Here is a 262,259-nt window from a genome sequence, read left to right on the forward strand (position 1 = left end):
GCAGCCAGCAGGGTCATCTGTGTATGTGGCTGGCAATCATAGACCTTCCAACTCCATGCTGAATAGAACTCAACTGGGTTGGGAGAATTTGCATCAGCATCCTGTTATGGGTCAGAAACCATTGCCTGATAGTGTTTGAGTGCTGGAAACTCACATTATCCCAAAGTATCACATACTTTGGTAAATCATTTCTAAATGGACCCCTCTCATCATCAGGGATAAGAGCCCTATAGAGGGTCTCTAAGAAGGTGAGGAGATGCTGTGTGTTGTATGGGCCTTTAAGGGGAATATGAGATAGCACACCCTGCTAGACATTTCCTCCCAGCTGGCCTGGCAAATCAACAGTAGATCTGTGGCCGATGACATTTCGACCACGTCTTCTGCTTTTGCTCAGTTTGAAGCCAGCCTCATCCACATATATAAAGTTGTAAGGTGGTTTACTTGACAACCCAGAAGATTTAGTTATGCAATTAGTTATGCACATTCATTTCATTTCACAAGATACAGTTATATCAAATGTACACATATTGTATGTTTTTTTCCTACAGCTATAGCAAATGTACATAGGTCACACATGCTGTATTATATATAAGTGTAACGAAGAGTCGTAAGGCGGATGATCCATTTGCAGCTTTTAATAAAGACAAACTCGTAGTCGTACAGGCAAGGTCAGGGCAAGTAAACACAAAGTCAGAGAGCAGGCAGAAATCGGAAACGGTAAGACAGGCAGAAGGTCAGGGCAGGCAGCAAACAATCACAAAACGAAAACACAGAAGCAGAAACCGAAACCAGAACAGAGGAAACACAGGAATTGCTCAGAATGATTGCCGGAACAGATCAAGACTTTGCACTGGTGTCAAGTTCACGTTCAGTCTTTATAGGAAGCGGCTGATGAGGAACAGGTGGCGGAGCAATCAGTGTCAGTGGTGGATTCTGGGAGGTGTAGTCCGGGAGAGCTTAGTATTCTGGAGACGCTTCTCGGTGTTAGTGTTCGGTGGGCGTGGGCGGTGCGCTGACCGTGACAATAAGTCACTATAAGAAGTTTATGTAAATTAGATAAAGTATGCCCATAGATGTTTCACCTGTACATACTGGTACAAGCCCCTTCATTAGTGACATTCAAGGTTCATCTGCACAATTCATCAATTCAAGACACATTTACAAGAAAAGTTTATTAGAACTGTGAAGAAGAAGAGCTTGACAAATTTTGACAACTGGTTTAACCATTTTGCACTCAATGACTTGTGCAATGAACTGATGCCTAGATGTTTTGGGGGTTCAGACCATTTAGGTAAAAACAGTATAATACATTTTGATCAACATGACATAAACAACTGATAATGTAGGAAACAGCAGACACTTGTACACATTCAATTAAATGATGTACCAAAGCATTTGCAATTTGATCAAATCAAAGAAATGTTCTTATGATGAGCATAAATGACTAAATGATGTGGATGATATATTATGGCTTGCCATTTAGGAAATTATTCATGAGAGAATTGAATGAAAAGTTTGAATATTTTGAATGATTTCTGAATATATTGAATGAAAAGTCTGAATATATTGAATGAAAAGTCTGAATATATTAAATGAAAAGTCTGAATATATGAAATTGTTTAAAATTTTCCATTTTTTAAAATGGCATTTGCAGAAATTCTTCAATAATTTGTTGAACTGGAAGATTTTTTTGCAACAGCTGATTGGAATTCAAGGGAGGTAAACCATCTGGAGCATTTCTCACATCACCTTGAGGATCATATTTCTATTATTGCATTATGTTCATTATGGCTATGAGTAATCATGTTCAACCAAACAATGCAGAAAGAAGTTTGCACGTCATTCTTGAAGGAATGGATATGGAGTTAAGGCCAATAAATCCTTTGACTGATGATGGAAATCATGGAATAGAACTTTTTGTTGCAAAGACAAAAACATGATTACATGGTTGCATGTAGAGTTCTTACAGATGCATCTCTTCCCGAAGTTTGCTGCAAGTTATCCATTGATTTTCAAGGATCAGACATTCCACTCATTTAACGCTCACAGGATCGACTATAGTGGGCTCCGAGCCACCTTGGCCAGGTTTGTCATTTACGGACATGTTGTCAGAGGACAATGAATGAGCATGTTCAAAATAGAAACAACAAACTATTTTCAGGGCTTCAGCCATTACAGGAGGCTTAAGCAACATTTACACATCAAGGTGTCACAATACTAAACATTTCTGTTGCCCACATTTCTGTTAAAGTTTATCTGAGATTAATGAGCACCAAAACAGTTACATGTAAGTCCAAAAAAGGTTACTTCAGAACCTCAAACCTTGGCATGAATTAAACAGTGAACATTTGCTTATGATGTTGAACTTTTCATATATTATTTTATAGAAAAAATAATTATGGGTAACGGTCTGAACAGAAACTGCAGTCCATAATTTTTACTTCAGAATTGAAAAAAGCAAAAAATAAAAAGCACTATAAGCACTCCAAGATAAAAATCTCTCAAGCCCTTCCAAAACCTGGGGAGTTGTGTACTGTATAGCAAAATCCATGTCAGATTTGAAATGAGCATATTCTACATGGATTGTTATGCAAAGAATATTTTCACAAGTGTTGGCCAATGGAAATCGTGAATGGGTGATGAACTCAAGAGTTGTCTTTGGAGAGAAACCCAGTGCAGGAACACGGACACATCCAGTGAAGAAAACAAGAATTTCTTCCAGAGACATTTTTCACAGTTGAGAAAGATTCTCTGGAAGAAAGTCTTGTTTTCTTCAGAGGTTTATAATGCTGTAGTTGCAGTGTAAATATATATAGAATAGAAAATATAAGTAAATGAAAACAAATACACATATGTAGATACAAATAGACAAATAGTTAAATAAAAATACACATATGTTTATATATATTTACATATGTATTTATTTAGTTAGTTAGTTATTTTTTAGTTTATTTTTATAGTCTATGCGCAACACACTTGGCAATAAAGCTCCTTCTGATTCTGATTCTGATTCTGATTCTGGTGTGTCCTCCTAGACCAATAAATTAACTGCAATAGCCAATAGGACCTGCTCTTGAACGCTATAAAATAAACATTCTATTCTAAACCCTTTTCGGAGAGCAAGATAACTTTTTAGCTCGGTGCACACTTCGACAATTTTGTGTCAAACGTATCATCAAGTAGTCCTCAGGTGAGACTATGTATGTTTTTTCCAACAGAAACGAATATTAAAACATCAGAAACTAGACTGCATAAAAAGAAGGCAATTCAGAGATCAAACAAGATTAATCTTTTCGTTACAACACTTAGGACTTAGTTTTGATGAAGGAGGAAGTGTGTCTCAGCATTTAGCAACATGTTTGAATTCTTTCTGACTTTTGTGAAAGTTTACATGTGCCTCTGAGACCCATTCATATGTGTAGTCAGAAAGTCTTATTGGTTTGTTTTTTAGTTGCAGTTGGGGAGATACATAGTTTTACATGTATATAGTTTTCCTAGGACAAGCTGTACATTTAGATTGCTTTAACACTACTTGCACTTTAATACATGGACGTTTTTTCATAGAGGTATATGGCATTTGATAAGTAATAGTCACTCCACCATCAGTGTATTAGATACTTTCTTGGGTTTGTTTTTAAGCTATTTAGCCAAATTATTATTATTGGCATTATTTTTTATTGAACAAAACCAGGACCTTGTTTTATTTGAAGCCTCCACTATGGGAAACACACACAACCAGATGAAGATGAGGTACCCGGCTGAAGCAGAGTATCCTGATCTGTCCAAGCACAACAACCACATGGCTAAAGCGCTCACCCCTGCCATATATGAGCGCCTGCGCAGCAAACAGACATCGAGTGGCTTCACGCTGGATGATGTGATTCAGACTGGAGTCGATAATCCAGGTAAAGCTGTTTAAATGGCTTTTGCCTGAGCACAAACCCAAATCCATCTGCTTAAAGCATCACAGTTCAGTCAACAAAAGTCTTCACTGGGAAAATTAAACCTGACTGCCAAAAAAAACAGACCCAGAGCAACAGAGCAACATCTTTAGGGTCTATTGAAGTAGGGAAAGCTACTACACGTTAGGCACCACGGTCATGCAATACAAAATATCCAGGTATATCCAGACAAATTTCAGATGGTGAATGCAATTTGGTGTTCTACAGCAGAATAGTTTGCTGCTGAATTAAGTGATAAAAAACCTTGCTAAATTAAATAATAAAAAAGGTCCAAGAATAAAGACTTTAAAAGCTTTGGCTCTCTTAAAGCAGTAGAGTGTTGCTTTATATTATATGTTATATGTTATATTATATGAGTTATATATGAATACCCAGACCTCAGCCAGCACAGCAACCATATAGTCAAAGTTATGACACTGGAATTGTACAAGAAGCTCAGTGAGCATTCCACACCAAATGGATTCACCATAGATAAAGTCATTCAGATCTAGAAACTAGAAGTTTGCTTTTCTTACAAAAATAAGTGAATCAATGTCCAAGACTATAGTCTTTAGCAGTGAAAGCTTGACTGAGATTTTTAGTCACATTGTTTATTGCATAGTAGTGTAATCATGGCTTGTGTACTCTTTTTTTTTTTTTTTTTTTTTTTGTGAAAATTTCCATTTGCATGTAGAGCTGATTTTAACATGTCTACATCCTAGGCCACCCCTTCATTATGACTGTGGGCTGTGTGGCTGGAGATGAGGAGACCTATAAGGTGTTTAGGAAGCTGCTGGACCCTGTAATTGAGGACAGGCATGGGGGATACAAGCCCACTGATAAACACAAAACTGACCTGAACCCAAACAACCTGAAGGTACAGTCATGACTTGTAAATATTGACTGTATACATTGCTATAGCCTTATGTATTGCTAGTTGAATTGTGGTTTTATTCAGGTTTTTATTTTCTCTTTAAATATAAAGGGTGGGGATGATCTGGATCCTAACTATGTGCTGAGTTCTCGTGTGCGAACAGGCAGGAGCATCCGTGGTTTTTGCCTGCCCCCACACTGCAGCCGTGGAGAGAGGAGAGAGATTGAAAAACTCTCCATGGAAGGTATAGTTCTTCAGCAGACCATGGTTCCACCTAGTGGAGAAACTGCTATATGATGGTTTTGTGTATTTGGACCATAATATTTTCACTCACTCTCACTCACTCATTTTCTACCGCTTATCCGAACTACTTCGGGTCATGGGGAGCCTGTGCCTATCTCAGGCGGCATCAAGGCAGGATACACCCTGGACGGAGTGCCAACCCATTGCAGGGCACACACACACACACACACTCTCATTCACTCATGCAATCACACACTACGGACAATTTTACAGAGATGCCAATCAACCTACCATGCATGTCTTTGGTCCGGGGGAGGAAACCGGAGTACCCAGAGGAAACCCCCGAGGCACGGGGAGAACATGCAAACTCCACACACACAAGGCCGAGGCGGGAATCGAACCCCCAACCCTGGAGGTGTGAGGCGAACCCTGGAGGCTAAATGATGCTTGCAACTGTAACCACCTGATATGGAACAACACTGAAATGTCTAATTAGCCGTTATGCTAAACCACTAAAACTTTTGCCATTAAAATTTGCAATTTTAGAAATATTAGAATTTTTTTAAATTGATGTTTAAGTTAAAAAATGTATATAGAATCTCTAGTTATTTTTTGCTTCCATTCCCCTATCTCTCCTCTTCTTTTATTGATTTAAGAGTAATGCATATCCGTTGTAATGGTAACAAAGGGGAAATGTTTAAAATAGGCGATTTTTGATGTCTGTTTTGCAGCTTTAGGTGCCCTGAGAGGAGACCTGAAGGGAAAATACTATGCTCTGAAAAATATGACTGAAGGAGAACAGCAGCAGCTGATTGATGACCACTTCTTGTTTGACAAACCTGTATCTCCCCTGCTGTTGGCCTCTGGAATGGCCCGGGATTGGCCTGATGCCAGGGGAATATGGTAAGTGACTGAGTACCCACAGTACAGAATTTCTACTAGGGTGCTGCCGCCACTTGTGTGAAGGTGGTATTGCCAGCGATTATGCAATACGCAATGCACTATTATGCTTTATATCCTATAACAATGTTTGTATGTTTAGTATTTAGTTCTATATTCATTCATTCATTTTCTACCGCTTATCCGAACTACCTCGGGTCACGGGGACTCTGTGCCTATCTCAGGCGTCATTGGGCATCAAGGCAGGATACACCCTGGATGGAGTGTCAACCCATCGCAGGGCACACGCAGGGCACTCTCATTCACTCACGCAATCACACACTAGGGACAATTTTCCAGAGATGCCAATCAACCTACCATGCATGTCTTTGGACCGGGGGAGGAAACCGGAGTACCCGGAGGAAATCCCCGAGGCACGGGGAGAACATGCAAACTCCACACACACAAGGTGGAGGCGGGAATCGAACCCCGACCCTGGAGGTGTGAGGCGAACGTGCTAACCACTAAGCCACCGTGCCCCCCTAGTTCTATATTTATTTACTGAAATATATGGCCAAGTTTGATTTAAGTTCAAAATTGTATTTAAAAGAAAATACATTGTTTTGATGAAATTGGGCAACTATTTCTAATAAAACTGTGTGTGAATAGATTACTGGGAGAGAATTTAGTAAGCCAGAAAAACATATGTGTATTTGTACTCAGATGTATTTAAAATTGGTGTTTATTTAACTAATTGACCAACAGGATATATACTATTGGACATTTTTTAATGCTACTTAAATAAAAAAAATACCAAGTGTTGGATATTTAACGTCTGTTAGCTAGTTCTAGTGTGCTTTAGAGTTAATGATGCAAAATACAGAAAAAATGCAGGATTTACCTGGATACTAAACTAATCCCCTTTATAAAGTAAATAAAATGATGATTCTCCGACCATTGAACAGTAGTATTTGCCAGTACTGAGAGCAGTGGTCCTGGTTAATACCACTGGGCACTTATGGGTCTTATGAAAGACATGCCCTTGCATCATTAATTTCAGTAATTGCTACCCATGTGAGCTACATTTACAAATGAGACTTGTTTAAATTTCTTGGACTTGTTAGTGTGGTGGTAGACCCATATAGACTGTAGACTAAGTAGTAGCTTTTGTTGTCACAGTTTATTAGGCATGTTGAATCATTCTCAGTTCAGAGAACTTATGCTTTATGCTACATGACCTAGAGCTGATCATTTTGATAACCCTTGCTATTTTTAAGAAATTTGTTCCATTTGTTGGTCACAACGTTTTAATGTTTTTTTCCAGGCACAATGACAACAAAACATTCCTTGTGTGGGTGAATGAGGAGGATCACTTGCGTGTCATCTCCATGCAGAAAGGTGGCAACATGAAGGAAGTGTTTACTCGTTTCTGCACAGGCCTCACACAGGTAATCTGCCCATTAATGTTCAGGAGTGGGATTATTTCATAAAAAGTAGTTGAGGAATAACTTGTCTACTGTACATAACTGATGCTTACTGACTTGTACCCTTTCAGATTGAGGAGCTATTCAAGAGTAAGGGGCATGCGTTTATGTGGAATGAACACCTGGGCTACATCCTCACCTGCCCTTCTAACCTGGGCACAGGTCTGCGTGCAGGTGTGCATGTCAAACTCCCCAACCTGAGTAAGCACAAGAAGTTTGATCATGTGCTTAAGAAATTACGCCTTCAAAAGCGTGGAACAGGTAAATGTTATAAAGCCCAAATAAGAAAGTAACATGTTATAAAGCACACAGTGCTGTCCTCAGTATGGTGTGGGTAAGTCATTATGAGGCTGATGGTTCTGGCAGTAATACTAATGGCTGCATTTAATGTCAGGTGGTGTGGACACTGCTGCAGTAGGTGGTGTGTTCGATATCTCTAATGCTGACCGGCTGGGCTTCTCTGAGGTGGAGCTTGTTCAGATGGTGGTAGATGGAGTGAAGCTGCTGGTGGAGATGGAGAAGCGACTAGAGAAAGGCAAAGCCATTGATGACCTAATACCTGCTCAAAAGTAAATTCAGCAACCATCCTTCAACCTCACTCCTCCAGAATGCCCATTTTTATCCCCCATTCCAAATCAATTCCTATGAGAAAAATAAAAGAATGTATATTGTATTTAAGATGCCTTTAATATAGTGACAAAAGAATTAAACACTCAGTTTAATGTCTATTGTCTTGTTCAAACAATATTAATGATAGTAGAAGCCATAACAAATGTACCTGTTCATTTATATAAAAACAAACTTTATAATATACAGATCCTTCAATAAAACTTCTGTTTCTGATTCTGATTCTTAATGGTGTGTAATTAGCCTCACATTCTCAGCATTCACATGCTAACCGCTCTTAGAGGTAATTTATATTATATGTTATATTATTGGTTATTCCACCCATTTTGTGTGTTCCCTGACTGTTCCTTCTAGGCCCACTGTGCCTAATGGTAGGGCTTTGAGCAAACTATCCTTCCCTATTATTTTGGGTTGGTTATATATATATACTAAAACTAATTCCTTGTATGTGTAATAAAGCTCCTTCTGACTCTGGTGTGTCCTCAGCCTCACTTTCTCCTAGACAAATAAATGTAGCGCCCTCTACCCTTAAACTTTAATTGGATGGAGGACCGGGTTCTTACTTTGTCTCTCGATGGGATATCCCTTTCCTTCCTCTTGTACTTTTGTCTACTTATAAGCTTAATTAGACGGTTGTACGCACTAACTGCAGCAAGTTATCACAAAGCTTCAATCAACTCACAAGATAAGCAAACTTAATTACATTTAATTATGTACAAATTGAAATATTAAATAATTGTTTTAAGTATATATATAACAAACATACAAAATAAATAAAGACAAATTTAAAGGTAACCTGTTGTGTATTCCTTCCTTCTGAATAGCCCCTTTAAACTACCTTCTCAGAAATTCACAGGATAGATGTCAGGATAACTCACAGAAGATGTATTACACTAAATTAACTCAATAATAAGTAGTAACACCCCCCAGTAAGCAATGTGCAGAGATTCAGTGTTACACATATACTTCAGATCAATTTCAGGAACATAAACAAAACATCAATAACCCAAAACTCTGGGAAAATAGAATACACAATATTATAGTTCTCAGGCAACACATGCATGGGCCCACACACACACCAGTCACAAACCCTGTGAGGCCTGTAACTTTGCTGGGGAGCGTGGTGTCCTTTAAAACAACAAATGGTCTCTTCACTCTTATGAGCTGAAAGAACACAATAAACAGAGCACCTGAATGCCTTCCAAGGTGGTTGAAACGCGAACTTATCCTCACATGAAGCGGTAGATATTCCTGAAGTCTCACGGCCTCCTCTCCCGAAAAGCAACGCGATACTGTATCACCATGGCATTGAGATTCCAAACCACGTCCGATATAGAGTCACAACTGCTTCACGAAAATTAAATAAACTAAACGCACTGCTGGAAAACCGTCAGATAGAAGTCTCTTTGTAGCGTAGTCCCGATAATTAGCGTAGCGACGGGCTGCGCTATACGGCAGACTCAGAAAAAACAAAACGTAAACGTTTACTCTCGTACAGAGTATAAACACCAATCCACTAAATAAAAGGTATTAATAACAATTCTTTTGCCAAATACAGACAGTTTTACACACTTTGCCATTGGGTATTTTAGCTATATCCGACTTAAACTCTCTCGAAGCAAAAAAAAAAACACCTCCTACTCCCTCTGCAGTTCTCAACTCTCTCCCCTTCCAATCAGAATTCACCATCTACACGTGGGGTGGGAAATAGTGGAAAATGGCAAATCACAAATAACTGAACAAGCTTGCTAGTCAAAGACACGTTTTGAGCCAGTGTATTACTAACAAACCTTGTACCTGCCGTATCTCTTAAAGGGGAAGTGCACAATTATTTCAACCGTACACACTTACACAGTTACGATATTGTTTGAACCACAAATAATCATAAATGACCAATTACATTCATTCATTCATTCATTCATCTTCTACCGCTTATCCGAACTACCTCGGGTCACGGGGAGCCTGTGCCTATCTCAGGCGTCATCGGGCATCAAGGCAGGATACACCCTGGACAGAGTGCCAACCCATCGCAGGGCACACACACACACTCATTCACTCACGCAATCACACACTAGGGACAATTTTCCAGAGATGCCAATCAACCTACCATGCATGTCTTTGGACCGGGGAGGAAACCGGAGTACCCGGAGGAAACCCCCGAGGCACGGGGAGAACAAGCAAACTCCACACACACAAGGTGGAGGCGGGAATCGAACCCCGACCCTGGAGGTGTGAGGCGAACGTGCTAACCACTAAGCCACCGTGCCCCCGACCAATTACATTAAAAAAAAAACAAAAAAAAAAAACAGAACTTATACTTAATATAACCCTAGCTGGGCTACATAAATGGACTACAAATAGCCAATAAGAGCCGTTCTTGAAGACTATAAATTAAACGCTCCCTCCCAAACCCTCACCAGTGAGTAGGATAACTTTGGAGCTCAGCGCACACTTCAGGAATTTTGTGTCTAACGTGTCATCAGTCCACAGGTGACACTATGTATATTTTTTCCAACAGATACGAAAATAAAAATGTCAGAAGCTAGATTGCACTACAACGAGGCAATTCGGAGATCAAACAAGATTAATATATGTTACAACACTAAGGACTTGGTTTTGATGAAGAAGGACGTGTGTCTGTCTCAGCGTTGAACGACATGTTTGAATTCTTTGCGACTTTTGTGAAATTTCCACGTGCCTCTGAGACCCATTCATATGCGTAGTGAGAAAATTTTTTATTTTCTTATAATTATTGTTTACACCACATGCATTTCAAAACAGAGACATTCAACAAAAATCACTGAGTAATTTATCCCTAACAAAACCAGACTCAGACCAACATCTTCATGGTCTGTGTATATGAGGTGTGTTGAAGTAGGGAAAGCTACTGGAGTTGGGCACCACTGTCTTGCATTACAAAACCCAAACTGCTTACTCTAGTTTTAAAGTTGTATGTCCTTGTACCATCTGGAGCAAAAACTACAAATTGTTACAAACTACATCCAGGCATATCCAGACAAATTTCTGATGGTGAATGCAACTGGGTGTTATACAGCAGAATACTTTTAGACATGCTGTACAGTAAAGTTGTGGAATTAAATAATAAAAAAAGGTCCAAGAGTAAGGACTCTGAGAGTTTTGGCTCTCCAACAGCAGTAGGGTGTTGCAGGTAAAATGTGACAGTTATATTTATGACATTTATGAATATCAGATGAATTCTCTGCAGATTGTGTTCTTGTGCCTTGTATTTGTGTAGCAATAAAAAAATTAGCACTCTTGCCATCAAGAAGCTGTCTGCTGAGGATAAATACCCAGACCCCAGGCAGCACAGCAACCATATAGCCAAAGACAATGGATTTGTACAAGAAGCTCAGTGAGCGTTCCACTCCAAACGGATTCACCATAGATAGTCATTCAGACTGGAGTAGATAATCCTGGTAAACGTAGGTATTCCCAAAGGCCGGTATGCTAGGGTAACAAAACCTCTTAAAGCGAGTGGATACGAGCATGTGACATCACCCAAATACCCGTGACGCAATTCACGTCATTGTGCTGTGTTTTGTTTTATTTATATATATATATATATATATATATATATATATATATATATATATATATATATATATATATATGTGTGTATGTAAGTATAATGTCCATTTTGTAAAAAACAAAAAAAAACAAAAAAAAAACAAGATCTTTGTGGTAATCTATTATCTTGGGGCGGGGCTGGACATGATGTCACGTGACATCATCCAAATGCCCGTGAGGAAGTTCCCCTCATTGTTCTGAGTGTTTTGATATGTCACATTTCAATGTTTCAAAGTTTTTCGATTTTGCATATATTGGGGGCGGGGCTGCAAGAAAACCGAAAGGCCAGTCACCATTTTAAAACTTTGTCCAGAGTATCACCCTAAATAAGCTGACCGAGTTTGGTGTAGAAAGCTTGCCAAGTTATAAACCATTAAATTTTTAATGAGTGTCTATGACAAAAAAGGCCATTTTGAGTCCCGGCAGCGTGATTACCGGTACTCGGATCGCTTAGAAAAGTAACAGGAACAAACTTCAGACCAAACTTCATATCTGATTTTGTGGTATGTATGTGGCTCGAAAGTCCTAGGAGTAGCAATTTATACATTTTTGTCTAAGAAGAATAAGCAAAACAGAATGTTGGCGTCTGCAAGCCAATGTTCTATAAGCCAACATAACTAAAAACAACATAACAACATAACCTCATCCATTTGCATGTAGAGCTGATTCCATGTCTACATCCTAGGTCACCCCTTCATTATTACTGTGGGCTGTGTGGCTGAAGATGAGGAGACCTATGAGGTGTTTAAGGAGCTGCTTGACCCAGTCATTGAGGACAAGAGTCAAGAAAGAAGTCAAGAAGCTTTTTATTGTCATTTCAACCATATATAGCTGTTGCAATACACAGTGAATGAGGCAACGTTCCTCAAGGACCATGATGCTACATAGAACAAAGACAGAGCTAAGGACTTAGTAAGTCTTAAGTAAGTCTTAAGTAAGTCACAGCATGTGAACAGGTTGATGGATGTATATTGGAAGTGTGCGTATTTGGTGTAGGTCTGTGCAGTCCATACCGTTTATGTGCATGTGTGTGTTGTGCTCAGTACAGTTCAGTTTCAGTTATTAAGGAGTCTGGTGGCTTGTGGGAAGGGTCCGAATACTTTGGTACCTTTTTCCAGACGGCAGGAGGGTGAAGAGTGTGTGTGAGGGGTGTGTGGGGTCATCCACAATTCTGTTTGCTTTGCGGATGCAGCTTATGGTGTAAATGTCCATGATAGAGGGAAGAGAGACCCCAATGATCGGCAAACTTGATAATATGGTTTGACAGGCATGGAGGATACAAGCCCACTGACAAACACAAAACTGACCTGAACACAAACAACCTCAAGGTACAGTCACGACTCAAATATTTAAGATGACTGTATACATTGATGTAGCCTTATATATTGCTAGTTGAATTATGGTTTTATACAGGTTTTTATTTTCTCTTTAAATATAAAGGGTGGGGATGATCTGGATCCTAACTGTGTGCTGAGCTCTCGTGTGCGAACAGGCAGGAGTATCCGTGGTTTTTGCCTGCCACCACACTGCAGTTGTAGAGAGAGGAGAGCTATTGAAAAACTTTGGGTTACTTAACGTAATCCCCGGTTCTTTGATAACAGAGTGAGGTGTTTCACTATGGGAATCGATTTGGGCGTGACCAACTACGGAAGCTCTTATGACACCACGTCTGTCTTTGACGTACAGGTCGACTTTGACAGACAGGTCGACCCCTGTCTACGTCATTAACGAGATTTCTTCCCGTCCAAGTGCAAGGAGGGAAGTGCTGGTGAAACACCTCACTCTGTTATCAAAGAACCGGGGATTACGTTAAGTAACCCAAAGTTCTTTTTCTAACTTAGTGTGTCACTATGGGAGATATAGACAGCTCCTGGAATGCACCCATATTACTGTTTCCAAATAGGTACAGAAGATAGGTATCGCCAAATAGGTATCGCCTCCACAATCCAATGGGATAGCCGCTGCCGAGATAACGGCTTCCCTGTGTGAGGAGTAGCCCAAGACACAAACTGCTGGACACAAGTTCTGACACCAGCTGTTATGTCCACATACAGTACGCCTGAAGAGCCCGCACCGGGCATAATGTATTAAGTTTCTGCTTCTCCGGAGAAGAAAACGGAGGAGGATGAAAAGCCGCCAGTTCAGTAGATGGGCACCTATATGCCGATTCCAAAACCTTAGGCACAAAAGCGGGGTTAGGACAAAAAGAAACTTTAGTGAGCCCCGGAGCGAATTGTAAGCAAGACGGGCTAACTGACAAAGCATGTAAATCACTCACACGATTGGCTGTCACCAAAGCCAGGAGCAGTGCCGTCTTAAGAGAGAGATACTTAAGACTCACCGCCTCTATCGGCTCAAAAGGATGTCGAGACAAGGCTTCTAAGATGATGGGCAGATCCCATAAAGGAACCATTTGCCTAGACACCGGCTGTATGCCGCGCACCCCCTTCATAAAACGACTAATTAAAGGGTGCTGGCCTGCCGAATTTTCACCAAAACCTACATGGCAGGCTGAAATAGCTGCCAGGTACACCTTAATAGTGGAGAAAGCCTTCCTTTTATCAAGCAGATCTTGGAGGAAGCATAATATATCCCTAACAGAGCACTGAAAAGGGATAATCTCTCTCCGCCCATACCATTCTTCAAAAACACCCAATTTCTTGATATAAAGAGCGCAGGTAAAGGAGGCTCTTGCACTCTGTATAGTACGTATAACTGACGAGGGCAAGCCAGCCGCATTCAGATTCCACCTCTCACGGGCCAGGCCCAGAGGGCTAACATGTCCGGAGGAGGACATAGTCACTCTTGATGACACTGCCCCTAAGGGAATCCCCGACCTGAGCGTCACAGGGCTTTTCCAGTGTCTGAGCACTTCGACGCACGCATGATTGACTCTCACCGGTCGGCTGAGATGCCGGCGAGAGCACAGATGCAAACGCGTGATCCAGCGCTGAAAATCCCGCATTTTGAGTAGCCCCAAATGCACTACCGCGATCACCGAAGCCATAAGCCCCAGCATTCATAAGCACAGTCTGTACGGGACCACTCATCCCCTCTGAAAACGAGTGAGACATTGTGTGAAAGATGCTATTCTCTCTTCCGTCAATGTGTCTTGATACGAAAGGGAGTCCAAGTTGAGCCCTAAATACTCCGTAAGTTGAGAGGGCACCAACCGGCTCTTTATCATGTTTATCCTGAAACCCAGGTCTCTTAGGTGATTCAGGACAATCTCTGCGTCTTTTATGGCTTGCTCTCTTGACGAAAAGCATATCAGATAATCGTCTATGTAAGACAATATCCTTATGCCCTTGCCCCTCAATGGGAACAGAGCTGCCTCCACACATTTGATAAAAACCCTCGGAACTAACAACAGCCTGAATGGTATAGTTTGAAATTCATATGCTGTGTCCCGGTATGCAAACCTGAGGAATTTCCTGTGAGAGAGATAAATGTCTATGTGGAAGTATGCGTCCGCCAGATCTATCGTCACAAACCAATCGTTTGGGCGAATCGATCAACACAGCACCTTGTGTGTCAGCATTTTGAATGAATACTTTCTGAGGTGCTTGTTTAATATACGCCGATTAAAAAATAGGACGGAGGGCTGTGCCGCCTTTCTTTGGAACTACGAAATAACAGGAATAGAATCCCTGACGGCTTTCCTCCCCGTGTTCCACTCTGATTGCTCGCTTGTGCAGGAGGATTTCGATCTCGGCTGTCAAAACACGAGCCGATTCTCCCTTGACCACCCACATGACCAGCCCATTGAAACGAGGCGGTTTCATGGCAAACTGGAGTCTGTATCCCCGTGAAACTGTTGCTAAAACCCACGGATGAACCGTGCATGCGTACCAGCTGGCTATGCAGGCAGAGAGAAGGCCCCCGTATACTTCCGCACCGCCATCGTCGCACAGTGATCACGTGCCGTGCGGGCTCCCGCTGACGGGGAAGCGAGCACTGCCCCCAGTGGTGGGACTGGGGGAGCGCTTTTCGTGTCTTTGCATTTTCGGGGTTTTTTAAACATATCGCCCTTGGCTGTTTGCCTGGCTGTGATAGTGCAAAATTTATTGATATGTTTCTCGAACCTGGGGAGCATATCATCCTCAGCCTGTGGCTTGGCTGCGATAATGCATGTTTTATCAACAATTCCCCTGTGTGTGTGAGTGCTTGGTGACGCTGCACATGGCTCTGACCTCCCTCTTGTCTCTGAACTGGAGGAGAGCGAACATAATGAGCCCTTATCAAACTTAGAACAGAAGGGCTGAACTCCCGCCTTCTTCTCTTCGCCGGCGGAGAGAGAAGGACGGGGGAAAAAACCTGTGTGTCAGGTCGCACACTTTTTATTTCTTTCCTCGGGGTGGGGCGGACGGTTCCTAGCCGCTGTGGCCGCAAATGAATGCTTTCCTCAAGGTCCAGAGCCATCCGGATGCGGTCGCTGACCGACCTGTCCGCTGTGAGCAGGGCTCACAGCTCTCGCGGTCATCGGCCTCCCTCTTGATGCTGCGGCTGCTGCGAAGCCCTGCCGCGCCGGCTGAGAGGGTGGTCGCACTGCCTGCTTGCGTGGCAAACAGAGGTGAAAAGCCTCATCCTCCTGTTTTCTGAGGGTGCTGGTTTCTCTCATTTTCTCAAGAGCGGGCCCGAATAAACCCTCAGTCGGGTCGTAAGGGGCATCCATCACCTCCGCTTTCTGAGCATCGGTTAGCACAGGTTTAACCACAGCGCTCGCTCACCTGACACGGCCAGGCCCATTACGTGGCCGCAGCCCTGAACCGCACCGCGTGAGGAGCGCAAAATCAGCGTGAGGAGCGCAAAATCAGCGGAGGAGCGCGTATTTGTACATCCTCTGAAAGGTCGCGGCGGTCAAACGGTCTGTCTTACTCGGCAGTGAAAACTGCAATGAGGAGGAAACAGATTGTCGATTCGGATGGAGGTGATAAGCCACTGAAGGCTCCACTGCTGGGGGTCTGGCCAACCCCAGCTCCTCCATCCCTTGAATCTCCAACATCGAGTGTCCCTTGGTCGAGTGTCCCTTGCTCTTAAAGGGGCTAGACCAATAGCGAGGCACGCAGGCACGGCAAGCAGGAGCTGTCTCGCTGCCGAGTGGGTCGGCGGCAGCCTTTTCCCATCGTAAAGGTCTCTCACGGCTCCTTCGGCAGCTTTGGCGGCTGGCCAGGCTAGGCCCGGCTTCGCCGCGGCCCGTTTGCACACCTCGTGCAGGCTACTGTCAGCAGGGGAGGGCGAATCGGTCGTGCTAGGTGGTCTAGACTGTTGGACTGGGAAGGGGGAATTGTCTTCCTCCTCTTCGTCGTCCATGCCCAGATCGAGGTCAGAGTTAGCATCGCCATCTGCGTCCTCGTCCCTCAGTTCGTCATCCACCTGCATGAGCAGGCCATCGAACTGCGGAGGCATGTCCGGGGATTCGGCTTCCATCATGTCCGCCCAGATGGGCCGTAGCTGTCGAGGCAGCTTCAGACAGGCAAGGTTCCTGCTGGTTAGCTACCGACACTTTCAGCCTCCTTTCCAAGATTTTCACCGGCAATGACGCACAGTGAGCGCATGTCTGCAGGTCAGCTAGCGACGTCTGAGCGTGCTTCGGGCCCATACACACTATGCACATAGGATGAGGGTCCCTGCCCGAGATGGTAGCTCCACATGATGATGGTCAAGGGCGGGATACAGCCTCCTTAGTCTTCGTCTCATGCACTTTGGCGGGGGTAATCGCCGTCGACATAGCGCAGTCTAAAGACTCGTCACAACACGTTAGCCTGTTAGACATTGGATTAAACCTTCGGTAGGTCCGCCTTGACGCGTAAACCGAAGCAAATTAGATGTTTCCTATGCTGTAACTGGATACGCAGCAGGAGAACAGAATAGCTCGCCACGACGTGGACGCTATTCCAAATTTAGGGTTGTCACTCACCATTCCCTCTACTGATGTCGCGTTCTGCGACAGAATCCAATGACGGTCCGGTCTATTGAACAGGTAAGCGAGATCAGCAAGTCGGGATGCGCTGAGAGAGCTTGCTGCAGTCTCCCACAGGAAGAAAGCGCAACTGACGTAGACAGGGGGTCGACCTGTCTGATATACAGTAGGCAGGGCGGAGCCTGGTCGCAGGTTGACCTGTCTGTCAAAGACAGACTTGGTGTCTGTTGTGTACTTTAGGAGACTATCCGAAGTATTCAGTAGATTTATGAGACACACACGGACTTAACGTGACTGTTCTTTATTCACACGTGCAGAGAGAATTCACCGGAACATGTATAACCGGAAACACATGCATGAAGTGCATTCTGGGAAATGTAGTTAAATAACAGCGTTAACCACATACACAACATTTCCTCCCCTCTTACTCTTTGAGGTATAACACATAATAATTACAGATTAAACTGTACCACTTAAATTATAAAATTTAGTTCCTATTATCAACATATCTATGAACATAACATTTTTTTTTTTTTTTCTTACGTGAACATTGAGTCTTTATGTTGAGTCCTGTTATCCAATAATAACACTTTAACCTGGGAATGAGGGTAGACTACCTCAGACCCTAGCTTACCCTTAGGGGATTATTCGGCCCCGAAGCAATAAGGGTAGCCCCTAACTAAGTGTAATCCAATTAATGCTGAGGTGGATGTCGCTCCCTTACTGGATAATTTGGTTTCCATTTTCTGCCGATGAAGATAATGGTTTGTTAGCAAAAGAATCATTTGAGGTCATCGTAGGCTCCTTTGTGGAGACTAATGAAGTTGGAGAATTTTCATCAGTGGCATCCATGACCTCAGGAACATCTGTAACGGTGCTGGCTCCACCAAGCAACTGATCAGTATGTCTCCTCCAGGAAAGATTCTCAGCAGTCTTGACCTTGTATGACACTGGACCCGTGTCCCCGGGTTCAATTTCTCCCAGTTTCTCAATTGTACCAACAGCATTTTGTCCTCGACTGGGCCTGCAAAATCAATATGAATGCGATGCCATGGTTTTTCAGGATATTCCCACGGGTGCAGCGGTGCCAGTTGTGGTGTGTTACGTATGCGCTGGCATGAGGTACAGGTCCTAGCTTTTTCCTCAATTTGGCCATCTACTCCAGGCCACCAGAAGTAACTCCTTGCAATCTCCTTCATGCGGACCATCCCACAGTGTCCCAAATGCAGCTGTTTTAGCACTGGCTTGCGTAAAGCCGGGGGAATAAGCACTCTCCTCCCCCACAATAAGCATCCTGACTGCACTGAAAGTTCATGACGTTGAGAGATGTAAGGTTTTAGCTCCAGATCATTGCTCTCCTCTTTGCCCATCATGACAATATCCACGACACTTGACAGGACAGGGTTGTTTCGTGTGCCCCTGCGCACTCGCGTGGCTGTTATAGGGGCCCGTTCCACCTGGCTGAAATTTTAGCCACCTTTGCTTCCTTTACCTTGTCAGCGAGAGGCAACCTGGACAGACCGTCTGCATTTCCGTGCAATTCCGACTTTCGGTACTTGATGTCGTAGGTGTGAGCTGATAACAACAAAGCCCACCTTTGCATCCTACTTGCAGCAAGAGCAGGAATGCCATGGTGTGGACCAAATATTGCAGTGAGTGGGCAATGATCAGTCAGCAGCGTGAATTTCCTTCCAAAAATATACTGATAAAACTTACGCACTCCAAACACAATGCTCAATGCCTCTCGTTCAATCTGAGCATAGTTTGCTTCTGCTTTGCTCAGACTCCTGGAAGCAAACGCGATTGGCCTCTCTTGACCATTGGGCATGATGTGGGACAAGACAGCTCCCACACCATACGGGGAAGCATCGCAGGCCAGCTGAATAGGAAGAGCAGGGTCAAAATGAGTGAGTGCGTTTGACCTTAGAAGTGTCTCCTTCGCTTTCTTGAATGACTCCTGGCATTCAGTGTTCCACTTCCAATTATTTTCATGGCATAACAATTTGTGCAGAGGTTTCAACAGCGTAGCAATATGTGGAATGAAACGCCATAATAGTTCAGTAAGCCGAGGAAAGACCGTAACTGGCTGACATTTTTGGGTACTGGAGCATCCACAATGGCCTTAACCTTGGATGGGGACGTATGCAGACCAGCGGCATCAATGACATGGCCTAAGTATTCGACTGCAACCTGGAAAAATTCACATTTATCCTTGTGCACTCTTAATCCGTATTCTTTCAGCCTCGCAAGGGTAGCATCCAGGTGTCGTAAGTGCGACTCTTCATCCGTGCCAGTCACTAGAATGCCATCTAGATAACACATAACTCCTGGAAGCCCCACTAAAATCTGATCCATCGCTCGCTGAAAAATGGATGGAGCTGAAGTAATTTCCGAATGGCAAACGTTTATACCGAAATAGCCCTTTGTGGGTATTAATGGTGAGAAGTTCTCTGGACTGTTCCTCAACATGCATCTATAGGTATGCTTGGTTGAGGTCGATTTTGCTAAATCTTTGTCCTCCTGTCAACCCCGCAAAGAGGTCATTAATGTGAGGCAAGGGGTATTGTTCTGCTGACAACACTGGATTTACAGTAACTTTAAAATCCCCACAGATCATTATGCCTCCATCCTTCTTTATAACTGGAACAATAGGCGTTGCCCACTTACTTACATTGACTTTTTCCAGCACTCCACTCTTCACAAGTTCATTCAAGCTTGCCTCTATTTTAGGTTTGAGTGCATATGGCAGGGGCCGGGACTTTAAAAACTTTGGCTGGCTTCCCTATTCCACAGCCAATTTCACTGTGATCCCTTCCATGCTGCCTAACTCCTGTTTGAAAACTTCACTATGTTTTTTCCAGGACACCCTTGAGGTCCAGGGTTTTAGGTGTCATCATGTGTATGGCCTGCCAGTCCACCTTTAGTTGCTCCAGCCAGGAACGTCCCATCAACGAGGGGTAATCACCTGCAACCACATACAATGGCAGTTTTTTTGTTTGTCCCTTCAACTCCACTATTACTTGGGTGAATCCTTTCATGGTCACTGATTCTCCAGTATAAGTTTTAAGGACAACATCAGGTGGTTTGAGTGGCAGGTGTCTGAGTATTTCACTGTATACTGCATCTGACACCAGCGATACAGCAGAACCAGTGTCGATTTCCATTTTCACTGGCTGTCCTTCCAGCAGTGCAGTGACTTTATAAGCCTTAGTTCCACCTGCTACAGTGAGCACATGCAAAGCCAATTCCTCATCAGAGGTGTCTGTACACTCTTTATTTTCCTGTCCGACTGTAAATATGCGCTTCTTATCTTTCTTTCTGAAAACTCATTTCTGATGCATTTCTTTCTTTTCCGTTTTATTTTTACATGCCCTCTCAATGTGTCCCTTTTACTTACAGCTGCGGCACTCCATATCCTTAAACCAGCATGAAACATGTGTGTGTCCAATCTTACCACAACGGAAACATTGGCCTTTAATTTCAGTTTGTTTTTCTTTCTCCATCTTGTACACTTTACTGTTTGAGCTCAATTGCTGGGCTTCCATAGCAGCCAATTCCATAGACACACTTTGTAGTGTTAGGTTGCTCTCAGTTAACAGTCTTTTCTGTATGCCCTCGCAGCGCAGTCCGCATACTAATCTGTCCCGAAGTGTATCATTGAGCATATCACCAAATTCACAGTGTTCAGCTCATTTTTTTAGCACTACCACAAACACTGCCACAGATTCCCCTTCTAGCTGATTTCCTCTGTGAAACCGAAATCACTCTGCAATTACTAAGGGCTTTGGGGAGAAATGTGCTTTAAGAGTGTTCACTATATGATTATATGTTTTCTCTCCAGGTTTCTCTGGCTGCAGGAGGTTACGCAGTAGTGTATATGTCTTTGGACCATTACACTAAAAATGTGGGTACAACTTTCTCTTCAGTAATAGCATTAGCTGCTACAAAGTACTCAACTCTTTCTGTGTAAGAGCACCACTGCTCACTGCTTTCCTGAAAAAGTTTTTCCAAAAACTGATGCCATTTTATCCGTTCTCTGTCATTTAACAATCAATTCAGTCACTTATCTGAATCGTTGTCTTTCCTCCCCGCTTATCAGCCAAGACGTGAACTTGTAGTAGACTGTTATTCGCGTTTTTCCGCGTTCATTTCCGCCTATGCAAAACACACACGGGATAACAAGATCCTCGTCGCCACTTTTGTTGTGTACTTTAGGAGACTATCCGAAGTATTCAGTAGATTTATGAGACACACACGGACTTAACGTAACTGTTCTTTATTCACACGAGCAGAGAGAATTCACCGGAACATGTATAACCGGAGACACATGCATGAAGTGCATTCTGGGAAATGTAGTTAAATAACAGCGTTAACCACATACACAACAGTGTCATTAGAGCTTCTGTAATTGGTCATGCCCAAAGCGATTCCCATACTGAAACACCGAGCAAAGTTAGAAAAAGAACTCTCCATGGAAGGTATAGTTCTTCAGTAGACCATGGCTCCACCTAGTGGGGAAACTGCTATATGATGGTTTTGTGTATTTGGAGCATAATATTTTTAATTTGATTATAAATGATGCTTGCAACTGTAACCACCTGATATGGAACAACACTGAAATGTCTAATTATCTGTTATGCGAAACCACTAAATCTTTTGCAATTAAAATGTGCATTTTTAGCATTTTTTTAAATTGATGTTTAAGCTACAGAATGTATATAAAACCTCTTGTATTTTTGCTTGCTTTCCCCATCTCTCCCCTTCTTCTGTTGCTTTAAGAGTAATGCATATCCATTGCTGTAAAGGTAACAAAGAAATGTTTCAAATTGGCCTGATGCCAGGGGAATATGGTAAGTGACTGAGTACCCACAGTACAGAATTTCTACTAGGGTGCTGCCACTTGTGAAGGTGGTATTGCCAGCGATTATGCAATACGCAATGCACTATTATGCTTTATATCCTATAACCATATTTGTATGCCTGGTATTTAATTCAATTTTTACTTTCTGAAGTATATGGCCAGGTTTGATCTAAGTTTAAAATTGTATTTAATATAAAATACATTGTTTGGAAAAATGCAAAGCCATTGATGACCTAATACCTGCTCAAAAGTAAATTCAGCAACCATCCTTCTACCTCACTCCTCCAGAATGCCCCTTTTCATTCCCACTCCAAATCAACTGTGAAATGTGAAAAAGTCTTCTTCAAATAAATATTGATGATAATAGAAGCTATAAATAAAACTATTCATTTGTATAAAGAGAAACTTTCCCCTGAAATTGAATTTGAAGTTAATTACAATTCAGTTCATTTTATTCTCGTCACAAAATCCATATTGAAGCTCTCAATTGGTTACCACATGTGTTCTTTGCGTAAATAAGCCATTTGTAGGTGTTGAAGTGGTTATCTAAAATGTTCAGTACAGTGCTATTCTAGGAATAAGAGCTGTACTCTACTTGTCTGCTTAGTGCCCTTGTCTACCTTCCAATAACCAAGGCAAGCGAAAGCATGTATTTTCACAATGCTGGAGTACACACATGCACTTTCCAGAAGAATGGACACTTTGAGTAATGAAGGGTATGAAAGAACAATTAAGCCTACAAGTGGCAATCTTGTACAGCTGTTTTAATATAATCCATAACTGCAAGCAATAACAAGTAGCCCTTTAAAACATTAGAGCTCTTGAGTATGAGAATTTCAACAATGTAATTAAATGAATAGGTGCATTATTTACAAGTGGGAAATGGGCATAAAATAAATAAAACTTCAGTCTTGCAGCATTCACACAATGAAGGTGAACTAAAACTGGGTAGCTGGATCACATTCAAGTACAAGCACAGAACTCTAATAAACTTGACTGAGGTGCAGAATAACAAGCAATTTAAAAGCATTTTGGCTCTTCAAAGATTTTTACATAGCCTTTATACACAGGCTGCTCAAAACACCAAATATCTATAGCATTGCAACACTGCCTGAAGAGGAATAAAGTATCTCTGGTTTTACACTTTTGGGCCACATCTTGAGTGTCATTCTAGAGGCTATAGTGTGTGTCTACACGTGCACATTCTTTACCAAAAGATTCAAATGAATTCTCTTTTTTACAGGGTTTAGCAACTTGTGGCACATAATTTATTGCTTTTAGCAACATTAAAGTCTATACATTTGAAATACATAGGTTAAGTGGTTTGTTAAAAAACCCATACATTTGCAAACTGCTACGTTTGTGATTGTACAGCTTTGTTTCTCTATATAGCATTTAACACTTTCATTTTTCTCCTACATGAATAGATGATAGACATTCATAGCTTGAGCTCACTGGCAACTTTGGAAGCAATGTTTTTAAAAGCAATGGATGTCCCAGATATCCTCTTAAAACGGACACCGTTGAGTGAGAGGCGGGGTAGTTTGCAGACCTCCATCTCCCACTGGACAAGGCTGTCAGCATGTCCATCGCCATGGACACAGAGAAGCAGGAAGTGTTCACGCTGTTCATAGTCGCAGTTGTTGGCGTCAAGAACTTTGCGGATCTCATTCATGATGGCGGCTGGTTCCATGCTGCTGGTAGTGTTCATACTCCAGGTGAAACGGAGAGAGCGGGGTTTCCCGTCTTTTCCATCTTTCCCTTCATCTTTTTGCTGATCCCCAGGTACATGGCGACTGAAAGAAGAAGAAAAAAAAATGTGAGTTGATATGTTAATTGTAAAATACTTTTACCAAGCCTGTAATGAAGGCAAAGTAAATCCAAAACCCAGCAAGTTAAATCTGTACATTAGACAGCAACCCACAATTGCATGCAAACCCCACAAAACAGCCCACATACCAAAATAAACATTAATCACAACAGAAAAAGCCACATGCAATAGAAACAACCATAATGAGAATACTCTACTTCCATTTCAATAAGATCAAATATCTCACAGGCCACAATAAAGACCATTCAAGCATGATGACCATGTATGAACCAGTGTAGAGAATCTCAAACACCTCACCTTGTGCCCTCAAATCTCCTGCTTCTCTCAAACTTGGTTGAGACTCTGTTATTTGATTAGAAAACAAAAAGGAAGAAAAGAAGGACAGCATATTTGAGCTCAGTGTGTCAGCATTGGTTAGAGAAGAGGAAAAATGAAAAAGAGAACAGAGCGATTACAATGAATGAGTGAAAAAAAATGCAGATTAGAGATCCAAATGTAGAGAAGCTATATATCAGACGCCAGTGGAAATCTCCGACAATAGTCATAATTTCCCTGAACTTCTCTGATGATGGAGTGGGAGGTCCCTGATTTAAAGACAAGGTGGGAAGGACTATACATTATGTGGCCAAAATATACGACACCCCACTTAGTTATTGATTTAATAACTGGTACATAAAAACACTAACAACAACATTGGCAATAGAATGGTTATAGTGAAGAGCTTAGTGACGCTATTTTAAACATGGTGCTGTATAGGCTATATACCATGTTTATGCCCTACATAACACTGAAGCCATATAGTTCTCACTCACACACCCCAACAACAACATCTACACTTACTTTAAACACTCATCTGTGCATTCCTACAACTCCCTATAGCCACTTCTCCTGACTGTGTTTAAAAAAATATATATATAATAATAATAATAATAATAATAATAATAATAATAATAATAATAATATTTATGTCATTTTAAAATCTTGGTATGCAAATAGAATATACGTTTATAATATGTTTCCAAAAGGATGATGAGAAGGAAGATGGGTCAGGAGGAAGGATAGAATAAGAAAGAAAGAGTACAGACTTACTAAGAGTCTTTGGCGCAGGGTTGGAGGGGGCTGACAGGGTGGGGGGCACAGAGGGGGCCCCTGTCCCTGATTTAGCAGCACACTGCCGCTTGCTCGGGTCAAAAGTGACCCTGAGGTTGGCAAAATAGAAATGAAAGAGAGAAAAAGACAACCACAGCAGGGGGAGAAGAAAGAAGAAGAAGAGGAAGAAGAAGAGGGGAAGGTTGGAATTGACAGAAGAAACAACAGAGCCCATTTTGTCAGTGATGAAGTATATTCACAACAATCTGTGGATCTAGTATCAGTTCGAAAAATACCCACAAAGTTGAATCCAAAGAAAATGATGGAGAAATGGTAATGAAAATTCCTAAGTTGTTTATTATATTCCTATTAAATTGCCTGTAAATATAATGAAAAACGATCAAAAACAAGCTACATGTGCCAGGGAGAGAGGATGAATGCATGAGTGATGGAGGCAAAAAGCAAACAAAGACAAAGAGATGAGAAAGTGAACCTCACAGTACGGCCCTCTTTAAGAAAATAAGTTACTTGATCTATCGGATGACCAAAGATGGGCCATTTCGAATGTCAATTGTTGGTTCTGTTAACTAAATTTACTGCTTTCTTTTGACGAAGATTGCAAAGATGATAACTCCCGATTATATATATACACACAGTAGTAAAAGACACTTACACAGAAATGAGTGACAATTATGGAGTTTGACGAAATTAAGCTAAAACAATTACAATCATATAGTAGATATGTTTACACGGCTGGTAATAAGTAATCTAATTTTCCCCAGGCCAAATGACTGTTTAATACTAATTACTCAAGGAGATACATTGTAAAGTGACATGATCCCTATTAAAATATAGACTCAATTATCACTTTATTAGGAATACCTGCTCATTGATATAATTAACTAATTGCTGTCAGGTTCTAACTCCAGTTAAATTACCACGCTTGCAGAATCACTAAATGTTTCAGCCCTTAAGGTGTCCCCATCATGACTATCAGAGGGAGTGCTGTAAAGCAGAAAAGTTCTTTATCATTTACTGGTTTAAAAAAAATGGATAGCTCACATGATTGCAACTTTACTGATCCATGACCATTTCATGGATGGATCATGCTACAACTCATTATCAGGAGTATGAGTTTGCAGGGGGAAAAAAAATAAAAGGAGAGTTACACTTTATGTTGCCATGAAGACATGAGTCAAGTCCACCAGTTATACCCAGTTAAGCAGATAGACTTGATTAGTTGCAATCCATAGCAAGATATTGATTTTACTTTGTCATATTAGCATGCAGATAAAGCTTTAAGGCATGCTTAATCAATACAAAGATAAATGAATGCAATCACAGCAACCGAAGAAAATCACTAAGCACTATATGTTAGTATTCCAGCTCATTTTAGTTCATTACCCCAACAGACTTGAAGTCCTACCTTTTGGAAAATCTGAATGACATGTTTCTACAATACAAAAAGATGACAAAACAAAGGAGGCAACATTACAAAGATGGACAAAATGAGAAAATTAACTAAAAGAACCTGCAATCTAACATTCTGAACAACTAATTTAAAATTAGAAAATATTTTTCTTCAATTTGTGTAGTCTTATATTTAATTAGCCGTATTTTATACGTGTTAGTAGTGAGTGACTACTGTTGGTATAAACATATATGCAGTTTTGTCTGAGAGTCTGAGTGTGTTCAGAGTTTGGGGTGTTGTGTGTTTACCTTCGTGTGAGTTTAGAGGTGAGCTTAGTGAGAAGGTTGTTGGTGTTGGCACGGCTGCGGGGCTGTGTGGGTGAGGTCGGAGGCCCGTTGTACATTGCAGTGCGACGATCCCTCACCTGCCCATGAAAGGTGCTGCGACTTGTGGTACCTCGTGGGAATCGCAGTTTATCAGATGTAGCAGCATTGCTGATGCTGTGAGTGGAGGCCCCTGGGTTGCGCTGATCAGGAGACAAAGACGCACTGTAGAAATACAGGAAGGAAAATGGTAAGAGGTTAGAGACATTTTCCTGTCTCTCTTCTTTTGTCTGCAACATCCTGTAGAACCAGCAAAGTATTTTTCTGCATTCTGCTGCCTGCAAAGCAAATGACCTACAACTGCAATAAAAGACTACAAAACAGCTATAAGATGATGCACTAAACCCAGGTTAGACATATTCCAGTACAAGCCTCAAAAGACAATACTGAAACACTGACATTTTTAATATTAGTACATTTTGTAATGACAACAAATGAAATCAATTCAGCAATACAGCAGGAGCTGAACTTAATCCCAGGCCACATTAGTTTTTTGTGAGATCCTAAAGTGCTGTAATCATAGTCTAAATTGTTTTTGGGGGGGAAAAAAACATTCAAAATATCCTATTGATTATAGCCAATAATATATAAAGCCTGAAATTCCAATTCAATGTTTCAATAGAACAAATAAGGGCAAGTATTTGCCCTTTAGGATCATGATAAATGATAAAGATATAATTTTCCTCAATTAATAACATGCTTTCATGGAACTGTCAAATTTATTTAATGGAAAAAATGTGGATCAACTGTGGATTGTGCTTCTAATGTTTCTAATACAATGTTCAATATTATAATATAAATGTTAAGTTCAAATCAGCTAGTCTGCAATGACAGTGTCCATTCAGACTGTACCTGTTCTCTTTTCCATTGGGAACAACAGAGAGGCGATCTGTATTGTTCCTGTCACTGCACACATACGTGTTTCTCCGACCCATTCCTCCAGATCCTCCAGTGTTATTCTGAATAAAACCAAAACACACATTTTCACATCACAATGCAAAAATCACAAAAATAGTAAATATTATTCTTGCTGAAAAAAGAAGTTAAAAAAAATATATACTTAAAGCAAGCCCTCACATTAGGAACGAGAGAGTTGCCCGTCTTGCGGTCAGGTATATCTGCTTTGTTAGGGTTATTTGCATTTCCCAGTAATGGGCTGGGGGGGCTTTGTGATGGAGCCTTACGGACTACAACTCCTCCATCCTGCTTAGTGTTAACGTCTGCTGTACTGGGAATGGGCCTCTTAATGTTACTCAATCCGGTGTTTACACCGCCAACTGAGAGAAACAGAGAGATCAATAAGAAAAGAGACCAACACATTCAACTCTGTGTTTATAATCTTCCATTTACAATATACAAGTAAAATATTGACTTTAGAATAACCTTTTTTTAAACTGTATTATTTTGTAATCTACGTCATTTGAATATTTAAACAGTAATGTGGAATATTTCTATTTGAATTAGGGTGAATTTAAACGGTCAAGTTGAGTGCCACCTTGGTCACTGTAGCGTCTAGTTTTTTGATTGGACGAGACACTTCTCTGGACCTTCTGGTGACCTGGTGACTGGCCATTCATCTCACTAGCAGGCCTGTTTTTCACCACGGAGAGATTGCTGTTGGTGCTGTTGGAGTCATTCCCCTCCTGCAAAAAAATGGCCACAGAATGTAACAAAAATCCCTGCTCGTCATGTATTATTTGACCCATTGTGGTTATACATAATTTTCTGTGGATATATCCACAGAATGTACTGAAAATGTCCAATGAGGACATGGCTTTAGTGGAACAAGTCCTTACCTCATTAACCTTCCTGCCTAGCAGCAAGTAAGTGGCTGTAATATCATCATATTTCATCTTGGACAAAGACTCTTGAATCTCCTCCCTGGTGTAGCCCATACCAACCATCACATCTGGACAAGTCAACAGAGAAATGTGACAAATCAGTGACAGAATAAAGAGTACATATTAAAATACCTCTTCATGATTAAGCTGGTCTATTCTGAAATATGATCAGATCAAGATGATGACATAAGTAAATAATGTTTACAGAGCTTGAGACATATAGAATATGTATGCTCGGGATTTTTTTACAGGTAATTTATAGGTGTTCACCAATATCCATTGGTAAAGATGACTATTGGTCTGCAGAGAAAAATCATTATAATGTCTAGATCATGCAAGCATTGTAGAATTTTATTTAATAGCTACTCGCTTTCTGTTCAAAATTAACTTGAACTTGTCTTCCACAGTGGACTGTGTGCCCATTCAATCCATGAGTATCTATGCGCATGATGCACATGAAATAAAGAGGAAAGTTTTAGTTGAGGAAAAGGAGAAAAATCATGTCTGTTTGCATGTGGTTCCTTAGGCAGATCTGACATTCTATAAAGGCTGTGACCTTCACAGACAATAGCAAACTGGAAGCAGAGACCAATTTTGCTGCATACCTATTCTCTTCACGTCACAGATGTCAGCCTCTGGTTCAATGTATGGTTTGAGCTCATCCTCCTCTGAGCCGGAGTTGATCCAACGATCCTTCATGATTTGCTGTAAAAGAGAATTATATGTCGGGTAAAGTAAAGCCACAACAGACACACAACAACTTTAAGGTTAAGTCACTTTGTTACATTGATAATATAGGAAAAAATTTTTCGTGTGTTTTTGTCTAAAAAAACAAGTGAATTCTTGTCAAGAGTAAATCCAAGGCTTGTTTTCATTGTCATTGCAATTTGTCTGAAGAGCAGCAGAGGGCTCACAATAAAACAAACAGTGCTTTCAAACTGTTGCTTCTGTTCTTAAATATGAAAGAGCACCAATGTATAAATAAAAGTTGGCAAATATTGACATAGTCATTGTTGGAATACACTGTAGGACTGTGATTACGCCAGAAGAGTATGAAAGAGAATAATGAAATGTTTTATGTCTTGCAACTAGGAAACGGTAAGCTGCAGACCAAGCTTTTTATGCACTGCCTCACTATTCTTCACACTTACAGAGCCTACAGGCTATGTACATACCGCAACCTGCTGCAGCATTATCCATTGTTCTATGGGAACAGTACTAGTTTGAAGTTTAAAAAGGATGCCAGAGATACCAACCTCTAGTGTTCCTCTCTTTGCAGGGTTCAGCACGAGGAAGCGTTTGAGGAGATTCTCGCAGTCTGTAGACATGTAGAAGGGAATTCGATATTTACCTCTTAACACACGTTCACGTAGCTCCTACATACACGACAAACACACACAAAGAAATAAATAAATTACAAAATGATCTCTATTTAACTACAAACGATAAACAGAACTGTACATAGAACAGGAATTCAGACCTTGAGGTTCTGGCCATCAAAAGGAAGTGATCCGCTAACCAGCGTGTACAGTATGACCCCCAGACTCCAGACGTCCACCTCAGGCCCGTCATATTTCTTGCCCTGAAAGAGCTCAGGAGCAGCATATGGAGGACTGCCACAGAACGTGTCTAACTTATTATTCACTGTAAACTGGTTGCTGAAGCCAAAATCTGCTATCTTTATGTTCATATCAGCATCCAACAGCAAGTTCTCAGCCTGTGAGGGCAAAACAGATATAAAGCAGATAACATAAAAAGTCTCCTCAATCACAAATGACACAGAGATGAACATTTAGTAGCTTTATGCTTGCAACTGCAGTATCTAAAATGAAATCCAATGCAGTGATTAACAGGCATAATTCAGTTAATGATAAAAGCATATTGTTAGTGTATACCTAAAGCCGGGCATACACTACACAATGTATAAAAACAGAACAGGATCTAAAACAGAAAATCTTGTACACATCACTCTCTATGTTTTAAAGAAAAACAAAAAAAGAAGGACCTGGACATACAACATCTGCCTGAACTTCATTGTGCCTCTCAAAATGTCATCACCTTTACATGTTAAATCCATTATTCTTCAAGCATTTCACTGAAAAGTCCAAATTTTTTCACAAAATTTTCACTATCACACAGTGCAATACTTCGGTTTTCATTCACAAAAAGCAAAGAAATTTAAGATGGAAAATAATTTCAGATACTATTGTGCATGACAAATCATTCATATTACTAATTACCGCCGGGCCAATAATTTACCCCAGAGCCAACCATTCTTATCTCCTTCTTTCACTTATATAGATGCATACTGTACGTGTAGTCAAAAGCCCTCTTATTGTTCTCATGGATTATTCATGGCAGTCTGAAGTAAGGGAAGGATGACAGCATAGCTAAACTAGATAATGAGTGAGCTCGCCACAGGACATGTTGTGCTTTCTCACATGTAGTACAGACACAGAGCAAAAATACCCACGCCATAAATATGAGCATATCCACCCTCAAGCCACAAAAGCGTGCACATCAATCCACACTTACCTTCAAGTCTCTGTGAACAATGTGTTTCTGGTGACAGTACTGCACAGCTGATACAATCTGAGAAAGAACAAAATGTTTTCATTAAGCAGACTTAAATTCTAGACATATCAATGTCTAAATAGACTTCCTTTTGTTGTCTATTACACCGTACACTCACTTTTCAGGAAGGCTTGTAACTTAACTGAAAAAGGTACACTGTGCTCTGAGCAGCACAGGAGGGAGGAATAATCTGCGTTCACCGACTGGCTAATGTTTCATTCCAGTGAAGAGATATGCTAGACCTGTATTTCCCAGTATGAATGTGGCTACTATTAGAGCTTGTTTACCATTCTTTATCTTAAATCTGCAGATGTTTTTTAATATTAATATTACACCAGACAATGCATAGTGTGTGTGTGTGTGTGTGTGTGTGTGTGTGTGTGTGTAAAATGAAAGTTTAAAGAGCCATCTCCAGTCTGATCAGACTGTACAGTATGTGAGATTGTGAATGTAAAACAGATGTTAAGAACACTACACCTGTCTAAATTTAGCTCTGGCCTCTTTCTCCTTCATCCTGCCATGAGTAACAAGGTAGTCAAACACTTCACCTGCAGACAAAACAAATGAAACCAATGAGATCAAGACAAAAAAAAAAAAAATGTCTGATAAACCAAACGGATGTCCATTTGCTCACCTCCACTGGCATACTCCATCACAAGATACAGATTCCTCTCTGTCTCGATCACCTCAAACAGCTTAACTGCAAGGGAGAAGGAGACACAAGACCAATTAGAATGTAAATGTTACTCGTTCCAAGTGAATAATCTTCCAAAGTTTAATCTGAATGTGACCCTGAAAATGATGAAGCAGTTTCTAAATAATCAGGAAGATTCGTTCTCTTAATTTCAATGGGAACAATGAACAATACAGTGATGCCTCGCACTTTTAATGCTACTTTACACTTAACTAAACTTTAGAGCGGGGAGATCAGCAACTAGAAAATAGAACAGACCCCCGTATAACAGAACCATTAATCATGCATAGAGTTAAAAATAGGAAAGGAAAATAATAAATGAATAAATGGATAAATAAATAATTAAATAATTAGAGAGAGAGAGAGAGAGAGAGAGAGAGAGAAAAATATGTGGAGATTTATGACGTAAACTGGTACAATGAACACAGGTTCCGGCATGGTGGAGTCGGGGTTGGAGGAGGGAGTTTAGATCGCAGCAGCAGCGAAGCGCTAGAAAGTGGCTCTATGAATGCGAATTTAAATTGTTGGGTAATATGGAGGTCGTAACCGGATTAGTGCGTCGTGGACAGCTGATTAACAGCTGATGCACGCTTGACGACGTGGCCTACCAGAACTAACGTGATGCTTGATTTCTCTAAACTTAACTGCTACAATTTCTGTTTTCTTTATATTAATTTTGCTTAATTTTCTTCATCGTTTTTGCCTTTTTTGTCACTCTTTACTCACTAACATCTGCCGGTCGTTTTAATAAAAACCTGTCTGCATATCAGATACGGTGTAGTCGCACAAGTTAAAATTTAACGGATCCAACGCTTAATACGGATCCGAAAATTAAGGATCCAAAGATGGTCGGCACCTCATGCAGCGCCTTTGCGACTCTCCATAGGAAATGAATGACTTCCTGTTTATCGGCCGTCGTTCGTCATGTGCAGTGGAAAGGCGGCTTTAACCGAGTGAGATGCGGGAAGGTGAGGCGGGGGAAACAGAGCACATGTGACTGTTGGGGATCTTTGTTTCGGCAGCGGCGGCTCGGATGCTCGCATCTCAAAGATCAGCTCGTATCTCAAAAAAGTTGTATGTCAAAGCACTCGTATCTCGAGGTATCACTGTAGTTGTTTTTCAAAAAACCATCTGCAAGTGAAGATTTAATTAGGGATAGGCAGTATGACAAACATGCAATTTCATTAAAATTAAAGACATTCATTTAAATAAAAATGTTAAAAAATGATTTTAACATTCTTCTGTTTCTTCCTGTTTGAAACTTTAAGAAAAATGTCAGGTAGATTAAAAAAAACATAATTGTGCTGCTATAATTTACCGTGTTGAATTGCCTACCCTTAGTTTTAACATGTAAAAATGGTTATTTCTTCATTTAATTTTATAGCGCATGTCTTTTCATATAGAACTGATGTACACTTGGACCTAAAAATGAGCAAAAATGTTTAACAATTCAAATGTCTACTTAAGCAGGTTTTGCTCTTATTGTTCTTAACAGAACTCTTTTTTTTAAAAAAAAAATCATAGTAATTTATCTCTAAAATTTTACAGTGATATTGACATTAGATCTGACATCTGTATAAGGAATATTTTCAATATACACAAGCAAATATTCATTATTGCTTTTGTTTGCTTCCAGTCCCAAGCGTACTGTATGCTGTGGTTGGACTGTCCTGGAGAATTTCATTTGGCGATGCTTTGTTTCCTTTATTTTATGGAGCACAAAACTATGCAGTCTACATCTGTTTTTAGGCGACGTGAACCAAAATAGCAAAATGGTTACAACCTTATGTCAGTTTCACATTGTCCCTAATTAGCATTACATTTTTGCATTGTGCGGTCACTGATATGAAAATGATTCCTTGTTGACCCTTATTTTAATCTTTTTTTTTTTTTTTTTTTTAAATCTGCAAATAACACTTGTATCAAAATATGTATTGTATTTGAAACAATGTGCCAGTTCGCCATGTCTGGACAATTTGTGCATTCATTTGTTTAAGACCATTAGGTATGTGGCAGAGTTTGCAATTTTATAAATGGTTAGACAAGTACGCCATTGTACTTCCATCGTTCTGCCGTTACACTCTGCAATAGAGATGGCAGCACTAAGGAAATGTCTCCCAGGCAACGTGTTGCACTCTCTCACACAGATTCAGGAGAAATAAGCATTTAAATCAGTCAGTCTACACTGACAGAGCTTCTTTCTGTGTACACTTGAGGATACGTCTGCTTTCCCGACTCATTGTCTTTTGTGCAAATCAGAAGAAATGCAGAGGATTAACCAGTGTATCCTAATCCTGAAAGGCATGGTTTTATAAGGGAGACAAAAGTAGGGAAAAAATGCACACACCATTTACTGTCAAAATATATTTTCTTTAAAACTTACCAATATTCGGGTGGTTTAAAATCTTCATTATTCTAACTTCCCTGAAGAGCTGATGGACAAAAAAATAGGACATGGTATTGAGCAACAAATTCAGTAAGGGACACAACCCACAGACATCATTTCACCAGCTTCACAGACAGAGTGCTAAAGACACTGAGCAAGTGTTAAGAGACATTTCTGAGACTGTTTACACATGCTGACTTTCTAGTACAAGCAGTAGTGCACTGTTCCCAAACCTCAGAACAAACAAAGCTCATCTCACCACTGACATGCAAAAAAAAAGCATTTTTTACAAGTCAATCAGGAAAGTATGACAGAGAAATGTTTGTTTTGGGCAAGCGTGTATAGCAATAATAGCTTAAATACTGTATATCTTAATACAGTAAAATAGATTTTTATGCAGTAAAAAAATATTAATAAATAAATAAATAAATAAAATAATTTGCAAAAGTTAAAGCACCAAAAAAAAAGAAGAAGGATGGTAACGTTCATGACTATTTACTATATGTACATGCAAAAAAAATGTACATGCAAAAAATACCTTTGCTAAGGTACAGTATAAAGCCTGATTATTATTATTATTAGTAGTAGTAGTAGTAGTACTATTACACAAATCATAGCACACATATTTATTAAGTCTATGTTTAATATGGAAAAAATACAACCCTAAAAGGAAATCTGCCTGGTTAATATATATCTCTAACTAGCATTTAATCTAATGAACACCACTGATTCAGCCAGATGTATACCAAATGAATAGATATAAATGTGTCTCTGTGAATCCATCTGATTATAGAAGTGGCTGTTAAAAACAGCAAGGCAGAGCAGGGAGGGGAAGAATGGTGTGGAAATGGCAACAAGGACAGTGTTCATCAAGGGGAGGGGGGCAATGCTAGTTTTACAATGTAAGTGTTCTAAACATTTAGATATTATCCGAACGGTACGTCCGTCAATCCATCTTTCTCTATTTGCCCTCTATTTCTCTGCCTGATCGAAAATCTTAACACCTACGTGATTGCTAAAGAACACTGCGGCACGACAACTCACTTCAGTCAGGGGACAAGTGCAACATGTACACCCACGCACAATTACACAACCGTTTAGTGACAACGAAATTCTCACACATTCATCCAGACAAATGTGAGCTTTGGATAAATAACTCTCGAAAGCAAGGTCACTGCTACAGTAATACCCATAGGGGAATAGGACGATGCAGGGAAAAACAGAAATATAAAAGAGCCAGGGGGATTACAGAAGAGGTGCACTGGTAATACATCAAAGCAAATTTAAGATATTTAAAAAAAATAAAAAAAATAGTTATGCAGGGTTATTTTGATGATTTCTCTGTGCGTTGATTAGCACTATATGAGTCAGAGCTTTTATTTTTTGGCTCAGTACCAGAAGGCAAGAGACGCAGAATATACGCAGAATCCAAAACAGTGGTGTTGTGGAAACTCTAATGGTAACTGCAGTGCGTTTTTGTGCCCAGCTAATAATAGAGACAGGGTCTCTGAAAGCATGTCTCAGAATGAAGGAAAACATGAGAGTGGTTTCTACTCTATTTCTCTCCGGCTTGATTTTTTTTTAATTTCATCTATGCTCATGGGCCTCTTCTGAATCTCTCACCGCCCACAACACTGGCCCTTCTGTGGCTCTCCTTATCTCCTGTTGAAAAATCTTCCTGCTGGTCTCAGTCTCACATCACTCCTATCTGCCACCTATTTGTCCATCTGCCATTGCTCCAGAACCCCCACTGCACCAGTGCAGACCAACAGAGAACAAGCATAATGCAGATTTTCTTCAGATTGTTTAGATAAACAATGCCAACACACAGAGACACAGAGATGGGGATTATGTCAGTAGCACTAAAAAAAAATTGCAGATCCCAGACAAGTGTCAAGATTATAATTTTGTCTTTCCGGGCCTTATCTTAAATTACCATAACCAGGCCTCCATTTTATTAATTATTCCAAAATCATAAAAAGGCATAAAAGACATAAAATAGCCCTTTATATGCACCATCTTTACTGCTTAGCTCAGTGAACACTAATACAATAAACTAGTGCTTTTCTGACATGATGTTCTAATTAAAGGATCAAACCTGATTTGATCTGAACCAAATCAAAGCCCTATGGACATAATTTCCCACAGACTTAAACAACGTTTCCGAGACCACAGTGACCTCCCTTCCTGACATGGATGGCATTATTTCATTGAGAACAAGGATACAATCCTTGTGATTCAATGCCATAGGTAATTTCTCCAAATGTCCATTTAAATAGATTTTAACCCAATTTTAGATTTTAACACCTTTAACCCAAAATGTAGCTCACCTTTTGAAGGCTTGTCGGATTCAGTTGGGTCCTGTCAATAATTTTTACTGCCACCTGTAAAAAACAATGATCTATTTACATTTTCTATGTAATACCAGTAATAAAAATCCTTAAAATTTTCTTATGACAATATTTGCATTAGTAGTATGGAGTTTAGTGTTTTTTTATTATAATTTCTCTCTCTTTTCCTCTTTGATGTTACACCCAAAGTATACTTTGTTAAATCAGACAATCTGCATGTACAGTCTAATCTCTTTAATAACCTCTAGCTGTAACATTCCAGTAGAAGTAAAAAGCTATGCAACAGGAAGGACACTGCTGACCACTCACCTCTCTGCCAGTGAGGATGTGACGACCCAGTTTAACCTTTGCAAAGTTGCCTTTTCCAATAGTTTTCAGGAGCCGGTAATTCCCAATGTGAGGATTCTGGTCTTCAGAACCTGAATTGCCTGAACTACGGTTTCGGCCACCCGACCTTACAGACCGAGAGGCCCCCTCCATACGGCCGTGGCCATTAGATGTGTGCTGTGAAAGTGAAATAGCAAATTATGATCATGATCAAGTTTGTTTTTTAAGATACCCAACAAGGTTCAGATCATCTTACATATATAAATACACACAAATATCTGAAATTGTGTACTAGGGCAACTGATATGTACAGAATAAATTAAATGCGTGCTTACAGTCAGCTCCAGAATTACTGGCACCCATGGTAAACTTTTTCCCAAGTGTGTGCTGAGTGTTTGGTACCAAAAAGCTTTATTTTTGTCTCATACTGTATGACACCATTTCACAGTAATGTCTAGTGAACTCCAGGCTTAATGTTTGTGGTCAGATAAAAACATAAGCCTTTATTCCGACATGCTGCTCAAAACGTTTGTTGGTATTGAGGTAGCACCTAATTGTAGTCCTGCAGACTTGGTGGGGAAAAACAACCCCTTATTATGTGTGCGCTTTCTTGTGATGCTGCACTAACTCCCAACAGCATTTTTAGGTAGATAGTTGATATTCTTAGTCCCTGACCTGGTGAACTACCATGATGTGTTTTTGTAAGTCATGCACGATAAGGGCATCTGCTAAAATGCAGTAATTGTCAAATGCTACCATCTTCAATCTCAAACTCTCTAACAATATTTCTTACTGTACATGGGGCAATTTTATTTTTTTTTGCCACAGTGTGGCCTCTTCTAAAAAGTCTCATTACCTGGTTTATGAAGTTAAAGATAATTTTATTTGAGTATTCCCTAAACTTACCTGCATTGATAAATTACTAAAAAGGTACCTAGCTCCAGAGCTGCTGTATAATATGTACAATACTTTATATTATATACAGTAAATTGTATAACATCTTTCTATTAGAATAATACATATTGCATAATAACTTTAGTATTAGTGTTAGGTTTATGGCAAACATTCTGTAAGACAGGAATGAAGACCGGTGTTATTTGTTTGTGATACTGATGGTACAGAAGACTGCAATATGCAAATGAACACAGAGGACATTTCAAGAACAACCACAAAAAAAAAAAAAAAAAAAAAATGTATAGATAACTCAGTTCAATTCAGCATATGATGTCACAAATCTTTGGTGTTAAGTTTTTGTTATATCATTTAAGAGTTTATCCATTTTTTATCCGACAAAAGAAAAATGAGCACAAAGCCCATAAATAACCAATCATATTGCCACTAAGCAGTAAGAAAGCATTTCGGATCTTAAACAGCTGTGAAATTTACAACATCTGATGACATAACTGCAAATATGAAATGGTGAAGTACCAAGTTCTGTTCTTGTATGACCTGAACAAATAAAGGTACAAATCCACCAACAGTCTGCAAAGCCAATGGAGTGCAGCATGCCATGTACGAAATATAAAGATGTGAAAGCAAAATACACTGATTTGTTTCCTAGATTAACAACCTAGCGCATATGCATTTTTAACATGGTATTTTCCTAAAGCACTGCATATGATGTGTTACAGACAAAACACATATGAGTGAGAAAACTGTTTAATTTGTAAAGAAAATAACATAGCACGTTGGTGTGACACAAAAAAACAACACTACTGTCTCCACAGAAAGCTGACCCTGCACAATGGGTAGTTTTAACTAAACCAGACTGAATGTCTCGTGACAGATTTAGTATTATCGGGACAGTCTAATCTAAACTGATGGCATAGCGCCGCTTTTTGAGTGGCCTTGAAAATGGATTTTTTTTATGCTGCACAGCATAAAGGCAAGCAATGATTAGCAATAAGAAATATTTGAAAGTTCAATGATCAAACAAAACTAACACACTAATATTAAAAGAGGTAAGATTAATTAGGACGGGGCGATTAAAATGTGGGTACTTAAAATACCATGATATGGTTATCATAATACTATGATGCGTCACTGGGATCAAACCAAGCACTTTGGAAGCAAACCGCTGTCCCTCTTTTGAGCGGGGGTTCACTGATACTCTCTTCTGGTGATACTCAACAGACAGGTTACTTTTGGGCTGAAATCTGTGTAACAGGCGTGAGTCAGTGCATCAATACCAATGCTGATAAAACACCTGCCATTATTATGTTTATCATGCTCCACAGAGATTTGGGATTCCCCTGTTTTAACAGATTAATCAATGACATTTGTTTTGATGTATTAAGTGTGTAAATTTGTTCAGATACGTTACATCAGGTTCAGTGTTATGTGCAGTGCTGTTGTCCTTCAGGACTGGATTCTAGAGGGTATTTAAATAATGCTCGTCTGAGGTTTATTTCATATACGGGGCATGTACATCGATGTTCTTTAGATCGCTTGCATCGATTTATATGAGAATTTAGTGACGATCAGAAACTGGTTTGATCTTAGAGCATGTATCTATAGGTGCAAGGCATTCCATTTACTGCAAAGGTCATATATGAACGATAATAAATATTATATATATATATATATATATATATATATATATATATATATATATATATATATATATACACACATACATACACACACACATACATACATATACATATATATATACATATACATATATATATATATATATATATATATACACACACATGCAGTGGTTCTTAATGACTAAATGGTTCGATGCAAAGCAAACTTGATCCCAATGACAAGCTGCAGTCGATGATGATCACATCACATCACATCCAACCACCTAAATACAATGCGAACAAGCCTGTGACGCAGACAAGACATAAGACACACTGTTTGCGACATTTTAGAGACGTATGAGGCTGGAGATGAATGTCTGGAGAAACTGCAGCAATAAGCATTCACCTGCAGTTCCTAGTCGTGACTCACCAGGCAGACAGCTGACTAACCCCCTACCTTACTTACCTCGCGCCAATGCGCATTAGTTCTTATCAGTCAAAGTGACAATGAACGTCTCTATACACCTAAAATACGGAGACATATCATAAAAAACAGTGCTGTACACACACTGCTCGGAGACAGAGTTTGATTAAACATATGCTGCACACATTAGGTAGATTAAAAGTCCTCTCCCTAATGCTGCAGACCCCACGGATGCATCATCATCATGCTGAGTGTCCATCTGTCTGAAAACAACTAAATCAAAGCAGGAACAAATCACGGAATTGTCCATGTACAAAACGTTAATGTAATGCACCATTTGAGTGAGTCGGACTATTTTTTTAAGTCATATCCGAGAGTGATGAGGAACAATGAAAGGACTCGTTAAAACCGTGCTGTAGGTGAGTGAACGAAAAGTTCCAGCTTGTCTGCTAGAGAATAGGATCATAAACACAACATTTCAGATACAGTGAACGTCCAAAAGCTAGCTGTTTCACAAGAAACATCCATGAACGTTATTAGAATGACCGAGAAATAAAACGGCTACTTACATTTTCAGTTTTCCGTTCGTTAACGGAAGGTAGTGGTGTTTTTGTTGACATCGTATCGTATCGCTGAATCGACTCGGAGTTACGAATTGAATCAAACGGGTTTTTTCTCGCACCGATTTTTAACGTGAAATTAACACCGTACTGTCTAACACCGTCTAAACCATTACGTTACTGAGATAATAAAGACACCGCCTGAGAAAACTTGTGGAAAAAACTTCACACTAGAATAACATCCAGGCTACAGATTGTGTCCCTGAGGTGAAAATGATGTTATAATCCAACGTAGGTGTCGAGCCATTCGCTAGTTAGCTAGTTTAACTGAATTCCCAAGTATCAGCAGCACGACGGATAGTTTGTCTGTGTCTCTGATTCACATTTCGGATGTCCGGCTGTACTGAAGAACAAATAATCACCCACAAGGCCCTGAAAGATCCAAACCACGGTCCTTTTGTGAAACAAATGACTACAGTTAAGCACTAAAACTTTGCTTTTCGATCATTCGATGTGTTTAAACCCGAACGAGGTGCCTTCACTGACAGCTTCATTCCTCCGACCTCTGCCTGTAGCTTTTGGTTAAAGCTCCTTCCTTCCAAGATGGCCACCCAATGGCAAACAAGCCAGGACCTCAAAGCGTTATTTCCCCCCTTACTCGTATTCTGACAAATCCCTCCCCGCTCATCTCTATCAGCTTGGAGAGAAGTGAGCAGTCCAATCGGAAGGCTGGATGCGAGCACCGTGGACATCTACAGCGAATAGCATCTCCTCTTCTATTGTGATTGTGGAAATGTACAGGCGTGGAAATAAGGCGGTGTTTGGAAGCCACAGGAAATGAGGAAACTCTGGTTTCTGTGCTCGCTGGACATCCTTCGGACACCTTTTTTCTTTGGAAAGTTTTCAGACTTTCAGGGTTGTTCTGGGAAATGGAGACGTGAGAAATTTTGCACCACTTTGTGTCATACAGAAATAGCAGTAAAGCCTTCAAAAGCACAGTAAAAATTCAGCTCTACCAAACAATAATTACATCCTTTTTCATCCGCATTCTACAGAGGCTTTAGAGTAGAAAAGGAAACCAGAATACCCTGAAGAAACCCCTGAAACAGAGTTAAGCAAGCTAACCAGAAATGATTGATTAATAGAAGTAAATTATAAAAGTTGTAGGGAAGCAAAATAAACCATCATTTAAATAATTAACAGTCATCTCCACAAGTTAAATGTAAAATTTCACACATTTAACACAATGTTCTCCTGATTTCTGCAGGTCTGTGGCTGCCTTTTAGTGCCCTTATAATAATGTGTCTTTATTATATGGAACACTAAAAGCATATATGGGGAATGTTGACACAAAATACTAACTAATATCGTAAATGACACTATTGGTTAGTATTTTGTGTCAGCATGGCATCAGCAGTCGGATGACCCCCGAGATGATGTCAAGAATATCCTACAGAAACAGCAGACCTTCATTTGTGGTTAATCGATAGTATGCCATTGATGCCAGCTGTACTGCTGTACAAGCTCAACTACATATATAAATGATCCCTCAAAGAATAACACACAACTTAAAGTATTGTTGTGTCAGAATTATGTGTTGGGGCTGCTTTACTTTAACTGGGAATTGGACTAAAGTCAGAAGAATCATGGATAGCTCCAAGGACCAATCTATTTTGGTAGAAAACTTGCAGGCATCTGTGAAACAGCTGAAGATAAGGAAACATTTGACCTTCCAGCATGATAATAACCCAAAGCACAAACCTAAGTCAACAAAGGAATGGCGTCAGAAAAAGATCAATGTTTTGGAATGGTGCAGACAGAGCCCAGACCTAAATCCTATTAAACCAGACTTAAGACTAAAAAAGGGCTGTGCACTGTAGATCCTCACAGACTTTAATAGATTTGTATTATTTTTGCAAGGAAGTGTGGCATCAAATTTGAAATTCAAAATGTTCTGTAACCAAAAAAGGCAGAATTCTGTATTTCAAGCTTTTCCCACTAATTTTTTTTTTATTTGCTTTGCACATTCATTTTTTTTGGTTGCTATATCACATGCTATATCACAAACCTGCAATTTCTTTTAAAAAGTTTCTAGTTTTCTTTTATATCTATCATATGAAGGAAATATTTCTCATGAATAAATACCGACACCTGATGGCCACAGCATTTACTGAAAGACTTATTGTCACTTCCCAGCACTGAATTCTTCAGTCTGACTGGTCAAATGATCAATTTTTCATAAACACCTGGCTATAAGCATTGTGTTGGCCATACAATGCTCTTCAGTAATGAGCTGGTGAAGGGGCAGGTTCTTCTCAACAAGCCTCAGGCCTAGCAGGCCTGTAATGTTTGCTAGCATAAGTAATTCATTGTGTGGGCTTCTTATGGCTAACCAGCAAGTTAGCCAATTTACACTATACACAGTTTCAGCATGACTAAGAAGTCATGATGCAGGATTCATAATGTCTAACCAACTTGGCTGTGTCAGCACTAACCATCTTAGAAAAGCATTCTCTATGCATTTCTGCTACCATTCATTCTGCACAGAATTGGGCAGTCAGACCACAGAGTGGCTCCAAATTGGCCATCTTGCCTGTATCAATTGAATCATCAGATTAATTGTTCATCTCTCACTGGGGAAAACTGAGAGGTCGTGGAGTGTACAATACTAGGAAGGAAGTAACTTGGCATGGAAAATGAACTGGGAACAGAGCAAAACTCCTGCACAAGAATATCGCTTAGCATATCCAACCAACTTAACAGACTGTCCAGTAAACAGTGGGGAATAACCATTGTCAAAAGCTGTTAAGATGATAGATTCATATGGTAGATATATTTGGGGGTGGGGGAATGAATCAAAAAGTTTGGTTTGACTGTACTTGGTGCAGATACTGCATATCACTGTGACATTATGGGAAATCCTTGGCAGGTATGCCCTCTAAGACTTTGGGGCCCTTGCAGTTTAGTACACCAACTGCTAGTTCTTTTTTATGCTAGTAATCACAGGTTGTCACAAGTGGGTGTGTCCCAGTCTCAATTTCAAGCTGTAACTTAGTGGCCTGCTTTTTTCTTTTGTTAATTTAAAAATTACTATCAAATTTAGGAAAAAAATTGTGCGATATTTTGCATATTAGATTGTGACATTTGTAAGATCTTGAACTCTGTTAACAATCTTTGTGGAATTAAATAAACCACGAGAGTGGTTTATTTAATTCCACATTTTATTTTACATGTACATGTTTACATTTTATTTTACATGTATGTTTACATTTTATTTTACATGTATTTTTAGTTTGAGTAAAGGGTGTCTGAACTAAAAAGAAGCAAATTAAAAAACTTGACCAAAGATCTGACCATGCTATTGGTTAAAAATTACAAATGAATGTAGGAAATTCGGTTGGCAGACAGAACACACTACATACCTATAATGTGGTTATTTTTTTTTTGTGCTTGCACACTTACTCTTGGTACTTTATAAGTCTGTAACTAGAAACAAAATCTCTATTCCACAGTATATAAATTCAAGATAACATGAAAACATTCTTTATTTAATGATTAAAGAAATTAAAACAAATCGCCACAAACTACGCAGCTTAGCTACATCCATTAATCAAAGTTACATTAGATGTTTTTTCAGTACAGAGAAAGAACATAATAGCTTAGCAGCAAGACATAAAAAGCGCCATTTCATAATCATGCCTCACTCAGCAACAGAGGTTGAATAAACTAGTGATAAAGCAATGCATTAATGTATTATTACATAGAAGAGAGGGGCTGAAAAGAAGGCTATTGATATTAATTTGATCATTTTATCATTAAAGAAAGCTGAATAATTTGCATCGGCTGCCCATGTGTTATTTCTCTAAATGGCATCAATGTCAAGGTCATCCTCCTCCTCAGTTTTCTCTGGCTGAACGGACTCCACTTTAAGCTCACGGGCAGAAGGAGAGTACACAACCTAGAGGGCAGGAAGGAGAGTATCATCAAAACGTAAGACAGTCTGACCAAGGTAACTGAAAGTCTAAATTTTAAGCTAAAAGTAAACAAAAAAACAAAACAAAACAACTAATGATTAAGGTGCACCAAACAGTCAGTGTGGATGGAAACAATTAGCTAAAATAGAAGTTTATATTGTACTCAGAGTGGTTTTGGCTTAATTAAAGTATTTTCAGCCTGCACGGGTGACTTTAAAGACAGAATTACATTTGTGTTTACATTTGTGTTTTATTCAAATCTGCATTTGAATAATCAAGAAAGAAAGACAAACAACAAGTCAAGTTATAAAGTTATAAAGTGCTGGTAGGCAATCATTAACTAAAATTTTATTTTACTCAAAATGACTGAAATGTAAACTAACTGCTGTCATCACCCAAAGTTTTAGGACACAGGTCACTAGGATTAGCACAATGTTAAAATGTTGCACAAAGAACAACATGGAACTATGGACTTTGTATATGCTGAAGTTTGGCAGAGATGTTCACATTTATCAGGCTGCTTCTTCTATAGATCGATGCATCAAATAAAAAGAAGAAAACGTGTGGTTGAACTGGTTTACCTCTACGTTCTCATCTTCCACTTCTTCCCCATCACTTCCCTCACTCTCTTCTTCTGCCTCCTTTAGCCATTTGACAAAAGGAGCAGCCTTAGCATGAATTTCCTTTGCCAGCTCTTTAGATACATATTTCTTGGACACCTTAAAGATTAAACCATGTGTCACAATCCTCACCAAACAAAACATAGAACAGTAATTTTTCATCAGCAATTTTAAGTGCACACCTTTTCAGCCCATTGTAGAATGACATCCTCCTCCAACAAGTCTGCATCATACAAGTCCTTTAGTATGATTGGAACTCTTGGCAGCAGCTGAGTTTGGTGTAGCTTCACCAGACACTCAAAGCCACCCAGCAGATATTTTTGAGCCTTCTTATCATTATGGCAAAACTGTAGAGACGGAACAAGTGAGAATGATTAATGTACATACAGAGGAATCGGACTTTCTGATTTAAGTTTATTGCACACTGGTTCCTCATGTTAATAAACTGAACCAAAATTGAAATAATTGGCATTACAAATTTTTCCCTAAACTGAGCAAGTAATGCTTACTTGCAGAGTAGTGTCATTTATAAGCATCAAAATGTGTTCCAGTTAAAATAAAGCAAATCCTCAAACATACCAAACTGGTGCAAACACACTGAAGGCTAGATACATGATAATTCAAATGGGCTGCTAGATCCTGTATCAATTTTCTGTTAGTTAAATAAATCTTAAAATCTCAATTTGATGCATTTTACATCATAAAAAAAAAAAAAAAACTCATTGTCTAAAAGCCTTTGGAAAATTCACAAGGAATAACAGCAAATTCATAAAGTAAATTACTCGCTAAAAATACTTTTTTTGTTGCTTGTCTTGCAATCATTTTAACCACATTATCAGAAGTTTCAGACTTACACGTAAAAAGTGGCGTTTATATTTTTTGATCTGATCTCTGATGTTTTCATTAAAGAGCAGTTCGCTCAGGATAAGTGGCCCCATGGCCCTCACATCCAGACGCTCTGCCTCAGCCAAAATCTCCTTGTCTGCAGAGTGTATTGCACCATTTTCTATCTTTTGCTATAAGTGAAACATGAGAGAAGAATAAGTCATAATTAGCCTATTAAATTCATTAATTTCCTGTCACAAACCTCAAAAGCAATGCATGAAGAACTATTTGGCCAGAGAACAAAATGTTACACAAAGAAAAAACATTTGCTCAGTTCTGTAGCACTGCTCAGGCAGTTTGTTCCAGAACTTGTTTTATATGCTCAGTACCCATCCACAAACACCCTCAAATACTTACTTTGACAAAATTATAAAACATGTTGACTCTATCCTCTAGGGATTTCTCCAGGTCATCTGAGAGTGTCAGGTTCTTAGCATGATTACTAATCTCCTCCATTCGCCGACGCTGGGCCTCCTCAGTGGTTTCCTCTGCCCAGTCCTCATCGTCTTCATTACCATCCTAAACATAGAGCACATTTTGGCTGAAGAGTTCATTTCATGTCAAATGTTCATGTCGCTATAATCAATCTATGTCTCCTTGAGGTAATATCTATTCTAATAACCATTAATGATAAAAGGGTAAAAAGGGACCCACCACAGCATCCGGCGCATCAATGTCTTTATGGTTCCCAGAATCACCACTGCCTGAGCCATTTTCCTTGTCTTTCTTTCGGTTCTTCTTCTCCTTCTCCTTCTTCACAGACCCACTATCACTCTCTACATTTATGGTGATTATACAACAAAGGAGGTAAGAAAAATGTATTAAGCAAATAATTTTGGAACGTGCATTGATGAAAATCTAATTTTCATGGCAGCAGTTGTAGAGGTAAAAATAAAATGAATAAATAAATCACCTGGTGGATTTTTAAGGATGAATGTGCAAAGTTTGTGGCGAGTATCTAGCATACCCCGGTACCCACAAGCTTTACAAGAATTTCCAATAGTTTGTTTCTTTGGATTAATATGCTGAAAGACACAAATTCAAATTAAAAACTGAGGAAGAAAAAAAACCCCAGTGCATTGTAAAAACCATGCACCTTATCAAATGCAATACAATACAATCATTTACACGTTCATTCATATATAAGAAATTAACATATCCTATCCTTCTTACTAAGTCAGTCTCAGGATTATCACATTCAGGGCACAGCACAAACTTGCGTATGAATCCATCCAGCATGTCCTGTAGTTTGTTGGCCTCATGGGAGCCGTTCACTATGTAGCGGTCATTCTTTGAGTCAAACTGGGTCTGTGCCCCAAGCTCACAGCCAAAAAACTTGGTTGGATCTTAAAGTATAAAAAAGAGATTTTGTCAGACTTAACAAATCACCATGGAGCACCTTATTGTTATGAATTAAATCCAAACACTGTCTTGTTCATAAACTGACTATATTAAATGAAAAATACATCATTAAAAAACGTACATGTTGGAGGTCGATTCAATGCCTTTGCAACATCAACCATGTTGACAATGACTGTCTTGATTCCATTCCCTTTGCCCTCCACCTGGTCAAAAAAAATTAATGACTACTTATTAACAAAAATATGCAAAGACATTGTCCATTAAAAGTCACAGAGATACAGTTCTAGCATTTATAAAATACAAACCTAACAAGGAATATATACCTTGGCAATCAGACGGGGCATCTTGTAGCGGTAGAACTGGTCCGACACATTGCGATTGACGTTAACAGACATTTTGAGTGACCTGTGGCACTATCAGCAAAATAAAAAGATCTTGGATGGGGATTTTTGGGTATCTTCTGTCTGGAGAAGACGGGATGACATAAACGATTGCAAGCGTGCTCGGTCTCTGACATGAAAAAGATTTTGCCACAGAGGCTGCAGGTTCCTTGGTCGTGGTCTAGGTTAACACCGCTTGCGTCCCAACAGCTGCGCAACAGCTCTGAAGGAAAAAAAATTATAGATTTTATTAGTCAAACAGGAGTGCACAAATATTTAAAGTACCACCAATGATTAGCTTACAAATATCATTGATTCATTTCCCCTTAGCATTAGCAGAACTGAATGAATCTAAACAGACTGAAAACAGTACCTCCCTGTGGAGTTAATGAGAATGAAAAAAATAAATAAATAAAAATAACAACCCTTGTGCTCTGTTTACAACTTAGCAGTGGGCTACTGTTCAAAGGTTATTCTCATATATCGATTTTGGGCAGCTAAAACACACACAAACAAATGTAGATTATAAAAATTATAGATAAATAAATAGAACCCGCATGCAAATATAGCCCAATAGTTAAAATGTATATATTATATTGTTACAACAGAAAAACCACAGAACTCATGGGTTAAGCCTAACTAGTTACCTTACCAAAGCTCATAGCTGGTTTACAGCAAATTTACTGGTTTACAATAAATTCAAGTTTAGCGATTTTCACTACTCAAATACACATCTTTAAACGTAAAAAAGCGTGTAAGATTATACTGAGTCGTTTAAAGAGGTTTATAGATGTATGTGTGTCGACGCAGGAGAACAATCTGCCTACTGTACTAGGACTCGCCCCAGTGACTGCTTGTGCTTCCAGTTTACTCCAGTCACTGATCGACCTACCCATCGCTCTCGCTTAGCTGAAAAAACAACAAGTCAACGTCTTATTTTCTTTTTCCAATCCAGAAAGTAAACTCGAAATGCCAGGTTTCTTAAAGAAGGAATAATCCAAATATAAACTGTTGGAATCGGTCGCCAAACTTGACTCGTTTTCCACCATGGTGCAGAGTGCGTCATGGCTAAGCTAAGCTAATTGCGCTGTACGTGCGCCACCACGGTACACAGGGCGCCATTTTGATCCAGTCATTCACACCCTGTACGATAGTAGCTGGTTAATATCGGTTAAACGGTAGACACTTTGTGTGTACAGGCACGTTTCGACATATACAAGGGTAACCAGTATGAACAATTTTGATCAGAGACATTGTTGAATCGCTTACCGTTTCCGTAAAATAAAGACATAAACACAACGCTAGTCGTCCAACGACGCAGTGAAGGGTTGATAGTCGAGCTGGAGTCGAGATGTTAGGTCGTGATCCAAGAATAGAACCCGACACGGCTGTAGAGAAACGGGTCAGAATTATGCAGCAGGTCCAAACGATACAGGAATCTGAGAATGATACGAAAACACGCGTATGAGCCCCTGAAAAAGACCTAAATACGGCTAGCTGAGATTTATAGCAGCAGTCATGACCTAGTATCCAGCTAGTTTATATAACGAGCAGGTTAGCTAGCTGAGGAAAAAGGACTAATAAGAAGTCTAAAATATTATAACGTGCTTTGTTATGATTTACAAACGAAAGATTATTTTTCTTTTAAATCAGCCAAATACAAATTTGAGTGAGTTTATTATTATTATTATCGACTGCTATTCTTACCCACCTTGTTCCTTCTTGCGCCACTACGCAATGGCGGAGCACCTTGGCAACACAACTGAAACAAGACGACGAGCATGACGAGTGCACTAGTAACCCCGCCCCTGCAAGGGACTTATTGGATGAGCGACCCTACTGTGGCGCATTCGACATTGTGATTGGCTCGTCTAAAATGTCAATCACAATCTCATCGCCTCGTCTTCTTTCATACAGCACGTTGTCAGGCATGTTCTCAGTTAGGTGGCACATTGACGGCACAACTGAACTTAAACGTTCCCCGTTTACAATAATAAAACACTGCAAACCTCTTCCATGACATTTCCTCGTAATCTGTTTAGTAGCAAGTACAGTGTGAATGTGTGAAATCTTGATTCATTTTTATTTTATGCCTATTAAAGCATTTATTTTGTCATTGCATAAGTCATTCATTGCCTTTACCTGATAAATCATGAACATGAAATATTTTAAGGTACCCAGTATGTTATAAAATATGTTAAAACCAAAGGGAAATGCTGGGGATTTTTCTTCGGAATCATGAAAGAGCGTTGAGGTAATGGGGAAGTACTGTTGCTGTGGCTGTTACTTTCACACTCGGGATGAAACTGGTTAATTAATGGCTGGGGAATACCAGCCATAGGTATTTATATATCTGGCTGCTCAAATCTTGAGGACAATAATGGATGTTTGCTGAGCTTCACAAAAGCAGTGAGTACATTTGCAACGTTTGCATCCGAGAAGACAAGAAAAATGCTACGGGAAACCTGGAAGAGGTTGTTTAAAAAAAAACGTCAAGATAGAAAAAACAAAAGTTTGGTGAACCGGATCTGCTCAGATCCTTCTGAGCCTGGAGTTGGTAAGTAATATTCCAATTCAGTAGTCATGCTGTAAACTTTATGATAGAAGCATTTCGTAATCAGTTGTATTTCCTAGTATTTCCTAGATTTTCCTAGATTTCCTAGATTTTCAGGCATCTCAAGCTTTAATGCAGACAAGAGAGGATTTATCAGTCTAATTTTCCCAAAAGTATGTTGATTTGGTTTGTTGATTTGATTTGATAGCCACTTATTTCCTCTGAGTTGAGAATGGTGTAGAATTTAGTTTTTATTTATATGTTATCTATTTATCTGTATTTATCTGATGAAACCATATGTATAACAACCTTCATGGAGCAGCTTTATTTTTTAGATGGCATTTATATACCAGTGTTTAATTTACAGAAAATCCAAGACAAAACAGTTGGCTCATGAAGACAAAAGACAAGTTTGATGAAGATCCGTGCCTGCACGGGCGAGAGAAAAACATTCCAATTCTTACAGATGCACTTAAAGGAGCCAAACATATCCAGGAGCTAATAGATGCAGCTGAGCAGGTGAAAAAGTGGAAAAATCAGAATGGCGCCACACCTCATGGAAATACAAGCTCTGGCACCTATTCTCAGTGTATGGTAAAAGACTTCTTCATGACAGCAGAAAAATTTGTAGAAAACAACTTTCCTTCAATGCCAACAAACTCACAGACACCCACCGAGGAATACCTGAATGATGCTATGGGTCTGATATGTGGCATGGTGACTGGCTTAGTGCCAGTCTTGGATGATTCTATACTAGTGAATTACCTGCTTGACAGTTATAATAAGAGACTGTTTGGCATGTTGTCCTTGTTAATGGACAGAAGTTCATCAGTAAAAGACTCCTTCTTCCTTCTACAATGGGTGAAAAAGACATATTTTAGGTAGATATTTTACCAATATAATTATCACAATCCAACATGCTGATATAGTGCATAAACATATTAAATGATGTCTTGTGGTTTGTTTAAATATTTATCATTTCAGGAAGGACCATAAGGGATGTATGATCACAGAGAACAGTGTACTTAATGTATCGGACCCCCTCTTGCTTGCTGACTGGTTGCAGTATTCAAAGCAGAAACTCCTCACACTCCTTCAGGGCAATATCTCGACTACCCTGCACAATATCCTACAACATGATCAGCCTAATAGCGTTGGTGATGACAGCAATGAGGAGGCGTTCCTTCAAGTCCAACTAGATGTTATACAGGTACTAGGCCAATTGGAATTTCCATTTATGAATACAAATATTCTTGTCCAGAATCTCTCCAACATTAACACTCACCAAACCTGCCTCTCTATAGTGTCTAAATGCTTCCATTCAGACAAGCAAAACAATCAGTGACACCATTAAAAATGCTGTGCAAAGAATTTGTTGCGATGAACTTCACACTTTCATACAGAAGTGAGTTTTTCAGATTTTCTTCCCTACTTAAACAGCAATGTTTTTATTTTTTTATTGTATGCATTAATATAAAATTAACTGCCTTTCTAACAACAAATGTGTGTTGGCAGGTATATGAATGCACAGGGGGCTGATGAGGCAAATTTACTGTGTCACTTTAAAAGACTTTATACCTGTAGGCAACTCAGGTGAGTTTGAAAGGTGATCCTAACTATGGTTTGCATGTAACAATATAATGAGCTAGGAAAACAGCCTACATTCTTTTAGACAAGAATTTTGATTTACATGGTCTGTATGTATCTTGTGAGATTAAGCATGCAATAAACAATTTAGCCTATTAAGGTTAAAATGATTTTCCTTTGCTGCAGGTTCTATGCTTTGAGCATTGTTGATCAAAACAATAACACAGACACCTCCACTATCAAGATGTTAGAAAACATGGAAACTCAATCTTTATCCAGTGTCCAGCAGTTTTTTGGAAAATTAGCAAAGGTGAGTCCTTCATGTATTACCAAAAAGTACAGTACTGGAATGAAATCAACAAGTAACATGTAGGACAAACTTAATGCACATGTAATGCAAAATGAACATATACAGTACATTGTATTGTGTCTGGACTTTTTCACATTTTACAATTTTAGGACAATTTAAAGAAGTATTTCAACAATGAGGATGGGCATTTACAAAATACAATAGACATAATTCTAAACATGCTTGCAACTTTACCCAAAGTGCAAGAAGGAGTGGAGTCAAAACAGGTATGTATACTGTTATAATTTCACCTTTCAGTTATATATCAGTGATAATCTACTTACATAACATATGCTATAAACCATAAACATATGTTATAAACCATATTGTATATTATAGAAAACGTTTTACTTTTTTCAACTATTGAATGTATCCCAGTTTATTTTCTGCATAATCTGACATTCAGTAATTCTTCTTTTGTCTGTTTTCTAGCTTATTGTAAAAGCAGCATACCACAGTGTTACAAAAGCATACCTGCAGTGTTTAATGCAGAGAAAGTACAAAAAATTGGAAAAGAGATGGCATGATGTAGAAATGAGGATAAAGATGGATGCTGAATATTTAAATGACAACTTTGCAAAACTGGTGAGAAACGCAAATATTAATATATTTTACATTCTGTAATGAAACACTTATCACTACTTAACTATCACAAAACCACCAGAAACACTTTTGAATGTTGTAAATAGAATAGAATTCGGTGTGTGTGTGTGTGTGTGTGGTTTCAGTGCGCTGTGTCTTTTTCATATATATTTCTCTCTCTCTCTCTCTATCTATATATATATATATATATATATATATATATATATATATATATATATATATATATATATATATATATATACGTATATATACGTATATATATATATAAATGAAAAGAAATGTTTTTTACAGTGCTTAATTTTGTTTATAAAAGGCCATGGTAATAAATGTAGTTCTTACCACACAGTAACTGCCAAAACAGAATATTATATATAGCATGGCAAACTTGTATGCTGTCATTCATTTTATACACTGTTCATGCATTTCATCTGTAACATGCTGTTCACAGCAACTGTACTTTTTTTTAACAGAACGAAAGTGATCATGAGCAGAAAATACTTCTGTTGAAAATGGGTGAGATTGTACAGTGCCGTACGCTAGATACTCTTAAGCTTCTTTGCTCAGAACTGTACATGGAATTCCCTAAAGAGAGGTAAACTCATGCAGTCTTAAGTGTAAACAATGAAATCATTTCAAAATTTTCATTTCTAAATTTTGTTACATTTCTGTGTAAGGATAAAGTCCTAATTGAACAACATGTCATTTGCAATTTCTTGTAGTGAGGAGTATATACCTGCCCTACTGCACTGGAGAGGGATATTTTCACGAAGCAAGATTAAGAAAGTAATTGATGTGAGTAGGGACTTTGAAGGCCATTTCAGAAATGGAGACCATGTCAGATTCCATTCTTGTATATACTGGTGGGGCTGTTTTTGTTGAATGTAAGGAAAAAGCAAATGACCAGATTTTTTTTATTATAAAGACAAAGCAGACATCCTGGGCATTTTCCTACCCAGGGTATAGTCTAAAAACACTATTGTAGAAACTGACACTGATTTATGGGAAATTGATTTCAATTACTTTGACTTTGCCATTCCAGTTATTAACTGTTTTGTTGAAAATAAAAAGTATTTTATTATACACTTATTATTATTATTATTATTATTATTATTATTATTATTATTATTATTATTATTATTATTATTATTATTTAGACCTTGTTGTGTCTGATTTTATGTAGAATTTATAAAGAAAAAAAATATTTTTAGGAAGCAGTGTCCACTTGAGGGCAGCATTGTATATTTTGACTTAAAATAGTTTCATATGAAACCAAAAAAGACACCTTTAAAGATTATCTACAGTCATAAAAATCCTGTTTTCCTGAATCTACTCAGCATCTCCAGTCTAAAATAGCAAACTCCCTAAAACCTTGCTGTCTTCATACAATAACCGGAGCTCAATGTGACTGTAGCAAATTTCTCAGAACTGGTTCCAATAGTATGATATTGGGAACCAAATATTAGATACAAACATACAAAGCCACATGTCGGTACTAAAGCAATAGTACAAAACTTTATCCAAGATGCTCTATTTAATGAGCCCTCTCAATCAAACGGTAAAGGATATTGATATTCTTTCATTCATAAGCATAGTTTAGCTTTAAAGGAAATCTTCCAGTAATTAGGCACTTCTTTGAAGCTATTTCCGCTGAATATTGGTCACATTCCAGAACAAGTGTTAAGCCAAGAGTCAATGTCTAGTAACTTCATTGTTCAACACAATGCGAAGTGTCATTATGCAGTGCAGTAAAACAGGAAGATAATGTTTATAAAAATCAAGCATACTACTGTTCCTTCCTATGTTAAAGACTACAGGGAATTCTATTAATAATTACTGGGGCCTGTAACTAATGCCCTGCTCAAGAAAACACATTACACAAATGCATAAAAACATGCAGAAAAATGTGTAATTTATTTATTTACATTAAAAAAAAACATTAAAATAGTTAATTACAATACTTCTTCATTTCACATCGCATATAAAACTGCATTAAAGGCTATAAATACAACATACAGCATGAAAACATTTGGTATTTTACAATATTAGAAAGAATCACTTAATAAGTACTTTGGAGAAGAAATTCCTGCATGAATGATAGGGATCCTGGCCATCTACTGTACTTTCCGCTGTTTGAACATGATATATAGCGAAGGTCTTCTTAATTCTTTTAAGGTGTGAGGTAGAGAGGTTTGCCTTGAGGTGTAGCCAAGCAGAGACATGGGCTTCACTGTTAAAAACAAAAGTTACATTAGTTTCTGGTGTGTAAAGTTGTATTTTACACAAATGTGCACATAAATATCTGGAAAGAGCATTACCTGAGGTCTGGGTAAACATTAGCGAGCGTGACCAACTGAAGTTCAATGCACTGTGGATCATTCAGTGTAAGCAGTTCAGCTAATTTTGGCAGGATGTCTTCTAGGTCCTTCATGTTTGATCCCTGTACATGAACACAATTGAAAAAAGACAATTAAAGATTAATTAAGATGAATTAAGTCCAGAAAGAGGTAGAAACACAATAACAGGCCAAAGAATAATACATAAAATAACACTTACAGCCTCAGTAAACAGATTATGTATTTTCTGGCTGTTTCTGCATAACGCTTCAGCTGCCTGCTGTTGTTTATTCTCATCTTTAAATTTGATCTTCTTTTTCATCATTTTTCTTACGTACTCAGCCAAAACCTCTTCATGAAGCTTGCTTACCAACTCCTGTGGATAGATCAAATTTTTGTAATCCAGAAGGTCACTACCAGCTGATACAAAGATTCAGAAACTAGAGCATCCATCTGTTAATAAATCTATGAACTTTGTACCTTAAGGCCTGCTTCATGTAGATTTCTGAAATCCTGAATGTGTCTGTCCACCCCTTCAAGTAATTCACTACACACATGTTCATTGTGTTTGATCCATTCCTGGGTACCCAGTTTGGAGTAAGTCCCCTGTGGAAGCACAAAAAAGATAGTTATTTTGTTTTACTGCTCTCATTAATCTCATAGGTTTAACAGGAGAATGTGAACCAATATTATGCTTTTCTTATCAGCATAAATACTATGTGAAATGCAATGCATTAACATAATAATAGATTGGTAAAAGAATCGATAAAAGAAATAAACCTGTGTCTGAGTTACCTTGAGAGCTTTGTGGATAGGTTTGATGAAATAACTGTGGCATGTGTCTCTTGTCCTTGTCAGCAGATCTATACAGTCATTTCTGATGTGTTGAGGGAAGGGATCTGGATTCATCATTATATAATTCCTAGAGAAACAACAACTATTACATATGGGTCCTTAAAGAGCTACAATGCAATGCTGCAAAACTCCAAAATAAATTTTTACAGATTCTTACCTGATTTTTGTGATACACAGCAGGTTGGCCTTCAATACAGCATCAGCATTCACCTGATTATCATCAATCACATTCTCAAGGAAAAGCTGGTAGCTGAAAACAGGCCAATTCATGCAAAAATTGTCATAATTGTACCTTTGATTCAACTTCATAATATGAAATAAATTTAAATTTAAAACCAGCTTGTAATAAATGGAACTCACTTAATAAGAAACTGTTTAAACTGGTGTGTGATTCTCTGAATTTTTGACCAAGAGCCCAGCAAAGTCTTTGAAGTGTTTAGAAGAGCATGGACACACTGCAGAAAAAAGAAACACGTGCATTTGAATATCACACATTCACAAATTTCCAGTATTTTGCTTTGACTGAATTTTTAGATTTACCTGAATCACATCAGTGGACAGATGGCTTACGTAGCAGTTATCTACCAGTTCAGGATTAGTGCTCTTCTCACTATTCAAGGCCGTCTGACACCAAGTCTGCAGCTCATTCTGGGCACATGATTAAAGAAAAAACAGAATAAAAGACCTCTTAGTGGATAAGCACAAAAGCATGTACACAATCTGAATGTGTCATGCTGCAAGAGTCACATGTCAAAGTACTTTTAATTGAGTCTATCTATAACTTAACAATTGAGTTAACAATAACACAATAACATATACCTCTTTAGTGATCAAAAACTGATCTTCCAACTGCTCAAGGATATCATCAGGGAGCAATGGCTCAAGATTTTCATATTCAATCAGCTCAGAGATCTCTCCTTTCCTCAGAATCCTGAGAAGCAAAATGTCATTAAATAAGCAACTTTGAAAGCATTTAAAAGTTTAGAGAATGCCTTGGTATGGCTTTCCTCACTTACTCAGGGTAAAGATTGTTCACCCACTGAAGTACATGTGTGCAGTCATCATCAGCGAGTCCATAGTCAGCAATTTCCCTCAGCTTGTCACTAAATACCTTATGGTATATTTTGGCATATAGTTGGCATACATTATCTTTTGGGTAACAGCTTCTAACATTGTTTGAAATTTTTAGCAGGTCTTCTTTTAGTTGTTTAGCCTTGGCAGTGATCTCTAATTGAACTGAAGACTTAATGTTCACATTTGAATCTAGCTTTGCCCCCTCCATCCGCTGTGTAACCATTTTCTGAAGCAGGTTGTCATGCGCCAGTCTGCAACACCTGGGCCTCCATGGAGGGCGTTCATTTTTCGCAACCTCTTCCCATATCCTGTCCTGTTCCTCATCTTGGTATATGGCTAGGACTGCCTCTTTAAGAAATTCTATGTCCTCGTTAGTTTCCACATCAAAGGAGTTCTTAATTGTTGACATAACTTTCTTAAAAAGGTCTTCGAAGTCTTTATTCAGTTTTGTCTCATCATCTTCCAACATGCTCTCGCTTGTGCCCATCCCTTCTTGTTTCTTGTTTAGTGCAAACAAACTCTCCTCTCGACATATCAGCTGATTCGCTGCCACTGCAAAATTATGCTGTTCTAGGTTCTGCTGAAAAGTCGGCAGCCGCTCTAAAATAGAGAGAAGCACAGAAATTCAGAGACCCCAGGACAACATAAATTCACACTCAGCACAGCTACACTGTACAAGATAATGCACAATATACCAGTTAACTATATATAATGTGTTCTGAAAATAAATGTGAAAATGACAGTAACAATATATCTCATTAATAACAGGTAATTAGGTACTAAAATGATCTTACCTACAGCCATGTTGTCTTCCTGAGCATGATTATTTCTTTTAAAAATTAACAGTCTTTCTTTCAATTTGGAAAATCTACTCTTAGAAGGTGATACCCTTCTGACTATGGGGGATGATGATCCAACAGTCATCGTTTCTTTGAGACAGAAAGGAATCATAGTTCATAGGTACAGTAATTAGGGAACACAAGCAGTGTTAAAAAATAATACAGGCATTTCTAAATGCATAGATATAATATGTTTGCTGTCTTACTAGATTTTAGGAACAAAACAAATTAGGGTTTTCATTGTGTTATAAAGTTGATCTGATAAAAATACATAGCATAGACAGATAGATTATTATAAACAACAAGCCCTACAAAGAAATAACTTCACTTCTGAGGCTATAGTTTAAAGAGTTTGTGTGAAGTTTACCAAATTCCAGCTTACCAGTTTACCAGCTTTCATGCACTCCGGTTGTTCTGTTTATTACTTTGTTCTAGACTTATATATACACTGTTTCCTCCTCCACTACAACTCACTGGGGAGGAGCTGGCGCTTGGTCAAGCACTTTCCCGTGCACGTGAACTTTCCAGGCAGAGGTGTGTTTATGACACATCTGTGCTATTGTCTGGTAAAGTATTCAGTATAGTATACAGTATAGTATATTTATTATAGTATAGTAGCCTATTTATTTGCAGGAACCCAAACCCAAATGATATGAAAATCTAAATGTTTGTGAGTATTATGTGAAATTATTAAATTAATCTACAGCTATATTGCTCCATCTACAATTATACAAAAAGCCCAAGGCTTCCCATAACATCCAACATCCTGAGTTATAAAACGCTGCTGGTTAAAATAGGAAAAGTTTTTTCCTGTGTGATTAATGGAAAAAACACCCTTAATGAATAAATCGATCATTCAAGGATTTCTTTATAGGGTCGAAAGCCGAAAAACAACTATTTATTATTATTGTTATGAGAATATTTGCACCCTTACCGTCCTGATCAGCTCCATTTAGACAACAGTTCAGTAACCTCCGGCAGATTGCACTGGATGCCATAACAGCACAGAGCTTCAGTAATGTAATTTTTGTTACTGGAACAGGTGCATTTGTACGACATAGAAAATCATGTGAGGTAGCTTTAGAAAGGAAGGATGTGGATTGTGGTTCCTACGTATAATGCCTGCTTACCAGTTCTCACAGACTTAAAACATTCATGTTTAATTTCAGCATTGCTTAAAAGTATTTAAGGTGTATTATCTACACCATTTATAGAATTCAACTTATTACTCATCCAGAGCATTAACACAAACAATTCCAAACGTTATAGGAACTGTACTCAGGATTCTTACATAATGGCAACTGTAATGTGGTTTATACTGTTGGCTGACATGAAGACTGTACTAAAAAAGGGAAATTCATGAGTGAATAAGCTCACTACTTTCCATGTATGTTTTCTTTGATTTATATGAGATATAGACATGTCAAGTCTTACAAAATCTTATACAAAAAAATCAGGCACGTCACTGTATTACCACTAAAGCATCGTGATTTATTGCTAATGTTGTAGCTTTAATGTGAGTATCATGTGCTTGTGATTGGTAGCAGTGGGTTCAGAGGCTAGTGTAGGGGAGGCAAAGCATTCTCATTAACTTGACACACTCTCTTTAACATGACACACTCTCAGTAACTGAAACATACTTATGGTAGCATAAAAAACACTCACGAGAAACAGTTTTCAGTAGAGACACATTATTTTATTAGACTTTATACATGCCAAATGCCTTAATTCTCCAGCTTTCTGCTCTTTTAAATCTATATGGAGATGAATATACAAGGATATTGCATTTTTCATTTTAGATTTATTTGATTGTATACTATGTAAAACCCAAAGATGTTCTGCTTCATCAAATGCCCAGGTTCATTTTTACCAATGAGAGGGTTGTTCTCACAGAAAAATGATAAACAATCAAGTATGTTAATAATTAACATAGACAAAGTATATTGTTAAACAACTATTTAACAATATACTTATAAATACAGACACAAAGTCACATTTCCTCATAAATAAAGACTGTTTCTATAATAATAATAATAATAATAATAATAATAATAATAATAATATTTACATTAAATATTTTAGGCTTTAAAAAATTACTGGCTATTTTCACACATTTTCCTGTAGTCAGGCCACACATGGGTGTACACTGTCATCAGATTCAAGCTGCTGCAATGGCGCAAAAAATGCCTTATGATTCCTATATACAGCCTCTTGTAAATACTTTACACAGTGAGTAAAGTCTTTCACTGCCAATTTTTATTTTCGTTCTATCCCAAGACCTATCCCAATTGATGTCTCTCATTTAGAGCATCCTGTTAGCCCTTCTCATTTCCTTTCTGTGTTTTCCTTGTGTTCCAATATAGTCTGAAATTGCTGTTTTATCTTTTCCTGTTATTGACATTACTCTGGATTTTCAAAAAAAACGTAGATGTAGAATGTAGAACACAACACAGCATTATTTTTCCAACAGACACAGTATAACCACAGGATCTTTATCAATTATCGTCATATGATTGGAAAATAAATTAGAAATACATTATAAAATTGAACAATTATTAGACGTGACACTAACTACATGAATCCTAAAATTCACATTTAAAAATAGATATTATTTTAGCAGAACACCTATATTTATACCTGCACCAAATATTTATTTTATACACAATTATCCCATGCCATTAGACAGTCGATAAGTCTTAATAAACGCGAAAATGCTCTAAATTCGTAATTTCAGCTTTAATGCAAATCAGCTCCTATGGCTGCCACTGTTTTACAGTATGTGTTTGATCTAAAACCCTAGCAGAGGAGTTTTAAAAGCCCTGATATTACTTTCTATTAACTTAAAAATTATACAGCAAAAAGTTTTTTTGGCAGCACCAAGCATTAACTGGACTAGTATGCGAGCAGTTAATTAGAAGAAAGAACAGAAAGGCATATTGACTAGGCAGTCTGGGCTTGCTGCTACCTCCATCTCATTGAATAGTGCATGTTTTGTACTTCCAGCATTCCTGACACGTTGCTGCAGGTCAGAAAACTTCCGCAGGATAACCTGTCTTTGCCTGCCCCGTTTTATGCCACGAAAATACAGTACTGCCAAGAGATGCTTTTGGCTAGAAATGGGGAAAAAAACACAGAGTTAAATCACATTTGGTTCAGGGGGTTTTTCCTTGCTACTTTCACATCTGGCTTACGTATTAGGGATCTAAATATAATCTATATGTGGGTTTTATAAACCTGTTTTGTTTGAGGTCTATTGTTAATGTATATAAAACTGAATTAAACTGAATTGATTCCGATAGAAATACAGTATCTTCAGTGTCAGCAGGTTTCTGGGAACATAACTGGAAATTCCATCTCCCTCCCTTTTAAATCCTTTCCTCCTCAATATCCTGTCTGTGTTTAAAACAACAGATTTGATAACATTTACGCTAATGTGCATGACTCATTAAAGCCTGGCACACATTTACTGAATAAGGAGTATGGATAACAAGATTAAAAAATTATTTGGAAATTAAAATAATTTTTAATTATTTTAATTCTTCCAAAGAACTCTGTGTAATATGGGTTCACTATTAGCACAGAAAATCATATTAACTGCTATATTCATTCTGTTCCCTTAATGAAAAACAAGAATTGTTGATCATTTGGAAATTATAGAGCAAAAATCCTTTATTTTTCTTGAATAAAATACTTTTAGTATGCAATTTGATTTAAATAATTTAAAACTCGACAATAATGAAAGCTGGGGTGCTAGATTTAAAAAGGGACCTCACCTGAAATCCGGATACTCATCAACCAAAGGCAGTAGGTAATTCTTTATTTCACTCTTTTTCTCTCCAATGATCTTTTGCAGATGGTCTCCTACTGGATAGAGCCAGTTTTGAACAGAATTCTGTGGAGAAATAACAGCAAGACAATGTAGTAATCTAGTCCTGTACACAATCATCTTGCTGTTTGAAAAAAAGAATCTGAATCAGTAACTGAATAATAATTAGCCATGACCCCCCAAACACAAAATAACAGAGTTATTCAGACGGGAAGGAAGCAAGGTGTTAAACAAACTAGACAAACCTCCGGGAAATTGCGCACATGGCATAGGATCTTTAAGTATTACTTGGAAAAGCTGTCTATTTATAGTAAGTTAGATATAACCGTCAAACCTAGCTGATTTTCTGATGACTGTATAGTTTCTTTTTATCACAAATATAAATTATACTGTTTTCTTCTAAATAATCCCACTTTTATATTGAAGTTCTAATATACAAAGTTAGGGCAAGCCAAACAAAAAAAATGCTAATTTATTAAAAAACAATCATTGTCAAATCATCAAATCATTGGAATATGGACAAAAATGAGTTTAAATGTTAAAATCCCATTCTGCTTTTCGTTTTGAAGAAAATACTGGGGATTGTTTATTTATTTATTTATTTATTTCTACAGTTGATGCAAAAACCATCAAATGATGCAAACCAATGCAAGAGCTCAGCTGGAAATGACTTTTAAATGTACACAGTCATGCAAAATTGCTAAAGTTTATGAAGTTTATGTTTCACTGATATTTATTCTGCTGCTAATTCAGAACAAGCCATTAAAAGGTGTGAACATGTTTATTCATTTTGTATACAAAAGACAATGAAGCTTTATCAGAACTATATTATAAGCTTGGGCCATATAAAATACATTTTGCCCAAACATTGAGTACATATACTGTAGGATGCTTATTTTCTGCTTGACAATTACCGACTGTACCAACTGTACAAAGCTACTCACGAACACCAATAATAGTAAAAATATTCAGAAAGTTAAGTGACACTAACTAGTATTAAATTTCAAAATAATCATGGTACAAAGGGCACATTATCTGGAAAACATTATCACTGCCAAAATAAACATGGGCTTTATCAATGGAAGTTGAAATACTTAATTAACTTAAAGTACTTTGCTCCTATACAAGTACACATTAGCAAAAAGACTCTTAAACTAGAACCAGAGATAATTTACTGTTACTGGTTATTATGTGTAATATTCTGATTCTTTTCTGATGTTTCTATGTTTTAATGCCCTGAGAGAGAGAGAGAGAGAGAGAGAGAGAGAGAGAGAGAGAGAGAGAGAGAGAGAGAGAAAGAAAGAAAGAAAGAAAGAAAGAAAGAAAGAAAGAAAGAAAGAAAGAAAGAAAGAAAGAAAGAGTGTGGTTATTGTACCATTTCCTGGAACAGCTCACAGAGTTCACCCCATTGCACTCCTATATTGGCAGCAGCTTTTTCATTCTTCCTGTTTTTGCATGAGTAGTTATACTTCATAAACTGAGATATATACTCCTTTACCACAAAGTAATGCACATCACTCACAAATTCCTGTAGTAAAACATACAAAAGACACACAGACACACATATAACAAAGAACAAGAAAATATTTTTGTTTTATTGACAAATACCACTTCTTTCTTAAGATGCAAAAATGTCATGCTGTATCACTGTTACACAAGGGGAATAACATTTTAGCAACAAAATAGGGAACTACAAATATTCCCATTGTGAATAGCTGAAATGTTTGTGTAGCTTCTGTAACTATGTGGGTTTAGCTGTTATTCTATGACTACTTGGTCATCTGCAGGATTTCCCAAGAGCTCCTTTTGTAACATTGTTTTCTGCTATTGAAATCACATTGAACATGTATTTTAGAATATTTTCTATACAGTATATAATTATGGGTTAAAGCAAGGATAAATCTGAGTTAAGAAATCTAAGTTAGAGTTCCAGATTTCAGATTTATTGAAAAAAGTGATTAAAATATTAGATATGTTTTATATACACACACATGTATGTAACTGGTGTTCCCTTTTTGTAAGTTGTGAAACAAAATAATATCAAAATAAGTTCTAAGTATCATCGTTAAGATTTAAACCTAAGGTGGATGGGCTACAACAGCAGAGGTTCAAATTCGGTCAGCCAAGAACAGAAATCTGAGGCCATCATTGGCACACTTTCACTAAAACAGGACTGTCTAGCATCTGTGACCACACAGATTCTTATTCTTGGCTGACAGAAGTGGGTCCTGATCTGGTCTTCTTCTGTTGTAGTCCATTTAACAAAATCTATTCAAGGCTTTATATGCTGTGCATTCTGAGATGCTTTTCTGCTCACCTTTTCTCAGTTGTGAAGAAAGATTTAAGGTACTATAAACTTCCTGTCAGTTCAGACCAGTCTGATCTCTCTCATGAACAAGGTTGTGTCTTTTGTTTTATACACCATTGTATAGAAACTCTAGAGACTGTTGTTTATAAAAATCTGAGGGTATCTGTTCTAAAATATTAAATAATGATCAGTTTCTAAAATTCTCAAACCAGCCATTCTGGCATCAACACCAAATATTTTTCAGATCTAATCATTGTTGAAAACATCAGCTAAAGCTTTTAATTTATATCTGCATGAGTGTATACAGTATTGTGCTGCTGTTATATGATTGGCTGATTAGATATCTTTATAACAGTGTGTGTGTTTGTGTGCCTGAAAGAAAGAGAGAGAGAGAGCACGAGAGGGAAATACATGTATTATATATATTGTAAGTAGCCTTACCTCTACATATTGGGGACACATGTGTTTGCATTGTTGGGACAGCGTTTCAATTCTCTTGTACAATTTTTTAAAGTCTTCTTCAGTGGACATCCACTTCCTTGTCATCATCATCTTCAGAAGAGGCTATAAAGAGTATTAAGAGTTCACAAATTAAATGATCAGAATACATATATTATTATATGTCAAAAGAGTCAAAAAAGTCAGTTCATGACTCAGAGAAGGCCAATCATGATTTTCCTTACCTTAGTGTCAGTTTTGAAATGCTCTAGAAGAGCCTGCATCAGTCTGATAACCAGCCCATTTATCTCCTTGCTTAGTTGTTCTACCTGACTTGGGCACTTCTGTCTGTAGCTCTCAATGTTCTCTCTGGACAATCGACACACACACACCAATGAATGATGTTAAGAACATTTCTAGGGTTTGGCTAAGAAATCACAGCAGTAGTGGCATTTTGGAGACATTGTGGCCACTGTCAACACTTCTATAACACTGACTGCATGGTTACCCATTGTGAAAAGCAGCTGTTTGGGTAGTAAACTATTTTTGGCAGTTTCCATAGAGAGTTCATCTATGCTTGATATCAAACACAAATACCATCATGCACTGAAAATGGGGTCTTTGAATATTATTGGATTTTCACCTATGCTGCTTACTTTATATTGCGCTCACTGAGCATTTTAAAATATTGATTCTTTTCTGACCATAATTCTAGTCTGCTCATTTTTGCCAGTATATTAATGGAACCTAACAAAGATTATGATTGGCTAGCAGAACAGAATGTTAGGATTAACTGTGAGCTTAGAGATAGAGATTTTTTGTTTTAAAATATTAATCCATTAGCTTGGACATTAACATTAACACAGACACACTACTGAAGTGAAGCTTGTCTGCTTAGCTCATGTTTACCAAAATGACACATACTGTAGAACCTTATATTACTGAGGTCAAGATTTCATGCCTCTAATGAAGAGAAGCTAATATTCCATTCTGTTTAGTGCACCTATTTTGAAAATATAGTGTTAATTTTACATATGTAAATGCTTGTGCATTTCTGAAAACCTCAGGGCTATTTAATGTTCAGGGGAGTTTAATGTTCCCACTAGGGACTGTATATACTGTAATCTGACCTCTTCCCTTAGACAAAGATTTCATGAAAGGTAAAGAGTGAGCTATGCCATCCAAGATTAGAGCCAGGCCTCCGTGTGTGCCTTTGGGAGTGTTAAATATTAAAATCAACACAGAAAATATTCTCTTCCAGAAATGAGTGGGACGCTAACTTCAACTAAGGGGATGGATTGATAAACAGATCAGAACAGTGGTAGCAGTTACAGTTACTGCATTAGTGCTGAAACAGGAGCTTGGTTACTGGATTTAGCAGTATGATTACTGATCAAGCTACATCACAACTGTCACCTATGGTGATGAGATGTCGGTAGTGACCAAAAGACTATGGTTGCAACAATGAGGTTCTTCAATTGAAGGCTAAATCTCTGTGAAAGGTTGAGAAGTTTGGCAATCTGAGAGAGCACTGGAGTACAGTCACTGCTCCTGAAAATCAAGAGATCTTACTGTAGTTAAGGTGGTTCAGGCAACATACAAGTGCCTGGTTGGATACCCACTAAAGTTGTATGTCACAGAGCAAAAAAATTCCACAGGGTGGACAAACTCTGGAATATCCAGGACCTGTTGTAGAGATAATATCTCACAGTTGACTGGAACATTTGGGAATCTCCCATAAGGATCTGCATCTGTGACCTTGTATTGCAATGCCTGGGATAAGGCTGGGGATTCTCTCAGCTTGTTGCCAGTGTGCCTTTCATCAGGAAAACCAGAAGGAAAATTAATGTATGAATGAACATATGTCGGTTTTGCATTGTGTGCGATTTCTTTATTATTGATCATCATGTTACTTAGCTGTGCATTGTGAGAAACCTTTACTGCATATCCTTCATTTAAACTATGTCAAGCATTATAGCAGCAATACAAACTGGTTTGCAGACTGTAGCCTGTTTGCCCTGTAATGTGTTCTAAAGATAAATGACTGGTTCTGGTTGTTTTTGTTTCAGAGTTTATAGGGACCTTCCCATAAGAAAGTAAATGTGAGCTGTATGAAAACTTTCTCTGTGCAACCTCTGCTGCTTCCATAAAATCACATGACTTACTGTATCATACCCACATATGCACACCCACATATGCACACCCACATGCGCTCACATGTGCACACACACACACACACACACACACACACACACACACCCACACACACTTTTTTATATTTTAATCTGTGTACCTGAATCGTCATTTTTTTATAATTCATAATTTTTTATAAAGCCAAATACATTTAGCACATATAATTCAACTAAGTACTAGTTAACATTAACATAAAAAAAAAGATTACTGTATGGTGCTGTCTCAGATGTGGTTAAAATAACAACTTATAGTATATTGTATAGAACATGTGTATTCATGCCATTTAATAGTGGTAACTATTTATTTATGAATAAAATAAAATAAAATAAAATAGAGGGGCCACGTAATTCAGAAATGGGTTGTAAGATATGGGACAGGACAAATAAAATACACTTTTGCTACAGGATCTTAAGTTAAAAGATGTCATAAAACATAGTAACATAGTAAGATTGTTGGATCTGATTAAACTGCTTTAATGCTTGCAGATTTAATTGTCACAGTTATTGCCACATGCTCAGATCAGCGGTTCAGCGGAGAAACCTCCATAATATGACCTTCAAAATAGCAACATGGAGTTAATCCCTAAACATAAGAAACTCAGTGTGTGGGAGTTTGGGAAAAAAACTGCACTTTAATTACAGTGCTTCACTTGAGATATTTGCCAGACATAAAGAGACTAAACGGAATTCAAGTTCCATTCTTTGATGCTTTGACGTCATTTTGGGTTAGGGATTCACAGTGTGTCAAAAAAACTACTTACTTGAAGTCTCTGAAGCTGTTGATGTATGTAATGTGATATGCAGTCCATAGCGAGAGATCCAGAAGAGTTTTGTTCCATTGTACAAAGGCTGACTCAAACCTTCGGAAAGGAAGCAATAGAGAGCGAAATGAACCAATATTTGGAATGTTGAAATCTAAAGATTTTAAAACCTCAGCTTATCATTTCAACAAAGACAGAGATTTTTTGTTTCAGAAGAACCCTGACATAAAAAAGCCCCTCAGATCTTACAACACCACAGAAAATTTGACAGATAATGAAAGTGATAAGACAAAAAGAGTCAGTGTATTCCACAATTTCACAGAGTGAGACAGTAAATACAATGGGTCTATGTTTGGGTGGCAAAGTCAAACAGTTCATATAAAGTGAACTTGTCAAACAGTTCATACATGGTATGGAAAGCTGAGTTGGTGGGATGTAGGGGTCTCCATAATAAATAGCTTGTATTTGAATTTCCATAATAAATATACTCTTAGTGAATTGCAAACCTTTTTGGAAATTCCTTGAGCTCATGAAGGTAGCAGCAAATAACTCTGTGCTCCAAGTTCATATCAAGCAAACTTGATGCCTGGATTGGTCCTTTAATATTCTGAGGAAATAAGAAAAATATATAATGTATATAATGTATATAAAATATACAATATACACACTTAAAAATATATAATATATAATGTATACTATATATATATATATATATATATATATATATATATATATATATATATATATATATAATAAAGACGCGATTGCCCCCTATTGGTAATAAAGATACATTGCATGTACTGCTAGTATCTGCATGCTCATTTAACCATGTTAATGAAATCTTTATTGCGTACCATCAAGATGTCCATGTGAATGTGAGAGAGGTAAAGTTCATCATTAATCTGTGGTTTATTTTTTTCCTCCCACATCTCATCATGCTCCAGCTTAATTATGTTGTCCAGAGATGATCTCACATCTACCTGTTAAAAACAAGGAATCTTTCATTTCAGAGTGTGTTAAATGTTTGTAGCAGTTCTGTTTCAGTGGTACAAAACTTCAAGCAGTATCTGTAAACATCTGTATCTTACCCGTAAGTGATCACAATATGCATTCTTGATCTTATCTAGAAAATCATCCTCTAGTTTGAGAGTTTTCAGGTCCTCCTTTAATTCTGGCTGCAAGGAAGTGTTTCCCATAATCTTTTCACTGTAACATGGTCAGAATAATCATCTCTACAGCCATTAAAATGTTAAAATAAGTTTCAGCTTGTTTATTAAGGCAATAGTATAATATTATAACAGCATAATATGTTAGTAGTCTTTATAAGAGGAGGTAAGTTTTTTTTAGATACTGGATTGTGTATAAGTTAATTTGCTGTAATTGCCTCTGTCATTTGAGTTGTTTATGTATTTGAAAGTATTAAGGTGTGTTAGGGAACTGTGTATAGATGCATTACAGTGTTTAACAATGATCAAACCTTCAAATAGGGTCATTTTTTACCAGCATAAAGTGATATGTGGGGAAAAAAGCATGATAACAGTATTCAAAACTGTTGAATATAGACCTACTACAAAAGTAAGCTAATTCAGCAAATTTAAAATGCTAATGATTTCTTCTTGTGTCTAAAAACAGGAAGGCTGTTCTTTAGTAACATCATTATAATACTAACACTTTACCAACTGCTTGAAAAAAAAATTAAGTTAGTATGTAAACTATGTAAAAAGCTTTGAATTCATTAAAAATGAATAATAAATGATGTACAAATTGTACTAATGTGATCATGGATAATGACACTCCCCATGCATTACATCATATAATGTGACTGAAATTACTCAAGAAGGAAATATAAACCAGCTCCTCACCTATGGTACTGTTTCAAAATAAAATTCAGAAGAGCGTAGCAGTCCTTCGCTTCTGTCACTTTTTCCTGAAGCCCTTTCAGGTGTTCTCTAACAATTTTATTAATGGTTGAAACGTATGTTTCAAACACATTAAAGCTTGGTGGGTAAGTGTTTATAATCTCTGCTTTTACTTTCTTCAACTGCTCAACAATCACTTTTCCCACTAGTCCTAAATGTATTGCCAACCAGGAAACATTTTGCTCATGGCTGTCCAGGTGAATCTTCTTGAATGTCTCTTTCAGTCCTTTCTCTACTGCAGTCCTCCAGACCTCTCTCCAATCCTCATTCTGCCCTGCAACTTTTCTGTTTTCCTCCCCTTCGATAATGACAGCCACCTGCACTAGCAGCTCTTTATGGCAAGTCGGCTCAGCAGAGGATTGCTGGACAATTTCACAAAGTTTATCTTTCAAGTTGTTGTTGAGTAGACTCAAGTCTTTCTTTTTATTTAACAGTTCAGTCGGAAAAGATTTTTCACCCAATGCTTCCAGCTCACGTTGGAACTCCTCACGCATAGAGAGTATATTGATATAGGCCTCTTCCAGGATATTGTTTTTAATGAGATTGCTAATCTGCATTACTAAACAAACAAATATACAAGACAGACAAAAATCAGTCACAATAATGTATATACAGAAATATTTGACATAAACTTCAAAACGTTTGTTAAGATACTTTTTTTTAAATAAATTGACTATCGATATAGGAAATGTTAGCCTCACTAATAAACACGTCTCACAATCCAAAAAAGTAGCTGATTCATCTCTGATCACAGAAACCTTAGACTTAAAGCTCACCCCTTCCCCTTGCCTATAAACAAGGAAGATAAAAACTATTTTAAAAAATGAACACAATTACCTGATAAAGGTACTAGGGGGATCTCAGGTAGCTTGTATACCTTCCAGGCTTCAGCTGTTTCTTCTGTAACCTCTGATATCTTTGTCTCTGATGGCATCATAACCCCTTGGCACACCTCCAGCTGCTGTTTGCATGTGTTTTCTTTTTTACTTCCAAAGCGAAGTCTCCATCTACCAGATTCCTGTTTAGTAAACTCTTCTTCTATTGTGTCAAACAAAAGGACAAGTTTAAACATGACTACAACATCACAGATCCTCTAAAGAATGCAAACCAATATACAAAGTGGAAGCAAAAAAAGACAGGTATATAGAGTTTACAAAGAACCAGGATTTGGCAGCTGACATTCAATGCATATCTGTTTGTTACATTTCAGGCTGCACAGTGATATATTTATTTGTTCAGATATACAGGGGTGTGAAAAAGTGTTGGCCCCCTATCTGATTTTTAATTTTTTTGCACATTTGTCACACTTCAATGTTTCAGATCATCAAACAAATTTAAATATTAGTCAAAAACAACACAAGTAAACACAACATGCAGTTTTTAAATGAAGGTTTTTATTATTAAGGGTAAACAAAATCCAAAACCACATGGCCCTGTGTGAAAAAGTGTGAAAAATACAGTGCATTGCAGAGTTCCAAGACGAAAACTGCTGCTGAGCAAAGAGAACATAAAGGCTCATCTCAGATTTGCCAGGAAACATCTTGATGATCCCCAAGAATTTTGGAAAAATACTCTGTGGCCTGACGAGACAAAAGTTAAACTTTTTGTAAGGTGTGTGTCCCATTACATCTGGCATAAAAGTAACACCGCATTTCAGAAAATGAACATCATACCAACAATAAAATATGGTGGTGGTAGTGTGATGGTCTGGGGTAACAGACCCATTGCATTCATCTTTAACAGACCCATTGCAAGTTATCTCAAACGCTTGAATGCAGTTCTTGCGGCTAAGGGTGGCCCAACCAGTTATTAGGTTTAGGGGCAAGCACTTTTTCACACAGGGCCATGTAGGTTTGGATTTTGTTTCCCTTAATAATAAAAACTTTAATTTAATAGACTGCATGTTGTGTTTACCTGTTATCTTTGACTAATATTTAAATTTGTTTGATGATCTGAAACATATGTGATAATGTGACAAACAAAATCAGGAATAAAAAAGTGATAAAAAAATCTGGAAGGGGCCAACACTTTTTCACACCACTGTATGATTAAAAATATAGTTATTGAAAGACCAGGACAAGAAATGATTTGGAATTGTAATATTTACTTGGTGAAGTTGGAGATTGTACTGGATCTTCAGAAGAATTACCCAGCTCATTTCCACTGTTTGTATTCTCTAATTTGGTATTTGATTCTTTGTTTTTCAGAGGACTGTTCTCTCCAGCTCGTTGTAAAGTTTTCATCAGTGACTTCATGCTGTTCTTCTTCTTTCTGTAATTTTTCTGTTTGTTATTTTCTGTTATTTGAGTTGCGTCCTCACCACATACTGAAATGTCACTAGGTCCATCAGCTTCACCTCTTACATTATCTGCCATCCTTTCAGGCAAAGCTCTGTGAACTATATGGGTGCGAAAGCAAAAATTAAAGGAGATATATTGAAAAAATAATCATTTAATGTAAGCTGATTTTTTCTTTTCAACAGCATGATCTTTTTTTTTTTTTTAACCAAAAAATTTGCACTAAGAGGGGGAAGATGAGTCCACAACAACACTACATTACAATGCTGTTTTCAAAAAATTACTTTCGAGTAATGACTTTCAAAGTAATGGGAAATGCTAAATAACATTCCACAATTGATTAATATAATACCTTTATTATGCTTAATAATTTGAATATTTAAAAAAAATAATTTATTAGACATCTCTACAGTATGCACTTAAAAGAAAGATTGAATAATTAAGTTATTTTCCTCCTAAAATTGTTCTATTTTAATACTACACATTTCTGATTAGGAACCACAATTTATTATAGGGTACATAGAAACTTTAAGGGCTCCTTAGGGGGGGGAAATCAGTTAAGGGTTCTACAAGAATGTCAGGGAAATGGACAGTTTTAATAAGACCATATTTGTCCATACAATTGCATATAATTAAAGCTTATGCTTTGTGCTCTCTCCAATCTTATAATGCAAAAAAAAACCTGAAAACCTGCTGCCCATTTTAACGATAAACCGGTTGTGTAGAGAACTAAAAAAAAAGAGTGGAAAGAGTGTTAAACACACACTTTTGCCATGCCACAATCTCTGCTGAGATTTTACCTTTTTTATTTCTATTTCTTTACCCAGTTTAACAGCACTGAAATACCCTCAATAAAACACAAAGATTTGCCAGTAATGAATCCCTCAGGTCCTTATGGATTTCCAGTAGCAGAACATTTACAAAGGAACTGTATTCAAGTATAAATCATACCTGGCATCAATTCAAAAAGCATCCACATGTAAAAATGCATTAAAAATGTTAAGGTATCTAACAGTTACATACAGTAGGTTAGAGTTGAATCAGATTTGAACACTATTTTTTAATTCCTTAAAGTGGTTTAACTAGACATTTTTGCAAGAACTGTGATGGCAATACTTTCAAACACACTCTTACATTCAGCTACTTTACTTCAGCTCTTGATTTATATAAATGAAAATTTACCTAAAAGATATGCTGCTGGAAAGACAAGTTGTAACTTTATAAACATGCTAAATATTTGGCTCATAATGCTTTATAAGATTAGTCATGAATGCAGTCACTTTAATGAGAATCAAATTTTATCTAGATGATTTGCTAGACAAATCAAGCTACTTAAAACTACATGTAGTGCCTAGGAATGCACTGTCAGTGTTTCCTCTGTTTTTTGCCAAGTTAAAAGTTTTTTCTGCTAACAGGAGAATTATCTGGAATAATTCACTCAGCACTTTCTGATTTGAGACTCGGTTAAATTCGGGTAAAGTGAATAATCATTTCCTCAGCCACTGCATGTGTCTCAAGGCAAATGTTAAGGCAAAGAAATTACAGTATACCACAGCCTCTGTGGAAGGGAGGGGAAGCCTACACTCTCTCCCCTATCTGCTGCAGCTACACTAGCCAATCATTGGCAGCTGCGAACTCATGCATGCAGAGGGGCAGACAGGAGTTTCAGGTTTTGTGGGACTGTCAATGACAAAAATAGGTAGCAATAAGTGTACAAGTATTTATTCAATAACACCTGAGTAAAGTACAAATAATCCTAATATTTTCCACTCCTGCTGCTTTGTGTAATTTATATGGTCACAGCATGTTGACCGGTAATTTTGCTGTCTCACAGTGTCAGGATCCCCATTTAAACTGTAGTTACCCTATGTGTGGTGTTTTGCATGCGCTCTCCATGTCCATATGTGTTCCCCTGTTTTTTGTTTATTTTCAAAACCATGCCAGTTGTAGGAAAAGCTACTCTAAATTGGCCAAGTGAATAGGACAGACTCCGGATTCACCACGACCCTGACCAGGATAAAGCCGATACTGAAGATAAAAAAAAGACAATTCCATGCACAATACCAAATATGAGAACACAGTGCACAAGCCAGCAAGATAAGACATCCTCACAAAAAAAACCTCACCTGAATGGAATCTGGATGCAAGTGATCTTAAATGATATAACAGAAGCACAAAGGAGATAATAAGTCAGGGAAAACCTACCCAGACAGTTTCATTTCAGTACACTGTATTTCAAAGTGCACATTTGATCTAAAGAATGCATTTATTAGCACCTTGAATAAATTTTTAACATGTACGTTTGTTCACTCAATATGAACATTAAATCAGCTTTTAAATCTGGACACCTGTGGAACTTTGTTTACACTTAGAAAACTTGCTGCCCATTTTAATCATAAACCAGTTATATGTAGAAAACTAAAAAAAATTAGCTTAGACTATATTACCTTTTAGTGATAAACAAACTATTTCTAATAGCCTTTTAAAACTTTAAACTAGTTTTTAAACGTCTCCCACACTGTAGAGACTCTGTTTAACCTTCAGGTCTGACTCTGACAAAGCAAGACTGCACAGATCAACAGAGATAACAGAGTATTAACCCTGTGTTGCCAATCTAAAAAGTTAGCACAACACTATTATTGTGGTTAAATAGCATATCGTATGATGTAGTAAATAAAATAAAAAAACACTTACCATATGCTCTGTTGATGAGTTAAGCTGTGACGAGACAACAAAGCCTCAAATGCGCAATTCCTTTCACTTTCCGCATAAGAAAATCAACCTACCTGATCTAACATTTACCTTTCGTTTTCACCTTCGGAAACCACCTGCCCTTCAATAGGACCACACCACAGTCATTAAAGCTACACACCACTTCAGGCAGGTGTTTAACCAAAAAAAAACAAAACAACAAAAAGCCTATTTTTACCGTAAGTGCACATGGGTGTAGCTTAGAAGCCGAACACAACCGTCAGTTATATTTATACATAAATACAGACTGTGGTTGAAACGACTTCCTATTTTCGCGCACATTCAGATCTAAACCCTAAATATACATATATACTAATTATAAAGATTTATACATATACACTATGCACAGATTTATGCATATATACTATGCACAGAAAACACACTATATGCTCATGACCTCGATTAAAGGAAAATGTGTTTAAAATGCCTTTTTCACGTGTTACTGAATAACAACAGCTGCTGTTAATGATTTTTAATGGGAGGAGACACCGTTTTGCCTACGTTTTTTTTTTTTTTTTTTTTTGGCAAAGAAAAGAGAAGGCGCTTACATTAAAAGAAAATCAGAAAAGAAAGAAAACTAGAGTAAATGGGTAAATAGCAGAGTGAAACGCTGTATCGGTAAAATTCATGCATGTCTATACTGTATATGAAAAGCTATAGATAGGTAGACAGACATACAGACAGACAGACAGATAGTTGTGCTGCTAATGTTTAATTATACCTTCTAACTTACTAAATAACTAACTAACTTAATTATTAACTTACTGACTAACTAGTAAGTAGCTAAATAACGTATATTTACTTTCAGGACAGTGATTTTTTTTACAGGTGACGTTTACCCGGTAGGTGTGACAGGAGAAATTGAAAGTAACAGCGCCTGCAGTTTTCACGTAAGCTCAGGTGAGTAGTTTTCCGTATTAAGTACTTTTTCTATTCCCTATTGTTAGTAAACGTTAGTAACAAAACGGTTGTATTAACGTCGGATTCATAGAAATATGTGTAGTAACACATGATTTGGGATTTTTTTTTTTATTCAATGTACTGTCCTTCGGTGTGTGTGTGTGTGTGTGTGTGTGTGTGTGTGTGTGTGTGTGGTTTCAGGGCGTTGTGTCTTTTTCATATATATTTCTCTCTCTCTCTCTCTCTCTCTCTCTCTCTCTCTCTCTCTATATATATATATATATATATATATATATATATATATATATATATATATATATATATATATAGATAGATAGATAGATAGATAGATAGATATGGATGTTCTGCAAATCTCATCTATGATATCTGTGCTCACAGAATGGCAGAAAGCGAAAATGCTGCTAAAAAGAGCCCAAGTGCCTCAGTGACTATGAAGACCTTAATAAGGAAATTCTCAATAAATAAAAAGAGAGAAAATGAAGTAGAAGCAGCAGATGGCACTGCCTCGAATACCAGGCCTATGTCCCCTGACACACAAAGTAAACTGAATTCACTTTACTATCACTTTCCTTTTACATGGCTCAATAATAGTATACAATGAAAAAAGAAAGTATGTAGCATGAAAAAGAGTGCTGTAACAGAGCTGTTTTACATGTAACATTTAAAAGTTAAAAATACATTTGTAGATATATAAACACTTACAATTAATGTCTTAAGAACTCTCGAAGGAGTGTAGAAGTGCAGTTGGTAAGAATTTATTTGTTGTTTAGAGTCACCTACAACAGAAGATGGCTTTAGGTGGACAAATTGGAGAAGTTTTAGGCGAAAGTCTAAAGAATGTAAGGAAACATTGAAGGAATCTGTACTAGAACAGGGTGCCACAACTGGTACAGTAATGGAGAAAGAAATCACTAACGACTGTGATTTCACCTTTAATATTTTGTCATCATCTTTGTCTGGTAAGTACTTTATTAAGTAATAGAGTTTACTAAAGTCTCATCATTCGGATCAATCAGTTATGATGTATATCTCTAAATGTGTCAAACAATCATGCTATATTTTTCTAATTTGAAACATTTTCTTTCATATCTCTTTGTGCAGTAATGGAGATAGATGGTCTCATTGAAAAAGCAGCCTTAAAAGAGGCCTATCTTAATATACTCACTCTGCAGAAGGAGATTGAATGTGAGCAGGACGCACTGGGGCAGGAAGATTCTCCAGTGAAATTAGTCCATAAAGAGAAAGACCTGAATTTACTCTACAACAATCTGATGAAAAAAGTTATTAATATTGCTTATCAATCCTGTGTCCAGCCTTCTTTCAACAATGATCTACTGGTGCAGGTGGCTGGCATCATTCAAGATAAGGAAAATAGAGAAAGAGATGTGGAGGGAGTGGGGGATTGGAGAGGTGCCTGGAGGGCTGCAATACAGCAAGGAGTTAAAGAGACACTTGGGAAGATTTATCTAAAGCAAAGTGTTCCCTGTGTTGGAGAACACTTGGAGCTTTTGGGTAAAATGATTGTGGAGTTGCTGGTGAAGGTAAAGGCAGAAATTTTGAATTTGTATCCACAGAGTTTCCTAGTGTTCGAAACCTATGCTTCATCTTGTCATGAGTATGTAGCTGAACACCTAAAAGTACTTCTGGGAAAGGTCACAGAACTGAAAGATTATAATGACATGCTGGATTTTGTTATCAACCGCTATCATAGGTGAGAAGTTGCAGTCAGTATTAAATACTTTCCTACTGAATAGGTGGACAATTAATTAAAATTTACCATTAGCATTGTATCTTACAGTGAGATGATTCTTAGCAGTCCTTCATTGCAGCCTGAGATGAAAGATCAGAAATCTCTCACACTATCTGATGATTTGCTTGGCCAGATGAAGAAAGCATATTGTGACCGTCTACAAGTAAGTAACAGCTATACTGACCTCAGCAATAAAATGCTTTGTTTTGTTGCTAACGGTGTGTATAACTTTTTTTTTTTAAATCAGAAGACTCTATATGACTCACTGGACAGTGTCATTAATGCTGAACAGGAGGAAGTATGGAAGAAGAAAGTAACACAGAAGAGTACAAAAGACGGAATATTTCTCAGCTCTGAAGTTCACACAAATGTCTGTGAAGTATGTGAAAATCTTAGTACCTATTTGACACAGATAGCAGGTGAAATTTTATAAAATTTGAAGGTAAACTCAACACACTCTTTTACATGTAGATGATCAAGACATATTCTGATAATTGTGCAAAGATCGACGAGAATCTGGAAAAGATGGCAATATGCAAATGTATGGAAGTCCTGAAACACTTTCCCAAAAGGTAAACAAAGCTCTTACATACTGACATGATAGCTGTAGCTTTCATCTATTGCATTTATTGTAATCTCTAAATATAAACCCAGACTCAAATTTAGTTTACCACGAAGGTACACATTTCTAGTGTCACTTTTTCTCTGGTCAAGATTTGAAGATGAGTTTTCAAAGCAGAGCCGTTCCTTGTTGGGTTCAGACTTACTGGACTGCTGTCTGTGGGCTGAATATCACATTGCCTATATCAACAGCTTTAGCTTGCTCAAGTAAGTCTTCAGTAAAATTAATTCATTTGTTAAATATGCTTGTGCAGGTAATTCACTAAATGATTTACATTTGAGTCAAGACTTGATAAATGTTCTATAATGATTGTTTCTGATCCAGAGAGCACATGGACGGCTATAGAAAGAAGTGCCCAGGACAAGTGGAAGAGCTTGCGATAGAGGTGGATGTACTCATTGACCATCTAAGACAAGCTTTACTGGAGCAATTTAAAGCAGAAATCGAGGTGGGTGAAATCGAAGTGAAATTCTGAATGTCAGAGTTAAATGATCCAGTTAATGTGGACAACTATGTCTTTCTTTTTCCTTTCTCTTTTTCAGCAATATTTGGGTGAGCTAATGACCAAGAAATGGCTTACCACAGACACTGATTTCAATGAACTAGTTAACAGAATAGAGACTTACTCTGGATACAATAAATCCATGAGACATCCATCTGCACAAGTGAGCATGATCATTTAGACTTCTGGTTAATTAATTTGGAAAAGAATATGTTACGTTATTGAAAATACTGTCTTGCCTTGCAGACGTTTGCCAATGATGCACATTACCATGTAGTGAAAGTGTACATATCAGAAATGCTGAGTAATAAATATTCCTGCAAAGGCAAGAAGAATGAGGAGGCTGCCGAGAAAATTAATAAGCAGTGGACTGAGCTTAATAAATTGTTCAGTGAAATGGTAAGACAGAGGTTCTGTTCATATGTTCAAATGAAAAAATACATATACTCATCATTATGTATTAAAATGTTAACATTTATGCATGTTGTAATTTCAGGGATCAACCTTAGATTGGCTTCACTCACTAGGAGGTCATATCAGTAAAATCATTGAACAGGAACATGAGAAAGATATAAAGAATTTCTTAACACCATTGGTTGAAAATTACCCTGACATAAGGCAAGCATAGTTTCTCATTCTTTATGACATGTTTATCCTATAGTACTGCACATACAGATAACATGTTCTTCTTATTTGTTTTTACTCGCTAGTAAAAAGCAGCTCTCAGCTATTCTATACTTCAGAGACAGTGGTTTTTTGAAGTTTGAGAGGTCATCAGCCATGCAGTGCTTCAGTGAGCTTAAGTGTCACATTGATAATGGGAAAACAGAAAATATTGGAAAGCACACCTTCTTCAGTGACATCAAGGTACTTATTAACTAAAAATCACATGCTATATTAAATTGATTTCTTTTAAATAATTTTAAATATAAGGGGAAATAAATCATATACTGTAGTTATGAATAGTCTATTAGGACAATTACCACTGTACATAATAATTATGTTTATAAATATAAAATAGTATATTTGTCTGTATCAACACGTGTGGAGTTTTCAATAAGTGTTATGATGTATTTTAATTATTTTTATTTTTATTTTTAGTGAAACAGACATCAGCCTGGTGCCCTTCTAAAAGTAACTAAGCCTTGATGACCTTTATCATTACATCAATTGTGTCATGAAGGTGGTCTGGGTTGGATGCAAGTGCAGATTTTATTAAACAAACAAACAAACAAACCAATCCAAAAAAGCATTCAAAAAAATGTAGTCAAGCCACTGATAAGGTCATAAATAATCAACACCTAACAGGGGCAAACACAAGAATTAATGAAGCAAATATATTACAATTAAAACTGAGAGCAAAAAAAAAACCAAGCCTCAACATTACTATTGATAGCCAACAGGAACAGTGAATATGAGTTTTGTGTTGTTTCTTATGTACAGTATACATAAAGCATAACATACAATTATCTTATTAAGCAATCGTGTGGCTGCAGTTCATCGCAAAATTCAGATAAATTCAGGTAAAGAGCTTTAGTTAACCTATGTGTGAGAGATTGCAAACAAGTGGTGCTGTGAAATTGTTAAAAGTAGATATTATGTATTCAGATGAAAAATCTCATCATTACATACCAAATTATAAACATTTATAATACATACATTGATAAACACATTAATGCTAATTCAGAGACCTCAGTGAGCTTCACTGACTAGTGTATCAAATTAATAAAATTACTGAACAGTTTGTTAAAAGCAGTTAATATGGTCACTATCACAAATTTGCTTACATTTAATAAAGACCTAGAAATAAGGCAGAATCTTGAATATTAAATATTCAAGATATTGTAAAATGTACTTTCTTTGTTTTAAATATTTATCTATGTTTTTAATATCAATCCCTAAATTAAAAACGTGTGGTCCTTATCAACGTTTCTAAAAACAAATAATCTCATGTGATAATAACAAAAAATTCAACAGATCTAACTGTTCCCCAAAAAGTAAATCAAAACTCAGAAACCAGATAGGAAAAATAAATAAACCCTAAAATTCAGTAACATGTCGAACCACCTTTTAGACGAATTCAGGATGAGTGCATCAGTTCATCGGGATCTGAAAGGGTTGACTTGGCAATTCTGCACCTGAATTTTTGTCTTCTTTAGACATTCGGGTGTTGACTTGCTGGTTTGCTTAGCCTAATAACATTTTGATTGCTTCGTACACAAACAATATTACAAAAAGTACTGTCTAAATGCTTATCTGGCTATAGTGCTTGGGTTTTTCATTACATACCTGAGCATTAATCTGTCTGATCTTGGAGTGTTTTTTTCCTCTGACCCCTAATCCTAGAAATATTGGCAACTGTCTTGAAGGTAATACATTTGTAAACAATCCCTCTCACTGTAAAACTGAGAATTTTAAATGGCATTATAACCCTTACCAGAATGATAAGTAGCAACATCTGCTCAGAAGACCAATTAATCTTGTGTTTCACCAGTAACATCTAGCTGCTAATTATTTACTTAATTAATTACTACATATTACTACATACTATAAGTCCATTTTTATTCTTACCTGAAATTAATTGTTGAATTTTTTTTTACAGAAGTTGATAAGGACAACCTAACTCTTATTTATATCATGATAAATAACAATCTGAAACTAAACAATACTGTACTTACTTTTTCCTATGACTTTATATAGTGAGTGTAATTTTGCGAAGTTGAGTGTGGAAATGTTATACTATGAAACACAGTTCAATGGAGTTTGTAGTGGAAACAGATAAAGACATGACAACATGTGAATACATAGAAAATTCTAGATATGTTAATAAATAACAAAGATGATAAATAGGAGAATATGGAATAATTCTGTTTGTGAAATAAGTCTTTACACCATAGTATATGAGGTGTTGGGTGTTTTAAAAAGTAATTCTACTTGGGCTAAAGGTGTGTTTGAAATTTGATTCACAAGTGAATTCATATTTAAACAGAATACATTTCTGTTTTTGTATTTCTATTGTTTTATATGTTAAGGTCCATTTAAAACCTAATATATCCTCAGGTACTGTTGTTTTGTATACGTTTATGAAACTTGTATTCCTAATTGATACATTTTTCTTTGTGCATCACTATTAGTTGCCACTAGATGGAACGCTACTGCAGTTGTTGCATGTTATAATCCAGAATGGTTTATAGCTTATAGTTTCAAAGTAATCTGGTGCTCTTTTGATCTATTATAACTGAACTAATATCATTCTGAAGGAGATTTCTTTATTGTTGCAATTCTTTCATGTTTCTGAAACATTGTGCCATGGGAATCATCTTAATAAAGGTACTTTTTAATTTAATTAAATGAATTTGACTAGATATTCTACTAACAATGCTGTACTACTATTGAATTTAACATGTCAATGGTTAATTTTGCATTTTTACGGAAAAAAGGTTGTGCCAGAAAAATATCTATGACAACACTGCCAGCTGGTATAAATGGACTAGCAGTTGACCTGCTTCAACCTTTAACAGACACACTGGGTCCCATTTATGAATCTTTTAATTTGTGTGTAAACCTTTGTGTTAGCTGACCTGATCTTAATTTCCATTGGAATTTACAAAAGTTTCAGAATATTTCTGATTTTCTTTGTAATTACATGAGTTTGTTGATTAAAGCAATTACCCATATATTACCAGGCACAGCCATGCCAGAGCTTATTTGCTTTTGTTCAGCTGATTAGCTGATTTGCATCCATAATAGGCAAAGCTCACATAGATCAGCAAATTAATGCCAAAATCTGCAGCCAAATAACAGAAAAGATTTATCACCTATGAATTACCTGAGATGAAAATAACATAGTTAGACCTGAAAACAGAGAAAAAAAAATTATATCCAGGTGTGAACATATTATGGGGAAATGTGTTTTCTTTTTAGTAGTTACTAGAACAGTCACATTTGCAAGTTAGTGCTGCACAACACTGAAGGAAAATGCTGTGGCAAATAGAACCAAATTGCACACTAACGGAGCTGTAGCAACATATTCTTTTTAAGTGAAAGACTGGTCTTGCTTGTCTTAATTTATGTTATTTATTTTTTATTTATGTCATTAATATATTAATTGTTATTGCACAAGTAATAAAAATGGATTCTGAAGTATAATACCAACCCAATCTTACAGAAAATGTGTAGGATTTGTGAGACCACACTGATTTAACTTTTTTACACAGCCATAATTCTGTATATTCTAATCATTGTAAACATGACAGCTCAAATCATTTTCAATCATTTTCATCTGTAGAGGAATTTGCATGCCTTAGTAATGTTTCAAAAAAATCTAATTTACAATCTAATGTACACTGTCTCTTAACTTTTAAATTGAGGATGCAGTGTCATCAGAGATAGGCGCAGTAGAGTCTCCTTCAAAAACTTGTATTCTCTGTGTCAAAAACATTTTCCCTTTACAAAATGCTTGTCCAATATTGTATATTATCTTAGCAACATTTCTGAGATGAAAGATGGCTATCCTAGTAATATTATCGACATGGACTGGAGTCAATAATCACACCAAGGACTATTATTTGATGATCCAGAGTTCCTATGTAACTTAAAAAGCTTTCTTCTAGCTGAATGTGGTCCATCCCTATGTAAGTATAAGCATAAGCATAACTGTTTTGTTCCAACTCAGGTTTGATTAGTTCAGGACAGCTGACAGAGGTCAGGGTCAGATTTTGTAATCAATTCTTAGGTACATAACCAGTGGTAGGGAAAGAATAGTTTTTTTTTTTTTTTTTTTTTTAAGAAGAGTTTCAATTACTTCTGGTATTGTCGATTTGAAGAAACGTAGGCAATCGAGTGACCACGTTAAAATAAAACTAAATATTTAACACAATATTTTTGTTAAACCTTTAGATTTAAAGTTGAATGTTTACACTCCAACCAATAAACTCCAATAAAACTAAATATTTAACACAATATTTTTGTTAAACCTTTAGATTTAAAGTTGAATGTTTACACTCCAACCATATAATCTCAAATGTTTTATGGTGGTACTGTAAAAAGAGGCAAAACTTTGGAAATTGTATCAGGTGTGACAGTCAGGTGTCCACATACCTTTGGCCATTGCGTGCATACTTGGGTTTTAGATGAATCACCAAACATATTTGGTGCACATTCAGAGAACGAAGAGAATGAGAGCATAAACAAAGTCTCTGGTTTTCATAAAAAAAAAAAATAAAAAAAACATCAAATATATTCAAGATAACAATTAGATACCTATTTTTATTTTACCAGATTTATTATGTCATATGCTAATATTTTAATACAGTAATCATTTAGATGTAAATATATTGTGTTTTACAATACTGTATGACATGGAAGAGACATTATGTGAACATATTTTAAAAGTGTACTTTCCACAAAGCTGCGAAATCTTAGATGCTTAATCATGATTATAGCACACTGAAACACAATAATTAAATGAAACCGATATTTTTGCAAAATATATGTACTATTATTACTTTTCAATAGTCGCATATATTATATTTTTTTCCATAAATATCTCTAAATGTGACACAGTTATATTTTACTTGCATATGACCAAGAGAGTGCTGTAAACAATTTCAGCAGAGAATAGTTTTACTGTAATGGGTACTGAATGCCCATGTTCCTCTATACTGAGTATTCTAAGATTAACTAACCAAATTTATTTAATTATGCCATTATGCTATCCCTAAATTGGGTATGTTTTCACAACTGATTTAGTTACACAAGTAATAAAAATGAATTCTAAAGTATAATACCAACCCAATCTTACAGAAAATGTTTAGGATTTGTGAGACCACATTGATTTAACTGGTTTACACAGCCATAATTCTGTATATTCTAATCATTGTAAGAATGACAGCTCAAATCATTTCCCCTCATTCTCATCTGTGGAGGAATCTGCATGCCTTAGTAATGTTTCAGTGGTCATTAAAATTGTTTGACTTGACTCTGCCTCCTCAAAAAATCTAATTTTTTCAGTGTGTACACTGTCCCTTAACTTTTGAATTGAGGATGCGGTATCATCAGAGATAGGCTCAGTAGAGTCTCCTTCATAAACCTGTATTCTCTGTGTCACAAATATTTTCTCTTTGTCATCACCAAAGATTTCCTTTACAACATGCTTCTCCACTATTGTATGTCCTGTTCGCATGATTGTTTCCTCAACTGAAAACATTGAGTCAGTGGCTTTTTCTGGAGGCAAAGTTTGTGTATCTACTTTGGTGAGAATTGTAGCATGTTCGGTTTTAGACACACTTTGTACATTTGAGACAACTATGTGTCCTGACATTTGTTTCAGAGTATCCACTGAAGAAGATGATGTTTCAGAAGAAAATGGAATGTTTACTTTCTCTGGCTGATGAGGCGCCATAGATATTATTTCAGTCCTGGCTGTTGAAGTAATGATATCACCATGTATATCAGTTACTTCAGCATTAGCAGTGGGCTCTGAATATTTTACTTTGACCTTTGTAGGGCTGGTCAGCGACAGGCCCATCCGTTCAGATGTAAGTGCAGAACTTACATCAGCAAAAGCATCAGATGAACTCAGTGACAATGTAGGACTGACATTGTCCTCATCAATATCTCTTGTATCTCTTGTAAAACTTTTCCTGGACTCATTGTCGGTTTGTGGACTATGTTCAGTTTTATTTTGAAGTTGGAAAGTTATTTTTTCATTGTCTTTGGTTGGAGATGGCAACTTAGGAAATCTAAACCAGTCACTGTTTTCGGGTTGTGTTTGTTTTTGCCCACTGTCTTTGTTTTGGTCTGTTGCCGATTTTTCCTGAGTTCCTCCATTTTCATGTTTTGATACACACTCTGTTGCTAACCGACCTCCGACTGCAATGTTATGTTCGTGTTTCAGAGGATCTGAAAATTTTTTCTTTGTTTCTTCAATTTCATCAAATGTAGGTACATTAAATTCAACTTCAAAGCCACTGAACACATCACCAAGTGTTGGCAATATAAATTTGGAGGACATCTTGACTCCTTCTGTATACTTTTGTGTTGGTTCTAAGATGACATCAAGAGCATTATTGTCAACAGCTGTATCCTCATTGCCACATTTTCCCTCTTGGGAATCCAACTCTGCTTTGGCTACTTCATTGTTTGTCTTACTGTCTGATTTAATACATTTCACGCCATCTACTTCTGGCAGGTGAGCTTTCACTTCTGCTGTTACACCTTCCACTTCAACGTTAGGTGGATAAACTTCTACTTGTGCCTTTGGTACAGAAATGTCAATATCTGCCTTGTCTGAAGTTACATCAAACTTTGGTTCTTTTACTTCAGAAAGACTGATTCCAAATTTTGGCAATTTGAATTTACTCCCTTGTTCCTTTGTTTTGATATCCTGATCTTTCATTTCCAAACTGACTGATTTAATTTCTTTGTCTAGCTCAGGCCCTTTTATGTTTACTGAGAGTGGCTCAGCTGAAAGTTTTATCTCTGCATGTGGTAGACTTCTGGCAGGTTTTATAACATCTACATCCACATCAGAGACCTCTACAGATGCTTTTGGTCCTTTAGTACCAAACTTTGGGAAGCTGATTGATGGTAGTTTAAACTTTGTTGGAGAACCAAACTTTGACCGGCCTTTCTGCTCTACATCTGATATTGTCACATCAAGACTTGGTTGATCAATTTCCATACTTCCTTCAGGCAAAGACACATCGACATTTGGGAGACTCGCATTACCTTCAGGAAGCTTAACTTCTGGTTTACCAAATCCGATTCCAGGAAAAGAAAGGACTGGTGTCTTCATTTTCACTTCAGTATATTTAGAATCTACTTCTGGCAGGTCTGCTATCATTTCAGCAGTTACACCTTGAACTTCAATATTAGGTGGATGAACTTCTACTTGTGCCTTTGGTACAGAAATGTCAATCTCTGCCTTGTCTGAAGTTCCATAAAGTTTTGGTCCCTTTATTTCTGGAAGGCTAAATTCAAATTTTGGTAATTTGAATTTAATCCCTTGTTCCTTCATTTGGATATCCTGATCTTTTACTTCCACACTGACTGGTTTCAATTCTTTGTCTGCATCAGGCCCTTTTATACCCACAGACAATGACTCAGCTGGCAATTTTATCTGTGTTTCTGGTAGATTTATTTCAGGTCCTTTAACATCTACATCTAAATCAGAAACCTCCACTGATGCTTTTGGACCCTTTGTTCCAAACTTTGGTAAGTTGATTGAAGGCAATTTAAACTTTGTTGGAGAACCAAACTTTGACCGACCTTTTTTCTCTACATCTGGTATTGTCACATCAGTAGTTGGTTGGTCAATTTCCATACTTCCTTCAGGCAAAGACACATCAACCTTTGGGAGACTCACATTACCTTCAGGAGCCTTCACTTCTGATCTACTTAATTCAATTTTAGGAAATGAAAATCCTGGCGTCTTCATTTTCAGTTCCAGAACTTTAGAATCTACTTCTGGCAGATCAGCTTTTATTTCAGCTGTTACACCTTGCACTTCAACATCGGGTGGATGCATTTCTATTTTTGACTTTGGTATAGAAATGTCAATCTCTGCCTTGTCTGAACTTGTATCTATTTTTGGCCCTTTTATTTCAGGAAGGCTGATTCCAAATTTTGGTAATTTGAATTTACTCCCCTGTTCCTTCATTTGGATATCCTGATCTTTCACTTCCACACTGAAAGGTTTCAATTCTTTGTCTGCATCAGGCCCTTTTATATCCACAGACAATGGCTCAACATTCAATTTCATCTCTCCTTCTGGTAGATTTATTTCAGGTCCTTTAACTTCTACATCCACATCAGGGAGATCCACTGATGCTTTTGGACCTTTAGTTCCAAACTTTGGGAAGTTGATTGAAGGCAATTTAAACTTTGTTGGAGATCCAAACTTTGACCGGCCTTTTTTCTCTACATCTGGTATTGTCACATCAGTAGTTGGTTGGTCAATTTCCATACTTCCTTCAAGCAAAGACACATCAACATTTGGGAGACTCACATCACCTTCAGGAGCCTTCACTTCTGATCTACTTAATTCAATTTTAGGAAATGAAAATCCTGGCATCTTCATTTTCAGATCCAGATCTTTAGAATCTGTTTCTGGCAGATTGGCTTTTATTTCAGCTGTTACGCCTTGCACCTCAACATCTGGTGGATGCATTTCTACTTTTGCCTTTGGTATAGAAATGTCCATCTCTGCCTTGTCGGCACTTATATCTATTTTTGGCCCTTTTACTTCAGGAAGGCTGATTCCAAATTTTGGTAATTTGAATTTAAACCCTTGTTCCTTTATTTGGATATCCTGATCTTTCACTTCCACACTGACCGGTTTGAATTCTTTGTCTGCATCAGGCCCTTTTATATCCACAGACAATGGCTCAGCTGACAATTTCATCTCTGCTTCTGATAGATTTATTTCAGGTCCTTTAACTTCTACATCCACATCAGGGAGATCGACTGATGCTTTTGGACCTTTAGTTCCAAACTTTGGGAGGTTGATTGATGGTAGTTTAAACTTTGTTGGAGATCCAAACTTTGACCGGCCTTTTTTCTCTACATCTGGTATTGTCACATCAGTAGTTGGTTGGTCAATTTCCATACTTCCTTCAGGCAAAGACACATCAACCTTTGGGAGACTCACATCACCTTCAGGAGCCTTCACTTCTGATCTACCTAATTCAATTTTAGGAAATGAAAATCCTGGCGTCTTCATTTTCAGTTCCAGACCTTTAGAATCTGCTTCGTGCAGATCAGCTTTTATTTCAGCTGTTACGCCTTGCACCTCAACATCTGGTGGATGCATTTCTACTTTTGCCTTTGGTACAGAAATGTCCATCTCTGCCTTGTCTGCACTTATATCTATTTTTGGCCCTTTTACTTCAGGAAGGCTGATTCCAAATTTTGGTAATTTGAATGTAATCCCTTGTTCCTTCATTTGGATATCCTGATCTTTCATTTCCAAACTGACCGATTTCAATTCTTTGTCTGCATCAGGCCCTTTTATATCCACAGACAATGGTTCAACTGTCAATTTCATCTCTGCTTCTGGTAGATTTATTTCAGGTCCTTTAACTTCTACATCCACATCAGGGAGATCCACTGATGCTTTTGGACCTTTAGTTCCAAACTTTGGGAAGTTGATTGAAGGCAATTTAAACTTTGTTGGAGAACCAAACTTTGACCGACCTTTTTTCTCTACATCTGGTATTGTCACATCAGTAGTTGGTTGGTCAATTTCCATACTTCCTTCAGGCAAAGACACATCAACATTTCGAAGACTCGCATCACCTTCAGGAGCCTTCACTTCTGATCTACTTAATTCAATTTTAGGAAATGAAAATCCTGGCGTCTTCATTTTCAGATCCAGACCTTTAGAATCTACTTCGGGCAGATCAGCTTTTATTTCAGCTGTTACACCTTGCACCTCAACATCTGGTGGATGCATTTCTACTTTTGCCTTTGGTACAGAAATGTCAATCTCTGCCTTGTTTGAACTTATATCTATTTTTGGCCCTTTAATTTCAGGAAGGTTGATTCCAAAATTTGGCAATTTGAATTTACTTCCTTGTTCCTTCATTTGGATATCCTGATTTTTTATTTCCACACTGAAAGGTTCCAATTCTTTGTCTGCATCAGGCCCTTTTATATCCACAGACAATGGCTCAGCTGACAATTTCATCTCTGCTTCTGGTAGATTTATTTCAGGTCCTTTAACTTCTACATCCACATCAGGGAGATCCACAGATGCTTTTGGACCTTTAGTTCCAAACTTTGGGAAGTTGATTGAAGGCAATTTAAACTTTGTTGGAGATCCAAACTTTGACCGGCCTTTTTTCTCTACATCTGGTATTATCACATCAGTAGTTGGTTGGTCAATTTCCATACTTCCTTCAGGCAAAGTCACATCAACATTTCGAAGACTCGCATCACCTTCAGGAGCCTTCACTTCTGATCTACTTAATTCAATTTTAGGAAATGAAAATCCTGGCGTCTTCATTTTCAGATCCAGACCTTTAGAATCTACTTCGGGCAGATCAGCTTTTATTTCAGCTGTTACACCTTGCACCTCAACATCTGGTGGATGCATTTCTACTTTTGCCTTTGGTACAGAAATATCAATCTCTGCCTTGTCTGCACTTATATCTATTTTTGGCCCTTTTATTTCAGGAAGGCTGATTCCAAATTTTGGTAATTTGAATTTACTCCCCTGTTCCTTCATTTGGATATCTTGATCTTTCATTTCCACACTGAGCGGTTTCAATTCTTTGTCTGCATCAGGCCCTTTTATATCTATAGACAATGGCTCAGCTGACAATTTTATCTCTGCTTCTGGATGATTTATTTCAGGTCCTTTAACTTCTACATCCACATCAGGGAGATCCACTGATGCTTTTGGACCTTTAGTTCCAAACTTTGGGAAGTTGATTGAAGGCAATTTAAACTTTGTTGGAGATCCAAACTTTGACCGGCCTTTTTTCTCTACATCTGGTATTGTCACATCAGTAGTTGGTTGGTCAATTTCCATACTTCCTTCAGGCAAAGACACATCAACATTTGGGAGACTCACATCAGCTTCGGGAGCCTTCACTTCTGATCTACTTAATTCAATTGTAGGAAATGAAAATCCTGGCATCTTCATTTTCAGATCCAGACCTTTAGAATCTACTTCGGGCAGATCAGCTTTTATTTCAGCTGTCACGCCTTGCACCTCAACATCTGGTGGATGTATTTCTTCTTTTGCCTTTGGTACAGAAATGTCAATCTCTGCCTTGTTTGAACTTATATCTATTTTTGGCCCTTTTATTTCAGGAAGGCTGATTCCAAAATTTGGTAATTTGAATTTACTCCCCTGTTCCTTCATTTGGATATCCTGATCTTTCATTTCCACACTGAAAGGTTCCAATTCTTTGTCTGCATCAAGCCCTTTTATATCAACAGACAATGGCTCAGCTGACAATTTCATCTCTGCTTCTGGTAGATTTATTTCAGGTCCTTTAACTTCAACATCCACATCAGAGAGCTCTACTGATGTTTTTGGACCTTTAATTCCAAAATTTGGGAGGTTGATTGAAGGCAGTTTAAACTTTGTTGGAGATCCAAACATTGACTGGTCTTTTTGCTCTACATCTGGTATTGTCACATCAGTAGTTGGTTGGTCAATTTCCATACTTCCTTCAGGCAAAGACACATCAACATTTGGGAGACTCACATCACCTTCAGAAGCCTTCACTTCTGATCTACTTAATTCAATTTTAGGGAACGATAATCCTGGAGTCTTCATTTTCAGTTCCAGACCTTTAGAATCTACTTCTGGCAGGTCGGCTTTCATTTCAGCTGTCACAACTTGCACTTCAACATCTGGTGGATGCATTTCTACTTTTGCCTTTGGTACAGAAATGTCAATCTTTGCCTTGTCTGAACATATATCTATTTTTGGCCCTTTTATTTCAGGAAGGCTGATTCCAAAATTTGGTAATTTGAATTTACTCCCCTGTTCCTTCATTTGGATATCCTGATCTTTCATTTCCACACTGAAAGGTTCCAATTCTTTGACTGCATCAGGCCCTTTTATATCCACAGACAATGGTTCAACTTTCAATTTCATCTCTGCACCTGGGAAACATATTTCAGGTCCTTTAACATGTGCATCCACATCAGAGACCTCTACAGATGCTTTTGGACCTTTAGTTCTAAGCTTTGGGAAGTTGACTGATGGCAATTTAAACTTTGTTGGGTCTTTTTGTTCTGCATATTCCATTGATAGGTCCAAATCTGTAGAAGGTCTTTCAATTTCTGTACTTCCTTCAGGCAAAGACACCTCAATATTTGGGAGACTCACGTCACCTTTGGGAGCCTTCACTTCTGATTTACTCAGTTCAATTTTAGGAAATGAAAATCCTGGCATCTTCATTTTTAGTTCTAGATCTTTAGAATCTACTTCTGGCAGGTCGGTAAAGTTACTTCCTTTTGCCTCACTTTGGATGTCCGTATTAATAAATTGCGTACTGACAGATTCCTTTTGTTTGTCTACATCAGGCTCTTTTATATCAACCAAAATTGGCTCAGTATGTGGTAGACTTATGTCAGGTCCTTTAATATCAACAGCCACATCAGAAGTCTCCATTGTTGCCTTTGCTTTCACTCCGAAATTTGGAAACTTGATTGAAGGAATTTTGAACTTTGTTGGAGAAGCAAACTTTGTTGTATCCTTTTGGTTACCATCTTTCACTGATATTGTAATATTTGTGTTTAGATTGTCCATTTGTGTATGTCCCTCTGATAAAGACATATCAACACTTGTGACATTCGCTGCTGAGGGTGCATGTTCTGATTTCGATATACCAAACCTGGGAAATGAAAATCCTGGCCTTTTAATTTTCACTTCAGTTATTTCAGTGCCTGTGTCTGGTAGGTCTCCACTCACTTCATGTTTTACAGTTGATGGTTCTGCTTTTGGTGAATGCACAACTGGCACTTTACCATATTCCTCTGATACAGAACTCTCATCATCTTTCTTTGAAGTACAAATAATTCTTGGTGCTTTTACTTCAGGAAAACTGAGCTCAAATTTTGGCAGTTTGAACTTCCTTCCTTGCCCTTCAGTTTCAGTGTCCTGAGCTCTGCCATATCCACAGTCAGACAGTCCATCTTTATTTGCATCAGTGCCATCTAAGTATGTTAATGATGCCTCATCTGATAATTTAATTTTATTCTCTGGTAATTTTTTTCCAGCAACTTTCACTTTAACATCCACTGCAGAGATATCTACTTCTTCCACTGGAACTTTAGTTCCAGATTCTGGCAGGGTGGTTGAGGGAATTTTAAATTTTGTGTTAAACTTTGTTTCTGTTTTTTGTGGCAAGTCCATATTATCTTCTAAAATCTTGCTTTCCTGTATTTGAACATCTATATTCTCAAATTCCCCTATGTTGGGAGTTTTGAATTTTTGTTTCTCATGGATCTTTGGTTCTCCAGTATCTATTTTAGAGGAATACTTCTTTGGCAATTCAGTACTAAAATCTGGAGACTGAGTATCAGGTTTAGCGCTTTCAGATCCTTCAACTGTTATTTTTGATTTCTTTGATTTCTTTTCATGACATTTCTTGTCACCATGCTTTTTAGTTTTTGGCTTTTCAGCTTGGTCAAGATCTGCTGTGCACAGCAAATTTGATTCCTTTATTGCTTCCATCCCTGGTATTTCAATATCTTCCCGCTTTGGGAGTTTAAAGTTTAAATCTCCAAATCTTCCATAATCTGTTTTCTGTGGAGGTGTGTAAGCTATTTTTATCACTGGTGTTGATGTCTGCTCATCAATGTAAGTTAGATCAACTTCAGGAATCTTGATTCCTCTGTTCTTATCTGCAGCATGAGAAGCTTGAGACATTTCTTCACCTACTTTAGTTTTAGGCATAATAGTGCCACTGTCTGTACTTGTGATGGATATTTTATGTGGTGATCCCCTAGGGGTCAATGTAGACTTATCAGACTTCATTTCAATTTCTCTTTGAACAAGAACTCCTGTTATGTCCCCCTCAGGCAGTTTAAAAGCAGGGAATTTGGAAACAGCCACTTTAACATCCTCAACATTGAACTCTTCATCTGTTTGTGGATCCTGGATTACTCTTTCCTTTGTAATATTTATCATTTTCTCAATTTTTGGAACCTTAATTTCTGGTGTCTTAAGACTGGGTTTTGTTTCTTTATTTTCCATCCCTGGAATTTCAATATCTTCTCGTTTTGGTAAGTGCGTTCTAATTTGTTCCACCTCTGTCTTTTTAATTAGTTCATGGGTTGCAAATTTAAAATGATCTACCTTTGGCAATTTAAACTCTGATTCTGTTCTTTGAGCTAGATCAGCTAGAATGAAATCATTAGTTTGTGTTGGTAATTTTGAAGATTTCACTAAAGGTATATCTTTATCGACAGCATGTTCATCAGACATTTTTGGTGACATGAACTGAAGCCCATTTACTGTACTCACAAAGTGGGTTTTTGATGTGGCTATGTCTGCCAATGGACCTCTGGTTCGAATCCCATAACTCTCATTTTCAAACACAGATTTCTCCTTCCTTTGCTTTTCATTGCCAACCCTTACTGATGTTCTTGTTACTCCTACACCAATATCTATATTTGGCATGAGAAGTTCTGCATTTCCAGATTCCATTTGTTTCTCTGAACTACCTTTTCCTATTTCCTCTTTGCTGATGTCATTGTCAAGTTGAGATATTTCTACCCCTGTCTGTGATAATAGAACATTGTCCGCATGGCTCTCTGTTCCAACATCAGGTTTCTTAATTTGAGGAAATCTAACTTTCATTTCTGAACTCTCTATTTTTCCTTCCTCTGCAAGAGCAACTGAAATATCTGTAGTCTTTAATGTGTTGCCTAAACTAATTAAATGAGCCTCATGGAGTTCCATAACTGACACACTCTGAAATGCATTATCATTCACAGTCTTGGGAGAAACCTTATTTTCACTTCTATCCAGTACCTGTGAGATCTCTATCATTTTTTCCTCATGTCCTTCTGGAATCTTTTCTTCTAATATATCATCCACCTGTTGATTGTCACAAACCAACTCCTTCTCATTACTCTGGGCCTCTTCAACTGACTTGCTCCTGTGGCCCTTCATCTTCACCTTTAGATGAACTTTGTGCTTTTTTTTCTTGTCTTTTCCATCTGCACATTTTAGTGGAGATTTTAGTGGGGATTCAGTGTCACTTGTTGGTGGGCTCATTTCTAATTTCCTGTGTTCCTCTGCTTCTGATGTACTGTGAGATCTCTTGAATTGCACTCTGGGTCCCTTGCCAAAGGAAGGGAACTTTGGCCATGAGATGCGTTCTTGCTGTTTTTTAATTTTTCTCTGACTTCTCATTGTTGGTGAGCCTTGGTCTTTTTCCTATGGAAATAAAACAATGGGTATTGTACGGAAGTCCTAAGAGGGCATGCATTATTATATATTAGATTTTTTCTAATATTCTAATAATATTTTTTCAGCAGTGTCTCTTTTTCTTACAAAGTCTGAGAAAAGCCCATCTCCCTCTCCCATTCTGAATACGTTTTACAGAAGGACCATTGAGAGCATTCTGAGCAGTTGCATCATTGTCTGGTTTGGGAACTGAACCGCAAAACCCTGCAGCGGATTGTGAGGACAGCTGAGAAGATCATTGGAGTCTCTCTTCCCTCTATCATGGACATATACACCACACACTGCATCCGCAAAGCCAAGAGCATTGTGGATGTCCCCACACACCCCTCACACACACTCTTCACCCTCCTGCCGTCTGGAAAAAGGTACCGAAGCATTCGGGCCCTCACAACCAGACTGTGTAACTGTTTCTTTCCACAAGCCATCAGACTCCTTAATAACTGAACAGAACTATACTGAGCACAATGTACACATGCACATCAACTTTAAAGACTGCACAGACCTACACCACTTACACACTCTTCCATTATACATCCATCAAACTGTTTACATACTGTTATGCATATTGTTTTTTGCTCATTGCACATGCTGTCTCACATTTCAGTTGATTGCTGTTTTGCACAATACTTTACATTACCTCATGCATCTGCTGTTATAATACTGTGTTTATTCCAGTATTTCAGCACATGCAATATTGATTGAACATACAGTATTTGCACTGGTCTTTGCACCAGTGTCTTTTGTCCTGCACTGTCTTTCTGTATTTTTGTCTTATCTTGCACTGTTTGCATTTATGTGGCTAGGAATACTTACTAAGTCCTTAGCTCTGTCTTTTTTCTATGTAGCACCATGTTCCTGGAAAAACGTTGTCTCATTTCACTGTGTACTGCAACAGCTATATATGGTTGAAATGAGAATAAAAGCTTCTTGAATTGACTTGACTTGAAAATTTTTATTATTTATTGTTCTGTGATGTAAGAGCTTTCATCTTTCAGTGCTATTAGCTTTAAGCATCTAAAAGTAAAAGTGTCCTACAATATACAGTGGTGTGAAAAAGTGTTGCCCTCTTCCTGATTTGTAATTTTGCAGGTTTGTCACACTTTAATGTTTCAGATCATGAAACAAATATAAATATTAGTCAAAGATAACAGAAGTAAACACATCATGCAGTTTTTAAATGAAGGTTTTTATTATTAAGGGAAACAAAATCCAAAACCACATGGCCCTGTGTGAAAAAGTGTTTGCCCTCCCCGTTAAAACATAACTTAACTGTGGTTTATCATACCTGAGTTCAATTTCTCTAGCCACACCAAGGCCTTCTTACTGCCACACATGGTCGCAATCAAGAAATCACTTAAATAAGACCTGACTGACAAAGTGAAGTAGACCAAAAGATCCTCAAAAGCTATACATCATGCTGAGATCCAAAGAAGTTCAGGAACAAACGAGTAAGAAAGTAGTTGAGATCTATCAGTCTGGAAAAGGTTATAAAGCCATTTCTAAAGCTTTGGGACTCCAGCGAACCACAGTGAGCCAAAATTACCCCAAGAGTGCAGTGACGACTTCCAAGATGTCACAAAAGACCCCACAACAACATCCAAAGAACTGCAGACCTCACTTGCCTCAGTTAAGGTCTAATCATTTCAGATTTGCCAGAAAACATCTTTATGATCAGCAAGACTTTTGGAAAAATACTCTGTGGTCTGACGAGACAAAAGTTAAACTTTTTGGAAGGTGTTTGTCCCATTACATCTGGCAAAAAAGTAACACTTTATTTCAGAAAAAGAACATCATACAAAGTAAAGTATGGTGATGGTAGTGTGATGGTCTGGGGCAGATTTGCTGCATCAGGACCTGGAAGACTTGCTGTGATAAATGGAACTATGAATTCTGCTGTCTACCAAAAAATCCTGAAGAAAAATGTGCGGCCAACTGTTCGTGACCTCAAGCTGAAGCGAACTTGGGTTCTGCAATAGGACAATGATCCAAAACACAAAAGCAAGTCCACCTCTGAATGGCTGAAGAAAAACAAAATGAAGACTTTGGAGTGGCCTAGTCAAAGTCCTGACCTGAATCCTATTGAGATGCTGTGGCATGACTCGAAAACCCTCCAATGTGACTGAATTACAACAATTCTGCAAAGACGAGGGGACCAAAATTCCTCCACAGCACTGTAACAGACCCATTGCAAGTTATTGCAAACGTTTGAATGCAGTTCTTGCTGCTAAGGGTGGCCCAACCAGTTATTAGGTTTAGGGGGCAAGCACCTTTTCACACAGGGCCATGTAGGTTTGGATTTTGTTTCCCTTAATAATAAAAACCTTCATTTAAAAACTGTATGTTGTGCTTACTTGTGTTATCTTTGACTAATATTTACATTTGTTTGATGATCTGAAACATTAAAGTGTGAAAAACACTTGCGAAACATGCAAAAAAAATTAAAAATCAAGAAGGGGCAAACACTACTGTACCTGGGGTTAGTTTAACCATGTTTTCCAAAACAGCGGCTGGATTAACCACAGTGTGGTCACTATATTGTCTTCGACAGTAAAGATTCTTCTTAAGTGTCGAACACTTATGTGAAAGTTGGCAATCACATGAGTCCCTGATCAAAGTAAATACGTATGCAATCATCCATGATGCTTTTGCTGCCTCTTGAGCATGTTTTTATGCAGAGAACATGAGAAAATTGAGGTCGTTACCACAACAAAACAAGGAAGAAATTATAATAATGCATGGCCTCTTAAGACTTCCGTAGTATTGAATTCTTTACACATCAAAATTAAAAAAAGTTTAGTTGCATTTACCTTTGGATGTATAATTTCAGCATTTTCTGGTATGGTTGGTTCCACTTGGCGTCTTAGACAGAATTCCATTTTATATGGTTGAGCATGCTCAAGAATTTTAAGTGCATCTTCGTATGACACATTATCGAAGTATACTGTAGCACTTAGTATTTGATCACCTGGTGGAATGCAAATAAAAGTGAAAAAATTTAAGACACAAATCAAAAGGGGATCATTAACTATGATTGCAATTTTTTACATACCCTCTTTCACACCTAGATGTTTGGAAGCTGGTGAATCTACTTTCACTTCTTTGATGAAGATCCCTTCTTTCCCTCCACCTGTCACGACTAAGCCCTCAACACATGCTTCTTTCACTGTTTTTACAATCATTTCAGATTCACCACTCTGCATGTCCTGAAACCACAGATGAGAATGTTAAAAAAAAATCTTTTATAAACTATATAACAGTAATCTTTAATTACGTAGATTTTATATTTATGTGGGTGAAAAACAAATATTAATTAATTTCGTTGTCTTGAAAGGAAAAATCTGTGGCACTGTTATGCTCCAAGTGCATTTTGGTTGCATGATTTGGGTCCATTTTTTCCCTTAGAGGGAAGTGTAACTCCAAATCTTTATCTGATGATGAGGAATGGCCAGTATTCCATTAATGACTGGTTTGCAAAAAATATTTAAACCATATGCCTTGGCAGACAACACATTCCAATTTAACACTTGTAGGAGATTTTGGGAAGGCATGCTGTTAGCAAGATACCAGTTGTTTTTTTCTTTAATTTGTCTATAAATTTAAGTAGGCATGAGACTTTTCAAATTGCGCACGTACGTACTGTACATGTATCCTTTCATAACATTCAGAATTTTTAACTACTAGAATAATTATATGTGAAAAGTGTATGTATAAAGAAAAACAAATCATTCAATTAAGTTTGACCTCTGCTTCATTCATTTTGTCAGATGTGCGTTTATCAAACAGAGCTCCAAAACCGGCTTTTCTGCTTTTTTTGTTGCTTCCACTCTTGTGTGCTAAATCCGAGATGTCGTCCTCAGCCTGACAAAAGAACAGATGTGTAGACATTCAATAATATATTAACCATATATTAACTATAGCTTTATATTATAGTTACCTGTTTTTCAATGGGAAATTCTTCTATTGGGGATGAACCTTGAGGACGAGGTCTTTCACTCTCTAAAATCTCAGGTTCCGCACATACCTACGAATTTCAGCAATGATGTAAAATCATAGAAACCACATACAGTATATGTCATTGGTCTGCATAAGAATATCTTTTTGTGAAAGTAAATATGCAGCCAAATCTCACACAAACTCACAGAAGTTCGTAAATCTCTAGATGTCTTCCCTTAGGTTCTATTAGCCCAGAATTAAGATTTTAGTATTTCACTCATATGATTCTTTATGTAGTTCGACAATGTCACGGCCAACGAACCACACACCGCCCGAGCGTCAGCATAGAGAGGCATCCCTGGAGTATTAGCTCGCTTCCGGACTACACTCCCCATCAGCCATCACCCACATTGATTACACCACCACTTGTTCCTCATCTCCGCTCACTATTTAAACTGAACATACCAGTGCATACCAGAGGTCTCGACTTGTCTAGTGCAGTCATTCTGAGCGTTTACCTGTTTCTGATTTTCCCGTTTCGACTCTGTTTCTTGATTTTGACCTTTCTGATTGTTTGCTGCCTGCCCTGACCCTTTGCCTGTTTATCGTTGCTGATTTTCGTCTGTACTCTGACATCCGTGTTTTTGCCAGCTCTGATTATTGCCTGTCTGACTTCGTCTGTGTATTTTGTCAATAAATCGCTGCAAATGGATCCTCAGCCGTATGCCGCCTCCTTACAGGAGACCTCGCCGCCCGAAGATCCAGCAGCTGTCGCTCAGCTCGCGACCCAGCTCACTGGGCAAGCGCAGCAGCTCACAGGCCATCACCAACAGCTCACGTTCCTCACCACGCTCACTCAAGAGCTCGCCACGGCTTTGCAGGGCTTGCAAGGAGCCACCGGAGCACCGAATCCTCCGGTGCCAGCACCGGTTCCTCAGGCCGCCACGTACCCCACTCCTGCAACCACCAGCACCCACCTAGCCTTCCCAGAGAAGTTTAAGTTCTCTACTCACTGGCAAGGTGCTGGACTGGGCCACCGCGGTGTGGAGAGAGAACGCCTTCCCCACTTTCGAAAAGTTCCTCGCGCAGTTCCGTACAGTTTTTGACCACTCCGCTACAGGAGAGAGCGCGGAGGAGCGCTTACTGGCCATCTCGCAGGGCGAACGCACCACGGCGGAGTACACACTGGCCTTTCACACTCTCGCCACGGAGGCAGGCTGGGAGGAACGCCCCCTGAGGCTACTCTACCGCAAGGGCTTACATCCGGACCTCCAAGCTGAACTCGCCTGCCGGGACGAAGGAAGGAGCCTGGCCGAGTTTGTGGATCTCTCCATCCAGCTGGATAACCTGATGCGTTCCCGTCGCATCCCTGCACACGCTGCCACTAGTCCTGCACGTCCTGAATACCCCGAGCCGATGCAGATCGACTACACGCACCTCGCGCCCGAAGAGCGAGAACGCGCTTCCGCCAACGGCTCTGCCTCTACTGCGGGGAACCTGGACACCGACTGCCAACCTGCCCGACCAGACCACCGCGAGGGCGAAATAACCCGTTGAGTCAAAATTCTGTCAAGCGTACAGCTCGAGATTCGAGGAGAGAGCATGGAACTATACGTGCTTATCGACTTGGGCGCAGCCGGAAATTTTATGTCTTGGAAATTCGTTCGAACCCATAACGTTCCGGTAATTCCTTGTGTGTCCCCTTCAGCAGTGGAGGCGATAGACGGATGGCCACTTAGAGAGGGACACATCACACGTCTCACCAGGGACCTCAACCTACAGGTGGGGGACCAACATCACGAGCGTCTCTCCTTTCACGTCATCCATTCTCCGCGACGCGCTCTCATCCTCGGCTTACCATGGCTCAGACTCCATAATCCGGTCATCTCCTGGCCCGAGCTGCGCACCACCAGCTAGGGCAATGCATGTGCTGCACACCGCCGGGACTCGGGGGAATCTTTCCAGCTCAACACCATGAACACCATGCCGATTACCTCCAAGACCCCCGAACTCCCAAACGAATACCAGGACCTTGCAGAGGCGTTCAGTAAAACCAAGGCCACGGAACTACCTCCACATCGCCCCTGTGACTGTGCCATCGACCTCCTGCCAGCGGCTACACCACCTAGAGGGAGAATCTTCCCCCTCTCACAGCTGGAATCCGCGGCTATGAATGAATACATCCAGGAGGAGCTAAAGAAAGGGTTCATTCGCCCCTCCATGTCTCCGACGTCGTCAGGGAATTTCTTTGTCAAAAAAAAGGACGGGGATCTTCGGCTCTGCATCGACTATCGAGCCCTCAACGACATGACAGCAAAGTTTCGGTACCCCCTTCCACTCGTGCCGTCAGCCCTGGAACAGCTCCGCCGCACGCGGTACTTCACGAAACTAGACCTCCACTGTGCCTAAAACCTCATCCGCATCAGAGAGGGGGACGAGTGGAAGACCGCCTTCTTGACCCAGTCAGGCCATTACCAGTATTTGGTCATGCCTCTCGGCCTTTCGAACAGTCCAGCGGTCTTCCAGTCGTTCATTAATGACGTGTTCCGAGACATGCTAGACCGCTGGGTAATCGTCTATATCGACGACATTCTCGTCTACTCCGAGAGCAAGGAGGAACACATCCAACACGTGAGGGCGGTATTACAATGTCTCATTCAGCATTGGTTATACGCCAAGGCAGAAAATGCGAGTTTCACCAAGCCGCGACAGTCTTCATGGGCTACGTCATCTCGGCCGAGAGGGTCGCCATGGCTGACACTAAAGTGCAGGCAGTGCTACAGTGGCCCCGACCGCGAACCATCAAAGAGCTACAACGCTTTCTGGGATTCGCCAACTACCGCCGTTTTATCCGTGGGTTCAGCACAAAAAAAGCACCGGCTCGCCTCACTTGGTCACCAGAGGCGTACTCCGCATTTAAACGGCTAAAAGAAAGCTTCACCTCTGCACCGATTCTCCATCACCCTGACCCGAACCGTCCGTTCGTAGTGGAAGTAGACGCCTCCAACACGGGAATTGGAGCTATACTGTCCCAGCGCCAGGGATCTACCAATAAAATGTTTCCATGTGCCTATTTCTCCCGCGAACTATCCCCAACGGAACGGAATTATGACGTGGGAGACCATGAGCTATTGGCCATGAAAGCGGCGTTCGAGGAATGGCGGCACTGGCTGGAGGGCGGGCAGCACTCATTCATCGTCCTCACCAACCACCGAAACCTGGAGTACATGCGTGCTGCTAAACGCATGAATCCACGCCAGGCCTACAGACCAGGGAGCAAGAACACTAAGGCCGACGCTCTGTCACGCATGCACCGGGAGATGGACCAGCACACGCCCATCGAGCCCATCATCCCCGAGACTCGTATCCTCGCACCCATTCTGTGGGACATCTTGACGAGATCGCCCAAGTCAACACGCAAACGCCGCCGCCGATCGAACGCCCGACCACCAGGACGTACGTGCCTGAGCACCTGCGCACTCCACTCCTGGAACTGCTGCACACTAGCCCTGCCTCCGGTCACCCCGGCATCACGGGAACAACTCACCTGGTCCGGAGTCAGTTTTGGTGGCCGTCCCTGGCTGCGGACACATGTGAATACGTCCGAAGCTGCGCGGTGTGCCACACCTCCAAAGCCTCACATCAATGCCCCGTGGGCCTGTTACTGCCTCTACCAGTGCCACAACGACCCTGGTCACATATCGTGCTGGATTTCATCACAGACTTGCCCCGATCTAACAACCATACAGTTATTCTGACCGTCATCGACTGATCCCTCTAATCAAGCTCCCCACAGCCTGCGTCCTGGGCTACCAGCCCCCTCTATTCCTGTGGTCCGACACACCCACCGATCTGCCAGCCATCGACGATTGGTTTCACCGGAGTGAGGAGACATGGGCTGCGGCGCATCGACAATTACGGAGAGCCATCAGGAGACAGAAAACCCAGGCTGACAAACACCGCAGGGAACATCCCGAATATCAACCCGGCCAGTGGGTTTGGCTTTTGACCCACAACATCTGCCTCCACCTACCCAGCCGTAAACTCAGCCCAAGGTATGTGGGGCCGTTCCGGATCCTCAGGCAGATCAATCCAGTCTCGTACCGCCTCGCACTACCTGCCAATTACCGTATCTCACCTACCTTCCATGTTTCTCTGCTGAAACCCACTGATGAGCCGAGAGAGGACCCTGACACCACCACCGCTTTGCCCGAACCGCTGCCACTGCTAGTCGACGGCGAGGAAGTGTATCAAGTCCATGAACTGCTCGACTCCAGATGCCGGGGGGCCTCCTGAATACCTGGTCGATTTCCATCAACGGCATCCTGACAAGCCAGCCCCCTGCTCACGGAGACGACCCGGCGCCGCAAGCGTCCTCGCGTCGGGAGCCGCTCGCAGGGGGGGCTCTGTCACGGCCAACGAACCACACACTGCCTGAGCGTCAGCATAGAGAGGCGTCCCTGGAGTATTAGCTCGCTTCCGGACTACACTCCCCATCAGCCATCACCCACATTGATTACACCACCACCTGTTCCTCATCTCCGCTCACTATTTAAACTGAACTTGAACTTCATACCAGTGCGAGGTCTCGACTTGTCTAGTGCAGTCATTCTGAGCATTTACCTGTTTCTGATTTTCCCGTTTCGACTCTGTTTCTTGATTCTGACCTTTCTGATTGTTTGTTGCCTACCCTGACCCTTTGCCTGTTTATCGTTGCCGATTTTCGTCTGTACTCTGACATCTGTGTTTTTGCCCGCTCTGATTATTGCCTGTCTGACTCTGTCTGTGTATTTTGTCAACAAATCACTGCAAATGGATCCTCAGCCGTATGCTGCTTCCTTACAGACAAATGGTCAAATGTCACAAAATTAAAAGTTTTTCCAAAAATACTCTGAAACTGAATGATAAATATTTGAGTGACACTCACTGAATCCTCCTCCACGTCTTGTTCTGGTCCCGTCAGCCTTCGCCCAGCACCTGTTTCAAATTAAAATGTGCTTAATTGTACATAAGAACCACTAATGCACAAAACCCAAACTGTGCTAACTAACATCTATCAGCATTACTCATGATTAAATGCAATATTTTTTGCAATGTGTGCAGAGCTCATTCTCAGAAATATAATGGTTACTGTCTTTTGAGCTAATTTAAAATGCAGACACACTGTAGTAGTAATTGACAATGCAGCACATTAAGACAACCAAAAAGTGTTTTTATATTGTTCTGAAGTCCAAACAAAACACATTCAAAAAAGCAGATAAACACAGAAAAGACAATAGAATATTTGGCTCCAGAAGAATCCAGATGAATTTCTATTACAGCAAAAAAAAAAACCACAAACTTTCATGATTGCTGTAACATCAACAATACAATATCAATACACTGCATTGTCAACTGTATCACTACTCGTTAAACAATGAGAAAAGTCTGTAATCAAATTCTCTTCACATCAAAATGTTGCACTTACCTGAGTTATTGTCTATGAAGATCTTCCTCTGTGTAAGTATTATATATCTGTACGTATATCTGTACCGTACCTTACCCAATCCACTATGCATTCCTGCTCTCATCTGTATTTCAGTACAGGAGGAGTTACAGTGCCCTGCCCTTACTGGTTTGGCAATATCAGTAACATGCACACAATAAGAATTTCTATTTTTTGCATTTAGTTACTGTCCACATAACTGATAATGATCATATATGATATATACATGTATGTGCACATGACTATAAATGTACCCCTAGAAATTAAAGAAAAATTTGGGTTGGTGTTCCTTTAATTTGTGAGAGTAGTAGACATTGTTGTTCAAGGTGTTTACTTCTCGTTTGTAATCTGAGAACAATTTTTAATTTATCACAAATCAGCTTTGTAATCATAAACATTTCACTGTACCGGTGGTACTGGCTACTAATATATAATGTTGCTGAGATTTGTAAACACGTTATTTATTTACCCTATTTATCACAAGTACATTACCATTTTACTGGGTCAGTACTTAGAAAAAATCAGAAACAAATCACACAAACACATGAGCTAGATAATAGTAATGCATGTTGCTGAATTTTATTTGTTATTTGATGCTTTTCATTTACATATTCTATACATATATTGTCCAATCAGTTCTGTGTATTTGTTCTGGTCTGAGAATCCTAACACTGCTAAATTCATAATGCAGTTCCACCCTACTCAAATATTTGCTTTTTGGGTGCCACTAAAATGATAAAGCAGTGGTCGATTAAGTTTATTAAGTATGGTTGTGTACATGTCCAAGTTAAGAAATGCCACAACTGTTCTTCATGAAAAGGCATGCACTCAAGTGATTATGCAATGGACATGATTCAGTATACTCTAATTACCACAATCCTGGTCTTCTTTTAGATGTCATTAACATATTGGTTAAAAAAGTAGTGACAATTTTTGTGAGTCTCATGACAGAAGGCTTTTTACCTATAATCTTATTCAATTTAACTTTGGCAAGTATTATGGGTAGGGTTTATCTGGAAAGGAAAAAGTTAAGATTCTATAAAAAACAAAAGGAAAATAATCATTTCAGCTTTTTTCCTCAGTTGTCTGGGTAAAGCCAAGCAAGCACATTTACTGCTTAGGACAGAAGCTGAAAGATAACAGCTTATGAGTGCAAATTACCAAGAATGTCATAAAAATTACAATAGAAACTAGTTCAACTAGTTAGGTTTCTGGATTCCAGTGTTTATCAAAAAATGTCATTCAAGGTTAAGTGGACAGCCAAGACACCATACTCACTACAAGGTTGATGGTCAATAGCTGACTATGATTTAATAAAAAGCACTTGCAGCAACTGTGTTGAGAGCATTAGATTCAGAGAGTAAGTTAACAAATGTAGCTAGCCACATAAGAGTGTCAATAAAACAGATTTTAAACGTACTGAAATGCTGCAATTGCATAGAAATAACAGTTGCGTGGTCATAAATTTCCTGTAGATGGACCAAAAACAGCAACAACCAGGGGTCGAACAGTTGCTACTCTTAACATTGACTCACAAGTGTCTTACTACACTTGTGTTGTTTTCACTATAGTTGAACATTACTGTATGAACAGTGAGTAAGATTGCAAGGTGTTGCTAGAGTGGTGCAGTTACCACATCTTGTCTATAATAGGCTTAACACTTTATACGCCTTTATATGCACTACAATTTATAAATACTCATGTTGAATTTTTTTATTTTTCAAACTTCAGTGAATGCTTCAACCAAACCACATATTTTGATCTATGCATTTGAAAAAATGTAAATTGTACTAAATGTTGTACTATATATTTTTTGTAAAATCTGTGAAGAAATTATCTGTTGGAGTGACAAGTGTTCTTTTATAATCACTACATTTGAATATGACATTCCACATTAAAATGGCTTTTTCTAAATGTTTAAATGTAACAAGCAGCCACATTCATCCCGTATGTCAGTGATATAACTACAGGTATTTTTCTGTTTTCATGACCATCTGAGAGAATCCTCAGATGCATGGTAATTGAACTAACACAGTTAGAACTGAAGCTGAAATGTAGAGTTTGACGTGTATTGAGAAGGCTCAAAAGGCTGTTTCACAGGGAGAAGGTTGCATACAAAATATAATTGCATTTTAGTGGGAAAACAGAACTGGCTTTTTCTCCTCAGGTTATAAGAACCTGAGACCCTATTCCCTCATGATTCCAATTAATCACAAACATTTAATGATGCAAACCATAGTCTTCCACAGGAACCATAAAATATTTGGGCTTATGTATAAAGGGTAAGAGTTAAAGTTTAATGGAAAAGGGATATAATAATTCTACTGTCAGTTACTGTTAGAAAACCAGAACTTAAACCCAAGATCTAGGATCACTTAGCTGTATTTAACAAGATAACTATCAGATGCCTCATCATGTTCACAGTACTCTAAGTCTCAGTGTTCTCAGTACATTTCAACACAAACATAGTTAACAGCATTCATTCTTCATAGTTAAAAAAAGTCATGTGGTTCTGTCAGTCAGTTGTAATCTACCTTCTAAATGGATTTTAAGTAGTCATAAACAGAGGCTAGCATGTGAGCAGTTTATTGGGATACAGTGTTTCATACCTCCTACTTCTGCTTTTGAATTCCTTGAAAATACAAAGGGATTTAAAAGTGTTATTAGGCCTGACTTTAAATTCCAGCCAGCTAATTAGGATCAGTTCCTTCTCACCAAGAATTCTCTTTTTATTTCTGGTATATATGAGACTATTTCAGAATTATAGAATTATTACAAACATATAATTTGATTAATGCCTCTAATCTCTCTACATTATAATAGATATGTCTGTTATGGTTCATGCTGTGTCTTGATATGATGCAAATATCTAACAGTATGTCAGTCATTCTGGTGTAAATAATAAAAAAGAAAATGACTAAAACACAAGCTTTTTGATGAAGTAGTTTTGTATGTGCTATAATAATAATACTCCCACAATGAATCAATTTACTCTAATATTTATGAATATCCATACATATACCCTAACATACATTTAGCTGTTTAAAAAAATCTTGCAATATGTTTCTATAGAGAGTGAGTAAAAACTGATATGATTATAGAAATACTAATCAAGTTTTCTTCTTATTTTGAGCTGAGAGTCATGCATCGAGTTCCGCAGTGGTGTCAGGTATCAGTCCTGCAATGATGGAGCACAATTTAAATTTTCTATCATACTGGTACCAGATCTATCTGTAACATGAACACACACGCCCTCTTTACTCATACACATGCAAGTCATTATTTACCTTAGTATTATGAACAACTTGTGGCCTATTCACATATTTATATTACCAATTAAATGTAACCTGTTTGTGTTAGCAACAATAGACACTTCCCAGAAATCAGGAATATGCTAAACAACTTAAAATTTAGGATTAATATACGATATAAACTCAACATTTAAACATACACAATCACTGCCACTGCTCAGAAATTATGGCACTATGAGTTTTACAAAAAAAAAAAAATCCCTCTACAATACTGCAGACACACCTACTTTAGACTACCTCACATCAAATACATGATGGTGTGCACGCCTACAACTAAGCCACACCCACTTTACTGCAGACACACCCAGATCACTCTCAAGCACTGCAGTCAGTCCTCAACAGCTCTTTGCTATGATGTTGTTTACAAGGTCAAACCAAAACTTTCTTTTAACACACATACAAACACACATACAAACACACACACAAAAGCACACAATCAACGAGTCATTGCAGTGCAAAAAAACAGGAGGTAGGCAGAAGGGCTGAGTGCTGGATCAGGGATAAAAATAGCAGGAATGAAGCAAGTTAGCGGGTAAGGCTGAGCAAAAGAAAGAGACAGGGAGAGGCAGAGTGATGATGCCCACCCGCAGCTGGTGCGTGCCAGTTGGGGAACGCCAGATGAAAACAGTCACACATGGTGGCTGTCCGCTAGAGAGCTCAAGCCTGGTGTCCAGTGATGTCTGACCCAAATATATGCTGCGTCTTTGCAGGCTGCTTCCCTCCACTCCTTCTGGAGCTGCAGAACTCGCAGCCTCTTCTTCACTCTTGCTCACTGGTGATGTGCAGAGAGAGAGAGAGAATGAGCAGGAAACAGTTAGACTGTGAGGCTAGTGAGTGAAAGAGAGTGTGTGCTGAATCCACGCTAAGTATCAGTGCACTCTGTAATGATGCTCTAGTCTTCTGTGCTGCAAAGTAAATACAGACTCCCATGCAGCATGAGTTGGGGGTGGGCTGTTTTGGCTGTCTAGTTCCTCTTTAACTCCTCCCACGTCATCGGTTGGACCAACAGGGGAAAAAACACCCAGGACAGTCTGGGACAATGGATTTGCCAAGACAGGAAAAAAAAAATTCATCCACACCCCTCCCACTCCCAAATTCCCTAAAGCACAAAGCATGCAAATGGGCTATATAACTGAATTTGACACAGCACAGAGCATGATTTCATGTCTCTAAGAAAGAAGAGGCGAGCATAGGATGCAGTACATCAGGTGATTTGGATCAGATAAAGAGATAAGTGCAGGAATAACAAATCTAACTGATTTTACAGTTATATCTAACAGGATTAACAGATTTTCTGACCAGAGAAATGGTATAAGAAACTGAGGTGCACATTTTAAAAGTTCTAAGGCATTCAATGATTATTATATTATTACACATCTATATGAAAGTTGTGTGTGATTCAACTCTGTTTCTGGCTTAATCCAATTTCTGATGAACTACGCTGACCCCAAGAAGCTAAATGATTTAGGACTCTTGCCCAAAACTGAGCGTGATTTTAAAAAAGAGTATGATGTCAATGTCAGCTCAGGCCACTGCAGAGGACACACAGCAGGAGTCAATATGGCAACCATTTTGTTCTCCTTCAGAATAAAGAGCATACTGCATTTTTTATTTCATGCACTGAACCATTAAAGGTACATAACATAAAATATTTAACCTTACTTGCATTTTTTTTATTGAACTGACTCATGCCATCTTCTGACTCTGCATTTCCAACAGGGAGTGGCAAGATGATACTGCATTAGCTCTTGGCCCGAACCCAAAAAACAACTCCACATTAAAATCCATGACGGTAGTCCAGAAAAACAACCATCTACCTTCTCCATCTTATCTTTCACTGCTATAACTTTCTTAGATTTAACTGCCAAACTTATTTTGTAGGAATGTTAATATTGGCATGTTGGGGTACTTTGTATAGTTTGATTAGATGAAGGAAAAGAGAACATACACAAGCACATACGCTCACATACACCTCAATGATGCACAAATCTATGGTATAGTTAAACGTAATCAGTCTGCCACACTAGAGGCACAGATTCACAGGTCTGTGGGTTGCCAGACTGAAATGCAGTTAAAGCACAGATCTTGGAAAAAAAAACATCCAATCTAAATTGAAATCATTCCAAAATGAAACCACCACATCACTGTTAATGTTAAATATATACTTTGTGCTGTGCCCCATGTAGTTTTGTATAACACATTTCTGTAGATTCTGCATAAAAACAGCAGTTTTCCAAAAACTGCAGACATACAAAAACAGGTAAATTTGCAGTATAAGGCTCATTTGCAGTATAAGGCAGTAACACTCAAATCATGAACATATTGAAATACAGTCAATACTTGACCCACCTAAAACCTAATGTGTAGCTATATGTCAAAACATGTTCTGCCCGGTGAGTGACACATTGTAACCTCCATGTCCTGTGACTACATCAAATCTGAATAAACCTAGTAACACAGCTTGATGAATCAATCCAGTGTTCTATGTTTCTAATTCGATGATCCTTCACCACAAGGTTAGCATGCCTGGAATTCTTTTTTGGGGAGATAAACAGTTGTTTTTTTGTAAAAACAGGGTATTACAAACAACATAATTGTATCAAGTTAAGGGTTTTTTTTTAAGTTAATTTCCTATGTACACAAGAATTTATTTAGTTAAATTGAATATTTACAGGGCAACAATATATCTATTGTCATCTAAATCTATTTAACATGAAGTTCAATAAATATGCCAATGAAAATGTTATTTTCCAAATCTTTTAATATTTGATTTGTCTCTATCCTCAGAATTAAAATACCAGTACATGAAAAATAATGACTGTGAAGATGACACTGTAAACAAACACTAATATATAGTAATAGCATCTAAAAATAAGATGATTCAATACATTTGTATTTCTTATACTATGTGCATATATTATTGAATATTTATGGTAAATTGACTAGAATGTCATTCACTAAACAACAACAATTATATACAGTATAGGTGCAGATCTTTAGCTTGCAATAACAAAAACTCAAAAGTTTGCATCAAAATAAAACTGGTATTTGTAGCCATTTATAATTCCTTCCACCTTGATAAAAGTCCCAAATCTGGTTGAAGAAAACTGTGCCAAAACATTATGCTGCCACCGCCATGCAGCACAGTAGGTATTTCTGTCATGTGTGTTGAGAGATTCTTGTCAACTAAAGGTTAATCAGTACTTGTTATTCAGCTCTTGTAATTTTGCTGTAGGGGCAGCCGCCCTGGTAAGTTTTTATCTGGAGAAACATGCTGTCCTTAATGATGTCACTGTGGTGCTCCAGCTGCTGCTGTACGTTGTTCTATGATACAACTAATGTTTTTAAATGCTTTTATACCGCCACTTAACCATTCAACATGTGATCTACCATGCATGCTTTATAAGCTCTTTGTGGACTACGGATTAAGCAGTCAGAGGTAACCAAGAAGATGTGAAGAGAATCCAGAAGCTGATTTTAATGTGGTTTAAGACAGAATAATTTCATTTATATGCTGTATTATAGATAATACTGATCATAAGACTGAATGTGATTGGTTGATTCTCAATACAACCGCACCCCTAAATTACTAAAATGTGATCCCTATTTTTCCCTAAAAAGTTTCTGATTGTTTTTCTACTTAGTTCTGACATAATTCATGCTCTTTTTTTTTTTGGAATCACAAAAATAATGTTTTTAGAGATATTCTATCCATTGTATATATTTTCCTTATATTACATAGGCTCTTAACATTCTTAAGTGATCTCTGAAATGTTTAGTGGTTAGGGTAGCTTGAGGATATTGAAATTTTTGGGAAATAAAACATAAAATATATACATAAAAAATATTTAGATTTATTGTTACATATATTTGCCCTTTGACTCTGAAATTTGTCTTTGAAACAAGATAGGAGTCATTTACATTTTATGTATAATCGTCATCAACCACTCTCATCTGATCCCTGGGTTCTAAGGCGCTTTACAGAGTCTATTTCTCAGGGGATACCACACTGCCTCTCCATTACCCATAGTCTCTGATGTAAGCATCACTTTTTTGCATTATGCCATTTGCACAATGCAGTTACAGACAGACTTAAGTGATAAGTGCACCTGATCTCTAAAGTAAGTCTGATTCTATTTTATCTTTGAAAATTCTTTCGACCTGTGTGATTCTGATTAAACAAAATTAAATGACTTGCATCCTGTAAATTACATATCTTCAGTGCGGCTGAAGGTTTTCTGTAAGAGTATCTTGCAATGTATCTTGCTTTTGTTTTATTTTGGGGTTAGTGAGCCATTTTCGTGCCAACTTGGGGAAATATTATCAGGTTGCAAAGATCAAATGACAAATGCTGCTTTATTCTCCAACCAGAGGAAGTCAAATTTGGCTCCAAAGTTCCTGGAACATGAAACTGGATGCCTAATTCTATTAATTATAATATGGCCTTTAGTCTTTGAAAGCCAAAAAAGCAAAAAGGCAATTAAACACAAGCCCTTTTAGTGTCAGGTTCAGTTAACCTAGTGCTTGCATCGTTATATTTAAGGTAGCACTTAATCTGATTACATTTAATCATTCTTACAATAATAACATGTTTGCTGCATAAAAATGTATGTATGTATGAATGAATGTATGCATAGTATATAGTACACAAGCATGTGGTAGCATTGAAGAATTTTTTCATTTTTATTGTTCTCATAAATAATCTCTTAAGACATTATATTAAGACATTATGTCATATCATTATATTACATTATATCAATACCATATGTAAAGTGGCTGCTATTCATAAAGGCACTCCTTTTCCCCATTTGTAGAATCCATGACATTAACAGTAATGCAAATAATGACACATATATATATCTATATATATATATGTATATGTGTATATATATATATATATATATATATATACACATATACACACACACACACATACATACGCACATATACACACACACACACACACACACAACTCCATACATGAATGAACATTATTCTAGAGGTCAGCAAGGTTAGCTAAATGTCATCTGATTTTGTGTAAATTCCATGAAATTCCATGGCTGTTTAAATGAAAATGTTATACCAAATTTTCCTTAAAGCTTCTTTTTGGCAATGTCCATTATTAAAACTGACTTGAACTGCACTGAATTTGGCTAACTTAGGCATGAATACAAAGGCAAACTTCAGGAACCTTTTTTAATGAGTGTAGAATAATTCTACAAAAAATCTTTGAAATTAATCTCAAGAGATATTGTATGTTCTCTAACTTCAGTACCAATGTACTATCAAAAGTACCTCCCTGACAAGGGAAACCTAAATTATTTTCCTCTACAGCAGAGGTCACTAAAAGGCGGACTGCGGTCCGGGTCCGGACCCAGAAGCTGTCCAATACGGACCCGGACCTACGGCTAAAACAAAAGGTTATGCTTTAAAACTTGACGGGGCGCTTCTTTTTTTTTTTAGGCGCCACTCAGCCAATCAAGTCTGTGCATTCCTGAAGTAAACTGCGACTCAACAGCGCAAGACAGATGAGAGAGAATTAGAGTAAAAGTAATTAAAGTTACACATGGAAGAAAGATAGCGATACATGTAGAAAACAAAGGGAGAGAAACAGACGAGTGAGACCGAGAAAGGGAGAATAAAGATGCCGCTCTCCAAAAGAAGAAAAGTGGACAGCATAAATAGAGCATTTACTCCAGAATGGACACACTCATTTCTGTTCATACTTCCCACTGGAGCACTAAACCAGTGTGTCTCATATGTAAACCAGTGTGTCTCATATGTACAGAAACCGTGGCACTTATTAGAAGTGACAATGTGAAACGCCATTATGAGACAAAACATAAAGGTTTTGAACAAACATATCCACTCAAATCTGAAGACAGCATCCCTGAGACAGCTTTCCCATGTCTGAGGAAAGTAGCCCTATACATCCTGACCATGTGTATGAGGACGGCCCTGACTCCATTCAAGCCCAGGTTTAACCCTAACCCAATCACAGGTTTAACCCTAACCCTAACCCTAACCCAAGCCTTAACCCTAACCCAAGCCCAGGTTTAACCCTAACCCAATCACAGGTTTAACCCTAACCCTAACCCAAGCCTTAACCCTAACCCAAGCCCAGGTTTAACCCTAACCCAAGCCAAGCTAGAGCTCAGTTCTCTCACTGAGATATAAAAGGGAAAGTTAAGCACTTTATTAATTTATTTATTTATTTGCTTACTTATTTATTATTTATTTTCTCTTATTTTGAAATGTAGCCCTACTTTTATTTATTTAATGAGAGAACGTTATACATATCTACAATCATATATATGTTCAGTACTGAATTTATTTGATTTGACAGTCAGGTATTGATTGCTTGCAGTTGTTGATACAACTACTAGGCTACCTAAATATATATCACACTAACTAGTTAGACATTATGATCTTCCGGACCTTCGCTTCAAGAAATTTTCTCTTACTGGACCTCTTTCAATTTTAGTTGAATACCTCTGCTCTACAGTTTTGCTGTGTACTTTTATCACCATCTAGAGGTGATCTTAGGGTAGTATTTTTACTAAAACATTATTGAGAGCATATGTAATGGATAGGGAAACAGCACTTTAGTCAGTCATTTATGTCTATATTGAACTTATATTGACTCATATTGATCTTTCATTCAAATTGATCTTGTGTATTTTATACTTATAAAATTGTCAGTGTAAATTATGTGGGTCAAACTAAACACATATAGTTGCTTGTGGTTGTGCTTAGAATTTGATAATACAAATGGAGATCCTGGGCTATACATCTTTAACAATAAATGCATACTATATTTTATTAGAAATATAATTATTTAAGGGACAATTTATCTTCCAGCATCCAGCATCAAAGAATACATGAAACAGGAATTTATGGGATTTTTGGTTAATCATTAGTTACATTCTCCTAAAAACATACTGGAACACCAATCACCAATCATCAAGGACAATTTTTTTTGTTTTACACTGAAGACATTAGGTTTGAGATCAAAAGTTTAAGAGAAGGTGATAGAGAAGAAGAATCTCCGCTTTTATTTTCTTAAATTTGCATACATGTGTGTTAAACAGCTAAGAACATGGCACCTTTTTCGTAGACCACCCGATGTTAGGTAATTATTAGAACAGTGTTGGAAAATAGTCAATTAAAGTAAATTAAAGTTACCAACACATATCCCCTGTTTGCAATAACTGCATAAATTCAGCAACCCACTGACATCAACAAAACATGGCAGTATTCTTTTGTGGTTTTCCAGGTTTGTCATGTTAAAATATTTTTATCACCTGGTAATCGAAAAACAAAAAAGTTCCATGTTCTACGTTGTTTAACACATCTAGATGTTAATATCAGAAAATGAAAGCTGAAATGCTGATCCATCATGCAATTTTTATCTTTTAACCTCAAATCCAAATGTATTCGGTATATAACAAAACAAAAGTTCCAATGTTATCTGGATTTATTTTAACAGTTATTCAGTTATATTTGTACAGTTGGCTTGATTAACATACATCCCCCTTATCCCCAATACATTATAATGCAAGATCATAGAAGTAGATGCATCTTTCTTTGTGTATGGCACAATAACAGGGCATGTGGATACCTACTAGCTGGGAGCTTTCTGTCCCATTTCCCTCCAGCTCTTCCAGAGTAGTAGACTCTCACTCTTTCCCTTGGTGACTAAGAAGCGAGGCAGTTTATAACCATTAAATTGGCCCACACCATCATCTCTACCCATGGCCAATATCATTGTCACATTTCCTACAAACAAGATGAGACACAAAACCTAAATAACAGGTTACATAACCCTAACCCATTTTATATATGCACTTATATATTTTTTTAATTCTCAGACTTTTTCTATAAAAAACTCCTATAAATGTTTTCATACACCTTCCTTATTACTAAACCACACTGATTCTGTAATTAGACTAAGTTACCTACATGTTCATCTTCTCCCTGAAGTATTTCAATGGCATTATCAATCTATCTTATAATATATACACTCACTGATCACTTTATTAGGAACACCTGTACACAAACATTCATGAAACTATCTAATCAGCCAATCATGTGTCAGCAGTGTAATGCATATAAAATAAGCCACAACCTATTTTAATATTGCTGCTGACTATGTGCATGGCCACAATTTACCATATAATACACAGGGTCACAAAGCAAAAGCCTTTTTCACAAAAGAACTAAAGCTTTTGAGAGTAAAGGGAAGCCTTACACAGTATTACAGTGATTAGCTTTATAAATGTTCCTTGATGAGTGTAGATAATTTCACTGATGTGTAAAAGACCTATTTTCAAGCAGAGACCATGTATAACAACTGTTAAAACTAATGTGCAATGTGAAATGTAGTTACCCGTGTTGTATGAGGTCAATGCTTTTCCAGTCAAGCTGTTAATAATATTTCTCACAGCCACCCCAGCATGGAGACCAGCATGATAAGCCATCTTGGGTTCATTTATATTAGCACAGTCTCCAACCGCATATATGTTGTCAAAGCCCTCCACCTGCAAGTGCTTATTCACATTCAGGGCTCCATTCTCTGCTAGACACCCATCTAAATCAGGGGCCACAGCAAACAGAGTGAAGATGAGGAATATGAGTTTTAGTACTGGGATTGAAAGACCAAATACAGGTATTTATACAGTCAATAATTAATGTTTCAAATATTACTTTACAGTGATGCCTCGAGATATGAGTTTAATTCGTTCCGTGACTTTGCTCGTATCTCAAATTGCTCGTATCTCAAAACAATTTTCCCCATTTAAATTAATTGAAATCCCATTAATCCGTTCCAGCTCGCAAAATTCCACTCCAGTTGTTTTGTTTATGTGTTTTGAATATGAAAAATGTACAGTACCTGTATTTATAAATGACAAATATTGTATAAAAACATACAGTAATAAAAGAGAATGTTAAAAAAATAAACTGGCTTTACTTTACTTACTTTACCCGACCATTTAAATTCCCATTCATGGAGCCGCTCTAGCGCTTCGCTGCTGCTGCGATCTAAACTCCCTTCTCCAACCCCGACTCCACCATGCCGGAACCTGTGTTCATTGTACCAGTTTACGTCATAAATCTCCACATATTTTTCTCTCTCTCTCCCTCTCTCTCTCTAATTATTTAAATATTTATTTATCAATTCATTCATTTATTACTTTCCAAAAACGCGTAAGCGAGCATATCTAATACTATGCATGATTAGTGGTTCTGTTATACGGGGGTCTATTCTATTTTCACTGCTTTCTCCGCTCTGTCTATGCATGCGGACGGGCAGGTGGATTTTTGTCCAGAACAGAACCATACCGCCAACACTAACTGTATGCTTATTTATGTATGATTTTTGTTTCGGCGGCTTGGATGCTCGTATCTCAAAAATTTGCTCGTATCTCAAGCCAAAGATTTGGTCGAATCACAGCTTGTATCTCAAAAAATTCGTATGTCAGAGCACTCGTATCTCGAGGTATCACTGTATATACAATACAGGTCACAAACATTACACAAATTTTTCACTAAGGTCAAATTAAGAATTTTTTAGAATTCTTTTTTGATAGCCAGATTTGAGAAATTAAATAAATTTAAATAGAAGTTAATGACATTCAGTAACACCTACATTTAACAAGTAAGTACTAAATAGTATAAATGCCACATTTATGCAAAATTTAATGTCATTCATATACATGCATACATTCATGCACACAGAAAAATCAACTGACCAAGACTGGACTTGTACGCATCTGAATTGATCTTGATCCCTGTACAGCATATAATAAGGTCAACAGTAAACTGCTTGTTCTTATCCGTCTTCACCACTCTGCCGTTCAGTGTCACATTCAGTTCCAGCTCATCAAGGTTTGAAACTTTCTGTTCTGGATCATAAAAAACATCAAAATTGGCAAAAAATCTAATATTCCTCATGATGTACTTAGCATTTACACTAAATCATTGCCATCATAAAGATTTACCTAGAAATAATTCCACCCCTTTATCCAGCAGTACCTTTCTGGCCTCTTCTCTTACACTGGGGAGCAGCTCTGAATCAGCTAGAGCATCACGTGAGTGAATAAGAATTACCTGCATTTGGGTTTTTAATAGCTTACTGTTGATGGATTTTAACATTGAAAGCTTTTTTTCTCTCTTCCATTAACCATACATAAAAATTATTAGATTTTGTATATATTATATATAAATTATTATTGAATTTTTTATTATAGAGTGGTTTGATTACAGGTCTTTTCTGTAACAATTATAATTACCTTCTTGTTTGGATATTCTGTCCGGATCTCAGCAGCCATTTCCACCCCAGTGGCTCCACCACCAATCACAAGCACTGATTCAGCTGCCTGGATCTGAGAAAGGACATAACACATAATTGTCTTCCTGTTTAGACAGATCATGTTTAGTAGATAACATCATAAAGCATGCCTGTAAACATCTGAATAATGATAAAGTTGGTATAAGAGCTGAAATGACTACCTCTTTCACAATATCTTCATACTTCTCAATCGCTTTCTGGTGGGAATCCACAATGTTGCACTTCCCGGGGAAAGGTCCATCTGACCCAGTGCAGAGGATGAGATGTGAATATCTTACTTCCTGTAAAATGTTAAAGACTGTTTATGTTCCAATAGCATTGTTGCACAACAACCCTTTTTCTAAGAAACTTCAATCAATACCTTTCCATTATCAAGCACAACAATTTTTTCTGTGGTGTCTATTCGTGTGACACGCCCCTGAAGGAAATTCAGTCCAAATGTTTTTTTGTACTGAATAAAGGTTTTCTGGGCAAAACCTATGCAAACATACATTGCTGAATGTTAGACATTTCATAAAACACTCGACAAAAATGGTCGATATATTTAAATCATTTTAGTAAGATTACGATATAAATTTAGTCATGTTGTTTGGCATACCACTTTGAACTGAAGCACGAAGTGATGCAATGTTGTGATGAAACGCGTCTAATGGGTTAATCAGAATAAAGGGAACCCCTTGACTTTTGAGGTGCTGGGCAGCTGCAATTCCACCAAACCCCCCACCAACAATCACCACATGAACCTTCTCATCAAAGGACACCTGGCCCCCCATAGTATAAATCTGCAATGCAAAAACATCAAACAATAACTCAAATAACATAGACCAGTCAAAACATCTATCATTTTTTTTAAGTCCTATAACGTAGACGATTGTAGGTTTACAGTGAACATCCACTTGACAGATGTAGCTATTTATATTCACACACTCCAAGGTTTCAGATTATCAGAACCAATTTTATCTGCAAGTGACATATAACTTTTAATTTAAAATATTAAAAAAAAAAATAAAACAAAACAAAAAAACACAACAAAAAATATTGAAACTAGATTTAAGACAGTTCGTATCTGGACTATGATGCAAACACAAAATACTTTTACAGTACAGGTGATAACATCAACCCACAAACCATAGATTAACATCACTGCTTACATGACTGCGCATGCGCTAGTTTTGGGCTCGTTGTTTCCAGTTAATCTGGAATAGCTGTAAATACAAAATATAGACTACTGACTTTTTGCTCCCTTTAATAACCACGGATACCTAATGCGGGGTCTTCCATTCGAGCAAAGAACTGCAGCAATCAAATCTCTCATACTAATTCTGATACTAATTAGTGTGAGATAGGAAGTTCTTTAATGATTTTCCTCCACCATGTCATTATATTATACATGTGCTGTAAAATATATCATGGCGATTGTGTCGACTAGAAAAAGTGATTTAGTTAAGAACAAACGTATAAATAAAGTGCAAAACTATTAAACTCCTTAACTATCCGATCAATAAGAAGGTATCTTACCAATTTACCAGCGTACGTTGTTTAGGTAACGATTACACCGCTCGATACTTACAGCGCATGCGTGAACGGGCACGTCTCAATCTACTGCGCATGCACAAAAACGTCACGTAGCAAATTGCTATGTAATAACACCATACATATATATAGCTGCCAGATTTCCATAAACAAATATTTTGTATTCATTTGGATTTTTTAACCCAAACATATTTATGTTAGCATGATTTGCTGTGGTTACGGATGCTGTTCCTATTACTCTCCTAGCTGTTGTAAATCTATAAAATAGTGGTTGTGAGAATTTATTTCTCTTTCTCATCCAAATCCTGTTAGAAATAGATGAATATTAGTATGTTAATATATGTCTTATAATGTATATAATATAATGTCAACTACATATGATGCAATTGTCCCAGCTTTCTAAATTAAAAGACGTGGAAGACTGTAATTCCAAAAGGTTTTGCTACAAGTCCATATCTTACATGAAGGATGGAGTTGAGTTCACAATTACCTGGGCAATTCCAGAGTTTGTATTTTACAATGTTTAACTGTGGTCAGTGCATGCTTATTTAAATGTGACTTCTTACCAGAAAGTACAACTTTACAGTATTTGCAAAAAAGCATTTGTCACATTTTCTATAACAGGCTGAAGTCAGTCTTTAAAGACAGGTTCTTTCGACCAGTTGTCTCTGAAATGCTTGTCATACATTTTCTCTGCCATCTTGATGATAACGAAGATAACGAAGAAGCTGCTTTATGATTGATGGTGAATTGTCAGGCCTCTCTGCTGCATGTTTCTGAATTGAAGAAACTACAGTAGGTAAACTTACTGCATGGTAATATTACAGATCACACAAAATCTTTAAAACTGTTTCAAAAGTGATTTATGAACTACTTTTTTTAGACAAGGTCAAGATTTCAAGCTACAGGTTTCATCTGAACTTATGTATATAAGAAATTAGACATTTACAATAAGGTGCAATCAAAACTTATTGTCTTGTCGATGATGTTTTTTCATTCCTCCTAAACGCCAGATACACCTTTGTAGAGAATCTGTAGAAGAAAATCAAGAGAGATATCATGAATATTAACTTATATTGCATTAAAGTTGAAAATATTTCTCTTATTTTCTTATGTTTATATTTGTTTAATTCTTGCATTTAATATTGTTAGCATAGCAATTTGTTATTGCAGAACTCAGTTCTAATGTAGTACAATAAACGCACATTTTTATTTTACACTCATTTAGCTCCCTTTATTTAGGTCTTTTCTGTTGTTGTTCACTGACCTGGCCTCAGAACCAGTCATGCACAAGCATCTGCTTGAGGGTTGGTCGGCTTTTAGGGTCATTCTGAAGGCACCATCTTATCAGACTGCAGGAAGCTGTGTGCAGTAATGTAATTTAATGTAAAATAATGTTATTATTTTCTGTAAGTTATTTATTTTTATTAATATTATTCTAACTACTTTGCAGTAGACTTTTTTCCAGCTTTCTGTACAGCTTTGAATGTAAAGCATTTATACGTATAAGCGTATGTATTTTCTCGCCTCTATACAAATAATTAGGGAAGTACAGGTTGAAATAATCCACCTCACTCTGTCCATAAAATGGCTCTCATCCACATAGCATGCTGCATGTATGCTGACCCCCAGACCCTAAACGGCAGTAGATTCTGCCTTGTACGATCTTCCAACGACCCATTCAGCTGGGGTATAAACTGAAGTGACTGAGAAAGTACAGTATATCCCGGGGGTTGATAAAAATATTTTCTTCCTTGATGTCACGAGGGAACACACCAAGGAATTGGCAGAGAAATTCAGCCTGAATTTCTTGCTTCATGATAATTTGAGATATAGCTTCAGACATGTTCATATGTCTACAGAATTTGTAGAGATTGACGCAGTGGTCAGGCCTCTCTAGGATTGATGAAGGCATTGGGTGTCTCAAACCATTCCAGCAGCTAGATCACGAATGGACAGTGAGGCGACTTGCACACAAGCTCCATTAACGCCACCTCGACAGGGAGCCTGCGTGTGTCACCAAGCTAAAAACAGAGTGAACATGGTTAGTATTGGATTGGACAGAAATGCATGTAAAGTCAAAATCATGATTAAAACGCAGGTATAAATAAGTCATAATGACCATACTATGATGATTTGAAGAACAAAACTGTGAATAAAAATCTATTGTCACTTTTTTCCTAATACTGATATCAGGAAAATCACACAAGTAATGTATATTCACTTACAAGGGTCATGTACTTGTCATGTTCATAGATAATAGATGACGTATGACTCACTAATGTGCTGACAAACTCTGTTGATATATAATTAAATATAAATTCTCAGAAATTTATTTATACCTTGATTTAACTTTAACTTGCCTATGGTATCATTTGATACATGAGTATTATGTAATTCCTATGTAATAAAGTCTTGTATTTTGTTCAGCAGTTCCAGTTAACTGTATATGTGCTGAAATTCATCTTTTCCCATCTGACCTCCGAACACCTGCATAGACTACACCGTAGCCTCCCTTTTTTTAAGCAAATTTCCCAAAACGTAGTGACTAGAAAAGATGTCTGTTAAACAAAAGAAACAAACAAACAGAGATCCAGCTTTGTGATACTTTCACAGATCACAGCTAATATGGGTGTAGAATATTATATGAAATGTCTAATCTCAAACAGGTTGTGTTCCTGTTTTCTGTCTCACACCTCTAGTGTCTGTCTTCTCATCCTTCCTTCGGTCTCTGTTCTCTTCCTCTTTTCCACACTAAAAATGTCGCAAATATTTATCTTTGGAGCTACCGAGACAATTTCTGACCAGGCTATTGGGGGTGCTGGCAGGCCTTTTGTTGCAGCTGTCTTTTTTGTGTATTACCAATGTGTCTCTTGCTTTGCCTTTTCGTATTGTTCCTTCCTGTCATGTCACCTGTTCCTCATTTTATCCTAATGTTCTGCCCTATATATATTAGCCCTTTTCATGTTTTGTTATGTTCGGTTAACCACGCCGTATGTGTCTCGTGTTTTGGTTTAGGTCTTGTTGTAGTCTTTTTTTTTTTTTTTTTTTTTTTTTTTTTTTTTTTTTTTTGCAAAGAGTGTTTTAATTACTGAATTCTGGATACTTGCAAACAATTACTTCCAGTTTAGTAGAAGTCAACATCCTGAAACAAGTTGGTAATTTAAGCATTTTCACAATGCATGTTTTTCTGCCTGGAGCTAATGAGAATTTTGTGAGTCAGCACTTTTTGCAACATACCTTGTCTTTGTTATGTCATATGGTGCAAAATGTACATAAACTTAGATTACATTGGAAAACCATGTAAATAGAATAACTATAGATTATATAAGAATGAGGGGGCACGGTGGCTTAGTGGTTTGCCTCACACCTCCAAGGTTGGGGGTTCGATTCCCGCCTCTGCCTTGTGTGTGTGGAGTTTGCATGTTCTCCCCGTGCCTCGGGGGTAAAAACTTTCCCACTATGGGACGAATAAAGGTATATCTTATCTTAACTTACATGGCCACAGTCACAATCAGCAATGCTTGTACATTTCAGAAAGTATATGAAATGTTTAAGATAGTTCATCCTATCCACTTAGGTTATCTAATTACCATACATACGTGTCTGAGAATCAGTAAAGGTGTATAAAACTGTTTCTTCTGTCCCATTTTAACATGTCTGAGAGCTCCATGCAGTGTAATGCCAGTGATCACAGACTGTCCACGCTATTCTCCGCCTGGCCGATAGGGGCTGCTGAGCAGCTTGTGTGTTTTCTGTGTTCTTTTGCACACCAGCATCACTGAATGGGCAATAACTTACTAACTAACTAACTTTAGGGAAGAGAGTCTCAGTACAGTGTCTGTGTCCGTAAACGCTGTCCTGCTCACTTTTCTGTGGATTATATGTGGAATTTATCACTATAGTTATAGGAGATGCGCTGGGATAAAACAGAGGATTTTTATTGAAAGTAACGGGTCGGTCCAGTAAACACGGTAAGATGGACTCATGTTTCACTATATTCCAGTTACGTGTGCATATTTTCGAGTACAGATCGCCCACGCATTTGCTCCGAGAGGTTTGAGGAATTCAGTGTTGCTCCTGAAACTGTTTCAAACAAAAGAAGTTTTTCTTGCTGATCAAGGCTTTGTTTTTGGTACAGTCGAGTCTCGTTTCCATGGTGAAGCGTTCAGGCTTCGCGCAATACATCATGGGAAACGCACGTATATACACATATAGTTGTGTGTAACACGATTTAAACTTTTCTGTCGAAGGTACTTCATACACGTGTTAAAGCAAATATGTGCACTCTTGATCCCTTTTTCATGGTGTGTGTGTGTGTGTGTGTGTGTGTGTGTGTGTGTGTGTGTGTGTGTGTGTGTGCGTGTGTGTGTTTTTGTATGATGTTATCTTGGATAGGTCCAAATTTAGGTGCATACACTGAATTAACTAGCTGCCCTAATAAGTATCACTTCAGGTAAAGTGTAGTAAGACAATTGTTTCTATAAGTGTTTGGGTTTATTTAAAGACATACTAGCTCTAACATATACTATATTAAGCAATTACAAAAGACTAGCGTCTTGAAAACCTCTGATACTCTGTGTTTTAATTTTACATTTTTAGTTAGAAGATATCTGCAATTTATCTACCTTGTGTAGTCAAGTAGTCAGTTAGGCTGCTATTGTCATTCTTCTCATCACATACAGACAGAATCATGGTCATACAATTAGTATGGGACGAAATGAGATGTCAGATAATATAATAACAGGTAACACAGTGAAAGACATCGCAAAAATCTAACTATCTCTGAAACTGATATTTTGCCTTGATCCATAGGATAAGCAGGGTGCACAGTATGTGGTGGAATGGATGAGGATGAACAGAACCGTTATGTGACTCAGCTGAAAGAGGAGTTTGACAGTTGTGACACTACAGGCACGGGTTACTTGGATAAAGAAGAGCTCACTGCACTGTGCCACAAGCTGGGCTTGGATGCTCATCTACCGCTTCTGCTGGACATACTGATTGGGCCACAACATTATGCAAGGGTGATAATGTATATCATCTTAAGAAACCTGTGCTAGCCAGTGTTAAAACAACTTTGAAAAACACTTTTGCTTTGTAAAATGTTTTAGAAGTATATTAATAATCTCTTGTTTATGGTTCCAGGTGAATTTTGAAGAGTTCAAGGAGGGATTTGTAGCTGTGCTCTCCAGATCGCTAGACTTTTCAACATCTGAAGAGGAAAGCAGCTACCTTGAGCCAGGTACATCTTTCTAGATTTATAGTGTAAAAGTGTGGGTTGGCAGACAAAAAAAAAATCATTCCAAAAAACACTTTTTATGCAGTTACATTTGTAACAGTTAATATATAGAAACTATATAATATATAAAAGGAAATATCTTCTTAATGAGGCTGGATCATGTCAGTATCTGTTATTGTGTGACATGGCAAGTGCGAACTTAATGTGATCAAAATAAGTTAATAGATGTTCAACCAGCCATCACTGATGAGTTTAAGTTGTTCACTTTTATTCTGATACAGATGATATCTTGTAAGCTATTTCTGGAGATATCCTTTAAAATAATCTATGTAACGTCTTGAGCTTATTTTATATCCAGAGTCTGCTTTTATAAAAACGTATTTCTTGTCCTCTTGTCTTGTATGTCTTTACTGCATGATGTTTATTAATAATATCATGGCTAGTCCTAGAGGAGGTGAGCCCAAAGTTTGTGAAAGGGACCAAACGCTATGGACGCAGGTCACGACCCGATAAAACCACCTCAGTGCTGACGGATGAGGCGGAGAAGGATGAGACCCCCTCTACAGGTGTGAGGAGGGCCAAGCTCAGACGCTCCACATCACTGGAGAGTGTAGAAGTAAGAAGATTCACTCACACTCTCAGTCTGGTTTCAAGGATATTATTCTTATCTTATCAGAGACTGTTTAAATATTTATAGGTCTGTGTGTCTCAAAATGGAACAGTGTGTTGTAGTCATACAGGTTTAAAATTTTAGGCACTGTATGGGATAATGCTCAAGGTTGCTTTTAGAAGTGTGGGTAAAAAAGCAAAGTTCTGACTGACTACAGCACAACGGGAGTGTGAGCACAGCTGCTCGCTACTCAGGAAGTGTGGTAACTTGGAATGTGCAAGTGGCTGCCTTTTCTTCAACCTCCACCTTTACCAAATCCTCAGTGTTGCTGTTGGCTTAGGATCAAAGAATGGTTTACATTTTTTTTCACTCTGCATCTACAGTGCAAGAGCACTGGTTAAATGGGTTCTTTGTGTTACTCACTTTTTCCTTGGATATATTTTATTTACTGACAGTCTGCATTAAGAAAAAATGTGTGGTAAAACCCGTCCTGCAATCGAGCTCTATTATCTTCTGTTGGATATTGCAGGCATTATATTACCAATTCCCTAAATACTAAAGGTGTTGTCTGTTAGAGCAAAAGCTAACTGTAACAGCCTCTTTGTTTGAGATGCAGCCATGTCAGTGTTCGTGAAGGGGGAGGGAGACTCACAACAGCATTGTTTAGGGTGTTAAGACATTCTTAACCCAACAGTGGTCGTTAGGAACACTTTTCTTATGGAAAAAATTGTCTTTCACGTTGAGAGGAGTTTCTCTCAGGACACATACAGTACTGTTCCACAAGTCAATCACATTGCAAAAAGGGAACACCATTTATCTGCTGTTTATACAACAGGCTTCATTTAAGCCAGTGTAATTTTAGCGCTGTTAGTTATAGTGATTTGGATTTAAATGTTTAGATTAAAAGTCTTGTTTGGTTGGTATGGGTGGAGACCAGGGTGAAGACACATTTTGAGTGCGTAACTAGCCTGTGATACACTGTAATCAGGTTTGCTGGTCTCTCATTTTAGAAACACATATTTGCATACCAAAGTTCCTCCATTTCTCTGTCTCTGCATTTTTGAAATATGTAGGGCTTTTATGTAACCCAGCTGGCACAGACTAGCAGTCTGAGGGACAACTTGGATTTTGAGCCACTTTCTTTGGAATAATATGTAGTGTGGTAAAGAGGAACATTCAAAGCCATATTTCGCCAAAACATGATCATTTAAACAGCTAACAAATCTGTTTAATCATAAGATTAAGAGCCTTACACCATTTTGAGTTTAACGTCAACAGAAACAGGTATAAAGGGTAAAAACTATGAGATACTGTGAGTTTCTGTGGAGGAACGGGATCAGTAATCAGAGATTTCATATCTTCTTGGAATGTTCAGTGGAGCTGCTCTTGTTATGTAAATAACTGTAGTGGGAAATAATTTTAAAGGCTTTCCAGTCTTTTATGTAATATGATTTACTATAAGATTTTATGTAACAGTTATACACAGACATTTTGTACCATTTTTTACTTATTTATTACCAGGTCCAAGATCAAATACTTATTGACAAATCTTATTGTCAGTTTTAAGTGGTTTAAACAGGTAAGTTAGAGTAAACTGATGCCTTTCTGCCTACTATGTTTATTGTAACTCACACTTTAGATTTAATACAGATTTAGCATGTTGGGCAGATAAATAGAATTGAAGCCAGTAGATGCTGGAAGTAATTTAGTATTGCTTGTTTCTAGGAGGGTTGAAACAGCATTAACAAATGCAAGTGCAGTTACATATTGTTTTTATGTTTCTCTGTGTTCAGTGGATATAATTGGTATTATTGCATACATTACGTAGATTAAAACGTTCTCAACACTAATTTACTGTAGAGGCTTTAGTTTCTATAGTGACAAGCATTGTGAATTGATTGTGGCTTGCACGTGTTTTATCATGCATGGCTGGAAGCTGAACAGTGACTGGACTGGTGTGTTCTATGCCTGTTTCCTCCATTCACTGCAGTGACACGGGGATTAAGCTACATGTATAAAACCCACAGTTTAAAAAAAGTCACTGTGTTCTGTCTTTATTCTGTCAACAACCATTTAATTTTTCAACATAAAAGATGCATACTAAATTACTTAAATGCATACTAATCACCTCCCACTATTACCAACAATAGTTCCTGAATATTGTGTGCTTGCCTTGATTGTGGATGTAATATTTCTGTTGGTATTACATTTCTCAGATAAGTGACTTATAATACACTACTGGAAGGTGACAGCAAATAATAGAGTACATGTCCAAGTGTTTGTGGACACCTTACACCTGTGACAATACACCTGTGCACAAAATGAACTCTGTGAAGACAAGGTCTGGAGCAAAAGGACTTGAGTGGGTTGCACAGAACCTTGACCCGACTGAACACCTTTGGGATTAATTAGAGTACTGTCTGTGCCTCAGGCCTTTTCAACCTAGTGCTTGACCTCACTAATGCTCTTGTGGCTGAATCGACAAATCCCCACATCCACACCCCAAAATCTAGTGAACAGGAAGTGCCGGTGTGGGTGATCATTCCATCCAAGCTAAAGCCACATCTGAGTTTACTGAAAGCCAAGATCAACCAATGAATCAGGTTGGATCAGATGTGGCTCCTGTTTGATTGGAATGAAAACCCACACTGGCCATTTCTAGATAAGATTTGACATCCCTGATGTAGCTGAAAACTTTCCCAGAGGATTTAATTTGGAATGTGACATTCAAAAAGAGCAAAAGAATGTTACTGTCACGTGTCTGCAAATGTGTAGTCATATAGTGTATGAAACATAAAGGGTACTACCCACTGAACATGTTCTACAAGACAAAGGCCTGCATTATTCCATCCTAAATCCATCAATTACCCTAAAGGGACAGTCAGGAACAAAACAATATTCAAGGTTGCAGGGACTGCATGACAAAAAAATGTATAATACAGAAATGACAATTATGAAACTTTGTTATGAAAGAATGATTGATAAACTGTTACATACATATTTTAGAGTTTGAAGTCTGATGAAGACACAGGGAGCAACAAGGAAACAAGCAGGGAAAAAAAACAAAGTGCCATTCATCAGTCACTTCATTTTGAGGCACAAGGTAAGCTTTATGGTTACTCTCTGTAGGTTTGTATAACTGTCTCAGCATATTGTCTTGTTTTATATGCCATTTGACAGTTAATTCACTATATATATATATATATATATATATATATATATATATATATATATATATATATATATATATATATATATGATTAACAACAGTTTGTGTGAAAAGTTGAATCTTTGAAATACTTACACAAATATTCAGAATTTCTAAGTATTTGGTATGTCCTTTGTGCTTTAATGGCAGTGTGCTCTCGAGCTGGCACAGACTACACAGGTTTGTGCAAAACCATATAATCCATTTTAGATCAAATCCATCAGAGTGTCATCTGAACTCATGCTTCAGTAGAAGAGATTAGGCATGAGGACAAACCTTTTGTACAAAGCATGGGCAATATCACAGATCTGCTTTCATTTATGGGACCTAGAAATAGTTCAGAATCTTGAATATTATTATTCAAGTTATTGAACATTTACTGTTACTCTTAAATACTGCAAAATTATAAAAATCTTCCAGGCCAGTTAAAGCGATGGAAGCCAGACAGCTCAGGAATTCGGAAGCACTCCACTGGTCCATGCCAGGAAATAACAGATGAGCAGGTGAAAGCGGTTTGGAAGGAGCTGGGGGTTGGCACTGGGGGCTCACTGAACAAGCAAGAGCTGTTGCTAGTATGTGACCACATCGGCCTTAAAGATCTACAATCTGAGGTACAGTCAAACAAATGTACACAACCAGAGCAACCTAAAATGTGGGGATGACAGTCACTGTAGATAGTAAAAGTAAAAAAAAATTGTGTTACATTCACCCTGCTGATTTCTATGATGCATAATGTGTCTGATTCAAAAAAGGATTTTGTTCAGAAGGTGTTTGTGTGTAATCCTTCCATCGTGTTTTGGGGAATTTCCCAGCAAGTCCATACCTTCTTGTGTAAATGTAAATGCCTTATATTGTGCCTTACTGTGTCCCGTAAACATTCCTGTGTCTTCTTTATAAAAGGCTTTGCTCCAGTTCCCCTATGCAGGCAATATTGTTTGCCTTATTGATATGAGTTTACAAGAACAATTCCATGCAGTGCCACGAGCATCTGTGGAACAAAGTCCAGCAACCATAGTCCCTCTCTGTGGATTAGTAGGATGGCATTCCATTTTCCCTTGTTGTTTAGAGTTGCATGAGCCAATGCCAAGTATATGGTAGCTTGTGCATACAGAATATGAAAGTTAGTTAATTCCCTCAAGTGTGTTTATTTAGCCTATGCTGATCATAGTGGTAATGAATAAAGGCAGAGGTAATGGAAACTGTCTAAAATATTTGATAAAATCAAGTTAAACATATGTTACTTGGCTTATAATGTGCAGCTGTTCACAATCTTACAGTAAGAATAAAAAATATATAAAGAATGAAACCTGTCTTAAGCAAATAATAGCATGCAGATCTTCAAGAATTAAGTGTTTTATTGAATTTTTTCTAACAAATTTGTTTTACCCATATTTCTGTACACAGGAGTTAGATAATCTCTTCAGGAAACTAGATAAAGACCAGGATGGGAGAGTGAGCCTTACTGAGTTCCAGAGTGGTTTGTTTATACATGGAGATTTGCCTGAACCCAAAGCTGCATCCACCCCTGCCCGTCTCAATGCACGATGCTCTTTCTCACAGGTCAGTACACTTACAGACAGCTTTCAAAAGCCTGAGTTGAGTAATGCAGTTTTACACAATGCCCCAGATTTATAACTTGGGAGAATGTATACGTAGATTTTTATGCATTAATTAGACATGTTTATTCCATTTAACTATTTTCTACATGAGTTTCAAAAAATGACAGACAGTGGAAAGGGCAATTTAATGACTTCTACATGATCCTTTAAAGTTATTAATCTGTGATTAAAGCATCATATGTGTAATATTAATGTGGTCTCAGTATGTTAGATTTTTATACAGGCAGAAAATATAACCAGCTAAATACTTACTTGAGCCAAATAGGACTGTTTAAACAGCTCCAATACCAGGCCAAATAACTGAGGCCTGCAGATGCTGGAAGTAATTAAGTTAACTGGGAAGGTGGAGTTTTCTCTGGATTGTAGCCCTCTGAACATTACAAAGAATGGATTTCTATAACCGCAATCATGTGGAGCACGAGCACAATGTATTGCACTTCAGGAATTTTATCTGGACTCCATTTAAATCCATGGAGACTTCAAGACAATATTGAATTTTACACTGACAGCACTCTGGACTTTCCTGAGGTGATTTTGTTAATAGATATTATATTGATTTATATTGATATTATATATTTTGATATTATCAAATGCCATCAGCAGAAAATGCTTTTTATTTTCAGATCCTTCTAAAATCAGAACTTAATATAAGAAGCCAAATAAATGATGAAATTAGAAATGAATGTAGTACAAATGATAGAAAAGATTAAATAAAAAAAAAATGCAGTTCACTCATGTTGTGGATGTAATATGGATGCTTTGATTTGTTCTAAAAGTAGGCCAAGCCATTTTAAGGAGCTTACAGCTTACAACACAAGCATTTTCTGTGCTATGTAAAACTGTGCTGCTGTTTGAAACTCCACAGCTCAAACCTGAAAATTGTTCAGTGTTCTTTTTAGGCATTAGAATTAAGAGACACTAAACTGTTTGGTGTTCATTTTTAGGTCTTTTTTTTTATTATTATTATTCTTGGGGAGAAACAGTGAAACTGTGCTGTCTGTAATGTCATTATCTGTGATATCTCAGGACCTGGAGGAGCGTGTTTTGCGCTCCACCTCACCCTCGTTGCTCTCTGCTACAGTGGGTCAGAGACTGCTGACTCGGCTGGATGATGGCTCAGGCTGCACCAGTCCCGAGAGTGTCATCACCTTTTGGAATGAAGAAGGAATTCGCAACAGCAGAGATATCCTTCAGGTCAGAACTGGATTTGTCTGGATATTTTTCTGTGTGTGTTTGAGTAAAATTACTAAAGCAACAGCTTGGTTTTCTAGACTACTAAATGTCTTTTGTACTAAATATGAGGATCTGTTTTCACTCTGGAAACGCTCATGTAGGCTAGTATGATGATATTGATGACCACTGTATTTCCTACAAATATCGGGCAAACATAAGTGAATGTGTGTTCCATGATGAAATTAGTGATATAGGATGTTTTATTTTCATACTAAATATTGGGTTTTAAAAGTCATGTATTTTACAACATAGCAACTGTAAGATATAGAATGTGGTCAATGTTCTCATAAAATTAAAACCAAATTTTTAAAACCAGATGTATTATAAGAATAATTCCAGTGTAATACTTTCTTAAACCAACATGCAGACATTGGATTTCTCTTTGGAAGAACGGCTTAGCCTGGCTGATCTCACTCTTGCCTTGGACAATGAGCTGCTGGTCAGTGGCAACGGCATCCACCAGGCTGCACTCCTCTCCTACAAGGATGAGATCCAGTTCCTTCAGTAGGTTTCTGAAACTCCCATCTATTTTTTAGAAACTGTCCACAAATTACTGATACATAAACTTTATGGCAAAAGTATGTTGACATCTAAATCTAAGCCTTCTGTAAATTGTTGCATTAAGATGGTAGCCTAGAATTGTCTAGAAGGTCTTTGTTTGCTGTAGCAGAAAACTTTCTTTAAATGTAACTAAAAGGCCCAAATCTTTGGAAAAAATTAGTTAGAATCAAATCCCCACAGCCACAATCCAAAAACTAGTGATAAGCCTTCCTAGAAGAGGTTACTCTATCAGGAAAGAGGCACCAAATCTAAAAAGGAATGTTGAGTAAACATACATACATTAGGAGTGGTTAGATGGTGTTACATTTTATGCTGGACTTTTAGCTATTAAAAGCTATTCTTTACCTATAGCTGATCTGCCACTTGTTTGGCAAATCTTACCCTGAATTTGGAAGAGTAATGTTTGCTACACCCTACCTATACTTTTATATGATGATGATGAAAGTTAATGGTTCCTAATTAATAAATCTTTTGATGTCCTTCAGATTGTGTCATCTCTTGATGGGGTGTTTCTTGTATCTGTTTATTATTTAGCATGCTGGCAAATCAGGCCTGTCAGGAGAGAGACAAGGCCAAGGCACAGTTAGAACAGACTGAGCGTCGTAACCTACAGCTGGTCGGAGAGATTGATGACCGCCATGCCACCATAGAGTCACTTAATGAGTCTAAAATCAAGTAAGCTGCTTTTATACATGAAAAATTTACAATAAGTTTAAAATCAATTTATTAGAAAAAAAATCTGTTTAATTTATAAATATGACACACATTTCTGGTTGGTTAAGGGATATGGAGCAGGAATTCAGGGAAAAACTAAGTGCCCTGAGAAACGAAACCGAGCAAGAGAATGAGGTGCTACTTCAACAGTTGGAGAAGGAGAGAGACAAGCTGAGGGAGGAAGTAGAACTGCTCAAAGGGCAAGAAGCCATTTTGCAGGAAGAAGCCACTACTACCATTAAGGTGATCTAGGATTATAGTTAAAGTAGTTCTATCTACCTGTCTATCTTGTCAGTATTTTACTATTCCTCAGGAGAAAACAAGAGCCTTATATCCCTTTGTCTGTTGTTCCAATATACACCCGCCCACCCTTCTCACTCTTTGCATACTGTTCTGGCTTCCTTCGTTTAGTAGCTGCCCGCTCATGGTGAGTGGTGTACATTTCTGTGTGGTGTGGTGTCAGGTTAAGTATTTGGCAATCTCACTTGATAGGAGAACAGTCGTCTAGAGGAGGAGAACTGTGCACTGAAAGGGAAGCTGTCCGAAGCCGAAAGCACCATCTCTAAACTTAAGAAGGATCTAGACCATGTACTGCAGGACAAGGTCAGCAGTTTTGTCTCTTGTTTCCCCTCAAGTGTTTGACCTAGCTCAGCCTTAATCTTTTTTTGTACGTAACGATCTGAACAGTTGTGACTAGTGATATAATTGTGCTTTCTATGATTGACAGTATGAGGGTTTAGATCCAAATGGTGCAGGACTGATAAGTCGAGAGGAGCATCTCTCAGGGATCATAAAGCGGTATGAACTGCAATGCAGGGTAAGTTTGTTTTTGTGTGCTAATTGGTACCTATTTAGATACATATTTAATAAGTGGTGCCTTGTTTGCAATTTGTAGGCTTAAATGCCTTGGATTCAAATGGAATTTTTGTTTTCATAGTAAATGGTTCTTCTACATATTATACACCATAGCTAATTCTTTAAACTGTTTTGAGTGTAATTTAGCTGTACCATTAAATCTAATTGTGAGCACTTGCTAAAGGAAGTGCACTGCATTCATGTATCCATTTAAACTTTTTTGATGCTGCTGTAAAGTTAAAATAATGTATTCTTATTCAGTTTTAGTTGGTTTCGCTCTATCTTCCGTTGTTTACATCCTTCTGAATGATACCATTTGTGTACAACAGGAGCTGCAAGACAGGAATGACGAGTTGAGCTCTGAGCTGGAAGTACTGAAAAATCAAGGTTCAGGAAGGAAAACAAGACAATCAAGGGACAGGTTTTCTGCTCCTACCTGGTCTAGCCGCAAACCACTAACCACCGACTCTGATTCTGGTAAAGATATTCAAAAAGTACTTTTAACAACAGTAAATTCCAGACCCTGAGACATGGTTCAGTTAAAAACCTGATTATCTATAACACTTCTAGATGACCTTGAATCAAAAAGAGGCTCTTCTCCTAAAATAAAAAAATGCACTAAAAAGAATGGTAAGTTATTAGGGAAATAACATTTATTTTCTCAAATTATGGTGGGGAAATAAAGTACACTGTAATTCATATGTTGACAGCTTTGGGTTCATTGGAAAGTCTAGCCCCTGCTGTGAGTATTGAGACCGAGCTAGCAATGGAGGTACTCAAGGAAAGATACGAGCAAGAGATCCAAGACCTGAAGATCCAGCTGGAGACCAAGGTAAAGATACAAAAATGAATGCGATGAATTCATGGTTGTATATGAAACAAAGAGAAGCATCTGTTAAATATTATCTTGGTCAGAATGAAGTTGTCTACATGGAGAAACAGTTTATTATGCTTTGTATTCTTTGCAGGTAAACTTCTATGAACGCACCATAGAACTGATGAAGCAGAACATGGAGGTTGAGCGTAAGGAGATTGCACATGGACTTAAGGTAGAAATTAGTGAACTAGAGGACCAGAAGGCTCTAGCAGAGGAGCGGATTGAACAGCTAAGTCAGAGTCTGGGGAGGTTGGAAGGGGAACTGAAGATTAAGAGTGAAGCCATGGCTTGGAGACCTGAACAGGAGCGTCGATTTCAGCAGGAGCAGGCAGAACTGGAGCAGAACTATGCCCGTGAGATTGGTAACATTGTGCATCGCCTTACCTCAGAGAAGGACCAGCTGGAGGCAGAGCTTAAGCTGAAAATGAACCAGGAAGTACTACTTGTTAGGTGGGTGTGCCCAGATGTTCTGTGGTTTCAGAATCTGCAGGTGAATCTAAAGATGCGTAGAAGGTGAATTACAACTTAAATACACTGGGACAAATTTGAGGTACAGCAGTAAAGATAATACCATAAAGCATCTTCTTACCTCTTATAGGAAAAAAAGTCAGAAAATAGTTATTTGACAAGGCCATCACTCAACCGTTTAAGTTCAAAATCTGTTTATTCATTTAAATCTACACATTTATCTAGCTGTCCCATCTAGTATGTATTCCAGTAGTCAGTGTTCTAGCCCACTGGATAACTAATTAGGCCTTTATAGTGTATTTAGCAACAGTCACCACAAAAATTTACTTAATAATGAAATAACAGTAACCATAATTGCATAATTATGCATAATATTATTATTGCATAATAATTAGTTCAATATTATTTTAATAATAATATTTTAATAGACGGCTTCAATTATTGAGACAGCAGTCACTATTATTTATAAAAAAAAACAAAAAACTCAAATAATCCTTTCCCTATTTATGTAATTCACTCACATTTATGCATGCTTTCCCCACTTTCGATTTTTTTATATTTCACTTTATATCTATTTCCTTACTGGTGTCCATGGCAGTTCCACCATGGCAGATATGCATATATAAAAAGTTAGCACCTTATTCTGTACCAGGGAGGAGATGGAGCAACAAATATCACAAATGAAGGCTCACTTCAGCGAGGCTCAAGACAGTCTGCTGCATCAGCTGCATGGTGAGCGAGTTCGGCTGCAGGAACAGGCAGAGCAACACTGCAGGGCAATGGGTGCATGGGAGGCTAGAGTGGAAGAGCTTGAGCAAGAGGTGCACAAGGAACGACAACACAGTGCTGAGCGTTTAGGTTTGGAGCAGGCGCAGATCTGCAGTAATGCTGCTTACGAAAAGACGTTGGAGGAAAAGCACCAGGAAGAGGCCCGGCAGCTGAGGGAGTGTATTTGCAAGATGCAAGATCAGGCTGAACTACAATGTAGAGCAGAGGAGGAATCACTCTTGTTGCAGAGGCAGTTGGAAGACAAGCTGGAAGAGATGTGTGTTCAATTGGAGGACAACACAATGTCAATGAAAGCCCAGGATGCCTTCATCCAGAGTCTGACCTCAGAACTGCATGCCAAAGAGCGGGAGATGGACGTGAAGAAAGAGAGAGAGCAAAAGCTTCTTGGTAAGGTGTCTCAGCTAGAGCGCAAACTTAATTTTGAACGTGAAAGGAGGCTTTCTCAAAAGTTTGAGAAAAACAAAGAGGAAGCCCTTCTTGGCAAGGTGTCTCAGCTTGAACAGAGTCTTATCGAGTACAAAAAGAGAGAAGAGGAGCTTCTTGCTAAACTTTGTCAGTTGTCAGAGGAATGGGATCGCATGAAAATTGATTTGGAGATGGTGCAAGATAAAAAGGAAAGAATGCAGGGAAACTGCAATAATCTGACATCTGCACTTAACCGCCAACAAACGCAGCTTGAAGAGCAAGAGAAGGAACTTGATGAACTTAGAGAAAACTTAGAGAAAACTCAGGAAGCATTGAAAAGCAGAGATGAAGATTTGTCAAGACAGGATTCTGAGCTAAGATCAGTGGAGATGGACAGAGACAGACTTATGGAGGAACTAAGGAGTCAAGGCAATGTCGTGAATGACCTTCAGGCAAAGTTTCGAAATCTCTCTGAGGACTGGGATCAGTTGAATGATCTTGTACAGAATCTAGAGAATGCTCTAAGCAGGGAGCAAGACTCTGCTACTCAACTCCGAACCCTACTAAACTTAGAACAAGAAGAGAAATGCCACCTTCTGAAAGAGAACTCCAGTTATAAAAAACTCTCAGACCAACTTTCATCTCAGATTGTGGAAATGGAAACAGAATCAACCAAGCTTACAGAAGATCTCAAGGAAATGAGATTAGAATTACAGAACAAGGACAAACAATTACTAGAACTCAGGATTCAGCTGGATGCCAAATCCAAAGAGCTAGACTTGCTCTGGAATGAGGTACAGCAGAAGATGGAGATGTTTCAGTACGTCAACAGTCTCTCTGGTGAGGTACAACTTTTGACCCAGCGACTGGAAGACAAGGAAAAGGAGCTGTGCTTCCTAAGAGAAGAGGCAGACAACACCTCTAATCAGCTGCAGCAGTCTTTGATTGACTCCCAGGCAGAAATTCGTCAAGCGGAGGAAGCATTTGAATTGGAGAAAGGGCAGATGAAGGGACAGTTACTAGAGATGGAAAGACTGGTCATTGCTCTGGAAACAGTGATGGACCCATCAAGTCCACACAGGTTTGTCACATTCGGCCCGGTAAATGACCGTGAGAGAAAACAGATTAATCCACGCTGTGTTGATTGTTGTTTTGCTTCTACAACATGGATGCAAAGGATCCACTGATGTGTCATGAATGAAATTTCATTTAACCCATCACATCTGCATTAACCATCCATAAATCTATAACAAGTCATCACTTCACTTGCATTTTACTAACTACTGCATTATTGCTGAATTGCCGCATGGTTTAATTTTACATGAATGTCTAACATTTTTAGTAGCAAAATGTGCAGTGCTGCATCTACTCACAGCTAATCTTTTTATCATTCCTTCTCAATGTTGTGTGTTTTATTCATATTCTTAAATTAGTGACTTCATTTATATGGTCTATTCATGGCCAAATTTAAAAACACAAAAGGAATCTAATATTAAATGTCAAATATTTTCTTTCTACCTCCAGGGCCAAACTTGATGAGGTTAATTCTGAAAACAGTGCACTGAAGGACAGGTTGGCTGTTTTACATCAGGATGTAATGAGGTTGGAAGAGGAGGTCAACAAGAAGAGGTATCCTTCTTTCGATCTTCCATTTTCTGTTTATTAGATGATGATGATATTACTTGAAAGTTTCACTTTCTTGTCATGACTTTAAATACATGAAGTAACAAACCCTTTATTTAAAATATTACATACATGTACATCACTTTTCCCGATCACAATTTTAACTTCTGTTAAATTGTTTTCTCTCTAATCTATTATTGTGTAACATATGCAAAAAAATACATTATGGAAACATTATAGATCATTTTGAGGAGAACTTGAGCATACATACACAAAGCAAAAGATTCAATTATATGCCTCTCCTTTCCATTTAGCAGCAGAATTGAAATAATAATGGAGCATAAATAGCCAAATCTCTTTCATTGCATTCCACGTTCAGCTCTTGTGTATGCCCTTGTGGATGTCTGCACTTTCATTTGAATGGAAATTGCCATTTGTATTGGTGCAAATTGCATGAAGATATAAATCTTATTGTGGTTTTAATACTGAACTGCCCTTCCAGAAAGAAACTCGAGGACTTCGAAAGAGAGTACATAAAAATCCAGGAAGAAGAGGAGCGGTTACACAATGAGGCAAGACAATTTCCTTAAATTAAGTTTCTTATATAAACACACATTATTGTGTATGATCCCTGGTCCTCATTCAGCTGTGTTCCCTTTTCAAAATCAGAACTCTAAGGTTCGGGAAGAGGTTTTGGAGTTAAGTGCACGAAACTTGCAGCTCAGTAACGAGAATGCCGAGTTAAATTCTCGCCTCCAGTCTGACCAAAGCACGATGCAGATGTTGACTGAAAGGCTTTCTCAGGTGTGTCAAGAACAAGAAGAGACAACAATCTTCATTAAACAGCTCCAAGATATAAATAGAAGTCTAGAGAAACAGAAAATACAACAAAAAGCTAGCAAGCAGGATGAAAAAAACTTACTAGAGAAAGAGCTAAAAGAAGCCAAAGACAAGGTATTTTATTAACTGGACTAAATATAATGGACTTATACTTTGTCATTTATTTATACAAATAAACAAGCACAAAAAATGTCAGCTGTAAATATAATATTTGCTTTATACATTTTGCTTGATAGCTTCAACACTTGACAGAGGTTGAGTCTGCCCTGACCAGCCTAACCCTGAAAAACCAAACGCTTCAGCAGGATAAAGAAAGCTTGATAAAAGAAGCAGAGGAACAAAATAAAAAGGTGAGAAGTCTTGTCATAGTTTATGCTTTCAAAATGGTCAGCAATTATTTTGTACCTAATAAAATATATTTTTGTACCAGCTTGAAAAACTTAACACTCTTGAAGGCCAGTCAGCACAACTTCATTCTCAGATTTATTCAATGTGCAAGGAAAAGGAAGCTCAGTTGCAGGAGATGTCTACACAACACATGCTCCTGAAGGAATCTCAAGCCAAGGTGGGGACTGGGGGAAATAACATTTAAAATGAAGCTTATTTGACTCTATTATCTGGAACAGGAAGCATTACTGTGGTTTTGTTTTTTTGTTTTTTTCATTTCACAGGTTCTGGAGCTTGAAACCAGAATGCACGAATTTGTTAAGGAGAAGGAGCACATGCAGTTTGTTCACAGGATGCAGGAAGAAACAGCAGTCAGTGCTATAAAAGAACAACTAAGGAGTGTGCAGGCACAATATCAAGAGCTTCTAGACAAGGTTAGTCGGGTTCATGTGAAAAATGGTGAATGTTGCTGAACTCATAAATTGACCCAAGATATATACTTACATTATCTATCGGTCTACCTATGAACATAGATATATTTTGATAGTCATATTCTGGGCTATTTCCAGAATATAAATGCACTATATTCTGAGGATGCTGCCACTTATTGAGGCTAGTTCTTAAACAAATACAACTGCAGTGGTGGTTTTTAACTGAATGTACATAGATAGTAAGCCATCTAATATGGGTTTGTTTAATTTTTTTTGTAGTTGAAAGAGTCAGAGTCTAAGCTGCATGCTCAGGAGTTAGAACTTCAGAGGTTAAAATATGAAAGCCTTAACTTAAAAAACAAACAGGCTGAACTGGAGACAACAAAGCAGCATGTGGAAGAGCAGGTAAGGACGTCTTCGATGAATTTCATAACCTGTTGACTGTGAAAGCAAAATATATTATTTAAACGGTACTCTTTCATTAATCGATTGTCATCTATTATCAACCCCAAAAGTGTCTGCAAATCTCTAGTGTTTAATTGACTCATGAAAAGTGAAGGTCCTTAACAGTAAAACCTGACACTGGTCATAACCTATGGATATACTCTTCATTTAATATATTTGATGCTACATATGATGCTTTATAATATATAAATTTTTTTAATATTCTGAACATGTCTGTAGCTGAATTAATAATAAAATGGGACAAGCCCTACACAAAACGCAAAATTAAAAAAATAACAAAGAATCCAAAAAAATTTTCTGCTCCTTCTATAGGCTTTGAGGGCAAATACTGCTCTATCACTGAGCCAGGCACAGCATGTTCGTGAGGTGCAGCAGTTACAGGAACAGATTGGTTTCAATACCCAGCAGCAGCTTTCTAACCTACACACTCAACTGACTGAAGAGCAGAGTGAAAAACAACAGCTGGAGGTACAGCTGCATGCTCAGGCCCAGCAGGCCAAGACTCGGCTTAACCTTCAACAGGTAAATCTAACACACTGTAAAAAAAAAAATTACAGATAAATGCACCCAGATTCCACTCCAAGATGCACATCAGAAAGAGCTCATTCCTAAAAAGGCTTACGTATCGTAAGGTAATATGTTTAGAACTCTAAATAAATAAACTCGATTTAGTATGGGAGCGGCAGCAGAACATCAAGGATCACCACTTACAAAGGGTCTATGTGACTGAGATTTCCATTTAAAGTGACCATTTGGTTGATAATTGTAACAATTATAACAATTGCTGCCAATTGTGACCATTTTTTCTTTAGGATGAAGTGGTCAGAAATAGGCAGAAGTAAAAAAAAAAAATTATTTACTTTAGTATAGCTCCAGTTATTTACTAAGTGTATAGCTCCAGTACTAGCACTTTTAGATGGCTGTAAATCTCGGTCCAGTTGCTTTCTAAACAGCATATTAAAGCAAAAAGTTTGTTTACCATTGATAAATATAAGGTTTATCATCAGTTATTCTGCCTGCACACTTCTAAATCAGGTCATATATTGCTATAATAAATATTAATGTACATTTCAGGATGACTTATGGTGGTGCAACAAAAACATTGCAAGTGTATGTACTACAGTGGTTAAAATTAAATGGTACACTGAAGTAAATTACTATAAATGTATTATTTCTTTCCCAAGTATTGGCAACATGTTCATGGTTCTGCATGGTAAAGATAATTCTTGAGCTCTGAAACATGATCAATTGGACAACGTAAGCATTAGCAAATGTGTCACCTCAGACATTTTTCTATATAAACAGGAGCAGTATGAGAAAGTGATGGAGAACATGCAGGAGCGGGTGGACGATGTGGAAACCAAGCTAAAGGCGGTACGTCTGATGCTGCAGGAGAAGGTCAACCAGCTGAAGGAGCAGGTGGGTCCATAATGTTAACACCAAATGTACCATGTTACATTCTTACATTGTGCCTATGGTGGTAAGATTGACACTCAATCCAATGTCCACTGTTTCTCCTTATTAGCTGTCTAAGAATGTTAAGTCAGATCTGCTGCTAAAGGACCTCTACATTGAGAATGCTGAGCTCATGAAGGCCTTGCAGGTAACTGAGCAGCGGCAGAAAAGTGCAGAGAAGAAATCGTTCCTTTTGGAGGAGAAGGTGACTGCTCTCAACAAACTCCTGCGAAAAATTGCTCCTGTCTCTCTTTCCACTTAGAATGTGTCTGGAACAAATTAACAGTCTTTAATGTACATTATATGTAATGTCTTATCTCGAAAGTGGTACATGTTTAAAGCAAGACAGAGAAAACTCCTAGTGTGGCAAGACACAGCACAATACTTGCTGATTCACTGTGATCATACTTAAAACCGACAACACGTGTATAATTCTCGCAGGATGTTTTGCTGGCGTTATACCAGTTTCTATGACTGTGATGTGACTATATTTTTTAAAAGGCCATAGAAATTTTTATGATGTCTCTTCTGAGACAATAATGTGAGTAAAACATTAAGGGGACTTTTGAATCGTAAAAGGCCAAACATAATGGCATCTTGTGAATGGGATTCCTTTTAGTTCATTTGTAACTTAAATGTTATGGACTGTATATTGACTGTAATATTCATTCCAAGCACAGAAAATGTTTGAAGGTTGTTTGATTATTTAGAAGTATCAACTCAATTCCCAGTATTCATGTGTACACTTTTGTTACACAGATTGTCCTTTACACTTGCACAATCATGATGCACTACTGTTCAATCCACTGTGATGTTCATAAATTGTGTTGACAGTTTTGCAAAAGTGTAGTTTTATTGATTCTTCTAAAATATTACTGTATTACATTTATTTAAAAATGGGGAAAAAGGGATCTGATTAAGACATGCTGGCAGTGTGATTGCGATGTTGCACACATCACTTGATAGTTTGATAGTAAATATTTCACATAGCAAAACACCTGGACACTGATTTGATGAATTCTTTGAATTATTCTAATACATACAATTAACAGACACAAATGTTACTTTACAGTGAGTAACTGTCATAACCAGCTATATAGGGGTCACATTAAGAAATGACGTGCTCCAGAACTCCCTGCCGAATCAGCTGCTCACACTTCCATCGAGGCAAAAAATGCTGTGAAGGCAAACGAGCTCTGTGTAAATGCAATACGCAACACGTAATCTGACTTTAAAGTATATGAAGGAACAGATTTAGGAACTGATGGTCTTACCTGGCTATTCTTCTTCAAGAGAATAACTGTTCCATCATCGATTTCGAACTCCCCATGATCTTTCAGGCAGCGCACCTGAAAAGTGACGGTGAAGAGGAGAAATGTGGAACAGTATGTGTGCACTAATGTATTAAGAAACGATCTACTTTAAAGGTCTATTTATAATAACCATGACTCACCTCAATATACAGGCTCTTAGGGGGTTTCATGTCTTGTGTTATGTCTAAACCCTCCTCTCCTCCAAGTGACCTCATATAAGTGGCCAGTGACTTCTTGTACTGATTAAACCACTCCAACTAAACAGATGATTGAAAAAGCAACTAGCTGAAGTTCAAAATAGGAAAATCAGGACTCAACCTGGGGTGACCTTATTGCTTTAACTGTGCCTCCTCATCTCTTCTTGTATTTCTAGCTTGTGTTTTCATTCCTGCCTCTTAGGATTTGAGGTAGAAATGCAACAATGAGGTGATGGCCGATGGGACATCCCTGCTCACAAGCGTCACTTTAAAGCAATGTCTATTATTGATGACTTGGATATGGCCACTGTGTTGTATGTAAGTATTTTTTAACGACAGTTTTCTGTGCAAGACATCAGAAAAACAAGGAGATTGTGATTCCATTTGAATTTTGGTCTCCACATACCACACAGAGGAAGTGACACAGCGAACAGGGTACTTATTGCTATTTCAATAAGACAGTCAAACATTATAAGACATGTAATTGCAAATGATTTACATTTTCAATTAAACTATATCACAGCTTGAGTCTACGAATATAAAATACAATTGTAAATACTGTGTGCAGTTAGTTAGGAAAATCTGGAAAATACTTCCATTGTATTGCCTGTCACTGGCCATAACTGGTCTGAACATATGCATTTGAGCTTACTAACATAACCACAATGAGAACATTACTGTACTTCAACATCCTATGTCTAAATCATGTTTAAGTTGAAGAACATTTTATTAATATACCTCCTCTGCACACATGTGGAACCGAATTGTTGTGGGCAACACACTTCCGTACTCCCACCTGAGAGCACGGATTCGAAGAAGACGGTCATATCTGTCAAAGAAAGGAGAGAAATCAAATGGTAAGTCATTCTGGATAAGGGTGTCTGCCAAAGTGCTAGATGGGTAAGATGAAATCCCGTCTTAATCAACGAGTTTGGAGATACAGGCTTTAAAGTAAATGACTTACAGGTAGGCTGCAATACAGCGCTGGTTCCGCAGCAGGCAGCAGTGACGAAACTTGATGGTTGGTATTAGCTCAGTTTTGCCCTCAGTCTTGGCTTCATTGCTTAAAAAAATAAAATAAAAAATTCTGTCATTTATGAAGCAATACTGGGGTGCTATTTCAGATAGTGAGAAACTTTTGTACTGAGATATGAGAGATATGTACTGTTTAAAATCTTACACATCACTTTGGTTTTGTTCATATAAAGCTTTCATTTCTTCAAGCACTTGTCGAATGCCATCTTCCTGTAGAGAAAAAATTTGCACTGAGACAAGCTTATGGCACATTTTTTTAACATGGCACCCATAATGGGACAGTTATATAGACAAACACATTCAGTGTTGTTAACTTTGTGACTTTTTTACTGTCCAAAACTCGATATAGCTCTGCAGATGACATCACAGCTGCATATTAGAGCTGGTTACAGAAGTCAAGAGATGTTTGTTCAACCTGAATCAAGTGTGTAAAGCCTGACTCAGTTTCATGAGCAAGACCTATGTTCCCAACAACCATCACTGATCGCTGCTAAACATTCACTGATTAATTTTGTGTGTGAAAAAAATATGTATAGACATCTATGACAGGCGATTGTCAGCATAACTGACTTCACTCTTGAGAGAGAGAGTATGGTACCACTGTATCCCTGAGAGAATTGCCATTTTATTTTTCCGGACTCCCGGCCACAGATGGCTGCGACATCACCAGGATTTAGACTCGTGACCTCTGGATGGATGACAGGGCAATGATTTAAAGTTATGCCACTTGAGCCTTACTACTGACATTATTTACTTAATATGGTAGAGGACAAAAAAAAAGTTTGCCTCCATTTTATACCTACATAATCAGTTTGTGGAATCATAACCAAAGCTTTCATTATATAAAAAGTCTATTCTATATCTAAATTTAATCTAGAAATCTCACACTGCCAATGATCACGACGATTCATTAAATGTAATTTAACACGTGACGACTTTGTGAACATGTAGTCGCTACTTTCCACTGAAGACAGATCACATTCCTGGATGTTGATGGTTTAGTAATCTCTCTTCACCCAGTGACTCTACAGCATCTAGATATTTAGAAATTCTAGAGTTCCAGCACCAGTTGGACTCTGCTATACTAAAGAATAGATGCCAACTCCATGTGAGACAACAATCTCCTCATCAACACAACATTTGTCAGACTGTATATTTATAATCACACCCTACAGTGTCAGACATATGAGGATGAGGTTCCCCTTTGAGTCTGGTTCCTCTCAAGGTTTCTTCCTTCACCATTCAAGGGAGTTTTTCCTCCCCACAGTCACCCGAGTCACCTCAGACTTGCTCATTGGGGATAAATACAAACACACTTAAATATATCTAATATTAATCTTGAGTTTTGTATCATATTAATCTTTATATTATTCTTTATAATAACTTTTTGCTCTATGTTTATGTTCTGTAAAGCTGCTTTGAGACAATGTCAATTGTAAAAAGTGCTATACAAATAAATTAGAACTGAACTACAGAGTTACAAGCTCAGTGCTGTTACACATGATGAGACATAGTTAGAAATGTCTGGCAGTGATGATGAGCATTTAATCCAGTTCTGCATCACATTGTTAGTATACATTAGATGTTGAAATATAATAATATGCTAAAGGACACACCATAAAACAGGGTATAAGTTACACATCTGGCTGTATTAGTATGTGACTAGTCAGTATGAGGACAGTGATGATGTTAGATAATAACAGCTATAATGTGACCTGTGACACTGATACATACGTTAAAAGCAGGTAACTGGCCGTCATTCATCCGGTGAAGTTCTCTTATAAGTTCAACCGCCTTTTCACAAAACATTATTAAGCACCTCTTTGCTAAGTTTACCCACTAAATAACAAGCAAATAATCTGTTTGGGTTTCAGCTTTTTCTTGCTATAAAGCCACTTCGTATTATTACACGTCTTACAAGAGACCGTTTTGGCGGCAGAATGTGTTGTTTGCACCACGTGACAACAGCGAGGACTACGGAAAGTCTAGTGAGACAAAACGAACCGCGCTCTACTCAAAGTGCTTGTTTACGACAGGCATTAAATTCCAGGGGTTTCGTTACCACGACGTAAAGTGGGCGTGTTTCCGGAGGTCTTGGAAAAAACGCCTTCTTTCAAAAAAAAAAATCCCACCATACTACGAAGGACAAAACAGTCATACAGGTTGATTTATTTTAGAAAACAAATAAAGAACCAAAAACTACGGTTATGGTTAGGGTTAGATTATCAAATAGGCCACGCCTACCTGATGACGCAATATTTGTTACGCTGTACTGTACTGAAATCCCTGGAAATAAGTGCGTGCCGCTTGTTTACACGGCGGTCCATCGAAATCAATCAGCCGTGAAATCAACCCTGTTAGTATACAGTACAACTCTGTCCTGTGCAATATTGTGTCTTGTGCAATCATTTCAGTCTCCACTGTTCTTTCAAATCACATAGGTTTGTTTGTGATCGTAGCTGTAAATAATGTGCAGGACACAATGAGATGAAATAAACCTGGACACAACATGCAACCTTCATGCAAACACAAGAGGGACAGCAATGCTACCCATTGCACACATAATTATTCCTGCCTTTTCTTACATAAATTGGTGTAGATCCTAACTCCAATTTAGGAAAACCACCAAATAAGCTTTTTGACTTTATCTAGAATCCTTATTACACTAAAATGACCAAAATAAATAAATAAACAAATTTGTATCATACATTTAGCCACACGAATTGCAGTCTCAGAGATTTATTTATGCTTCTAACCATTTCCACACTGATACACTGTATATTGCCAGTGTATTGATGCTACATTTATTAAATCTCAGCATGAATTGCTTTGCTGAGGCTGAATTTGGATCTTATTACCAAATTTACCAAATTTAATGGTTGTACAGTATTTGTGAATGTAAACCACATGATGATATGATAAATGATATGATATAAATTGTAATTGTGGAACTGCAAAAAAGATGGGGATACTCAGAATGCTGAGAAAGTGGGCTAGACAGCTTCTGATCTTGCATCATTGTTGACTAGTATTGATAGTAATCAATAGTAATAGTAATAGACCTTGTTTCTGCTCTTTGCACATGCTGTCTCACATTTCAGTCGATTGCTGTTTTGCACAATACTTTACAATACCTCATGTAACTGCTGCTATAATACTAATATGTTCACTCCAGTGTTTCCACACACATAATATTGTTTGAACATGCAGTATTTACACTGGTCGGGGCTGTTTTTGTGTATTGTCTTTTGTGTATTGTCTTGTATTTTGTCCTGCATTGTTTGTACCAGGTTGCACAGATGCACTTGATGTGGCTAGGACTACTTACTAAGTCCTTAGCTCTGTCTTTGTTTTATGTAGCACCATGGTTGTGGAGAAAAGTCTTATTTCACTGTGTACTGCGTCAGTTATATATGGTTGAAATGACAATAAAAGCTTCTTGACTTAACTTGACTAGTAAGTTGACTGACTCAGCTGCTCAGCTGTATAAGTTAGGTAAATGCAAGTTGCTCTGGATAAGGGGGTCTTCCAAATGTAGCAGGGAAGAAATGAGTAGGGTACCAATGAGTGGAATGAGACACCATACTGCAGCAACCCACCATTCAGAGACATTTACACACTCAAATATGCCTAAAGGCAATTTAGTCACCTGCACATGTGGGAGGAAACTGGAGAACCTGTTGAAAACCTGGATTACAGACAGTAACTTTTACAAACTGTGATTTACCTGCAAACTGCCCCACTATTCCCTCTTCTTTGTGTATAATCTTTACTTAATTAAAATGAACAACAAAGAAATACAATGCCATAATGAGATAATGCTTTATTGAGATGTTATATCTAAAAATTGTGATTATCTGAATTTACATCACTGGCAGGGCGACAGGGTCTGAAGAACATTCTCTCGCACCAAATCTTTTCCACAGAACTTGAACCTGTAACAGAGAAACACAGATATGAGAATTCTGTATTGTTTTGATTGATTGTCCTCAGAACTTAATGTACTGATTCTGTAATCTGCTGGATTTTACAGGGTTTGAGAGCTTTCCTCAAATAAATTATTGTGCTAGGCTTTTATTGTGCTTGGGCCCCTCTATTTATTTATTTATTTGTTTGTTTGTTTGTTTGTTTACTTATTTATTGTTATCCATCATGTATCATAAGTTACATTCTTTTTATTGCTTTACTGTAAACCACAGTCTTGTGCTGGTTAACTTCATAGGAATATATTAAATGACTCACATTTTCCGGTCCCGTCCTCTCTGCACTACTATGTTAGTGGCACCAAACTTGGGCAGCAAAGGGTTTAATACTTTGTTGTTCCATATAAACTTTACAAATGTCAACTCATCAACTTCCTTTTCAACATCTATGAGGAGCTCATAGGTACGACCAGGTGACAACGTGCCTCTGTAACAAATAAGACATAGCTGTCTTCATCCATTATTTCTCAAAATTAGCTCAAAGATTAAATACTGCGGTTTATATGTAAGTTCTGTAAATGTTAGCATTTGTTTTACATATAAATCATAGTAAAGCATGTTGCAGGACATATGATGCATACTTGTAAATCTGATACTGGCGAGTATTTCCATTAACACCATATAAAGCCACCTTGAAGTATCCTAAGTTGCTTCGAGAGCCATCAATAGTGACTGTCACCCTATAGCGAAAACCTAATAAAAAAATTAAAAAAAATAATTTTACTGTCAACAGACATCTGCCAAGTATTGTTCTTGAAATGCAGTCCTACAGGGATTACTAGTTACAGCCAATATAGAGTGATTTAATAGCAAAGTAATTGTCTGTTTGCTTTGTATATTATGGTTTTAAAAGTAAAGTTGACATAAGTTCACCATGTCTGCCATCTAATAGTAAATATAATTGAAGTTCTAAAATATATTGAATATACTAAAAGCAAATATAATTGCTTTTGTGAAAACTTACCAGCATGCAAGTTCTTTGTTTTCAAATTCAGATTTTGTTTGCCACATACACAATCATACACAGTACGACATGTAGTGAAATGATTTTTATGACTGTCCATGTATAAATAAATAAATAAATAAATAAATAAATAAGTTGAAATAAAGTCAAACTCTAAATATAAAGAATTTAATAAGGAAATACAATGCAAATTTGTATCATAAGTTCAATTTAGCACTAGGGTATTAGATTTCATATTTCAAAATACATAGACAACGTAAACTTAATGTAAAAATTGACCTGTCAGTCGGCTAAAAACCTCCCAAATTTCTGCAGTTGATAATCATGACATGTTGATCACAGTTGATGAGTCAAACATTTAATTACACATGTGCGCAGATATACAGTGTAGGTGGATTGCGCAAATACGTACGTGAGAAGGGCCGGGCATCGCCTGTGTTCAGATAAAACTTCATCTTATCCACTCCTTGGGTTACATTAAATTTGTCAGAATGGTGACCCATGAAAGGACATGAACTGGAGGAACATGGAAAGCAATGACCCTAAAAGATAAATGTAGCACAACCCATTTATCTTCAAGAATAAAATGCTCCTTGAAAAAGCATAGTGTCTCTTAAATAATAAAGGAAATGACTCAGAAATGATTTACAGATTCATTCCTCAGCAGATTCAACTTTCTCTAATCCACTGTAAAAATATAACACATTGCTCTCTTTTTTTTATCCATCCTCATCTTTCATGTGTCTGAGATTGCCACTCCATAAATCAGAACGGATTTTCAGTGTGGGAACAAGCAACGTTATAGCTACAGTTTACAAAGAGAGCAACCAGCAGTCCTTCAGGAGACACAGTCACATGAGATCCAGTTCTGTGTCTGCTGGAATGTTTTGCTTTTCCCAACCTTGGATAAAGTGCTATTAGCGAGGACAGCTGCAGAAACAGAGTCCATCAATGGCGGCTCTGCCCAAATCATCTTCTAAATAGATAAGAAACAGTTCACCAGCATATGACTGGCATGTGTGGTAACAGGCTCACCATTTCACTAACACTTTAACAAACTCTAAAGCCTGTGATGTCCAGACAGTCTTACGAAAATTTGAGTAATATTTACAGATGTTTCTTAGATTAACAAGGCTAAGCAGCTTAAGTCCAACATTGGCAGCCCTGGGATTCACATGCACAACCTTTCAGTCACAAATACAGACATTAGCTGCAGGACCACTTTTCCTATTTAAATCGGGATTATCCTATAAGTTTATAATAATGCTTTATTGCTTTAAATGATCTTCAGACTGCGTACTTACAGATTCAAACATCTCTTGGTTAGAGCAGGGGTATCCTAAAAAGCCTGCAGGATTTAGGATGCTGTCACTGTAGTACTTGTAGGATCTCAGGTGATTGCAGGCAACAAAGTCACGGGTACCTTACAAAGGATAAAAAAACACCCTTACTAATAATATTTACGTGAATAATTACAATTATACATGGTGATCAAGTTGATTATCCATATTAAAATCATGGGACATTATTAATATTGTGCCTCACCTTCCCAAATGCCATCAATGTCCACAATTTGTGAGATTACATTCTTTTCACAACCAGGCATGCTTTCCCCTCCATTTGGATAGAAGTCAAGGTGTCCAACTGCTTGAGACATACCAAATCCTAAAAGAAAAATTAAAATGGAATAAATATCAATATGAATGCAGTATGTATATACTGATCTTTAAAATGAAGATATTATGCATACTGCTATATCAATAATAATCACTGCACAGTTTTATCAATGTCCTCTGATGACTAAGAAGAAAGAAAGAAAGAAACAGAACTAAATGAAGTAAATATGTACAAAGCTTAAAATAAAAAAGGTAAAATAAAGGAAGATAAACACGACAAATTAAAATCATAATTATCGTTATAACAGCTAGTCAAATGTACAGCAAAATGTGATGTTATATTATTAGTGGTTGGTTTATAGCCTTTTACTCAAGATTACTAAAATGTACTTTAGCATATCTTTCTTAAATCTAAGGCATTTAAACCAGACTTTAAACCGTGAACTAATCTGTTATAAGCAGTAAGTGAAGAGATTGAGAATCTTGTTTAAAATCTCACCAAGATAGGGGATCACGGGAAGAGCATCTGTATGAATGACATCAACAAACAGGGCATCGCTGGAGTCCAGTCTTACCAGAGTAGGACAGCCCTGGAAATAAGGTTCAGCTGGGTCCAAACCTTAAAATAACTTGTAAAATAACTTGTGTGTAACAAGTTTTTTGGAAACATTACAAACTTTCTTATCCCTACAGTGTCTCTTCTTGTCTGTATTTACACATTCTGTAGATATTATAACAAACAAAACCTTATTATTTATGTATCAGTGCCCAGTGGTCATGTAATACCTGTAATTCTTCCCAGCCTTGGTGTCCTTCGACCAGCCTCTGCAGCTAAGTGTGCACCAAGGCTGTGCCCAATAATATGCACACTTTCAGGATCCTGCTGGAAATTTTCCTGTAGACGAATCAGTATATGTATAACTGATATTTAAAATAAATCATTAAATAAAGGTATTACAAAATAAAGGTTAACCAAAGTGCTAAAGCTCAACATATAACAAAAGTCAGGATGCTACAAGTATATAAATAAAATAAGACGGAACACAATATTCAAGAAAAACAAGATGTTAAAAAAAGGCAAAAAACATGCCAAATATTTAATAAAAAATATTAAATTTAATACATAAAGCATTTGGAGGTTATTTTTAACAAACTTACCTTAAAGATGGATATCATATAAGCTATCTGAGCTCCGATGACTCGAATGTTATTTGCTGCCTGTGTGTACAGCGATCTTGATCCAGATTTCCAGTCCACACAAATACAGTTTATATCCTCGATGCTCAGCAAAAGCTAAGAGAAGGGTGTTATATATGGAGGTAAAAATGATGAAAGCATTACAAATAAACAAAAAAAGTGTTGCTAAAATTGCTATAAGTATACACTAGAAAAAAAATACCTCAGACTTTAACACAGTAGCAACTGCTTTGGTTTTACCTTACACATGTCAAAAAGCCAATTCTCATCTCCTTTGTCGACAAATCCGTGGGTTATAAAACGAGTCTTTCTGGTTGCTTGATATTTAGATGCTGCGATGATGTCTGCGTTTGTACTGATTTCCTTGGAAAAAAATCAACCAAATGTTTTTATGATCTTGAGAGGAGTATGCTTTTGCTACTCCTTTAATTATCTTATAGTGAGGCTACCTATCATTATGAAACTCATTTTTAGTATTCAAACATAAAGGATATATATCAATGACTTTATATTTTAGACCACAGGTTCTCAAATCTGGTTCTTGAGTAGTCTCTGCCCTGCAAATGTTAATGTTTTCCCTGCATTAACACACCCACTTCAACACAGAACAGACTGTTACTGAGCTCTAGACATCACAACATATTTGTACTTATGCACGAAATACAATTTGTACCTTTCACCCCAACATAAACTTTAAATGGTATACAGAAAGGCAGAGAGCTTATTTGCATAGAAGTTCAGACTTACCTGGAAGGAATTAGGGTTCTGCCTTGTGAAAAGTATAAAGCGGGCATTGATCTTCTCGGGACTCCATGGTAGGAGTGCGATGGGCCTTTCAATAGTGCCACTCCATGGATTCTCATCAGAAAAGCAGCCAAGCTTGTCGTAGCATACCTCCGCACCTCACATTTAATTTATTTACATGAAAATTAAAGATTTATTGTGCAGAAGATTAATACATTTTCATTTTGCAGCAATGTGGAAATTCTTAACTGGCAGGCAATTAAATTGGTCTAATTCTTACCATGTACAGCCCCTACAAGGCAGTTTAAAAGCCCTCCAATCCATAAAAGCCACATCTATAATCATAAAACAAAAAACATACTTCAGCAGAATACAAATAAAATCCTATCTTTTTGTTCAGCATCCAAATTTTACAAATACGTACTTTAATGATGACAGCAACTTGAGATATTCCTCAGCTCCCTATATATGTGTTTGTGTTATCTGAGGTGACAGTGGGAAATGTCCAGGTGAAGAATTGGCACTGCACAAACAAACACCTGCTCTATTTCAGAGAATGCTCAAGAAAAAAGACTTTACATGTCATGTTACCTAAAGTCATTTTACCCAAATAATTCTAAATGTGATCAAAGTCCTGTTTTGAGATACTGGCTGACTGAAGGATCTGTTAAAGAAAATTCTTTTATTAAAAAATTGGCAAAATTGAGGTTTTCTATCTATAATATCCATTGCAATAGTCTACTTTATATATAGTCTGTTTTATGAGACTATATACATACGTACACTCGGCAATCACCTGTGGACGTGCTCTTTTATGAAATTATTAGTCAATCATGTGGCAGCAGCAATGTGTATGAAATCAGGTCAAGAACTTCAGTTAATGTTTACATCAAACATCAGAATTGGAAAAAAGTTATCAGAATCCTTTAACCGTATCATGTTTGTTGATGCCAAATTGGCTGGTTTGAGAATTACAAACTTTTTTAAGTTTGACTTTTTTAAGTTTAAGATTAACTGTCCTAAAAAAACACAGGAGATTTGGCTGAAGATTTCATCAGTGGAAGAATGACAATGATGCAGCAAATGTTTTAATGCTATGACTAAATTTTACCTCCAGTTATGGGACTGATGTTTAAAATGCTACTGAATAATATTATTACATATTTTCTAATTTCTGTCCTACTGCTTCTTCTTCTTCTTCTTCTTCTTCTTCTTCTTCTCCTTCTTCTTCTTCTTCTTCTTCTTCTTCTTCTTCTTCTTCTTCATGGAAACCGGGCCTATAATATAGGTATATAGTATATATACAATATATAATTGCCTATAATATAGGTATATAGTATATACAGTATATCAGTGTATAATATATATACTGATCTTTTCAGAAAGGGTGACACTGTTGGAGCGTAAGGTAATGTTCCCAGATCACCCAAGTAGTAATCACCTGCGGGGCTAATGATTTACAGCTGGCTTATTTGATTGTCCTCGAGTTGTTAGGGTGAAAAGCCAGTCCTCCAGATAGACTTTAGTTAGATTTAAAAATAGACAATTTTACTTAACATATTGACAATGACAAGGTCTGTCATGAGTCCTGTTTCTGGAAAGAAAAAATTACAGGTGATACAAATGACTAAGCTATGTTTCCGATTTATGACATTCTCACGAAACAACATCTGATGTTTGTTTTTTGTAAGTTGTCACAAAATTGTACACTCACCTTCCTGTACACCTGCACATTCGTAATGTTATCTGCCAAACTGGCCAATTATGTGGCAAGGGCACAATGCAAAAAGAATATTTGTGGATGTTCATACCAAATAGGCTGGTTTTAATATATTAGAAACTGCTGATCTTTCACACACAACTCTAAAGTTTACACAGAATGGTGAGAAAACAAAAAATAGTGAGTGAGAATCAGTGCTGTGTGTGGAAACAGCTTCTTAATAAGAGAGATCAGAGGAAAATAGCCAGACTGATCTGAGCAGACAGGAAGTGTATAGTAAATCAAATAATCACTCATTACAACTGTGGTAAGCAGAAAAGCATCTCAGCATTCACAATAAATCAAACCATGAGATTTGTTGTGACAGGATAGGAGGTTGTGATAGAAACCTTGATGGGACCAAACAACGAAAGACCACATCATGTTCCTCTTCTGTCAGCCAAGAAAAAGAATCTATCAGGTGCACAGACGCAGCAAAACTGGACAACTGAAGACTAAGAAAAACAATCTCATCATATATTAACAAGGTGTTTCAGTCTGTAAATTCTCCACACACCAGGTGTTTTTTTGTTTTTCAGATCTCTCTGTGAAAACTCTAGTGCATGAAAATTTGACAACAGAAGCTCTGAAATACTCAAACCAGGCTGGTTTGGAAAGGTAGGAAAGGCCCAACACCTCCAGAATCAGGTTTTATTTGCAATAAACGTTATTACCAGCAGATGGCAGCAAAGAGTTTCAGATCATTGCACATGGATACTTCTAGCCGGGTAGTCATTTTTTACGCGGTTGTCTCTCATAATATGGAGTTATTATGATTAAAACACAGAAATGTGAACATGAATAAATGTCTGATTCGATGTACTATTAAATAAACTGCAACGTAACGGTGAATATGGTCATCTGGGACTTTTAATGTCCAGGTTAATACTGTTTGAAAATAGCATGAACATCACATGGAGTGCTCTTTCATTTCCAATGAGCTACAAACACATACGGATTTTTTTTTATTAAATATTAAACATTTTGTATGTATGTACACATTTTACTTTAGAATATATTCCACAGTTCCCTTAATCACATAATTATGTCATGAACATTATTTAAATGCATGCAATAATATTTTTATTGAAGGAAGATAGCTTTTTGTTCCTGTCTTTTCCATTGAGAGAACACATTAGGCCCAAGATTGTGCCTACTAGTTATTGTTACTGAGATATTACTGAGGTATTCAAATAAAATGACCAGACAAACAGGGTCGTAACTAGAACTCAGGACTAAATATAACAGTTTTGATAATAGTGGGTTGTGATTTCCATCACTGTAACCAAACTAAAAAAAAACATCATGGAGACTTCTGGAGGTCTTCAGGCTCCACTCTGAAAACCAGACCAGACTTCTCCCAGATCAGAATAAAACTTATCAAGCCACACAGAGCATTAGGTTCTGCATGGGGTATTATAGGAATTACTGACCTTTCACTATAACACAGAGGTGATATACTGTATGGAGGCAATTTATGTAGTAAAAATAAACAGGTTCCCATAGGCATCTCTTCCACCTCACCTTTTTGTGTAAAACACAGTGACGATTATTCTACAAATCTGTGAGCTAAACAATGTACATCATCAAGAGTTTTAAATACAGAGAAAGCAGTATGATAGATATTTTTGGCTGACTTGATATAATGCAGAATAGAGTCTGTTTTTCTCTCACTTGACTGCTTATTTATTCTCTTGACTTACTCATTTATCTATTTAATCTTATTTATGTTTGTGGTATCTGATATAACATTTAAGCTGTTTGTCTAAATTTAACATTGGGCCTTTATATCAAGGCTTTTCGTGCATATTTAATTTGATCACAAACCCTGAGTTTTAGAGTGAAGATTTAAACATTAACACCCAACACCAATGCAGGTATGTGTTTTGCCAAATATTTACATATTATGAATGCTACTACAGTCCTGCCTTTTTAATAACCTGCTGGTTATTTATTCAGCATTGTAACTTATCATAATATAAAATAAAATTGTACATTTATCATATGGTTTTTGTTCTTTTTGTGTGAGTTTGCAAGCAGTATAGAGCAGGCTGCAGGCTCAAATGGATCCGTTCTGTCTCAGGATTTTGCCTCTGGAATTTTAATCCTGCCAGTGCATTACAATCAGAGGATGGTCCCACGAGATCTGACCAAGGTCTCCAGAGAAGAAAGATCTGACTTGCAGATGACCAGAGGTAATGGGAGCAAGACAGATTTACATAGAAGAAATTCTAGACTATGTGCACAATCCATACATGATGTATAAATTATATTCATTGTGAGGTATGGTGTCTTAATTATGTTACTTATTATAAAAAATAAAAACGCAAAAACGCTGTGCACAAAATGAAATTTCTTTTAAATCTGTGTTCTAAATGAAGATTAAAGGAATTAAAGTGAGCCAAACTATCTCTTTAGAATAATTAAAAAGACAAACTGATCAAAAATACATGGAAACACACAGCATGGTCTCAGTATAATATGTGTTTTATGAACTGTTTGCACGAGCATGCTTGATTGAAGACAGATGGAACCAAATATGAAGTTTCATGTGCCTTTGATCAATTTGTCTTGTTAATAATTCTAGAGAACCATCCAGGCAGACTTTCATTTCTTTAATCCTCATTTAGAACTTTGTATAAAAAGAAATTACATTTCTTCCACAGATTCTTTTTTTATTTTCAGTACTAATTATCATGATTAAGACACTCTGTTCAGGCTTCAATAACTTTTTTCTAAATTTTCATATTAATTTTGTCTTAGTGCTGGGCCCATGACACGATTTTACTGTAACGTTGATTAAAAAAATGTAATTAGGCTGAGACCTTAGGCTATGCATGCAATTAGTGAATTAGGGCACTAGCTCTACATATGAAACCCCCATATCGTTTTGACTGTGTTATGTAAGATATGACTTTGATTATGAGTTTTTGATAAAAGGCTTTCATTATTCCATGATTGCAAATCTTCATCCAACAAGTTTCATAATATTCTCGTCTTGTAGTTTTGAGCTAGTTATATCTCAGATATTATTATTACTAACAGCTATGGTTATAAATGCCAAGTTTGTAATAACAGAAAAATGTGTTGGTTCTTGACACTAGACTTTAAAATATCTGTATACTGAAGAATCATTTATATATTATTTATATATAATATTATAATATTGATTAGCACATATATATATATATATATATATATATATATATATATATATATATATATATATATATATATATATATATATATATACATAAATATAAATATAATGTGTGTGTGTGCGCACGCGTGCTTCATTTTGTTGCTACAGTGCATAGTTTTGTCTACTTTTGATGGGGCAGTAAAAGACCAATACTGTATATTTAGCAATATATTTAAAAGCAAGTCTTGTGTTGTTATAATTAAAATAAATTGCCTTTGAGTAAGCTTTAATGACATCCCTCCTAATCTGTACCTTTCAGACAAATAAGCTAGCCAAATAAAGATAACCCTGTGAAATGGGTCATAGAGGATTAAATAAACACGGGGTATAATTATTATTGTTCACAATTTTGTTTATCATGTAATTTAATCATCTAATCATGTAATTACAATAATACCCAAGGTAAACCTTTCCATTATATACCTCCTCTATATAATATGAGTATGTTCTAATCATAATTTGCCAAAACAAGTTTTACTCATTGGATCAATTTAAAAAATTGAACTGTAAAGGCGACAGATCTCTGAGGTGATCGTTACTTTTCTTGGCAGTTCAAAGTTTTTTGGGGCCAGGGGTCAAGACTACTGTAAATGCGTTTTCTTTCTAGTTCACAGTCTGCTGTGTGAAGTAAACATAGGAGACGAGAGGATATTTACCCTTCAGTGAGATATTGATTCAGAGTGCTGAGAGAGGATCATCAGTGTGACCAAGCCTTGTCTGAGAATACAGATCAAACACACTCACACACAGACACACACACAAATACACACACACACACACACACACACACACGCACAAACACGCACACACTTTCTGTAACTACTGCAAGCAATTTTTCTACAAGTGAGTTTGCCTTCTTGATCTCCCAATAGAACAGAAAGCTTACTTTTTCATTTTATTTTCACTATTTATTGTATTATCAATTGCACACACACTTTCACACATTCACTATTAATTACATCGGGCTCCGTTGTCTTCTGATCCCGTCGTCTGCGCTATTCTGTTGTGATGCTGGCGAGTTACTTTGGTGACATTAATATGAGGAATCAATATGCAGAAAAGCTTAAAGATGAGGTAACACTGTGATAATATGTTTGCATGGTTTGTGTTTTGTTTTTTTAATATCAGACACCTTTGTGAAAAATAACACCATATCATCAAATAGCTTAAAGAAAGCCATAATTGATCTTCACTTTGTCCAGTCCAGAGTAAGTCTGTAGTAAGAAGCAGTTTATGTAGTTGTAGTAAGTATAAGCACAGAGCATAATTACATATCTTGTTTCATTATTAACAATATTCCTCTTTATATTCATATTCTAATTTCAAATAAGATGACTATAAGTTTTCCCACAAAACAATATTCTCTGTAAACAAGTGAAGAAACTGAATTGAAAGGGAATGTTTCTGTGGACAGCTGAAGGGTCTCAGGTTTAGTTAGTCTGTGGCTGGAGGACTGGGCGCTGTGGCACTCTGGAGTGATGCCTCTTATGTGTTTACGTAATGTTGGCCACGTTCCCTCTGAGAGACAAGGCGCAGCACCAAGAATACCCTCCACCCTCCTATTACATGGTGTTCACGATAAAGTGCTGCTTACAGCTAGGGGAGGACTCTACAAGTCTGTAGGTCAAACAGATCATTGACGAGTCACCAGTAACATCTATATCTTTCCATCTCCCGCTCAATTTCGCCCTCGTTCCTGCTGTATGATGTTGTAATGTAACTTAGGGAACATTGCTATTGCCAACAAGTACAAGGAGAGAACAGATTTTGTCCTGAAGTGATAAATATTTTGAGTGCTAATAGGTTCACTGAGCTCTATATTTGTTTCAGGGTGTTACTCATTAAAACAAATAATTCTTTATTTTCATTTTAATGAGACAAATCAGGCTACACCAGAAAAAAAGATTTTTTTCAACAACTGCACTCTTACATACATTATTTTACAGTCATAGACTCCCTTTTTAGAACACCACACAAAACTATATTCAATGGCTTTTTAGTAAAAAAAAAAAATTGAATGTTCTATGTTGCAGCAGAGCTAGAACTTATTTTTTATTTCAACCTATTTGTCTTTCTCTCAAACTAAGCATTGCTACTTCTGTCTGACAGCAACCTTTGACACGACCTCTTACCCTAGGTGAATGGAATTCACAACAAAGATTAAAATTCCTTTAAAATCCACATTTATCCAGGTTCTGCTCTTGAGGAACATGCTTAAATCATTCTTTAAAATACTACATTTCATGGATAATTTTGTCACATACAAAACAGAAAGCCATTATGTACATCCTTTTGCCTGTATGGCAGACACATGTGCCTTAGTGTGGGCTTGTGGCAAATGTATTTTGGACACTTTTCCTTGCAAGGCTTTTCTACCAATGCAGTAAAAAGCATTCCATCGTCTTGTTTGTAATTCACTCTAGTCATGCTGGAGAGAAAGGTTTAAAGATCCACTTGATCAGTTAAAAAGCCAAGTGTCATGATCAAGTCCTTTGAGTCATGGTCCATTTCGAGTTATTTCCTCATGAATCTTATTCCTATGGTCTCTGTTTTGTGTTTTTTTGCCAGTCCATGTTGCTGGGTGATGCCTTCGAATGAAAAAGCAGATTAGATCAGTAGTGGGTTTAAGGACAGGATGGGGATATTCGCATACAAGCAGATGAGATTCATACAGGCCGATCGACTGCATACTGGCATGGGCTTAAGTTAGATACAGGGTTTTGCACAGCCGGGTATGCAAAGTTGGTGTGTTGCTTTGCTTTGAGCCGGAGACTAGCCAGGCTGGAGTTACAAGTGTCTCTGTACATGTAGGGGCTGGCCGTGGTGGCGTAGGGGCAGGTGGCCGCTGACACTGCCACTGTGTTGAGCGTAGGGCTGTTCAGATTGTTCAAGTTGCCCAGGTTATTCAGGCCTGATCCCGGCACCCCTGTCACTGCTGAGGGAACCATGGAGGAAGCCATGTTCATGGAGGGGATGGAGTTAGGGGGGGAGAACATGGGCTGTGAAGACAGGGGGCTAACATTCATAGAGTTAAAGAAAGGGAAGTTTTTGGCTGATAGGGGGCTGCTAGCCAAGCTCTTGGTGGCCCAATTGTTGTATGAATAGCCAGGGTACATATCGTCATATGGCTGCATGAGTCCATTAAACTGGGGACCAAAGCCATTCTTACACAGCTCAGCCTGCTGGTTCCTCTCTCTCTTTCTCCACTTTGCACGACGGTTTTTAAACCATACCTGGATTAAGAGATAAAGAAAGAAAAAAGATCAAAACAATGTTATATACAATACTTTTTTAGTTTCACAATATCAATATATCTAATTTGATATTTTTTTTAATGAACAATGTATTTTCTTGTGTAACAAAACCAAAACCAGCTCAAAAAAACAGCCACTGGCTTTGTTTATAATCACTATTAACACTGCCAAATATAATGCGTTATTTTATTTATAATATTTTATTTTTAAATAAAATATTATGTTACATTACGTTTAAATATATTAACATTAAACCAATGCTGTCAGAAATATTAGAAGAAGAACATACATTGAGTACTGGGACACACTAACACATTATTTAACAGAAGACAACGTTGTTGCCTAGTTACATACACATAAACAGTGCTATTTGCAGTTAAGCCATTCTTCATTCATTATTTCTTATATCATTTACACTATATAATTGAATTTACAATTTCTTTTGATTTATTTTACCACAAATACATGTGAAATGTAGTGGAGAAAACATCACAAAACTCCTCTCAATTTGGGACACACCAGTTCTAATCTCAGACAGAAGGTGAATTGGGGTGCGGCACAAATTCTGTCACACAACAAGAACTTTCACTGAAAAACAGCCTCCTATTTCAGTTTCATTGGACTACGATTGCAATCCATTTAATTCAATCAAACAACATTTCATCTGTTGATTCACTACATTCTGATCATAAACACACATACAGTTGTACAAGCCATTGCATTTATGCATAGCATTAAATTCCCTTCACCTTGTAACTACATTCATATAATTTATGTAATTAACTCCTATACCATAGACACAGAAAATTAACATGCAGGAGGAAAAAAATAATTATCCCAATTCCACAATAAAATTGTCGATCTGCGAATTCAAATAATATGTATATCAAGGACAAAATATTTTCTTTTTTTAATATTTCATTAGAAAATTGCAAAAGTAAATAAAGGACAAGTTCTACTAGTCATTTTGAAATCACATTAAGGATGATTAATTAAACTAATTTATTTCCCTAATATGATCTATGTCAGAGAGAAATGTTGAGAGAGAACTCTGCACATTAGACAAATTTAAAGTTCTATTTTTAGAGGTTTTAGGTGGATTAAAGTTTTAATTGCTAATTTTAATGGCTAATATTGAATTTAGCTCCACAAAATCTGTTTTCTTAAGCATATATTGAGTTTAATAGCAGAGTAAATTTAATGGGTAAAACCATTTGTAATAATAAAGCAGTGAATATTTGGAAATCCGTCTAATTCTCACCACTAATAGATGATATGATTTTATCTTTCATCTCTTAGATACTAAAAAGTGCAAGTAGAAAAATTAACTATATGATCCTTTAATATTTCTGACTGACATGACGGAGGTCTTGCTCTAGTAATGAAAAGCTCATTTGCCAAGCAAACGGTGTAATATACCACATAGTTGCATTATGCCATTAGTTTATTTTAAGGGACGTGGAATCCCCCTCTCTTTGAAACATGTTTGCAATGATATCAATGGTGTTTAAGACTTAAGAAATAACTGAATATCAAATGTTATCTGGATTGCCAGGGTTTCTCTGCTCTTAATTTAGGTTCTCAGCTGTTTTAAGATTCACTGAATCAACGTTATATCTGCATAAAGTTATAGGTTATAACAATACATTTATATATTCTTATTCCCTAGAGACTTAAAAATATAGCATGCAAAGTCATGCTAAAATATACTAAAGCATAGTATGTTTTAGCTCATGAAACAAACTTTATATAGTTCAGTTCAGCTATTTTTATTATATGATGAAGTCTTCCATAAAATAGCCAGTGAACAGTAATAGTAACATGACAAAGATTTTCCTGAAAAAAAAAACCCTCTTTGTCCAGAGTGGCTTAAAAGGTTGCCCAGGTTAGCTTGGCTTCAGCTCAGGGTCATGATTTAGGTTTGGAGAGTGTATTAGAAATACATAGTCATTCAATTGCATAAATCAACATGACAGAGGAAGTATTCAGAATATGTTGCAGGAGCGAATGTCCTGCTAGGATTAGTGGGATACATACAGGGTTCAGGAGGCCACTGATAGACATTAGGACAGGGACAGCGCCAGCCCTGTTGTTCTTTCAAAATAGCCAAGACTGCATGCTATGTGACCTTTCCTCTGTCCAGCATGAATCTGATCCTGTAGATGTCGAGCAGGCATAAAGCCAGTGAATGTGCTGTCATCCATCAGACTAGCAGCCCACCTGCTTTATTCTTTACTACGCTGCAGTAACTAAAAATCCTGGCTGAGATTTGAGAGGAATAGCACTGAATTTGCATATGATTAATAAGTATCTAATTAACATATGCTGTATGCCATTTGTATGCGTTCACGCTGTGTGTTATATTTAAGTGATTTCTGATCATTTGAAACAGTGTATGAACTTATTTATGATTTCTTAAGAATTTTTACTTTATAATTACATGTAAGTGATCTGAAATATAACAATTCAAAATTTAGAACCTGACAAGAAAGTGTAGTGTTTCCACATCAATGTCTCTATATCAAAGACAAAAGGAGAGTAAGTATTTAGAGTAAATCTTTACTCAATGATATAGTAGTTGCTCAGTAAATATAGATTTTCACTGCATTTCTGATCATAAAACAGAAACAAATGCCTGTTTACATCATTACACAGCTGTAAGTGTTATTGAGTAGTGTTCAGTTTCTGCAACTCAGAGTGCCACCAGACACATACCCTCACTCTTGCTTCTGTGAGATTTGTCCATACGGCGATTTCCTCTCGTGTGCTCATGTCTGGGTAACGGTTTCTTTGGAAAGTGGCTTCTAGTTCCTGTAGTTGCTGGCTGGTGAAATGTGTCCTCTGCCTGCGCTGCTTCTTTTTCAAAGAGCCATCCTCAGGGTTTGATTCATCTGTCTGATTCTGATGAGACTTCTCTGTGTCTATATTAAAAAAAAAAAATTCACTGAAATTCAAATTGCTTTCACACTATTTGATTATTATTACCCCGTGACCCGAGTAGTTCGGATAAGCGGTAGAAAATGAATGAATGAATGAATGATTATTATTAATTATTTTTAAAAAAGCTCCTAATCTTTGTTCTTCAAAAAAACGGCATGGGAAAATTGTCTTGTCATGAAACGTTACCCACTAAGAAACACAAAACAAAGTAAACAGCAAGACCAAACAGCATTTGTTATGTCTGGGGAAAATCCTCCCTCACCAGAGCTGTTCTGCAAATTGAAGACCTCACAGAAGGAGCTAAATTAGTTGGCCACATAATCCCTGGATCAGGCATTAGTGACAGGGCAGGTTTGGAGCTGTTTGTATGGGCTTAACTTCAGGAGCATTTTTTAAATCAGCAAACTTTCCAAAACACCACAATTCATCATAAATCAGTATGATTTTTTTCAGCACATTATTGTAAATAGAGAATTTAAAATCGAGATACTGTAAAGAAAAAAAAAACTGTTAAAAGGATTCACACACACACAAAGATTCAAAATGGTGACTTCCGATAACCCAGTCAGCTCTTATGATACATTGCTGAGATTATGGCAGGCTCTTCCCCATTAAATACTCAATTCTGTGTATGAGGAACCACCAAATCTTTCATTCGAAGACTGGTGGCTTGCTCTGAGGTCTGAAGCCTTGTGATAGGTGGATTTATGTGTGTGCTGCATCGCTTGTCACATTTGGCACCAATTAAACATAAATTTATCTGCAGGCCCTTGGCTGTCCTTCAGATTACAGCATTAGTGAATATATGTCCCATAAGGGCAAGTCTGAACCTCTCAATTGACCTACTTAATGATAAAATAAGAAACACAACCCTCCAAAACATCCTAAGTGGCTTTGTATGTGCACTGTGGGATGCAAGTCAATGAAAACGAGCATAGGGATAATTAGGGGACATTCAAAATATTTCCTGATGTATTTCTTTTTTTGCTTAATTTGATAAAGTGTAATATCATTTCATTTTAGTCAATTTTCTCACAAATTATTGTTACAAATAACATATCATATATGTATCTCTGGTACACTGTAAAACCAGCAAAATAAAAAAGCAAATATCAAAATTAAGATAGCAATATAAGTTAAAAAATGAATTTGTTAAGTATGTGAAAAAACGACTATTTGTAAAATGCAATTTTAATATACAGTCCAAAGCTTCTTTTGCTGATCTTATTGTTTCAGATTAATTTGAATACACGCACTTTTCAACTTATTTATAACCATTTTTCAAACTTGTAAATGATGTTTTTTTTTTTTGGAAGAATTAATCACAATAACTGTTAGCATGTTAGCTATTGGCTGTCTGTTTAATATTTGCTGTTTATTATTAAGTGTGAGTTAACTTCATTGCCTGCTAGTATTATGTTTCCCTTTAGACCTTAACCTGCAATGCTAATATGTTCAGTCCTACTTTTGTCCACTGCTGATGTAGTCTTTAATACAAAATACCTATGTAAGCAACTACCTGGAAAAAAAATTCTGTCTGAAAATAAGTGGAAAAATCTAATATAATATGCTGCTTTCATATATAAACCTTTCTTTTTATTTTGCTTCCAAATTGCTGTGGATTTAATGAACTTTGTGCCATTAAATCCAATCTCAGAACATGACCGCATGAGACACAAATCCCCAATCAAATACTGAAATTAAAATCTAACACTGAAAATGAATAGGTTCAATTTTAAGTTAATAATGGGGTCAAAATTGTTGCCTGAAAATGGTTTAGAAAAGCAATCTGCTGTTCTGAACATAATCATCTGATCATCAAAAGATCAGAAAGAAAATGCAGAGAGTAGCACAGAATATACAGTAGATATTCATTTTCTTATTTGAGCGTCCAAAGACATCTCATCAGACAAAGAAAAACAAAATACCTTAAACTCAAACCTAAATTTCATTTAGCAGAAAACAATCATAGCTTCAGGTTGTTTACTGTCATGCACTAACCTCCATCTGGTATATTTCTGTGATTTAACTTAGGATGCAGACTGTAAATAATCCTGATTATTTAACAACCGTCTACTTAATACCAATAGTCCATAAGTTCATAGTGCCATAGATCATTAAAATATGTGCCATATTATTAGGTCAGCATGGCATAAAATGCACTTATGTGAACTAGTCTTTACTAATTTATCATTATATTTATTGTGATACTTTAGTATATTGCAGATTTGGTCGCAGATCATAATACATCATGAATTCATGGATCACTTTCGTATATACACTTTTGGATACTTTTGTCTCACAGCTTTGACCTTGGTTATAGTGTTTGTGTGTTTTGATTAGACTGTAGACAGTAGACTGACCGCTGTTGTCCTGGCCTTTACACGCCGCGTCGTGCTGCGGAGTGCCGGAGTCGGACAGAGACAGTGCGGGGCTGCGGGCCTCGGCGTCCGCCAGAAGATTAAACTCCATCCCCGTGACCCACTGGATCTGGAAAACACCACAAAACACACAGTTTACAATGGCGTAAATAAACCAAAATAAAATGCAATTAAAAAAAATGTCACAGCGCAAAACATGCGCGATCAATTCCCTGGTTGAATAACCGGATAAAACAGCAATAAAAATAAAAATAAATGGTATTAATTTATATTATTTCCTGACTGTAGCTCTCTTTCCTGTCATTAAGCCTGTATACCTCAGTGTCGATCATTTTATTTCTTTTAATGTTTTCTCTGAAAAAACATTGTAAAATCTGAACTGTAATCATCTATAATCTAAGCCGATTATACCTCGAAAATATATAACAACCTGTGTGAAATATGTTCATGAGTTAAAGAATAAAGACTTAAAGGATAATTAATCACACATCGACTATATCAAATAAATAACGTGAAACAAACAATAGAGAATAGACTTTTCTAAAACAACCGAACACCCGCAATTATATACTTTAAACAAAGACTATAATCTAACGTGGCACTAGTCTCCTAAAAGTTGACATTTTTAAACCACCTTAAAGAGAGAGAGAGAGAGAGAGAGAGAGAGAGAGAGAGAGAGAGAGAGAGAGAGAGAGAGAGAGAGAGAGAGAGAGATAGATCTAGGTGATGCTACCATTTTCCAGGCTGCAAACCTTTTAAGGAAACTCCACCATAATCAAACACCAACAAACCTATAAACACATTCATCTTTATATTTACAAGAGAAAATATTGTATAATTGATGTGTCTAAAAACACTTTTGTGGGTCGAAGCGCAAATCCATACACCGTAATAGAAACTAAAATAACAGCTCGTTTATTTATACAACAGCAGTTAACACCTTCCATTTAACACGTGAACTGCTAGTACCTCTAAAGTGCCCTAATGTTCCAGTTTCGCATATAGACTTCCAAAAAAAACGAGCCTGGAAGACAATAATAATATAAACCCCTTTAGAGTGCAGTCATTCCTTCTGCCAGTGCTCAAGGATTTAAATTGGCAGGATCCAATTCATTATAATTTGTATTTCAATTGTGGAGCTGTTAATCTGTAAAACGAAATTTTACAATTCAAATAAATATCTTTCATAAATCAAAACATTACAAAACAATCAGAACTCGACTTTCAAAATATTTGAATATGATGCACATTCAAAAAAGCTCTATTGAATATAAGCCACGGCAAAATATCACAGCTAAATAAAATCCTTTTGTGTGATCAGGATGCATAGAGAATGTCCTACACCTTACACTTTGTTTACTACTGAAGACAAATTCAGCATCCTTGTGTACAAATAGATGCAAAATGCAAAATTAAACATAATAAGCTAAACATACCCCCATAACACCTTCTTGTCAGACATGGATCAGCAAATGCAAAATGTAAAGAAAATGAATTCCTCCATATGATCATATAGATTTCATTCCTATTACTGTGGATACGTTCATTTTGAGGAAACGGTGATGAGACATGATAGACAGGGAAAACGTATTATTATTATTATTATTATTATTATTATTATTATTATTATTATTATTATTATAGGGCATAACGCCTTTTCCAAGTTAAAGATAGATACGATTTAATCCTTAATATCTATCTATCTATCTATCTATCTATCTATCTATCTATCTATCTATCTATCTATCTATCTATCTATCTATCTAAATAAATAAATAAACAAACAATTAAATATAAATATAAATATGTGGATAGGGAGATAAATATATCTCCCTATCCATATACCCTGAATGAAGCTTTCTTCATATTATACTGACAATTAAACGGTAATGTTTATCTTTATGCTGTCTTCTGCTATAAACAGAGAATTATTTTTTAAGTTTTAAATCCCAGTGTGTGACTGGGCTAAATGCGTTTCTGTTAGTGGTTTTTTAGTTGGTTTCAGTCTCAGAGATAATAGTTGGCAAGAGTTTTTTCTCGCTACACACAACACATAAACACAAACACACACACAAACACACACACACACACACACACACACACACACACACACACATATATATATATATATATATATATTTTTTTTTTTTATTTTTTTATTTTATATATATATATATATGTGTGTGTGTGTGTGTGTGTGTGTGTGTTAGTGTTTTTTTTTAGTTGGTTTCAGTCTCAGAGATAATAGTTGGCAAAAGTTTTTTCTCGCTACACACACATAAACACAAACACACTAACACACACATACACACACACACCAACTAAAAAAAAACAACTAAAAAAACACTAACAGAAACGCATCTAGCCCAGTCACACACTGGGATTTAAAACTTAAATAATTCTCTGTTTATAGCAGAAGAAAACATAAAGACAAACATTACATTTTAATTGTCAGTATAATATGAAGAAAGCTTCATTCAGGGTTTATAAATACAAAACCTGAATTTCGATGATTGGCCAGAATGAATGAATGAATGAATATTTCATTCAATAGTTCAAACGTTGAGCTACAATTACATGTCATGTCAATAATTATATTTGATTGATTTGGTTATTTTGACAGAGCAAGATGTCATGGACTTCCTCGGATGAAGACACAGCATTCACAACAATCTTTAACATGTGGTTAATCTGACTCTTTGGGGAGGATATGTGCATTATGTATAATAAAGTAATAATAATAATAATAATAATAATAATAATAATAATAATAATAATAATAATAATAATAATTTTAGCATAATAAATACGCTAAATATGTTTCCTTGTTAAATACAGTTTTCTAAATAAAATGATTGCATCGTGTCTCCAACATTAAACCAATATCCTGATTAAGATGTTAGGACCCTCCGACCTCCAAGTATTTTATAGGCGCTGTTATAGTCCGCATCGCCATTTGGTATTCAGTAGCAGGCCACTTTTATTAGAATAATTGTAATGGTTTCCACTGAGCTGCGATTGCGCTCGTTTCACGCTTGATTTTACAACTTGCCAGTAATACAGTCCTTAACTACACTCACTGTAAGTTTATATTCAGCACCTTTAAGTGTTGAACCTAAGAAAGCTTCAGGCATAAATGTTCTAAGCGTTTACATAAGGTACTTGTGCTTTTCATTCACCACTTTTCAGCACGTATTTTGACAAAACTTTGCATAAGCAAAGCACTGGTCTGCTGGTTTAACTAAAAAAAAACAGCATGCGTAAAAAGAAATGGAAAATAAACATGCAGCGTAGAAGTTGATACGTCCAGCTGTTTGAGTCTTGGTTTAAAACGTACATCTCAGAGCGAGATATTGGTGACATGTATTTATCAAGTAGTTTCATACGAGAAATCTGGCGGAATATATATATATACAGAATATATATATATATATATATATATATATATATATATATATATATATATATATATATATATATATATATAAGAGCAGTGAAGATAATAGAGGTGGAAATCCTCTAATTTTTCTGGAGATTGTTGAGTCCATCTGTTGGTTCGGCCAAGGCAGAATAAGCACATTTCCATTGGCAGCGTTATTAGGCTGGGAATTATTCATAAACGCGTCCAGAATTAATTCCCTGGATTAAGAGTTGATTAAGATGTGTGTCACTTTGCTGTCTGAGAACTTATTAAGGGCCCACTCGAGCCGGCGGCAGATGGAATTTCTACCCAATGTTTGTAGATGTTAATTTCCACCCTCCTAACATCCATTTGCATTTGCCTGTGTGTGTTAAAGCTGCAGCTCTACATATCCGTGAACCGGGAGATGCACAGCTAGCAATAAAACACTGCCAATGTTTATTCACGCAGCTTTAATCTTTGTGCTGGAATACAGATGTTTTTGCTGTAGAGACGTTAAACACCACATCCCCCCGAAAAAAACAAAACATCAAAACATTGCAAATGCGGATTCAATTTTAATGGGAAATGGATTGAGTGGTAGTGAAATATAATCTACACAAAACTGTTACTGTTTTGCAACCTGTCTTAGCTTTCTGTAGCTTTCTGTTGAATCTGAACTTGAAACTCTGACGAGTTTACTTGGTTTTTCTAGACTAATGTTTTAGAAATTGCTATGCATTGCTTTTAAAGATCATGCCTTAGATGTCACGACAGATTAGTTGTAAAATTGTTATTATTTCTGAATTTATTCATAGTGTACTAGTTTACAATGGAGCGTTTGTAGCCAAGTGAGAAGTGCATCCCAATCCAGGGAAAACTGATGGGCCACAGTTGAGCTCGAGCTGACAGGGATTTATTCATTACGTCACGCGTGATAACGTCCACGAGGTCCCTTAACCCACGCGTAAAAGCTTAAACAGTACTATGTCCAGCCTCCCCAGTTATACATGCATTTAAAATCACACGCATGTGGCTTCTAGTAAAAGGTCATTTATAAAAACCGACACCTTTCCCAAAACAGATATGTGCGTTATATGTATCATACGCTTACATGGTACGAGTTTGCGGGAATCAAATTGGAATATTTATTATATTATGTATATTATTATATATAAAAGGAATAGCATTAAAATGATAATGAAGCATAATTAGCAAATTAGCTGAATAGACAAAGAATATTGCTTTTGTCTACAAGCTTAAACCTTATTAGACCACATGGTAAAATAGTTTCAAATAATTTACAAATTAAAGATCATTTTAATTTGATGATAAATCTGTTTCATAAAAACAATTCCTAAAATTTGGAGATTTTTTTTTACTAAGATTTGGAATAATTCGCATGAATTCTTTTCATTCGCATGCCATTTTATATATAAGCTGCCTTATATTAAACAAACTAATGTATTGCAAACTTTTCCATATATTTTCCACGTGTCAAATTATTATTGCCTTTTTTGTGTACAGTTAGATTATTCTGCACAATATATTATTCAGTTCAGAAGAGTCCAAATAAAAAATAAACTCCCCAAAAACTGTGTGCAGTTCTTCTAATGTTGGGTGTAGGCTGCACAATATAGATCTATAATTATGTATTATTATTATGTATCTAATATTTTATTTTTGTTTGCAATCTAGGCGGTAATAAGTCCTAAAGCATAAGTTGGATATCAATAATTGGCACAAGTACATGAATCTTTAAGGGTTAAAACTATATTAATACACTAAAAAACAAGATCAAACACAGCCGGGATAGATTAGATAAGAGGTTTAGTGGAAGTCGGTTATTAATTTACAATACTCAAACAGCAGGCGATTCGGGGACAAACATGGTTGAATTGAGGCATTTAATTGTGATGAATGAAAATGTCATTGTATGACCGACTACAATTTTGTGCAATGTTAATGCAGTTTGTGCCAAAAATGGCCCCAAATGCAACCTGTTTACGGATGTGTAGCATTTTAATGCTCATATTAAGTTGTAGTCCATATCATGCCTGATACACGTTTGTTTTTTCTTTCTAAATGGGGTTATGGCTGTCTTCTGACAAGCAGATCCGGATGCAGTGATTATACAGTAGTTGTATAGTATAATAGTCTATAGCTCCTGTATTATCTGTAAGGCCCATAACTATAATTAACAGGGAAATCCAAGAATAAATGTTCAAAGTAGGATACGCATGATTAAATCCGCACAGACCGCAAAATATGATCTATGCAGAAATATGTATTTATTAGGGTTTAATACTTTAATTAGCTGACGCACTAATTAACTATGATTATAATTATGAATTCAGCAGCATCCGGACATCATCTGAAGAAGTTTGGACATATTCAGAATCTTAGAATAAGCTCTTTACCATTTGTGTTCTTTAAAATGATTTACAATTGAAATAAGTTAGGCTGAAATTATGCATTTAATGTTATAGCGTACATGTACATAGAAAATGTGCGCATTTCATCAGGCCCTGGATCATCATGCCTGCTTTACAGAGATGATGAAAGCATGCAATTTATCTTCCTTGCTCCCGGTTTACGGCCATGTAAGTGCAGCTACACATCATACAGTACACAGGCTACACGCGCTTCTAGTGTTGTGTAGCGGTGAATTGAAAAGGTTTTATATTAGAACAGACAGAAGATCGCATCTCTCTGCGTGATTAAAGCCTACCTCACCTACACACTGTGAGGACTTTTATTTAGAATGTAGCTTTCACTTACGTTAAATACCTCTTTGGTGGAAGTAATCCCCGAAAAATGGAACTTTGCTGTGGCTGAGCTGCTGTCCTGAAATGATGTACCGATCAACCGTCATGTAGAAAGTTCCCTGGACTGCAAAAAAAAAGATGAGAAAGCTCACGTTTCCTTATCTGACATTTGTCTGTCATGAAGGGTGCTGGAAAAAGTGAAGGCTCGATCCCCACACGCAGAGAGGGACTGACTTTATGCTAAAACCTTGTGCGACAGGTCTGAGGCAGAAAGGACTGCCCACATCTCTCTCTCTCTCTCTCTCTCTCTCTCTCTCTCTCTCTCTCTCTCTCTCTCTCTCTCTCTGTGTGTGTGTGTCACACAAACACACATGATTGTAATTTCTTTGTGGGGTGTTTCTACTTTTGTATTACAGTACAGTAGCTAGATTTCTGTTGTTCCTATACCCTTAACCTAATTTTAGTAAAAGAAATATACCCCCCCAACATATCCTGAAGTGTTTGGCAAAAAAGAAAAAGAAGAAAAAAAACCCAGCAAATGTTTCCTGCCAAATGATCACACAAGGTCAAAACAATCTCCGGTTCATATCATTATAAAGATATTTGAGATATCCTATTAAAAGATAAAGCATGTACACACACACATTCAGGCTCTCGTCAAGCTCGTTTCCAAAGGGCTGCTAAATGTCATTCAGAGTATTCAGCCAGAACTCTCAAGTAGCCCACACAACAGCACTCATAGGCATACAACATATAATACTGTTAGCTTTTGAAACCTTTGCCATTACAATTGAAAGCCTTCTTATGTATAGATTGTGTGCCATTTCAGTATTAATGTAATGTATAACTTCAGACTATAAAAATACCCATTTGTACAAATAGTCCAGGTAAGAAGGTAAGACTGAACATGTAGGAACACGTAGGAATCTTCAGACTATTGGCAGAACAACGAAAGCCTCCAGGACTTTGACATTTATACCTTATGCTATAAAAGACAGTTCTCACATAATGTGCAGTGTATTGTTCTCTGTAATTATTGCAGGGATTATTAAGGGCAGGGCATTAATGTGTGTCTTCCTTGCAAATTCTCATTCTATATGTATGTTTCAATCAGTGCAAGACAATCTGATTAACTAATGGTAATTTGTGATATTGGTAATTTGTGAGGTAATTCCTTGCACCTGAGGAATATCTTCAAAATGGAGCAATGGGCTTTCTGTACTGTATTCAAAAATGCACTTTTCCCAGCTTGGTTCACATTTGAATTTGTCATAGATCATATGCCTCAGCCTATATGCCTCAAGGTTTGATGTTTTGGGCCTTCTGAGATGATTTTCTGCCCACCAGTGAGAATGTTCAAACCAGTTTGTCAATTTTCTTCTGGCTGCTTTTATCAACAAGGAGTTTCTACCTACAGAACTTCTGCATGCTAGATGCTGCTCTGTGTGAGCATTATACACGTTAATCAAGGTGAAAATCCCAGGAGATCAGCAGTTTCTGTGTCTTGAATTTGATTAGCAGTAGAGGGGAGATTGACAATTATTAATACTCATTCATTAGAAAATCATCATCACCAAAAACTTTGGCATTAATTATTTAGTTCAGCTTTGCATGCACTGTATATTTATGCTCAACTTAACTAAAATCTTGATCAATTACAATTTGAATTGTGTTTTGTAGTCATTTAAATTCAGAAGAATCTTTTCTGGCTATGCAGGAAGAAAAAAACACCTAGCACAGAAAACTATGCTACATAAAATATTGTTGATTTCGGACAGTTTTTGACAGCATTCTAGTTTCACTCGCTGCTTGGATATTTTGTGCACAAACATTATTGCCTCTGCCAGAAAGTTAGGACTGGGTGATCAGCCACAGATGGGTACTTGAGAAAACTACAGCCTACAAACTTGTGGGTTTCAACAGAAATTCTGTGTCAAATTGTTTAAAACAATAAAAGCTTCAACAATCAGTGTTTTTTTGGTCTGAATTAAAATGGGCAGTACATGTGAACAAACCTAAAAATATTCACTATGTGTCCAATTACGTGGACATTTGAGTATGTGATCCTGTGTGTCAAACTGTTGCCACAAGGCTGTTAGCACACAATTATGTAGTGCTTTGAAGGCTTTAGCGTTATGATTTCCCTTCTACTATGCCTAACTAATACTAATACTAATGCTAACAATGTTCCAAAATCTAGTGGAAAGCACTCCCAGAAGAATGGAGGGTCCGTGGCTTTATCCAGATCTTAGCTTAGTGTTTGTGTGGAGTTGCTCTGCATGTTCTCCCTGTGTCAATGTGGTTTTCCTCTGGGTTGTCTGTTTTCACCTAGCCTCCCAAAAATATACCAGTAGGTGGATTGGCTAAAAAAAATTGTCTCCAAATGTGAATGAATGTTTGAATACATGTGTGCATTATACCGTATTATGGACTGGTGTCCCATCCAGGTTTTATACAGGCCACCTCAACCCTGACTAGGATGAAGCAGCTATTGAAGATAACTATAATAATAATAAGGTTTTGAATAGTTTAAATAGTTCATGATATAGCATGAATTATCTTTATCAACAATCAGGTCTGTGCTGAACTCAGAGTTTACGATGACCCATTAGTTCCTCAGGAGCTCTTGTTTGCACTATTATAAACTGTTGTAAAAAGGACATTATTTACAGTTACACTATTTACTGTAGAGTGTCACCCAGATGAGGATGGGTTCCCTTCTGAGCCTGGTTCCTCTCAAGGTTTCTTCCTCATATCGTCTCAGGGAGTTTTTCCTTGCCGCCGTCGGCTCCGGCTTGCTCATTAGGGATAGGGACAGACATATAGTATCTTAAGTTTTAAGTTATTCTTTTTTTAAATTCATTTTCAACTTTAATTGTATATATTCATTTATTTATTTTTATCCTTATTTTTTCTTCTTCTTACTATTATATATTTATTTATTTATTTTTCTCTCTCTTCTGTTTCTATACTTTTGTAAAGCTGCTTTGAATCAATGGGAAATTGTTAAAAGTGTTATACAAATAAATTGAATTGAATTGAATTGAATTGAATTGAATTGAATTGAATTGAATTGAAGGGGGGCACGGTGGCTTAGTGGTTAGCACGTTCGCCTCACACCTCCAGGGTTGGGGTTCGATTCCCGCCTCTGCCTTGTGTGGGTGGAGTTTGCATGTTCTCCCCGTGCCTCGGGGGTTTCCTCCGGGTACTACGGTTGCCTCCCCCGGTCCAAAGACATGCACGGTAGGTTGATTGGCATCTCTGGAAAATTGTCTGTAGTGTATGATTGCGTGAGTGAATGAGAGTGTGTGTGCCCTGCGATGGGTTGGCACTCCATCCAGGGTGTATCCTGCCTTGATACCCGATGACGCCTGAGATAGGCACAGGCTCCCCGTGACCCAAGGTAGTTCGGATAAACGGTAGAAAATGAGTGAGTGAGTGTATTGAATTGAGTTCACCACAGTCAGAATGTATCACGGGCAGCTCACCAGTTTACTAACGCATACTCATTTGACTCAAATCCGAGATAATTACAAAACCAGATAATGAGATACTACGAGAAATTGCAAGCATTCATAACCTGAGAGACTAGAGACTAAACTAAAGCTGGCCTCTGTTGTTTGGAAAAGCAGTGCACTGGCCTGCTTTTCCGGAGTAGCTTTCATTCGTTCTACAGCATGCTTATATTCAATTCAATTCAATTCAAATTTATTTGCATAGTCTCAAAGCAGCTTTACAGAACACAAACATAGAACAAAAGGTTATTATAAAGAATAATATAAAGATTAATATGATACAAAATTCAAGATTAATATTAGATATATTTAAGTGTGTTTGTATTTACCCTCAATGAGCAAGTCTGAGGTGACTCAGGTGACTGTGGGGAGGAAAAACTCCATTGAATGTTAATGGAAGAAACCTTGAGAGGGACCAGACTCAGAGGGGAACCTCATCCTCATATGTCTGACACTGTAGGGTGTGATTATAAATATACAGTCTGACAAATGTTTTAATGATGCAACATGAACCACATGGAGTTGGCATCTACTCTTTAGTATTGCAGAGTCTAACGCTTGCTGGTAGATCTCAAGATCTCTTATATCACATTAACCTGTTATTTATGATATATATTATATATATTATATCATAAATAACAGGCAACAATCTGACTCTCTCCAGCCACTGACAAGAACGTAGTTGTGACGTCAGAGCGAGTCTCTTCGTCACTGAGGCTCAACCTAGCTTCGTGGATTCGTGGCATGTTGCAGAAACCCACCTTAAAGTTTGTCATATAAAATAATTTGACATCTTCGCTTCATTCATGTTTAAAAAAAGGAATGTTCTTACGGGTTTGAGTCATGCGTATACATTATTTAGGAACAGACATGTTTAAAAGCTGTGTTATGAATGCCAGATAGGAGAGAATCGGTGCATGCGATTGGTTGAAAAAAGGATCATGTCAGAGGAAAACATCAGGCTAGTTTGCACTTCACGATTTTCCACGTCAGTAAGTTTACTTGCACGACCGGCTTGCTAACCGTAGCGACGTTAAATAACGTTAAACTGTCACACCGAGCGGAATAACCTGGGCATGACGTGAAATTACTTAAATGTAAGATTGTATTTCTGTTAATTTGTGCAGTGTCGTTTCTTTAATGTGCGCCGTGGCAACAAGCCTTTACATTTACATTCATCAGGAAGTTAGCTAGTTAGCTTGCTAGCGATTGAACGCCATTTTGGATTCGCATCTGTACAGGTAATGTATTTTGTATCCACTTTGACAGTTAGGTATGTATATAATAAATGGACACCGTCGTGTGTTTCTTAGAACTTGTTTCGTAAAAAATATCGCTGTAATGTATTGACATTGTTTAGTAGCTCTGTGATTAAGTTATTGCTACAGCTAAGCATTAGCATGCCGACTAGCTGAATCGTTAGAAAGCTAGGACGCAATCAACGAAGCTACACCGTTCATTTTGTATTACACAGAGGCCACGTATAGTCAGAAAGTACGATTATTAGACAACAGAACTATGTTTATGCTGCAAAAGATGTTAAGTAGACTTGTGAGTGCTGAGGTCTACGTGTCAGCTGTCAGAATGGGCCGGTTGAACTGCAGCTAGCCGCTAACTCCCTGTTAGCATTTCACAATATTCTAATGGATTTATCTCAATACATACATCATATCTGGCATTTTTATTAACCTGTATGTTGTAAACTTGTATAACCTTTTGGCGGTTGACCGACAGGCTAAATAATACATAGAATTTTTACATAAATCTCTTGAGGAATAAAGGCTATTAGTTTATTTTTTCCCTGACACTCTTATAAATAAAGGTACCAGATTATATGTTTTTTGGTACTGGTACCTTTGTGTATCCTTTACCTGGAAAGGTGCATGTGGTGTGTATGGGGCAGTTTTAGCTCAATTCTGTGTCTATGGGGAAGTGTTGAGTCAAGTGGTTAGGGCTCTGGGTTGTTGACCAGAAGGTCAGGGTTCTAACAGAATATTGAAGCCCCAGTACCATGAATCTGCCACCGCTGGGCCCTTGAGCAAGGCCCTTATCTCTCTTTTCTCCCTTATCTGACACCTTGACTTGACTAATCTTCTAATTAACAGTGAGTGTGTTATAGCAGGGATAACACTAAAATGTGCAGGAGAGAAGGTGCGTCAGTGCCGTTACTGGGAACCCGTGACCTAATCACTTAACAAAATGCTTTGTTGTAAATTGATTATCTGTCACAACAAGAGGCATAATGTTTATATTACGTTCAACTGTGCTAGATGAGGACCGATGTCACTTTCACAGACCAGATACTTGGGGACAGCGTCGCTCATTTGTTAATGAAAACAACAATGTCATGTGGGGCTGTGGATTTAGTAATATTCTGTCCAATCATTTCAAGTCCAAGGCTCCACTGACACACCTATAATTTCTTAGTGTGGTTTAGTGAAGGTGGACTCATCAGAGAAACACACGTTTCACATTGCACACAGTCTAAGATTTCTGCCACTGGCACGAGTGACCAAAGGTTTGTCTATAGCAGCCCGACCATGAATATTGACCTAGTGGAGCTCCTGACAAACCGTTTTGGTGGAAACACGAGTGTCATTGTGCGTATTCAATTCTGCACTGAGTTAGGAAGCTGTGGTTTTATGTTATTTGGATACAATCTGGGTTAATATTCAAATATCAGTTTCGTTTTCCAACCCAAGTACACGCTAAATAGGAAGCTGACACAACAATGCTGGCACAAGTGTGTTTGTGACCAAACATCTGGCCAGATCTGACTTGATACCCTGGCAACAGTGCTGGATTATGCTGCATTCAGCTTACCTCAGAAGTGGGAAGGACGTTATTTTTTACTTCATTGTGTTTAAAGTGGGTTAAAACGTGGATGCCGATCTGCACATCTTTTGTTAACTACAAATTAGCCAGAGACATGTGATGACGTGTTTATTTACCTCCTCAAAATGGCAAAAGACATAGTCAGTGTTATTGATTTAATAAGCTAATATGTCTCTGTGTTGATTGATCTACAGCAAATACTTGATTGAATTCTGAAAGTGTGAGCAGCCATGTTAATTTGACATCACTAGATGAACTTGGATCAACAAAAAATACTGTCAGGGTTTTTTTTTAACTGGTCAGAGTTTGGGAATTGAGTTATGCATCATTACTTTTACAGGATTGCCAAGAAGTGTGCAAAAATGTTTTTAGTAAAATATTATGTGCATGACATTTCTGTAGACAACAATAAGGTATTATAGAATCTCTGCTGCCATAGTCCAACATCATGTTGCTAATCTAGAAACCTTTAGTTATCTGTTATACCCCTTTCACAAATATTAAACAGAAGTTCTGCTGGTGTGGTGTAGTTACATTAATTAGGATGAAAAGATTGGTGAATGTAGAAGCCACATTGTATGACATTAGACTGAACGATATGAAAACGGTTAAAGTCTTGGGTAAAAACACACCTTTCTTCACAACGTTCTCTTTTTTATCTTCAGAATTGCAATGGTGGACAAGAATATATACATCATCCAAGGGGAGATTGGAACGGTGGTTGGTGCTATCAAGAGAAACTCCAGATGGAGTACACACACAACGCTGGTAAAGTGCCTCTGAATTAATGTTTAACTTATTTATGTTTTAATTTGATTCAAGTTTCACAAGAGGCAGTTTGAAAGTTTGATTATAAGGATGTGCTAAAGAGCCAATACATGTTTTTAATGTTTAAAGGAAACAGTGAAGCATTCTAGATTGGCCAGAATGATATACAATGAAATTTAGGGATACACATCTTTAATTGACTTTTTATTGATTTATTCAATATAATTGGCTATGATGTACGTGAGTTTCATTTTTGGTTCCATCTCCAGCATTAGAAATGTTTACTGTATAAAACCAGAAAGCACTAACATCTTTTTGTCAATTAAACATTTCTTTTTTTAAGTTTGGGAGTTTTGTCCCCAAAAAAGGCTAAATACACTCGATCAATCAATCAGTCAATTTCCTGCAGATGTTTCTCTGCTGCTTCTGATTGGATGTCTCTGAATGTATGTATGGATGGAAAAACCGTAGTAACACAGAGGAACATCACATATTAGAACATAATATAAGCCCGGGCTATTTAATTGGTGGCCGAATTCGGCGCGCAAGGTAATTTATTCCGGCTCTTCAAGTAGAGAAGTAGACATCTTTAGATCAAATTTAGTTCAGTTGGACCACAGACCCTACAGTTATGAGGTGACGTGCGTCTGTTCCATTCAGCACGAGCCGCAGTCGCAGCACAGAGCAGGAGTCAGGTGATGTTAGGCGAGTAGTGTGAGCAGCCTCTCCTGTGAGACGGCTGTTGTAGTTTAAACAGGCATACTAAAATAATTTATTTTGACAAAATAAAAAAAATATTGTGAACTTTTTTAGTTTTGTGCTCTTAAGTCTCAGTTAAATGAGTGTGATTTAATGTAGAAAAAAGCCTACTTGGGTGTCCTACAATGCACTGATGTTGTTGTAAAACAGTTTTAAAATACAACACGAGAATGTTAAATGTAGGAAAAAAGCTTACTTGGGTGTCTTATGCTTCAAAAATACAACATATGGGCTCCTATATTGTTGTTGTCATCTCATATTGCAAGCCAGATCTCTCCGGCCCTTCATTTGGGATGCTTTTCATGATCTGGCTAATGTTTCTGGCCATCTTTTCCAATGTTAAAAAATATTCAGACCTCATCAGCTATCCAAACATACTGCTTGCCCCCTGCAATTTTTACTTTTCTGACCCAATTATCCAATCACATGATTTGTTGGGGCAAATCACAAGACTTTTTGATGTGCATAGAAGAATTTATTTGGTAAATTGTTGGTGGTAATGTGTTTCTATCGTAGTTTATGTGCTTATTGAATAAAAAAAAATCATCTGTCTTGACTGAACACATTGTTTTCTGTACATTTTGGATATTTCATTTGCATCTAGTGTTTCCATCCAGGGTTTTTATTCATGTGATGTGCCAGAATTTGCAGAAAAGTATGTGAATGGAAGCTAATGATATGCTGTATTAATCAGCTGTTTCTGAAAGGTCTGCTCAGCCATGCTAATCAGGCTTGCCTACTCATTTAGATTATCGCACTTAGTTCATCTAGGATTTGTGACCATCCAGTTTCTTACCTTTATGCCAAAGTCATTCAGAGTGAGAAAATGTAATGCATCTGTTTAAGTAAATTTTATTCTCAGTGATGATTTTTATGATCATGACTAGATTTATTCTTTTCAGTCAAATATTTTTAATTGAAGTAAACAAAGCCAAGTTGTTCAGATTCATGCAAAGTTTATATTACTGCCTCTTGGAATTGCATGCATCTGTTGGCATTTTTTGTTAAAGTGGCTTATGAAAAATTCTGTTTTCCAGTGTGTTTTAGAAAAAGATGACTGATTTTGCTCACCTTCTTGCAGGATGAAGAGCAGGACCCACTCCTCAGCAGTTTCAGTAACCTTAAAGAGACCCTCAACAATATCAAAGGTTCATCTTGATTTTGGTTTTATTTCATTTTAATATCAGTAGTGAATTCAAAAGCTTTTCATTTTTTCAAGTATGCCCTGCTATAGCATTATGGTAGACTAATCCATTCATCACACAAGGACAGTAGTGACTCAGTGTCTAAACAATTTGTAGAGCAGTCTTCTACAGAGGAGCCACTTGTCAGCTCGCACCGAGATAAGTGTACGTCTGCCTATTTAGCATTCACAAAAGTACACCCTGCTACAAGCATATTTAATCAGGTGCGCAAAATGTCCACCGAGAAAAGGGATGGCATTTTCAAGTTAGTCAATATTATCTTCTCATTGTCTTATTGTTGGATTTTTATTTCACCTCGTGATTTTAGGGTGTCCCGTGGAAACTGTCAGTGTTTGTTCATTTAGTTATCTAAATGATTCATAATGAACCCGACTGCCAAAGTAAATGTTATGCAGGCTTGTGCAAGTGTTCCTCTATTTAATATAGTGAAAATTATCTCCTAAATTCATGGGTAAGGAAAAAGCCGCACTGGATTTGAGTAGTATCCACTTTTTTCCCCCTCAAACCATCATCTAAACTTCAAATATTGCCCCAATATCAAGTATTACAGAGGATGCATAATCTCCCACCAAAAGAAATAACATTCTCCCTGCATTGTTTTAATCTCTTTCCCACAGTTTGTGCTAAATTAGTGTGAATACGCTGTTGCCTGGTAGGCATCATACACCAAGACTGCTTTGGTAGTCTGCTGATTTATATAAACATCAATCATTCAGATGTCTGGCATTACACAATATATCAGAGTACCTGTATTTTCTCTAGGCCTGCTCCTGATAAACACTTAATACAACATAAACACGAACGAGCCCGGTTTAGTCAGTAGACCTGTATGTGTACTAAAGTATGCTTGAAACCAAATTGTGCTATTATATATTCAAACAAGATTTTATGCCTACATCAAGGTGTTCTGTCAGATAAAAAGGATCTAGGATCACAAACCATCAGATTTCTTTTTTCAGGACTGTGTGGACACGAGTATTTAATCTTTACAGATCAGACTTTTGAATACGGCTAAGTTTGCATATCCGTTATGTGAGCGTGCGGCGTGAATGTGTATGGCCTGATGGGAATTTTCTTTATGTGGGAATTTTTTTATGTGGCTTTTTCTCATTGCCAATATTGCTGTTCTCATCTTTATACAGTGTCGATAGCATGTTAAAGCAACAGTAGAAAACAACAGTAGCATTGACTGTATTCAGTGGAAGGAAAGGGAAATCAGTTATTCACTTGACATTGAGGGGAATTAATCGATTACTACCCAAACCAAGGGCGTCGATTTGGTTCGACCAAGCATATATATATATATATATGCTGTGAATCCCTCCACACCAGGGCCCTGCTGGCTCTTCTCCCTTACTCACACATCACTCATTGCCAGCAGTGATAAAGCTAGCCATCTGTCCTTTTTTCCCCTAATTCTTGACCTGATCATGTACAGATGATGAACAGTTTGCTGACCTCTAGAACAAATTGTGGTGCAGACTTGAATGTGCAGACTTTTTTTTTTTTTTTGCTCCTATTACATTTGTTTATGTTGCAAATAAGAATAAAAAAGAATTGATTGAGACTGATGTGCACATGTGGGGTGTTCTGGTGTTCGTCCATGTTTGTACAGAAATTGATATACGTAGTTTAGATCAAATTTAAAAAGTCTTAGACTGCTGTTCACATGCTATGTTTGACCAAGTGTAAATGTTTTAATCAACCTGGGTACACCAGTAAATAATGGTCTGGGGTTTTAGTTTCAGTGAACATACTATTATAATAAGTAAATAATGTATAATAAATATTACCATGTCCTGATTCAGGTTTTTCAAAGTCTTTTGAGATATATGAAGCATATAGAATTGACGCTAAGAATTCATCCTGGATACAGACTCAAATACTCAAGCCCTGAATAGTGTACTTTTGTTAGCTTGAGCAAGTATTAACAAAACAAACATTTCCTGCTGTGCTGAACATTTGCTATGATACCAAACTCTGGCTTATAAAGAGAACAGAAATCACTGATATTGCTGCCTTCTCAAATGCTATTCCAGACAGGCTCACTGACATCTGTTTTTTTTTTTCCTGCAGCTGACTGCTCAAAGTCACTTTAGGAAGTCCATCCTGCCTGTTCTCACTCCTTCTCTTGTTCTCACTCCTTCTGCTTCTAGATCCCTACACCCTTCTCATCCTTTAATCAAGCCTTTATCACCCCAAATGAAAAGGGACGATTCCATATCCTCTGTGATACTGAAAGCAGAGAAATGTTCTACCACCTTATTACCTCCAGCATCTTCTCTTTTTATGCCTTTGCTTGACAAATCTAATCAGAATGCTGCACAGCAAAGGTATGCGGTGTCCATGTTTTAGTGCCTCACCGACGGTGTGCAGCAGACGGCTTCATCTTTTGTTAGCCAGCATAGCTAAAGGCATTTTTCTGCTTGAAACCTTAGCAATACAGCTACAGTGGCCAGAAAGTTAATTCATTATACAAGCCTTTTGATTCGAATCATTCCAGCTAGTGCTGCGGATCAAGTAGATCATGTTCTTTTTAAAGGATGATTTTTTAGCTATGTGGAATACTATTTTTTGGCTAGATATGTTGCTAGTCTCCACATCTTCCATTGCGCACTGTCCCCTGTGTATTTTGAGGACATTGTTCTGTGATGACCGTGTTGTGGATTGTTTAGTAGCAACGGAGGGGTTGTCTGAGGTCGATGTCGGGTTCATGCGTGAAGCATTTTTAAGATGGTTAATTTTTACATGGCAGTGGAAGTTAGAGGTGTTTCCATCTCTGGATTCATCTTGTGCTTTCGAACTATTTTGCTAACATAATGTTATTTATTCATTCAGGGTGGCACACTAATTTTTGTCAGCTTATTACACTGCTGTGGAACTGTCGTACATTTCCTATGACTAAAGCTCTTTCTCATTCTACTACACATTGTTTATTTTTCACTATTTATACTAGAGCTGTTTATCTTGAAAAAAACTGTGCTGAATTCAACTGTTGGCTAAATTCAGTTAAGGAGCAGAAATGTGCTGCGTAACTTAGTGAGTTTAATCTGGGCTGCATCTTGCCCTATGTACATTTCAGAACTTGTCTAGACAGGACAATAATTTGATGCTTAGATAATTCTATATAATAAGGCTTAGCCTTTTTCAACACATTTCTATCTAGAGTTTCACATTTGCCAAATTGTCATCATGTCTTTTCACATCCATCCTTTGGAATGCCATTGTACATATATAATTCTACTGATGGCTCATGATTAATGTGTCCTCTTAACCCAGATAGCCCAGTTAGCCTCATGGCCAGCCTCGATTCCAAGCGGTGAGAGAGAAAGAATGAGCGAGTTAGGGGAATGGAATCTGTGGGAGTCTGTGGGATGTGAAAGACTATGCATGGGAAGTTTTCTTAGTCTCTCCCTCCTCCCTTACTCCCACTACCCCTTTCTGTCATCTCTTGGGAGTATGAGTAGATGGACAGGAGCGCCTGCGTTTGGGGCCTGAGAGGAATCCACCATGATTTTTCACCCTGAACCAAACCACAACCCCCTTTCTCTTCCAAGTTGGCGCTCAAACGCCAGTTTCACATGCCGGTTTATAGTTTGAGGTAGGAGAACCATCTGAAAATGGGTTTTCTGGAAATGTAACTGTCTGCTGGGCTATAAATCCTAGCTCATCTATAAATGTTGGATGTAATAAGTAGTGTACAGTGCATATTACAGGGTGACCTGTAAACTGTAGTTAGATGCTGCTGGTATGTTGAGAATACTCCGGTGCACTTGTATGGCTACTTGGTCATTTCATCCTGATTTAGAAATCCAGAAATCCAGTGTCCTCTCTTAAATTTTATCTTACTGATTTTGTTTTTAATTCTGCCATAAAATATCTTAAGCTCAGTATTTTGGATTTAAACGAACTCAAGTTACAAGGCGGGTTAAGGACAACTGCTCTTGTTTTAAGCTCATCTTATTAGTTCTTTCTTTTAGTTTAGTGTTCATTTTATGCTGGCGTGTCTCTGATGATTAGTGCTGCATGGACTGTAGTTGTATTCTGAACAAAACGCTGTGTATATATCATCATCTCTACAAAGTACCCAGTAGATTCTTCAGCTAAACACAGGTCCTGTTCTCTTTCCACTCTACCAGCCTTATGATTGACAGGAGCATGTGCTGTATGGCGGCAGCATGCAGCTGTAAGTATATCATCTGCAGCTTTGGTTGGGTAAATATAGCAGAGGGACTTGTCAGATTGGGAGATGGATTGTTCTGGGAAAGGAAGTGTTGTCTCTTCTTCCACTTTTGGAGCAGGAACCTTTTTGTGTGCGTTTCTGAAACAAAGTGTAGTCCGTACAGTTGTGGGTGTTGAGCATCAGATGCATATTTGTCTACTTTCTAAATCATAGGAACTGACTTAACCTTGGTCTTGTTAACAGTAAAAAGTAACACTTTTCCCCCCCTATGCTTTTTTATGCTTTTTTTTTTCTTTTGGGTGTAGTATTCTGCTTTTCATAAATTCAGTGTTTGTTTATTTATTTATTTATTTATTTATTTATTTATTTATTTATTTATTTATTAAGCGAATACTTAATCATCACAGTTTAACACCAAGGCAGACAGTTAGACTGGAGATGCAACAGCAAGACAACACCCAGGTAGCCCACATCATCCAGCATTACCAGCTTGTCGGTGGGTCAGTAATGGTCTGGGTAGAACCCTTGGGGGGTTGCACAGACCTCCACATGTTAGCTGATGGTAGCCTTACTGCTGTTTTGTCTTCAGAAGTCCTCCGAGCCACTGTCAGACCTTATGCATGTGCAGTGGGTCCTGGGTTCTGCCTGGTGCAATGATGATGCCCAGCCTCATGTGGCCAGAGTGTGTAGGCAGTTTCAAGATGATGAAGGCACTGATGCCAGTGACTGGCCCTCACATTTCCCACACCTGAATCTAGTTGTTAATCTCTGGGATGTTATGTATCGGGGCATCCATAGCCAGTGTCACAGTAGCAACACAGACTGTCCAGGTGATCAGTGATGCCTGATCCAGGTCTGGGAGGAGTTCCCTAGGACACCAATTGCCATCGCTTCCGGAACCTGCCCAGATGTTGTCGGCATTGCATATAGGCATGTGGGGTTCATCATACACAGTGATTTACATTACGAGTTGCCATGATGAAATGAATGCAAGTTGGATCGACCTGTAATTTAAAATTTTCATTGATCGTTGTCACATCATTTTGTTCTCAATGAATTACATCTGAATATTTCATTCATCAAAATCCAATGTTTTAAATGTTCCCTTTTTTATTTATTCCCTATTTTCTTTTTTTTTTCATTTGTTTTTATATATCTGGATATCATTGACTCGTGAAGCAGTTTGCTCATGGGGAACAGTAGTGTTTCTCAGGACATGTCAAAATATAATAGGTGTAAAATAAACATGCATTGCATTTATGTTGTTTAGGTTGCTTTTTTAGTTTTCCGTATTTTTTTAAAGGGAATTTGGACACATTAATTTTTTTTGTATAAACACACTGGTCTTGATCTAATAGCTTGGTGTAAAGTTGTCACAAGTTTTCATCATTCAGATTCTGTAGCACATATTATTTTTCACTGTCGACAGGGGTAGGCACTCAGACATGCGTTTACTAATCCAGAGCCTCCCTGGAAGCACAAACAAGTGTGTTAAGGTGACAAATGGATGTTGGAAGATGGGGTGTTATGATCTGTAAAGCACAGGCATAGACTTTGGCATCTTTGTCCACTTATCTAGTGTTCAGGTCAAAGTCAGACTGCTCAGTAGATCCCTAGCATTTGCTGTGAAACGTTCTGGATTTTAGGGATGGATAAACTGTGTCAAGTTGAATAATTTCTGTGAGCCACTTCTGCAGTAAAGCAGTGTAACAGTGAAGAAGATTGTGGGGTTGAAAGCGGCGTATTGATTGACAGAAAAATGTAGCTGTCCTCTTCTCCTGCTCAAATGATTTCTCTTTGCTCTTTATGCACCAGCCATCCTCAACCATAGCTGGCTAAATCTTTAAATCTTTCTGCCGTCTCCTCCTCCCTGTCTGATACATCGAGCGTCAGGTTTCTGAAAAATCTGTTGAGGAACGTGTGGAGCTAAATCCCCTTATTTTTATTCATACAAATACAGGTTTTATCTGATTGACAGCTTTGCTTTTCTCTCCCCCACCTTTATTCCCTTGCTTATTTCTAACTCTGGGAAAATTTACAAGTCACCCCAATTGACTATAAACATTTGAACCTTATGGCTGAGGATGTAATTGAACTGTCGAGCCCACCTTGTGGTGATTCTTTCATCACTGACCTTTAATTTGAATCATCTCCTGTCCTCTGAACAAAGGACAGAGGAGCGATCGCTTAGCAAGGTCCTCAGCTTGATCAAATCGGAGCTTTTCTTATTCAGAGCCGAGTGTATGCCTTTTGATGCCAGTGAACAGCTGACAAGTTCTAGCCTCTGTGTGTATGCAGTGCTTTCTCTTGCTTCAAAGGCGAGAAAATGAAGTTTACTTTGCTGTTAATTTGTTTTAAATATGAATACAAGACGTTTTGTCTTAGATTACGGTGGTAATAAAGCAAGATGAGAACAGCTCGCTGTCTTAGAACCCCTGTGGTATAGTCTCTCTCTCTCTCTCTCTCTCTCTCTCCTTCTCTCTCACTCTCTCACTCTCTGTGTCTTGCTTTCTGCAGTGAAGCCCAAGGTCAAGTGCAAGTCGTCTTAAAATCACAGCTGTGCCTGAATGCCAGAGTCCCAATGTGGCCTTCACTCAGTATGTGGGTATATCCTGCACTCTGGAGGCCTTATGCTGCTCATTTGCCATTTGATATCTGCACATATATCTTTCCCAAATGAACAGCAAGAATGCAGTTTGGCACACACTGTGTAAGAAGAAGAGCCATAACTCAATTCAGGCAACATCATATGCAAATATGTTTACTCACGGTGGCATACGCTAGTGTGGAATGTCCTTGTGTGAGTCTGTCGAAGAGGTTATTTATGTAACCTGATGTAGTTATAAATTGTGAATGCACCAGACAATAAATGTAGTACCATGTATGTATTTACATTTTTTTAATAGTCTTTCGTCTGCTTTGGATTTCAGGTCTTTTTTTTTATTTGTTGCTGTTAGTTTTAAAGAGACGAGATTCAGGCTTTGATTTGTTGAGTAACAAGTTTAACCAGAAGGAATTTACAACTACTCACCCCTGAGGAGGGAGATCTCCTATCTGTCAGTCCAAAACTAGAGTCCAGGGTTTCTGTTACAGTACAGTTCTCATCTGCTCTATGTGAGTGAACAGGAGAGCTAAAATCTGATGGATAGAAAGCGTCTACACACCTTTGTTCAATTTGAGGGCTTTTTAGGAATTAATAAAAGTTACAATATCCTGGTTGCATACGTTTTCACACATCAATAAAATGATTCTGATTAACCAATAAAAAAAATAAATAAATCAGCTGTTTCTGTAGGACTTTTCTCATTATCTTGGTTTTATCTGACTGCTGAAGCCATGGTCCACAACTAGCTGAAAAACTATGCATGGTATCTCCCTTGTTGTACCATGGAACAATGTAAAGGCCATCATCAGCAGACAGCATGTCCCCACAGGGACATCATTACGGACAGCATGTTCCTCCAGACAAAAACTTACCAGTGAGGCTGCCAGCAATATTACAGGAGCGTCGGGAATATCTGACACGTACTCTCTGAAATTACACTCTGCATGAGAAAACAATGCATTGTTGTTTTAAAAAAATTATTATGTAGGTGCTTTAACAAACTATTAGTTCAGGGGTGTGCACAATTATGCAACCTGGTTATTGTAAGCTTTTTATTATTCCTTTTTTTCCTGCTAAAAACTTTCTCATTGGTTTTTCTCTTTTGGTTATAATTTCATGCTCAAGTAAAAAAGTTATAAATGTGTCCATCATAGATAATATTCATTGTATTGTTAAGAAAATACAACATAAAAATGTTTGATATTATATTGAAACACATCATTTTTTAAAAATTGTTTATCCGCTTTAATAATTGTGAGTTTTTCTACATTTACACTTGAGTCCAGCGGCAGGTTTATTACCGATTTGAGCTTACTACAGCAGCGAAACACTCCATCAGTAATGATGAATGCTTGTTTTTTTATCTGCCAGGCAGACACCCAGCGCTAGTTAGTAGCTGTAAATTTGGCCGGTTAACAATCCACTAACTGGCGACTGACAGGCGGGACTTAGGTTTGGTGTGAGGAAAGGATGCAACTGTTGTTCTGTTTCAGAGCCTCTCAACAATATGCTGAGAGCATGGAGAGGCCCGGCACAACCATTAATCACGCATATGGTCTGCCGGTGTGGCAGGCAAGCAGTGGGAGAGTAAGAGGTGGGAGTTTTATAGGATGGTGGGAGGTCCGGATGTGCTGATGGTAAGGTAGAGCGATGTGCCTGCTGATAAGGTAGAGCGATGTGCCTGCTGCAAGTTTTAAAACAGGTGCACTTATACTCTAAAAGTTTCCAAAGTTTTGTCTTGTATGTTGCATTAAAATATTAAATATTTCAGCATAAAAACTGCTCTTTAGTTGGGAGAAATCTGCAGTCTGTCTTGAACATTAGGACCATTGAGGGCAGATTTGATTGTTGTGTCCACAAGTACTAGGAGAAATCTGTCTGAATCCATTACAATATGGAATGTCCAGTGTTTTTCCTTGGATTATTGCTGTTGTGGTTTTGAATACTGGTGTAATTTTCTTGGTGAACAGATAGCATCTTGCCATGTTCTGTGTTATCAGCATATTAATATAGACCGCTAGCTGAATGCATCGCTTTGAGGGGGGAAATATATTTGTACCTCTTGGCTTAACATGCTCTCAAAATATAAGATATGCAGATTTCCTCAAGTTACACTCAGCTTTTGTTGTGAGGGCTGTTGTAATCCCTCATCAACACACCAAATGATTTTGAGCAAACAGAGCTGCTTAATTGCTTTCTGCTTTCTGAAATAATATTACACTAATGTAAATATAAAGTCTCCTCTCTTGAAGTTCAATTAAACGTGCAGCAATGAACAAAGGACCACAGTATCTTTTACAAAGCCAAATAAGAAGAAATCCTCGAAGACTAAAGACTATTAAGTCTGACTGAATCTTTGTTAATAATAGTTTAGCCATGAGGCATGCACCGGGACTCTGATCCCACGGGACCTAACGTAGTCAGTTTTATGCCTTGTGGCAGCGGGTGGTTAGATATTAAAGTTGAAATACAAAAATACGACTACATTTGTTAACATATTTGTATGCAACATTGCACATTATATTTACTGCATCCAATCTTCTGTATCTGCTTTCTCCTGACCTGGGTTACTGTGGTTTAAATAAGTAATTTCTGTATATTTTAGTGAATTAGATCAAACTGATTTCATTATAAATAACTGCAGGAATAGGCAGGATTTGGCAGATTTTCTGGGGGAAGTGGTTAAAATTGGGATTAAAAAAAGTTCCACACACGCCTCTGGTTCAGTTTTGCTGGGATTGTCGGAACAGCGAGTTGTTGCTAATATAAAATTTGCTGATCCACTGTGGCTCTACCTAGCTCTGTTGTTGGATCCAATTGGCAGCTTTGATGCAGCTTGTTCAGGCTTCAAGAAGCACCTAGACATTCAAAACCATTTCAAGTGGTATAATGGGCTGCATAACATGAAGGAAATCCAGCGAAAGATTAGAAATGATGCAAAAAGACTGTTACGTGTTTTGTGCACAAATCCTTTATGCAGTCCTACATCCGAGCTTCCAATGCTTTTGTACTGACAGTTAGGAGCAGCGAGGTGCAGAGGTTGTGATGTGAATCTGGCTCAATGGCAGGCTAATCCTAAACAGATGGGGAGAGGAGAGGAGTTGGAGTTTGCAGAAATAAGGGCTAATATTAGTATTGCAGAGGCAGTGCCTCGTGTGACGTTGAGATCTTAAGCCTAGGGCGGCCTAGTGTGGATCCCAGACTGCCTTTATAGATAGGGCTAATAAACCTTACTCTACACACACAGTGCACACAGCTGCTTGTTATTTCATGGCCCATGAGGACCCTGTGACCATGAACATTCTAATACACAGATCTAATTGTGCATTAGATTGTTAGTCTTGGTTTGCTACTCTCACACTCACATGTACACACACAAACATAAAGTCTGTGCTTTGAACAATGTGGTAACGATGTCAGTGCTTAAAGTTGTTTCCTCAAAATGAGTATTGCTCATGTTCAGATCTTTTATTTATGATGTAAACAATGTGCAAAGTCTTCAACCTTGAATATTTTCCCTTCTTTAAAGGGATCTCTTTACGTTTGACTGTTAAAGCGCTGATACTGGAGACTCCTTCCATAATTGTTAAATAAACGTTTCCTTTATGAAAGATTAATGAAACAAAACCAAAATAAAAATAATTTCCCTGAACTTGACTGGATAGCAGCTATTATGAACATTTGGTACAAACTAAGCTAGGATCTGTCAAGTTAAAAATAACATAACTAATTTGTAGTAATCAATATCGTCACCTACCTTAATTTAACTCCTACCCTTATAAATGGGGAAAATAAATGGTGTCAGCACCTTCACCTGTGATAAATGATTCCTTACTCTGTTCCCTTGAGGTGATGTTGATTATCTAACAATAAGAATCAGCAATCAAATCTATCATTGTACGAGAAATGTATAAATTCTCAGAGTAGTAAATGAATCAATTAAATAAATAATCATGTTTGGGTGACAGTAAAAATATTTCTTTACTTTTATAATTTTTCTCTTCAGCCAAAATGTATGAATTGTCCCATTTAGTTTTATTTTTGGGATTTTCTGCCTTGGCAAGCAGCTCGTTAGTTATACCGAGACAAAAGCGGCTCAGCAAGTGAAATACATAGTGAATGATGCGTCATTGATCAGTGGTTAGTGCAAAACACACTGTGTGTAGAGGTTTCTCTCTCTGGCTTCATCATTAGTTGTTCGTACGGTCAGGGCGAATCAAAACCCACCATCCCATCCTCTGTAACATTAGATCTCTGTGAAATGTTATTAAGGTAGTTATCTCTTGACTGTCAGACCAGTGGTAATAGGCCACCTGTGTATGAGAATATTCACTAGTGATTTCAGGTGTTTAGTCGCTGTTGTCTCTGTGCTCATCACCTTCTTCATTGAACATGTCCAGCTCACTCTCAATTACTCTCCAGTGATTTTGTCTCTAGGACAAAATTAGCCCGTACAGCCAAAAGCCTTTGAAGTCTTCCTTGCCTACAGTTGGCACATAACAGACCTCTGGCAAAGGCAACAGCATTCAAGTGGTGGCCTGGCATTAAAAACAAAAAAAAAGTTGTTCCTATTTTTGGGCAGCAGCTGGTTTTGAAGCAGAGTGCCATTGTAAAGGTGACATGGCTCAAAACTTTCTTGCTGGCGTCAGGGGCGTGGAAAAGGAACAGACGCTCTCAGATGATTAAACAACTGCCAGCCATTCGGGGAGCACATATAAATATTCAAGCGCGAAGCGTGACACATGTGGCTAGCCTTTTAAACCTGTTGACGAGTTCTTCTTAAATAGAATGGAATCAGTGCTGCCGATTACATATTTTAACAAAAGCCACTATGCTGACATAGGCGGGAGGCTGGCAGAGAGGAGGCCCCCACAGCTGACCAGGGGACATGCTAACAACCTAGGACAACAAGGAGGTGATGACTGCTCTGAAAGCAAAATAGACCTGCCGATATACAGTTACGGCAGCCCCCCTTTCCCCAACGGCTGCTCACAGTTTTTTTTATTGCTTCATGTGGTGCCATGCTAGCTGGGTAATTTACTGCCAGTCAAAAAGAGTAGGTTATGATTCTTTCATGTTTAAAGATTTTAGCTGGGTTTTGTTGTTGCTTTGTGTCCTTTTAACTCTTAAGAGATACTGACCAATTAAACCAATTGTTTATACCCGTGTCAGTCAGCTGATTACATTGCTTGCTTTATTTAAACTTTAGATGATCTGTAGTGTTTTACATTAGATTGGATTTAGGGGGTTGTTCTACTCTGCCTTTCTTGTTAAGCAGTTCTTGTATGCACTCTACAAATTCTAGCCATGTCACTTATGCACATAAACCTGCGTAGGTTTTAAAGTGTAAAAATTCCTGCTATAGTGACACGTTGGTGGTAACCATGAGTGATGAAATCTTGACCCAGAATTTATGAACTGGGAGCACTTGTTGAGTAACAGCATCTTTCTCTTTAAGGAGTCGGGCACAAGGTCACAGCACACCAAATCTATAAACCAGCACACAACACCGTTGCTGTGGTAACGTGGGGATTAAAACATAAGTCCTTCCTTTTTCAGTATTCAGATATGTCTAGGTCTGATCTTCTAACAGCTATTCACACAACACCCTGTTTGCCATAGCCTTTTTTTTTAATACATGGATAACATTGGATGTTCTCTTACAGGCACATACATTCCTTGTGTTTCTTGCGGATAGACGAAATTTAGTTTTCTGAATTTTAACTAGTTCCATTTAAAAAAAAAAAAAAAAAAAAAAAAAAAGTGTTTAGTACATAAACCCGAGCAGCGATTTTAATTCACCTTGGGTCACTTGAGGCCAGAGAGAGCTCAGCCCTGACCTTAATATGGCCTCTCCTAACCCCATATAAATGCTCAAGAGACCTGCTTTAATTTAATATTCCACCATTGCCTACCTTCAGAACTTTTAACCTGCCTCATGAACTTCTAACCTGCCATATGCTCATCATCAACATTCCTTATAGTGTTCAGTGTTTAAACCATTTTCTATCATCTGACTTTGCTACGTCTGACGTAGCCTTTTCCTACTATATGACCACCTCATGAAACTAAGATGAGAATTTCTGAGTGCTCGTCGGTTTTAAAGTATTTCTGTAAGCGATTTCAGGAGATTTTTCCTTTACCGTTTTTTTCTTGTTTGCTCTAGCTCATTAAGGCTCTTGAGCCATATCATTATACAAATAAATTTTGATTGGATTTGAAATAGCTGGTTTTATTGTGTAAAATTAAACTGTGTAAAAGACAATATTGGGTCGAATGTCCGATAACTACTAAGTAGCTAAATGTAATTTTTATACTTAAATAAATATAAAAGTACATTTTTTAGGTTATCTACCTCTGTTTTGTAACCTTTATTTGACTTCCCACAGCCATATGTAATGAAGTGGTTATTAGTGGTATAGTATTCATACTATTGGCTGTCTGTTAAAGGTAAAGTAACTGATGCTCTTTTTGAAACCTTTCTCATACACACTGGACTATTTTCTTTAAAGGTGACAAAGAGGGTAGACCGTTGTTTTCTGTTTATCCGAGGTGACATGACCAGTGGCGCAAGTGTGTGAGGAGACGCACTGTTGCCATAGCTAAATATACATCCCTGACAGCTTCATAATGGGTTCCAGGAAGTTCAGTCGAAAAATAAAAACAAAGCAACATTTCTAGCTGATTGGTTTTGAAAGGACGTTTTTCCTTGCTGAATGGGAAAAATGTGGACTTCAGCATTCCATGACCATGATGCCAGTCGGACTGGATAGGAGCAGCCTTGCGTGTGCTGAATGAACAGAGAGATGGAGACGCAACAGACGGCAAAAACCAGAATTATGGGAAGCGTTCTGTGAAACGACCGCATGGGAAAACAAATAAGCTATAATGTATAGCCAAATGTTTTAGGAGACCAAATTCTTGTATAAATATCTGCTTCTTATTTCTCATTAGTCATTATCACTCATTATCTGTAAAGTAAAGTTTAATTGGTTTCCTATTGAGAATCACAACAGCAAACCTCTTAATGGAGTCCAATTTCACGTTTTCTGAGAACTTTACAGGCGGAAGAGATTTGTAAGCCAAAGAGGCTTTATATTAGCTTGCGTATGTTCATTAAAGAGCAGATGTCATACGGTATTTGCCTCATTTAGAACAGTTTACAAATGCAACGGTGTAGGCTGGCTAACTCAGTGTGTACATTGAGTTAAATTCTCTAACCTATAATTCAGAATGAGCTTTTCAACCATTGGTAGGAATCTATACTCATCTTCATTGGACCTGCCTAGTGAATGGAACTGTTGAATGATTCTCAGTCACCTGACTGCATATAGCACACACCAGTAGGAATTTTTAACCTTTAACACAAATTCCAAAATATATCTTAACCCATCGAAACGCTTTCAAGACTCAACAGTGCTTTAATTATTACCCTTCTGTTACTTTCTTATTCAAATAAAAATAAAATAATTCCTAAGCTTTCTCTCATCGGTGGACGGATAGGAATATTTTTTTGTTTGGCTTATTGCTTTCCTAATATTTGCACATATAAACTCTAGTCAAGCTCGTGTGGGTCTGTAGAGAGCAAAGATTTATACAAACACTGTACTTTTAGTGAATGCTGGCACTTAGTAAAACATTGTGTATTGGCAGAATGCTTGAAGAGCAAAAAACGATTTCTTCAAAATAAGTAATGCTGTGTTAGAACTCCATTTGTACAAGACATTCTCATGTGAAAGGAGCATGAATGTTTACAAACACCTATCTGGCGTTTGCTGCCTAAAAAGAATTTTGTCATGAATTCATAAAGATAATGCACTCCCTGGCGCAGGGCCCATGTGCTCAGCTGTCCCACATTACCACACAATATGGTGGAGGAGCCACTTAACACTGCACGGTTTAAAGTTACCACACTGCTGGCAAACGGCTGTAGAGTTTTACTCCTCCGCCACTTCTGGAAATTGTGTTTGTATTTCTTTTTTTGCCTCTCCAGTTTTGGGGAAATTGTGTGCTGAGAGATGTTTTATGACAAACAGCAAGCCCCAGGGAAGTGCACTTTAGACATCACTCGGAAGAACGGGGATGGGATGTGAATTCAGCTCAAGTACTTTAGTGTTAGATCTTCAGATTCTTAAACTCTTAGGCACAGTCGAGGCCGGGCATGTCCAACTTAATTAGTGGGTTTATTTATTTATTTAGCCTCCCCCACTGGAACTGTATTTAAGTAGAGTGACTGAAGAAGGCCCTCTGTGAGACTTGGAGTGTGGAGGGTACACTGCGCTCTCTCAGATCTTTTTTCCCCTCACACGCTGGGCCGGTTACTATATTGTAGACATGCGGGCACTCAGGGGAGTCATTTTTGACATTTGTCGCCTTGGTCTGCTAAGCTGCACAGGGCATCGCTTGCCACTCTCAGAGTTACGTTTCAGTGCCCCACTGGGTTTAAACCCGATCCGCTCTGCGTTTGGCCGCTGCAGTGATCCTGCGGCATCAGCGCCCAGAAATGTTGTCCCTCAGCTTGTGTTGTCCAAAGTCATCAGCTGTTGCCATAGAGACTGAGATTGACACTTGGGAGCACAACCCTTTTGTCCCTGCCATATTATTACCCTGCAAAACCTGTTAAGATTTTGCCTGAGTGTTTTAGTACACATTAAGAGCTCAGTTTTAAGTGCCACTTCTGTTCCCTCAACATGGATTGCAAATTTAAAGTTGACATTAATATTAACAACAGGCTCTGAGCAGGTTTCTTATAATGAAATTAAAAAATGATTATAATGTCTCACCTCTGATCCTGCATTAACATTTTGTATCACTGTTTGGAGCATATTTCTGTTACTTTCTAGCCCGCCGCCCTATCATACATTGATAGCAAACTGAAACAGCTCAGATTAAGATTAATCCTCTTTTATGTGCCTGGTCATGACAGTCATTAGGTGACTTGATCCTAATCCAGCCCAGCTAACTGCAGTGCTTTATAAAACACACGTGCAGGATTTGCTGTCAGTGCTGAGAGACTTGAGCATAAATGTTTCTGTTGAAAGTTTGCGACAGACTACTGCTGATTAAGGCACTGCTAGATAGTACTGTGCTCCTGAAGCTGGAGGCATTTCAGGTTATTTTAATAAACTTTATTCATCATTCTGCTTAATCATTCACTCATTCAGAATCTTGCCCGGTTTAACAATTTTTTTCTATTTAGAAATGCTCACGATGCATAGCATGATCAGTAAATAGACGGACAGGTCGGTCGATTGGTTGACCATTTAACAATATTAAAACATATTGCTATATTAAAACATCATGTTCTGTATCTCTCTATTATCCAAATGGTGAAGAGGAAGGATAAATTTAGTTGCTGTTATGCATTTGCTGACAAATACTGGGAGGAAAACGATGGGACAGTAAAACAGTGAGAGCACCTAATTTTCATTCATTGACACGTTGAAGTAAATTATTTCTGGTGCCTATTTGTATTAGGATTTCAAACACATGCCCACACTTTCTCCTCCCTTTTTTTTGTGCTTTACAGACACAAACATCAGTGTAATTGTAGGCAGGGATTGTTTTAGTATGCGCCTCCGTGTCTGTGGGTATTGTGTCTTACTAACACAGTAGCTGAGGCCTGTAGTCCAGCTCTACAGTGCATGGTTGCAGGATTCTCTCATAGCCCCTGGGAATGCCATTAGTGTAGAGTTGAAGGAATGCAGCAGGTGAAACAAATAAGGCACAGGCTCAGTCTCTTGTCGGCCTGCTTTATTTCTTCTTCCCCCCCTCTGTCAGTCTTTTTTCTTTTCTCCCTTTCGCTCTTTCTTCTTTCTCTCTCTCTCTCTCTCTCTCTCTCTCTCTCTTTCATTCTTTCCGTGCTGTTGTGGATTGTAGTAGTCATCATCCGGGGTGTGAAATCTGCTCAGAGCCAGAGCATGTGTGGCGGTTTATCCCGCAACACTGCCCACTCTCCCAGGCTTAACTCCTTACACTACCCCGCTGAAACGAGCCGATCATCCTCGACCCTCACACACTACTCAAAACACTTCAAAGCTCGCCGATTGTTCAGGATCAAAATAGGAGTTGGAAAGTGATGGTCTTGCTCATACTGTTTGGTTTTCCTCTAATCAGAGGTGCTAATGCAGAGGCAATCTCCAATGAAGGTCACTGTGTGTATTGTGTGTGTATATTGTGTGTGTGTGTATTGTGTGTGTTAAAATGGGATTGAATTCTTACTTTTTTTTTCTTCTTCTTCTTCCAAAAAATTAACTGCAGTAGGATGGAGGGTTTAATCACACAGCCATTATGCCTCTGAAATTCATTTCAAAGGTACTTTGTGTTTGATGTGCTATCAAATATCTGCCCGTGTTCATTAACTTTGTTTTTAAAGCGTGCCATAACAATATTTAAGCATTGCTTTCCCAGAAAGTTGGGAAGCGTCCCAAAAATATGATGTGAAAAAAGTTTGTCAGTAAAGATTTAAAATACAATGAACATTTACATTAATCAACAAAATTTCAGGATTCCTTTGGAAGTTAGAGAGCATAATTTTAGTCTAGTATCAGACAGAGGTTTTTATACATCCGTGCTGAAGAGTTCTCACTGGCCTCATGAACGCAGGAAGCAACCTTCAGCAACACATTCTTGAGGAAGTATACACACGCTCAGACACACACGCACACATGGCCAGCGGAACTGAACTGTGTATGCCTGCCATTCTCTCAAATGTTTTAATTCAGCATGATAAAACATCCGTTATTTATGAGATGATTGAGCGTAACGCATTTCGGTGCAGAAGTCCATCCATCAAGAGCCGTCTGCACGCTGTGAAACACATTACTGTACATCTCAGCGTGCTCTTTTCTGCCAGAATAATGTGGCTTCTGTGTAAAGAATGAAGCATAAAAAATACATTTTATTTTCAGGATAACAGGTGTGAGCTGCATGAGGCACAGATACTAATGAAGTCATGGTTAGTGAATGCATCGTGTTTTGGAATATTTTGTTATAGCCATTTATTTTTATAAACAATAAAAAGATTGTTTTATAGTCAGAAATGTATATAGTAAAGCAAGTGTGTGGCGTATATAATGTTTGCTTTATTTTAATGTAATTGTGATTCTTAGTTAAAATCTGTAGAATAAATTCCTACATAATGAACAATAATAAAATGGGCAGAAAAAAATATTATGAGCTCATATATAATATACCAATCCCTTACCATATAACATCCCTTTTCTTTTTAATACCCCTCTTTTGCATAGATTTGTGAATTTCAATGATAACTAAACATACTAGTTTAGCAATGAAACGGTAGTCTTAAATATACGGCTTCATTAAACGATTATTCCACAATCACTAAGTTGATGACATTCCCTGTGGTTTTTTTTGTAGTTTACCTAATGAGATCACTGAAGTCAGTGGATTAACATGCTGCTCATTCCCTATGTAAACTATTTATTCTCCCCGTTCATTCTCCCAGCTGCAGTTTTGAACCCTGTCAAATCCTGCAGCATTTCAGTCTCTGGTCAATATGAGTCCAGAGGGCAATTTGAACAAAGCCCCTTCAGGTCAAAGGTGAGGTGCAGTGCTGCTGTTTGTTTGTTTGCACTCTCGCTCAGCACCTTTTTTAATATTAGCCTCAAGGTGTGGCAAACAAAGCCTCTGCCGCTCAGCCATCCTTTCAGAGCTGCGCAACGAGAGCAGGAGAGAAAGAAAAGAGGGTTTGGATTAGAGGAGAGGACTCACCAAACATGCCAGTTTATCTGTCTGAATTAAACTTGGTGCTGTTCTGTCACTTTCTTATTACACACACACACACGCACACACACACACACACGTGCACACACACACGCACACACACCCTAAGTCCCTGCCTTGCTCCCTCTCATTCTCTTTCTTCCACATGGTCTGTGTTTAGTGAGGGCTGTGTCTCAACTCTCCAGTAGATCTGGAGCTCTAGTGATTTTATATTGTTCTTCTTTGTTTTATTTTATATTATGTTAAATAATTGAGATTTAGAAAAGGATTTCATTCAATTTAATAATTTATTAAAACAAAACAAGCAGTGAATTTTATTCGAATTCATTTAAACTAAGAGCCAGAAACATATACATACATATGCTCAATCATCCTGTCCATCCAATGAAAATATGCAAAAAAATAAATACAAATACAATGTTGTATATGATTAGCAAATTATATTTCCAGACTAACTGTGGTTTTGATTGACTTTTTTTTCCTGCACTTATTCAGTGACTATCTTGTATATCAATAGTAGCCCAGTGTAGTCTATGCAAACATTAATTACCCCTGCAGCAACAACAGGGTTTCCTTCAGTTCCTGAAGCGGAAATGTCCTGGTGCGGGTGATTCGTGAGAAGAGTAGACTCCTTAAAATCAAAGCAACAAAAGCAATGTTTACCCACCTTGTAAGAGGCAAATTGGCTGATAAGACTGCAGCAATCAGCAAAAAATAAAGTATTGCTATACAAGGCTATATATATTGCTGTATAATGAAGTATTCGCTCCATGGTTAAGGTGTTGGATTACTGATCAAAAGGACATGAGTTCAAATCCCAGGGCCATCAATCTGCCACTTCTGGGCCCAGAGCAAGGCCCTTAACTCAAATGTAAGGCAAGGATTAAAGCCTAAACTGACCTTGATTCTTCTCAACCCAGCTCGTACACACCACAGAATACTGGTGCAACACAAGAGCTCATTTAAAACATCTTTTGTTCTAACAAAACTTAGTATTCAAGTGTATTCATACACTATGTTGCTATTCACAATATAAATATGTGACACGAATATACTCATATTTCATACTTCTAGCTGTAATATTTACTTCATAAGAAAATATCATTTCATTAATGTTTATTTATTTATAATCTGTCTGTTTGTAATATATCGGGTACCAGCTATAACTGTTTATTCTATCTTTTGAAAAATTCGCACTCGTACTTCTTACTGGTTTTAGTCACCTTCTTCTACTATTCATCTTAGTATTTTGTTACTTTCACTTGGATGGCATTTACATGCTGCTGACTTGTGAACAATCGAAGTTTCTTCTGGGGATCAGTAAAGTTCTACATTACTTTTGAATGCTGTGAGCTGTTTTACTCAAAGCAGCTGATACTTTCATTCAGAGTATTTTATTATTTTTCAATATACCATTTTCTAATGAATCTTCTTGTCATATTTACTGAATACATCTTTGAGTCCTAGTACATATCTGTTTAGCTGTAGTTTAGTATGTACAGTTAGAACAAGAGCTGTATATGTTTAACATTTGCTGCCATTCACAGCTTGGTTTTTGTCCTTGCTTAAAAGGAATGACTAAAGACTCTAACCAGTGTATATAAATTCAAACCAAATTTCCTCCCTGGATAGAAGAAGCCCACTGTGATCTTGCAATGTAAAAAAAAAAAAAAAAAAAAAAAAAAGAGCTGCATTGTGTTACTGTGGAAGCTTCAAGAAAAGTTTTAATTTCTCTGGGGCTTTCGAAATTGCCTGTTTAGATTGTGCAGAGCATTGTTCAGAAGATCGCACTGCGGCTTGTACGGGACAACCATATGGACTTCAGTAACACTGTTACATCCTAATTGCCCTTTTCGACAAGTGCCAATTTCCTTCAGGAGCTAGAGTGAGAGGGAAAAGGGGGCGAGAGCTACGATGACCTGCATCAAATCCACTCCCACACCCCCAAAGAGGAGGAGAGAATTGCTGGACTGGTTGCAGGCAGAGATGAGGGGTCTCACTGGATTTGCTTTGGCCTTGCTGGCCTTGTTAGAGCGTCCACTCTCCTCCAGAGCAGAATGCAGCTGAGGTGCTGTCTCTAATTCCAGCAGCCGATCAATAAGCATGAATTCTGGAATGCTTACAGGGTGACTAACCCCGATACCCTCTCACCATCCCACCTCAATGTGGAAACCCTTCGGAGACTTTTTTACTGTGATATTGTGAAGTATTTTATTAGAGCTTGATTTGTGCTGATTGTGAGTCTGTAAAGAGCTGCGTCTGCATTTTCGCTGTATGGCCGTATGTTTGTGGACACCTGACCGTAACACTAATATGTGCTTTTTGAACGTCCCATTCCAGACTTAAATTTAATTTTAGAGTGTGGTTTGTGGGGGTTGCTCATTCAGCCACAAGAGCATAGTGAGGTCAGACACTATCAGGCTTCGGTTAATAGCAAAGGTGTTCAGTGGAGTTGAGATGAGGGTTCTACATTAGACTTGAACTCACTTTGTGCACAGGAGCACTGTCATGCTGGAAAAGCTTTGGGCCAAGCCATTTGTGCCCTGTATTAACATGCATGCTGGTTGATAAGCTCGTCATTGGTGAGCGCTAAGTGAAGGTGTGAAATTGCGTGAAATTTGTCTCTAAGATCTGATCATACAAGCCACATTCGGATGCAATCTGGGAAAATTCGCACTCAATGGTAGAGCCAGCTCCCACTAGGCTAACTGATAAAGACAAAGTACAGATGAAAACATTATAGGTTTTATTAGCAGGCCATACAGATATACCATATTGATATGAGAAATGTAATAAAGCATGTTAAGATCTTTCCCCAGAGGAATCAATGTAATGCAAGTGGTCACTGTCCGGTATTTACAACCCTGACTATTTAGTAGATAAAGTAATACTAGTTCCTTGATCACCTACTTGTTGAACTGAGAACGTTTTTAAAACAAAATCTCTCATTTCTGGCTGCTTTTAAAATCAGAAGTAATATGTACATTTTCAGGTCATAATTTTTCTTTATCTTTATTCATAACAGTTTTATTGTTTGGCGTAAATGCTGTGAGCATTACATCATAAACAAAATAAATAAACAAGGGTTTGGTTTGTGGAAGGATTGAAATGAACTGGTGTTTACACTACCAGTGAATGCAGCCAGTGTATGACTGCCTAAAATATGTGACACAGCAGTCTGACAAATGAAGTTATTCATTCTTTTGTGGTCAAATTAAGCAAATACAAAGCACTGTCAGTTTCAGTACTCCATCAGACACTGTTTGTATTTCTGGTGCTGTAGTCTAATCATGTGCTTCTCTGAATAGCTCTCACACACTTACTCACATATTCTCTCTCTCTCTCTTTCACTCTCTCTCCTTCTCTATCATGCATGCAAACACATTTCTTGTCTCTGTCTGTCTGACTATCTGTCTGTTGGTTACAATAGTTTTTAAAGTCGTTGTTGGCTGTAACGTCTTCCGTTGGGTCCTTTGTGGTTGAATTGCCCTAAATATATTTAGAATTACGTCCCTGCATACTTCAAAGAAGTCCAGTCAGTCTTCTGGACAGAACTGCTAAAGTTGTAGATTTAAAATTTCAGGCATGGTTTTATCTTTAATGTCCAAAGCTGTGAGACGATTGAAATGTTTTAATGGCAAAAGTATTAAATGTTCCAGCAGTGTAAATGGTTAAGTATGAGATGATATATAATCTATATGCATATAGTAGGGAAGGTTGTTCAAAAAATCTACAAAACCTTTAAGGCCTGCAGAATTCTGCTAATCTGATATAGATCGCTATGAAAATAGATTGTTTTATGTTTTGCAGGTTGTGACAGTGAATTATTGTGAATTATGCCTGAAAAGATGCCTGTTTGTTTGCTGGTAAAACTGGCAATAGCTAATAAAACCCCTTTCTTTCTTTGCAAATGAAGCTCTTTCTGCTTCGGTGCCAATACATGTACATTTGTAATGTTCTCCCACAGGTGCGCCCGTGAGGTTCATGCTCTCCTGTGCACTGGGGTTGTTAGACCACAATACAAGGCACACATGGATGCACAGCCCTGGTGTTTCAAAAGGGTCTCTGTTGTTGGAAACTGTAACAGACTCTGTACACTGGTTTAAATTATGAGCCAAGAGATGCTAATAGGACACATATTTAAGGGTTAGCACTAGCAGATGATTTATAATTTTGTGTTTCAATACAGAGTATTTTCACTAGTTACAATGAAAGTAAGAGAAGCTTGTGTGAGACCGTAGGACGGAAGCTTGTGTGAGACCGTAGGACGGACTTCATGCCTTTAGATGAAATATACATGGAGGGCAGAACAACTTTAATCCTCGTTTTATTTTAGACTTTGTCACCTAGAGGTCACACTGTGGGATTACTGTTGGATTGTCTCACTATAATGCTCCAACACCTCCATTCTTTCTTTATTTACCTGCATGGCCCTAGAGAGTTCTCCAAAGTACAGAGTCATATTTATCCTTTATTTAAGGAGATTGGCACACACACACATACACACACATACACACAAACACACACAGCGAGAGAAGGGGAATGAGACCTGGGGAGTGGGTGGGGGCTGGTGATGGAATGTCTCTGCTTGCTGATGGCCTTCCAGATCAATACAACACAATTGTATTCTCCAGCCTGAGAGACCAGGAGCTCCATGGTGGCACTTATGGGGTGATCGCCTCTGATGAAGTCTTTATTAGACTCTATTGACAGATTCATTTTAGGACCCTCGACCATGTCTGCACAGTTCTTTTCAGACCCCCCTCTCTCACTGTAAAGTAATAGACACTAAGCCCACCTTTAAAAGTTCCCGGCTCTTCTGATTTTGATTTAGCACAATAGTTATTACACCCAGTGTTTTGAAAGCTTAGAGAATTTTTTTTTTGTGTCTAGTTTTCAGAGTTACTTTTGTTTTTGTCATACAAGTCTGCTTTTCTCATGAATGTAAATAGAAGGTACTCAAGTCGCCTGTTTTTAAATACAACAAGCTGTTTAAAGGATATTCAGTGCATAATTTCTTCTATAATGCAGCATTGAGCAGCATTTTCTCTAGAGAATGCGAAGAAAGCCCTGGTCCCATAGAAACGGCTCACAGCTGAAGATCTGAGAGCGACCTGGCTGAAGATAAAAACAAAGTGTGGAAATTTCTAAATTGTTTCATATTTGATTTCCAAACAAGCCTCGGGGATATTAGATATCGCAACTAATACTCTGTAGTCCCATGTGCTCATCTCAGGCTTTGAAGTCACAAGTTACTTTTTTTTTTATGAAATAAATGTTCTAGAGAGCCTTAATCCAGGCCGAATTAAAAAGGCAAGCAGAGCGCCAGCTTAGCGTTTTCACCGCCTTTCGTGACTTGACTAATTTTTCCCTTGTTGTTTTACCTGGTTTGTGTTTTGTAACCTCTCACCCTCGTCTTGCCGTTGCTTTCAGAACGGCTGCTTCCCATTCCTGGGTGGATTGGCCTGAGGTGCTTTCCCATCCACACATGCAGCTCAGAGTCACTTTTTGGATGTGCAGTGTGTAGTGGCCTGTGCTGCTGGTGTGATTTAGTGGCTCTGTGAGCTTAGGGATTTATGCGCATTAGGCTCTCATGTTTTTTCATGAGAGCTCATCGGTTACAAATGCTGTGGCACTATGTGTGTTTTTTACTACTTTTTTTGAGTACTTAAAATTTTACACGATACACAACAGTCACAATATTAGGTTGTTGGGCCGTTTTGATGCTTGAAAGCTTTTAGTATATATTATTTGAATCTTAGCCTAAACTTTGCCCTCAGTGCTATTTTCATGCTTTTTTATTAGACCAAAATCCCCATGTATCATGAGAAAGGGTTTGTTTTCTTGAACAATTTTTGCACAATTGAGACATTTGATTAATACTAAATCCTACATTCTATACCACTGCTTTAGCAAAGCTTCTAGAAATTGAATTGTCCCACACTGCTGGTGAATTAAACCTGCCCCAGGAAATCTTGCTCGTCGTTTTGAACTCTCTCACTGTTGCTTTCTTTGTCTTACTCTTTCCCTCGTGTCCCTCTCTCTTCTGTGGAAACATATTGTTTTAACTTGTAGGAGACCTGTTTAGGACTTTTAACATGATCTTCAACTCAGCATGTTTTGATCTACTATGAAGGATCTATAGGTTGCTTGGGTCAAGCAAGGAAGTGCTCCTAGATTATTAAACTATAAGTGACCTAAATAAGCCAAGTGTTTTGACATGTATTGATGTCTCATTTGTTCTCTTTCAGATCTCTCTGAAGTCGAGCCCAATGTGTTCCTCCGGCCGTTCTTGGAGGTTGTTCGTTCGGAGGACACAACTGGACCAATCACAGGCCTCGCTCTTACTTCTGTCAACAAATTCCTCTCTTATGGACTCATAGGTAATATTCATTGTAGCTTATTTTCATGTAAATATATTGTTGCTGTTTAAATGGGATTTCATGTAATCATGAGAAGCATTTTGACTTCTGTGAACTAAAAAAAAGTCACTTTTTACATGGTGATATAAAGATTCAGAAATATATACATATTTGTGTAGGTGTAATGGAATTTCTAAAATGATGGACAGATACAGACTTTTTTGTGGATTTTGCAGAATAAAATGCCCTAACCTTAGCCGGAGAGAGAGTTATGCTAAGCTAGTCTGTAGCCTTAGTAGAGAAATATAGCGTGAAGTTGCCAGTGAATATCTGAAACCAGCACACAGCTCCAGATGTTAGGCATCCATATTTTTTCTCTAATCTCCCATAAATAGTGGGGGGTTGTTGAATAAATAATATGACAGCACTTGTCAAGCAACTGTATGGTTTGCACAACAAAATAGAGATGGAGAGACCTGCTGTGACCTGAAATGCTACAATTGCAACAAGGAGTTACATGACCCATCATTTAGTAAGCTTTTTTTTTGGTAGAATAAGCAATAAAAAAGAAAGGTATACTTTCCATGACATACACACGTCAGGGTTGAGCATGGTGTGATGTTTAAATCGAGAAAAATGAATGTAGTTCATTGGAATTCACAGGCATGTTACATGGATTTGTTTTCCCCAAATGACAACTGAATTGCATCAAGTGAACAATAGGCACAGGAGAGGAAATATTCACACATGCACATGCCTAACAAATAAGTCATGGACTCCCAGAGGCTTGCTGTCACTCCAAATTCAACACTGATCTTTTAGCCATCATCTCATCGGCTGTTCACATGTATGGGTTTCTATGGCAACCAGCCTGGGGCTGTCCAAAAGATGGGCCGTCTTGCCAGAGGAGGGATCATAAACAGAGACACTCTGGCACTGTTTCTGTCATAAACTAAAGTTTTCTCTGTCCATCCTGCTTGCTGTTAACACTTCAGCACAGATAACACTAACGTGGGTTTTAATTAGTATTTTTTGGCTTATTGTGCCAGTTACAATTGTCTCTAATTTGCATTTTGTGTTCGTTACTGAAATTATGTAAATCATGTGTTTTTTTTCCAGCCTTTGTCTGTGTACACACACACACACACACACACACACACACACACACACACACACACACACACAAAGATCACAAGAGTTACTTTACTCGTAATGAACCCTTGAGGAGCTCGATATCTTAATGCACTTGTATGTGTTAGTGATTAAATAACCTTTTGGCATGCAAGTGATTTTACTCTGACTGACAGCTTATGCTGATTCACTCTCTCCTAATCGGCTACGAAGAGTGACATTATCATTACTCCGAATTAGCATTCCACAGACGAAACACACACCACTCCCTACAGTTCACTGTTTTATACTTCCACTGGACTCTGAAAATGATTTGCCTGTCGTAGCATCTGTACAGGCTGAGCTCCAGATTTTGTTCTCACTAATTCAGCACCTCAGACTCCAAAGCAACTTTTACCTGAACCGTTATCCTGAAATGAAGAGCTTGTAGACTTACTGATGCTTTCAATGTCCAGTAACCTTTATTCAGTGCATAAAGAAGACTGCCATCTATTGGTCAAAAATGAAACTCCATTTGCTTTCAGCTCTTGTCTGCATATCAGGCACCAGCATGTTTGGTGTATTTATTCATTTTTGATATTTTGAAGTAAATTTTCAGCTGTATGCTTTTTTTTTTTTTTTTTTTTTTCTTTCTTCTTCTTTTCGTATTTGCAAAAGATTGTCCACACAGTTTACAGGTCATTCTAGCTACTACTCATATCCTTAGACTTACAGCATGTGCTTTTTATCAGCCAGGCCCTGATGACATGCCTTGTTGTCTCTCACCCCGTGTGTACAGTGAGACATGAGCCCTTCTAGCGCACTGGGGGGTCTGTGTTTGTAAGAGTGAGTTCGTTTGCCGAGGGTTTAATTCCCCTTAAATCTCAGGCCTGAGGTTGGCTGGCTCTGGGGGATGGCCGCACTGACAGATTTCCAGATCCCACTTTTCCCACTCTCCCATTCCTACTTCTCTCTTTCTGATTTTATCAGGCTAATATTTTCTGCTCCTGTTCAGCTGTAGCGGCTGATCGAACATCATGCACCCAGTGTATTTTAAGGTACTTTCTATGAAATGAGGATGCAGGTGAGACAGACATGCAGAAGACACAAACATTTTCATGGTATTTGGTGATTTGAGCTTAAAATAAAGAAAATATTTCTTTTTTCACCCAGTCAAGAAATGATTTTATTATTGCTAATTAATCCTTAACATATTCATAGTTGTGGCTTAATTTTAAGGATGTTTATCATACATATTGTTCCTTGACGTGGCTTTCTCAGTTATGATGGTGTCTGAATGTACTTTGACTTGCCTATAACTACACGACAGCTGTTTGATCCCCAGTCTCACACACGTTCTCTCACACACAAGCACACAGTCCCTCAGCCCCACCCATACTGCTGTTATTTCAACAAGGACCCTGCCGCCTGTCTGTGTAGCCGGTGCCAAGCGAGGATTAGTATTTTAGATGACTTCTAATGTTGTGCTGAATAGGCCTTAGCTCTGGTTTCCGTGGAGATTGGGCATTTAGAAAAGCGTCTCATGTTTATTGGGGCCCTTGTTTCTATATAAGCGCTAAATTCTCTAGTGCGCAGGAACTTTTTTCCATGTGGTCTCTATAAATGGTCTCAAGAATGGGTGACAAGAGTTTTCTCATATTTTCTTCACAAATGTAACGTCCCTCATTAACCTCATTGGACGTATACAGTATATAAATAATTTGTCTTTGATTATTCTGTAATTTTGCATGTCAGTTTTCTTTGGAAATATTTGGATGCAGACTTTTATTCTCTAGCGTGATTAAATCCAACTCAGGATATTGTCTGCCTTTTGAAGCAGCAGAATAAAGGCTACCTTTTCTCTGCTGCGTCCTTTTTTGTGTAGCTAATAATAAGAGAAACGGTCTCTCACCTCAGTACTCTACCTGCAGCATGAGCACTGCTTTCCATTCCACACAGCTTGTGCTTATTAGTTAATGAAATACTCTTTAAAGGCATTGGGAAAGAAAAGCAGCCTGGCTCCAGCTTGCTTTCTGGCCCATCTTAGGTTTCAAAACACTGGCTATCGTTGCCTAGACAGCCAATTTACCCACCTGCGCACAAAGGACACATCTGGTGATTAGATGTCAGATGGCTGCGATAGACCCTTCTCCTAGAGTTACTGTGAAGGGTGAGATGGGATGAACAATGCTAAATGTATGTGATTTATTATTTGATATTTTGATGCTTCCATAGTCAGTGCACCTCCTGTATGCTGATTGTCTAGATGAAAGTCCTTTTAATCTGTATGTAATTTTTAGAGCCTGGCGTCTTTACTAAAACAAATGACCTTTTTAAACGCTTGTCCATTACAGATGCCAATCATGAAGCAGCAGCAGATGGGATTGAGAACATGGCTGACGCGGTCACTCATGCAAGATTTGTGGGGACAGACCCGGCTAGTGATGAAGTGGTACTTATGAAAATCCTCCAGGTAATGGCCTGACAAATCTTAAAATCTTACTTGGACTAAATTGTTCAAAAGTAGTGCTTGGTGATCTGTAGCATTATATATTGTGCCTTAGTACATTCTACTGAGATATAATAGTCATCAACAGCTTTATAATGCAGTAAAGTGTAGTTGTATTTGATTGGACATTTAAAATGGTTTTATTTGTTCAGTTGTTTCCTTCTTTTTTTTGTGTTAACTAATTTGTGTGCGAGACGGCCTGTGATCGACAGGCCTCTTATACCGGGATGTGTTCTGGCTTTGCATTCAGTGTTTTCAGGATCCATCACATCCCTGACCAGAATACAGCAGTTATTTGAAGAGCATTCTAATTTTTTTTAGATATGGCACACAATGATGTATGATGTACAAGTGATACCTACTCAAAAATGACACAGCAGCTATTTGATACTATGAACTCAGTATTGTCTTATTGATTGTGGACTTTGACTGGTTGTGATATTTCAGGTTTTGAGGACTTTGCTGCTGACTCCAGTGGGAGCCCATCTGACGAACGAGTCTGTGTGTGAGATCATGCAGTCCTGCTTTCGCATTTGCTTTGAGATGAGACTAAGTGGTGAGCCAAGCAACCGAGGTTGCTACAGTCCCCTTGAAACATTATTACCAACCATATATCTCTAAGTGAATAAGACAACCAGTGCAGTCTTGGTTATTATATTGACATTTTCAGCTGTTATGTTGGCACAGTTAAACCTTCACTGCTGACCCAGTGTATGTTAGACTGCAGTTCACAGCTCCCTGCCCCCAGTCCCTGAGCAGGGTGCTAATAAAGCCTAGCACTAATCCTGGCCAAACAGAGCAGGACCCTCGGGTCCTGAGCTACTGCTGCTCCCACTTTTCTAAGCTAACCTCCTGCTCACTCCATTCGTGCTCTGTCTGCCCTCCACAGAGCTGCTGAGGAAATCAGCCGAACACACGCTGGTGGACATGGTGCAGCTGCTCTTCTCCAGGTAACCAGAGAGAGGGGAATGGATGAGTGTGGAAGAGAGAGACAGCAAGCGAGGGGGTTGGAGGGGATTAAGGACCCAGTTGTCTGCTGGGTGTAAACATAATCAAACCGAACCTGAGACCAAACACAGCAGGAACTTGTTTTGTGTCCTTAACGGTTTCCAATTTCACTCTCAGGCGATTCCCTAGATTTTCCACTTCCGACGTACAAAAGGTTCTTTGCCAGCCATACGCTAATGAGATTGCGACACTGCAAATGCTTTGCCGGATTCAGGCTGCGTTTTTTTTTTTTTTATCATTATTATTTATTTATTTTTTTTAAACACGTGAACAAACCCCCTCCCATGGAGGTTTTAACTGTGCATGGCGTTTAAGTAAAAACCGACTTGCATTTAAATCTTTATTTAGTCGTCTTTATTTAGTACACTATTGTGTTGCAATGAATGTCATCAAATTTGTGCAGCACCACTTTGTCCTGCCTTTCAGGTCATAGTGTGCTGCTTCTCTAATGCAATAACATGATTATGGGATGGCATTTATCAGAAGTGCGTATCCGTGGAGACAGCACTTGTATTAGGCTTCTAGTCACATCTCACACAGACAAGAGAATGAGCGTACAAAGCAACCTGGTCTACCATCTGCATATAGATGAGAACTGTACACACACACACACACACACATGCACACACACACACACAACTTAGACTCACAAAAAACAAAAGCAAATCATAGTTTCTGTGAAAGCATTCTCTCTTTTTCTGTTTTGTAAGTACTTAAATATATTCTAAAGCCCAGTGTCCTTGATATTACATCAGTAACCTATTTGGATGGGACTATATAATTAAGCACCTTTTTGTCTCTTTGGTATGCATACACACACACACCTTTGCTCCTGCTGCGCTTGTATTATTGCTTAGACCCTCTTGTCCGTGATGTCTTTGTAATAAGGGTGAAAGGCCTTAAAAATGAGTATGTATTTATGTGTGTGTATCTGTATATGCATACATGTAAGGGAAGAGGAGCAGTAATGAGCAGAGGATGGTGTGTGTGTGGGTGGGTGGTTTGGGGGTGCACGCATGCGCGTGTGTGGCAGAGTGAGAGATGGAGTAATGAACAGCAGATCTTATTGAGTGCTCAGGAGGAGGCTTAAGCAGCCTGCTGAAAGCATTAGGGATGTTAATCTGTTGGACTCACAGATCATCCAATAATTGAGCCAGCAAGACAACACTCTATTAACGCAGAGCAGAGTTAACATCAGGTCTTGTCTCTCCCACTGTGTTAGAGGTGATGGCTTATTTAAGGCAAAGCTGCAGAGTCTACACAACGCACCATGAGAACATCATTTCATCTAATTCAGCTAATGAACCGGCAGCACAGGTCAAAAAGTCATGACACTCGAACAAAGATGGCAGCTCCGCTGACATATTGTTTTCCAACCAGACCTTGAAGGGCCCCTTAGAATGAACAAGACATTTAATTTGGTCCGGCTGGGCAAGAACCACATTCCCCCATCTCAGCCAAAACTACTTTAAAATTTCATTTGTACTAAACGTAGCACGGTGTGTGTCCACACAATAAACATGTCTAGATCCATTAATGTGAATGAATTTTTAATTCTTTTTTTTTTTTTTTTTTTTTTTTTTTTTTTTTTTTTTAAATTTAATTTACTCTGCTCTTATTCTATTCTCATTACAGATTACCACAGTTTAAAGAGGAGGCTAAAAGTTTTGTGGGCGCCAACATGAAGAAGGTAAATATCAAAGATGTGTTGAGTGATTTGAGTCAGTCTCAGTTGACTTTGTCTCATCTGTCTTTTTCTTCCCTAGCGCTTTAATCTCAGACCGGCTTTCCTTACATCTGTTCTCCCTACACAGCTTTGTACAAAGACACAGCTCGTTTATCCTCATATCCCTTCGTTCAGCTCTTCCATTAATCATTTATTCTGGCATTGATAAATCTCCTATTCTATTATAGTTACATTAATATGATTGACTACTGCATCTGTGGATTATTATTAATATTAGTTTATTTTGAGATTCCCACATTCCCTTCCAATCGCTACGATGCAGTGGGTTTCCTTGCCTATAGTACCTTTCTGTGCTGGTTCTTTTCTACAGATCCCAGGATGTATCCTGAACACACAAGATCTTAATAAAGCAGATCACCCTAGAAACACCAATCAGAGTGGTTTAGACAGGGTACTTTTCGCTTATACAATGTGGGAGTAATGATTGGGCCACAGCTAGCGCATTCAAATACATTGCAAGGCATGGCTTAAAGCAGTGACTGCATGTGTTTTTTTGTTTTTAAAGTACATTCTAAATAAAGGCTGCAGCAAATAAGTTGTAATTTAAAAGTAAATACTTAAATGAATTGATGCAGAATATATAAAACGATGTGATGGCAATAATTTGCTAGATTCTACATCATATTATAATACATAAAGTATTGAAGTCTGGAGTAGAAATTAAACCAGGTTTGACTAGTGAACAGGTTTGCTTGTATTATGCTGACATCAGTGGCTCTCTGGTTGCTGTGTCTGTGAATTTGGCGTCTGCCAAATGCTGTAAATGTAAATTAAGATACAAGATATAACCAGTTTTAGAATGATAGTCCCCATAATCACAGGTGGGCATAAATAACAGTTAAATACGCCTTTCTCTGAATATACATGATGTGAATAATATGACTTATTAATTATATAATGTATAAGAAACATTGATCCTATTCTCTGTCTATATAAATGTCATAGCCTGCATATGATGAATGTTTGCTCTGGTTCCCTTGTATGTGTTTGTGAGTGTGTCTTGACAGTTTATGTTCCAGAGAGCTGTGTGTGTTTGTGAATGTATGTGTCTCTTCATTGGATTTGCATGCGTGTATCACTATGTAGTACATAGAATGACACAGTATTCATCACACTCAATAGTGTGTGTGGGGGTGTGTCAGCCCTGTGCATGGTGTTGTGCACTTCGCTGTCATGCTTCTGTATTGTCTGCATGTGTAATGTGTTCATCACTAATCCTGGGGCATGCCCCTTCTCTCCCGAGGCTTACAATATCTTATGGAAAAACAAACGAGTCCAGGTAAGGAGAAGAGATTGCAGTCAATGATCAATGTAACGTCCTTCATCCTGTCTCCGTCTTGACCAATGATTTTTCCAGCTTTTCCAAATATTGTATGTGTGACATAATCTTTAAATATTTAAATGACAAAACGACAGGCTTTATATAGCAGGTGGTTTCATGGTGTGGCTCTTCAAAGATGGTGGATCACTGTAGCCTGACACCAACTTTGAGTTTGTCTTACTTTATAGACTGAATATATGTCTGTGACCAGATATACTGTAGATGAATCCTTGATAAGGTTTTAAATTTGATCATTGCATGTTCATTAGCTCCTATCTCGTCACTTCCTGTTTTACATATACGTTATACCATCACCTGAGGACTGCATCCACACAGAACTTAAGATAATCTGAATCTTAATGAGTGCATGTGGAAAGCCTTCTCGATTCTTTGATTTTTGGTACCCGCACTTTAATTTTGCCTTTAATTTTATTTATTTATTTATGTATTTATTTTTAAGCTGAAAATGCGTGCTGGTGGAATAAATGAATCCTCCAAGTGGAAGAAACAGAAGCGTTCTCCTCGTTCCTCTCGTCACATGATACGCAGTCCCTCAGGACAGATGGACCAGGCCCAGCTCAGCACGCTCAGCAACAACATCTCAGGTAAATCTTTAGCTCAGACACTATCAGCACTATTGTGTACATCAACACAAGTGAGTTTTGTTGTTTAATAGATGGCAAAAGACTCCTTAAGGAATATTAACTTCACTTCATAAATCTGTAAAATTGCCATGCAAAGACTACTTAAAAAATTGAATATAGAATAAGAAGAGTGCACTGATTAATAGACCAGTTAACAGCCCACATTTATTCTAACTAAAGATGAATATGACCTGTTAATTAATTAATATGTATATAATATACATTTACTTATGCTTTGACATTTTTCATAAATATTGTTATTCAAGTGTGGGCCATAAAATGAAAGAGACACCGCTGCTTGTGAGGGAAATGGGTTCTGATAATGGTCACTACTGAAGTGGTTTTGCCATTTTTTTCCTTTTTAAAACACGAGGCAATTCAGAATTCATCTTTACAGACTGACAATGACACTGACATTGGTGTCTGTGTGTCTCCAGGTGGAGTTCCATTTATTGAGCAACACGGTGACGGTGATAGTGCAGCTTCCTCCATCTCTAGCCCTACTGCAGACAGTGGACTGGCCAACTGCTCTAAAGCCACATCTAAAGAAGACCTTACAGACCTGGAGAGCTGCTCCACAGCCACCACTCCTAGCACAGCAGCCTCCACTGATGCTCTCATGCTTGACACTCAGGTAAAACTGTTGACGACATTAGTATGCTGTTCTCTTGTAGGCATGTGCTGTTATTGCTGTGCTTTAAGTATGTTTTAGCTTTTCTCAGATAACCAGGAAATTATATGTACTTCCTGTGTGTCAGGTCTCGTTGTGTTTTACTGTTGTTCCTTATGAATATAATGGTATGTGTCATCTTCTGTTACAATTGCATTTTGTGTTGTGTTTTGTTGACAGTGTGAGGGTAGACAGGTAGAGCGCACTCAGTCTGCCTCAGTAGAGTCCATCCCCGAGGTGCTTGAGGACCGAGATTCATTAGTGGATCAGTCTGACTCTGCATCGGTGCATGACATGGACTATGTTAATCCCAGAGGAGTGCGTTTCACTCAGTCTACTCAGAAAGAGGGTACAGACTGAATTCTGTTCTTTACAATTTGATAAATTTATTGAATAATCCCACAGTTTCCTAAAATGTGCTTGCTTCATTTATTTTCCATCAGGTGCCGCTCTGATCCCATATGGACTCCCATGTTTGAGAGAGCTCTTCCGCTTTCTCATTTCTCTCACCAACCCTCACGACCGTCACAACTCGGATGTGATGAAGCATATGGGTTTGCAGCTGCTCAACGTGGCTCTAGAGGCCACACACATCGCACCCTACCAATCCCTGCTGGTTCTAGTTAAAGATGAACTCTGCAGACATCTCATACAGGTTCATCTTTTCTTTCTGGGTTTACTTTTGACCATGAATTTATTTCTAAATAAAGTAAAAGAATTCAATAATGCCTTTTTATTTTTCTAGTTATTAAGTGAAGACCGAATGAATTTGTATGCTGCCTCCATACGAGTGTGCTTTCTGTTGTTTGAGAGCATGCGTGGACATCTCAAATTTCAGCTTGAGGTTTGTGTTCTAAATTTCTAGATCTAAATACTTTAGTATCAATTATGCAGACCTCTCTCTAATTTAAACACAGGTTTAGTATTGTGTGAAATATCTAATTAACGCTGTCTCTTGTAGATTTATTTGAAGAAGCTTATGGACATCATTACCTCAGAGAACCCCAAGATGCCCTATGAAATGAAGGAAATGGCCCTTGAGGCGATTGTGCATCTGTGGAGAATCCCTAGCTTTGTAACTGAGCTCTATATTAACTATGACTGTGATTTCTACTGTTCCAATCTTTTTGAGGACCTCACTAAGCTGCTCTCCAAGGTGATCCTTCCCAACCTTGATTACTAAATAAATATTTCAGTAATCTAGAAATCAGGGTTGATTGATTTGTTCTATTGCTTTTCAGAACGCTTTTCCCGTCTCTGGACAGCTCTACACAACACATCTTCTCTCACTCGAAGCCCTGTTAACTGTAATAGACAGCACTGAGGCCCACTGTCAGGCCAAAGTGATGAACAGAGCTGCTGAGCAAGAGCTTTCAGAAACTTTAACAGCCGAAGGAGAGGCCTCTGTAGACGGTACCAAGGATGCAGTTAAAGGTTTGATGAACTTTGAGCCGAATTTCAGGAGTCACAAAGTATTTGTTATTCCTCTGCTTCTGCTAATTCTATTGTTTATGCTTACAGAGGCTGGCAAGGCATTGTTTGGTCCAAATGGACAGACTGCTCTAGAGTCTGGAATGCCATCAATATGCCCTCCAACTAGTGGTCATCTGATGGCTGAAAAGTTGAGACTTGGTAGGCAAGACCAGGAGGAGACTGACTCGGGTACTGTACTTACTGCGTATCACCTAAATAATGCATTTGTTTGAGAATGAACACAATTGTTACATTAACCATTTTGTTTGGCAGTGGAATAATCTCTTTTCCTCTTCCAAAATATTTCAGCTGAAAAGAAAAGTCCTAAAAAACCTCATCGTTTTAGCAGTTGTCTTCCAGACTCCCAGGAACTGCTGAACATTAGAAACAAGAAAAAGGTAACAAACTATTGTCAAAAAAACAAAATATTTACACGTGTTTATATATACATAATGTATTGATGTAACAGAGTAAGTATAAGGGTCATTTCAACCACCGGCTCATGTTATACAGTAAGTAATCATTTGAGCTGCAGCTGTAAGGTGGAACACAACTGCATTTGTTTCATTGGTGTGAAGTGAAAAATTAAAAAAAGGTTTTCAGAAATCTGATGTTCACACGTTGTGGCAAGAAACATAAAAAGAAGCATGCTGGTGAAAAATAAAAGCTTTTTTAATCAGAAGATATAAGTAGTTTAATGCATTTGCTTTGTATGTGTAGCTTCTCATCACTGGCACAGAGCAGTTTAATCAGAAGCCTAAGAATGGCATCCAGTTTCTGCAGGATAAAGGTCTTCTGAGTAGCCCTACAGACACCAACGCGGTGGCTCAGTGGCTTAGAGACAACCCCCGACTGGACAAGAAGATGATTGGAGAATATATCAGTGAAAGGAACAATATGGATTTGCTCGATAGTTTTGTCAGGTAAGAATTAATTGAAGATGCACTTCAGGTTATAGTAGATGATGCTGACAGGTTTTTAGCTTATTACACTTTATTTTAGAGTATGATTTATATTCAAGCTCAGCAGTTATTGTAAGATAATTAACAGCAAGGTGTTTGCATTTAAGACACATTGCTGCAGCTGCTCTTCAGTAATAGTGCTGCTGGCAGAGTGTGCTGCCATCTGCTGTTGTACTGTTATCTGCTGATATTGTACTTTCTCTGTTGGATCTAAAGACATATTTCCTCATGTTTGTGATTATATTACTCTGATTAGCCGTATCAGCCGTTTCACCTCTGTAATTGAATGTGAAGACAACATAATCAGTCTCTGGAGGTGTTAACATTTACTTGTATATGATATATGTAATGTAATCATTCTTTCTTTCCAGAACATTCACTTTCCAAGGGCTGCGCATAGACGAGGCGCTGCGTTTGTATCTGGAGGCTTTCCGACTTTCTGGCGAAGCGCCGGTCATTCATCGGCTCTTGGAGACCTTCACTGACAACTGGCATGTGAGTCAGCTGCCATACACACATTCACCTTGGCAGGGATACAGTAACACACACACACACACACACACACACACACACACACATATACTGTAAATAGAGTGTAGACTGCTGTCTCACTTGCACACAATTACTAGGACACACACACCACATCTTCCATTACCACATGCTAAGTCAATCCTTACCACCAACTGGCCCTATCATCGGGTAATTAGTGACTATGGAACAGCAACCCAGTAGGGATAAAGGACAGGCACATTAGTCATGCAGGTAATCAGGGACAAGGAAAATTAGCAGCAGGACATGTGACATAATCGATCTGTCCTGCCGCAAGAGGCAAGGCTAAACCAAAGAAAGAGAACATTTAGTATGCACACCTTAAAAAAGCTCGGTTGTCACTGTATGTGACCTGGAAAGTATTCATAGTAATGTCTTTTTTAGTCTCAGTCTGAAAAAAGCAGATGAGCTCATTTCACACAGAATAGATACACAAGTTTGAAACCCTTCCCTTTTATATCAGCTTATTGTAGACATAAGCATGTCTCAGAGGAATTATTGAGACCTATTTATATTAAAGGGATTTATAAAAATATTTCTACTCTTGCTAGATTTATTCGATGTTTCGTTCTGTGCCCGTTGTATAGTTCTGTTTTCTGTATACAGAAAGTAAACGGGAATCCCTTCTTGTCAAATGATGCTGGTTTTGCTTTGGCCTATGCGGTCATTATGTTGAACACGGATCAACACAACCACAATGTTCGCAAGCAGAATATCCCCATGACTCTAGAGGTGAGTCGGACATCTCCACTACATTACAGAATTACACATTTTTAAGGAATTCTTTTAGAGCAGTAAACCACTAACAGCTTTTTTAGCAGACGTGTGTATTTATATCTTTGCCATACATGTTTAATGATGAAAGTAGAATAGATTTTATACATCAGTGGATTTAGTGAGAATGTTATTTGTAAGTCTGCATTCTGCTCTATTACCTTTTACGTTATAGTTATTACTCTATTAAATGTTATTATCGTGTGTTTTCTTGTCTACTTTCTAAGAATTTGTAGACTTCTTTGACTACATAACTTGTACAAAGCTGTAATTTCAGCTTGAATCGATGACAACACTATGTGCTTTTAACTATGGCTGCTTCAGATTTACCACCCTACCAAATGTAGAAAGCTTAAAACTTCTAACTTCTTTAAAAAACAAACAAAAAACCATAAATGTGTAATTTTAGGCAACTCTCAGAAGCAATTTTGACTAGACTTAAATATACATACATACACACACTTGCATTTGACACTCTTAGAGGTTTATGTTCTAGCCAGGCGTGTCGATAATATTTTAGTACCATAATAATTTTGAAAATCCATCTACAGACCGTATAAAATGGATCACAATTTCTTGGAAGTTAGTCCTGGGATATACCCACACTGCATACTTCAGGGATAATTATTGTAGCAGAGTTCTAAGTGAAAGTGGAGCTCTTGAAGCTGAGAAGTCGTAGTGCTGTTTGGTCTGACGTATGTGATTGCAGCTGTCCCGTCTCTGAAGCAGTTATAGTAAATGTCTGGACCAAAGCTCCAGTATGGAACAACACAGGCTCAACTGGCACTTCCCCCATTCTCCCTGTTTACTCCACTGTTTATTTCTCTTTCTGTTCATCCCTCTCTCCAGGGAGCTTAGCTTTCCCTTGTTTTACCTGCCATTAAGAAGGCATGCAGTAAAACAGTGGCCTAACGCCATCACTCAGCAGCGGATGTGTGTGTTTATTTGGGCTGTGTTTGGCTTTAGACCTGTCTGCCCAACTCTTAACACTTAAGGGACAGCAGAAGCAGTAACCCTGAGGCTCAATATTAGATCTGAAAGGCGATAAGAAAGAGATGTTACTGCAGTTAGCACGAATGAAAAGGTTTTAATGGTTCTTTTTCTTTCTATTTTTGTAGCAATTCAAGAAGAATCTGAAAGGTATGAATGGTGGTAAAGATTTTGATCAGGACATGCTGGAAGATATCTACAATGCCATCAAGTAAGATAGCAAAACCATATAGTTTTATATGAATTAGTTAGTTACATTTGATGTACGTCAAACCATCTTTGTTTCCTCACACTGTAGCGTACCATTAGCCATAAGTTAAGTTGCTGGTGTTTGTGATTTTCCTGCAGGAATGAAGAAATTGTTATGCCTGATGAGCAGAAAGGCCTGGTAAAAGAGAACTATATGTGGAGTGTGCTGCTGCACAGAGGAGCCACATCTGAAGGGCTCTTCCTTCATGTGCCTGCAGGCAGCTATGATCACGACCTGTTCACAATGACCTGGGGCCCAACAATCGCTGCCCTTTCCTACGTGTTTGACAAGAGCTTAGAGGAAGCCATTATCCAAAAAGCCATTGCAGGTTTTAGGTACATGCTATAGAATGGAAGATGTCTCATTGTAGAATGTTAATCTCCAAAACTAACGAATTATGTCTTTTGATGCTGATCAAACCACAATAATCGTGTTGAAATTTGTACCCTTTCCAGGAAATGTGCAATGATTGCTGCACACTATGGCTTTAGTGATGTTTTTGACAATTTAATCATCTCTCTTTGCAAGTTTACCACACTCAACAGTGAGGTAATAACAATGTACAATGTCTGTCACAATTAGTTCTTCATTTGAGGTCATGCTGTATACAGTATGTGACGGTGTGTTTTGTGTGGCCAGTCTGTAGAAAACCTGCCCACAGTTTTTGGCAGCAACGCTAAAGCTCAGATAGCAGCAAAGACTACATTTAACCTCGCCCATCGCCATGGTGATATCTTGCGAGAGGGTTGGAAAAACATCATGGATGCAATGCTGCAACTCTTCAGGGCTGAGCTCTTACCCAAATCCATGGTAGAGGTGAGAGAAAGAGTAAGATGCGTTCTTACTCCTTTTGCTACATTTGCACAGAGTTGAAACACAATTTCTAGGGGGATTTTGAAGTTTGTTGCTCCGCTATTAAATATCCGTAAGGCAGATTTCAATACGAGTATAAACGTTTAGCTTGTTTAATAAAGAGTAATCATTTCCTGTTTCCTGTTTTCTTCAAAGGTAGAGGACTTTGTCGAGCCTAATGGAAAGATTTCTCTACAACGTGAGGAAACACCATCAAACAGGTAAATTTATTTGACGTCCTTATAATAGATTTTAGACAAAAAATCCTGATGAAATTAACAATAAGGATTTGAAGCTATATGGGTTCATGAACATCATAAGCATTATTTTTTTTACAAACACAACTGGAATAAAATGAAATGGGTTTTTCTCAGTACTATAAGCTACAGTTGAGAAATAGTTGATAAAAAGTTAAAGCACTTTACAGCATCAGTACGCTCACTAAAGGTCATGTCTATCTCAGGGGAGAGTCGGCTGTGTTGAGCTTTGTTAACTGGCTGACACTGAGTGGGGGAGCGGAGCAGTCCGGACAGCGAGGCCCCTCTACTGAAAATCAGGAGGCCAAGCAGGCTGCCCTGCTCTGTATAAGGGTAAATGCACGTTGTACATACAAAATATCTCCCCTTCATTTGTGCTTTCTTTCTGTTATTGCTGCTGAATTCAGTTCTTGATTTTTCTTACACTTTTCTAAACGCCATCTGACAGCATTGTGACCCTGAGAAACTGATCACAGAAAGCAAGTTTCTGCAGCTGGAATCTCTGCAAGAGCTTATGAAGGTGGGGCCAGTTTTTTCAGCAGCATTAGTCATTGTCTGTTTACAATAACTTTCTCAATCAGCATATGAAATTGAAGGATTTAATCCAGTATACTGCCCAGTTTTTTTATATAGATTGATTATGTATAGGGTAATCTATATTTTTATAATAGATATACCAATATGTTCCAGGCCCTCATCTCAGTGACTCCCGATGAAGAGAACTACGATGAAGAAGATGCTGCTTTCTGTCTAGAGATGCTTCTGCGCATTGTTCTAGAGAATAGGTACTATGACTGTTAAAATATCATGTTAGTACATAGAGACGCCCTCTCTGACTGTCGTAGTTCCAAAGATTAACGTATCAATGTGTTAGTTCTTGTGAAACTATTGGGTATATTTAAAGCATTGAAAAGAACGACTGACTTTTCTTGTGTCTGGGTACCTACAGAGACCGGGTGACGTGTGTGTGGCAGACTGTGCGTGCACGTTTATATCACCTGTGTGTGCATGCCAATGAGAGCTGTTTCCTGGTGGAACGAGCTGTAGTGGGTCTACTGAGACTTGCTATACGCTTGCTGCGCAGAGAGGACATCAGCTCACAGGTATGTCCAATCGCTTTTAATTTTCAAAAAATCAAGTGTCCCTTTTAATTTTCTCATACAAATGTATAGAAAATATTTGACATCGAGTCTCACATACACACCCTAGACAACACATGATCATTCAGAAACAGCAGGGACATGCATGAAACTTGGGTGACATTAGTTACTTGTTGTTGAGCTAGCGTACAAAGACCATACCTGACTAACTATATAGTGAATTTAGAGCCAAGTGTGAAACTTGTTCTTCCCCTTGCTTTACTCCTTGCACAGGTGCTGCTCTCTTTGCGCTTGCTCCTGATGATGAAGCCTCATGTGTTGTCCAGAGTAAGTCGAGAGGTCGCTTATGGTCTCCACGAGCTTCTCAAAACCAATGCTGCCAACATCCACTGCACTGAGGATTGGTACACTCTTTTTACGCTGTTGGAGTGCATCGGTGCTGGAGTCAAACCTCCAGCTGCACTGCAGATCACCAGCAGCAGCCCTGACAGTGACACAGGTAAAGAGTATGTCTGAAAGATATGACATGCATCTGACATCCCTGACAGTGAAATGGTGTTGTGATAACTGAATTTTAAATGCATGGGTTCTCTAGGTGCTCAGTCCGATAGTGAAGTGAGCTCATACCACCAGAGTGAAGTGACTTTGGATCGAGGTTATACCTCTGACTCTGAGGTCTACACTGAACATAGCAAGCCCAGAATGCCGCGCTCTGCAACTGAAGTCGAAGTGGGATGGTTAGTGGTGAGTATAGAAAAACTCTACCCTTGTCTTTTCCTGCATACATTTAACATTACATCTACTGTAGATCTCTTTTTCAGTATTATATTGTAATTTTTTTGTACAATAGAACATCATGCACTTTTATGAGATTTCTTTAATGCATAACCCTTCAACTCTTTCAGATATCACACAGTCGTGACATCTAAAGTTTTTAAAAATAAATGCGAGTGATGCTTTAAGGCTGGGTGCAGTGGGGAAATTGGAGGCATTGTTATGAAATTGAGTGAGAATTCAGACTTTTTGATTGTATATTAAGGAGTGTAGCAGCAGCCTGGAACCGAAATATGTCAGCAGTGTAGTGCTAGACGTGTAATATCATTAGAGCATGATTTTCAAGCATTTGCAATTTGATGCTCTTTTTTTAAACATAACCAAGCACTTAAATGCACTAAATGTTAAGATTCATGGCTACATAAGTCATTATTTAATGCTATGAATACACTTGGACATTTTAACTAAAACTAGATCTGTGTGAGATACTGTACAGCTCTCCTAAAGTATGGGAAGGAAGGGCTTCTCATTATTCCGCTCGCTGTTTACTATGAGCTCATCAGATGTGATATTGGAACAATTGCAATAATAAGCGAGTATTAGTTTACTAACACCCAGGACTTGGATGTTCCCCAAAATGGCAGCTTTTGCCTCCAAATTCTTCACATGTTCATGCTTATATATCTGTGAGAAGACTTTTACCATAAAACATTAACAAGTCTAAACTGTACTCTGGACTCACACATGGACATCTAAATGACATTATAAAAATTGAAAAGCTTTAAAAGCAAAATGGATTTAAAAGCAAAATGTGTTTCATGACTTCAAATTCTTATGGATTTTAGGTAATTCATTACAAATGCAATCTTTAGTACCTTCTTCTCATAGCTAACAGGCTATAGTGACTACTATAGTGTTTGAAAAATAGTTGATGTTCATATGCGGAGTAAAGCAAAAGGTTGTGAGATTATTTGTATGTTTGTATATGTTTTTAAATTAAATAGCAGTGATCTAGTTTTAATTTTGTAAATGATATTGTATTGTACGGATAATATAAATGTAATTTTCAGAACACTCGGGGTTAACATAGTAATTCAACATGTGCAAAAGGTTAAATTAACATTTTTATTTTTGGTTCGACCATCAGTCTTAAATGATATTGACACTCCTCGTCTGAGGAGACCATGTGAATTCATGTCATCTGCACTTAATGTACTATGTCTTTGTGTTTTTTGTAAGGTTGGTAAGGATGACCTGGAGAGCAGTAGGGCACTACATGTTCCAGACTCTAAAGCTCAGACTCCTCTTATAAACCAGTACAGTTTAACTTTGGGTCAGGACATGGGCCTGCATGATACCAAGTCCCTCATCAAGTGTGTGGAGTCACTCTCTTTTATTGTACGTGATGCTGCGCATGTCACACCTGAGAACTTTGAGCTTTGTGTGAAAGCCATTCGAGTATTTGTGGAAGCCAGTCTTAATGGAGGTTAGTGAATTTAAGTACACACCTGTTATTTTTGGCTCACTTATCATGTCCTTGCTTTCTATTTAGAAACAAGACGTAGATATCAAAACAACAAAAAGTATTTTATTTATGTCAACTCCTTTATTAACCCACACTTTGAGTCTCACTAAAATATGTTGCTTCAGGGGATTCGGTGCCCTCGCTTTAGAGAAACCTTAGTGGAAATAGCAAAACGAAATAAGAAAACAAATCTAGTGCTGTCTTACTTTGAACTGACATCATAATTCTGTTTCCTTGGGTTTTCACTTAATCAAAGCACTATAGCAAGCCTTATGTGTGTAGACCGACTCCTTTTCAGACCTCGTATGTGCAGGTTGACTCCTTTGGGATTAAAGAAGACTTTGTGTGGGCTGGTTCTATAGCACTGTAATTGGATGTGTCAGTGCCTGGAAGCTTTTTGGTTGGGTATCTTAAGCTGTGCTCTAAGGGTGAGTCATTTAACTCGGGGCAATCGAACTGCGTGACTTATATACCCTTGCTCTGTTTTATCCCTCAGTTTTTCAATCCAGCTATTTTCAGTAGGCTTAGTTAAGACATTCAGCACTTTTGGCTCTGTGATTAGACATGGGCTCCTTATTCATCAGAGCACTCCATGCACTTTCGTAGATACCTGCTGTCAACAGGGCTTACGAGCTCACTATGAAAGCAGCTTGATCAAAGAGCGTAGTTCCAACATGTAAAAAGCTAATGGAAACCGTGCTGTAAACATGCAGTATAGTTGTTCTTTGTTTTCTGCACATCAAGAAACAGGAAAAAAAAATATTTTGATATGTTTCCAAGGGAACTATTTTGTTACTGAAATGCACCGATGGTGAAAGATAAAAGATGATGTTACTGTTATGTCAAATGATTGAAAAGGCAGGAAAGACTGGTAGACAAGTTGACAAAATGAGGTTTAACTCTGTTAACTTTTTTTGTTTCACTGCATTCCTGTGGCTTAAACAGGTTATCGCACCCATGAGAAAAAAAAGAGCCACAAATATGACTCAAAAGCTAGTCGGTTACGGAGGAAGCCACGAGAGAAGGAGGGTATGTCCCTACGAGCCAAACCCACCAGTCAGCGGCCCTCCCGTTCCTACAGTGACGATGAGGAGGATGAGGGGGTGCCAGCCAGCTACCATACGGTGTCTTTACAGGTTAGTCAGGACGTAAGTACCGCAGCCCTTTCCCTACTACCTTTGCTGTGTACATGCCTGCTGCCGTAGTGTTGTGTGATGGTGAGGTCCTTTGGGGTAGGAGTATTGCTTTGTTTTTCCTTTTCTATTGCAGCCGAAATTAATGTGCAGTAATTGGTGATAACTGCTGTATATTTTATATTGAATGGCTAATCTAAATCCAAAGGTAATTAATTACCCTGTTTAATAAATCACAGAAAAATAATACACACATTACAACTCATTCAGACCTCTTCACCACCCAGATTTCCTTTGGAATATAAGGCTGCTGCTTATTTCTGCCTGTATTCCACACTGTTCACTGCATCTCATTCACCCACTTAGATAAAACAAGATGCATGTTAATCAACTTATCAGCAGATATCGGTATATTTTTCAGTTTGGTATGTCCTAGAGGTGAATTTGTCATGTAATATTGATGGTTAAGGCAAGTGCATTAGTTCTTAATACTTAATTAATGGTACTTTTCCACTCTAGTTGTTAGATCTGATGCATACGCTACACACAAGGGCAGCCAGTATCTACAGCTCATGGGCTGAAGAACAGCGCCATCTGGAGGCCAGTGGAAAGAAGATTGAAGCTGACTCTCAGACGCTGTGGTCAAGCTGCTGGTGTCCTTTGCTTCAAGGTCAGATTTACAGCAGTCGTACAAAATAAAGTTTTCTCACTTTCTTGAGCTGTATTATGAAGCTCCCATGCCATGAGTCACACATCAAGGTTTTTCTTGTAGTAAATTGTGTTGTCCTTTCCCTATTCAATACTCATGCCACTTTATTTCTCTCATTTTGTCACATCAGACTGAGAAAGATTTAAACATCAGCAGAAAACCCTTAAAGTATGCATGATCTGTAATTTTAAGCCATTCAAATGAATTTAAAACATTGTATAAGAAGTCATTACATTTTTTTTTATACCAAATATGCCCTAAAAAAACTGTCAAGCATGTGCTTTCTTCTCCAGTTACCTAACCATGGTGTGCAGCCTAATTTGTGATCACAAACTGAGATCATGCAGAATTTATTTTGGATTTTTGAGCAATGTTGATAGATTAATTAATAAAATGTAGTTTTAGATAAATTAATATTACATTTATATTAATACAGCTACAAAGCAGTTAATCAGCTATCTGAGTGAAGAACATTTAAGAAGCACATTTCTGAGTTTGTGGGTATTTTACTGCCAATAACGTATGTGTCAGCCTGCAGAATAGAGGACTGACTGATATAACCCCTGCAGGTATGGCCTGGCTGTGCTGTGATGCTCGGAGACAGGTTCGGATGCAGGCTCTCACTTACCTCCAGAGGGCGCTACTTGTACATGATCTGCAAACACTGGATGCTGTGGAGTGGGAATCCTGTTTCAACAAGGTGAGACAATCACATGTGACACAGTAGTTAAATACAAGTCAAACACCAATTTATGCTGATTCAGAGCTTAACCCCTTTTATGTCAGGTCCTGTTTCCGCTGCTGACTAAGCTCTTAGACAATATCAGCCCAGCAGATGTCGGGGGCATGGAAGAGACCAGGATGAGGGCCTGCACACTGCTCTCCAAGGTCTGGTAGATTTAGTATTTTGTGAACTGTAAATAAAAAAAGTGAATTTGATGATTCAAAACTGCTTTAAAGTGTTAAATGACCCTTGGTGCACTGGCCTCCTCAGGTGTTCCTTCAGCATCTCTCGCCACTACTTTCTCTCCCCACATTTGCTGCTCTCTGGCTTACCATCCTTGACTTCATGGACAAATACATGCATGCTGGCTCCAGTGACCTCCTGGTGAGACACGGCCACTGTAATATTCATAGTTTCTGACGTCGTTTTGTGCGCAATAAAGCAAGCAAGTACCAACAAAGGCACAGTTTGTGGTGCACTGTACTCGTTTTAATTTTAAATACAGTACCTGTGAGGTAAAAGCATAGGGTTAATTTCAGCTATACTATGTTTTTCGGCAAAAGGTTTTCTCTTTTTTTTTAAAAAAAAAAGGAAAAAGGAAGCAATATATGTATTACTTTGTTACATAGCCTGCACTGTGTCATGTTCTGTTCCTTTGCCACAGTACTTATTAGTAGCCATTTACTTTAAGATTTCATTATCTGGCATTATTTAATGCATTATTTAACACGAGTGAACATTACATAAGTTGATTTATTTTTTTAATAATAAGCCAAATAATAACTATCTTCATAATATCCACCGTTTACATAAATAAAATGCTGTAATTCTTTTTTTTTTTTTTTGCTTTGCAGTTGGAGGCGATCCCTGAGTCTTTGAAGAACATGCTGTTGGTAATGGACACAGCTGGGATCTTCCACAGTGCAGACTCGCGTACAGGCTACTCTGATCTGTGGGAAATTACATGGGAGAGGATTGACTGCTTCCTGCCACACCTTCGAGAGGAGCTTTTTAAACAAGCCGTCATGCCAGGTATCACAATGCAGAGATTTAATGTTTCACATCACAGTCTATAATACACCCTGTCTTTAGAGTGCTTATGTTTTCAGGTTCTCAGTGATTCTCTGTGTATTTCTGCCTGTAATAGTCACTCTTTAATTATCACTGTACCCTGACTGTGTGCAGAACCTGTCCTTAGTGTTCCTGTAGAACCTGCTCCTGCTTCTGTTCCCACTTCTCCCTCCCCTCCTGTGCCATCCCCTGCAGCAGTGCCATCTGCCCCCACAGAGCCAAAGACCCCCAGCAGACCTGCATCTCCTCAGGAGATACAAACACCCAGTGCCAACGGTGAGCATGGAACAATGCTTGCTGCTCTACATGCAGAACCCACCATGCATGTTACCTAGACACTGAATGAATATAATATTGTGCTTACAACCGTGCTTAAATCTTTTCTTTCTAACTGATACAGGACATGATGGATCATCTCCAGTGCCCCCCTCCACTCCTCCAATGCCCACTCCAGTTAAGATGTCATCTGACTCCCCGCCCACTCTCGCTCAGTCTCCTCTAATACTGCAGCCCCTGGCCTCTCCACTGCAGGTGGGCGTGCCCCCCATGACACTACCAATCATTCTAAATCCCGCCCTCATCGAAGCCACATCACCTGTACCCCTGCTTCCTGCACCTCGTCCAACTGACCCTACTGACACATCAGAGGTCAAATAGAGCATGCAAGATTGTCCTTGAACATCTAGAAGAGGACACCGGAGACCCTCTTATGCTGCTGTTCTCTCTCCGCATTGCTTCGACTTGCCGCACGATCAGCACAAACGAATACATTTACATAAGGCCAGGACCTGAATAGAGTGATGGCGAGCTAGAGTGAGAGAGAGCGCAATTGACTCCTTGCTCCTTATTTTCTCAAAATAACCATTTCCACACTAAGGTATATTGCACACAGTGCTGTTGATCATGCAAGCCTTCATTAAACCAGTTTGCACAAATATTTATTCAGATTAGCAATGTACAACTGGAACATGAAGGACATCCCTACAGTGATGGGACCAGGTATGACACTGATTCAGGTTTATATTTCTACCCATTTGTGCAGATTTAATATATAGAATCTACAGTGTCTTACACCCCTCCACACACACACACGACAACAATTATTAGAACAGATAGATCATTATATTATCTGGATTAGTTTCAGCATTATCTTTACTGAATAGTGTTTTATTTCTGGGGTGTAAGGACTGCAAGAAAATAGAACCATCAAAATGGATCTAGCACTAACTCTCAACACCACTCAATATAATTTAAACTGTATAGTAACATTTAAACAAATATAATTTATGTTTACAAATTTGCTTTCTTAGACTTTTACGTAGTTATTTTGTGTTCTACATTGACCGTGATAATTTCAGAAATGTTTGTCCTGCATTTCATCATTTGAAAATATCTGTCAATATGTAGTCTTTTTGATGAGACATAATGAATTGTACAGTCTCTTGAGATGTAACCCAAAGACAAAGGAGATCCATTTATTCAGTGAACACCACAAGTTGAACATTCCAGGTTTGGCAAGTCAGTCAGAGGTGGTGTAAATGGGTGAATGTGCTGTCCATGGAAATCTGCATGCCAGGTTTTATTTTGTTTTTAGTCCTGATGGGTCTTAATGAGTTTTGGGGTCATGTTGTGTTTCTGATGATGGTGTAATTAGTTTAAAAATCACATTTCTTCAAAAATATATACAAAGACAATTCTTTGGAATGGATATATACTACAAGACTAGAAAAAACAGTCAGTTTTGTTTAATAAATCAGTTATACCTACAAGAGTTCTGTATTATTGTACCTATTTTCCCAAAATATGTGTACAGACTAGTTTTTGCTCCAGGACCTCTGGATTATTATTAATTTTTTTTTTTGCTAATGGGGTTCATATCAAATGCAGAGAAACACAAAGTGATGCCCAGTTATGAAAATAGAACATAGTTGGAGTAATGAAGACTATGTCTTTTGCTGCTAAAGTTCAGAATCATTCAGAAATTAGTTGCTTTAACTTTGGAAACTGGGATGCCATTGCCTTGTGACAAATGAGTCCTCACCCAAAATTATGATGGACTTTAGGTAATTCTCTAGTCAACAGGAATAACATACAAATGTGTATATATGAATAAAATGTACTTTTTACAATCTAATAAATATATGACAAATTAAGTAACTTGTATGGTAATTCTATTGTAACCTTCTGGGAAGGTTCACATTATAAAAATCTTACCTGTTATCTTACCCCTTATCTGTTATGCATCACACAGCTAGTTACATGCAAACTACAGAAAGCAATGCATTCTCTTATCTTCTCTCTCTTCAGTGTCTGGCCAGAGGACTGACTTTTCCTGGTTGCGTTGTAGCCGTGCTTTTGTCTCAGGAATTTAGCATACGTGTTATTAACAATAATTAGCTAATTAGTATTTTTTATGAAATAAACTGTATATAATATATATGGTACAATATATGATGATGGTGTAATGAACTGCATTATAACCCTCTTTGTTTTTGCTAACCAGAAACACAACTGCTTGAAGACATGAGCCTTGATATACAGTGTAAAACATCTGTTTTATTTCAAATCAAAATGACAAACACATTTTTCCCTTAATAAACTAACTGTATCAGAAACTACACAGGACCTCTAGCTGAAAAACAGTGATTAAAATCTTTATACAACAAGGAATGTTAAAACAAGCTCAGTCTAAGAACAAAAATGGAACAAATGATCTTGGCCTACTCTAAATGAGTGTCATGAAGGTAACAGTGTAACATAAACGCATATAGTACGTCACTCACAAATACCCTTTTTATATACCTTCCAAATTTGTTCTGATATCCAAATAACTACAGCATCTTTAGTCAAACAGCACGTCAGCTGGAAAACGAGCCGAAATTCTGCTGTTAGCCTGGATGCTAACATCCGTCAGTTCAGTTTTCCATAAAAAAAATGGCCTACACAGAACTCACCAGATAAAACAGACTAGCATCCGAGCTATGCAAACTACCAACAAAAAAGCCATTGTGCAATCATCACTTGACATCCATCTTGGTCATTTCCTGCAGATAAATTCCAATGCTCTCACTGTCAAACATCACAAAGTAAATGTTCTTCAGAGAGGACGTGGTTGCTGAAACAAAATGGTTTGAAATGGCCTTCAGTATCAGCTGGGCTGCAGTTTGCTTTGGGAATCCATTTCTGAAAAAGATTGAAAGAGAACGTTGTTAAAAGACAGAAAGAGTCGTTTGTCTAGGAATGTCACATGCTGATTTAAGTGAGATGACCACATCAAACAGTGACATCTTGATTCTATTTAGATGATAAATATAGAACTTTAGAGTTATAATCAAAGGCATGCTGAGGGAGCATGTATGATTGTGACGTTTGTAATATTGTTTTATGTACCAGAAACTACACAGGAACATTAGCTTAAATTAAAAAAAAAAGTGAAGTGACCTACAGCTAAGTATGGTGACCCATACTCAGAATTTGTTCTCTGCATTTAAGCCATCCAAAGTGCACACACCCAGCAGTGAACACACACACACCGTGAACACACACCCGGAGCAGTGGGCAGCCATTTATGCTGCGGCGCCCGGGGAGCAGTTGGGGGGGTTCGGTGCCTTGCTTAAGGGCACCTCAGTCGTGGTATTTCCGGCCCAAGACTCGAACCCACAACCTTAGGGTTAGGAGTCAGACTCTCTAACCATTAGGCCACGATTAAATAGGGATTAAATCAACTTTTATACAAAATGAAATGTTAAAAGAGCTTGGCCTCCTCTAAATAAGTTAAAGATAAATATATATAGTTTAATTTTCTATATATATACATTTATATAGTTTAATTTTCATTCTATTTTCATGTGGCACATTTTAGCTTATAACACATTTGTAAAACAGTAAATGTTCTTATATAAGGAATAAACCAAGAAGCACATGCTATTAATAGTACAGACTAGTTTAATAGTTTGCGTTGTGCAACATAGTTAAATGTGTTAGTTTATGCTATATGTGTTAGTTTCTACCTCTTGAAGTTAATAATATAGAACGCTCAGCTGGTCATGTTACAGAAAAGCCACAAAAAGCACCATTCTTAGTCTTCCATATCAGAAAAGTAAAAGAAACTTTAGCATTGTGATAAAAAGGAGATTCCCCAAAATTATACAATTTTGTTAAAGAACTTTAAGTGTATTAGAAGACTTGAATTACATGGAACATCCACCAAACAATCCCTGTGAATGAGTAAAGAAATAGAAATGTTAACAGACTATACAAATATAGAAATATTAATATTAGAATATGAGTGCTTAGAAAAAAAAAAGTGATTTGCACTATTGATAGAACTGCAGTTATAAAAATAACTCATCAATGCCGGTGCTGCACAATAGTCCTGTAGTTCATGTGTATATCATTATACTTAATTTAATGTGTTGTATAAAGGTTCACCTTCCAGTTGGTAGAGAAGGGAAGGCTACAGATTTGAGCTTCTTCTCCTCCGCAGCAGACAGGCAGTTCTTCACTGTCTTCTCCAGCTGATCTTCACACTTGTCAGAGCCCCACTGAGGGACGTTGCAGTGGATGATGAAACGTGCTGCCATCCCACTGGCCTGGCTAACTGCAACTGGGGTGAAGAAAGCAAAGCAAAAAGTCAGAGATTATAAGTTTCCAAAGAGGAAACAATAGATGGGAAGTAAAAATAGGCAGTGCACTCCCACTCCCTCTAGTTTTAAAAACCTACCTGACGCAACCTCCAAGGGGCCTTGTGTTTTCCGCAATTCTTTTACGGCTTCCAGGAAATCTTTTCCTCCAGCTTTCTCCAGTGCATTACCTGTGTTATGTAGTAGATATAGATAAAGCTGGAGCTAAAGAATATCTAAATTATTAATAACAAACTGAAAAAGGAATCAATCTATCAATAGGAATCATGTTTTACTCTGAGCTACACATTTCTTAAGCAATGCCAGAGGATGAGATGGATTCTAGTTTCCCCATTATGTGCCACTGGACTGACTGGTGAGATCTCTACTTATTATTAAGCAGCTCCTCCAGTAGGACCTCCTCCTTATTTGACACTTTCTAAGCCTCATGAACTTACAGGTCAAAGTTAACCTAGATAAAGCTGGTATGAAACTAAAGTAACTAGAAGCATGCGAGTCTTTAGTGAATTGGCTTCTCTGCTGGATGGATTTTTTCTTAATTGGAATAACTGCTGCTTTAGCTGAGACAGCACACCAGAGTAGTTTTGAAGCAGCTCTCGCATGTAAACAAGGGGTCAAAAATTTGCAATGGCTAAACTATAGATGCCGGTATCTCTGCTTCATGTTATCTACTTACCAATTCCGTCCTTCAAATCAATCTCTGCATTTGTGGGATTAATAATTCCCTCAACTTTAATGGTTCCAATTTTGCCGATGTCACTTTCTGCAAGAGATAGCTGTAACAGATGACAAATGGTGTTAGCATTATTTACCAGTATATCAGATTTCTGGTAATAGTAACATTGGTCAAAAACCTAGGAACATTTATCTATAGATTCGCCTTGAGTACAAATTCCGCATGTATTCTGTCATTTTTTGTTACAAACCTGAAATGTTCATAAAGTCAATTTTAAAATTTAGAATGAATTTTTTTAACAACAAAAAAAGTAAAACTGACAAATGCTGCTAATAAGTATTCAACCACCTTTTGCTGCAGCTGTAAGTCTCTTGGTGTAAGTCGCAACAGTGTGTAAAAATGATTTTCACCGATTATTCCTGGCAGATTTGCTCCACTTTGGATGGATCCAGTTTTTCTGACTACAATTTTCAGTGATCAGTGGGGTTTCAGATCTCAGTAAGTTTCAGACCTGGCCACTTGGACTATGACTTAATTGTTAACAACTATGGTGCTTTGGTCTTGTAATACAAACTGTAACATCCACCTGTATTTTCATTCATTGTTATTCTATATAATATTTATTATGATCTAGTTTTATTTCATTTCTTTAATTTTGCCAAGAAACCCAGCTTCTGTGGATAAAAAGCAGCTTCAGAATATGATGCTGCCTTCAACATATTTCACTGTAGGAAAAATGTTGCCCAAATACAGAATCTCTATCTTGGTCTCATACAAAAAACCCCAAAAAACAGTTTTTATATGGCTTTTCTTAAACAATGGTTTCTTTCTAGCTACCCTCAGTCAGTTATACAGCTTGAAATGGTTGTCTGCTGCCCCTCCACTCTACACCAATGCCCTCTGTAACTCTACCAGTGACTGTGTGCCACAGGTTTTGAGGTTTTGGGTGATGGCTTGGTCTAGGGAGAGTTTGGGTGTTGTGATTTTGATTGCACTTCCTCAGTTATCCAACAGTATTTCCTCAAATAGTACTTACAAGGGATGATATAATTTTACATCCTATCTCTATGTTATACAGTTCTATTACCTGATCCTACTTTCATTTCATCTCGCTCCTTAGTTTTCATTTTCACTTTTTCTTCTGACTGACAGTTTCTTCCATGACCATTCAATGGAGGTAGTTTTAATATTTCACAGCTGAAGGCCACTTAAAAGTTAAATGTGTCTTTCACATGGAGCTTGTTGAACCTAAGGGGTTTGAATACTTATGCAAGCAGGATTTTGTCAGTTTTTGAGCTTCTTTAAAACATTGACCAATACTGCTTTTGGGATTTTTTTAATTCTGACCGGAAGAATATTTGTTTATCATTTGTTATTTTTTTTTAACAAATCTAAAGAGTTACTTTTGCAAGCCACTGTATAAATGACATTGTAAATAACTGAAAAGTCTATTAACTGTCAATTCAATACCTTTTGTCCAAGGAACAAACTCTTTGCTGCGAGAACAGTAAATCCTTCTCCTGGTCCATCCTCCATTGTGCTGTTGGTTCCGTCTTTGTCGTTCTCTGCACTCTTCTGCAAACAGACAAAGTCAACATAAGTGACTTCTTTACAAAACACAACAGGCCCAAATGTCATGAAGAAATGGAATGCGGCAATATAAATAGTGTTTCCTGAAATCACAAAATCACCAGTGTGCATATATAAAGATGGTCTTGCTGAGAGGAAGTAGCTCTGGACTGACCCTTGGTTTACGGCCTGGTTTTCCTCTGCTCTTTTTGGAGGACCTCTTGCTGCTCTTCACTTCTTTATCTGTTTTTTCTGGTGCTGTCATCTGTGAGTCCACCTTCACTCGCCCTCCTCTCTTCTTGGAGAGAAGCTCAGGGTGGATACGAGGCAGGACGCCACCGTTTGATATGGTAACCCCTCTGAGTAGCTGCACAATACCACATCAAAATACAAGTGACATTTTGTCTTGAAAAGCATATTGCTGCTATTCCGTCAGTCACATCTGTTATCTGTGTATGTATGTATACAGCATTACTGTGCTTAAGAACAAGAACAAGACACCTGTTTCACTTAATGTCCTTGACATCCAGCTTATAATTATAGACTGTCTTGCATACACATTACATGACGTATTGTCAATCCTTTCTTTTTATAAAGAGACTTTTACAAGAGACTTTGGTATAATTGTATCTCTACAAAGCTAAGTGTGAACTGTGCGTATACAATGTAATAGTATCTGTTGATACGTGAATTGATTGACATTTTAACAATAATGTTCTCCTCCATGATCAATTGTAAATTACATTATGCTGATTTTTCTTCGTTCAAACCACCTGCAAATCCTTCAGCGACAGAACTGTCCATAATACCAATACAATTTTAGACTCTAAATGATAATAAACAAAGAAAGATAACAAGATCATGACTAACAGCTTTCATAGTGAGTGTCTCAGTATCTTAGTTTTTCATGTCTTTACTTGCTGCTACTGGACATTTTTAAATGACCTAATTTGTGCACCCATCACCCCAATGTTTGCACAGAACTTGCTTGAATGTGCACTACCTACTGTACTCACTGCTGTGCCTTATAGACAATGCTACTGCGTAACATAGGTTTTTAACTTACTGTACTTGGGTCGACATTTTAATCTGTACACTCCTATGTACAATGTATGTTGCTTGTGTTGTGTTTTTCTGTATTTTTCTACTGGATGCCTGAATTTCTTTCAGGAGCAATAAAGTATCTGTCTGTCTGTCTGTAAAAACCTACATCATCCTGAAATTCTTCTGTGCACCAGGATGCTGTAACCATCATTGATTTTTATATCTTATTTTTAAAATGTGTTCTTTTTATATATCAGCTATCAGGGTTACATGTATATGAATTAATATTTCATTCACCCAAATTTCATTTAAAATAAATGAAATGTGGAATAAATCTGAGGAAGTGGAACCGCAATAAATAAACACTTCTTTCACAGGAGGGAGGATATATGTTTTGTCCAGAGTTAAGACCATCTCTTTTAAGGTGTACTGTACCTGGTTAAGCTCTTCATCATTAGCCACTGCTAGCTTGATGTGCCGTGGAGTAATTCGTCCTTTCTTGTTGTCTCTGGCCGCATTACCAGCTAGTTCTAAAATTTCAGCTAAAATGATGGAAATAATGGAAGAAATAACACATGGATTTATATTCATCTCTGTGTATCCATATCAACTATAAATAAACATTCATACAGCACTGTATAAACTAAATTGACAAGTTTTGATAAATGTGATATATCGACCAACATATAAGTACAACAATTTCAAGTAAAACACAAGAATAAAAAAATGACTTACTGGGAAACAAAGGAAAAATAAACATACAATAACCTGGTAGCACAGCTGTGTACACTCCTCAAATAATACTTTGTCAAATTATTGTTTGCTTGCCAACTTGGGACATTTTGATTTGACAATTTTATTCAATGCTTCCTTGAAAACGCTCTAGATCTGTCATATTACACGTGGATCTCCTGTGCACTGCCCTTATCTAGTCTGTTTTACAGGTTTGATAGGATTTAGAAAAACATTGATCCTTTAAAAACATTGGTCTTCTTCCTATGTTGTTTTGTATTTGTGCTCTAAGACATTAAAAAATCAAATCAAATTAAATTTTATTTGTCACATACACATACATACTGTACAGAATACGACATGCAGTGAAATGCTTTTTGCATCAGTCTGGTATTCAAACATAAGGAATGCAATTTGGGATAAAAAAACAAAAGGAGGTAGATAAATAAAAAAAGTATAAACTACATACATATATAAAAAAACATTATTATGCTGGAAGGTGATTTTTTCCTTCATCTTCATTTTCTCAGCCCTGCCTGAAGAGACGCAACCTCAAAAGCATGATCTTGCCACCATCATACTTCAGAGTAGGTATGATGTTCTTTGGATGATAAGCTGTCCTGTTTTTGTAACAAACACAACTTTTACAGTTATGCCCATAAACTTCTACCTTGGTTTCATAGCACAGACTTTGCCACAAAGTTCAAGATGATTTAGAAAGGTACTTTGGCTGCTGTTGTTCTGTTTTGTTTGTTTTTTCATGAGCGTGCAGATGTTCCTGCAGTTCCTTTAATGTTGCTGTAGGTCTCTTGGGAGTTTCAGATAAGTCTTCTGTATTTTATGGTAAAACCTAATGTTTTTTCGCATTCTTTTGTACATCTTACTTCATTATTATCTGACATTAAGAATTTATACGATCTTTCTGAACCAACTCCAAGATCATCCAAGAATATCCTACAGAAACAGCTTATTTGGGGTTAATAAGATTTATATACTTGATGACAAGTATATGAGAATTACTTTTTAAATATGAGGTGATTGGTTCATTCTTAGCACAATCACATATTCAATTAACAACAGGTGAATGTATTTTTTATTTATTTGTATATATATATATATATATATATATATATATGTGTGTGTGTGTGTGTGTGTGTGTGTATAATGATAATATATAATGAGAGATAGCTCTGTGTCTGTGTGCCTGCTCTCACCTGCCAGGTACTCAATGACAGCTGCCATGTAGACAGGAGCTCCCATACCGATGCGGTACTTATGAGTCCCTGTGCGTAAGTACCTCATCATCCTCCCTACAGGAAAGATAACGCCAGCCCGTGCTGAGCGTGACAGCTTGGTGGTCTTCTTTTTTCCTCCTCTGGCTGACATACTGGTTTAGATGCAATAAGAGGGTTAAAGATATCAAAGAGTTGGTGCACAAATGTAAATGTATTGGTTGAACATTCACACTAATCAGGCCGTGACCTCACCTTTTTTTGGTTCACAGTGTCACTGGATGAATACCTATTTAAAATATAGTTACATGCAATAAGTCATTGGGTGAACTGAAATCGTTTCTATTATAAAACAATAATCAAAACAAGATACATGAAATCAAATTCCATTGCACAAGTTATAATTTTCCCTAGTACCTAGTAATCATGGACCATTTGTACTCATGTTTATTATCATTTTATTTTATTTCTTATAAAATAAAATGATAATAAACATGAGTACAAATGGTCCATGATTTTACCAGGGAATTTTCAAAAAGAATTCCTAATATTAAGACACTTTATATTTGTAATTCCACTAAATGAATTAGAAATGACATTTAGTGAGTGGCAGGAGCTCAGCAGCAGCACATCAGCTGTCATCTCTCCTTACAGCCAATACATAATTCATTAGTGATCTTGACATTGTATGCATATGGGCTTATTTTTTTCTTTTTCTTTCATTTGCCGCAACAGATCAGCTGTTCTACATGCAATAAAAACATATCGTCTAAATGCCATATATATTATTGAGGAAAAACGTGCGTAAGAAGCACCGAGCTGTGCAACGCCGTTAATGCGCGAGCGAATAACACACATCTATTGCGGCTTCACACAGAAACACACACACTTAAAGGAAAATCGTCTCTTTAAAACGGCAAAACACCAATGCATATAAACGCGCTAAAAAAATCGTGTCGTCCTGTCTCCAGAAAAAAAAAAAAAGATTAAAACAAAACAAACAAACAAAAAAAGACAAAACCGCGCGCGCTGCAGAAAAAGGCGCCTCCTCGAGCTGCAGTCGTTACGTGGGCGCCATGTAGGAACTCGGATGAAATGTGCGCACATAACCGCGGACCGAAAAAGGCCTCGCCTATTAACTTAACCGCTTTACATGGCAAACAACACCGTCCGCTATCGGATTGATCAAAGCGATAGGCTGTAGAGAGGCCAAAGCGTTAGGTTTTAAAGCCGCTCCGCCCACGAACTAACCCCCATTTTGTTTCTCCGCCACCACCGTGTACAGTAACGTAGGACCGAGGCTCTAATCTGCACACACGGAAAGTGGAAGTAGTCCCTGTATCGCAACCCTATTAAACACACAGGCGGTTATTATTTGCTGGAATTTACCTGTTGTCTCCTACTTAACGCGACATATAAAAGACAAATATTTCTTTTGACGCTCCCACAAGCAATTCTTGCTCTTATCCGTGTTCTGTGCCCTTATGCTGAGCTCCTCTTCTTCAAAAAAAAAAAAAAAAAAAAAAAAAAAAAAAAAAAGGATAGCAAACTGGAGCCAGTAGCAGTGTACAGGCGATGGAGGCAGGCTCATGCTACTGATGCTGCTGAGGGGCAAAATAGAGCAAAAGCCCCCAAATATGCTCCAGAGGTGGTGGGAATATAACAAATAAGAAATAAATACATAAAAAATAATAATATATATTTAGAAACGCTTTGGCACTAAGTGAGTAATTAATAAATCCTTTGGAAAAGATTGGAAAACTTTTTAGCTCTGAATTAAATCCGCAGGATTCATTCAGAATTCCTCCAAAAGGAGGTCATTTGACGGTTCACCAAGTTTTATAAACATCTGCGCTATTCCTATCGAAGGCGGTGTCTTGCTGGATGTGTTTTATCTTACACAAATCTTACATGGTTATTTATGATTGAATGTAGATGTAGTAAGTCATCTCTCCGTCTTTTTGCTTACAGATGCCTACGTGAGTAGTAACGGGTCATTACGGTGCTTTGGTGCGCATCTGAACGCTTCCTTCAGAGGGCAGCAGAAGACCGTTATAGACGCGTGGTCGTGCGATTTTGGTCACCGTTTTCTGAGCTTGTGTCTGCAGGAACCTGTGCGTAAAATGTTATGTTTTGTTAAGTTATATTTTGCCATTTGCACGTCGTCACCACAGGACTGTGAAGATAACCCTATAAAATGTCCATCTCTACTGTAGGCTTCTTCGCCAGTGTGGCTTTGTTGCTTTGTTAAAATTGTTCCAATCTTTAACTCTCAACTCCAGCCCTCTGTGTATTTCAGGTTAGGATGCTGAGTTTATGCTCAGATTGAGCCTCATTTCTCAATCTGAGCACTGAACACTTTCTCTTGAAAAGAAGGCATTTTTTTTTAGAACATTAAATTTATTGTATAAATGCTCCTTTCAACAATTTACGGATAAATCGGTTATTGTGTATCCAGCTTGATAAATGAGGCCCGTTGATGAGGACTTTCGTGGCAGGCACTTACAGTTACTAACCGCAGAAATATGACATTAATGATGAGCGAGCTCAGTAGCCTACAGCTGCCTCACATAAAGAGACAAATCCTGAGGTCATTTCAGGGGCTGTACCTCAAACTCTGAGCATGTGAGTGTTATTTGCCTGCCACCAGGGCTTCTGATGATCAGAGTGTAATGCAAGAGTCCAACTCAATGGCAGTGGAAAATACACTGCAGGAAGATAATAAGTAACTTTAGAAAAACGGAAGGTGGATCTTCCACTGAAGAACCTGACTAGTTTAGTCACCCAAGAAAGTGACTGGGATATTCACCATCACCTGCATTCAGATGGTTACACACTAGATAACTTTATGCCTGGTTTGAAGCTTGTTGCCACTGAATATTTGTCTAAATATTCCTCAAATCTGTCTTATTAATATAATTAATTTACTGTTCCTGATCAATCAGCTCGCTATCGGCTACTGTGAGTATTCCATTGGAGCCTCCCTGATCACGAATCCTGATTCCTGGGGAGACTCAGTTGAAAGCATCACCCACTGGATGTTGTATACTTTTACAGATAACAAAGATGGCAACGCATCATAACACACCCAAGACAAGTAGAGCATTGAAAAAAAAGACAAGTTTGTTGAATTATGGAAACAACCTGATTGTCTTTTTAAGCTGCACTTTGATTGATCACGGTTTGATCACGAGAGTTTATGTGAAATCTTGGGTCTGTGGAATCAGCAATGTGATATCGTTACTACAAACGGCAGATGTGTGGTCTTCCGTTCTGTTTGAATCACCTAGCCTGTGTGTTTGGAGGATTATAATGTTAAATATCAGTTGAAACTGTCCATATGTCTGTGATTTCCCATGTTTTTAAAATCTGTGAAGATTTGAAAAGCATACAGTGTGTAACCAGCCTTAAAGTACTTTCATATGCACACACAAGTCAATTTAAGCTGTGCCCTGGGAAAAGAGCATGTTGTACTGGCTCCAATGGCAGATGCCTCTGGTACAGATGGTTTTACACTGGTGGTTTTAATTGTGGTATATGCTGATGAAGCCTTGCATGTGGTTCACAAAACTATGGTGAAAGTGAGTTGTATTCTTTAAATAGGACACTGGTGCTCATGGATTTTAAGATAATGCCTATAATTGCAGGTGCATTGGGGCAGAAATTCTACAGGCCACACCAGCAAAGCAATGGGAAACATAACAGTAAAGTAAAACAGCTGAGAAAGCAAGTTAACTGGCGCAAATGCCATAGCCCGAAGTCTGGCACATACACACTGTGACACCTGCCACAATTACTTGTTAGGTCACTGGCATACAGCCCTGGGAGGCACTAGATCTTCTTTGTAGTCTGTTCAATGGTGTAAGGCTCAACATGGATGTTATATGCACCTCCTTGATGAAGCACAGAGCTGTCTCAAATCACTGATGAAATTGCACATCACCCATATGCAGACTTGCTATAGTTGGCTGGGATGTCCCTGAAGCTGCATATGTTTAACCACATACTGTTTTCATGTCAGCTGAATGCTCAGTGCTTTATAGGCAACTTTCTTCATATTTGCTAGTAAAGTAAACTAGTGAAAGTGAAAACAACTAGAGAAAAGGCAGACAGTTCACTGTCCAGGGTGGTTTACAGACAAGAAAAAGATACTGCATTAAAGATAAAGCATATTAGGGACTGGCGTTACACACATACTAAATATATAGTGTGTCAAATGTCAGCATTCATGCCAAAAATATTGAAATGCACATCAGAATTTAATAATAAAATAAGTATATCTCTGCCATGTGCTCTGACAGGGAGACAGTGGCGATCTGATTTTCTGCTTGTTTAAAAAAATATTTCATAACAAATGTGCAGAAAAAAAAGGAAACAATCACAAAGTGTTGACTGAAATTTTGTGAAACCCAAAGTCTAGATGTGCAAATTAACTCAAAAATGTTAGATTTTTACAATTTTACTTTTAGTACAATAAGTTCAAAGTACAATATGCTGTGTTTAGATAGATAGACAGATAGACAGGCAGACAGACAGATAGATAGATAGATAGATAGATAGATAGATAGATAGATAGATAGATAGATAGATAGATAGATAGATACATAGATAGATAGATAGATAGATAGATAGAGTACAAATACATCTATCAGATTAGCAAATAGTAGAAAAATCTGCAAAGGAAAAAGTTCAGATAGATATTTAAATGTATACATCTATGTATATGTATGTATACTGTATCTATATGCAAATATATTTATGGTTGTGTGAAAAAAACAGGCCTCAACTACAGATCTGTGGCCACGTTGACATAGAAAATGGAAAATGTAATGATATGCTTATTAGATTCCATCATTTAAGGTTTGGAATTGATTGAAAATGTACGGCCTCTTCATGCCTATTAAGTTTAGTCCAGTCCAATCCAGTCCAATTCCTTCCATTCAATTCCATTCCCTAGCAGAATCAATTAATCTAACAGACATGAAAGAGGAACATAAAAAGATGTCCATGTCAGTCCAGATGGCTGCTATAGGATCCAATGAGAAAGGAAGCAGACAGTTCTGTGCCTAAAATTAGACTTAGTCATAGAGGAAGACTCTGAATCCTGTTTAATAATTAAATGTCATACTACATCGACGTATACTGTATAGTGAAATCTGCAATGCTCATTGTGTGGTAGACTCCAGCACAGAGGATGTCTGGCAATGACTTTCCCAGCCTTGCACTGGTCTTCTGGGGACATTTTCTGGGGGTAAGTGTGCATCTTGCTTTAGAAAGGGTCTAGGGATGTGTCGGAAAGGGAGGCATGCACTCTTACTCAGCAGCTACAGACTGAATTGACAACTGGTTTAAGTAGTCTAAACAAAAAAGCCTGCTGATGATTGCATTCAGTCCATAGGGACCCCAGGTACCAGCATCTGAGTGTCTTTTTATTGTTCTTGCAATAGTAAGAAAAAAGAATCTTAGTTACTGTTCTTTGGAGTATTAAAATAAAAAAAAAATGTTAAAAATCTACTACACAAATATGGAATGAAAAAAGTCTATCCTTTACATTATGCACAAAATGGTTATGGACCATACAATCCAGATTCCAAAGTGTGTATATGTGTGATACAGGATATCTACAGGGAGAATTATTCTTTTGAATTATTCTTGAGAATTAAATCCTCCTGTTCTTTTGGGAGGATTTCCCTCCCTGTGGGAGTGAGTGAAAGGAAGCACTGTGCTTCCTCTTTGTGTGTTTACACACATCTATCACATTAAACTGGCTACAGGTCCTGTTCACACCCATACACCCTGCTTGCTACCATTGAGAAAGGTGCAGCAAGAAAGTTGTAGGGAATATGGGGATCTTCCTCAGTTGTGAAAAAAAGGCACCAAATACATGCAATACACAGCCTCTATGTAGTGTATAGAAATATGAGTATTATTTATTATATACACTTCTGTATTAACACACTTTGGTTATTAACAGTGCATTAATGTAATAAAATTAAGTACTTTGAATTTGATCAACTTAATTTAGCCAGTGAATTACAGAAGTATTTTTTGAATGGTTATATTGCTGTGATTTAGACTACCCCTGTTATTCTTTATGATGCCATTTTGCATTTTACCATTTTACTTTTCCGATCTGGCCATTTACCCCTGCAGCCATGGAAGGGATTCAAGCTGTTTCCTAGAAGAACTTGAAAAAGCCCCAAAACCACAAATAGGTAGCTTTGTGGAAAGTGTTGTAGATTGCATAAATGTTTGCTTTACCTCCATTATGGAGGTAATGACCTTCATTATAGCAGTTCATCTGCCAGACAAAAAACACAAGAACATTTTTCGTTCTTTCTTTCTTTCTTTCTTTCTTTCTTTCTTTCTTTCTTTCTTTCTTTCTTTCTTTCTTTTTTACATACAATTTATACATACTGACATACTCTACATCCAAGCACTGATATGGAATTTAAAAGAAAAGTTAAAAGATATATTAGAAATCAAACAACACTGAATGAAAAGGTCCAAAACTTGTTGGACCTCAAATCATGTTTTTAGACACATTTTTAGTTTGTAGGTATATAAACCGTAGTGACAGTGTTTCAATGGTTTTGGGGGTTATTCTTTCAATGACAATAATTTGGGGGTTCTTCTTTGGGGACATACTGTCCAAGACCTGATTAAACGTCACTTATAGAAGAAGACATCATCACACATTCTCAGTGTGGTCACCTTGGCCAGGTATTTATAGGTTTCACAAAGCAAATGGCTAAGCTGATGGATCTTTCACTCTCCAGGACCAAACTCCAAGCAGACCATTCCAAGGACTATATCTCACCAGCTCTGTTCAAAATCTCCTCCATAATTCCTGGCTGGTCAAAACGGAACTCAAGAGAGTTAAAGAGCAGGAGGGAATTATAGAGATGTAGTGAGAGAGGCCGAGTGAGAGACAGGGTAGGGTTACAGTTAGACAAGGCTGTCGTGTCAAAATAGGCCCTCAAAGTGGCGACAAGCCCCAGGCCAGCGACCTTGCCCCTTTTGCCAAGCCCCGAATTCCTGGTGGGTATTTTTAGAGATGGCATTTAAAGTTGGCAGTGCCTCAACTTCTAGGCTTCTGCAGTATTTCCTGTTCCTGTTAAACATGAAGTACTGGGACATAGACTTCCAACACAGACTGGGACAAAATCTGAGCACATCTAAAAATAAAGGTTGTCTTCAATATTCTCTTTCTGTTTTAATGCAATCAAGGGCAAATAATAATAATAATAATAATAATAATAATAATAATAATAATAATAATAATGTTTGTAAAATCTTATACATAATAAGTCCACATAGGAAGTATACATATGGTAATGATTTTATTCTGAATTCTAAAAATTCATTAAGATGAATTACAAACAGATCAATTTCACATTTACTCCTGTTATACGTATGAATAAGTGTAAATAAGAAAGTCTCTCAGACCTGTTGAAAACCTCCATAGCAAAGTAATAGTAGCAGTAGCTATAGCTTTGAATAGCTACTGTATATGCCTGTGCCTTTATATGGAATCTATATTATTGTGAATTGTATATCTCTTGAAATGTGTGAAATGCATAAAATGTAGCTAAGCATATGATGTTAATAAGTCTGGTGTTACTGAAACTATTCCTTCCCTCATCATTGCATAAAATTCAGAAGAAGCATACAGACATTGAAACATTTCTTAAATTAAGAAAGGAATGGGATTTAATGATCTTAAGACAAGCTAATAGAATGTTTTGTCCTCTTTCAATAACATCCTCTTTCAACAAAACTTGACTACTTTATCATAAACATTACTTTCATATACACATTTGTTATAAAGCCCTTTCTATTTCCTTATACCAGTTTAAACTGTTTTACAATTAATATTAACTCCAGCATTTTATATCAGGGTCTCATGCCTTTAAAAAAAGAAAAAAGGGACTTGTTTATTTGTTTAATACAAATATAAAATACAGCTGGTCGGTACTCAGCAGTCTCTAGTATTACACTGAAGTTCTTGCAGGTCTACCACAGTTCATTTCCTTCCACCTGTGTTTATGCTTGTAGTCACATCTCCCTTTGACATGACAATACACATCAACACTGATAATCCACATAATCTATCTATCACAAACTTCTGCAAACTAATATGTCATTGCTCTTAATGGCAGGACATGAAAATGAGTCATCTACCTCAGTGTGTATCAGAGCAGGACTGGGCCATGAAGTGGGTCAGCTTCCCACTGCAGTGCTACATACATCTGGAAAAGGAGTCAAGCCCATAAATCGTAGGATAAGAATCGGAGGTCAATTGTGCAAAAAAAAGTAAAAAACATTAGTATTGGGCAAGGTATAGAATGGTGTCCAAAAATACAGATGTTTCTTGAAGTGAAGATTGTTTTTCAGGGATACAATCTTTTTTAATGCCTACATTTTCTGTATATGCAGCCTTATGATATTGAGTTTTACTAGATTGAAACACATTCTATATATGATCAATAAAAGAGATTCATGAAGTCTTGAAAAAGAAGCAGGAATCAATGAGAATACCAAGTAGTACTGTTTTATCCATTGATATATCTCATTTTTACCTGTAAAGAAAAAAAATCTAACCTGGATGTAAATTAAGCCTTTATGCATAGTGTCCACATTCATGCCATTGTTGCACACGAACAGTTGATTTAAGGCTTTTTATGTTTTAAGAAAATATATTTAAAGTAAAGTAAAATTAAGTACATTTTTAATTCTATTTCTTCCTCTTAGTAGTAGTAGTAGTAGTAGTAGTAGTAGTAGTAGTGACCTTTTTTAACTCATAGACAATCTTACCAATTTAAAAATCTAAAAAGAATCTAAATTTTAAAATCAAAATAATGGAAATTAATAGAAATAATTTATACATGAAAGCACAAACAAGTAAACAAATAAGTTAACTGCAATTTTCTTTTCTGACTATTCTGACTATTCTGGCTATGTCCATTGTCAGAAATGCTATATGCTAATAAATTTAAATTGATTTAAATTCAATTCAATTTTATACTGACACTTTGTTATGTTCCTTTTTCATTACAGCTGTTCTGTGATTGGAAAAGTTAGATGTGCTTGTGAGGTGCAGTAATAACTGTTTATGTAACATTTAATGAGCACATCTATGTTTGTCGCCAGCTGCTTTTTTTATGTTGCTTATCTTTGCTATGTTGCGTAAGCGGTAAATAAAAAATGTCCTGTTTACTAAGCATCTCTGGATGAGGCTATATGTCAGTATTTAGGCTTCATGCTTATTGGCTGAACACTTTGATAGACAGTCACCCCAACAACATCACATAACAGAGTTAGATTTCAAAGTCATGCGGTACACTAGCTTCACATATCTGCATCCCTTTGAAGCTTGTAGCTAGTATCTGATTCAAACAATACTTGTTAAATGCAGAGGATTTGCCATCAGGTATTACATAGAACCTCAGAGCAGACTTTTTGTCTCTCCACATTAAAGACTGAGGACAGATGAATAGTCACAGTCAAATGAGATGGTTATGTGTGAGTGTCAAAAACATTCAGACCTTGTGTCATACTTGTTAGTTATCTGTTGCGCCTGAACCTTGTGTAGACTCTGCACTCTCTCCTTTGGAGATATTTTGAGCTGATTATCACTATAAACATTGACATCATTGTTCCTGGCCTAACAGGGAACATTCTTATATAAGTGTGCTGGCACCCCTGCCTGCTTACACATACAAAGAAGAGGACATAATCTCCACTGACTGTTTCTATCCTCCTTTTTTTTAGCCATAACCACCCCCATGCTGCTTTTCAATCAGTGTCGGAGCATGGGAGACACACCGAGAATGGAGGGGTGACTCGCTGACTGTGAAATCCAAGAGAAGTCCTTGACCACAGGGGGAGAGTGTTTATATATGTACTGACCTGTGATCCTGGAAGATGGTTTAAAACCAAAACCCACAGTGGCCATCAGGCATCATCGCAATACCTTAAAAGGCTTTAAACAAGTGCAAAGCAGGCAAGCAGTGGCATTTTTATTCAACCAGAGAAAGGAAAAGAGCTGGTAATGATGCTCCTGTCACTCATATAATTGAAAGATTTGTTATGTAAAAATATCTCAACTTTAGCCAGTGAATTACAGAAGTATTTTTTGAATGGTTATATTGCTGTGATTTAGACTACCCCTGTTATTCTTTATGATGCCATTTTACATTTTACCATTTTACTTTTCCGATCTGGCCATTTACCCCTGCAGCCATGGAAGGGATTCAAGCTGTTTCCTAGAAGAACTTGAAAAAGGCCCAAAACCACAAATAGGTAGCTTTGTGGAAAGTGTTGTAATATTTCCATTGATTTTACAATATTGCAGAATTTCAGAGAAATTGATTAATCCACACTTTATTCCACATTTGCAATCTGTGTGACAGAGATGTGTTACTGACAGAAATGAAATACAAAGTTTCTAAAAATGTCTTATTTATTTGAAAAAAAAAAAATTATCATTTTGTAACATAATTATTGTTATGGAAATTTCCTTTATGGCATTTGTCAGAAGCCCTTATCCAGAGCAACTTTCATTTATACAGCTTTGCAATTGAGGGTTAAGGGCCTTGCTCAGTGGCTCAGGGATTCAAACTCACGACCTTCCGATCAGTAGTCCAACACCTTAACCTCTAAGTTACCACATCCCCTTAGTACTTAAAACTTTGTAGTATGCACTATATAAAAGTCTTTTTTTAAACAGACATCATTAAATCAGAGATGCCATTTTCAAGTTCTGTGTGATATCTATAACATAAGGTAAAGTATTATCTTGAAATATTATATGCTGTGATAACGTCACAGGAAGATTAAAAAAAAAACCCAGTTTGCTTTGCATATCAATGTATAAACAAATGACATCAGTTAATCCTCGCAACTGAACTTCCTGTGCACATGATGGCAAAGCTTCTGGGCACAGTAAAGCCCCGCAGGCATTGATTTATGAATACAGCTGTGGATTAGTAGCAGAGACACCTGTGCTGTCCTCCATCAGCAGTAATTCCCACAGTGCAGCACCCAATGATAACCTGGACAAGAATTTCACCTCCCAGGCCTTTCTAAGGGCAAAAGCTGAATGTTTTGTTGACAGTCCCATTGTGAAAATACCATGTAAAAAATGAATACAAAAGTGACAAATACTACAGTTGAAACAGCATAATGCAAAACTCAAATGCTGAAGTCACAATGAAAGACAATGAGAGCAACATTTACCCCTTAATGCTTATTGATGATTAGTTTATTTAAAAGACTCAACAATTTGTCTATACTGTAGTTAATAGGCTATATAGTTAATAGAGGCACTTCACATTGTCACTTTTGACTATGAACTATAAAAGAAAATGAATGCATACATCTTATGTCTCTAGCTCTGGACATTAGCTAAACTCACAAATTCTCCAGATAAGCAAAGAAAAGTGTAATGACTAAAAAACAAACAAACAAACAAATACATTTCTCTTATAGCTGTATAGTTATATGAAATGATCAACATTTCTGCAGTGCAGATCGTACTATAATGTTGATCCTAGTTACAGCCCTGCAAATAGTTCATTATTATTGTAGTATAGTAGTGATGTGCATAGTAGTGAACAAATGATCAAAAACAATAAGTACAGTGTAAGGGAGTATTCATTCTAACATAAATAGATAGTTAATTGACACTCAGTCCTATATTATTCAGCAGACATATGTCCCGCAGCAGTGTTTACATATTTAAAGCTTCATGAAAATTTCATGACTTCATGTCTTGATTATTGACTTCTGTTGCTTGCAATTTATTGAAATTATTAAACCTCCAGTGAAGAATTGTCCGAACAGGTAAAGGTCCTGGAAGCTCACGGGCAACAAATGAAAACACGTTTTTTTGTTTGTTTGTTTTTTGTTTTGTTTTTTAAAGGAACCGATATATACATTTTGAAAATCACCCATAAACTCAGATAGAATAAGACTCTGCCTCATGTTCAGCTTCATGTTCAATAGTTTATGTCTACATTTATATCATATTTATGCATTTTGTGCCAGACTTTTACATTAAATGTGTGTTTAAATGTGTGTGCTTTTAAATGAGAAAGCCTTAATTTTGTTCGTGTACAATGGCAATAAAAGTATTCTATTCTGTTTTCATGATTCTTGGTATCTACCCAGAAGAAGGCTATAATACACGACACATACCCCTGCCAAAAATATGACAGTTGTGGGACTGCTATGTATAACCCGTTTCTATATTTTAACCACTAATCTTTGGTTTACCTCACACTCAATGTAAAAAAAAACTTCTTACATCCTCTTCATCTTCTTATAACATCTTACCAGAATAACCCTTTCTTTGGCTACCACTGTAACAGCTCTATTTAACAGTAATTTGTATAGCATAATTGCTTCTGGTCTGGAAAAGATGTTTGTTAGCAATTTTTCATCTTTTACACCCTGGCTGACAAATGTGGGAGTAATAAGCCTGTTAGCTACTGCAGAGACCTTAGCAAAGCTATGCATTATTAATTAACCTTAAAGGATGACAAGCTCACACTATAACCATTTATTCAGCTCTCATATAGATAAGATAGCCTGCTACAAGCCAGATGTCCTTTGTCTAAGACCACTTCTGTGGTCTTATCGCTTGTCTCTGTCACAGGAAGATGTTATATATACAGTATATTGTTTAGGTAAGATTATGTGTTGAGCAAAACACAGAAAAGAAAGGATTGTGTTTTGTACTATAATCTAAATAGGTAGATGGGAATAAATTGTCAACAAAGCCAGATTTTCAACAAAGTATCTATTAGAAAATATAATCCTTACATAACCTCTCTGCATGTTAATGTGCACTGGATAGATATTGAGCTCTAGCTGTTATAAGGTTAACCACAAAAACACAGAAATGATAAGTTTATAAGGTGACTTGATTTCCAAACCAGTGTACTTATCTCAGTAGCTTAGTAACTTTCCACCATCTCAGCCTACTACAAAATACACAAAATAATGTGTGGATCACAATGACTAAGAAAGAAAATGTTTTAATTTTTTAAAGTAGTTATTAGTAGATTTCCTGTGCCCCAACCAGACCTGGGTTATTTTTCTTACATAATACATAATTAACTCTACATAATAAATTGTGAAATGCAACAATTTGCATTTATATTTATGTAGATCTAATGTAGAAATATTTTTATGTAGATCTAATGTACATTATTATTAAAGGTTAAAGAAGTAAAAAGGCCAATATCTGAAATCTTATAACACATTACTAATCACATTTAGATTAGTCAGTGATTATTGCTAACATGCTTTGATTTTGCTTTTACTTATGGGTCAGTGAAATGTTCCTGCAGCTGTCCTCTAAGCATGTCTTATGGTAGGTTTTCTTACCCTTAATTCTTTTTAAAACATGTTTACTGGCTCAGTGATAGTTTAAAAAATAACATATATATGTTATTTTATGTGTGCTGACTGCAACAACCTGTAGGGTGCCTGGGAAGTGCAATGTAAAGGGTCCTGAAGAAGAGACACCATCTTAATGGGGTGCAACTTCGTGCATGGCTTGAAAGCTGGTATCTAAAAATGCCAAAGAAATTTCCAGCACGGTGAAATTGGGAAATTATGGTGGAGTACAGGAATCAAAACAAGTGCCAACAATCTTTCACTAAGATGTACAAAGTTTGGTTTGTAATCATCCACAGTAGAGAGTATATATATGAGTACTGTACTGTATAAGTATATATTTAGATAAGTGGACATCAAAATGTTAGGCTTTTGATCTCACCATAATTTTCAAATGATCATGAAGATGATATATCAGAGATATATCTGACATTATATATATATCTATTACATTCTCCCCATCTGGATTTGTTTAGGAATTTAAAATACAATTTTAAAATAAGCTCCACAATGTCCTGTAATGGCCAATATCATTCAGAAAATGGAAATGAAGACAACGCTGGGTTAATGGTTATAGTGCTAGGATGTGACCTGCTCACCCTCACTCATTCTCTCTGTCTGCTTTTCATCACATTTATTTGTTTCACTTTGTGTGTTCCTCATCTTTTAAAATGACTAAGGCAGATATGTGGCATCTGGAAGGGGTATATCCTCTGAAAAACAGAATAGTGGCCACACACAGATGTTAAAATAGTTCTAGGAAGTTGTGTATCACTTCTTTAACCTGCTACTCACCAGTAGGGCTGGAAATCTAAAAATAAAAAAAACTTTTATCATTCTGTTGATGTACAAATGCAGAACAGGCCCATGATTTTGTTTTGTTCCTAACAGCAGTTCCTCATCATGGATTTTGGTGCTGTATATTTTGAATGCTCCTTAAAATGTACATTATGTAGCCTTTTACTTTAACTAGAAATTCCTTGTAAAGCATGAGAGTCATCTACAATCCTTATATTTCACCCTGCTTTTCTACATCTTTTCAGTCTTCTTCCTAAGAGCTTGATCCCCATATTACCAGCTACCCACAGTCCTCTGCAGCAAAGCTCAAGGCCTAGCCGCTTCCCTGTGCTATAATTACGGTCTGGGTAACATTTCAATAGATGTGCTTACTTGAAAGCTTTTCTGTTTCTTTTTGAAATGATATACTGCCTGTCCCGTGCCCCTTAGAACTAAGAGGGAGATGAAAGGTCTGTGCCAAGAATGGCTCTCTGTTGGAGATGCACACTGACCACAGAAAACGTTTAGCATCACTAGAGCTTCACCAACATGTAATGTTTTGAAACTTTAGCTACATCCAGCAGATTGTGTTGAAGACATACATGCAGGTTGCCATTTGCTTATATGAAATAGTTTGAAGAAATAAACTGGAGATGAATTCATTTACACAACTGAAATGAGCAGGACAGTGTTCAGTGAAATACAGTATGTCTCCAGTAAGATGTAGCCACAGAGTTCATTTGTAAGTTCAGTATTATTTTTGGTCCTAAAGATAATGTCTGCTGTAGAGTGAAGTCAGGCTTACTAAAGCTGTACTACACATTGCACTGATCCACAAGGCCAGCCTATTTAGAAAATCTTTTCAGCCATGAGATTAATGTGTGCAGTGGAGGAAGAGCACAGAACAAACCATGTTATGAAATGTTCTCCCACAAGTATCAGAAATAATATTTTGTTACCAGAAATGGAACAATTACAAATGACATCAGCAAAGAAAACAAAGCAGAGGATCTGTGCAGATATAGAGCAATTATGTTGAAAAGATCATCTAGGAAAGAGGTTACGGCGTTAGACTACTGATTGGTAGGTCATGAGTTTGAATGCCAGATCCACCCAGGTGCCACTGCTGGGCCCTTGAGCAAGGCCCATAAATCCTCAATTGTTCAGTTCTGTAAATTGAAATAAAACAAAAAATGTAAGTCACTCTGGATAAGGGTGTCTGCTAAATGCTGTAAATGGTTTGATGGTGGACATAGGTACAATATGTTCTTTCAAAATTTACACACAATTTATTTGCTATAGTTCAAGCCAATTTATAAGGTGCATGCAAAAAATAAATAAATACTAAATTCAGAATTTTGATGTATTGAAAACCAATGGTATTATTTCCAAATTTTTTCCACATGTGAGTTCGACAAGTTACAGTTCCATATAAAAAAAGAAGAAAAGTTCTATTGTATATCTTAAACATTGCTTTGAATTTAGATTATAGAATTATTATTTATTGTTATTGGATTATTTAGATTGTATTGTAAGGTCATTTATCTGATTTCCGTGTTATTACTTATCCCAGGCTGATAAAAACAATTTACTATACTTTACCATTACAGCTAAACATTACAGCAGAGCGTTTCAACTATTCCACGTGTATATAGGAACACACCCAGTCTGTCCTAAGACAGAGTGCCAATAAATTAATTCTTTCTGTTTTTGATTTATGTCAAGTTCAAGTCCATAATTTAATCAGTGTCTATAAAATAGAAAGAATAGCTGTTAGCACTTTTAAGCATTCAAACCAATGAACATGGACTGCACTTTTAAATGTATGGTTAATCCAAATGCATTTTAATAAATATAATTGTGAAAATAATTAACCTTTTCATGTTTATTACTCCCACTCCTGGACATCACACTGATGAATTTGAAAATGTCAAAAAAGCCAACATAAAAATAGAAAAGGTACTTAAATCGAATGACATGGCTAACCCTCTATATTGTGTGAATATACGGTATTGGCTAGAAAGAAATCAGCTCTTGCTTCTACTTTCTACTATTCTGTGTATACCTATTGTGCTTTTCTGTGACATGCCATTTTATAACATCAAACAAGATGAAGTGGACACCAACACTTCACTTCAGCCCTAATTTTATGTTCTGCATTTATAGTGTCAGAAGACCATCTGACACTGGCACTCCACAATACCAAAAATCTTCCTCGCCGAAATAACAGCCCATCATGTTCACCTTCTGGTTCACCAGAAGGACACTATAAAGAACCCAGATTCTCATGTACAAGTCACCAAATCTTGCATAGGTTCATGTGTTGCATTTCTGAGACGTTTTGTTGTTGGTCTGAATTTTTGGACTGTTCTTGTTACCATTGTGATTTTTGTCAGATTTACAGATTATTTTACTCCCTTTTATCAGACTGGACTATGTTTTTACCCTCTCAACTACTCCTTCATTGAGCTTCATTAAGGCAACAACCTCCACCACTGAGTTTTATTGGACTTAATGATTGTATTAAACAATGCAAGCTTGATGAGATCAGACCTGAGTGTTCAAGCCCTAACAACAACAAACTACCACGGCTAGGTCCCTGAACAAGTTTGGGACCTTAACTATTATCTCAGTTGTATTCTGCATTAATTGCATTTACAAAATCATACCAAATAATGCACGTCTTTATATTACTATAATACTATATATTGCAGTACTTTATTGTAGCTATATTTGAAATTTGTTTACTGCAAATTTACAATACATTGCTGGCAATCCCAGTAAATAGTCATCTGTTTACAGTGTGTCCTATTTAATTAAATTAGAATATATATTTTACATGTAATAATAATAATAATAATAATAATAATAATAATATACACATTAAGTACCATAATGAGCAATAGCCATAGAGCATGAGGTTGAAAGGTTCATTCAGGGGTTTGCCAATTCCTGGTGCTAATTATACATCACAATAGAGCTATACATGAAACATTCTGTAACTGTTTCAATGAGTAATGGGTAAGAAGGAAATTTTTATCCTGACAATCTGAATGCATGTAAACATGAATAGCATTAAAAGTGGGCCTTTGTCTATCTTTAGGGCATGGTTTACCTGTAGTCATAATACTCCCAGATGCTTGGGAACTATCAATTACCTGGCTTTAGCACTCCAAATGGCTAGCTGTTAACTCCCCCTGGAAAAGGATGTTTGTGCTATGTGTCCACTTTCTGGCCAAGTGTTTCCTGATTTTTTTTCTGAGAAATCTATGTGAGAAAAATGCCTTTTTATTCAGTGTTGAGTGAGTCATTGTAAGCTTAGTACACCTTAAACTTTGGACCTGGAGGTTTCAAAACAATTTAGTATTGTAGGGAAAGCTTTTCAGTTTGACAAACTAATCAAAACAAATCTTAAAAGAATCATTCTAGAACATGTAATATGTTGGCATTTAACTAAGAGTGAAAGTTATTCATATGGACCACCTTTGTTCACAAGTCATAATGTCTTTCTACACCACTGAACTGTAGGAAATTAATTAGTTATGGTATAGAACTTTTGCCCATGGCCAGTTCTGCACTACCCTCAATCACATCCTGTGTCCCACCCAGTCTCCGTCCCTGATCCGAACCCTTTTGATCTCTTCCCACAGTAGGCCACCTCACTGCACAAGCTGGCTGCTAAAACCATCAGCTCGTCCTGTTCAGAGGAGAATAAATCATATTGTAATAACATACATCAGCAAGTAAGAAAGGGGTGGGTGGGTTTTAAACTACCTGCCATAAATCACCTGATCGGCAAATTTCTGTGTTGGTGTGGAAGGAAACGTGTAATCCATGCAGCCACGGGATCCGCCTGAGCCCTCTGTAATTTAGAGCTGTGAGAAATTTAAAGGCCTTCATCCTCCTTAGCCTTCACACTTAGACAACGCTATTAGTGAACTATTATGTCTAAAACACAGGTGATTAATGTCTGAGGACTAAAGCAGAAAGATTTAGTTGAGTTTGACACAGTGACAAAAACTCATCACTGTCCTATCAAAAATATTAAGAAATCTGCCACAAAGGAAAAAGGAAAGGTTGTGCATATTTGGTCACTCTATACATAAGTCTAAATCAATACATAATCTTAATGATCAAGTCTAGAGTTAAGTACCAAAAAACACAGTCAGAAAACATTTTTATTGTGCAGCTTAAGAAACAAACAATACAAAATGTATATATCTTTTATCCAAAGATCTTGTAATGGCTGTTGACTGTGCTGAGGAAAATTTGTACACCTCAAGACCTGAAATGACTTTATTAACTTTTAAAACATGCATATATCCGACATGGAGCATGAACTCTGGAGTGCGGTACTGGCTACTGACCCCAAGCTTGTAGCTTGCTTGCAATCATGCTTTTGGATCTCAGGGCTTCCTTTCACAGGTGCCCAGGAGAGCAGAGGACAGGTGGAAACAGAGGAAGGCATTAATGACTCATTGCCCTCTCTTATAAAACCCCCCAGCTTTAATAAAAAACACCCTATATCAGTGTAAAAGCAGTCTTTTACCCCATCTGCTGTGCATGTGAGAATGTGAGTAAGGCAGATGTGTTTCTGCATAAATGTTGTAACATTAGAGCTTAATGCAGGTGTTAGGCTGGAGGTGTGCAACGTACAGGGTCGTAGATGTCAGGGGTTTTTCATAAGGTGATTGATCTGTCCTAACCCTGACAGCTGATTGCCATGTGCAAATATTCACCAAGTAGAGGGGGTGTGGAATAAAAGATGATGAGGTCGACTAATATATGATTTATCAAGTGTTGAAAGTAAAATACACTAAAATAATGGCTACGTACAAACATCAACATGTAAAATAAGCAAATATGTTTTGCTTTGCATGCAAGTAATGTTGTTTGGAAGCTCTTGGACTCAATTTCATTTGGTCTGTGAGCAAATCAGTAAATGTTTTTTATTTTTAATTGTGAAGGAATATTTATAATTAATTATAATCAAATGGGAATATAAGACAAACATTTATCATACATATATTTGGAAGAAGTTAAACTGATGACTAGAATGAATGAAGTGTGTATGCACATAGTTAATCATCTGAAAATAGGTTAGTCCACTTTTAAAAGCATTTCTTTTAAGTAAAAGTGAAATTACAAGCTCTCCCAACTATGAAGAAGCTTTAAAAGCCTGCTTAAAAGGTAATGCCTTAAGCGTATCTTTCATCAAAAATACCAACAACGTTAACATCTACACTTGCCAGCTGTTTTCACTTTTTGCTTAAAGTTCCACTATTTAATGCTTTAGCATTCTGCTTTCAAGCTGTGATCTCTCAAATAAATGATGGATCCCATCCAGGTCCTTATGAGGTCCTCTTGAATCACAGCAGCATTTAGAGGTTTGGAGGAAGCTGGAGTCTGTTTTCCAGCTGAGACCAATCACAGCAACACACTCATTCAGTCTTTACATCAGAGTGTGAGTAAAGTGCTGCTTTGGCCTTTTCAGCCAAATGCCACTGCATGACTTTGCTTTGGGCAACCGCTTAATTAGTTAAAGACATTGCCCACATAAGGAAGGCATTTTATATGGACTGGCTTTTTAAAACAGGTGCATGAATTGACCCTTGATTCTGGTTCTTTGTGTTCTTGTGTGTTAAATATCTGTCCATAAGCACCAGTGGTTCTGTTATGGTAAAGTGCCCATAGCTCTAGAATTTATTGGAACACATGTTTGAGCTTGTGATAAACCGAGTTATACAGTAAATGTTCAGTCTTTTCTGCTTGTGTCATGCAGCTGTGTGTGTGAGGAAGGCACCTAGACTCTACTAATTATTTCTGTATGACAGTTAAGCTGTATTAAATAATGGTGAGGATCATAGTTGTAAAAATAATTAAGTAAACTCTTTTATAAACTATGAACAGAATTAGTCATATCTTGAAATATACATAAAAAAAATTAGCTATTTAATAGTTAATAATCATTTTGAGAAATCATGATTGAACGTTAGGATAATGTGTCTGGTTTTAAAAAAAAACAAAACACCTTTTTATTACCCTGCCTACAGGTAACTATAGCAGCTATGATATATACGCACTCAGCGTCTTCCTGAAATGTTTAACAAGGTTTAAAAGGGCCTTTAAACAGGTGCTTCAGGATCAGCATTTAAAAACATCACTATAGCAACCAGTTTTACAACCTAATGATTAATCACAATATACTGTGTTGCACGCCAGCAATGCATGTGCACTATTAAAGCTCTAAGTTATTATGTGAACTATGAAACATAATCCCCTGATCAAAAATACAAGTTTTATACAAACAAAGCTGTTGAGCACATTTGCTAAACTATACTTTGATCCTGTCAACAAGCAACAGTAGAATTTCTTGACACTAAGACCAATTATTTTTATTATTATTATTATTATAATGCTGATTACACACACACACACACACACACACACATATACATATATATATATATATATATATATATATATATATATATATATATATATTGAATTATGTTTCTGTTAGATAACAGGTAATTTAGACAGTACTGACATTAATGCATATATTTCCTTTTGCTGTTTCTGTTATGGGTATGTTGTTCATAATCAAGATTAATCAAGATTTATTCACGCTTTCCTTTCGCTTGCTGTTATTCACAACATGTGTTCATGGTTGTTAATTATATGTCAGTGTTGCCTCAGAGAGCAAGGTTAAGAGGTGTGAGAGGGCTCTGACATCACTGGGTCATACCTAATTTTTATAATAGCCGCATAGTTTGACCCTGAGTGGCGGAACAACTGGAGTGATTGATTTCTACACTTAGCTGCAGGGCTCAAACACAGACTCCAGAATACAGAAGAATACAGAAGTTTTATCACAGATCTGCAGAACATATGCAGTTTTTTTTTTTTTTTAAAGGAATCCAATGTTTATCTTTATTGTTTATTAGGTAGATAAATAATTAAATAGTAGTTAAGGATATGGTGCCATAAATATGTTAATAAACACATTACAGTAAATTAATAATAATAATGAATTAAGAATTGGTCATAGTGTTCCTTAGCATTGATAATGATGCAAATACATCTTGTTCACTTCTTGGAGAAGGTTTAGGATTCACATGCAAGAAGGCTTTATTGACAGTACCAATACACAATCCAGAATCAACAGTAAAGTAGCGTGGGGTTAAAAGATGATCAGGCATCAAAAGACACATTCAGGGTTAATTTATACAACTAGAGAATTAGCGAGACTTCACAGTGAACCACTATAATACATTGGAAAACTGTAAACTTATATATGTGATATGAAAATGTGAACAGGAAATTGGGGTCAGAGATCTTTTGAGTTCTAGCAGGCAGGGAAGAGTAGCTTCTTGGCAGCTCCCAGAGATGAGCCCTGTAGTAGAGGATGAATTTGTCTGGGAATATTAAAGGGACCAGTGAATCTGTGACTTTCTTGACAAGCATTAAAGATGTAAGTACTTGTCTTGGTTGCATCTGTGGGTGAGGGTGCTGTCCTTTGTCAACCTGGATCTTCTGTCATCATATAGTTCAGTGTAATTGAATAATGGTAGTTTCCCTTGCTCCTCCTGTTGACCATAGGGACTACTGTTGGCTTTCAAACCAGTAAAACACTGGTGGCTGACAGCCCAGGACTAACCCATTGGAATGGGGTGACGCCAGTGTAAAAGCCTGCTAAAATGCTCCTGTCCTATCTCAATTGAAATTTGCTTTGTATAAAAGTGTCAGACAGAATGTCAGAGTGTCAGAATGCTGAAGGATGGGAGAGCTAATGAACTGGTTTTGTACATAATTTTACATAGCTTGGGCCTCATCTACTGATAGAACCCTGTAAAAAGTCCATTGCACAGTCCAAAGGTTAGCTGTTAGGTATAGGGTAATTTAGAGCTTCACTTTACAACATCTCTGTGGGTATTGCACAGGTAATGGGAATTTGCACTTCTTTATTTGTTTCTGGGCTTTCTACTTATGCTGTATGGCCTACCTGTGGGCACTGAGAGTTCCAACGTTTCATTTCTTGAAATTGTTATGCCACCGAATGCCCAGGATGAAGGTGATATGAGCATACACAGTAAAAAAAGAAGGAGATTGGCTTGGGATATGGTGCTTAATATTGCTTTCACGTAGACATCTTAATAAGCCACAGTGTAAATAACAATTTAATTAAATTAATTTGCTTTGTTAGCTTCAGTTATTTCTGCATAGCTAAAGAGCCAAACAGCGCACAGAGCAGATGAGACTGTCTACAGATTTCACATGCTTTTCCCTAAGGTCAGTGTCTGAAAAAGGCATCAGCAGCCGGGCTTAAAGGCAGTATTCCGTGAGAGGGCCATAACCCTCTTAGTACAGTGGGCTTTATGCATGATGCCCATTCTCACATATCCCACTGTGAGACAGCATAGCATTTTTGTGATGTTTTCACAACAAAGTGGAAAACCAGATCACTGCAGAGCTGCCGGGAAAATAGCACTTCGGCCTTTGACACTGTCTGTTTATGTTGGGTTACCTCAGCAAGAGTCACGTGAGGTTACAGGCTTAACTCTAACTGATGTGCTGGTACTTCAAACCTTTGACACATGACATATTTTCCGTATAAAAGTAGTATGTCAGAAGTAAAAAAATATATATATATATCACAATACACAGTCAACAGCCTACTGATACTGAAAAGAGAAGAACATGGCAGAGACAGACAGAGAGACAGACAGACCTGGAGACTGGAAGAGTGATTAAGAGAGTGATTTGTGTTTTTGCTGACTGTTTTACTACAAAAATGATACGTCTCACTTTCTAATTAACTGGCAGGTTTAAGGGTTCATATCCAGGAAGAAAGTAATTTACCAAGTAATTGCCAGTGACCCTGAGTTTTAAAAAGGGACATTTTCATTATTGAACCATTTACTACTAAGAGGCAGGGAGATTGCGACACTGAATAAGGAATGTTCCCACTCCTCCTGCTGTGATGGACTTTGCAGGTTAAAGGATGAGCAGAGATAGATGTTGATGGGTGACACTGAGTGAGCAGAGATTAAGACTTGGGACTGGAAAAGTCATCAAGAAATTTGATAGGTCTTGTAATTAAAGTGTCTTCCTTTTGTAATGCATTGCTTACTCTGTCTTTATCTCTCTTTCTCCTCTTACCTAAGACAATTAACCAACTGGTATGTATTTTAGCACATATGTTTTGAATACAGATCTCTTTCTCTATACTCAGTAAGTTTCTTTCTCTACCAATCTCTATTTTACCTATATTCATCTTCTCTTCTTTCTTTCCGTTTCTGTTAAAGGTTCAGGTTTCACAGGGGATGTGGATGTGCGGTCATCAGTAGGTGGGTGTTATTGATAGACACTTCTGTTTACAGCAGGAAGGGGATCACTATAGTTGATCCCAAAGCATGTAAAACTGTCACCCACTGGATAATGGTGATGAAGAGCCATTGTTGATGAGGATATGATGACTGGAACTGAATACTTCTGCAATATGGACTGAGAGCATAGAGCATGCCTTTAAGGTTCTTATGGTTTTTGTAAAATTGTCATTTATATAGGTTTTATGCTTTCTTTCTGAATGTCACAATGTGAATCTATCATTAAATAGATGCATACATCCACTGCATAAAAATATCACTCAAAACAAAACTGTGGCTCAAAAACTAAAATACGAAGTTCTAATTCCTTTGGCTCACAGTTTAGCATTCCTCTTTCAAGCTTAAAAATGTTTATGAGTATGAAATAGTTATACTAAGGGGTTAGGGTTGGTGGTTCAGTTGCAGCAGTTTTTATGAAATTTAGTGTAAGATAATTAGACACAATCCTGTTCTAATCTTCATATATATCCAATCTTCATTTCTTTTTTTTTTTTTTTTTTACGCTTTACATTTAGCAGACACGGTTAACCAGTGCAGTTTACATTTTTATTTATGCAGTTGTGCGTTAAGGGCCTTGTTCAGGGGCCCAGCAGTAGCACCTTTGTGGACCTGAGAGTCAAACTTATGACTTTCTAAGCAGTAGTCCAACACCTTAACCACTAGGTTACTACATCCCTATCTACTTACATCCCACATCCCTGTTCTGTTTCTATTAGAATCATATATACTGTATATATATGAACAGGTCCAAACAGGATCCAGAAACTGGGACCCAAATCATTTTTTCACCAGTCTGAGAGATGACTGGAGTGAACTGGAGAGGTTTTGGTGATGAAAATTAAAGCAAATGCATTATCCTTTCCAAATATAAAATATGAATCAGTGTGGGTTTCTTTTTGGTGTTCCAACTGCTTCTATGTGTAAATGAGTGTGTATGGAGTGGATCTTGCTGAAGACATATTCCTCCAATTGACCAGGATAAAAAAGGGATGATTACATTAAGTGAATAAAACTGTATATTTGCTTTTATTAGGAAATAAAATACCACA

The 262,259-nt window shown here is 37.6% G+C and overlaps 15 protein-coding genes, 1 long non-coding RNA gene and 2 pseudogenes across 34 annotated transcripts; 6 read left to right on the top strand and 12 right to left on the bottom strand.

The window, feature by feature from the left end:
• Positions 1 to 3,717: 3,717 nt before the first annotated feature.
• LOC132847263 (creatine kinase B-type-like) lies at positions 3,718 to 7,994 on the top strand. Its single transcript, XM_060872400.1, has 7 exons — positions 3,718 to 3,905; positions 4,664 to 4,818; positions 4,927 to 5,059; positions 5,790 to 5,961; positions 7,262 to 7,385; positions 7,493 to 7,682; positions 7,816 to 7,994. Exons 1-7 carry the CDS (start codon positions 3,719 to 3,721, stop codon positions 7,992 to 7,994), a joined length of 1,140 nt encoding a protein of 379 aa, XP_060728383.1. The 5' UTR covers position 3,718.
• On the bottom strand, positions 7,852 to 9,687 carry LOC132847264 (uncharacterized). The gene is made up of 2 exons (XR_009648626.1): positions 9,239 to 9,687; positions 7,852 to 8,063 (listed from the first exon to the last, which is right to left on the bottom strand). It is a non-coding gene; the product is annotated as an uncharacterized LOC132847264 (long non-coding RNA).
• Positions 9,688 to 11,119: 1,432 nt separating this feature from the next.
• LOC132846782 (creatine kinase, testis isozyme-like) lies at positions 11,120 to 13,211 on the top strand (annotated as a pseudogene).
• Positions 13,212 to 13,522: 311 nt separating this feature from the next.
• On the bottom strand, positions 13,523 to 14,601 carry LOC132846783 (uncharacterized; annotated as a pseudogene).
• An 8,566-nt stretch (positions 14,602 to 23,167) lies between these two features.
• Positions 23,168 to 41,596, bottom strand: mark3a (MAP/microtubule affinity-regulating kinase 3a). 3 transcript variants are annotated; one of them, XM_060872403.1, is made up of 18 exons: positions 40,832 to 41,596; positions 37,290 to 37,484; positions 36,960 to 37,013; positions 34,627 to 34,675; positions 32,184 to 32,249; positions 32,027 to 32,097; positions 31,511 to 31,567; positions 30,456 to 30,692; positions 30,232 to 30,351; positions 29,581 to 29,680; positions 28,931 to 29,043; positions 28,630 to 28,777; positions 28,212 to 28,411; positions 27,987 to 28,093; positions 27,060 to 27,299; positions 26,767 to 26,793; positions 24,549 to 24,593; positions 23,168 to 24,216 (listed from the first exon to the last, which is right to left on the bottom strand). In XM_060872403.1, the coding sequence occupies exons 1-18, from the start codon at positions 40,880 to 40,882 to the stop codon at positions 23,859 to 23,861; spliced, it is 2,238 nt and encodes a 745-aa protein (XP_060728386.1). In that variant the 5' UTR covers positions 40,883 to 41,596; the 3' UTR covers positions 23,168 to 23,858. The 3 variants fall into 3 exon arrangements, with proteins under 3 accessions (XP_060728386.1, XP_060728384.1, XP_060728385.1); XM_060872401.1 differs by lacking the exon at positions 24,549 to 24,593; XM_060872402.1 differs by lacking the exons at positions 24,549 to 24,593; positions 26,767 to 26,793.
• A 2,742-nt stretch (positions 41,597 to 44,338) lies between these two features.
• On the bottom strand, positions 44,339 to 49,844 carry LOC132847267 (eukaryotic translation initiation factor 5-like). Of its 3 annotated transcripts, none has more exons than XM_060872404.1 (12): positions 49,755 to 49,844; positions 49,313 to 49,482; positions 47,987 to 48,266; positions 47,785 to 47,866; positions 47,475 to 47,647; positions 47,215 to 47,326; positions 46,956 to 47,077; positions 46,659 to 46,820; positions 46,271 to 46,432; positions 45,599 to 45,763; positions 45,378 to 45,515; positions 44,339 to 44,780 (listed from the first exon to the last, which is right to left on the bottom strand). In XM_060872404.1, exons 3-12 carry the CDS (start codon positions 48,056 to 48,058, stop codon positions 44,685 to 44,687), a joined length of 1,284 nt encoding a protein of 427 aa, XP_060728387.1. In that variant the 5' UTR covers positions 48,059 to 48,266; positions 49,313 to 49,482; positions 49,755 to 49,844; the 3' UTR covers positions 44,339 to 44,684. The 3 variants fall into 3 exon arrangements, with proteins under 3 accessions (XP_060728387.1, XP_060728389.1, XP_060728390.1); XM_060872406.1 differs by having other exon boundaries at positions 49,751 to 49,837; XM_060872407.1 differs by having other exon boundaries at positions 49,313 to 49,431; positions 49,755 to 49,789.
• Positions 49,845 to 50,465: 621 nt separating this feature from the next.
• On the top strand, positions 50,466 to 54,123 carry si:dkey-196h17.9 (uncharacterized). The gene is made up of 10 exons (XM_060871370.1): positions 50,466 to 50,600; positions 50,965 to 51,478; positions 51,582 to 51,807; positions 51,902 to 52,002; positions 52,113 to 52,190; positions 52,371 to 52,494; positions 52,644 to 52,760; positions 52,966 to 53,118; positions 53,607 to 53,728; positions 53,856 to 54,123. Exons 1-10 carry the CDS (start codon positions 50,495 to 50,497, stop codon positions 54,013 to 54,015), a joined length of 1,701 nt encoding a protein of 566 aa, XP_060727353.1. The 5' UTR covers positions 50,466 to 50,494; the 3' UTR covers positions 54,016 to 54,123.
• Positions 54,124 to 55,028: 905 nt separating this feature from the next.
• tnfaip2b (tumor necrosis factor, alpha-induced protein 2b) lies at positions 55,029 to 59,280 on the bottom strand. 3 transcript variants are annotated; one of them, XM_060872408.1, is made up of 12 exons: positions 59,172 to 59,280; positions 58,193 to 58,327; positions 57,341 to 57,998; positions 57,144 to 57,255; positions 56,865 to 56,972; positions 56,685 to 56,779; positions 56,482 to 56,574; positions 56,265 to 56,391; positions 55,950 to 56,075; positions 55,690 to 55,845; positions 55,452 to 55,573; positions 55,029 to 55,363 (listed from the first exon to the last, which is right to left on the bottom strand). In XM_060872408.1, exons 1-12 carry the CDS (start codon positions 59,233 to 59,235, stop codon positions 55,189 to 55,191), a joined length of 1,971 nt encoding a protein of 656 aa, XP_060728391.1. In that variant the 5' UTR covers positions 59,236 to 59,280; the 3' UTR covers positions 55,029 to 55,188. The 3 variants fall into 3 exon arrangements, with proteins under 3 accessions (XP_060728391.1, XP_060728392.1, XP_060728393.1); XM_060872409.1 differs by lacking the exon at positions 59,172 to 59,280 and adding an exon at positions 58,620 to 59,098; XM_060872410.1 differs by lacking the exon at positions 58,193 to 58,327 and having other exon boundaries at positions 59,172 to 59,250.
• Positions 59,281 to 59,911: 631 nt separating this feature from the next.
• Positions 59,912 to 75,062, bottom strand: exoc3l4 (exocyst complex component 3-like 4). Of its 2 annotated transcripts, XM_060872412.1 has the most exons (14): positions 74,673 to 75,062; positions 74,105 to 74,130; positions 71,789 to 72,079; positions 70,519 to 70,719; positions 69,625 to 70,240; positions 68,851 to 68,968; positions 68,617 to 68,742; positions 68,269 to 68,369; positions 67,763 to 67,861; positions 65,055 to 65,178; positions 64,813 to 64,935; positions 63,439 to 63,591; positions 62,011 to 62,129; positions 59,912 to 61,347 (listed from the first exon to the last, which is right to left on the bottom strand). In XM_060872412.1, the coding sequence occupies exons 3-14, from the start codon at positions 72,054 to 72,056 to the stop codon at positions 61,149 to 61,151; spliced, it is 2,247 nt and encodes a 748-aa protein (XP_060728395.1). In that variant the 5' UTR covers positions 72,057 to 72,079; positions 74,105 to 74,130; positions 74,673 to 75,062; the 3' UTR covers positions 59,912 to 61,148. The 2 variants fall into 2 exon arrangements, with proteins under 2 accessions (XP_060728395.1, XP_060728394.1); XM_060872411.1 differs by lacking the exon at positions 74,105 to 74,130 and having other exon boundaries at positions 74,673 to 75,061.
• A 238-nt stretch (positions 75,063 to 75,300) lies between these two features.
• On the top strand, positions 75,301 to 81,371 carry si:dkey-45k15.1 (exocyst complex component 3-like protein 4). 2 transcript variants are annotated; one of them, XM_060872417.1, is made up of 15 exons: positions 75,301 to 75,319; positions 75,558 to 75,629; positions 76,029 to 76,189; positions 76,421 to 76,609; positions 76,752 to 77,361; positions 77,449 to 77,563; positions 77,648 to 77,779; positions 77,872 to 77,972; positions 78,115 to 78,228; positions 78,347 to 78,470; positions 78,565 to 78,687; positions 78,771 to 78,923; positions 79,021 to 79,142; positions 79,235 to 79,391; positions 79,626 to 81,371. In XM_060872417.1, the coding sequence occupies exons 3-15, from the start codon at positions 76,030 to 76,032 to the stop codon at positions 79,626 to 79,628; spliced, it is 2,103 nt and encodes a 700-aa protein (XP_060728400.1). In that variant the 5' UTR covers positions 75,301 to 75,319; positions 75,558 to 75,629; position 76,029; the 3' UTR covers positions 79,629 to 81,371. The 2 variants fall into 2 exon arrangements, with proteins under 2 accessions (XP_060728400.1, XP_060728401.1); XM_060872418.1 differs by lacking the exon at positions 75,301 to 75,319 and having other exon boundaries at positions 75,481 to 75,629; positions 77,651 to 77,779.
• A 2,394-nt stretch (positions 81,372 to 83,765) lies between these two features.
• LOC132847270 (neuroblast differentiation-associated protein AHNAK) lies at positions 83,766 to 107,844 on the bottom strand. Of its 3 annotated transcripts, none has more exons than XM_060872415.1 (7): positions 107,778 to 107,844; positions 103,325 to 103,374; positions 98,399 to 98,485; positions 98,206 to 98,322; positions 97,514 to 97,658; positions 97,272 to 97,429; positions 83,766 to 94,434 (listed from the first exon to the last, which is right to left on the bottom strand). In XM_060872415.1, the coding sequence occupies exons 1-7, from the start codon at positions 107,827 to 107,829 to the stop codon at positions 84,424 to 84,426; spliced, it is 10,620 nt and encodes a 3,539-aa protein (XP_060728398.1). In that variant the 5' UTR covers positions 107,830 to 107,844; the 3' UTR covers positions 83,766 to 84,423. The 3 variants fall into 3 exon arrangements, with proteins under 3 accessions (XP_060728398.1, XP_060728396.1, XP_060728399.1); XM_060872413.1 differs by having other exon boundaries at positions 97,514 to 97,667; XM_060872416.1 differs by lacking the exon at positions 107,778 to 107,844 and adding an exon at positions 103,865 to 103,933 and having other exon boundaries at positions 97,514 to 97,667.
• A 6,139-nt stretch (positions 107,845 to 113,983) lies between these two features.
• On the bottom strand, positions 113,984 to 119,121 carry aifm2 (apoptosis inducing factor mitochondria associated 2). Its single transcript, XM_060872419.1, has 9 exons — positions 119,063 to 119,121; positions 118,143 to 118,326; positions 117,906 to 118,021; positions 117,706 to 117,825; positions 117,486 to 117,578; positions 117,195 to 117,303; positions 116,946 to 117,098; positions 115,583 to 115,783; positions 113,984 to 114,972 (listed from the first exon to the last, which is right to left on the bottom strand). The coding sequence occupies exons 2-9, from the start codon at positions 118,315 to 118,317 to the stop codon at positions 114,818 to 114,820; spliced, it is 1,122 nt and encodes a 373-aa protein (XP_060728402.1). The 5' UTR covers positions 118,318 to 118,326; positions 119,063 to 119,121; the 3' UTR covers positions 113,984 to 114,817.
• Positions 119,122 to 122,876: 3,755 nt separating this feature from the next.
• ninl (ninein-like) lies at positions 122,877 to 141,703 on the top strand. Of its 3 annotated transcripts, XM_060872420.1 has the most exons (28): positions 122,877 to 123,051; positions 123,893 to 124,104; positions 124,226 to 124,322; positions 124,763 to 124,935; positions 127,936 to 128,032; positions 128,558 to 128,748; positions 129,542 to 129,697; positions 130,783 to 130,950; positions 131,357 to 131,493; positions 132,085 to 132,225; positions 132,333 to 132,507; positions 132,757 to 132,867; positions 132,992 to 133,081; positions 133,449 to 133,596; positions 133,690 to 133,749; positions 133,830 to 133,951; positions 134,088 to 134,446; positions 135,117 to 136,739; positions 137,183 to 137,287; positions 137,784 to 137,853; positions 137,951 to 138,235; positions 138,358 to 138,471; positions 138,552 to 138,686; positions 138,793 to 138,942; positions 139,219 to 139,344; positions 139,717 to 139,926; positions 140,710 to 140,823; positions 140,930 to 141,703. In XM_060872420.1, exons 2-28 carry the CDS (start codon positions 123,922 to 123,924, stop codon positions 141,119 to 141,121), a joined length of 5,532 nt encoding a protein of 1,843 aa, XP_060728403.1. In that variant the 5' UTR covers positions 122,877 to 123,051; positions 123,893 to 123,921; the 3' UTR covers positions 141,122 to 141,703. The 3 variants fall into 3 exon arrangements, with proteins under 3 accessions (XP_060728403.1, XP_060728405.1, XP_060728404.1); XM_060872422.1 differs by lacking the exon at positions 135,117 to 136,739; XM_060872421.1 differs by lacking the exons at positions 122,877 to 123,051; positions 123,893 to 124,104; positions 124,226 to 124,322; ... (2 more) ...; positions 128,558 to 128,748; positions 129,542 to 129,697 and adding an exon at positions 130,042 to 130,284.
• A 28-nt stretch (positions 141,704 to 141,731) lies between these two features.
• gins1 (GINS complex subunit 1 (Psf1 homolog)) lies at positions 141,732 to 145,370 on the bottom strand. The gene is made up of 7 exons (XM_060872424.1): positions 145,139 to 145,370; positions 143,550 to 143,614; positions 143,334 to 143,432; positions 143,108 to 143,198; positions 142,313 to 142,429; positions 142,134 to 142,208; positions 141,732 to 142,036 (listed from the first exon to the last, which is right to left on the bottom strand). The coding sequence occupies exons 1-7, from the start codon at positions 145,211 to 145,213 to the stop codon at positions 141,968 to 141,970; spliced, it is 591 nt and encodes a 196-aa protein (XP_060728407.1). The 5' UTR covers positions 145,214 to 145,370; the 3' UTR covers positions 141,732 to 141,967.
• Positions 145,371 to 147,212: 1,842 nt separating this feature from the next.
• Positions 147,213 to 152,243, bottom strand: LOC132847275 (pancreatic triacylglycerol lipase-like). The gene is made up of 12 exons (XM_060872425.1): positions 152,189 to 152,243; positions 151,912 to 152,066; positions 151,405 to 151,527; positions 151,126 to 151,260; positions 150,754 to 150,862; positions 150,467 to 150,586; positions 149,897 to 150,016; positions 149,656 to 149,774; positions 148,764 to 148,893; positions 147,969 to 148,080; positions 147,647 to 147,814; positions 147,213 to 147,339 (listed from the first exon to the last, which is right to left on the bottom strand). Exons 1-12 carry the CDS (start codon positions 152,241 to 152,243, stop codon positions 147,273 to 147,275), a joined length of 1,413 nt encoding a protein of 470 aa, XP_060728408.1. The 3' UTR covers positions 147,213 to 147,272.
• Positions 152,244 to 158,710: 6,467 nt separating this feature from the next.
• Positions 158,711 to 171,861, bottom strand: pitx3 (paired-like homeodomain 3). 2 transcript variants are annotated; one of them, XM_060872427.1, is made up of 4 exons: positions 171,635 to 171,861; positions 165,427 to 165,553; positions 162,839 to 163,044; positions 158,711 to 160,102 (listed from the first exon to the last, which is right to left on the bottom strand). In XM_060872427.1, exons 2-4 carry the CDS (start codon positions 165,533 to 165,535, stop codon positions 159,536 to 159,538), a joined length of 882 nt encoding a protein of 293 aa, XP_060728410.1. In that variant the 5' UTR covers positions 165,536 to 165,553; positions 171,635 to 171,861; the 3' UTR covers positions 158,711 to 159,535. The 2 variants fall into 2 exon arrangements, with proteins under 2 accessions (XP_060728410.1, XP_060728409.1); XM_060872426.1 differs by having other exon boundaries at positions 171,626 to 171,861.
• Positions 171,862 to 176,080: 4,219 nt separating this feature from the next.
• gbf1 (golgi brefeldin A resistant guanine nucleotide exchange factor 1) lies at positions 176,081 to 229,894 on the top strand. 5 transcript variants are annotated; one of them, XM_060872432.1, is made up of 41 exons: positions 176,086 to 176,368; positions 178,628 to 178,730; positions 180,571 to 180,637; positions 205,479 to 205,610; positions 209,054 to 209,172; positions 209,656 to 209,764; positions 210,098 to 210,158; positions 211,852 to 211,906; positions 212,274 to 212,354; positions 213,745 to 213,889; positions 214,366 to 214,562; positions 214,779 to 214,947; positions 215,042 to 215,253; positions 215,344 to 215,442; positions 215,560 to 215,754; positions 215,840 to 216,032; positions 216,120 to 216,260; positions 216,381 to 216,469; positions 216,792 to 216,994; positions 217,405 to 217,528; positions 218,189 to 218,314; positions 219,475 to 219,557; positions 219,695 to 219,931; positions 220,052 to 220,145; positions 220,236 to 220,412; positions 220,605 to 220,669; positions 220,912 to 221,038; positions 221,154 to 221,225; positions 221,396 to 221,490; positions 221,655 to 221,808; positions 222,079 to 222,304; positions 222,401 to 222,549; positions 223,819 to 224,065; positions 225,050 to 225,252; positions 225,757 to 225,907; positions 226,516 to 226,646; positions 226,733 to 226,834; positions 226,941 to 227,054; positions 227,525 to 227,702; positions 227,856 to 228,017; positions 228,142 to 229,894. In XM_060872432.1, the coding sequence occupies exons 2-41, from the start codon at positions 178,635 to 178,637 to the stop codon at positions 228,396 to 228,398; spliced, it is 5,637 nt and encodes a 1,878-aa protein (XP_060728415.1). In that variant the 5' UTR covers positions 176,086 to 176,368; positions 178,628 to 178,634; the 3' UTR covers positions 228,399 to 229,894. The 5 variants fall into 5 exon arrangements, with proteins under 5 accessions (XP_060728412.1, XP_060728415.1, XP_060728413.1 ...); XM_060872430.1 differs by lacking the exon at positions 212,274 to 212,354 and having other exon boundaries at positions 176,086 to 176,224; positions 176,310 to 176,368; XM_060872429.1 differs by lacking the exon at positions 212,274 to 212,354 and having other exon boundaries at positions 176,081 to 176,224.
• A 383-nt stretch (positions 229,895 to 230,277) lies between these two features.
• On the bottom strand, positions 230,278 to 239,158 carry LOC132847279 (core histone macro-H2A.2). 2 transcript variants are annotated; one of them, XM_060872433.1, is made up of 10 exons: positions 239,027 to 239,158; positions 237,893 to 237,926; positions 237,620 to 237,792; positions 236,109 to 236,215; positions 234,805 to 234,996; positions 234,531 to 234,635; positions 233,061 to 233,160; positions 232,465 to 232,554; positions 232,173 to 232,347; positions 230,278 to 230,924 (listed from the first exon to the last, which is right to left on the bottom strand). In XM_060872433.1, the coding sequence occupies exons 3-10, from the start codon at positions 237,789 to 237,791 to the stop codon at positions 230,759 to 230,761; spliced, it is 1,107 nt and encodes a 368-aa protein (XP_060728416.1). In that variant the 5' UTR covers position 237,792; positions 237,893 to 237,926; positions 239,027 to 239,158; the 3' UTR covers positions 230,278 to 230,758. The 2 variants fall into 2 exon arrangements, with proteins under 2 accessions (XP_060728416.1, XP_060728417.1); XM_060872434.1 differs by lacking the exon at positions 239,027 to 239,158 and adding an exon at positions 238,889 to 238,979 and having other exon boundaries at positions 237,620 to 237,794; positions 237,894 to 237,926.
• Positions 239,159 to 262,259: the final 23,101 nt, after the last annotated feature.

This window comes from Tachysurus vachellii, chromosome 6 (genome assembly GCF_030014155.1).
Source record: "Tachysurus vachellii isolate PV-2020 chromosome 6, HZAU_Pvac_v1, whole genome shotgun sequence".
NCBI classification, from domain to species: Eukaryota; Metazoa; Chordata; class Actinopteri; order Siluriformes; family Bagridae; genus Tachysurus; species Tachysurus vachellii.

Bases quoted from the DNA above. Each gene is read 5' to 3' on its own strand.
- LOC132847263 (XM_060872400.1), top strand. From the start codon at position 3,719: ATGGGAAACACACACAACCAGATGAAGATGAGGTACCCGGCTGAAGCA. The intron at 3,906-4,663 runs GTAAAGCTGTTT...TCTACATCCTAG, and splicing joins GACTGGAGTCGATAATCCAG to GCCACCCCTTCATTATGACT. The intron at 5,962-7,261 runs GTAAGTGACTGA...GTTTTTTTCCAG, and splicing joins CCTGATGCCAGGGGAATATG to GCACAATGACAACAAAACAT.
- mark3a (XM_060872403.1), bottom strand. From the start codon at position 40,882: ATGTCAACAAAAACACCACTACCTTCCGTTAACGAACGGAAAACTGAA. The intron at 37,485-40,831 runs GTAAGTAGCCGT...TCACTTTCACAG, and splicing joins ACGAACGGAAAACTGAAAAT to CACACATCTAATGGCCACGG. The intron at 24,594-26,766 runs GTAGGACTTCAA...ATCAAATAACAG, and splicing joins TCATTCAGATTTTCCAAAAG to AGTCTCAACCAAGTTTGAGA.
- LOC132847267 (XM_060872404.1), bottom strand. From the start codon at position 48,058: ATGTCTGTTAACGTCAATCGCAATGTGTCGGACCAGTTCTACCGCTAC. The intron at 47,327-47,474 runs GTAAGAAGGATA...TGTGTCTTTCAG, and splicing joins ATAATCCTGAGACTGACTTA to CATATTAATCCAAAGAAACA. The intron at 44,781-45,377 runs GTAAACCAGTTC...CCTGCCCTCTAG, and splicing joins TGGAAGATGAGAACGTAGAG to GTTGTGTACTCTCCTTCTGC.
- si:dkey-196h17.9 (XM_060871370.1), top strand. From the start codon at position 50,495: ATGCTACGGGAAACCTGGAAGAGGTTGTTTAAAAAAAAACGTCAAGAT. The intron at 51,479-51,581 runs GTAGATATTTTA...TTATCATTTCAG, and splicing joins GTGAAAAAGACATATTTTAG to GAAGGACCATAAGGGATGTA. The intron at 53,729-53,855 runs GTAAACTCATGC...AATTTCTTGTAG, and splicing joins ATGGAATTCCCTAAAGAGAG to TGAGGAGTATATACCTGCCC.
- tnfaip2b (XM_060872408.1), bottom strand. From the start codon at position 59,235: ATGGCATCCAGTGCAATCTGCCGGAGGTTACTGAACTGTTGTCTAAAT. The intron at 58,328-59,171 runs GTAAGGGTGCAA...TCTGTCTCAAAG, and splicing joins AAATGGAGCTGATCAGGACG to AAACGATGACTGTTGGATCA. The intron at 56,392-56,481 runs GTAAGAATCTGT...TTGTTTCTCTAG, and splicing joins CTGTGTATCACAAAAATCAG to GAATTATATAATGATGAATC.
- exoc3l4 (XM_060872412.1), bottom strand. From the start codon at position 72,056: ATGGCAGATAATGTAAGAGGTGAAGCTGATGGACCTAGTGACATTTCA. The intron at 70,720-71,788 runs GTAAATATTACA...TTGACACAATAG, and splicing joins ACAATCTCCAACTTCACCAA to AAGAAGAGTTTACTAAACAG. The intron at 68,743-68,850 runs GTAAGATACAGA...TGTTTTTAACAG, and splicing joins CATATTGTGATCACTTACGG to GTAGATGTGAGATCATCTCT.
- si:dkey-45k15.1 (XM_060872417.1), top strand. From the start codon at position 76,030: ATGGCAGAAAGCGAAAATGCTGCTAAAAAGAGCCCAAGTGCCTCAGTG. The intron at 77,362-77,448 runs GTGAGAAGTTGC...TGTATCTTACAG, and splicing joins GTTATCAACCGCTATCATAG to TGAGATGATTCTTAGCAGTC. The intron at 78,471-78,564 runs GTGGGTGAAATC...TCTCTTTTTCAG, and splicing joins AATTTAAAGCAGAAATCGAG to CAATATTTGGGTGAGCTAAT.
- LOC132847270 (XM_060872413.1), bottom strand. From the start codon at position 107,829: ATGTGTGACTGTTTTCATCTGGCGTTCCCCAACTGGCACGCACCAGCT. The intron at 103,375-107,777 runs GTGGGCATCATC...AATTTGAAACAG, and splicing joins CTGGCACGCACCAGCTGCGG to GTGCTGGGCGAAGGCTGACG. The intron at 94,435-97,271 runs GTAAATGCAACT...TTATTTCCATAG, and splicing joins CTGAAATTATACATCCAAAG to GAAAAAGACCAAGGCTCACC.
- aifm2 (XM_060872419.1), bottom strand. From the start codon at position 118,317: ATGGGGGGCCAGGTGTCCTTTGATGAGAAGGTTCATGTGGTGATTGTT. The intron at 118,022-118,142 runs GTATGCCAAACA...ATGTTTGCATAG, and splicing joins TCGTGCTTCAGTTCAAAGTG to GTTTTGCCCAGAAAACCTTT. The intron at 114,973-115,582 runs GTAACTACATTT...TCTTGTTTGTAG, and splicing joins ATTGACCTCATACAACACGG to GAAATGTGACAATGATATTG.
- ninl (XM_060872420.1), top strand. From the start codon at position 123,922: ATGGATGAGGATGAACAGAACCGTTATGTGACTCAGCTGAAAGAGGAG. The intron at 131,494-132,084 runs GTAGGTTTCTGA...TTTATTATTTAG, and splicing joins GATGAGATCCAGTTCCTTCA to CATGCTGGCAAATCAGGCCT. The intron at 138,472-138,551 runs GTGAGAAGTCTT...TTTTTGTACCAG, and splicing joins CAGAGGAACAAAATAAAAAG to CTTGAAAAACTTAACACTCT.
- gins1 (XM_060872424.1), bottom strand. From the start codon at position 145,213: ATGTTTTGTGAAAAGGCGGTTGAACTTATAAGAGAACTTCACCGGATG. The intron at 143,199-143,333 runs GTAAGTCATTTA...TTTCTTTGACAG, and splicing joins CGCTGTATTGCAGCCTACCT to ATATGACCGTCTTCTTCGAA. The intron at 142,037-142,133 runs GTAAGACCATCA...TTGCCTTCACAG, and splicing joins TCTTGAAGAAGAATAGCCAG to CATTTTTTGCCTCGATGGAA.
- LOC132847275 (XM_060872425.1), bottom strand. From the start codon at position 152,243: ATGTGGCTTTTATGGATTGGAGGGCTTTTAAACTGCCTTGTAGGGGCT. The intron at 149,775-149,896 runs GTGAGGCACAAT...ATCCTTTGTAAG, and splicing joins CATTGATGGCATTTGGGAAG to GTACCCGTGACTTTGTTGCC. The intron at 148,081-148,763 runs GTACGTATTTGC...TTTTTTTATTAG, and splicing joins CGATGCCCGGCCCTTCTCAC to GTTTTCGCTATAGGGTGACA.
- pitx3 (XM_060872427.1), bottom strand. From the start codon at position 165,535: ATGGAGTTTAATCTTCTGGCGGACGCCGAGGCCCGCAGCCCCGCACTG. The intron at 163,045-165,426 runs GTCAGTCTACTG...TTTTTAATATAG, and splicing joins TAAAGGCCAGGACAACAGCG to ACACAGAGAAGTCTCATCAG. The intron at 160,103-162,838 runs GTATGTGTCTGG...CTCTTAATCCAG, and splicing joins TCACAGAAGCAAGAGTGAGG to GTATGGTTTAAAAACCGTCG.
- gbf1 (XM_060872432.1), top strand. From the start codon at position 178,635: ATGGTGGACAAGAATATATACATCATCCAAGGGGAGATTGGAACGGTG. The intron at 222,550-223,818 runs GTGAGTATAGAA...GTTTTTTGTAAG, and splicing joins TCGAAGTGGGATGGTTAGTG to GTTGGTAAGGATGACCTGGA. The intron at 228,018-228,141 runs GTGAGCATGGAA...TAACTGATACAG, and splicing joins ACAAACACCCAGTGCCAACG to GACATGATGGATCATCTCCA.
- LOC132847279 (XM_060872433.1), bottom strand. From the start codon at position 237,791: ATGTCAGCCAGAGGAGGAAAAAAGAAGACCACCAAGCTGTCACGCTCA. The intron at 234,636-234,804 runs GTCAGTCCAGAG...GTCTGTTTGCAG, and splicing joins AACCAGGCCGTAAACCAAGG to AAGAGTGCAGAGAACGACAA. The intron at 230,925-232,172 runs GTGAACCTTTAT...AATCTTTTTCAG, and splicing joins CCTTCTCTACCAACTGGAAG to AAATGGATTCCCAAAGCAAA.